Raw genomic sequence first — 288,358 nt, forward strand, 5'->3', positions numbered from 1 at the left:
CTTGCTTTTATTAGTTTGGTTATTATTGTTACTAATGTACATCCAGATGGAAAATTCCCACACTCGAGGATCTTGATTATTTGAATCTCTTTGTGTTGGGTGTTCTCATTCATTCCACCAACATTTCCTGAGCATCTACTATGTGCCAGGCTCTGTTCTAGACAGGGAAAACTCAGATGTGGTTCTTGTCATCATGGATTTCCATTCTAGGGGGAAATGGACAATATACAACAGGCACAAATCAGCTCCTTCTCTTCCCCACCCTGGAATTCATTACTGAAGAGCTATGGAGAGGTGCTTCCTTGGCAAAGCCTGTCCTCTGGCTGAGCGCTCAAGGAGATTTATGGCCAGCAGGTTGAGTGGGACTCAAAGTTAAAATTTCCATGAGTTCTGTTCTGATTACCTATTGCTGCATAACAAACCACCCAAAACACAGTGGCTTAAAACAACAGTGACATTTATTTTCTCACTAATCTACAGTTGGGGCAGGGCTTGGCAGGGACAGCTGTCTCTGCAACATTCACCGTCTTCTGGGGCAGCTGGAAGGAATCATCCGGAGACTCGCTCACTCACGTGTCTGGCGACTGATGCTGGCTGTCAGCGGGACCTCTGCTGGGCCGTGGCTGGAGTGCCTCCATGCGGCCTCCCCGTGTGGCCATCTGACTTCCTCACAACATGGCGGCCGGTTGCACGGGTGAGCGTCCCAAGAGGACCAGGCAGGAGCTGCAGTGCCTTTTATGACTTATTCTCAGAAATCACGTGCAGACACTTCTGCTGTAGTCCCAGGCCCACGCAGACTCAAGGGGAGGAGACACTGCCTCTCCTCTCCTTGGAGGTGCATCGATGTCTGTTGTAAGAAGGGCATGCGGGATGGATGTACTGGTGTGACCGTCTTTGGAAAATACCATCCACCACAAGTTGTGCAAAGCAATCTTTAGTCCTCTACACGCGTTTGCCCAGATCTTCCAGTGGGGAGTGGCCCGGCTGTGGGGGATCTGGATGGACATGGCCGTATGGACTGTAGCTGGGATTGTAGCAGAATCATTGAGGGCCACTCAGTGCCTGGAGATTCTGCCTTGTCTCCTTAACTCCCCACAACACCCGTTGTCCCTCCCATTTTACAAATGAGGAAACTGAGGTCCAGAGCCCTTGAGTAAGCTCCAGAGTCCACACGGTTGGAACCCAGGCATATAAGTTAGACTCCCTTCCTCAAATCAACATAACACCCCCCTCCTCTCAGGGAAGTAAGGCTTCCCTTTGCTCTGAAAGCTCCCAGACATGGGACTCCATGGGGCTGCCACTCAGTGGCCACTTGGTTTGGTAGGCCTCGGTTACCATGGCGACAGTGGCCAGCCACGCAGAGAGACACTTTTGACCTTTCTGCCTTCCCCCACTCAGTGGCTCTGGCTCTTACTGAACTGTGAGAGACGTGATACATTTCGAGGCTTCAGAAGGGCATTTCCCATCCGTCCACTAATGGGCTTGTTGATTTGAGAAGTGGTCTTAGGTTGTCTCCTTGACTCGCAGCGCGGGCTGAGCAATTATAAAAATGAAATACGATGTCACGTCAGGTGGCCCGTCACTGAGTTCTGGTGTCTGAGACTGTTCAATTATACACATCTGTTTCCAGGGCTTCCAAATTCTTCAATAAAAGACCTTTCGGGGTAGAATTTTTTCCTGCTCACTCTCCTGGGCTATTTTGGGAAGATGGGATAAGACAGGGTTGACATATTCTTAGCCATAAATGAGCATGACAAAAGGTGGGGGTGTGTTGGTGTTTGCAGAAGAATTCTGTAGCAAGTGACCCTTTCAAAGGGAAATTCTCTCTCAAGGATGCTCCTGGCTCTTCAGCGCTCACCTGGTGTGGCATCTCTGTTTATTAGTCATAGGGGATCCCGGCCACTGTTGTAAAAGTGGGACCATTTTGATCCTGGGTTAGGAGGGGAGGCAGCTGCTGCTAGGAATGGTGCTTTAAAATCAAAGTTAATTGGGATTTATTAATTTAAATAGACACGAAAATTTTACATTCACAAAACACACATGGCGATTGATGGCAAGTCCATCCTCCCAATTGGCTTCGGTGGCCAAGGCATGTCATCTCTAGTGTCAAATACATGGGTCTGACCGCGCCTTCCCCCTCCGCCCGGATCCAAGCCCCATCACGTCCATCGTGACCCCTATCGCGTCTTCCTGCTTTCAGGCTGGTCTCTTTCCAGTCTATTCTCACGGAGGAGCCAGAATGACCCTTTAAAAATGGAAGTCATGGCGTGCTGCCCTCTGCTCAAAACCCCAGACAAATAGGGCAGAAAGTGGGCAGTTCAGAGGGTGGCCAGCGAGGGCAGGGAGGTTGGATGAGGAATATGATGCATCTTTTTTCAGTAGCTTGGTATCTCCTTCCTGGCCAGGGCTTCATTAGAAGCAGCCCAGAGAATCTGGAGTAGTAACTCCTTTTGCTCATCAGGCCAGATCTGACTTCCAGGGACTGCTAGATGAAGGATGGGCCATTTCAGACGGAAGTGACAAACACGTGGTGTAAAGGAGTGAGGCAGAAGCTTAGATGGTACAAAAAGGGCCCTGGCACTCTCTCCTAGGTCAGGTAATAGGGAGCGGTGGGGACTGTGGTGAAGTGGAGACCATGTGCTCTGCCTGTGGGAGACTACCCAGCCATGGCCAATTGTCATCACATGAGAATGTGGGTCTGATGCTGCCAGATTGTCCAGTTATTCAAGAGAAGCCAGAAATCCGGACTCGTGGACTCTCCTGTTTTCGTTTTTGAGTATCACTCTGAACCCGTCGATTTTCACAGACTTGACGTGTTTCCCCCCTTGAGTCATTTGTTGCTTGGATGCTCTAAATCATCCCAGCTTTGGCCAGCGAGCACTCCTTTCAGCTGCTCATATGTCCTTTCGACACGTTCCTGCCGGTTTGGGAGCGCTTTCCTATTTCCTGAGAGCACACGCTGTTCCAGGTTCATCTGGTACATTTCCTGCTCCAGACGTGGAATCAACCATTTCTCCAAGAAGCTTGGATTGGAGCTCTGATTTTAAAGGTTGGCAATAAACCCATGCTCAGAATGGAAGCTTGGCTGTAGCCGGGTCTGTTCCTGGGGTGGCCCTCCGGGGTCCCTGGGTAGATGTTTCGGCTCCATTTGGAGAGCCCCAGGCTGAGCACCACCATCTCTGGGGAGATTGGCCTCTGTTCCCGGGGCCTGCTGGGATGATGAACGGTGAGGCTAATGTATCCGGATGGTTGCATTCCACCTGGGGCAGCCACCCAAAAAATGTCTGGAGTGCACTTTCCCTGAGAGCTGCTCTCACAGGCTTCATCTCGCAGAAATCTGTCAAGACTCAGGTGTGGATTCAGAGGCGAGGTCGCGGGCTCCATAGACAGCGGCGGTTTCTCTGTTCCATTGTCTCGTCCATCACCGTAGGGCTACGGGGTGGACCCGGGGGGGCAGTGTCTGCCATGGGTCATCTCTAATGCATAGACCGTAAACTGAGGGAGGGATCTTCCCTTAAACCTGCTCTGCTGGCAGCCACTGTCCCCGGCTCTGCCGTGTGGGCCTGTGGCTGCTGCCCGTGTCTGTTTGGAAGACCGTAAATGCCGAGGACACGGACTCCATTTGATTCTCTTTAACACCTCTCGTGTGAGCTGGGGGCCAGATTGCCTCGGCTTGAATCCTGGCTTGGCTATGGACCGGATCTGGAACCTTGGGCAAGCTACCCAACATTTCTGTGCCTCAGTTTCCCCCTCTTAAAAGTAGAGACAGTTGAAATATCTACTCAGAGGGTTGTTATGGAGAGTAAATGAGTTCATACATGTAAATCCCTTAGAGCAGTGGGGGAAACACAGCAAGGCTCAATAAACATTGACGTTTATGATTATCCGAATCTCCGGGTGTAAACAATTCCTGGCTTGTTAGTTGCATGGGCCAGCACATTTCCTTTTTTTTTTTTTTTTTTTGCTTTCCCCTCTCTCTTGACTCCCCCTGTCTCTTTCCCTCCCCATCCCCCTCATTGTTTTGAACTATTTTTCTGCCACACGCAGCACGGGCTGGCTTCATGGACATGTGACCAGTCCGTTGTACAGGGCACCACTCAGAAGGGTCCCCACTTTGTTTAATGGGCTGCTGTCACTATCTTGAAATTCTTGACCATTTTTGAACAAGGGCTCCTGTGTTTTCACTTTGCACCAGGCCCCACAAAGTACGTAGTTGATGCTGCGTGTCACCAAAGCTGTTGGGGCGTCTCTTTGTTTCTCTGTCTCCTGGCACATGATGGGCTTCCAGTAAATACCGACTAAATGGAATTATTATCCACTGGGACCAGTGCGTCTTTTTTCGCCTCTGTTCTCTCCACCAGCACCTGCCTAGGCAGCGTGTGAGCTCGCGTATAATTGCATGCAGAAAACTTTGGTGGAGCGTGTGGAGTGGATTTGATTATGCTCTGTTTTTCTGAGAGTCTTGTTCCAATTCGAGGTCCAGAGGCCGTCCCAGCCTCCAGCCCCTGTGAACGAGTCTGGACGTGCCATGTGGGCGTCTGAACACATTAATGAGGTCTCACTTTCTTAGGACACTGGTATTTTGACAAGAATCAGCAGTGATGGCTCCTCCGTAGTAAGTTGAGATTTGGGGAAATTTGGTATTAACTCTAGACAGCAGGGGGCGGGCCCTGCCCTTCCTTCCTGCTCAGAAGTGGGCTCCAAAGTCGAGACTGCCTTCTGCCCTGGGTGGGGAGGAACAGGGGACAGATGACACTGCAGGCCCCAGAGGTGGGCCAGGCTGCCCATGCTTCCCGTGGGCATCTTGCTGTGCATTGAGTAGGCGCCTCCTGCACACGGGCTCACGAGGGGCCTTCTTCCTGCTAGAGACTGAGCCAGCCAGGGCCTGAACCCGGTAAATTCTCTAAGCTGGGAACAGTGCGAGGTCGCGAACCCTCTCGAGGGAGGCACAAAGATCTTTTCTTCCAGCCCAAATTAGTGAAATTGCCAGAGGCTGTTGTCATCTTTCAGCTAAATCCAAGGGTTAGGAGTTGGGATGGACATTTCTTTCTTTGGCGCTAATGACGAGGCCGCCTGGCCGTTCTTCCACAGCTTAGAGCTGAAGTGAACTGAGAAATGTCTTCTCTGTGCAGAGCGGCCCCCCGGGGCATAGCAGCTGCTGGGGGGTCTGCAGAGCCCGCGGGACGGGAGACGCCCCGGCCGGAGAGGCCATGGGGGGGCCCTGTGCCTGTAGGTGGGTTGGGGTCATTATCTGGGTCAGGTTGTTGGGCGCCCCGGTCTGGCTTCTGCTGTCTCCTGGGTCCTCTGAACGGGCTCAAGAAGGCGTCCTTGGGGGTTGCCGCCTCGACCCATCTAGAGCCCAGGCAGGCATGCGCACAGATGAAGTAGACGAGAGGCCAGGAAAGGAACAGCACATCGCCAATCACACCTGGTAGAAGATTTGCCCGAGTGAGGGTCCGGTGTCTCAGACAGAGGGGTCTCCACCAAGCCCTCTCTGTTTTCCACCTGCTGTCTTCACGCTGTGCCACCCGCCTGGCGCAGCTTGGGTTTGTGGTCCCTGCTTTCCAGTTATTCTCAGTGCTTTTTCAAGGGGGAGTCCCAGAGGCGGCTTTCAGACCACGCGTCACAGAGGCTGATAGGGGCTGGGAGTCTGCAGTCTGCAACTGCCTGGGTTCACATTCTCGCTCTGCCCCTGCTGGCTGTGTGGCCTTGAGCAAGTGACTTAACCTCTCTGTGCCTCCGTTTCCTCACCCGGTGGAGCTGATCATGGCACTTCCGGTTGTAGGGGGGATGAGGACTGGTTAATCCATGTCAGGTGTGGGAACGGCACCTGGCACAGAGTGAGCGCCATGTGAACATTAAATACAGTTACTGAGATTCATCTGGAGCTTTTCATCGCCCGGCACGCACCTACACAGAAGGAGGCTCCCCGCCTCCACCTCCCGAAAGGAGTGGCGTGCAGCAGCACCAGGCGACGTGATCACTGGTGGCCAGCTGGGCAGAACCGAGAGGTGGGCGACGTTCTCTTTCCGCCTCTTGTCCTCGCCTGTCTTGGCTGGGAGCAGGATGCAGGGTTTCCGACCTGGTCCTGTCGTTTCCACTACGGGCGGCCGCTGGCAAATCACCTCACTTGCTGGGCCTCCACCCGGAGCCTCCACCTTAGGGGGCTGGGCATTACTGCGAGGGGCTCCATACCCACCCCTGCTGCATCTGGAGAGTTCTTAGTGGTTCTGTTTGTTGGCCTTCCCCATGAGGAAGTTGCTCTTTCCTTAAACAAGGCAGAAACTCCTCTAGGTAAATGGAAATGCAAATGTAAACAAAGAGACATATTCAAGAATTGTTTCTGGAAACATTGTATCTCATCACAGAACCTTGGAACTGGCGTCAGTATCCAGCAGGAGAGTGGATCCATATGGTGTCTCCATACAATGGAATGCTCTATGGTGGCGGAGTGAGTGGGTGACAACAATGTGTATCAATAGATGTGAATTTCACAAATATAATGTTGAGTGGAAAATACAAATTGCAGAAAACTATACTCGATTTATGTGAAGTTTAAAATTCTAGAAACGATGCAACATATCATCACATAAGTAGACATTATACACTGTAATCGAAGTAAAAGAATACACAACTATGAGGAACCCCAGGTTCAGGAAAGGGGTTGTGTCTGGGGTCAGGATGGGAATGTGGTCCAGAGGGAGCACAGGAGACTTCAGATGGATTTCTGATGACTTATTTCTTCAGTTGGGTGGTGGCACGTGTACATTCATTGTATTTCAAACACCCTTTTGTAAATCTTAAATATCACGTAATAAATTTAAAAAATATTTTGTCTGAACAAAAGTTTATGGAGTTAAAAAAAATAAGTCTGAGAGGTACTGGACTGGATGTCCTTGACTTCCTCCCCGGCGCTGACCCTCTAGGATCCCCTGAGTGTCCCCAGAGGCCATCAGTGTGACCCGGTTTCCCAGGTGGGTAGGGCGGTGCAGTGGTTAGAGAATTTGACAGGTAGCTGGTTTGTCCTGGTGACCTTGGGTAAGAGCCAGGTCCTCTCTGGGTGTCAGTCTCTTTAGCTGTGGAATGGGGAGAATTGGGTCCCTTTGACTATACCTCCCAGGGGTGATGCAGGGACTTGCTGAGGGATGGTGCCTGCGGAGCGTCTGGCTCAGAGCTGGGTGCGTGGTGACTGCATGGTACATAGTAGGCGCTGTTAGTGATGATAATGAGCAGTCATTTCATCCACAAAGTGAGAGCGACAGGTGGAGGGAAGGGAGGGGGGGAAATCACGAGGACACGGCCCCCCAGCAGAGGCCTCTGCTGTCGTAGCCCCTGACGCCTCTGTGTGAATGAAGCTACTGTCTCAAGTTCAAAGCCCCGCAAGGACTGGTTGGTTGTGAACCACGCCGCTTCCAAGCCTTCTCCTCTGCTCTGGTCACACACACTGCTTCTTTTCTCTTGGCCACAGGCTGACCCTGACCCATCACAGGTCCCACCGCCAACGGTGACCTCAGACTAAACCTCCCTGTCCTGCCAGGACAGGCACTGACTCTGTGGTTCCCCTCAGGGCTGGGCTGGGCTACCCTCTCTCTCACTGACACAGAGCGGTGGGGGCAGCCTGTCCCCCTCCGCTCGTGGGTGGGCCTTTCTCTCTGAAGATGGAGAGGCTGGACCCCAGAGGGCAGGGGCTCTGTTCCAACTGAGAGAGAGCGGAGGGAGGGGCTTGCTGTCCGGTGGAGCAGTCGGGGCCTGAGACGGCCTGGAGCAGAGCGTTTTCAGGACCACTTCTGCTCCTCTTTGTCACGCAAGCTGGATCTGTCTGCTGGCCGCCTGGTGTGTACCAGAGTGTAGGATGAGTTCCAAAGGTCACAAGGAATAGACTTTATTGGGGATAGAGGAAACTTACAAGCTGGAGAAGAGGAAAGGAGAGAAATATGAGGCCCCATCTTCCCGTTGGCCCTGTGGAGGGATGTGCGGGGTCTCAGCCATCACGTGGGGCAGGGTGTGCATTGCCCGGAGGGCCACCGCCCAGGCTCACCTACTTTTTGATGGAGCAAGTCAGAGAAAGCAGCCTTGTTGGCAGGGGAACTCTTGGGCTGTTTGGTACAGGCAGTTGGACTTGGCGTGCCAGTTATCAAAACCACCTAAGAATGCCAACAGCCCACACCTGGGCAGCTTGGGCCCACTCCCCCTCGTGGAGAGCAAAGCCCCCAGTCCTACGGGAAGCTGAGGTTATTGTCCAGGTGGCCCTGAGTGCACACCCAAGTCTTGATTAGATTGTCATGCTCCGTGTATCGCCTCCTTGCTTTCTCGTTTTCTTGGGACCTAGATCTGGGGTATTATGTCCTAATAGGTGAAATCCTGCTTTCCCCAGCCCTCTGAGTCATCAGACACCCCCTTTATTATCATAGAGGGCCCAGTTTAATGATGAGGTCATTTTCCTGTGAAATGTGGAGAAGTGATGACATCAGTAAAGGCATTTTTGGTTTCAAGAGACAGAAAACATTAAACAGAGAAAATAGGAGTGTATTGGCTCATATAGTTGGAAAGCAGAGGGATAAAGCTTCAGGTGTGGCTTGATCCAGCAGTTCATTAGTGTTACCAGGACCCAATATCTCTCCTTGTCTTAGATTTCCCCTGAGGATTGGCTTAATTCTGTGCATCCATATGGGGATAAGATGGCCTCTCAGTAAAGCTCAGAGGGAATAAAGAGTTCTTGCCAAATATTTCAAATACGAGTCCTATGCCTCGTTATCACTGGTCTGCACTGGGTCTTGGATTGTCCGGGCCTGGATCAAATACCCATTCCTGGAAATGTGAGCGGAATCCCCACTACCTGAAATATGGAGAGAGGGAGGAGGTAGTTCCCAAAGGAAAACTGGAGTGCAGTTACTAGAGGGGGGATGGATGCCGAGTGGCTGAATAACCACACGTGTCCACAGTGATCCAGAAGGGAGCTCCCAGTCTTGGGGCAGCACGAGTCACTGTTTCTGACAAGGGCCGGCCTCCCTTCATAATGTCTCTGAGTCCTGAACTCAGCCTCAGCCTTTGGGGTGATGGCTTGGATCCTTGCCTTCCTCCCGGAGCCCTCCCCTCACTGGGATCGGATCAACAATGGCCCAGCCGGCGGGAGCGTCTAACCTGGCAGCCTCATTCCTACAGGCACCAGAGGGGAAATAGCGGAGAAATTGCTGGCCTGCGTTACTTTTAGATTTATTCTGCTGGAGCTAATTGTAATCTTTACTTGGTCCCAAGTGATTCATTCTTATCGTTCTTATTATAGCTGAGAAAATTAATTTTTATTCTACTATAAAGGTGGCTGTAATAATCTGGGTTCAGGGAGGGGGATTACTTTAATAAGATTTGCCAGTAGGCTTTCAAACAGGCTTCATTAGCGTGCAGAGCTGGCCTGCTGCGCCGGAGAGGACGTGGGGAGGTCCGGGGGATGCCAGGGCGAGCTCAGGCAGGAGAGGGGACAGGTGTGTCTGCTCTGTCAAGAGATCAGGCGTGTGTTCACTCCTGTCTGTAAGTGCAGGGGAGGCTCCGAGAGCGGGGACCTGAGCCCGTCTCAGCGTCTTTGACTGACTTAAATGGAAACAAGTGCCTTTAACCGACACCTGAGCTGCCCGTACACCACTGTGCACAGGGTGGGACAAGGGAGACGCCTTCAGAGGTCAGGCCGGCCCTCGACGTGAGGACCATGGCGGTTTGGAAAGCACACCTTCTTTATGGGGAGCAGATGTTTCAGAACCATAACCTCTTATTTGCGATTCCAAATCCTGAAAGCTCTAAACACTAAAATGCTTTGGGTAAACTTTCAGCAGACTTTGGTGGTAGAACCTCAGTGAGCTCATGCATAACTTTATTTGTTCCACTTAGGGTGAATGTTCTTATCTTTGACTTTAGAACCCTTGATGTGTTTGATTAAAGGATGCTGCTAAAGATGTTACTAATATTCAGTATATGCACCGTATTCCCTTTCTACGTCAGAAAAATTAGAAACCAGGAGTTCTGGCAAAGAGGTATTGGATCTGTCAGGAATGTCAGAGTTGTCTGATTTTGGGGAGAGAAACCAGAGTTCCTGAATTTTATGTGAACTTTCTTCATTTCTATATGTTAGTTTCAGATTCAAAATTTTAAATTTAATTTTTTGAAGACAGAAAAGATCCTCAACATCATTAGTCATTAGGGAAATGCAAATTAAAACTGTGATGAGATACCACTGCACAACCCATGGAATGGCTAAAATAAAAAAGACGGATGAATCAAGTGTTGGCAGGGATGGGGAGACACCGGAACCCTCTTACATTGCTAGTGGGAATGGAAAACGGTGCAGTCGCTTTGGGAAACAGTTTGGCAGTTTTTTAAAAAGTTAAACATACACCTATGTGTGACCCAGCCATTCCACTCTTAGGGATCTACCTAAAAGAAATGAAAGACTTGTTTATAAATGTTCATAACAGCTTTATCCATCATTACCCCCAAATTGGAAACAATCCAGATATCTCTCAACTAGTGAATGCAGGAAGACACTGTGGCATAGCCACACAGTGGAATAAAAAGAAATCAACTACCAATTCATGCAACAACATGGGGCACTTTCAAATAATTATGCCGAGTGATCAAATAATTATGCCGAGTGAAAGAAGCCAGACACAAGAGTCTACATATTGTATGACTACATACGTATATGACTTTCTAGAACAGGCAAAACTATAGAGACAGACAGCAGATCACTAGCTGCCTGGGGCTGTGGGTGGGAATGGGGATTACCCGAAAACTAGCACAGGGAATGTCGTGGGGTGATGGAAATGTTCTAAAACCGGATTGTGGTGACGGTTGCATGACTATAGATTCACATGGTGCTGTGCACTTAGAATGGGTGCATTTTGTAAAGTAGACCTCAATAAAGCTATTAAAATATGTGAAGGCTAAATACATTCATATGGCTCAAATTTCAAAAAGTATATATGTGATTATAATGAAAAAAATGACAATAGGAAAAAAAATCCCATTCTTCCCCCTTGACAACCCAGTTTCCTGTGGCATAGGCAACCGACATTATTAGCTTTTCCCCTATGCGTTTAGAGACACCTCATGCATGGAAAAGCAGGTAAATATGTTTTTATATGCATATATATATTTATATATATGTTATACGATATATAGTTTGCTTTTCCCTCTCAAATACTAGTAAACCACAAATACTATTGTACACCTAGTGTTTTTCACTTAACACACAGTATGTCTTGGAGATCTTTCTCTGACATCAAGAGCTGCATTTTTTCAAGTTCTGTCATTTCACATCCCACCAGGCGGCTGACCCATAACTGATGTGGATGCTCCTCTATTCATGACCTGTAGCTTGTTTCCAGGCTTTGCCCACTGCAAAATGCTTGATCCGATTACTTGACCTCCCTGTGGCTCTGAGCTTCCTCGTCCTTTAATGGCACTAATGGCAGAACCTACAGTTATTGTGAGGGTGAAATGAGCTAATCTATAGAAAGGGCTTGAACATACCTGGTTTGCAGCAACTCTGTGTAACGCGTTAGCTAGTATAATCATTACTTCCAAGAACTTTGTACGTATGTCATTTCACATGTATCCAGGTATATTAGTAGGGTAAATTCTGAGAAGTGGAATTACTCAATCAAAGGGTATGTGCAGATTAATTTTGGATGGATTTTGCTAACTTATCAATTTTACTCCCTCCAGTGATGAGTGAGATTGTGTCCCCATAGTCTCACCGTACTGGACCAGACTCCAAAAGTCTAGTCTTTTGGATTTTTGTCAACCTGAGAGGTAAGGTGTGGAATTGCCTAGTTTTGGAGAAAAAACATTCCCCAACTTCAGTGGGGTTCAAATAAACTCCTTGGGGCCAGTTCCTGCCCTGGGCTCATTGGCATAGACTGTTTTCTGCCGGAAATGCAAAATAGAGAGCACTTCTGGGGTCCTTTCCACTGAGATAGCTGGTAATGAGGGGAAGACATTGTAGCCTGCGGCACCAGCTCCATCACATTTATAATTTTTGCAAATTGAATAAGAAAATGCAAACGATTTCCCAGGACACAGCTGCCAGTGGCTTACATTTTTCTTGTCCCGGGAACATATGGGTAAGGTAGAAACAGAAACACACGAAACCCAGAGAAAAGCACAACATCCGGCCAACAAGAAACCTTTTGAATTCTCATCAAAACACGAGTGTTTTTATGCTCTGTAGAAAGCGGGGCTTTGTGAGAAGTATTCCCAAACCAGGCAGGAGGAGAATGACATTAAAAGCACCCACTTTATGGAAACTGGGGTGATTTTCCGGAACAGACTGGCTTGTTTTGGATCTGACTGGAAGAAGTGGCAACATTGGAGAAATGATTAGAAAGTAATCTGTTTGTCAATATGTTTATTCATTAAGCATTCAAAGAATTATTGTTTGAATGCATGCATTGTGACATTTGAAAGTCATTGATCAGAGATTTGACATTTTTGCAAAGAATTCCAGAAACATGGGGCCTCCGTTGTCTGATCTGAAGCTGGCTTGCTTTCATGATGCAAGACGGTATTCATTTCTTGTATTTTTTCCCCTTGCCCCTTTAATTAATTAATTTATTTATTTTAAGGACCTTTCTGTTTTCTGTTTCCAAGTTTTCTGTTGGAAATTTCTGGATTACTGTCTCCTGGTGGGAGTTTCTCAATACACAAGCCCTGGAACCTCACAGGATGCCCTGGACTCTTCTCTTATGTGCCTCATGGAATGAGTCGTGTGCATACAAGAATTGCTCATATTGGTGATGACTTGAGTTGGGAGACTGTACCACTAAGGACCAAGTTTCTCGTGGACTTCCAGTTTGCTTGCTGTGGTGTTGGCTCCAGCAGCTCTGAGCTCCCCGCTCAGCATAGTAACTTCCCTCTGCACCTCCTGGCCTCTTGTCCTAGCAGCACACTGCTCCTGGGAAGGGGGAGGGCTCTTTGAGGAGCTTCTGCACGTGTCCGGAGAGTTTCTGTCTCCCTGAATGGCCTGCATTGGGTCACGTGCCCATTGATGACCAAATCACCAAGGTTTTCCCCAAAGGGAGAGAAGAGAAATAGATATTGGGGAGGTAACTAACAAATGCCTAATCATAAGAAAAAGACTCCTAGGAGTCCCACCCTTGGCCTGTCCCTGTGCCTTTGAACTTCAGAGAGTCGATTTGTAATCGGTTCATTGCTTTGGGGAGAAGAATTACCCCTTCCTTGAGTGATGGGTCTCAGGCTCAACAATCTCTATTTCAGTATTTCAGATTCTGCTGAAAAAGCTACCGCCCTCCTCATTGACCTGTTTTCCATAAAGACAGTATGAGCTCAAAATGGAGCACACTCTGACATTCCGTTGTCATAGCAACCTGGGTGGTAAACATCAGCTTAATGCTATTTGGAGGAGGTGGCAGGAATTAGGAACTGGGGGGATGTGAGTAAAGCTGGAGATGTGGTGCCCTGGTCTCAGCTCCCGACTACAGGAAACCTTCAGTGGAATGGCCGGGGAGGACACACTTCTGTCTCCACCAGGGGATGTCAAAAGGGAATGGGTTGGGGCTACCAGGAGAGGGTTTGGGACAAGGCCCAAGGGGAGGGTCCTCAAACTCCTATTCTGATCCTCTCTTTATAGCCACACTTCTCAAAAGAGTTGTGTGTTCTGGATGCTTCCCTTCCCCGGATCCTGCTCACCCCATCGTTGTGCCTCTTGCCACCACCTCTCCACTGAAACTGCCCACTGAGGTCATCAGAGCTGTTGTCAAACGCTAGGGCTGCTTCTCGGGATGGCTCTGCCTTCTCAAAAGTCTCCCCAGCGCTCCACTGGCTTTTCCAACAACACACACACCTGCTTTTCCTCTCCTGCCCCGGGATGTCCCTCTACGCCTTCTCCGCAGGCTCATTGTCGTCTGCCAGATCCTTACACATTAGGGCCTCTCTTCCCACTCTGCATGTTTCTCTTTGGGCTGCTTATTCTAATGACTTCAATCACCACCTCTCTTCTGACAACACTCCATCTCTCTCTCGCTGAGGGTCCTCTGCGGAGCTTCAGCGTCTAATTCATGACCACGGGCATTTCTACTTGGGGGACCCACATGTATCTCGAACTCAAATGCCCCAAGCAGAACTCATCCCCTTCCCCCAAATGTGGCTCTTCCCCATCTCAGTGGCTGCCCCACTCCTCTGCCCAAGCCTGAACCCAACAAAACTCTTAATTCTTTCCTCTCTCAACTCCCTTTCCCTTCCCGCCACACCTAATTAATTTCCAAGTCCTCTCAACATCTCTTGCATCGTCTCTCATCCTGGTGGCCCTTTATGCAGTGTAGATTGTGGGGAGTTTGAGGATATCAGAGCTGATCAAACAAAAATGTATGACCAGGAGACGGCAGGAACCATGAGCTTTATTTGGGCAACGATTTGACGAGTTGCGTGTGGGGGAAGGCCCTCAGCAGGAGACCCTCCAGAAACAGGGCCCCCTCCCGGCCACCACCCAGATGGGAAGACAGGAAGAGACCTCCAAGAGGAGAAGGGCACTAGACAGGGGGTTCACGTGTCCAGGTGACATCCCTCAGCAGCACCATCAGGGTCTCCAGGCCAGGGAGCTCCAAAGGGCAGCATCTCGAGGTCTGTGACAGCCTAGGGCTTTTCTTATCTACGAGAGCAGATGTTGGGTCCAGTTTTACAGGGTATGCAGAGCAGGCTCCAAATGGCTCAAATTATGCTTATTTGGGCTGTACTTAAAACAACTAGATGTGTAAAAAATTGAGTTTGGCACCAGCAGTCTTTGAGCTAACGGTCCTATAGCCTAATCTGAAGAAGTAAGCCACACGGGGCCAGTAGACAGGGGCCATCTAGGGCCCATTTACATAACAAGGTCACCGCCCTCCATGACCTGGACCATTGCATCAGTCCCTGTCCTGGTCATTCTTGCCTCCAGTCCATTCTCCGTCATGCCAGAGTGACAATTTGCCAAATTGCATTGAATGGTGCCCTGTTCCCATGACGTAAGCCAGTTCAGTGGCTCCCTGGGATGAAGTCCAGACACCATCAAGTGGCCCCCAGCTGGCCCTGCACAGCCTGGACCTTCCTTCCTCTCCAGCCTTGTCTGCTGCTGTTTCTCCCCCACACCTGCTGCAGCCACACTGGGCCTCACGGCCCTCAGCAGGGCTCTGTTCCCCGGCCTCTGCTCCTGTGCCCCAGCTGTTTTCCTCCACCCCAAACCCTCTTCCCACCCCTGGACCTGGTTCATTCCATTTGAGCACTGGATTAGATTGGCATGGCTGCTGTAACAAAGGATCACAGACTGGGTGGCTTCAAACAACAGGAACGTATTCTCTCACAGATCTGAAGGCCAGAGTCGGAACTGTGTTGGCCAGTTTGTTTCTTCTGGAGATTCTGAGGGAGAGTCCATCCCAGGCCTCTCTCCCAGCTTCTGGTGGCACCAGGGGTTCCTTGGCTTGTAGATGCATTAGTCCATCTCTGCCTCTGTCTTCACGTGGCCTTCTGCTGTGTGTCTCTGTGTGTGGAAATCCCTCTCCTTTCTCTTATAAAGACACCAATCATTGGATTTAATCCAGTATGACCTAATTACATCTGCAAAGACCCCATTTCCAACTAAGGTCGCATTCTGAGGTTCCAGGTGGACGTGAGTTTTTGGTGGACACTATTTAACCTACTAAGTGTCCTATCTGCATTGGCTCCATCAAGCTGCCTTAGGGGCCCCTCCTCTGTACATACACTGTCACAACTCTTGCTTTTGTTTATTGGAATTTATGTACATATCCCAAAGTCGGATGAGCTCTGTGAGGGTGGGGCTGCGTTGGTCCATCATACCCTTGAACTCCAGTGCTCGGCACAGGACTGGCCCATTACAAGCATCCAATGAATGCCTGATAGATGAATGGTGTTACGGAATGAATGTCTGTGTCCCCCAAGTTCATATATTGAAGTCCTAACCCCCGGGGTGATGGTATCAGGAGGTGGGGCCTCTGGGAGGTGCTCAGGTTTCGATGAGGTGGTGAAACGGAGCCCCCGTGATGGGGTTAGTGCCCTTATAAGGAGAGGAAGACCCCAGAGCTTCTCTCCGCCATGTGAGGACACAGGGAGAAGGCAGCTGTCTGCAGCAAAGAAGAGGGCCCTCACCAGTCACTGAACTGGCAGCACCTTGATCTCACACTTCCAGCCTCCAGAACTGTGAGAAAATAAATGTTGTGTAAGCCGCCCAGTCTGTGGTGTTCTGTTACAGCAGCTGACTGAGAACAGGTGTGCCTGGTCCTTCCCGTCTGATACCCACAGAACCCAAGGAGGCCGGTCGTGCTCCTGTCTCCCTCTTTCAGATGTTCCTGGGGGGGGCTGCTCATCGTGGTGACCCACTGGCCAAGAGGGGGGCTGGTTTGCTCTGGAGCCCGGGCCCCTCCCTCCCTTCCTCCGGTTTGGGGGCCCTCAAGGAAGCCAGGAGCATAGGCGGGGCCCAAGTGACCTCTGGCTGGATGGAGAGTAGGGGATGGCTGGTTACTTCTGTGGGGACAGTTTCCTAACAGATGTCTCAGAGATGGGTGGCTTTGTCCCCAAGTCACTCTGTCACCACACAGGCTGGATTCATCCCTGTTGGGATTGGTTTTTTCATGACTTCTCCCACGCCTGACCCCTGAGCGCTCCGGTGGTCTACGAAAGGGAGGAACAGGGATGGTTTCGAGTCTGAGACTGGAGAGATTTCCTCCTGGAGTGAATACAGCTGAAAAAAGGGAAGAAAGCCCTTTCCCCAAACCACCAGGATTTCCCTAGAAGGAACGTGACTCTGCAGGCAAAAATCATTTCTTCTGCATTCTGTGGTTTCTCAAGGTGAAGCTAGTGGAGAAGGGGACGGGGGAGAAGAGGGTTTCCAGGGTGGCAGCGGGCAGCCTGTAGCTCACGGCTCAGTGGGCCCTGCGCCAGGGGGGAAGCGTCCTGGGGGAAACTCAGCCTTTCCTCCGGGTCACGGCGTGCACGAGCGTGGGGGCGGGGGGCTGTTTCCTCCTCGGGTGCAAGTTCAGGTCCTTCCAGAGCACAGGCAGCCTGCTTGTGTGGGGTGCTTCCCCCACAGCCCCTTTGCTGCCTGTGGTCTCTCCTGCCCAGGCTGAGGTCTGAGGGGAGGTGACGTCTTTTCTCTCCGAGCCCACCCCAGTCGGGGGTTCTGTTCCCTGCCAACAGAGAATCTGGTCGTATGGAGTCATCACGCTTTGTCTAACGGTTTTCTGTCGGAAAGCAGCAGCGGGTCTTGGTTCAAGTCCCCAGATCGCCCTGCAAGGCGGCAGAGCTCAGTTTCAGCTCTGGGGACAGGAACAAACCCCCTGCTTCCCGCGCGGCGGTGCCCACCGCGGCCACCAGGCGGCAGTGCAGCCGCGCGCGGGGCCCGGGTCCGCAGGGGCCGGGAGAGCGGGCGGGCGGGGCGGCGGGGGGCCCGGCTCGGTCCAGGCGCTCAGCCCGCGCCGTCCCCGGGGTCCGCCTGCACCTCTCGGATGCTGTGCTCTGTCCGTCGTCCCCAGGCTGACCGCCCACGCGGAATAAGCTCCCAGTTCAATTTGAGCAAAAAGGGACTGAGGATGTTTTGTTTTTGTTTCCCCCCCCCCAAGGTCCCCCAAAGCTGTCGTTAAGGGGCGATGTTACCTAGGACGGGGGTTCACGGCATAGCCATGGGAGCCAGTGTGGTGAGGAAGGTTCTGTTTCTTTCCTTGCGTTCTTTATGGGTTTTATTCCGCGGACTTCTGGGTCATATTATCAGTCAAAAGCAACAGTGGAGCCCTCCTCTGCTTTGGGGAAAAGGAGGTGACTGAGTCTGGGACGTCAGTGGCTGTGGGACCAAACAGAGGAAAGCATTCCCAGGAGCCAGCAGAGAATAGTGGTTAGAGCCAGGACTCCAGAGCCCAATCCTGGCTCCACCCCTGCTGTGTGACCTCAGGCATGTTTCTTGACATCTCTGTGCATTTGTTTTTTAATCTATAAAATGGATATAATAATACTATTTATATAAGTATATAATAATATTAGTAATATGACAATATGAGCATAGTATCCTATCTCACAGGATTGTATAAAGATAAATGTAAATACCAGTAAAGTAGTTAGAACAGTGACTGGCACACAGCAGACATGCAACAATTCCTAGCTATTACTGTTATTTGTTATTACTACCAATATTTTGTTCATTGGATACTAATCACAAACGTGATAATTCTCAACTAATATGGATCTCTTCTTTCTTTGAAATTTGACAACGTATAACTTATATCAGGCATGTTAACAATACGTTTCACTTTTTTTATTATCAATTTTTTAAATGTATATTTGTCTTCTCACTTAAAATTTTAAGTTCCTCAAAAGCAGGCTTCCTTCCACTCGTATTTTTGGTCACAGCTCTGTACTCTCTGCATCCTAGGGCACATTTACATTCTTGATTGTCCCGAGAAATGAATTTGGACAGAAAATAGACTTAAGTTTGTGTTTTTTTGCGGTAGGCAAAAAGGGGTTTTCAAACAACTGAATAGGCAACAAGATTGTGGGAGGGATGTTTAAGGCATCTGAGATCATGCTGTTTAAATTCTTAACCCTTAAAAAACAGTCTTAATGATCCACTAAAGCAGATTCTCTAGAGACCAGCTACAAAAACTGGACGACATTCATGTCCCTTCCTCTGGTTACTTCATGTGTTTGAAAATAGTGGACTGCATTAAAAACATAAGAAGGAAAAGGAAAGACACTCCATGAATGATTTTGGATTCACCCAAGCTAGCCTGGGTTCGTGTTTCATTGTATTTTTCAAATGCTTTTTCTGCATCTGTTGAGATGATCATATGATTTTTATCTTTGTTCTATTAATGTGACATATCATTCATCTTTTAATTGTGCAATACCAGTTGTAAATGCAAATATAGCAGCAATTAGCCCGTGTGCAGAATCCTCAAAATGACACAGTTCCTCTTTTCGTAGCTCATACATGCACATGCATTTTGTTCTTACCAGAACAATGGAAATGCCGCGCGGAACGAACTCAGCGGTCTTTATTTCACTTCTCGACAGACGCACATTCTACCAGCATCCTCTACCTTCAGCTTATGGATGAGTAAGGAAGGACTAGAAGGCAAAGGAGCTGCTTTTCCCTTTCCTTTCATGTCGTCCATTTTCAGCATAAGTTGTTGCTAATAGAGGAAAATAGCAGGAGTACGAAAGACTCGGATGGGGTTTCTTGGCTGGTTGTGTTTCTTAGCATGTCCGTCCTTTTTTCCTGCATCTGAAGCAAGTTCTGGTTTGAAGAGAAAGCATGGCTTCTCTGGGCTGTCAGCATCCCTGCTTACTCGTTGTAGATGCAACACGCTTACCTGCACTGGCTTTGAGGCTTGTTGACCTCCCACGCATCCTGGGTCCAGGGAATTCTGTGCTCATGGGGCGTTCAGATTGCGATATGCAAATAGGGCAGCGAGGACCAGCTGACAAGCACGTTGCACGTATCTCCCTTGCTCGTGTGCATGCTTCATTGTCTTGTTAGATCCCTTACACAGGTCCAAAGATAAAACTCTTAAGAATTTCAGAGGTGAAGAGTGTGATAGCAGAGCATTAATGCAGGCAGGGGCCCTTCTGAGCATGGAGCCTGAGTGACTGCGTAGGTCACACACCCGTGAAGCTCTGTATATGTCTGTTTGTCACTGCCTGCTGAAGTCACTTTTGAAGACTCAGTATCAGAAAGGAAACATTTAGGATACTGGTGGATGTTGGTTTATTTTGGGCCCTGGGTTCAGATTCTCCAACTTGGGTCTCGAATGGAGTATATCAACCTCTAAAGGTAACACATTTCTGCAGGTAATTGCTAAAATGTCTAGTTTGTGACTCCAGACACAAATTCCTGGTTTTTCTTTTTCAGCACCAATAGAATTGAGAGTAGTACTGGCTGTAAAGAAATCAGCCTTGACTTGGTGTGAATTGTTTCATTTGGGTGATAGAGTGGATTTTTGTGTTGCTTCCTACAAAGAACATCCTTGTTCTTCTTGTCAAAATGGCACCCTGATGATGCTTTGGGGGACCCCCCCCCCAACTCATGCTTCAGCTAAAGCTGATCTCTCTCCAGGTCCCAGGAAGAGACCTTGGCTGAGCCAATCAGAATAGGACACTCTCTTGGCCATAGCGATTGGTTCAGGGACGGGCATGTGACCCATCAGAGAACAGGAGACGCACTAAGAGATTTTCCCTGCAACTTTGGGAAAGAAACCCTCACTGGTTCTTGTTCGATTTGAAGGAAGGAAACTGTGAGGCTTGGTAATGCTAATCTTGCCATGACACGCAGATTGAGGATGAAGCCAGCTCCATGCAATAGAGCAGAATGATGGATGAAAATGCATCTTTACAAAAACTTTGAAAATTTACTTTCAGTAAAATTCACTCTTTCTGGCGTATAGCTCTTTGAGATTCTGACAAATGCGTAGAGTTGTGTAAGCACCACCACGATCAGGATACAGAAGAGTTCTATCACCTACATTCCCAGTCCTTTGTTTTGAATTTTTGTAGTCAAACCCTCCCCAGCTCCTAGTCCCTGGCAATGGCTGATCTGTTCTCTATCCCTCTAATTTTGATTTTTCTAGGATGTCACATAAAAGGAATCGTACAGTAGGTAGCTTTTTAAGGTTGCCTTCTTTCATTCAGCATAATGTGTTTGAAATTTGTCCACATTGTTGTGTGTACCCATCATTTGTTCTTCTTCATTGCTGAATAGTATTCCATTCAATGGATGTACCACCATTTGTTTATCCATTCACCAGGTGAAGGACATTTGTGAAGATGTACATTGAAGACATTGTTTAAATGCTGAATCCAGCCAGACCTGAAGCTAGCTACCACTAGACTCTCCAGCTATGACTGCCATTAAATTCCAGTTTTGTTTAGCTCTGCATGGTATGGGTTTTCTGTGAATTGAAAGAATCATTTTTGATATCAGTGATGGCCAGATGAAGGGAAGGCTGGTCTGATTAGTGAGCAGTCCAAAGCAACGCGCTCCATGTGTTAATGCAATTGCACAATAGTGTCACATTCCTTCATAGTGTGTTCCTGATGGCTGGGTGACACCCCATTTGACGCAAAGGGAAATTGAACTCAGGGGGATGAAGTGGCTTGTCTTGGTACATAAACTGAGCTGATGGCAGAGCCGGGACTCCAGCCCAGGTGTCCTCTGCCTCTTGTAAGCCTCAGCTACCTCCCGATCAGACAGCGGCAGAGCTGTCAGCATCACTTAGTGAATTTCCCTTTCTCCTTTAAACAATCTCCGAGGTGTCCAATTTGGAATAAATATAACTGGAAATTAGAACAAGGTCATCAACATTTCCTACTGTTTAACAGCTGACGGTGCGGATAGGGGGTCAAAGTTACTGTCACTAAGATCTATCTAATCCGTTTAATGATGCTCCTGCTACATCTGGTGCCCCGAGGAAACCTCTCAGGTTGGCTTAACACTTTTGTTAAGTGTTTGTTCACTTTGTTTCTCGGAGTGTCTTTATCTTCTCTTTGCAAACAAGCACGGTTTACGTTAAGGAGGGGCTGTGCAATTTGTTTGGGCTTTTCAGGACGGGCATGATCACAGCTGTTCAGATTGTTAGCCTGCCTGACGTTGTACTAGTTCAGTATCGCTGTCATAGACAACCCAGCAGTGGCCAACACACTAAAGATGATTTCTGGTGCTCGTGTTCGGGAGGTGGCTCTCCTGCAGGTAGAGACCCAGGGGCCCAGGCTCCCTCCAGCTTTTGGCTCTGCCATGCCGAGGGGCCCCAGGATCCCCTGCTTCTCACTGGTGGAAGGTAAAAGAGAGCGACTTTGGCTTCAGAGTGACATGCAGCGCTTCTGCTCGCATTTCATTCCAGAACTAGTCGCATGGCCACACCTGGTTGCGGGAGAGGCTGGGAAAGTCCTTGGCTGAGCAGCCACATCCAATACTGTGGAGGGGAAGGTGTTTGTTTTTTGACAGGTAGCCATCTCTCCCAGACACAATACCTCGTTGTCTGGATTAAGGCCATCCTCCCTCACTCCCCCACTCAAGTCTCCCACACTCTGTTCAATGCTATCCCTGCCTGCTTGGCTAGTTTGGGGTTCACGCAGACGAAGCCACTCATCCTCACAGTCATGCATGCATGTGGAGAAAATAAAATGGTACAGAGCAACTTTCAAAGAAAGATGGCAGCCTTCCATCCCCGTCTCCTTGATCTCCCTCCCCCGAGTCAGCCACGCCTAGTAGCCATTTCTGCTCTTAGCTCTGCTGGTGATTCTTTCTGTAATTCTGCATCCTGTTCTCCCACCGCTACTTCTCGAGTTAACGACTTTAGACAACAGTGCCCTCTCTATAAAAGGTGAGGATTTTGCTGATGTACACGCCTTCATTTTCTCCTTTCTTACCAGTTAACGTTGTATTTGGCCACACGTAACAGAAACTCCTGGCCACAACGGCTTAGGCCAGTAGGAGCTTATTGTATTTTATTTATCCTTTGATCTCACGTTGTGGCTGGCTCCTTCCGACTTCCTGCATCGCTGTCTCAGTGTGTACCGTTGGTGCTCATGGTTGCACGGTGGCTGTCACTCCTCCATCCCTCTCAGCATGCGAGCACCAACACCCACATTTAAATGCCTGGCATTTCTCTTGAAATGCATTAATTCGATTTCCTCAGAGAAGAGTTGATTTTTGACTGGGGATAAACACCAGGCATTCTGTCTTTTACTCAGAGTGGGGACATCGGAAGGAGGTCTTCCTGGTGGGAGTGTCTTATCCACAGAATGTAGTCACTGCCCTGGCTTTCAGCCTCACTCTTCACCCCTGTCCTGACTGTACGTGCCAACATCGAGTCAAGAACCCCTCTGGGGTCCCAGTGGGCAGAGCAGATCCTAGACCCTCTGAGGCTCAAGCGGAATGTTCTAGCTCAAGGTTTCCTCTGCTGTCTTGCCCCTTAATGCACTTTCATCCACTTATTTTCTTTCATAAATTTGTTGAAATATTTTATCTTCAGGTGGCCCTCCCCCATTTCTCTGGATAATAAGTTTATTCCTTTTTGTACTTTTATGCTTTTATTTCTGCGGGGTTTCTGTGGAGTTGCGAAGACATGAGTATGCTCAGACTGCCACCTAAAATCAAATTCCATTATTTTTCATTTACAAGGGAAAATGTCAATATTTCTCTTAGCTTGAATAAGCAGGATGTGTTCATTCTAGCAAGGTTGAAAACACGTAGAAAAATATAGCAGAAAGTTGAAAGGCATCTGTAACCCCAATATGCAGACCTTCACCTCTGGGTACGAGTCCAATTGGCTTTTGGCGCGAGCAACTTGACAAAATGATTCTCAAGTGAACATGAAGACAAATAACAGGCAAGTCTAGCTGAAGCATTTTGATAGTAATCCCTCTGTATTAGTGTGCTGGGGCTGCCGTGACAAAGTACCACAGACTGAGTGACTTTGACAACAAGGATTTATTTTCTCAGAATTCTAGAGGCTAGAAGTCCAAGATCAAGATGCCAGCAGCGTTGGTTTCTTTGGAGGCCTCTCTCCTTGGCTTGTAAATGGCCATCTTCTCCTGTGTCCTCACAGGGTTTTCCCTCTGTACACGTCTGTGTCCTCATCTCGTCTTCGTATAAGGACACCAGTCCTGTTGGATGAGGGCCCACCCTAATGACCTCATTTTAACCTAATTGCCTCTTTAAAGACCCGATCTCCAAATACAGTCACATTTTTTTCAGTAAAAAACCCCCCAAACTGTGAAGTCAAATAAAGTACTTCTACTGGCTAAATTCAGTGCATGACAGTTTTCAACTCCTATCAGATCCTCGCTTCACATTATACACCAAAAGAAACTTCAGATGGATTCCAGAATTAAATGTAATACTGGAAATTTGCTAAGAGGGTAGATCTTAAGTGTTCTCACTACCCACCCCCCCCCAGTCAAGCTAATTCACATATCTATCACCTCATCATACCTATCATCTGATGGGTTGTGCATTAGTTTGATTGGGGTGATTATTTCACAATGTATATGTACATCAAATCATCAAATTGTACACCTGAAATATATACAATTTTTAATTGTCAAATATACTTCAATAAAAAAAGAATTAAATGTAAAAATGTAGACGCACACATGCATATACACACACCCACCAAAGAAACCTGAGTGAAAGTAAAGTTGAGTATGTATTTGACCTTGGGATATTGGGGGAGGACTTTCTTGGTGTAAAAACAGTGGCCCAGGGGCCGGCCTGGTGGCGTAGTGGTTAAGTTCGCGCGCTCCGCTTTGGCAGCCCAGGGTTCGTGGGTTCAGATCCTGGGTGCAGACCTATGCACTGCTTATCAAGCCATGCTATGGCAGGTGTCCCACATAAAGTGGAGGAAGATGGGCAGGGATGTTAGCCCAGGGCCAGTCTTCCTCAGCAAGGAGAGGAGGATTGGCAACAGATGTTAGTTCAGGGCTAATCTTCCTCACAGACACACACACACAAAAGTATCAAAAAAGAAAAAAAGAAAACAATGGTCGACATCATGAAAGAATAGATCAACACTCTTCATTATGTTTTAAGCCATGCACGTTGGCCTTTGATTGTCTCTGTAGAGTATTTGGACCCCCAGATCTTGCCAGAGAATATAATCTCAGGTGCCCTGGCATTTAGCTCTTTCTAGGATGTTGGCTGGTTTGGTAAGAAAGCACGTTCACGGAGGGGAGGGTGAAGGGTAGGATTGTCTAGGACCGTAATCTGGATTTTATTTTTCTATCAGGCCAGACCATCCCGGAGCAGCCAGCTGTCTAGGCACACACTCCTTTGTCCTCTGCAGAATCGCCTTTGCTTGACTCTCCTTTGTTCTTACACCCCGCCTGGCGCGGAGGAGCAGTGTAGGAAGCATGCTAATAACCCCCGTGTATTGTGGGGGTGCTGTTGTGTCCCTCCGGGGCCCTGCAGGGGCGCCCACCAGAGGAGTTGCTCTAGAGCCAGGAAACGCGTCGCTTCTTGCTTTCATCTCATGGACGGTGTCCAGCTGGTGACCTCATCTTGTGCTCTGAGAGCCGGCGAGTCAGAGGCACATTTGCGATTCCCTTTCGTCGCTGCCTGAGCCTGACAATGTGGGTGCCGCTCGCTGAGCTTTTCCTCTGGCAGCAGAACACAGTGGCGAGGAGCGTGAAGCCCGCCTGGAGCCGGGCTGCTTGGATGGGATTCCACCCCTGCCGCTTACCAGCTGTGGGATCTTAGGCAAGCCACCCAACCTCCCCGTGCCTCAGTTTCCCCATCTATGAGTGGGGATAATAATCAAATCCCCGTAATCAAGAAGACTGTGAAAATTAAAAGAGTTAATACCTGAAAAATGCTTAGAATAGTGCTTGGTATATCATAAGGGTTATATAAATGATGATGATGATTCTATTCTTGTTTTTTCCTTGCCTTATTTCTCTATAGTTTCTCTTTTCTTATCACTGTAATTTATAGTCATATCTCGGCCTTAGTAGACTTGCTGGTGTATGACCCAAGAATCACCCTCACGGGAATGCACGACTATTAATTTTTGCGTATACACAAAGCACCCACCGTGTACCCAAGAGTGTCCTTGAACTTTCAGGGTGATGCTTCTCCCTGTGGCTGTTCAGTTGAATCATTAAGAGAACATAGAAGAAATCAGGCCCCGCCTGAGACCATTTAAATCAATTCCGGGGGCAGGGCCGGGTATAATACATGCGTTCGCTACCATGTGTGTCTGCTATGCAGCCAGGGTTGAGAATCCCTGTCTTAGAGAAGACAGAATTAGTTTATGATGTGGCTCCACGTCTAAAGGAGTTCACCTTTGTGTGGAGATGAAAGGGGGGTCCATCTCCCGCAGAATCCCACCTTCATATTTTCAGCGGTCTCCCTATCTTCTCCCCTTCACCTTAGTACAGATGTGTCCGATCTGACTCCCTTATCTGTTTCCTCCAGACTGGATCTTATTCCTGTATTCTTTATTTCATTGGTAACTGTACAAACTACAATGCCTAGGAGTCCTCCATGATACCTGCCACCTTTCTGTGGCCTCTGATGGAGACACACCACTCTGCATTCCTGGCTTCTTCCCTAAGAACACCCACCTTCTGGATTTTACCTTATACACTTCTCTAGGGTCTCCGTGCCTCTCTCTGGACCAAATGGAATTATAGGACAGCCTGGAGATTGGGGAATAAGAATTCTTCCTTCCCCTAGCCTCCTTGATGCAGAGCCATACAAGGTCGTGGTTAGTGGTGCACACTATGGAGCCAGTTTGCCGGGATCCTGTCCCGGCACCATCATTTACTAGATGTGGACTTAACCCCTCTATGCCTCAATTTTCTCTTCTGTCAAATGGATCTCAGTTTTTACGTTATTGTCTCTTAGTTCCAAACTCACCTTTCTGTTCTCTGGTCTGCAATGCTGGGAATCTGCAAACCACGTTTCTCTTGACCAGTTGTTTCCTGTTAGTCTCTACTAATGGGGGTGCTGGAGGAGACTGCAAGGCTAGAGCTGGGAGAAGGGATCTCTCTTTCCTGTCTGCTTCCTATCTGCTTCCTGTCTGCTTCCTGTTCCTGTGAACATCCCATGTTGGCCACACAGGGCTGCCTAGCTTGAGATTTGAGAAGAATCTTGGGACAAAGGCAAGCATCACTGCCTGATGACCAGCTGGCACTGGTGGCCTCATGCTCTCCTGTCTGTGTGGTCTCTCCTTCTCTCTCAGCCCATGGGGTATTTTATCAGGTTGAGAAAGACAGAAACTCATCTGACTTTTTCCATCTTACCTTTATACTGGTGGCTTTTGAATTCAATAGTCAAGTATTTGCTCCTGGTTTTTGGTTCTATGGTCAATGACTCATTTTAAATGCTGAGGTGTGGAAGGATCTGGATCCCAGGGTACAATGAAGGGATATGGTTGGGAGTAGGAGCAAACTGAATGGGAACGTACAATACCATGCCACCACAGCTGGTTGTTAATGAATAAATGACCACGTGCAGTTGAGCTCCTCAATCCAAGATCGTTTAGCCCAACTTGCTGCGTTGACTCTACCTCCTGAGGCTCTAGGGTGTGCAAGATGGTTCATAGGTAGCAATACTCTTCCATATTTATCACCATCTCACAGGCATGGGTCACTGGCTGTTTTGCCAGCAGCTGGGTTGAGATGCCTTGGCTCAGCCATACCGATTTTTCTGCTCTACCTGAGAGTCCAGGCCGGTAATGTGTACCTGGGATGGGAGACATAGTCACCTATGACCCTAGAGCAACAAAACCCTTGCTAGGTGTACAGGGATTGCATCCATGAGCCTGGCCTTGTGAGCACTGAACTCCAGCTCCTTCAGCTGACCCCCATATGGCTAACTCCTTGGCCTCCTTGTAGAACCACCAGGCTGTACAGAGAAGCAGAAAGGCTTTGGAATTGGACAGAGCTGCTTAGAATCCTAACTTGGACCATGTTCAAATTGCTCAATTTCTCTGTGCTTCAGTTTCATCGTTTTCCAAAAGGGACTAAGACTCCTCATCTCACAACTGTTGTGATAATCAACTGATGTAGCAGTTAAATATGCCTAGATGTGTTGGCGCATAGCGGGTGCTCTGTAAATGCTATGTTTCTTTTTTAAGTGATACTTTCTCCTTGCATGTGAAGAATTGCAGCTCTTTGCTTGGCAAACCTAGCAACCAGCTTAGTGACCACAGTGATATGATATTTGAGAAGGAAATGAATGGAGTGATAATGTGATGGGCAAATGATGTGTTAGTAGTAATGATACCTGTTAACAACCCTGGGAAGAAGCCAAAGAGAGACTCAGAAAACACAGCAAGATTTATTCTCTCAAGCATAGAACCAAGGCAGTCTTAACTGATGGGCATTCATTCAGCAAATATTTATTTAGTTTCTTCTGCTAGGTACTGGAGATTCAGCAGTAAACTGACCAAAATCTCTGCTCTCCTGAAGCTAGAATTTTAGTAGACAGAATGGATAGTAAATAAGTAAACAAGTAAACATACAAAGGCTGGTTTCATATGGTGATAGTGGCATCAAAGAAATGTAACAGGATGATGTGATTAGTGACTGGATGTATTAGTAAGGCTTTAGCCAAGAAAACAGAAATCACTCTAGTTATTTCAACAGAGGGAATTTAATAAAGGGAATTAGTTACTCAGGGGATGGAAGATCTGAGAATCCAAATTGGGCGTGGTAAAGTACCATCTGGGCGTGGTAAAATGATCCAGAAATTAATAACAGCAGGAAGCTGTTACCACCTCTTGGACTGGAGGGACAAATGAGGGAGGTTGCATTATTAGACCCTAGAAGCTGGAACCATCTAGAAAGGATGAGAACTACTGCCTACAGGGAGCTGCGTCCATGGTGGGGGATCTGTAAGGGGCTGGAATCACAGAAAAGACAGGTCTCTACTAGTAAATACTGCAGGGAGGAGACAAGGGGTTCCCACCACCATCTTCCACCAGAGCCTCCCATTGACTGACCACATTCAAAAGCCAGGGAGCAAGGGATCTTGGGGAATGTAGTTCCCTGTCATGCAGAGAAGAACAGGGGCAGGTCAGAGTCGCTGGTGAGAGAAGCCCTCCCTGAGCTGAGAAATCCTGACAAGAAGGAGCCTGCTCTGCTCACGTGTGGGAGATGAGCTTCCACAGCAAGTGCAGGGTGCAAGGAGAGACATGAGACAGCACCGAGGAAGCTGTGGACACAGGCGGGAAAACTGCAGAGAGCACGAAGGACCTTCTGGTTCATTCCTCCGCCCTGGAGACGACATCCACTGCACTGTCCTGAACGGCTATGAATGCTTACGAAGGCCTCCTTCTGGCTCCTGGCCACCACGCCCATGAGCTCAGTGGGGGTACCCGGGTGGCAGTGAATTACCAGCTGTTAGTCAGGGCCTCACTCTGACGCATCAGTGAGGAATTTCTCTGGTTGGTGGTTTTTAAAGACCTGGCCACCTGGCCCACTGGAAAGAGAGCCTTCTCCACCTGGCTGTCTGTGCCTGAGATGTCCTGTGTGAATTAGAAAAAGAGACTCAACGGCAGAAATGTCATGGGCCTTCACCCTCAGGTGGGCGACCAGTGGCCATAAGACGGGTAATTGGCTTCCAGGTAGGGCTGGCAATGTTAGTGTAAAGGTTTGTGAGTCTGTGGGTTTCTGCAAGTTCTCATTGGACCTTCCCAGGGCTCAGGGCCACAGGTCCCACCACTCCTGACCAGGGCACAGGCCCGGGAATATGTTCTGTGTGCCAAGCACGGCAATGATGTCCACCCACACACTTTGGTCCCAGAGTCCCTGCCGGGATTCCCAGCGCTGTGTGAGTTGCTTCATTCTGGCAGGTCGTTAGTTTCCCCGGAAGCTCTCTTTGGGGGTTCCTTCCGCCCTCTACTGTTGGCGGTGTGAGTCAGAGCATCCTTTAGCACAGAGCATCCGCCTGGCGCACCTTGTGCTCTCCATGAACCTGGATTTGATTCTCTTCTTGGCTTGTAAGGAGGGCAGTGATGAGGAGCCCTTTTCAGCTGAGAAGAGACGTTCTTATTTTGTGCTCTCAGGACCCACTTCCTTCAGTGGGGGGTGGAGGGGTGGGCAAGAAGCCCTCTAGGAAATCAGCGGACTGAACAGAACCTCATTTCATGTTCAGAACTCGGGCCATACGGTCTACCTGCCAATGGGAAACAAATGGTGCCTCTATGTGACACTTGAGGATTAAAGGGAAGGGGTGTTAGCTTCTCAGGCCACGAATCTATTTTTCAGGACACAGTCTGTGGCTTCATAAAATGCTCCTAAATTCAGATATCATGTTTTATTGCAATCTGGTCTCAGGACAAAATGAGGCCCTGGCAGCTGATGTTTATGGCTCTCCATATAAGCTTTGAGACAACATTTGTATTGCATTTTGCTTGAGTTATGGTGGGACAGGATGGTAAACCTCATACTGTTATTTCAGATGAAATGGAGGCTTTGGCCACAATAAAGAAGAGAGAAGGCACAGCTTTAAATTTCTTATAAATCAATTTTTGAGAGGTATAAAATATTGACATAAATGATAAAGAAAAAACATAAAGCGATCCACAGTGAAAACAGAGCATATTAAACATTGCATTTATTTTAATTTCCTTTTCCACATTTGTAAATAAATTAGAATTTAAACCTCGCCTTGGGCTCCCCCTAAATTTTATGAGAAGGTAGAATTTGAACCTGTCACTTCCGGATCTGGCTGGCTGTGTGCCCACTGAGCCCCGCTGAAGGATATTGTCACGCTGTGCAAGACAGATGTACCCCGCCAACTGTGCTCATTGTTGCCAGTCAATTCAGGGAAGATTCACCTGGAATTTAACTTCCCGGTTGGGAGAGGGGAAATAAACCGACAAAAAACTAATTTCAGTTTTATCTGGAATAGTGCCTCTGCATTGCTTGACACTGTCAAAATACAGATTGCCCCTTACTGGCGGCAACAGCTAGAACTTTCCTTTAGATGAGGCTCTTTCTTCAGTCACTTCTCCCTCCTCCATCTGGGATCCAAATCCTACACAATCTATGGGATACATTTTGGAGGAAACCCAAGTCTATAGTATGAAAGTGATTATATTGTGTGTGTGTTTATGTATATGTATAAAATACATATGCACTATGTACGTGTATATATTTTAAACAGATTTGTGATAATTCAAAGTTTTGATGTCTGCTTTTTCACTGAACACGTTGCAAGCATTTTCTTACGACACTACAGGTCTGTTGAATCACGGTTTTGATGACCCCTTCATATCACACGCACAGGATGACTTTAATCATTTATTTAATCATTTCCGCAAGGATGGGTTTTTAGGTTGCTGCTATAAATCATGCTTGTGACTAACATACTTGCACATTAATCTCCTTCCCGATCTCTTGATTATTTCCTTAGCACGAATTCCTAGGTAGAGAAATAGTGGGATGGGCGTTTATAAGGGTCTTCATGTGCAGTTTCGTAATTGCTTTGTGTATGTAGGCCATGTGTTCCTCCAAACTTTGCCAGCTCCTTGGGGCAGAAACCACCTCTGTCTTGTCCCTGTGATATCCCTACATGCCACAGCGCTGGGAAAATGGACATGCATAGTAAATACAGTTAGATAGATAATCAGAGGAATGAATAAATGATAACCCTCCTCCGGTAATTAATCCAACACAGGACTGGCCATATTGATGACACTTGAGGAGAACTTTTTTTCCACAGCTTTATTGAGATATCATTGACATATAAAAGTGTACATATTTAAGGTATACAATTTGAGATTTAGATATATATATTTTTTGCTGAGGAAGATTCACCCTGAGCTAACATCGGTGCCAGTCTTCCTCTATTTGGTATGTGGGTTGCCGCCACAGTGTGGCTGCTGACAAGTGGTGTAGGTCTGCCGCCTGGGAACCGAACCCGGGCTGCCAAAGCAGAGCGTGCCGAACCTAACCACTAGGCCACAGGGCTGGCCCCTAGAATTTGATATTTTGATATGTGTATACATATTGTGAAATGACCATCATGATAAGCTAATTAACATATTCATTACCTCTACAGAGTTACCATTTTGTGTGTGTGGTGAGAAGACTTAATTTAAAATCTGTCCTCTTAGTAAATGACAGTATACAGTACAGGATTGTTAACTGTGGTCGCCTTGCTGTATATTAGATCTCCAGAAGTTATTCATCTTGGGTAACTGAGACTTTGTCCCCTTTGATCAGCGTCATCTCCTTCCACCCCCCCACCCCACCCCCTGTCAACCACCATCCTACTCTCTGCTTCTATGAATTCGACTAGCTTCCACTTATGAGCGAGATCATGCCGTATTTTAAGGAGAACTTGCCTTCTGAACGTTTTCTTGGAGAAAGGATGCGTCATCCCCTACGTGGTTGTATCTTTTTCACAGTGTCCTAATTATAATTTACTCATTCTCTGGGAAAGGAGAGCTCACCAAGGACAGCCCTGGAAAAGCCGAAAAATATTTAAATCAATAGAAAATTGAGTTTTGCAGAATTTGTAAGGGCTGCAGAGAAAACGTCATCAGGAGTGACAGTCAGAGGAGTGGGATTTGTGTGCCTCTTACCCTCCAGTGACGCTCCACTTTAAACGCCGCTGCAGGCCCATTTCTTCCTGCACTGGTTGGAAGCCGGCTCCTGTGGCAGAGGTTTATTTCAGGGCGGGGAAGAATCCTTGTCTGTTCTTGGCCTGATTTGCTGACCCTGGTTCCTGGTGGGCTGTGTTCAGTTTGAACAAGCTTGTTGGGTCTTTGATGTCTGTGTTTTCCCATTTGAAAGAAACACACACCACATATACATGTATGTATGTATACATACACACATATACATGTTTGTGTACAGGATTATCTTTTAATTAACAAAGTAATACATGGTTGTTGTAACAAATTTAAAGAAAGTAGAAACAGATGGTAAAAAGTGAAAATATTTCTCTTTTGGGTTCTCTAGACACCCAAACATAAATATATGTACATTTGCATATATACATATAGAATCTTAAAAAATTACCCAAAGAAGCTTATATATGATACATTTATAATTTTTTATGCTCAATGACATATTGTGGACATCTTTTCAGGAATGTTCATATAGCTCTGCCTCATTTTTCTTACAGCTGCCGTATTCCACTGTGAAAGTGTATAGTTCATCTAGTCTCCTATTGATAAACCTTTGAATTGTTTAAGCTAATAAATAATAAGAATAATAGCAGGTAAAGATTGAGTATTTATGGGTGCCAGCACTGTTCTAAGCACTTCATATTTATTAACTCATTAATCCTTACAATAACCCATTAAGGTAGAATTTACATTTATGTCCCACTTTATATGAAGACATCTGAGGCACAGAGAGGTTAGGTAACTGGTGTAAGTTTGCTCAGTGAGGAAGTGGCAGAGCCAGGATTCCAATCCAGGCCTCTGGCTCTGGCGCATACACTCTTAAGTTTGTTTGTTTGCAATTCAAAATGATGCTGCAGTGAACATCCTTGTAGGTAAAGAAAGCTTGATGTCTTCTCTCTAGTATTTCAGAAGGAGAGATTTCTAGAAGTGGGAATGCTGCGCCATACCTGCACCCTCATTTCAATAAGAATCATGGAGATGTCTAAATGGCCACGGTGACACCACATATAGGAGCGATGGAAAGAAGTATAAATATCAAAGTAATAAAGTATTAACATGTCATATACAATGGTCCAGTGCTGGTTGTATGGTGGGCTTGGTGGGTGTGCAGGGTGATTACAACAACGATGAGCGTGAGCCTCTGAGTTTGGGGTTTGCAAAAGCAAGAGGAGGCGATGTTTTCCCTCAGGGGGTAACTGTGCAGCCACAGGACTCTTGGGTCGGCTGTAAATGGGGCTCCTTCCCGCTGTGCCCCGGTTGTTTGGGAAGACCCTGAAGAACACACTTTGTGTCGTTATGGGACTTGCACCGTGATGAGAGCCGGGGAGGAGCGGCGGGGCCAGCGGGCGGTTGGCTGGGGGGTTGGGTGGAGACCGCACTACATTTATTTCATTTTGTATCCGGACACGGCTTTTATTCCTCTTGTGCCTCCCTTTCTCGCGCAGGGACGGAGAGTCGCGGGATCGTGGATAGCCTCCAGAGGTTCTCCTCGCTGCCTGCTTACCTCCCCACGAGCCTCCACATCGCGAGCGCGGATTCCTTCTTCCTGAAAGAAGCCAACCAGGACGTCACGAGGAACTCCAGCCTGCAGGCCCGGGTGGAGTCCTTCTTCATCTACCGGGCCAGGACGCCCCCGGTCGTCAATGCCAGCTACGGCCCCTTTTCAGCTGAGAAGACAATCCCCCGGGAGCTCCTGCTCACTTCCACACCCTTTGGAAAGACGGAGAAGTTTCCCTTCAACTGGAAGTTGAAATCCCACATCCTCGACAGCTCTATCTACTCCAACAGGCCCAAAGTACAGACCTTGTTTTATGTCACTGGGATGGCCTGGGATGACGGTGACCCTGAGGAAAACCTACCGTGTGTCAAGATGTTCGCTTTCCCCGAAGCCAGGGAGGTGGCAGCCAGCTGCCGGCTGCAGGGGGCCCCGGGGCTGTGCGTGGCCGAGCTGGAGCTGCTGCCCGAGTGGTTCAGCTCCGGGCTGGACCTGGAGCCTGAGGAGGAGATCCCAGCCCTGCTAGGGGGCACCACGATGGAGCTCTTCTTCACGCTCTACCCGGCGGACCAGGCCGGCCAGTGTCCTCTGGAGGAGGACGGCAAGTGGGAGAACAGGATCCACTCGGGCCAGGACGGCCCCCAGCAGGCGTCTCTAGCCCGGGAGAGGATCGGCAGTGTCGTGGTCTACCCAACACAAGACGATCTGAAGTGGTCCCTCGTGAGCCTGGACGAGAACGTTGTCATCTCGGTCCCTCTGAACCTCATCCGGGAGGGGGACACGGCCAGCTTTTTGGTCTCTCTGACCAGTGGCTCTGTGGCAGACCACTTCACTCTTCGGTAAGAGGCTCTGCAGGGTTGGATGGAATGGAAATCCACTCTTGGTGATCAATGAATTGTCAATTCATTGTGATCAATTAATAAAGTGGGTGTTGATCATTTGCTGAGTATCCAGTTTGTGAGGAAACTTACAAGCATGAGAGACCCACGCAATACAACAGACCAGACAAAGTCAGGCAGAACATGTAGGGGTAGCCCCGGGCATCTGTATTTCCTAAGAGCTCCCCAAGTAATTCTGTTGTGAAGCCAGGATTAAAAACAACTGCCCTGAGAGCAGCCTCGGGCTGTGAGGTCCCAGGGCTTCCCCTTCCAGAAGGCTCTGTAAGCTCTCATGTGATAGTCGGAACCTCTCACTGCCCCCTCTGATGTGCCAGGCAGAATCCTATAATGCTGCACGTAAGTGGAGCCTTTGCAGTGAGTTCCAGTTTCTAAACACATGAAGGAGCTTTCTGAGCAATGTCTCAGACCTCTCAGTTTTCCTCAGTAGAGAATCCTTCGGTAAAGCAAATCAGCAGTCTCTGTACGAAGAAGACTCTGTTTTAGGATTGCAAAAAGTGGGGAACTTCTCTGTGCTAGGGGGACAAACCTGTCTGGCTTATTTTGCCCACAAAGGTTCCTGGATAGCAGTAGGATCATGCAGTGGCTCTGCCATGCACCAGCTGTGTGTCCTGGGGCAAGTCGCCTAACCTCTCTGGGCTTCAGTTTCCTCATTGGTTAGATGGGGATTAATGATGGGCTCTATGTCCGGGGGTTGTCTGAGGATTAAACAAGTTAGTAAAGTTCTTGGAACAGTGCCTGGCACACAGAGCATCCTCACATCCTCACTCAGTCTTAGCCTGTGTTGTTTCCCGGTGTCAGATCCTGAGATGTTGGACATATACACCACTGCATAAGGGGGGCTTGTTTTGCTGGGTGCAGGTGAGGAGGAGTGGGGACTAATCGTGAGCCCAGCCTGGTCCTTCTGATTCTGATGGAGGCAGACCACGCCTGTTTGGAGGTGTGCTTGTTTAGAGCCCGCCAACAGGATCCTGAGGCTCTGGCAGATCCAAAGTGGGTTTAGTAGCCACAGGAAGCAGGGTTCCTATTTGGAACCCCTTGAATTAGTCTTCATGGTAACTGATTTAGAGCTTGGTTGTGGACCCAGCCCTGTGCCAGTCACTCCAGTGGTGGCACTGTGATGGTCTAAAACCCAGTTCTTGCTCTACAGAGATTTTTTTCAACACAAGGCAGTGCCAGATGCTCTCTATAGAGCAAAATGGCAAAGCAATGGCTTCCACACTCCTGCCACTCTGCGCTCCCTGTGCCAAGCAGACATTACCAATCAACTGCAGCACTGCAGCGCTCCCTCTGCCATGGCAGATGTTACCAATCAACTGCAGCACTCCAGCACTCCTTCTGCCATGGCAGACATTACCAATCTACTGCAGCACTGCAGCACTCCTTCTGCTATGGCAGACATTACCAATCTACTGCAGCACTCCAGCACTCCTTCTGCCATGGCAGACATTACCAATCAACTGCAGCACTTCAGGGCTCCCTCTGCCACGGCAGACATTACCAATCAACTGCAGCACTCCAGCACCCCCTCTGCCGTGGGAGACATTACTAGTCTGCTGCAGCATTGATCCCACCACTTCAGGCAGCCCCTACCAATCCATGTGAGGTGGAGGGGTGGACACCAAAGACTAAACTTATTTGCCATCCCTGGTATAGAGAGAACATTGTCGGGTAAGAAGTTCGAGGAAAAGGAGGGCAGATGGCCTGGTGCTCAGAGAAGCCTTGGAGCCTCGTTGGGAAAGGCATTTCAGGCGAGAGGAATGGCTTAAACAGCGCTGGCATTCAATGAGGACTTAGAATGGTCCAGGCCAACTTCTAAGTTGTTTAGTGAGTTAACTCACTAAGCTCTGACAATAAACAACCCAAGGAGGCAAGTACTACTATCATCCCCATTTTTCTGAGGCACAGAGAGGTTGAGTAGCTTGCCCAAGGTCACACAGCTAGGGAGGGTGGGTGTGAACACCGGTGGTCTGGCTCTAGAGCTGTGCCCTCCCCCCCACAGCCCACTGCCTCCGGAAGACTGTGCATAGACAAGCCATGCCAGAGCTGAGGGTTACTTTAAGGAGGAGGAGGCTGATGAGACTGGAAGAGGATCCAGCATTCAGACTGTAGAGGGCCCTGAAGTGTTACCTTCTTGGCAAGTAGAAACCTCTCAAGGTGCTTTTTTTCTTCCCACAGAAGTTAATTTTAGAGCTGAGATGGATTCGCACACTGACTGCCTGGAGAGGTCAGGCGTGAACTGTCAGCCTCCGGGAAACAGGATCCATGGGGACTTTTGGTTTTGGCTTGTAGGCTTTCAGCACTGCGAGGGCTCCTTCCTTTGGGGAGCCCTCTAGATTTTAGATTCTTACTGGGGCTTTGGAGCTGCAGGGGCAGCAGAGGGAGAAGGACGAAGAGGAGGCAGTTCCACCAAAGGAATGTTCCCACATCTCTTTTAAACTTCAGTGGTGGGGCTTTGGTGCCGTCCCAAAACACCTAGTCTAGAGTTTGCGAACTGGTGGCCATGGCCAAATCCAGCTCCCAGATGTGTGCTTCATTTAGCTCGTACGCATTCACTAAAATATTAAAAAGAGTAGCCAACCAGTAACAATAGGGAGGTTTCATGTACCATTTTCTTGGAAAGTCATGAATATTTGGCAACTTGGCAACAGTTGGCTGTAGTAAGGAGTTGCTTCCCCTTTTAGACGTACTGTACGTTGTCCAGTTCACCCCAGTCCTCACCACTCCTTATTGTCTCACACCTGGCCCACTTCACCCACTGTGTTATCCGTCTGGCTCCTGTGGGCATTTGAGTTTTGAAATTCTTGATATAACATTGGAAAAAAGGGGATGCAATGCTAAAAAGGGGGGCGAGATTCTAGTCTCTGAAGGCAGACATCACCACCTCATTCCTTGTGTGTTTTGGGATGAGTCAGAAGGGACCAGTGGGTGCCTCACAGGAAAGGAAACCACCCCTCCATCATCACTGGCGTTATTTAGTGAGTTAGTTACTTCATGTAAAGCACTTAGAAGAGTGTCTGGTACACTGTAGGTGTTCAGTAAGTGCCAGTTGATACTACTATTTACTGTAATTGATGCTGTTATTGATACTATTTTGTGTTAATTGATACTATGCATTCATGCTTTTTAAATTTTTATGTGTACTTGTGCCAGGCTCAAGTTGTATCTCTCATGATGTTCTTATAGCCACTGTACAAAGTATTATTCATGCCCACTTTATGGATGTGGAAACTGAGACTCAGATGGGTTAGGGGTCACCTGGCTGAAGTCCTGCAGTGGGGGAGGTGGTGGAATTGGGGTGTGGATCTGCACATGTGAATCGAGAGCTCCCCTTTGAAACCACTCTTCTGGACTATTCTGCTTGTCTAGAGGGGGCTGATCTTTACCTATTGAACCTTTCTGGATCAGCATCTAGAGTTTCTTGTCTTCATGCCTTCCTAGATGTGACTGCTATTTATTTGTTTGTTTATTTTTATTGAAGTACAGTTGACATATAACATTCTATTAGTTTCAGCTGTACACTGTAGTGATTCAATATTTATATACATTGTGAAATGATCTCCACAGTAAGTGTAGTCACCATCCGTCACCATGCATAGTTACAGAAGTTTTTTTTCTTTTTCTTTTTTCTTGTGATGAGAACTTTTAAGATTTACTCTCTTAGCAATTTTCAAATATGCAATACAGTATTATTAACTATCGTCGCCATGCTGTGTGTTACATCCTCATGACTTACTTATTTTATAAGCAGAAGTTTGTACCTTTGACCCTCTGTTATTTATTACATGTTATTTTGTGGCTGGAGAAAAATCCACTGAAATTGTGGAAATAGATGAAGATCACCCAATGAGAACAGACAGAAGCTATTTATTCAGAGCTTGTTATATACCAAAGGAGGCAGCCGCCGCCCCTTGGTTTGGCGGAGACGCACGGGCAGCAGAGGACTGGGAGAGCGTGTGGTGGAGAGCAGGGAGGCTCAGCTCGGCTCGGGTGGGGGTTGCTGGCGTGGGGAAGCTGGAGGCGGGCTGACTGGAAGGGAGCATCTTGTGGGATGGGTTTGGGGAGCGTATTTGGCTTGCTCTGCTTGGCCCCGAGTTGGAAGCAGAGGCAATGGAAAGGGGAGCTGGCAGTCGTGGGCCAGTTCGGGCCTCTCCGGGCCTTTGGCTGTAGAGGCTGTGGTTTGGCTTTCTGGCCTGTTTGCTGCCAGGTGGAGGGTCAGAGTTCCGTTGCCATATATGGTCTGGCTATTGTCCGTTTGTATATCCAATCTCTCAAAATAAAGCACTGTTTTTAGGCCTGGGGAACTGTGTTATTTCCCAACATAACTGTCTGTTTTAATCATGTCTTTTATGAATGAAATGTGGCATATTTCATTCTGGCTCAGATGAGGCCCCAGATCAAAGCGTGAATGTGCACAGGATTTGCCGAGATCTAATTTCAGAGCTGAAGCCGTACGGGAAGGGGAGAGATGTGAGCGATTTTCACGTGTCACGTTGCTATTTCAGACTGCATATAGAGGGGCCGGTTTGAGCAAAAGTTGAATTGGTTATTCTCTAATACCAAAATAGAGTCTCTTAAACATTAGTATCTAAAGCTGACCATGCGTTGAAACACTTTTTAGCAAAGTGTGGTTTGGAGGGGTTGGGGGCTGCTAGAGGGGTGATGCCAGGCTGGATTCGGGGTAAGTCTTTGTTACATTTCCAAGAAAGTTGGAAATATTATGAAGTTTTTCCTGCTCCAAATATGGTGTCTCTGAGGCTGAGAGAGATCCTGGGAAGCTTTATCCCTGATTTATTAACACAGCTCTTCCTTGGTCACACAGAGAACCTCCTGGGCTGACCGCTCATCCCATTGGCAGTGGAGGCCACTGGTTAAGACTGTGGACTCTGGAGCCAGACTGCCTGGGTTTGAACCTGGGCTCTGCCACAAGAGCTGGTGACCTGGGGCAGGTTGCTTAACCTCTCTGTGCCACAGTTCCCCCAGCGATAAATGGGGCCAGTTTATGCTTTAAGTGACTATTTATGAAGTGTCAACTTTGTGCTCAGCCAGATTCTCGCATTTCATCCGGTGCCCACCCCCTCCTTCTGGCTGCTCAGGCCAAATACCTAACGGCCATAATTGACATTCTCCATTCTCTGATACCCTGCATCTGAACCGTCAGCAAATCCTGGGGCTCTTCCTTTAAGGTATCCAGAATCTAACTACCTCTGTAGCTGTGACCCAAGTCAAAACCAGGAAATTAACAATGGTGTAATATTATTAACTAATCTACAGACATTATTTAAAAATGCCAGTTGTTCCTGTGATGTTCTCTGTCTGCTCCAGGACCCAATCCAGGATCCCACGTTGCGTGGAGTTGTCATATCCCCTCAGTCTGCTGGATTCTGGTCATCAGTCTTTTATTTTTCTCTCTTTCATGACCTTCATACTTTTGAAGAGAACTGACCAGTTATTTTTGAGAATGTTCCTCAATTTGGGATTGTCTGAGGTTTTCTCGTGGTTGGATTGAGGATGTGTGTATTTGGCAGGAATACCAGTGAAGTGCTGTGTCTTTCTGGCGCGTCACACCGGGAGGAAATGATGTTGATATGCCCTATCACCAGTGGTTTTGACTTTGGTTTCTTGGCTAACGTGGTGTCTCTCCAGTTTCTCCACTGCAAATTTGCTTTTTCCCTTTTGTAATTAGTAATAACACCTCAGAAGATACTTTGAGACTCTGCAAATATCCTTCACGAAATACTTTCTCTCGTGAATTTTAGCGGCCATCAGTGATTCTTGCTTAGAATGCCGTAATTTTTTTTTTTTAAATGTGACGTATCCACTTGAGGGTTGAACCGTTTTTTTTTTTTTTTTGAAGATTGGCCCTGAGCCAACATCTGTTGCCAATCTTCCTCCTTTTTTCCTTTATTTTCCCCAAAGCCCCGGTAGATAGTTGTATGTCATAGTTGTACATCCTTCTAGTTGCTCTATGTGGGATGCTGCCTCAGCATGGCTTGATGAGCGGTATGTAGGTCTGCGCCCCGGATCCGAACCAGCAAACCCTGGGCCACTGAAGCGGAACGTGCAAACTTAACCACTGCACCACCGGGCCGGCCCCCGGAATGCGGTAATTTTTAAATAAGTCAATTAGAAATGAATATGGTAGAAGAATCTTGGCTCTTCCTGATGACGTCTTATCTGAATGTATATAAAGAAAGCAGCCAAGAGCAATTGTCACCACAGAAGTGATTAGACTTTTTCTGCTGGGTTCTGAAATTAAGGAAGATCATCTGTGCACTCAGGGGGGCTAGAAGTCTTTAAGGAGACAGAAAGTCTTGACCTGGAGCATTAGCTAGCAATGCCAGGTACAGAGTAAGCCCCTGAGGAAGTGGCATGGACAGGAAGTGACATCAGAGAAGGGAGATCAGTGTAGTCTAGGGGGTTAACCAAGGTGGGCTTCCCTGAGGAGGCGGCTGTGGAGGATGGGCAGGTTTTGATCAATTAAAGGAAAACAGGAGGGTTTGTGGGTAGGGCAATATGATCAGAGTGTGGTGTGCCCCGGACACTCTTGGGAGGCAAGTTTTCTAAGTACTTAGAATCAGTGAGGTTTGTGGTCCGATTTCAACTCCCCCTTACAGGCTGTGTGACCTTGTGCAGGTTACTTCACCTCTCTGAGCCTTGCCTTCCTCTCCTGTATAATGGACCTAGCACCATGTGTGTCTTTCGGGATGGCTGTGAAGAGTAAACGAGATAATGCAGGAGGGCACTGAGCCCAGCACCTGGCAGCAATTTTACCTGTGATGCTTGGCGCCCGTCTCAGCAGTGCCTAAGTGGATTCTGGAAGCTGCCTCAAACACATGCTACAGGGAGCCCGATACCCACCACATCCCAGCAGCAGTGACACTGGCTCCCACTAATTGAGAACCTGTCACGTGCCAGGCCCCCCGTTGGATTCCTGTGCGTTGTCTCCAGCATCCTCGCCACAGCTCTGGAGTCTCCCTGTCTCCTCTACTTCGAGATGAAGAAACGGGCTCAGAAGCCCAAGGGCCACACAGCCAGAAAGTGACAGAGCCAGGACTCCCACCAGGCCTGCCCCCTTCAAAGCCCATGCCGTCTCACGGTCCCCGTTTCGAATGTTAATAATCTCGATGCTTGCTTTCACGCTTAAAAAAATAGCAACCTGTTTGATGAATGTTCCTCAGGTGGCACCCAAAATCCAGGCTTTATTAATTTTTTCCCCAAATAAAACTCAGATTTCCCTTGAGGAAACTGTGCACAGACACAGATGCTCTGAAGTCTGTAATCTTGGAGCCCAGATCAGGTCTAGATCTTAGAGCTAAGATTTCAGCAGAGCTTAGGAAGGAAGGCAGGCAATTATTTCCTGAACAAAGCGTAACCTAGTTCCAAACATTATCTGCTGCGTATAGTGAGCGTATTTCCATCAATTAGTACGTGGTGCTTACCCCAGCTCTGCCCTGTTTTCCCTCCCAAGCGCGTTGGAGTCTGAGAGCTCTGACAGAGGCTGGTAGGGAATGAGTGTCAATTTCAGAGGCTTACGGATTCCAGCTGCGGGAGGGGATTTTGATCTGCACGGGGAGCTTTATCTCAGGTCACAATTTTGGAAAATTGGAGTATACCTAGATTACGGTGGTGGCTGAAAATTTAGTGAACACCTAGTTTGCACCAAGCCACACTTAGATGTTTTATTGCTTTAACCTTGGAAGTCATGCTAGGAGGTCAGAATGATTATCTTCAGGGCTCTCTCACAGACAACGAAAGCCAGCCTCGCCTCTGCTCTCCGGGATAGCCTCCTGCCTGTGGCACGGTGGAGAGAGCAGCGAGGACCGGCAGGAACAGTGGCCGCTCCCTCGTGCCAGGTGTTTGTGGCAGAGCTACTTATCTGCAGGTGGCTGGTGCACGACCTTGGCACCAGCCTCCAGACTCCTCCTCCCTCTCCCTGCCCCGGGTTGCCCCGTCCCTGGGCACCGTCTCCCTGATTGAAATGCTCACGGGGCGTGGCTCCATCACACCCGGTGATGTGTCAGGCACATCACTACCAGTCCGGCAGCTCAAATAAGATTGGATAATTGTTTCTGCGTGTGTGTGTGTCTGTGCGTGCACATGCATGTGTCTCCATCATCTGATTTGGCCAGAGACTGGACAGTGCAAAGAGAGGGGACCAGATAGGTAGTGTCCCTCTTGCCCTCCTGTGGGTGGGGTCGCACCCCTTTGTCTGTGGCTGTGGCTCCTGGTGGGGGCCCCTCCCCCGTAGTTCTAGGTGCAGGTCCAGCTGACTGCGGCTTTAGTAATCACTCCCTCCTCTGGTCCTTTAGACCCAGGGCTGATAGGTAGATCCAAGCTGTTGCAAGCACACTTAAAGGATTTCCAACAATTGAGTAGCAGGTTTTAAATTTAAACTCACTAAAATTAAGTTAAAAATATGGTCTCACCTGAACAAGGTCCGCACTGTTGCCAGTGCTGTGTGCTCCCCCTCGCTGTCGGTCCCTTCCGCCCTGCCCACACCTCCGTGAGTCGTCCCCTCCTGAGACCCTGCGGGGGCCCCGCTGGGCACAGCGTGTGTCAGTCAGCAGAGTTGGAGGAAGGAAGCTGTCTGGATCCAGCTCAAACCACCTTTGAAGCTTTGCCTGACACGCTTCCCTGGCTGGAAGTGAGGGTCTGGTAGCCACGTTAGGGTCTGTCTCCCTTTTGGAAATTTAACCCTGTGAAGGAGAGCTGGGAGTTTTCAGTGGCTGGTAGTGTTGATGGGGCCTGAGTGAATGGGGGTGGCCATTCCCCCGGGGCCTCCCCATTCTTTATGTTTCTGATTCTGAGTGTTGAGTTCTCATGTGTGGCAGGCACTCTGCTAACCGTTTCCCATCCATCCATCCTATTTACTTCCTTTCAGTGATCCCAGTGGTAGGCAGGAGGACCATCCCCATTGTTAACTTGGGGCTCAGAAAGATGAGAAGCCAGGATCTGAACCCAGGATTTGCCATTCCCAGAATCTGAGCACCTCGCTACTATGCTGTGCTCAGAGAGGCCGCATCTTGAGATGATTTAGCTGAAATGTCCATCAGAGGAGAATGGGTAAATAAGTAGCTAAATATTTATACAGAGGAATACTCTACAGATATGAAAATGAATTCACAATGCAATTGTTGGATATATCTCTAAAATCTAAGTTGAAAAACAAAAACAAAGCAAATTACCAGCTCCTACCTACAGCAAGATACAGTTTAAAACGTGCAATATAATCCTATTTGTTGTGTGTAAATGCATTCACATGCAGTCAATGCATAAAACACGCACGGACATAAACACCAACATCAAGAGAGGTGGGCTGAAGGTATCCAGGGAACTTGGGCTGTATCTGTGTGTTTTACTGTTAATCTGGGTGGTGGGAGATATGGATGTTCAATTGATTATTCTCCGTACTCTTTTAGATTTTGGAAATGTTTCAGAATTATAATTTTGCCAATGTTTTATTATGAAAAATTTCAGATATATGGCACAGTTGAAAGAAATTTATACTGAGAATCCATATGCCCACCACTTAGATTTTTCCATTAATATTTTACTGTTCTTACTTGACCACACATCTGTCTGTCTGTTAATCCCTCTATTTATTCATCAATCTGTCTTATTTTGGGATGTATTTAAAAGTAAACTGCAGACATTCTTTCCCTTCCCCTGAGTAGTCCCATATGCACATTATTAGCTAGAATTCAATATTTATATGATTTTGACTGGGATTGCATTGCATATATAGGTCAATTTATGGAGAATTGCCATCTTAACAATATTGAATCTTTCAATACATGAACATGGACTATTTCTCCATTTATTTACATCTTTACTTTTCTTCAGAAATACTTTGTGGTTTTTAGTGTACAGGTCTTGCACATCTTTTGTTAACTTTATTCTTTAATATTTTATTTTTAATGATATTATAAGTGTAGTTGATTTTATTTTCACTTTTCTAGTTTTTCATTGTTTGTATGTAAATACACAATTAACTTTTGTGTATTGAGCTGGTATCCTGCAGTGTTGCCAAATTCACTTATCTGTGTCTTTATACTTAAAATATGTCTCTTGTATACAGCATAGAGTTGTGTCTTGTATTTTTATCTATTTTGACAATCTATGTCTTTTAATTAGAAAAATTATTCCATTCATATTTAATGTAATTACTGATGTGGTTAGATTTGGGGTCACAATTTTATTATTTTTCTATTTACTTCTTATGTTTATTGTTTCTCTGTTCTTTGTTTCCTGCCTTTTTGGGGATTATTTGAATATTTTAAAGAGTTCTAGTTTAAGTTTTCCATACGCTTTTTGGCTGCACTTTCTTGCATTATATTTTTGTTTTGTTTTTTTTATTTTTTTTATCTTTTTTTTTTTATTTTCTTGCATTATATTTTCAGTGGCTGCCTCAGGGATTACCATATACACACTGAATTTTCACAGTCCCCTTTGAGTTAATGTATCACTTCCTGTAAAATGTAGATAGATGGTAGGTCCATCTGACCACCCGCTGTCCTTTATGCTAAAGGTATTTCATGTAATTACATGGATATATGTTAAAAACTCCAGGAGGAAATATTATAATTTTGCTTTAAATGGTTTTGTGTATTATAAATAAATTAAGAGGAAACCCCCCCAAAAAAACCAAAATAGCTTTTTGCATTTATCCAGAGTTTTGCTGTTTCTGTTGCTCGTCATTCCTTTCTGGGGACCTAGGTCTTCGTTTGGTGCTATTTCTCGTCAGCATGTAGGACTTCTCCTGGCAATTTTTGTAGTTCACATCTGCTGGCAATGAATTCACTTAGTTTTCTTTTATCTGAAAACGTCTTTATTTGATCCTCATTCTAGAGGAGTATTTTTGCTATTGATAGAATTCTGCATTGGCAGGGTTTTTTCTTTTAGCACTTTAAAGATGTTTTCCTATTTTTTTTGGCCTCCATCGTTGTTGGTGAGAAGACAGCCATTAATGGAATTGTTCGCCTGGAGGCAATGTGTTGTTTTTCTTTTGCTACTTTGCTTGTTATCTTTGCTTTTCAGTAGTTTGACCCTGATGGGAAGAAGGATGGCCTTTTCATGTTTATCCTGCCTTGGGTTTGTTGTATACCTGAATTTGTACATTTATGTCTTTTATTCAATTTGGGAACTTTTCAGTCATTATTTATGCAAATGTTTTTTCCTGTCTCATTTTCTTGCTCTTCTGCATGTCGATTATAGGATATCATTTGGACCAACTGCTATTATCTAACAATTCCCTGAGACTCTGTTCACTTTTTTGTTGTTGTTTTGTCTTTATGCTTGCTCTTTTCACGCTGGAAAACTTCTATTGATCTATCTTCAAGTTCACCGAATCTTTCCTGTGTCATCTCTGTTTGGCTACTAAGTTTATCCAGTGAAATTTTGTTTTCAGATATTGTAGTTTTCAGTTCTAAATTTTCTATTTTGTTCTCTTATGATAGTTTTTATTTCTGTGCTGGGATTTCCTGGCTTTTCATTCATTGAGAGCATATTTCCTTTTATATCACTGAGCATAGTTATACTAACAGCTTTAAAATGCTTTTCTGGTAATTCTAACATCTAAGTCATCCCGGGGTTGGTCTCAGTTGATTGTCTTACACTCTTGAATGGGTCATATTTTTTTGAATCTTCCTAATTTGAGCAATTTTGGATTTTGTCTTGGACTTTATGGTTATTAAGTTGTGGAGACTCTGGATTCTGTTATTGTTCTCCAATAAGTGTTACTTCTTTTGTCTCAGCAGGTGATTAATTTGGTTGCATTTGAGCTGCAAAGCTCCTGGATCACAACTCCAGTCTCAGTGAGATCTTTTGTCTTTGGCTGAGATGCTTTGAGGCTGATTTGCATATAAATGGTTCAGGGTTTAGTCAGAGGTATCAACTTTTCTATCACATATAACAGATTCTCTGTATCAAATTCCCTCTGTTGAGGTGTAAAGGGCTGCTCTGCTTCCCCAGCTGGACCCTACTGGTGCAGAGCAGGACTGTCATTTCAGTTTGGATGTGCTGCATTTGAGGTGCCTGTGGGACATTTAGAGGGAGAGGTGGAAAAGGCAGTTGGATACGTGGGTCTGAAGATCAAAATAGATGTCTTTCCTGGAGATACGAATTAAGATGTCTTTGCAGTTTGATCATCATAATTGAAACCTTGGGAAGGATGAGATTTTCTCAGTAAAAATCATGAGAAGAAAAGAGGGATTGTAACTGAGTCCTAAAGGACTCCAACATTGAATAGTTTGATAAACGACAAAAGTGCGCCTTCAGAAGAGCAGCCAGGGAAGGAGCAGGAAAAACCAGGAGAATGTGACATCACACAAGCCAAGAGAGGAGACTGAAAACAAGGGAGAGTCAACAGAGTTGAATGCTGCTGAAAAGTCAGACAAGGAAATGAAAATCATCCTTTGCATTTTACATATGGAGGCCATTGGTGACTGTAACAATATGATTAGCGGACTCCTGGGAGTATAAGCCAGATTGGAGGGGTTTGGGGGTGAGTGTTCTGTAAGGTATATTAGTTAGGAATTAAGGTCACCTGTGTGTAGTAGAAATACCAAAGAACACTGACCTCATCAAGACAGAGATAGATTTAGGGAAAGGCAAATATCTCCTTCCCAATGATACCAAGGTAGATATTGGTCTGGTGGATCAAGGATGTCAGAGCATCAAGGTTTGTATGATTCCCTTGGCCTTTCCATCATTGGCACAAAATGGCTGCTGTAGTTGTGGCCATCACGTCTATGTTTTATGCCGAAGGAAGGAGAGAGAGGGGCAAAAAATCATGTGCACCTCGGTCTGCTCCTCTTTAAGAAGCCTTCCCAGAAGCATCAATCAAAATCCTTTGACTAATGCTCAATTGCTGAAGCCTTCTCATGATCAAGTCCCTCCATAGTGAATAGGGAATTGTAGGTGTTTAACTGGGCACACTGCCAGCCTACTCACCCCAAATTGGGGTTTTCTTGATAAGGAAGAAATGGAGGATGGATATTGGGTGAGCAATTGGCTTCCAGTGTCAGCCACCCATGATTTGATGGATACAGGGAGGGGAACGTTGTTGTTAACATTTGGAAGAAGGGGAGGATGGAGAGTAAACTGGAGGCCCAGGTATCAGGAGGATTCTTTCCCCTAAAGCTGAGGGAAGCCTGTATGTGTTTAAATGCTGAAGCAAACCTCAAGATCCTGGAGGTGAGGTGGAGCTGGTTTTCCCGGGCTTGAAAGAATTCCTCTGTGTACCTTGTGGATTTCCAAGACACAACTGGGCATCCGTCTTACTCCTAGTACTCACTTTAGAGTGGTAGACAATTTTATTTAAAACAAAAATAAGCAGTTGTGTGCACAGTAGATCTGCTCCATGTAATTAGTTAACGTGAAGCTAGTTTAATTTGCTCTTTCAGCGTTTTGTAGTTGCCCGCCAATGACTTGGGCAGTAAATAATTTTAGAGAAATTCAAAGGGGCGGCACCAATCAGAGATGCAAGCTACACTCTGAGATCTTTTCGTCCTGATTGGTGGGGTATTGTTTGGTGCCAATTTATCATATTTCCAATAAAAGTGTAGTGTCCTATTCATCTCTCTGTTGGCTCCAATAAAAATAAAAATACAGTCTCTACTGCCATTGTGTTAAGACTGACTGTCACTCACTGTCATTTAGACAGATTTCATGAAACCTGGAAGGAAGAAGATAATGAACTGTGTAATGGTGTAACCTACAATCTATAATTTTAAGGTCAGATATAATTTTTAATTGCATTTCTTTCTATCTAAGTGGTCTAAATCTACAAAACTTTTTGCAAGAAATTCAACATGCACTCCTCTTTGTACTTGGAGTGCTTTATTCAAACTTCTGGTCTAGCGTTTATCCCAGCACATTACAATTAACTGAATATGTGTCAGTCTTGGATTATGAGCTTCTTGCAGATGGGGCTGCTGATGTGACAGTCTGTGTCCCCGGCTATGACTGGCAGCCTGTTAGAGCTCATGAAGTCTCCCTTGAGTTGAATTAAACTTGAAATCTGGAATAAGAAAACTTGCCGCTTACCTCCAGGGTCCCAGGTAATGAATTTTCTTCACTTACGGCAACACAGTTGCGCCCCCTACTTAATAAATCCATGGCGGTTTCCCTCTAAATGGGAAATGGGAATCTCTCCCAGGACTGGTACCCTGTTGGTTTAGCTGAAGGAGCTCTCTGCCTGCCCTGGGGGCTGGGACGCTGGGATCAATGTTGGGAGATGTTTTTCTAGAGGGAAGGAGTAGAAATAAATGTGCCCATTTTGCATTAGTTAGGATCACAGTTGGAGATACTTTATACACAGTCTCTGAAATTCTGATTGGGTTAAACTGAAAGGCAGGTGAAAAGTAAAAAGACACCTTTCCCGTTGCAAATTTGCAGCCGTCTTGATTGTGGCCTGAGGGAGCAGGGCAGAGTATGAGGAGGGTGCAGAGCCGATGTTTGTAAAGCCCTGGCCAGCCTCCCCCACCTCATCTCCCTCCACACCACCCTTTGCCCACCCAGTTCCAGCTGCACACGCTTCTCTCCATTCCTGGAAACCACCAAGTTTACTCCCATCTCAGGCATTTTCTTTGTTCTCTCTGCCTGGAATGCTCCCCAGGTGAGCAGGGCTGGTACCTCCTCACTTTCCACTTCTTACCTCCAATACCTCCCTTCCGGAGAGGCCTCCCTGACCATCCCTAAGTGGTTCCCAACCCAGCCACGCCTCCATTGTCCGTCTCTTTTCTTCATACACTCATCACTACCGAAATAAAGCAGGCGGTTTACTTGTTCGCTTGTTTCTTGTCTGTTTCTCCCACACTCGAACCTCAGCTCCATGCAGGCAGGGGTGTATCCCCCGTGCCCAGAACTGTGCCTGGCTTGTAGCTGGGACTCAGTAAATGGGGAACAAACATACCTCGACATCCTGGCTACAGCAGGTAACTCGTGAGAGTTGATGCCTGTTATGGACTGAATTATGTCCTCCCCAAATCCACTTGTTGAGTCTTAACCTCCTAATAGTTCAGAATATGACTATATTTAGAGATAGGGTCTTTAAAGAGATAAAATGAGGTCACTAGCATGGGCCCTATGCCGATAGGACTGGTGTCTTTATAAGAAGAGGAGACGAGGACACAGACACACACACAGAGGAAAAAGCCAGGTGAGGACACAGAGAGAAGACAGCCGTCGACAAGCCGAGGGGCCTCAGGAGGAACCAACCCTGCTGGCATCTTGATCTTGGACTTCTAGCCTCCAGAACCGTGAAAAAATAAATTTCTGTTGTTTAAGCCACCCAGTGTGTGGTACTTTATAATGGAAGCCCTAGGAAACTAATCCAATGCTCTACAGTGGAAAGGAATAAAATAGCCTTTATACAATTAGCTGGTAATTCAGAAGTTTCTCACCTTCTCCAATCCTTGTCCTCTCCTTCATGACTCCTGTGTGTTCCATTCTGTTTCATTTTCAGTTTGAGACTTTCAAGAGCACGGATTTTCATTATTGGAATGGACTGATTTATGGAGCCACCACTGGGTAGATGAGTGACCCACGAGGATCTGGCCCTGGGCTTTGGGCTTCCTCGCTAGAGATGTTCCTTCGGGATGGGAAGTGTGGGGAACAGTGTTAGTGCAGAAGGAAAGGTGTCACCAGGACCTTACTCACTGAAGTCCTCTCCCAGGAGGCTCATGCTTCTTAAATCTGAGATGACTTTTCTGCTTAAATTCTCCTGGGGCACAAGAAGTTTTCCAGGATTCTCGTGAGAGTTTGCAGAGACGTGTGGATGTCACTCGGCTGACCCACAAACACGTTTCTTTTCTTGTTCAGATGTAGAAGGTGGCTGGTTGTAACCAGCAATTAGTCAATCCCTTGAGTCCTAGATGTTTCCTGCCAGGGTTCAGCTTGAAACAGAGAGACACATTAAAGAGATCTCTTTCAGAGATTCTCTGGGGTTTCAGCCAAGCCGTCCTGATGCGTCTTCCATTGCAGAGACCCCCCCCGCCCCCATCATGCTTCTTTTTCTTTCTTGCATGCCTAGGAGTCTTTACTCCTGCTTGGCAATCTTGTATGTTGGTCAGCTTGTACCCCTCGGTGCTCACTAGCTAATTGCAGTTATGTGCTTTAAAGAAAACGGAGAGAAAAAAGAGACCGCTTGTGGCTCAAATGAGAAATGAGAAAGAATGAATATTTCCCATGCTACATACAGAAACAAACCCTCAATTTTTGTCACTTTGTGTTGCAGAAAAATGTTGAGAGTTAAATTTCATTTTGTAGCGGGGCTGGATTGCACAGCTGAAATTCGTATAATCAGATATAACATTTCCATCCCTGAGCAGGTTAATAAAGCCCCTAATAGGATTTGCTGACCGTAAGAACTGCAGACCAAGCGGCAGAAAGGTTTTATTTATTTGCCATCTGTATGTAAATTTCGCTATTATGGAAATTGTGTCAGAAATTGGACTGCAACTAGATGGCACACAATATACTATAATATTTGAGCTAAGCTACAGGAAAAAAGCCACCTCTGTGTGTGTATGTGCGTATGAATAATACTGCTCATTCTTGCTTTCTGTGAGAAACTCAGTCTCGGACTCCGAACCTACCCTGTGGTCACAGTGGACAGGTTCATTTAAATACAGTCACTCAGAGCTCAGGAGGTGGGGCCTGAGTTTCCACAGGAAAAGAAGTGCCCGTGTCCTGCCTTATTATTAGCTCTCGGAACTCGGTGCCAATCTGTCTTTCAGTGACTCCCTGGGTGACTATAAAGAGACCATTGCATTGCTAAAGGGCAAATATTTTTGGACTTAATTATAGCCAGTCATGGAAGACAGGAACACCTCTTTGCTTTTTATTCTGAAAGAAACTCTACTGACATGAAGAAATTGAATCTGGACTCAGGAATGCGGATGTCAGCGATGTTACATAATTAGCATCCTGGGGTGGGCGAGCGAGCGGCTTATTGTGGGGCCAGTGTGTGTCTTTAAGGAACAGACATACACTCTGTCACGCCTCGTTACAAAGTTTGACTTGCCGTCATTTGCTGTTTCCATAGCAACGTGATTGGAGTCCAGAGAAAGTGGTAGACTCGCTTTGGTGAGGCCTGAAAAATGAGATCACCTTCTATGTTCCCCTGAGCTCTGAATTTTGTTATTGCACTCTCTCTCTCAAAGTTGCTTGGGTCTAGAATGACTTTTACCTTTCAATTCATTTTAGCTCCCACCTAAAATCAGCCTGCACCTCACACGTCGGGAACCACTAGTGCAGGGGAAACGATTTCAGGTGACACTAGAGAGTGTAGGTATTCGAGTACCAAATACAGCCGCTTAGGGAACATTGAATTACCCGGTGAGAGCTGAGTCCTGCATCCATCCTCTTTCTGTCCTGGTTCAGTCAAGGAGACAGTCTCTGTTTGATGCTCCAAAGTCCCCTGCATCCCCTAACCACTTGTTGGTTGGTTGGTTTCCGTGTTGAACAATTTGAGCCCACATCCTGGGCGGGGAGCCTTTGGCAGGCGGCCGGGTCTGCCTGGAATTCAATAACATTGTTTTGTTTTTATTGTACTTACTTTAGGGGTTTTCTTCTCTTTATGGAAAGTGATATTGCTTTTTTCATTTAAAGTGCTGGTATATTGCTTTCTCCCCAGATACATTTATATAAACCCAGTGAGCAGATTTAAAAGAAGATATTAAGTAAGTACTGACATAGATGGTACCCAGGATAAAGCAGGAGAGCGTGGCGTGGGACGGGGGCCTGGAGACGGGGAAGTCACTCAGCAGCATGTGCCCTTCAGCGAGGCTGCACTTGGACGTGTCTTTAGGAGAAGCTGGGATGGTTGGCTCCGAGGTGGACGTTTGCCTCCCCTCACTCGTGGCTCGTCGCTGGTGGCCACCAGGTCAGGGCTGTTGAACTCTTCCTGTGCTAGTCTCTCCCCTCTGAAATGTGGTGATACCACGTCCTGAAGTCCATATGGTGGCTCTGGAGGGAGTCACCTGCAGGGGCGGGTCACCCAGGTTGAGGGAGGTGTTCAGAGAGGGCGAGTTTACCCCTTCCCCTTCTGAGGACTGAGGCCACTCTGGGACATCCATCATGGAACAAGGAAGCTGAGTGGTCCACGCAGGGATCTCAGGATGGCGCTGGCACGGCCTCCAGCGAGCTGACGCCCACAGGCACACCTGTGTATAAAGTGCAGGCGTCAAAGTGATCTGAAAGCAAAAGTCACATAAAGTAAATGCCTGCTCTACCATGGGGAGGGGAGAATAAAACTCAGTGACTGGCTTTCCAAGTCATCCCAAACCCTCTCTCTTGCAGCAGGGTTTCTCCGAGTGCTAATCCCTTGGGGGAGGCTGTGAAAATCCAGATCTGGGGCCACACCCAGACCGGTTGAATGAAACTCGCTGCGGGCGGGGCCAGCGGTCAGCAGTTCAGAGGGTGGCCACACATGTGTCTGCTCTCTGCGCGCCTCCAGGGGGAGCACCTGCCAGGTGTGCAGGTGGGAACGTGTTGGTTGTGATCCTGGAGGGCGTGTCTCCTTCAGACTGAGGGAGCTGCCCCTGGGGTGTAAGATGGAGAGAGTCCTCAGAGGTGGGCTGATCCAGGAGGGGACTTATCTTCAAGATCAAGGAGCAACTGAACCGAAGGGAGACCCAGAGGGGAAGCCCAAGTCAGAGATCAGGAGAATTCGGATGGTAGGTGGAACAGGGGGAGAAAGCGGAGGTGAAGCAGAGGGTGGGTAGCGAGACCATAGAGGGGGTCTTGAGAACAGAGCAAAGAGTGAGGTCACTTATCATGTGTGCTCGTGCCTCAGTTTCCCCTTCTATAAAATGGGGATAATGAAGTTCCTACTTCAGAGGGCTGTGGTGAGGAATAAACAGATTGACATACTTACATAGCTTACAACAGGGCCTGACACATAGCTCTCATTATTACTAATATTTTCCTTGTTATTATAGTTTTTTTCCACTTATCGAAGCCCACATAAGTCTCATGGGACACCGTGAACATTCTTAAAGGGTCCTCGTTGAGTTGGACAGACCCCTTAGAGAAGTGGAAGGACTCGTTTTCTTTAAAGAGCATCTCTTCAGAATATGCCTGTAACTCTAGCTCCTTGCTGTGAGTTTCAGTTAACAACCATTCATTGAGCACCTACTCAGCTGGTGTTTTAGAAGTTACCAAGAAGTCTTGGATGGGGTCCTCACCCACAAAGATCTTAAATTCTTTTGGGGATGCAGTGCATACATACAAACAGATGCATGACAAAGCCAGGCTTGATGTGATGGATGTTTCAGGAATGTTTTGAAAGGCAGGTGTTTAGGGAGCCTGGAAAAGAGGAGGTGTTACTTGATCTTGGTTGTTAAAGGTTGGATAAATGAGGGTATGAGGATAGGAGGGGAGAAGGCATTCTTGGTCTGGTAGAGATGGCAACACTGGGCATGGAGTGATGGGTAGCCTGGGTGGGAGGGATGTTAGTGTTGCGATCAGGATTGAAAGTGAAGGGACCGCCGTGCCCTCCATCACCAGGATATTGTTCACCACGTGAAGTAAATGCCTCTGGCTCCAGAGATGACTCTCCATCATGGAAGAAGCAAAGACACTCCCCGGGTGCTGCCGGGACAGGAAAGGCACGAGGAATTTTGCCTTTCGAGAGATGAGGGCTTTTCAGATCACAATATCACATGAAAGGCAGAGCTTGTGAACTCCTGTTTTGCTCCTGTCTTATGGACTGATTTCTCTTCAAGTTGGAGAGGAGAGACTGCCGTGGGACAGAAAAACATGGAGCTAAGCACAGGTGGATTCATTTCCTGGGGCCCCTGTAACACATGACTGCAAACCTGCTGGCTTCAAGTAACAGGAACTTCTTCTCTCTCAGTTCTGGAGGCCAGAAGTCTGAAATCAAGGTGTGGGCAGGGGTGGCTCCTTCTGGAGGCTCCGAGGGAGGATCATTCCAAGCCTCTCTCCTAGCTTCTGGTGGCGGCCAGCAATTCTTGGCATTCCTCAGCTTGTTGCTTCCCGAGTCCAATCTGTGCCTCTGTCTCACGTGGTCTTGCCTTCTGCAAGTCTGTCTGTGTCTTCTTTTCTGTCTCTTAGAAGGACGCTCGTCATTGGATTGAGGGTCCAACCTCATCCAGGATGATCTCATCTTGAGATCCTTACTTAAGTACTTTATCCGAATCAGCTCACGTTCACGGGTTCTGGGTGGACATATCTGGGGGGCCACCATTCAATCCACTACAGAGGCCAAGGAGCTGAGCCCGTCCTTCCAGGATCAGATGACTCGTCTCCCAGGGCACCGGGAGGGGCTTTGTGCATTGACCCAAATGCAGCGATTGCAGTGGGGCTTGTGCCAGTGCCCAGCTCCTGCTATCAGACCCAGTCCTTGCTCTTGCTTTGCTCTGCCTGTGTCACAGAGGGCCGACCTGCAGGTCCCAGGTTCCCTTCAGCGGGCTGCAGCCAGTGGAGGCACTGGCAGGAGACGGGAGGGCAGGAGGAGGGGAGCAGCCCGGGAATTTCCACCTCCTCCCTCTCCGCTGTGCGGCATCCATGGCAGCAGCCACATTTCTCCTGCTTGATGAGCCCACTGTGGTTCTGTCGTCCTTCAGGTGACCTTGGTCCCTGGCTCTGAGAATGCTCCTTCCTCCTTCTGTCCTTCTAGCCTGGGGTTCTGCAGCTTCCTGCCGTGCTAATCTCGACTGAGCTGCTCAGATCCACGTAACCGAGTGCCCCTTGTCTGGGTTAACTTTCCTCGGTTTTAAATGCTCAGAGTTGCCCCTGTCCTCCTGACCAGACAGACAGCTACAAGAGATGTGGAGAGAGAAGGGAACGTGCTGACTTTATGTGTCAGCCCCATTGCTAAACCCACTATGTGTATAAAACCAAAGTCTGCCTCGACTCTGTCCCAGCTCAGGGGAATCACAAGCAGGGCTGTTTAGCCTGTTCTGGTAAGACGTTGGGTTTTATATTCCACACAACCTCCAACCTGCTGGGGGTCCAAGGCCCCACCCTCCTCCACAAGTGCATGCAGGATGTCCATGTGGGCCCCAGCAGATCCTGAGACAAGGAACTGGGGCACAGGGAGTTGATCTGGGAGGTGATGCCAGGAGCCAGAATGTGAGGGAGGGAAGTGAGACAGGGAAGGAAGAGAAGCTGATAAAGGTACACAGATAAGTCCCTGGGGCTCTGTCTCACTGGGGTCCCTCCTCGGAACTGTGTAGAAGGCACCTCGGAATTGTCCCACTGGAGGATGGGGAAGCTGGAGTGTTTATCTACTGACTTCCATCCTGGTTGGTTGAAGGTGGCCCGGGGGGAGGTAACTGGGGGAAGACAGCAGAGAAGCCAAGAACACTTTGGTGACGGCCACCGGAAGTGGCATGTGGAGCTGTCCAACACAGGTGTGCTGAAATCGGGCGGGCTGAGGGGCGGGGCAGGGGTACTCCATAAGTGTCTGCTACTGTGTGTGTGTGCATGTGTGTGTACACGTGTGCATGTGGGTTCACGTGTGCGTGCACATTTGTGTGTGTGCACGTGTGCAAGTCAAGTCACACAGGGACTGAGTTGAGCAGACATAGGTCCCTCCTGCTGGTTCGTCATTTGCTACTGAGGGAAATTCTCTCTGGACGCCAATGGGAAGTGCAGTGACTACAGACCCCAGGCACACGTGATGTTTGGTACCAGCTGAAGTGGGAGCTTGGGGTGGGTCTGGGGATTCTGATCAGGTGGACTCTGTGGAGGGTCCTGTCAGTTACCTGCCTTGGATCTGGACTTATTTCTGGGCTTGGGTTTCCAGCCGTCCCCTCCGTTCTGTGAGATGCCCAATATCTCCCCTCTGAATCTCTTCCTTTCCAGCTGGCCAGAATGGGTTTCTGTTGCTGCAGAACTCTAGCTTACATCCTCCCTTGAGTGTTTGACTTCTCAGGTTATTATCACAGGATTTTATATTAAACATAAATAATTTTTATCATACACCAATATCTTTAGATCCCTAAAGCACAGACAAAAGTAGAATATGGTTCATCTTTTCTTCTAAGGCAAGCGTGGTTTCTCGGTGGAGTCAGCTCAGCATCTCTATTTTTCTAGTTGAGATCTCTCGGTTTTATCTTTTTCATTCCAAGAGGTGGTCCCAGGGCACTGAATGATAATTCTGAGCAGGATCCTGTGCAAGAACATGAAGAAGATGCATTCTTACTGCCTTCTTAACGAGCCGTGACATGGGGCGGCGGAAAGGAAAGAGACCTTGCAGTTGGACATCTGAGTTCTGGTCCTGGCTCTTTAGAGCCTTACTCAGGTCACTTCATTTCTCTGAGCCTCAGTTTCTTAATCATAAAACCATTAGATGAGGCCATTGAAAAAGTTCAAAAGTCTGTGAAAGATGCATGGTTTGATTGCCGTAATCGGATGCCAGGAAATTACATTAAGCTCAGCTTGATAAAATTGTTCTTGAAATGTGTTTCAGGGTTGAACCACTCATCAAATTATTCCAGCTCAGTCTAAATTTGTGAAAGTTGTGGGTGTTTTGCTTTTAAAAAATCTGCTTTCTTTGCCTTCTCTCTGCTTGAAAATCCTTTTTGTGGCTTCCCATGCTCAGCTGCTCCGTGAATCGCCAGCAGTGGAGACAGAGGAGATGTAGACAGGTGAAGATAGGGGCCATGTGTTCCACAGCAGTGTTTTTGACACCTGAAGATAAACTCTGAGTTCTTTCGTAGCAGCTTGATTCCTCCTCCAGATGTGTTTTCTTCTCTCATCTGAGCTGTTGAGCAGAGCCCACCCGGAGTGGAATTCTCAGATCGAGGGACCCACTGCTCTGCTGAATTGAGCTGGACAGGGAGAGCACCTCTTGGGTAGAGAAGCTTCTTTGATTTGCAGCTCACAGACCCCGGGGGGCAGCTGCAGGGTTGCAGGAGAGTGTGAGGTTGCCTGTGGGAGCTGCTCCACGTTGTCTCTGGAAATGGCATTCCCAGGGTTCCAGTGTTCCTGTACCCACACCCCACCCCAAGTCTTTTACCCTTACTATTTTCATTTCAATTGATACACGATCTTTTGGCAATAAACTTATCTTAAAAGAAAATTTTATATCATTCCCTTAGGGTAGAAGATCAATCTCTTCACTTACCAGTTTTATTTTTTTCTGGTACACATTAAAATAAATGTGTAGCTCTGACGGCAGTGAGTTTATCACCCAAACACATTTCACCTGGGGAAACCTGACCTCCGGGACTGAACAGTCGGCACTGTCTCCTTCCCATCAGATTTCACTATTTCTACCGCGTGTTCGCATCAGCAGTACTACTGTCCAATTAATACTTTTCTTTAAATCAGCTCATATTTTTACTAAAGTAAATTTACCTACAACAGAAACTTTATATCTCTTCTACAAATGGAAACCTAGTGTCACTTGCCGTAAATTGAAGGCAAATGTAATAATAATTATACACAAAAGCCAGTGTTATAACATTCAAGCTATCTAGTTGGAGCTCTAAAGTGCCTTGATTTTGAGGCTCATTAGTTCTCTGTTAAAGGGGAGATTTGCAAGTGTTAGAGGTGGTTAAAGACATTAACACTCAACTGCGACTTTCCACCAGATTTAATCAAAACAGTTGATAAAAATTAGAAACTCTCTTCTTCAATTTGTTAAACAATTATTTAATACGATGTCCTTGTCATACCACCTAAAATTTTCTCATGTCCTCTTAGGGATGGGGTGTCTATCCCACATCCTGAAAACACTGCTCACTATAAGTTAAAAAAATTTCTTTAACATTTAATTTCGAACATTTAAAAAATTGAATGAATTGCCAGCATTTTAAAATTTGGCGAGAAGAAAGCTTGGTCTTTTGTTTATCTGTTCCTTCCTGACAGCATCTGGTGGGATAACGACTGCTTGTGGCTTCTTGAGACTTGCTGTCCAGGGTGGAGGGGCCTGGCCCCTGGCTCTTTGCTTCCCGTCTCTGGTCTCTTCGGGAAGCCCTGCTGAGCCTCTTCACGGCTGTTTGTTTCCCATCCCACCAAGGAGGCTTGGAGGTGGCCTGAGGGACTTTAGTTGGTGTGGTCGATGCACCTTGCACTTTCCATCCAGAAGGAGTCTTTTTAGTGACAGGGAACCGGAATGTTCTAGGTCACATGAGAACAGATGCTGCTAAAATTTGTGTTGGACACAAACTTAATGTAACTCTCAAGCTACAGTTTCCCAGGGAAAAATGGCCTTATTATTGTGATTTTTCTGTACTTTATAGTAGGTTTGGCGACAAAAAGAAATATGACCAATTGATTTAAGCGAGGTTCCAAGGAATGCCAGAATCTTAATATCATATTTTTAGTTTAATCCATGCAAGGCAGATCAGTGTCATATAATATTTCTCTTGTTGGAGATTCATTGATTTATTAACTCAACAAATATCTGCGTATCTTCCATTTTCTGGGTTCTGTTTTTGAACTCTGTAGTGGGGAAGGGTGTAGTTCTCTGATCGCCTGAAGCTTGTATTCTAGCAGGGGAGGCACTGAGAAATCCTGGGTGTGTTGGTGTTTATGGTGCCCGTATTTCCTGAACCAAACACGTACTGGAGTGCCTGGTGATTTTGAAGGGAGCCAAGTCCAGAGAGCCCACAGTGGAGGGAGGTAAGGTCAGTTGGCTGGTGAGGAGAAAAATGCCCCTGCCAAATGTGGTCTGTCCGCGGGTCGGCGCTGGGGCTGCTGATGCCTTTTGAATCGGGAGTGGTGTATTGAAAGTCATTTCGTAGCGTTGCCGGCTATGAAAAAATGCCCACCGCAGATGAGCAAATCAGTAGATTCTGCTTGCTTTTGCATTTTTGTTTTTTACTTAGTGGTTTAGTGCATTTTTTGTTGCATTTCTGTTCTCTACTTGCAATTTAAAATGCCTGTGACACAAAACAAGGGACGTCAATGAGCGCGTAGGCTGAATAAAGTGAGGCCGGCCTAAGCAAAGAGCCGCGGGCGAGCTGGAGAGTGCGCAGCCAGTGCAAGATTGTTCCCTCCGAGGAACAATCCCTCCGAGGAGGGAACAATCTTGGCTTTTAGGAGGAACAGAAAGGTGGCATTTTTTTTTCCTGGATCCAACAGTATCTGATGGACTTTTTGCGTCTGCAGACATAAGAACAGTTCACCGAATGGACGCAGCGTGGGGAGGCTGTTTTGGAGTCACATGGAGCAGTGCGGTGATCTGGCTAATATCACACAGGGAGCTGTGAGCCAAGTTTGAAATAAATCTCCAGCTTGCTAAGAGCTGGGGCTTCTTTGTCTTACATTCCTCTGGATGTGTAATATTTTAAATCTGTCTCTGAAGGCTGTTTCTGAAGTGATGACACACAGTTAAGTAGTCTGAGGGACAGGGGAGACGTTCCTGAGGAAGATGGCCCTGAACCCCTCTGGCTGCGTTCTCCATGGCTCTGAGTATCCCAGACAGAAATCTGGTCTCTTTACACTTATTGCCTTTTTTTTCATGACCCATTGCATAGGAAGTCTCTTTTTTGAAAGGAGGATTAGAAATATTTTTGCTTCTCATTTTCCAAATCTCTGTTTGTAGTGCTGGAACTTGTTTTACAAACACAGCTGAAATACTGGACCCCAGAACGCGGGTACCCAATGGGTTCTCCGCTTGTTTGTTCATTAAAGAGCAGGTGAGCCTCCGGTCTGTATGCAGAGCACGAGCTGTTCCCCCTGGAGGGGGCCAGGAAGGCGGTGTCAATGGGAGGTTGGTCTCCTTGGTCTTTTGTGCGTCCCTCACACGGTCACCTCAGCGGGCAGCTGACGAATGACCCTTCCACCTTTTCAACTCTAGCATCTGAACCAGTGAGTCATTTTTTTCAGGATCAAAAACAGGGATTTACTAAAGAATAGTGTGTGTGTGCGTGAGCATGTCTGTGTGTACGTGTTTGACAAGTTGACTGTGTCAAGTGTGGTCCTGGGAACTTGTGTTCCTGGACTGCGTAGATGGAAAAAAATTGTCCCGGAGGAGGATTGTAGGGGTGGGGAGAGAGCAGATGCTCCTCCGAGGACGCCTCCCACAGGGCAGCCTCGGGCTGCGGGTCTTCTGCGGGTCAGTGGAGACGAAGTCACCAAGTCACATCAGGTCACATCACTGCGTGGTGGGCAGAACTGCACAGATGAAGGTCTTGTTCCCAGAGGGCTAGTTCTGTAGGTTGAAGGCTGAGGTTGCTCACGGGGCATCCCCTTAGGTCGGGGCATGTGAGTGTTAGTGAGCAGTTCACCAGATTATCTACCTGCCCACCTGCTCACCTTTATATTACCTGCCCGGTCCCTGGAGAAACATGAGCTTACAGCTATGGGTCTGAGTAGATGGGACATGGGCAACCTTCTAGAAGGTTTCCTAGCCCCAAGCCTGGCAGAGAAGTGGCAGAGACACCCCCACCCCCACTCCCACCATGGACCTGAGGGGCGTGGGAGCCGCCATGACAGATGTCTCAGGGCACCATGTGCGGATGAGGGAGGGGGGTTCCAGTAGCTTGCTGCTCCCTCCCCGTCTTCATCCAAACACAGACCCCAGAACTATCCGCTCCTCTATCCCTGAAAGGGAGCAGAAAGCCTCAGGAAGGATTACTTTCAGTTTTTATTTTTTAAACCAGCCTCACCAAATGAGGCTGAGAATCAAAATTAATTTGAATTTTAGAAAATACTGTTTCTTGAGTTTGTGGACTGAGAGTCACACCTATTGGAGTCACACCCGTGGAGTCCATCCACGGGGCAGTGGGAGGTGGGGGCCAAGTGGAATCAGATTTCCACCTCACCCAACAACTGGCAGTTACTCTCAGGGGGGTGATTAGGCTGGTCATGGTTAGAAGAACCTAAGAGGGGATGTGCATCTGGTGCCTGCCGTGTGCCAGGTCAGACATTATGCTGTATGATGTAAATACATTCACTCATTTAACTCGACGCTACCATCCAAGTGGGCTCTGTTCTCCCCATTTTACAGACAAGAGACTGAGGTCCAAAGAGGCTGAAATAATCAGCGTTAGGTCACACAGGTAGAAAGTGGCAAAACTCAGCTTTGAGCCCAGGCATCTGCATCTGAAGACATGCTCTCAACTCCTCTGTCCACTGCTTTTTGGGGACTGGGAGGTTTGGGGCACTTCACCTGACAACCAGCTGTGAGGATGTGAATCCCTGTCTTCACAGACGGGAAATGTCCAGTGCCTCAGCTGCGCCCTTCATTGTGTCTGAGTGGGAGAAGAAAAGACAAAAAAATCCATCGTCTCACAAAATGCTTTAAATTACTATGACGAAATGATTCTTTACTAGGCATTTGAAAATTTATATCACCAAAGATTCTATAGATAGCAGGTTTGATGGAAAATGAGTTTAATTCCATAAAAGGTCAAGTTATTTGAGTTGTGAATTGAATTTTTTATACCTTGGCTTTGTCTATTAATAATCATTACTGAAGTGATGGGTATGACGGAGGGAGAGGCTCTCTGATAGTTTCTGTAGATTCCCTGTATTTAATATTTGCTCTCTGTGCTCAGAAGGAAGGTTGGAATATTGAACATCCTTCCACCATCTGTTCTCTTGGGCTTGGATTACGGGGGGTAACTTTATATGTGTATCCTCTGTGAACTTTGGGAGGGTTTCATTTGGTCCTCCGAGTGGCATAAATGTCAGAGCCTGGCTGTTTTTGTCAGTGTACTTTCGACTGCAAATAGAAGAAACCCAACTCAAAGTGGCTTAAAGGGAATTTATTGGCTCATGTAACTGAAAAGTGCAAGGACAGCCTCAGGTCTGGCTGGATCCAGATGCTCAGGCGGTGTGGCATCTCCTTCCACCTACTACCTCTGCTTTCATCTATTGGTTTCACTCTCAGGCAGAAGGTGGACTCTTGAAAACTGATTGCTTAATGAAAAGAGGGCTGGGCTCAGCTCTCCTTGACAAATCCTGGGTCACATGTCTATTTGTGAGCCAATCAACTGTGGCCAGGGATGGGACATTCTGATTGGTTTGGTTGAGTCACATGGTTCTTTCTTGGACCAATCACTCTGTCCAGGAGGACACAGTGCTTTGATCGGCCACACACATACCAATCCCTAAACCGAGGGTGGAGTCAGCTCAACCTGAACCACCTGGACTGAGCATCGGTGGCTCCCGATGGGAAGTCCAGGTGCTGCATCAGGGGAGGGGCAGGATGCTGGGCAGACTCCCCTGGTCCACCTGGTCTTCTGTGGGTGAGACGACCAGGGTTGGGGGCTTGTTGGACGACTCTCAGCAGCTTTCCTGCACTTCTCAGTGTGTCCCTGCAGTGTTTTAGGACCAAGCGATGCTTCTTGGGAATGTCAGCATTTAGGGCTGGGCTGGTTAATGAAGGGGACAGAGCCTGGCACTCCTGTCACCACCACTGGCATAGCGAACGCTGTATAGTCCTTATATGCCACACTCTGTTCTAAGCATTTTGTATATACCGTCTCCATTTAATCCTTGCAAGGACACTGTGAGGTAGGCACTATTATTAATAGTCCCATTTTACAGATGAGAAGAATGGAGGCACAAAGAGGTTAAGTGATTGTTCCAGGGTCACATAGCTGGAGTCCAGGTTTTAATCCAGAAGTGTAGCTTCAAAGTCTGTGGTCTTAACTTCACTATTCTGCTGTCTGTCTCCTAGGACTGCCTATTTCTGCTGCACATAGTAGGTGGTTAATGCCTGACATGTAAAAGATACTCGGTGAACAGACCTTAAATTAAATCAAATACTCCTCAATCGAATTGTATCCTAAAGCACTGCGACTGTGTCTGCTTTCCAAATCCCTTTCATTTCAAAAGCATTTCTGGTTCTTAATTGCTCTGCACTTACTAATCCTAGGTTCCTGTAGAACAATATTGCCTTACTAATTGAATCATGAGAACCCGTTTATTGGGCCCTGAGAAAATATCAACTTCCCTGCCCCTTGCCAAGTGCTGCCCACAGTGTGTGTGTGTGTGTGTGTGTGTCTGTGTGTCTGTGTATTGTACAGTTTTGCTGTCAGAGAGGCACACACCGTCATTAACTTTACTCTCTGGGGCATGACGATTGGGGGCAATGTTTGGGAGTCACGGAGGAGAGAGCTTTCTGGGTTGGGGGAGCTTTTGTCAGGTCAGATGTTTAACTGTGACCTGAGGTGGACTGATGCTCGTGATGGGAGCCGACACGGGGTCTCTGCAAAGAAGTGAACCAGATGAACAGCTGACGTTCCCAATGGTGGGACAGTTATGGGCTTGAAACTGAGACAGGTATTGGCTTCGTGAGCATGACACAGAACAACCAGAATTTGTAGGGAAGTTGCTTCCTGTTGTGTTCACCAGCACTGAAAACTGAGCATGCACTCTGCATAGGGACAAGGGCAGAGTGGCTAGGGGGTGTCTGCAGCTCTGCCTGGGGTCTAGTTCCCTGGGGAAAGATGTCACAGGCACTTGTTTTGGGGGTAGGTGGGGGGGGCATTACCTAGACAGAAGCTGGAGAAAAACCAGTTGTCGGCGGTGTTTCTCAGTGGGGGGACTATTGGCGTTTGGAGTGGGGCAAGACTGTTCTGTGAACTGCAGGGCATTTAGCATCCTGGCCCTAATCCTTTAAGTGCCGGCAGTACCCCCTGCCTCCAGACATTGGGCAGCCCCAGTTACCCTACTTCTTTCCACATGCCCTCTAGGGGGTGCTGTTGCACCGACTGAGAGGGGCTGGTCTACACTGACCAGGCTGGTAACATAAATGACCAAAGAAGACTGGATATGAGAAAAGAGTTGGCACAGATGTGGACACGAGAAGTCCTCCCATCTCCTCCTGACTCAACTCAGAGAAAAACCATAGAGCAAACGTAATAATTAGTGGCAACAGACCCTCAGCCTCAGTGTCAGGGAGGCAGTAGGGGGTGGTGGGGGCTGTGGGGAACTGGAGACCACAGCCCTGGCTGGGGTGCAGCTGCTGCTCAGCTTAGGCCAGTTATTAACGGGCAGGATGGTGAGCCCAGGGTGGTCCTATCTGTTGGTCTTTCATGAGAGATCAGGAATCTGGATTTTTGTGTGAAATTGACTGATGCTTAAGTGTTGGCTACCAAATCAGAAGTTTTAAAACATGGTGTAGTTGTTCTCTACTGCTGCATAATAATATTACCACAAACATGCAGGGTTAAAACAACACTCATTTATTATCTCACAGTTTCTGTGGGTCAGGACTCCAGGCACAGCCTAGCTGGGTCCTCTGCTCAGGATCTCACCAGGCTGCAGTCGAGGTGTTGGCTGCATTCTCATCTGGAGACTCGACTGGGGAAGAATCTGCTTCCAAACTCACTCGTGTTGTTGGCAGAGCTTATTTTCTTGCTATTTTGGGACTGAGGGCCCTGGATTTTTACTAGCTGTTGTCTGGAGGCTTCTCTGAGCTCCTAGAGGCCACCTCCAGCCCTTGCCACATGGGTCTCCCAACATGGCTGCTTACTTCTTCAAAGACACCAGGGAGAGGTGGTCTCTAGAGTCAGTCTGCTAGCAAGTCTTATAAAATGTAATGTAACCATGGAGTGACATTCCATCATTTTTACCACATCTATTGGTTAGAAGCAAGTCACAGGTTCTACCCACACTCAAGGGGAAAGGACTAAACAAAGGTATTATCACTAGGAGTCGGCGGTCATAGTGGACCACCCTAGGGTTTATCTGCCATACATGGTATGAACCAACACCAGATAAGTGGCTAAGTAAGACATGCTCCAGGCTGGATCCACTCATTTTTTGTTAGTTTTGGATGTCTGGGGCCAAGGCAGAGTTTTAGAATTGCTTATCTTAATGCTGTGGGAAGTATGAAGAAGGGAGAGAGAGAGAGAGAGGGAGAGAGAGAGAGTGTAGGATGGGCTATATGAGAGGTGTCCTGGATTCCTGTGGACCATTCTTGCTGCTTCTGCTGAAGTGATGTCAATAGAAGACAGTTCGGGTGGTGCACTGGAAATCGTGCACGTTTCAGGGTATCCAGTCGTCAGGTCATCATTCTTAAAATGTCCTCAATATAATCAAAGGACAATTAACTTTACATGTCTTCCAGGAAATGGAGGACCATCAATTTCTTATTCATATTTCCCTTTTGAGCTTAATCTTAGGGACAAAATATCTGTCCCAGAGCTCCCTTGTTGTGTAGTGCAGAATTGTAGTAACTACTCAGTATATTTTATTCCTTTGATTATTGCCGTCTCTCCCTGCTTGAAGGGAACTCTCTGGGAATAGGGACTTTCCTCATTGCTGTGTGTCCAGCTTCCAAAAGAGGTCTTAGCGCAACATGGGTGCTCAGTAAATACCTATTGGATGGATGAGTCACTCCTCTCTGATGAGGCGAGCGAGTCTGCCCCTCAGCTGGGGTTTCAGCCTGTGTCCTCTCTAGGGTCACCTCCTGTGGTCCCCGGGCCTCTGTTCTCCCCTCAGGCACCCGGCGCATCAACAAACTGAACCTTTGCCATTCCCTTTTCTCACCCTTGTCTTTTCTGCCTTTTTTTTCTTGTCTTTGTGCCTGTATAGAAGGTGTAATGTCTCCCCCAAATTCATGTCCACCCGGAACCTTGGAATGTGACCTTATTTGGAAATAGGATCATTGTGGATGTAATTGGTTGAGATGAGATCATACTGGATTATGGAGGGTCCTATATCCAATGACTGCTGTCCTTATAAGAAGAGAAGAGGACACGCTGAGACACACACAGCTAGAACATCATGTGACAAGGGAGGCAGAGATTGGAGTGATGTGTCTACAAGCTGAGGAGTACCAAGGATTGCTGGCCACACCAGGAGCTGGAGGAGGCTTGGGACAGATTCTCCCCAGAGCTTCCAGGAGGTGTCAACCGTGTGGACACCTTGACTTCTGGCCTCCAGAACTGGGAGTCAGTAAATTTCTGCTGTTTTAAGCCACCAGTTTGTGGTACTTTGTTATGACAGCCCTAGGAAACGAATACAGGTAGCAAAGAGTAGGGGAGACCCAACAGAAAGTTTTGGGGAACTCTTGCTCCGTTAGATGGCCCATGGAAGCCATTGTGATTTGAGATTGACCAAGTGTCCGTGGAGTCAGGGAAGACATGATTGCACGGTAGAAGCCATCGTTTGGTTGGGGAAACAACACAGTGACAGTCTCATTGAGGCACGGTGAGCAGTCGAGGACCAGGTCAGCTTCACAGGATGAATGGAGCTTCCTGCAGAAGCGAACCTACTGGCATTTCCACACTCAGAGCTGCCTTGGCCGGAGTGGAGAAGAAATTTCTAGAATTGCCGTAGAAATAGGTGCAAAGCTCATTCTTATCTATCCTTCTCTCTTGCTTCCATGGACCCCATTGCTTTGCAAGTCGACCTTGCTGCTTACCTAGCTGTCTCCAGGAGGTAAAAACAAACAAACAAGACCACAAAATCAAGGTGCCTGTTGTGGTAGAAACACTGAGATGATTAAAACCATTCTTTTGCTTGTAAAAGTGTTAAATTTCTGATTTGTCAAAAGCTGTACATATTGTTTGCTTAATATTTGACTTTCTTAGTGAAAGATTAAATTAAGCAGTGAGACAAGAGGGGAGGCAGCCCCGCGGGAGCCCGCATGCTCTGGGGAAGTTCTCACTTGCATCAAGATCCCTCTTTGCACATCCCTATTCTCAGAGCTGCAATTCCTGTGCCCCAACACTCCACTCTCGTGGACTATGTGCTTTTCCAGCACAGGTTGTCTGTCTGTCCTTCAAGATGGCTCCTGTTCTCTTTTGGACTCAGAGACCAACAGTGTCTATCCTCAGTGTCCAGGTTTTCAGCCACCTGGACGGGAGGGAGCCCCCCTGCCCTGTGGTCATCTGGGCGGGTCCAGCTCGGCGGGCTCCTCTCCCAGACTCTCTCCCCGCCCTGTAATCTTCTCAAGTTTAAATCATGGTCTGAAATGAGCTCTCAGCACAGCCTGACTTTGTCAGCCTCCAGGTGCCTGGTGGGAGATGCATGCATCTCTCTCTGGTTAATTTATCATAGAGAAAGGGGTTTGCTGGGAGAATCCAAATGAGACGTATCTTTATAGTCTTCCTGACTCACACCCTGAAGTGCTGCAGCGCCCAGGGCTGGCTTATCTCAGAAAGTGCCTCAAACACCAGATGTTCCCGACATTACTCTCCTTGAAAGAATGTGATTGTCTGAAATGCATCCCAAACACTGTGATCCGAAGGGTGTTCTGGGGCCCACCTGCATCAGAGTGGCAGCTTGTTTAAGGACACAGCACTGTCTTGTCCTGCCCAGACCTGGTGAATCACCATCTCTGGAGGCTGGGTCCGGATGGCTGTGACCAGCTGCACAGGTGATCTGATGTGCTCGAAAGCTCAAGAACCTCTGGTCCATAGGATTCCAACGCCTTCACTCCTGCCCCTGCCTCTGGCAGCTTTTTTCTCTTACTGGACATCTTCAGCCCTCAAAGTCTGATATTTATGGAGCATCTAGAGACAGACGACACCTTAGACAGAGACCCTTCATTTTACCAATGTTTATGAAGCGCCTCCCATTTGCCGGGCAGGTTCTCAGAACCACGGATAAAGCAGGAAACAACACAGAGAACTCCCTGCTCTCCTGGCACTTATGTCCAGTGGGGGGACAGATAACAGACAAGGGAAGGGAAGTGCATGTTCTGTTTTAGATCGGGTGGCCTAGGAGAGGCTCATGGAGAAGGTGACATTTACCCAAACCTGAAGGAGATTAGGGAACGCGTCCTGTGGGTGCCTGGGGAGAGCTTTCCAGGCAGAGGGAACAGCAGGTGCAAAGGTGTAGAGGCAGGAAGGCACGTGCTGTTTTAGGAACCATGAGGAAGCCAGTTCCCCAACACAGAACATTAGCGTATTTTCACACACGTAAAATATGCATTTAACATTGCCATTCAAAGCTACAAGGGTATTATGGGAAGTTTTTCTTTAATCCAAGAATATTTGGCCAAATAAATGAATCCACTGAAAATGGGAACGTAAAATCTCATAGAAAATAATGAGAAAAGGGAAACTTGATTGGGATATTTTTTCTTCCTTGAGAAATGAAATAAAGATTATGACAACAAGTTTGTTTTATCTCATAGTAAACCAAATTTAGGCTCAGTGATTCCCACTCTGTGCCACTCAGAGCAAAGCATGCACTGCCCGTTGAATATTTGTTATTTTCCTACAATTTTATATAACTGCTCAATATTGCATTTTTCATTTCACATGACAATGCCAGTAGGATCCCAAAAAGGATGAATTTAGCAGAAATATTTGAGGGCTTCCCCGGTTTCCCCAAGAGCGTCACTGTACTTTGCTGTTCAGACTGCTCTCTTTTGAAGCCCCTGTCCTCCTTGTTGATTTTCTCCTGTTCATTTGTCAATGTCAGCATTTGTCAATGTCTCTCCAGGGGTGGCTGTAGACCCCCACTGGGTTCTGTTTCTCAGGAGCTTTCCTGGCATTTGTCAATCCTCCAGTTTTACAAGATTTGCAGTTTCGCTTTGCAGTAGATTTGCATTGCATTTGCATCGTATATGTAGCTGACAATCAGCAGAACCTGACCAACCCAAACAGCAGAGATGCTGGAGTGGTGAGTGGGGACAGATGCTGCGTCATCCAAGCGCTGAGTGGGAGTGGGGAAGTGATTTTCCAAAGGATCAGTTCATCAACAAATAGTTTCTTGTTCTGCCAATTTATCCTTCTCTGTGTAATCCTGTAACTTCAAGAATTCAGATAACAAATATTTGTATAATGAAGACCCTATGGTAATCTAAATGTAAGGTTTTGTGAATGTCAGAAAGCAATTGTTCCAGAAATGAGCCAAAGGTTGTCCTTGTATATTGGCCCCTTTATGTCTTCCAGCATAGAGGACCTGTTAGCTCAAAAGCGTGCCAACACCAAACTAACATTTTTACACATCTAATTCTTTTAAATACATCCCAAATAAGCACATTTTTATCCATTTCGAGCCTGCCTGCTTTGCATACCCTGCAGAACTGCACCCAACATCTGTTAGCCATGGACCCTGTAGCTAGGAGACTTCGAGCCACAGCTGCCCTTTGGAGCTCTGACTGGGAGACTTCCCACTGTGCTGCTTAGTGCCATCATCTAGACACATAATCCCCTCGCTGATCCTCCTCTCCCCTGGGGCTCCCTTGCCTTCCTGCCCTTCTGGCTGGTGTCCCCTCCTGCCATATTGAGGGAAGGTCTTATGCCACGAGGGACTCCTGCAACATGCAAATCTGTCCAATTGTTGCCCAGATAAAGCTTGTTGTGTGCTACTGCCACCTTGTGGTCACATCCTTTTCCTTGATCAGCCCCCAAATCCCTCAAGCTCGCTACAATGCTGGCTGGGACCATTAATCTTTTTCACTTGGTTTTAGATACTGTAGTTTTTAAATAACAAGTGTTAAGAATATCACCAAGCCTAAAAATATTTCTCTAAATCAAAGTTAATGAATATTCAAGACATGGATTTTTCCGGGCTTAAATTGTTCTAACAAATATAACCTAAAATTAAGAAGGATTTGGACTAAGAACTGGAATTTAGGAAGAATTTTATAACTTGCATTTAGGAGAGAGGCAGAACCTCAATAACTTGGCTTTAGGCTTGTGTTTGCGATATCCAGCATTCATTTCTTCTGTTGTATCTTGGATTTCCTTTTGGGAGCGGCCCATTGCTAGTTCCCCCCACAGGGTTCAGACGGGATTAACTTCATTCTTACTCCAGGGATGGCGTTAACTAATCACATCAGTGAAGACCCTATTTCCAGAAAAGGTCACATCCTGAGGTTCTGGGTGGACATGAATGTTTGGGGGACACTATTCAACCTACTATAGCCCCCCTTATTTTTTCCCTCCTTGGAGAGAGGAGGAGCCTCAGCATTCCAGACAGGGTGAGCGGTGGGGCTGGCCCTGGGCAGCCTGGAGCAAACACCAGGTGCAGCAGCCAGAGGGGCAGCCTCGGGGATCAGAATCAGGGATCCTGCCTCCACAGTGGACTCAGCTTCTGATTTTGGTCTTGTTCCTTAATCTCTTGGTGCCACAGATTTCTCATTAGCAAATGAGTGGGGTAATGACACCCACTCATAGCATTGGTAAGAGGATGAAGTGTGTTCATACAGGTAAAGAGAGAGAGAATTTATGTAGGGCTCTTGGGAGCGGCTGGCCCATGGGTGTGGCGTCAGTAAATCTTAGCTGTTATGATTCCACAAATATTTCTGAGCTGCGCCTGGGTGCACACAGCTTCCGGCGCCAAGCGGCCGTCGGGGTTTGGATAGGAAGGTTATTATCAGGGCGTCACCACTACTGTCTTCAGATGGTCGTGGCTTCAAGTTGTGGCCTGTCTTGCTTTTGCATGATCCTTGGTTCAGTTTCCTCAAGAGCACCTTTCTTGTGGCAGATTGTGGGGTCACTCTAACATTAGTAGACGTGCTCATCTAAATATTTTGGCTAGTGAATTTCCAATAGCCAGACTATATGTATCTTTTGCTGTCTGAATATGAATCTTCTTTATCTCCTGTGGTTAAAGCAGAATACAAAATATCCCTCCCCTGGCCACGCCCACACAGTTTGCCTGTCTAGTGACCGCTTAGGTTCCTCATGTGAGAATGGGAGCCGAATGAATACCTACCCCACGGGGTGGTATGGAGGTTACACGTGAATTATAATAATGAAAGGCATTGGACAGTGCTGGGCACGTGGAAGGTGCCCAAGACATTTTGGCCTTTGTTAATCAGTTCTTTCTTCACAGTACAATGGGTACTGTGAGCAGGTGGGCCATGGTCTTGGTCTGTGGCCAAAACCATTGGGGACTCACTGGTCTGGAAGGAGCCTTGTTCCTCTTTATATTTGTGGGTGCTTCATGTACAGCCCTTGGAACTCAAGAAATTCCCCTGAAATGTTAGAGGGCTAGGTAGATAAAAAGTGGTAGAAAAGTATGTCAGGGCATTGACGATTCAGAGTTCTAATTGGATGCCTTCCCAAGCAGACAGTGAAAGACTTGACTTACCCACAGCCAAGTTAAGGAGTCTTCAAGCCCACCCTCACTTCTGACCTCACTTCTGCAAGTTTGGGGGTCCCCAAGACCACTCTCAGATTCAAGAATTCACTGAAAGAACCCACAGAACTCAGCAAAGCTGTTACCCTCACAGATACTGTATCACAGTGAAAAGATACAGAGGAAGACTGGCCAAGGAGGAGGCACACAGTGGATCCAGCAGAGGTCCAGGGGCGAGCTACCGCTGTTCTCTCCCAGTGGAGTCGTGTGATCAGTGCTGACTTCCCCCAGAATTGAGGTGTGACAAGGTGCACAGAGCGTCGCCAACCAGGGATGCTCACCTGAGCCTTGGCGTGCAGAGTTTTGCTGGGGCTTGGTCACATAGTCACGGCTGACCACTCACTTGGCTGATCTTAGTCTCTAGTCCCTCCAGAGGTCAAGTTGATACCATGTGGTCCAAGGCTCCCTACTGTAATCCCATTGTTAGCATAGATGATGTGGTATGGCCCAAAGATCCCAGGTAAACACAGACACTCTCATCCTGCAGGACACTCCAAGCGCTTAGAGGTCAGCTCCCAAGAGCTGAGACCAAACCTCTCTTGGGGAAAGGTTAATCCTTTACTGCACATCCACTGTGTAGACAACCAAACAAGTCAAATTCCCTGCCAAGAGCTAAGTATTTGGTTCTGAAGTGGACGGTCCAAGTATCAGACTCAGGTGTGCCTGCAGAGCAAGCTCTCTTGTGCCCGCTGGGCGGTGGCTGCTGGAAAGACATGGGAGTGAGAGGGAGAAGCGGTGGGTCTGCCCTGTCTCTGGTCCCTGCCAGGTGGAGGGTGGCCTGGAGTCTGGATATCTTTCTCGTTGCTTATCTACAGCAGCTGGAATGTCACCTGCCCTGGTCCAGCCAGGAGGGATGCTCATCTGACCCTAAGACCCTTCCCCATCATGGACAGGGTCAGAGTTTCAGGTCACGCTGTGCCCCTCAGAACAAGGGTGGGGCCCCGGACACCTCAAGAGGTGGTGGAGGTTTGGGGGAGAAGCCCCTGTGTGTGTCCAGGCGGGGGTGGTCTCACTCATCTTGAGAACTCCCACTGAGCTTGGAGAGTGGAGAAATCACATCCGGTGGTCGTGTCCCCCTGGCTGCGACTTGCATCCCTGTTCCCAACATGAGGTCAGCTTCTTTGTCTTGAACTTTATACTGAACTATAACATGGACAGAAAAGTCCACGTAAGTGAGCACAGCCTGGTGCATTCTCACGACCCACCACGTAACCAGCACCCAGAAGAAGAAACAGAACGTTTCTGACACCCCAGAAGCCCCCTGGGGACCCCCGTCCAGTTACTGTCTTCCCCCAAGGAGTGACCACACTGCTGACTTCAGCCTCGTAGATCGGGTTGCTGTTTCAGACTTTCTAGAAGTGGGGTTAGACAGTGTGTGCTTTTTGGTATCTGGCTTCTTTCACTCAACATTGTTTGGAGGTTTGTCCACGTTGTTTTTGTGGTGGTCGCCTGCTCATTCTGTCATTGCCGTATCTTCCTCCATTGGGTGACTCTGTGCTGTATCAGTTCTGTGTTGATGAGAAACTTAGGCTGTTTCCATTTGGGGCTCAATACAACGGTGCTGCCGTGAGCTTTCTCCTGCACGTCCTTTGAAGACACGTGCATGCGTTTCTGTGTGGTGGATGCCTGGGAGCAGAGGTGCTGGGCTGTTGGATCTGCTCAGTTCAGGTTTAGCAGACGTCACCAAACAGTGTCCCAAAGAGACTGAACCAAATTACACCCGTTGCAGTCATGCATACAGCGCCCCATTACTCCACATCCATGCCAACCCTTGCTATTTCCTGCCTTGTCATTTTAGCCATTCTGATGGGTAAATGCCCGTTTGATTGTTGTAGTGTCCACGGAGATTTGCTCGAGTGGATTGTTAATAGTAGTAATGATATGATAATTAGTAAGAGTAATTGAAAAGTTAAGACAAACACTCCTTGGAGTATGTCTGTCATGTTGTGGCTTCAGCCCTTATGGAGATAATTTGTGGCTTTTGTGCTCACAGTTCCTCTCCTTAGCTTATGTGAAACAGCACATAGCTTATCTTCATTGTGGGTTTTCTTTGTGTGTGTGTGAGGAAGATTAGCCCTGAGCTGACATCTGTTGCCAATCTTCCTCTATTTTGTATATGGGATGCCACCACAGCATGACTTGATGAGCGGTGTGTAGGTCTGCACCTGGGATCTGAACCCATGAACCCTGGGCCACTCAGGCAGAGCATGTGAACCCAACCACTGTGCCACCAGGCTGGCCCTTTGTCTTTATTGTGGTTCTTGAAGGGACTTTTGCAGCTGGAAAGTCCACTTTTGGGCAGAAGCTGGGCCCTAGAATGCCTAGAGTGGGGGCAAGGTAATTATTTGGTTTTGGGAGACTTCCTCTTTGCCTGGAAATTAACCACATGGAAGTTTCTGTATCCCCTTGTGTTCCCGATAGCCGTTGCAGCAGGGTCCTGGGCTCAGGTCTGTCTTTGCTACACCTCTGGGGAGCTACTGGAACCAGAGGAGACCTGTGCTGCAGGGAGGCATGAGGGCATCAGGGAGGGGTCACAGTGCTCCTAGGTGGGTTGGGAGGAGGGTGGGGATAGGGGAAAAAGTAACTGTGTCCTGAGCCCTAATGCCAAGCAGAGTGCTTGGGTGTGGACAGAAGGGTGGTGGATGGGAGCGGAAATTGAGAGCCAGTGACGCTTCAGGGGAGAAAACGGACATGCCCAGCTGGCCAAACCTGGAGGGTAATTGGTGGCTGGCTCCCCTGGGAAGGAGAGCAAGTGGAGGGTCACTGGGATGAGCTGTCATCTGGGCTCCAGACGCCCAGGAAAAGGCGGGGGGGGCGGGGAGTTGGATGCTGTCTCGAGAGCTCAGCGGCACGTAGGAAAGCATTCAGGGTGTCATGGGACCAATAAGCTCCTCTGAGAAAACCCCTGGGAGGCCACCTGGCTCTGTCCCCTGCCTCTTTCAAGTGCAGTGACTTCCCTCAGGTGGAGCAGCCTGATGCAGCACCCGCAGGCACTGGTGTGACCCTGCTGGTGGCTAAAATATTGAAAATGTTGCCATGTGTTAGTTAACGGTCACTGTCCTGGGTCTGCCTCCCGCTCTCCCCCGGGACCCCCTGGACCTCTTTAGGACCAGTAAGTACACACATTAACACACACGGAGCACATGGGCTCTGTCCCTGCTGTTAAATACTTTGTGAAATACTTCAGCTGTCACCCCTGGCTGGACGTCTGCTTCTCAGACTCCTGGGGACAATTCACCTGTTGCAGTGGCCTGTCGGGAACAACAGAAAAGACAGCAGAGGAGGACGGTGGGGGAGGCACTGTGCATCGCATCACACGAATCAATTGACGCTGAGGGACGAGGCCTCTGAGGACAACGGGATCCGTGCCTTGTTTCTGGATCGGAATGAAAGAAATAGTAGTAGACAAAAACCTGGAAGGAGATCCTCAGTGCACGTGCCGTATGGGTACCTCCAAGACAGAAGGGGAGAGAGCTGGCCATTAGGGCTCAGTTAGGAGCTGAAAATGCAACACGTTGTAGTCACCAGGCTTAAGCACTGGGACGTCTGTCAGGCAGTAAACGGTGCAAGTGTGGGTCGTGAAAGAAACCCTGTGTGTGTGGCAGAGCGGGAGGGAGGGGAGCGGGATTTGGACTGAGGGGATCTGGTTTCTAATCCTGGCTCCGCCGTGGACCAGCTCTGTGACCTCCAGCTGGTTACTCACTCCGGGGGTGGGAGGGCCACAGTTTGTTCTTCTGGACATTGAGAACAATAGTCGTAACTCTGACCATGGGGCTGCTTGAAAGAACTCTGTGAGCTGTCGCGTGCATGTAAAAGAGCATTATAGGTTGTTAAAATAGCAAGTACTGACAGAAATGAGGAGTCGCCATCGACAGCGGGAGGACTCTGCTTATGGAGACACGAGTTCTGGAACATTCCCTCCAATTGCCCCTTTGGCAGCAAGACGGAGTGGCTGAAAGTAGGGACAGAACAGGATGCCTCTATTCGTGGTTCACATAAATTAATTCCTGGAACATCATGATGGCGAGAAAGAAGGCTTTGAGGAGGTGGCACATTTAGTCACCAGAATTCAGCAGGAAGAGTGATCAAGTCAGGGCGAAGAATGGCATCAGAGTCTCCAGAGGGAACTGCTGAATTGCAGGGGTTTCTCAGGAAATCCTAGCCCTTATGCAAGAGCTAGCGGGCGAGTGTCTTAGCGTCTGTGCAAAGACCTATAGGAAGGGGAATACACCTCATTCCTCCCCGGGCTTCCTTATGGTAGGCAGCAAAATCGGGGCTTTAGGACAGCCCTCGAGTCCAGAACTCTGTCTCCTGCTGCTTGAAATTCTGCCTTTAGAGGTTCTCTTCTTTGAGTCTTAATGGTGTTTTGATTTTGATAAATCCTCTTTAAGTTTTAACCACTCCTGGGAGGGGCTATTCACCTGTTTTTTTTGTTTTGTTTTCTTTTTTTATGGAGGCAAAATTCATATAACATAAAATTAACCATTGCCAAATGAGCAATTCAGGAGCATTTAGTAAAGCGACAGTGTTGTGCAAACCCTGCCCCAGTAGTTCCAGAGAACTTTCATCGTCTACATGGAAACCCCACACCCATTAGTTAAGCAGTCTCTCCCCATTCCTACCCACCAGCCCCCAGCAACCACCAGTATGCATCTCTCCCTGTGGATTCACCTACTCTGGGTGTTTTATATAAATGGAATCGTACATTATGTGGCCTTTTGTGACTGGCTTCTTTCACCTAGAATAACGTTTTCAAGGTTCATCCACATTGTAAGGTGGATCAGAACTTCATTCCTTTTTATGGCTGAGTAATATACCGTGATACGTATATACCAGATTTTATTTATCCATTCTTCAAATGATGGCCATTTGGGTTTCCATCTTTTAGCTATCGTAAATAGTGCTGCTGTGAGCACACATGGGTAAGTATTTGAGCATCTGTTTTCAGTTCTTTTGGGTCTACACCTACGAGTGGAATTGCTGGATCATATGGTAATTCTATGTTTCGCTTTTTGAGCAACCGCCAAACTGTTTTCCACAGAGGCTTCGCCATTTTACATTCCCACCAACAGTGCACAAGGGTTCCAGTTTCTCCACATCATTTCCAATGCTGTTATTTTCCCTTTTTGTGATTATAGCTGTCCTTGTGAGTGTGAGGTGGGATCTCATTGTGGTTTTGGTTTGCATTTCCCTATTGACTAATTATGCTGAACATCCCTTCCTATCCTTGTTGGCCATGTATATCTTCTTTGGAGAAATGTCTACTCAAGATCTTTGCCTTCCTTTAAATTGGGTTATTTGTCCTTTTGTTGTTGAGTTGCAAGAGCTCTTTATATATTCTGGGTACTACACTTTTATCAGGTATATGATTTGTAGCTATTTTCTCTCATTCTGCAGGTTGTTCTTTCATTTTTGTTCACCTGTTCTTACTGGTGTCTTCGACCTTGCCGTTATGTGTGGATTTGATTAATTAACCTCTTGGAGGGAATCTTTGCTTCTAAGTTCTTGGTGGTGGTGGGATGTTTGTCTTAATGGATCTGTCTTTGTTGACACTCCACTAACTCCTGCAGATATGAATTTTCTGCATCATGCATTCCTTTTGCTATATCTGTGGAAAAGGGTGCCCAGAGCCCCACTGGGCATTTCTCATTGCTGCACAGGCCTCTGGGAAGCAGAGGGGTCAGGCACCGAGCACTTGCTGACCCTCGGAAGTCCAAGCACATCCTTTTGGTGTTACATACGTCTAGTTAAGGTGCAGCGAGCAGTGGGGCTCTCCACGGCCCTACCTTCCTCCTGATTGTTCTCCAGACACGTCCACAGCGTCAGGGCAAGTCCCAAGGCTGCTCTTGGAGAACTGGGGCACTGCCCATGCAATCTCCACTGTTACCGAGGAGATATCCTCTGGTTAGCAGTAATGCGAGGATCATTTTAGGAGCAGGGAGCAGATGAAGACAACCCAGGCTGTGAGCCCTCCTTGGCCTTTTCTCAATGGCTGAAGAACCGGGTCCCTGGATTCCTCCTTGGGGAACAGAGTTCTGCAAACACTGTACCAGACACTGCCTGGCCGTGTTATCTGGCCTGGATGCCGGGCTTATTTTTCTCCTGAGGTTTGCGTGCTCCCACTGTCTCCTCCTCATAGTGTGGTCACTGCAGCGCCTCCTCCTCTGTCCCCTGGATGGGGCAACTCCTTGGGCTTGCACAGCCCCCACAGCCTCTCATGCCCCTCTCACCTTGTGGGGACCCTTCCCCATCTCCAGGTGAGGAATGGGCCCACAGATTCCAGCCACTCCTGTCCAGACACGTCTGTCTCCTTTCCATCCCACGGGGCCCCTGAAGCAGAAAGTGATCTGGTTCCCAACACACTGATTCAACAGAAAATTAACACAGAATGCTGGGGCTCCTTCTTCAGGGAGCTTGTAAAAATAACAGGACACTTAGTTTTCAAAGGAAAGCCGTTGACTGCCACTCTTCCTTATGTCTCCCAGAGGCAAGGGGGGGATCTGCTCGAGCTCCATATTTTTACCACCTGTTTTGAACTAAAATGGTTATATATGTATATATATGTGTATTTTTTTTTTTATTTTTTCTACCCCACAGAATTAAGGCAGCAGCAGGTGTGAAAATCACAGCAGTGAGAGTCAGCAGCGAAGACCAGTGGGCGGTCCAGGAGGAAATAGATAATGGCAGCGTCCAGACCACGGCCGCCCTCACCTGTGTGGGCCATCTCCCGGACCTGCAGAGCAGGTGAGCGCTGAGGGCCTGGGGGCGCCTCGGCAGTGGGGGTTGGGAGGGCTGCAGAGCTGATAGCAAAGGAATGTGGGTGTAAATAAAGCGATGCCTCTGCGTTTAATGGGAAATGAGTTCCTTTCAGCTCATCAGCGCAGCTCAGTCCTGTGGCTTCTGAACAGCTCCATTATGGGGATGTGCCGCCGTGTGGGGCTTTTATTCTTTACGCTCTTTATACGCCAACGACGTAATTAGATTGACAGTCTCAAAAATTACCTGAACTCGCATTTGTCACAGTGCAGGGTTTGATAACCATATTTCAAGAATTTATTATTATTATTATTGTTTGCAGTGAAGAGTTGAAGAATGAAATGGGGGAAATAGAAATGATCTAAGAGGAATGGAGAAATGTGCTTTTTTATGAGCAAACTGATAGTGGCGGCTGCTATTGAGCGATCGTCTCTTGGGGCTTAAGTGTCATCATTTTGCAGATACCACCCCCGGGTACCGGCACAGGGCTCAGAACGGTAAGTTGGGTGAACTTGGCATTGCTGGCAGACGGCTGTCTTCTCAGCGCAGATGCCCCTTTGGGTTTTACGGGCTGAGCTCACGCGGGAAGCAGAGGGAGGCCATTGCTAATAATCGTGCATCAGGATGCCCAGCAGGCAGACGGAGCTCTCACCCCTGTTGCAACAGGCTCTCTACAGTCTCTTTGCCTCACTCTCGTCCCCTTTTATTGGACACCCGCTTTCTGTGGGGACGCTTCAGTGGTCGGGCCAGTGAGTAATACTGGATATGCAGACCTCCTACTTTCAAACCAGCAACGGCTCGTGCTTCAGCCAGGACGAGACTCAGACCCCTCAGCTTGGCATACGAGCACCGTTCAGATCTGTTCCTTGTCACCTTCTGTTGTCATCACCTGTCCTCTTTTCTTTCTTCTCTGGGATTTAAACTCTTCGAGGTCCACAGAGTTGGCATCGAGGGGGCACTCCGTGAATGGACCAGGGGGTGGGCGGGTGGGAGCGTGAGAAGTGGAGAGATGGGCAGAGCTTGCCTTTCCAATGGAGTGATGTGCCGAGTGCTGTCTCTCTTGGATGACCCCGCCAACCTCAGCTGAAACTCTGCTCTGCCGGCTTTTGGAGATCTCTTTCGAAGGGAAGGAAGTGACTCAGGTTGAGTGGTCAACAGCCTTGTGTCAGGAATACTGGTCAAGTGATCTGGTGCCTCTCACTCCAAACTCAACATTCTGGTCCTTGTCCTTTACGTCCCTAGACAGACTTTAGTCTGCAACCTCACGTGACCCATGGTGTCCTAGAAATCTGTATCCGCATGCTGAGCACGCCCACAGCCTGAGTTGTCACTACGTGAAGTGAACCTAGGCTTGTTATGTTTGCTCAGGGGCTTTCAGTTGCAAGCAATGGAATACCCACCTTAAAGTGGTTGCAAATATAGGGTTTTATCATCCTGCATGACAAGCAATTGAGAGGTGGATGGTTGTGTGGTTGGTTAATTCAGCTGCACAGTTGTGTCACCCAGGTGTGTTCTATCTTTCCACTCTATGGTACCCAGTTCACTGGCTGTCATCCTCCAGCTTGTTTCCCCATGGTCGCAAGATGGCTACAGCAGTTCCAGGCATCGCAGACTCATCCAGATGTACACAAAGACTGGAAGGAAGGGGGGCTTCTCCTCGGGTGTCTCTTTTTACCAGGAAGAAGACCTTTCCAACAATACCCTTGGAAGTCTCCCCTTTAGATCTCATCGGTAAGCTGTCGGTTCCATGCTTTTGCCCAAGAAGCAAGGTAGTCTGGGAAAGTGAATAACTGGTATTATTTCCAGGCTTTGTGGTGGGAGTTTGTCTTTGCTGTCAGAGAAGAAGGGTGGGAGAATGGTGGTCAGCTAGCAGCGTTTCCACACTCTTCAAAGGTAGTATCCGTCACAGGTTGTGGCTTGATCTCTGTTTTGCACTGGGGCCCCGTGTGTGCATGTGTCCCCACTGGGAGACTTCCTCTGGGTTGCTGGGGTGTTGATCAGGTGGGCTTTGTCTAGTTGATGCTGTTAGATACTGTGCTGATGAAGCCCAAGCCACAAAGGGGATGTAGGCTCCTCATGCATACGGAGAAGTTCAGGGGTGGACTGGTACAGCATGTCTGATCCAGATGCTCAAGCCGTATCCCGTCTCTTGTCTTCCCTCTGGGTTGGGGTTATCTCTGGCAGACTCTTCCCTCGTGGTGGCAGGTTGGCCACCAGCAGCTCCCAGCGTCCATCCTGCTGACTTGGTCACTTCAGGGAGAAGGCTGCTTTTCCCCACCAGGTCCAGCACAAGTCCTGGGGGTGGCCTTCACTGGCTCAGCTTGCAGTAACATGGATCCACCCAGAACCAGTCTCTGTAGCCAGCCCTGGAAGTAGCAGGTGGAAGGACCCACTTGGAGGACATGGGCTTGGAGTATGGGGGAGGGTTCTCGGGGGAATGGATGCTGAGAGGGCAAGAGGTGGCCGGGCAGTCACCACAGTCCTGCTGGCCCTCCTGTTGTGCTGGGGGAGTCTCATGGTATGCTCTGACCTGCGCCCTCGGAAATCTCTGCACATATAACGGCGGCGTCCGTGGTCTCTGCGTAGGAAATTGATTTTGGAGAGGTATTGGACTGATCAAGAGGTGATGTTTTAACTTGAAGGAAAAATGCAGGCTGTGGTTATCACTTTTGGTGTTGTGAGAATCAATTTTGCATTCTCTTTAGAAGAGATAAAAAAAGGTTATAAGAAAAAGTCGTTATATAACCAGCGTCACATAATTATGAGCCGTCTCACATCCTGGTGTCCTCTTTCTCCTGTTCACCGCCAGCTTTTGACTTCCCTTGGGCTGCGAGGAGGACAGGGATTGTTGCCTTGGCATGACAGTTTATGCTTATCTAATACCCCTCTAAAATCCATTCCATAATCTAAATAAATAATTGCTTCTTTTTATACTTTGTGTTGAATTGTGATATCAAATGAGGTGTGAAATACAGGCTCATGGACCATGTTTGTCAGCTAACAAAATGAATCTATGAATATATCTCTAACAAAGCGTCCCACAGAAAGCCGAAATCTCTGAATTGTGACAACCTTGGGCGGAATAGAGTTTTTAATAGAATATGATGTACAAACTGCCTGAAATTCTGTGATAAGAATTAAAAATGTGTTGCAAGGGAAGACCCGATGCGCCGGGTTAGAAAGGCCATAAAGGTCTTAATTTAAAATATTTTAATGAACACTCATTGTGAGGAAACGTGAGTCATCAAGATGAAAACCAGAAGATAAAGGGTAGTGTGGCCAAAAGGGGAGAGAAGAGATTAGAAAAATAAGCAAATTGGAAAGTGTTCAGAACAGATAATATGGAACCAAAGGGAATGAAAGCTGGATGATGGACAATTTGCATGGAAACCACGTGCAGCTGGAGAGCTGGAGGTTGTTCCTTGAATGGTTTCTGTCTGCCTATTGGAACCCAAACCTCGGAGGAAATAAGCCAAAACTTTTTATGTGGTCAGAAGCCACGACACCGAGCTCCTTCTCATCGGAAGATTGGAGAAAAGCTCAGGGGGCACCATGCAAAGAGGAGTTTGTGCCTCTCTATAGGGTAGAAAGCCAAAAGCCCCCAAATAGGTTCCTTTAAAGAAATAGACACACCCCACATCATTGTCATCCAACTCAAGGTGAGATCAAGGTCAAAGTCAGATGTTCACTGTGAAGGTTACCACGTTTGAAAATCCAGAACCAATTCCTTCAGGCGTTCATCTTTGCCTACTGTAATCCAGAAAATATTATCTCCAATTGAGCAGAAGAAGAGACCATCATTTTAACAAACTTGAGAACTCATTGTTTTTTGTGAAACTTATCAGTTGAACATTAAGCAACAATGTTAATATAAGAAAGTTACTGTGTCGTCTGTCATTTTATGGATTCCTGAAGCACGAACAAGGCTAAATCTTTCATTGTGCTTAAGGATTCTTATTCAAGTTAAAAAAAAAAAAAAAGAATGAACACAGTTTAGTGATAACAGCTGCCGTTGTTTCTGAGAAGTAGGAGTAATTTTTCCAACCAGACTCAGTTTATGTTGATTTCTTTCCTTCTATAAAAGATTTTACTGGGAGAGAAAAGATAGAATGGATGGAATGATTTAGTATGTCTTTGAGAGCAATTTTGTGTGAACCTGTCGTCCATTCCTTATTTTATTTTAGAAGTGGAAAACATATAGTACTTATTAGGTGCCAGACACTATTGTAAATCCTTTAAGAAAATAAACTTTTGAAAGTTAGAAATGTTAGAACCCTGTGAAGCAGATAAGTATCATTATTCCCATTTAACACACGTATAAATTGAGACTCCATTTGAATGACTTCCCAAGGTCTCAGAACCAGTACGTATAGCCAAAGCAACCTGACTTCCGAGTCCACGCTCTTACCCACTGCGCTAGACCATTCACGAGGCACGAGAAGTCCTGTGTGCACGCCCTTAGCGTTCTCCTTCCGTCTCCATCTTTCAGCTCTCTTATCCCAACTGGACTGAAAACTCAGTAAAAAGCCGTACCCACAGCACTGGCTGGCCATCTAGTATATGGAAATAGGGGCTGTAGTGGTTGAATGGTGGCCCCTCAAAAGATGTGTCCACATCCTAATCCTTGGAACTTTCAAATGTGACCTTATTTGGAAAAAGGGTCTTTGCAGAGGTAATTAAGTTAAGAATCTTGAGACAAGATCATCCTGGATTATCTGGGTAGGGCTTCAGTCCAGTGACAAGTGTCCCTGTAGGGTAGACACGCAGAGAAGACACATAGAGGAGAAGGTGATGTGAAGGTGGGGGCAGAGATTGGAGTCTCAAACCAAGGAAGCCAGCGAACGCCTGGAGTCCCCAGAAGCTGGAAGAGGCAACGATTCTCCCCTAGAGCCTTAGGAGGGAGTGTGGCCCTGATTTTAGCTCTGGCTTCCAGAACCGCGAGAGAATAAAACTCTGTTGTTTTAAGCCGGCAGGTTTGTGGTACTTTGTTACAGCAGCCCTAGGAAGCCAGTACAGGAGCTTAATGATTACTTGTTGAATGAATAGATCGGGGCTTCTCGATCCTGGATGCCCATCAGAATAGCCTGGGAGTCTTTAAAAAGTACATATTCCTGGGGCCGGCCCCGTGGCGTGGCGGTTAAGTGCGCGTGCTCTGCTGCTGGCGGCCCGGATTTCGATCCTGGGCGCGCACCGAGGCACCGCTTGTCAGGCCATGCTGTGGTGGCGTCCCACATAAAGTGGAGGAAGATGGGCATGGATGTTAGCCCAGGGCCAGTCTTCCTCAGCAAAAAGAGGAGGATTGGCTTGGATGTTATCTCAGAGCTGATCTTCCTCACAAGAAAAAAAAAGAAAAAGTACATATTCCTTAGACCCGGGGTGGCAGGGAGGTCACAGGGATTGGCATTTTAAGAAAACTCCCCAGTGATTTTAATGTGTACCCAGGGTTGAAGAATTACTAGGATACAGGAATGAATGAAATATTAATAAATTTAAACCACATGAGAATATAAAGGTATTTTATTTTTAACAATTGAAGGATTTGAAAATAATGGATTTAGAAACACACAATTCTTGGATTTACAATAGCATTTGCCATTGGACACCTGGAGATCTCTGAGTACCAGCCGCCACAATAGTTCAAAACCAGGATTTGATGTATAGAAATACATTATGTACTGGATCCTCCTGTAATTCACACTAGAAAGTGACAATAGATTTCACCTATAGGAACTGGAGAACTCCTCCTCTATCCCCCCAAAAAGAATCAGGCCAGCCAAAGAAAAGAAAAAAAGAAATATTTTTAAAAACCTCCACCTCTTTTTATAACCAGTGGGAAACTCATTGTGAATTTATACTGCTGGCCAGTTTCAGCGTAGGTATAATAGAAGGCTTTTTACTTCAAAAGTAATAGATATTCAGTTGTAAGAAAGTTAGCAAATACAGCTGAGTAAAGTGGAGAAGATAAAAGTCGTCCCTGAACCTATGCGTGATTCAAAGGTAACCACTGTTAATGTTCTGATGAGTATGTTTGCATGTATGTGTTCACATGTATATGGATGTGCACAGGTATGTTATTTTTGTCAATACTAGAATTTGTTTAGCTTTGAAAGCTGTTGTTTTCCGTAACAACATAGAATAAATATATGGCAACATCTTTTCATTAAATATTTAATTATAACAATAATTATCAACTTCTTTGAAAGAGTGGTAAAAGTGGTGGACCCTCTGCCCCCCAAAATACAAATATGCATGCATAAACAATTTTTTACAACAATTTCAGGATTCATGGAGACTTTCAATGAAGCTATAATTTTAAATGTAATATTTAATAGCAGTATAATATTCTATTGATATTATAGAGGTATATTCTATTCATCCATCATATTTCATTTTTTAAACATCGCCACTAGCCATTTTTATGTTTCTTTTTCCCCCCTTTTAAACACTCTTTTTTTCTTTTTAAAGGTAAGATGTCTGTTGAATATTCCTGTAGGTAAATCTTTAGGAGAGAATCCTAGAAGTGAATGGGTAGCTCAAAAGATAGGATGATGTTTTAAGTTTTTGATGCTTTTGTGGAGTTTTCCTGCCAGTTTACTCTGCCAGCTCTGGGTGAGAGTGTCCAGCTGTCAATGCCTTTACTGACATTGGGTGTTGCCTGAAAAAGGGAATTTGATAGTTGAAATATGGCTATCTTCTTGTAGGCTTAATTTGCATTGACTTAATTTCTGGTGAAGTTTCACAGTTTCTCCTGTTTGTCTGCAAATGTTTTTCCCTACTTTGTGGTCTTTAGTTTTTTAAATTATTATACTGTTACTTTAGCAATGTTTTAGGCTTTTGTGTTATCAAATCTAGTCATCATTTTCTTTCAGGTCAGAGACTCTCACCTGAAGGAGGGATGGTGTGGGGCGGAGCAGAATGCCTGCAAGGCTCTGTCAAAACCCACCCATCAGCCTGGCCTCTGAGTGACGTCAGAGAGAACCGGAGCAGGAAGCTAGTTCGAGTAGTAAAGAGAGATTTTATTCAGAAACTATTGCAAGAAGGGACAAGAGACCTCAGTGTAGAACTGGGCTCAATTCTGAACACAGTAAAGACAGCTGGGGGTTTATAGCCAAGGAGCAGGGTGGGAGTGGGCGTGGGGAGGGGGTGGGGTCGGTAGATGGCAGATTATCAGGGTAAGGGGGGGATTTTTGCTAGACTGACCAGACCAGATGCTCCTGAGGGCAGGCCAGAATGATAGACATCAAGGGTGGGGATAGGAATTTGATTAGAGATGGAGAGTGATCAGATGTCAAGGATGGGGGGATTCCCTCTAAACTGACTTAGCAGGAGTCTTGCTATAATTTGGCTATGCAGATGTGGCAAGGACAGGGCCAAGGTCGAGAGGAGGGAGGGCTCCGAGGAGCCTGACTCAAGCTTGGTTAAGGAGAGAGTCTTGGTTGGTGACTGCATGGAGCCGTGCCCCTGCTGACCTGGCAGGGACAGGTGGTGGGAGTGAGGACGAGACCTTTGTCGTCCTAAGCCATTGAGGTTTTGAATTCATTTGTTACCATGGCGTAACGTGGTCTATCCTGACTGATACAAAGAGTTTGCAAATGTACCTTTGAAAAACATTAAAACTTTTTTGAGCAGTTTTAGGTTTACAGAGGAATTGAGTGGAAATTACAGGGAATTCCCATATTACCACCTGGCACACAGTTTCCCCTGTTATTACTATCTTGCATTAGTGTGGCGCATTTGTTACAATTATGAGCCAGTGCTGATACATTCTTATTAACTAAGCACACAGCATACATTAGAATTCACTCTTGGTGTTTTACATTCTCTGAGTTTGGACAAATGTATAATGACATGTATCCATCATCCCAGTGTCATGAAGAACAGTTCCACTGCCCTAAAACTCCTCTGAGCTCCACCTACTCACCCCTCCCTCCATCTTCCAGAATGCCTGGCAACCACTGATCTTCTTATCGTCTCCATAGTTTTGCCTTTTCCAGAGCCTCATGTAGTTGGAATCAGACAGTATGTGGCCTTTTCAGGCTGGCTTCTTGCAGTTAGTAATATGCATTTAAGGTTCCTCTATGTCTTCTCATGGCTTGATAGCTCATTTCTTTTTAGCACTGAATAATATTCTGTTGTCTGATGTACCACAGTTTATTTATCCATCCACCTACTGAAGGACATCTTGGTTGCCTCCAAGTTTTGGCAATTATGAATAAAGCTGCTATAAACATCTGTGTGCAGGTTTTTGTGTAGACATAAGTTTCATCTCCTTTGGGTAAATACCAAGGAGTGCGATTGCTGGATCATGTGGTGAGAGCATGTTTAGTTTTCTATGAAACAGCTGAACTGTCTTCTAAAGTAGCTGTACCATTGGGCATTCTCACCAGCAATGACTGAGAGTTCCTGTTACTCCACATCGTCACTAACATTTGGTGTTGTGAGTTCTGGATATTGGCCATTCTAATAGACATCTATTAGAATAGGTAGTGGCATTTCATTACCGTTTTAGTTTTCAATTCCCTAATAACATATGATGTTGAGCATGTTTTCATATGCTTATTTTCCATCCGTATATCTTCTTTGGTGAGGTGTGTGTTCAGATCTTTTATCTATTTTTTAATTGGGTTTTTGTTTTCTTATTGTTGTGTGTTAAGAGTTCTTTGTATATTTTAGATAGAAATCCTTTACTGGTTTTGTGCTTTGTAAACATATTCTCCCAGTCTGTGGCTTGTCTTTTCATTCTCTTAATCAAATAGCATTTTGAGTAGTGATGCCATGTCTGCAGTAAGTTCATAGGTTTCAATGTGGCTACATTTAGATGATCAAGAAGTTTCCCTGATTCTCAAGATGGCTGATTTGGGGCAGAAGAATCCATATTTGGGTGTTTTGGTGTTGTTGGAAAAATGTGTGTTTTACTTTATGCCTCTGAGTCCTCCTGCTGACAAGGAGGGCCTTGCTGGCTGTGGACTGTACCCCCAGCAATACACTGGCTCACACAGCTCGCTCCTAGAATGTCCCTGTGGTCACCTCCTGGCCTCTCTGATTGTGGTCTCTCCCCACTAATCCATTATGCTACCAGCTGCCAGACTAATCTTAAAACACCACTTTCATCACAACCTAGTGGCTCCCTGTAGCCTGTCTCAGCAAGTCTAACAATTGGCTAGACTTTTACAGTCCTTTTTAAAGGCAGGGCTCTCTCTCTTTCGAGATACTCAAAACTCCAGTGCAAGAGACAGATGCTGAGACAGAAACTCAGCCAGTAGGTGGTGCTCTGCACAGTTATGGGACCAGAGACCAAGTGCAATGGAACAAGAAGGAAGATGCAATGAGTTCTGTAGGGAGGGATCTGGAAAGGCATCTCAGAGAAGGCGACATTTGAACTGGTCCTTAAAGAATGAGTAGGAATTTAAAAGTGTTTGAAAATACACATTTCTGGGAAGGTGACTTATTAAATCATGCTTTATAGAATGTTACACTGTATTGTATAAGTCTTCCAGAATGCTCTTTAACGCAAAAATAGTGGCTGGATAGTCTTAGAATATGGAGCATCTGTGAAAGGTGGACCTGGGTGGGGCCACTTTGAGTAGTCTAGGGGAGGAGTCAATGAGGGAGGAGTTCTCAGGGGTTATTGGAAGCAGATCCTACTAAATGCAACCCTTATTGAGCACCTGCTGTGTGCCAGGTCCTACGCTATATATTTTCCCTCTTAATTATCAAAATATCCCTGTGAAGAAGATAACACTATTAGCCCCACTTATACATGGGGAGGTTGAGGCTCACATAGCTATGACTGGCAGATCTAGGATTTGAACCCAGACTTCAAGATTCTAGAACAGTGCCTGGCACATAGTAGTCACTCTACAAATATATATCAGATAATTCTAAGCCCAAGACTCCTTTCTCAGCACCAGAGTAACCTCAAAAAGAGAAGAGTGTGGTGCCAAAGAGGAACTCTGCCAAGGGTCAACACTTTGGCAGGATGGGGGTGGCCTCCCCAAATCCCCAATTTAAGCTCCATTATTCAAGTCTGCAGGAAGCTCAGCCTTCACCGTCTCACTGCCAGCTTCATGCATTGTAGGTCTTTTGTGAAACAGAAATAGAGAAGAGAGTTTCTCTCAGAAACTCCAAGTGTCATTTAGATTCTGACATGCTCGTTCTTACTGATTTTATTTCCACTGTGGGATTTAACATTTGTAATTCCCTTATGCAGGCAGAAATCCAGCCAGAGGAGATTGGAGGCTTTCTTTTCAAATGTCTGCCAGCAATGGCGATTTTAAATCCGAGCCTTTACACCAGATTTCTGACGGGTGGTTGATGAAACTGAGGGTAACTTGCAAATTTGATGCTAATGGGAGTATCTCTTTTGCCAGTTATGTTGGTTTGTATTTGTTTGTCAGAAACCCCAGCCACTCCATTAAATCATTTTATTTTTATGTCATTATTTTGACATATAGTATTTATTTACTTATATTTTGATGTAGTTATTATTATGACATTATATATGTCATTGACCAAATCGATGATTGAAACCATGAAACCATCCTCAGATCCGGTACAAGTCTTTGACAAAAGCAATCAAATGAGCCTTTGAGTGGTTGCCCACCCCTCAGCCCCCCTCCTCACAATTTCCTGGAGAAAATTCTCTGTGGTTTGAAAGTATTCATTTAACGCAGGCTGCCTCAATCAAGCATCAATTCTCACATCATGCCTTTAAACCTAGATGAAAGGTAATATGCCCAGTTATTGTTTCCTTTCTGCAGGAGAAGAAACCTCTGCGTCTTTTGAAAGGACATTTGATTTGATTTTATCCAGTTCTGCGGCAGCATCCTATGTAGCTTCCCATAGGTACTAGCACGAGGGGGCTCCATATTCTGTTAACTGTGAGCAGTTTGCAACCTGTATCCGAACGTGGTTATTTAGGCAGCTTGATGCAGTTTGCGGGAGGGATGTGCCGCCTTTCACCCCAAAGGTGGTCCAATGTATTACCAGATGATCCACCTTTTTTTTTAATTAATAGACTTTATTTTTCAAGACAGTTTTAGATTTACAGAATAATTGAGCAGATAGTACAGAGATTTCCCATATAAGCTCCCCACCCGGTTTCCCCTAGTATTAACACCTTATGGTACATTTGTATAATTAATGAACCAATACTGATACATTATTATTAACTAAACACCACACTTTATTCACATTTCTGTAGTTTTTACCTAATGTCCTTTTTCTGTCCTGGGACCCCATCCAGGAGACCACATTGCGTTTAGTCATCACATCTCCTTAGGCTCCTCTTGGCTGTGGTAGTTTCTCAGACTTTCCTTGTTTTTGATGACCTGGGCAGTCTTGAGGAGGACTGGCCAGTAGTTTGCGGATGTCCCTCTATTGGAATTTGCCTGATGCTTTCCCTCTTGGTTAGACTGGGCTGATAGGTTTTTGGGAGGAAGACCGCAGAGGTTAGGTGTCATGTTCATCACATGACACCCTGAGCCAGACGACCAGCATTACTGACCGCTGCTGACGGTGACCTGGCTCACCTGGCTGCGGTGGTGTCTGTCAGGTTTCTCACTGTGAGGTGACACCCCCTCCATTTCCAGACCATCCTCTTTGAAAGGCAGTCACCCCACACAGCCCACACTTAAGGGACGGAGGTTCTGCTCCCTCTCCTTTGTGGTGGAGAATCTACAGAAGGAATTTGGGATGCTTCTTGCTGTTCGCCTCTGACTTCTATGCTAATTGCAACTAGTCCATGAGCTCTGGAGAACAGGACCTGTGTGTCCTTCCCCACGGAGTCACCGTTGCCCAGCTCCATGCCTGGCACATAGTAGGTACTATATAAAAACTTACTGAATGCGTGAATAATGAAGGATGATCTAGTTGGGAACACCTCACCTCCTGTGGCCTTCCCTCCCACGCCGTAACTTATGGGACCGCAGCTAGTGTTGGTGTCGGGAGCACGTGGGCGAGGCCCATTGGCGCACTGGAGATTTTGACATCACACCGTCGATCAGAATTTCATTATAGCCGTTGTAGATGGTGATACGAGATGCGCACAGAGCTGAAATAGGACCATGCCATGGAGGGTGACGGGTGTGAGGATGGGGCTGCTATAGAGAGGACGGGCAGCGAAGGTCTGTGTGGGGAAGTGCTGTTGGCTCTGAAATGGGAGGAAGGAGGAAAAGCCAGACATGCGGTGATCTGGGGAAGAACTTTCTAGGCAGAGGAAAGAGCAGGTGGTGCCGTGTTGGTAGGTTGGAGGCCTGGGCAGCACACAAATGACAGAACCCAGCCCAGCATGAGCGATCTCTTCTGACAGTTGTGTCTGCATCTGACATGCAACCCGACATATTCGCAGGTTCTGGGGATTAGGATGTGGATATCTTTGGGGGACCACTGTTCTGCCTATCTCCTGTGGTGTTTGCAATCCTGCAGAATTAGCGTCTCTAACGTGCGTGTCTGGGGCCTGGGTGCCCAGACTCTCGGGCAGCTGGCTTCCGCCTGGGACTGGCTCGTGGGAGGCACTGTAGAGGATGAGAGGCTGGGAGGAAGGAGGTGGGGGGCATCCCTCCACTCCCTCTGCCTCGGTCATCTGCCCCGGCATGGCTGCACCTCCCGCCAACCAGAGCTTCTGCAGGAGGGGCTGGCAGTGGTCAGTTTCCATCCAGGAGTCCCTAGACTCCCATCCACCCACTTTCCCCCCTGCCCTTCCAACCTAGAGGTGCTCCTGGCTTCCTGCTGTTCTAATCTCTGGTTTCTTACCATCCCGTTTGACTTCTCAGATTTGCCATCCCTCAGGTGACCAATTTCCTGCACTAAATTCCCTTTGTTGAAGAATCCTAAAATTTATATGGAACAATGAAAGACCCCAAATAGCCAAAAAATCCGCCCCCCCAAAGAGAACAAAGCTGGAGGCATCAGAATCCCTGACTTCAAAATATACTACAAACCTATAGTAATCAAAACAGCATGGTACTGGCACAAAAAACAAACACACAGATCAATGGAACAGAATCGAGAGCCCAAAAATAAACCCACACATCTATGGACATTTAATTTTTGACAAGGGAGCCAAGAACATACAATGGAGAAAAGGGGGTTTCTTCAATAATTGGTGTTGGGAAAACTGGATAGCCACATGCAACAGAAGGAAAGTAGACCATTATCTTACACCATACACAAAAACTAACTCAAAATGGATTAAAGACTTGAATGTAAGGCCTGAAACCATGAAAATTCTAGAAGAAAATGTAGGCATTATGCTCTTTGACATCAGTCTTAGCAGCATATTTTCAAGCACCATGTCTGATGGGGCAAGGGAAACAATAGAAAAAATAAACAAATGGGACTACATCAAACTAAAAACCTTCTGCACAGCAAAGGAAACCTCCAACAAAATGAAAAGACAAACTAGCAATTGGGAGAAGATATCTGCAAACCATACATCTGATAAGGGGTTAATTTCCAAAATATATAAAGAACTCATACAGCTCAACAACAAAAAAACTAACAACCCAATTAAAAAATGAGAAAAGATCTGAACATACTTTTCTTCAAAGAAGATATAGAGATGGCCAATAGGCACATGAAAAGATGTTCAACATCACTAATTATCAGGGAAATGCAAAACTACAATGAGATATCACCTCACTCCCGTCAGAATGGCTATAATTGACAAGACAGGAAACAAGAAGTGTTGGAGAGGATGTGGAGAGAAGGGAACTCTCATACACTGCTGGTGGGAGTGCAAACTGGTGCAGCCACTATGGAAAACAGTAGGGAGATTCCTCAAAAAATAAAGAATAGAACTACCATATGATCCAGCTATTCCACCGCGGGGTATTTATCCAAAGAACGTAAAAACATGAATGTGTAAAGATACATGCAACCCTGTGTTCATTGCAGCGTTATTCACAATAGCCAAGACTTGGAAGCAACCTAGGTGCCCATCAAGGGACGAATGGATAATAAGATGAGGTCTATATACACAATAGAATACTAGCAGCCATAAAAAAGGATGAAATCTGGTCATTTGTGACAACATGGATGGACCTTGAGGGTATTATGCTAAGTGAAATAAGTCAGAGGGAGAAAGTCAAATACCATGTGATCTCACTCATAAATAGAAGATAAAAACAACAGCAAACAAACACATAGAGACAGAGACTGGATTGGTGGTCACCAGAGGGAATGGGGCGGGGGGAGGAGGGTGAAAGGGATGATTAGGCACATGTGTGTGGTGATGGAGTGTAATTAGTCTTTGGGTGGTGAACATGATGTAATCTACACAGAGGTCGAAGTGTAATGATGTACACCTGAAATTTATATAATGTTATAAACCAATGTTACTGCAATAAAAGAAATAAATTATTATTTGTAAATCCAAAATAAATAAATTCCCTTCACTATAAATTCCTTAAGAGGTCTGTGTCCTGCTCACACCCTGGCCTGATACGTGGGGCTGGGAGCCAAGAGCTCCTCGCCACTCAGAGCTTCTTTTCAGTATCAAACGCAGGATACACGAGAGGGGAGTTGGGGGTTGTTACCAGCCCTGGATTCTTTCTTCACCAGGGGTTTGGGGACCCCTGAGGAAAATCCCTTGGTGCACCTGGGCTACCCCCTCACCCCATCGCTGCCACGCAGAGGGGTAAACACATTGGGACTGTTGTCTCTGGTTCCCTGACAAGGACTGCATGAGCTGTCCCTTCCAGAATGCCACCGGGAATGAGCATGTGTATCACTGCAAACCCCCTGCCTAGTGCCTCCTGGTTGGGAAGCCCTGCTTTCTCGCTCTTTTGAGTTATGTCTCTGTGATTATCTGGGGGAGACATTTGACCTTTGATTTCCAAAAGAGGAAGGAGGGGGTTGTGAATGGCTGCCCCTATGGGTCCAAAATTTCTGTCCCAGGGCCCATAAAAAGAGGGATTGGGGTACAGAAGGAGCTGGATCCCTAGCCTCCGGGACTGGGACAGTCTCCTGGTTTCTCTCCAGGGGCAGGATTTAGACACGTCCACCCTGGCCGCCAACCAGAAGGACATGCCAGCTCCGGGATCCAGGACTGCTCAGAAACATTTCTTCACCCAACATCTCTCCCATATGAAGTTTACATTCTAGTGGGAGGAAACAGACGGTAATAAATATTCACCACTCGATGGAGAAGAGTCCCAAGGAGATGAGGTCCTACTGGAGGGGGCTGGGCCCTAATCCACTATGACTGGTGTCCTTATAAAAGAGGGAAATTTGGATCCAGACACACATGCGGGGAGATCGCCATGTGAAAATGAAAGCAGAGAAGGGGGTGAAGCTTCCACAAGGCAAAGAACACCGAAGACTGCCAGCAAACCACCAGAACCAGGGGAGAGGCGCAGAACAGATTCTCCTCGGAGCCTCAGAAGGAACCATTCCTGCCAACACCCTGATCTTGGACTTCTAGCCTCCAGAGCTGTGAGAGAATACATTTCTGTTGCTCAAACCCCTTAATTTGTGGTCCTTTGTTACAGCAGCTGGCAGGCGAATGCACTTCCTCCCTTCTTCCTTTGTCCCTCTCCCGGGAATAGGGATCTGTGGCTGAACTATTGATTTTCGAGCGAGCGGCTGCCATGGTTCCTGCGCATCTTCTCCTTCAAGTCTCAGAATCACTTCCCCAGGAGGAGGCGCAAGTCCACCACACCATCTGTGAGCTTCTCCCTGGACTCCAGGTGGCCTCGACCCTCAAGCAGGCTCATCTCAGAGCACAAGTGTGTTCAGGTCGGTGATTCCGGTGGATACGGTGTTCAGGGAGTCCTGATGCATACTCATTTAGCCAGTAGATACTTGACTATCAGTGAAGTAGAGAAACTCAAATAACACCTTAAATGCTGTGCAGACAGCTCTGCCTGCCATCCACTCAGGGGTGTCTGCCCCGGAGGGAGCATGGGACTGGAGGGCGCGCGGCCCCTCCTCGGTTTGGATTCACTTCCCCTGGGCTGCTTGTGGCCTCAGCGTCCCCACATGTTGACTGTGATTCTGGTGCTTACAGACCTGAAATTCTGATGGAACACGACCCTAACAAGCCAGCTACTTAAAACAAGAGGGGTGGACATTTGGGTTGTTTCCACCTTTCGGCTATCATGAATAGTGCTGGTATGAACATTCGTGTCTAAGTTTTTGTTTGAAGACATGTTTTCTGTTCTTTTGGATACATGCCTAGGAGTGGAATTGCTGGGTTATATGGGAACTCTACATTTAACTTATTGAGGAATTGTCAGACTGTTTTCCACGGCAGCTGGCCCATTTCCTTTTCCCACCAGCACTGTATAAGGGTTCCAATTTCTCCACATCCTTGGATATATAAAGTAAATGGGGTCCATCCACACAATGGAATATTATTCAGCTGTAGAAAGGAATGAAGCACCGATACCTGCCACAACGTGGATGGACCTTGTAAACATGACGCTGAGTGAGAGAAGCCAGACACAAAACGACACATATTGTATGATTCCGTTGACGTGAAATGTCCAGAATAGGCAGATCCACAGAGTCAGAAAGAAGATTAGTGGTGGCCCGTTACTGTGGGGAAGTGGGTATGGGGACTGACTGCTAATGGGTAAGGGGTTTCCTTTTAATGTGGTGAAAAGCTTCTGGAACTAGATGGTGGTGATGTTTGTACAACATTGTGAATGTACTCAATGCCACTGAACTGTGTGCTTTAAAATAGTAAATTTTATGTTATGTGTATTTAACTATAATAAAAAACAAAACAATAACAGAAAAAGAAAGCTCTTGTCTCCTCAAAAGTCAACTATAATGTGCTTAACGGCCAGTTTGAGATATTCAAAGGCTATTTCTGACATGCAATTTTTACCTGCCATGTGGTCTTTCACACTAAACCCCTAAGTAATAATCCACTCCCCTCTGCTCCCTCTACTGAGACTTTCCAAGACCTAAACACATTTTTAAGAATTTAAAGCTAATAATATCAGCACTTACATTCCACATGGGTGGGTCTCTGGTGGAAAGGACCCTGGGAAGGTTTTGTGGAAATGGGCAGCAGCTCCAGGTTCTGTCCCAGAGAGACGTGAGTCCTGAACACCAGGAGGCGGGGCTGAAACCCTGCTGCTGAGGAGCAAAGCAAAACCGGAGATGAGCAGGGACCCGTGGCTGCCAGGCCCCATGTGCCGGTGTGGGGGCGAATCTGCAGACCAGCTCATTGCTTTCTCCTCTCTAAGCAGACTGGTTGTTTTTCTTTCCTTTTCTTTAACTTATGAGCTATTTCAAGCATACTTAAAAATATGGAGAACATTGTAACAAACATCCATCTATCTACTGCATAGCTTTGTCACAGTTTGATAGTTTCCCAAATTTGCTAAAGAGCTTAAAATAACAAAAGCCCAAACACACAGAACTCTCCTGATGGCACTCTCCCACCTCCCTCCTCAGAGTTAACCACTATCCCGAATTACGTGTTTATCACTCTTGTGAACGTTTATATCATTTTACTACGTATGTCCTGCTATGGACTGAATGTCCCCCAAAATTCATATGCTGAAATCCTAAGCCCCAAGGTGATGGTGTTAGGAGGTGGGGCCTCTGGGAGGTGATTAGGTCATGAGGGTAGAGCCTCATGATGGGATTAGTGCCCTTATGAAGGAGACCCCAGAGAGCTCCCCTGCCCCTCCACCATGTGAGGACACAGCAAAGAGATGGCCATCTGTCAGCTAGGAAGTGGACCCTCACCAGACACTGAATCTGTCAGAGCCTTGATCTCGGACTTCCAGCCTCCAGAACTGTGAGAAATAAATGTCTGTTGTTTATAAGCCACTCAGGCTGTGGTACTTTGTTATAGCAGCCCGAATGGTCTAAGACAGGTACCTTTCCACAGATACTGTGTCGTGTTTTCAAACTACATAAATGGCACTGTGCTATAAGAATCATTCTGCAACTTGCCTTTTGGCTCACTGCAACATTTCCTAAATTAAACCGTGTGATACATGTAGCTCTAGTTCTTTTATCCCCCCTGCTGTATAGTATTCCATCATATAGATATTCTATAGTTTATTTACTCATTCTTGTGTTGATGGATGACTGTTATTTAAAATTTTTGCTCCTGTAGACCTTAGTGCCTATTCTTGTACGTGCGATATTAAATGTTTACACTAGGTCCTCTGAGATAGAGGTTTTTTTTTTTTTTTTATAATTTTATTTATTTATTTATTCCCCCAAAGCCCCAGTAGACAGTTGTACGTCATAGCTGCACATCCTTCCAGTTGCTGCATGTGGGACGCGGCCCCAGCATGGCCGGAGAAGCGGTGCGTCAGTGCGCGCCCAGGACCGAACCCAGGCCGCCAGCAGCGGAGCGCACGCACTTAACCGCCAAGCCACGGGGCCAGCCCTGAGATAGAGGTTTTTAAACTGGGGGTTGTAACCCATTGAGTCATGATAAGCATAAAAAAAGCGAAATTGAATAGATTAGCACAGAATAGAAAATATCAGAGGCTATAGCATGTAATATGGAAGAATAATTTATGAAGCTTTAGTGTGCCGTATGTGTGTGAGTTTTCTGAGTTGCCGTGCAAAATCTATTTCTTCCTGGACGCTGGAGGGAACAAATGTGATGCCCGAGCCCTCAGTTCTGTCTTGGCAGTGGGATCGCCGTATCCTTGGGTGTAGGCATCTTCAGCTTTCTACATGTTCCCAAATGGCTCTCCGAAGTGGTTGTACCGATTGGTGAGTTGTGTTTGAAGTTAGATTTCTTAACTTTCTGAAATGAGAAGATTTTTTCCAGAAGCTAGTCCTTGTATATCTTATTTTGGGTTGACGTTCTTTGGCTTGATTTTATGGATCTGCTGGTGGTGTCCTGTCAGAGAAACGCTCGTCTTTATGGCTCACCGTTTAATTTCCCTGCTGTCAAGAGGCAGAATTAAGTTATTCCTCTTCTTAAAAGAATGATTTAAGTAGGAAATAATGAATGCAAAATGCTGTAGTTAAACATCAGCAGATAAGCTGATGGATTGGTTGTCACTTGGGTCTTCTATAAAGGGAAAGAATATGATATTTAATCATTTTCAAAAAATAAAAACAGCGATGATGGATGTGATGTTTTGATGCTGAGTGACTCATTAGGGCACACTATTATTTTCCACTTAACAAAGGAAAGTGCATCTCCCCCTTGATTACACAGTTGCAAAGCAAAGAAGTCTCTGTTTTCAAGAGCACACCAGGTCCCCTGAGCCATGTAAACAAGGGAACTCTTGCCACCTCGCATTGGTTCATTTGGAATCTCCTCTATCCAGGTAGCAAATTGGTAGCCCATGAACCTGTTTTGTTTGACCTGCTGGGTGTTTTTCTCTTTTTTCCTTCAATTTGGGCCAAAGTTAAAAAAAAAATCAGGAGATTTGATTAAAAATATCCATTTCAGGCATCCCTGGAGAAATTGGAAGTTCTGGCAACATGGAGTCAGGCTGATACTGACTGGCCACCACTGCTGGAGTCGACTGTGGCCACTCAGTTTAGAAGGGGCCCATGCTCTCTTATTTACCACAGTTCCCTCCACTCCCTACTGTCCCCACCAAAAGTCGGTAAAAATTCTAAAACCAATTTTAATGTGTGTGTGTACGTGTAGGTGTCCCTACCACCGCAAAGCAATGCTCCGACACCAGCTGGGTGTCCTACAATCCAACTCCCTTCTGACACTGTCTACCTGGAGATGGGTCAGATCCCACAGGTTAAGGGCTCAGTCCCACAAGACTGCCCTCCCTCTCACCCACTTCAGATGCCAATCAGAAGTCCAGATTGTCACCTGGGCTTCTGACTGACCAGTTATAGATCGAAGTTTCCAAAGACCCCCTCCTCAGGTTCAATTAATTTGCTAGAGTGGCTCACAGAACTCAGAGAAACAGTTTACTTACTAGATTACTGGTTTATTATGGAAGGATATAATTCAAGAACAGCCCGATGGAAGAGATGCATAAGGCAAGGTCTGTGGGAAGGGGGGCGGGGCTTCCATGCCCTCTCTGGTGCTCCACTCTCCCCATATCCCCAGGTGATCACCAACCCGGAAGCTCTCTGAGCTCAGTCCTTTTGGGTATTTATGGAGGCTCCAGGACATAGGCGTGATTGATTATATCATTGGCCATTGGTGATTGATTCAACTCCAGCCCCTCTCCCTCCCCGGGGACCAGGGGGTTAGGACTGAAAGTTCCAAGGCTCTAATCACATGGTTGCTGCTCCTGGCAACCAGCCCCCATCCTCAGGTGATTTCCAAAAGTCACCTCACTAACATAGCAAAAGACACCTTTATGGCTCTCATCACGTAGGAAATTCTGAGGGATTTAGGAGCTCTGTGCCAGCAACTGGGACGAAGACCAAATGTATATTTCTTATAAATCACAACATCACACTGGGGTGGGCTGTTAGCTGGCATTTGTCACTGAGGGCACAGGGGCATTTCTTATAGGAGAGAAGCATTTCTTGATATCACAGCTTATAAGCTACGTGACCTCGAACAAGTTATTTAAACTCCTTGTGCCTCTATTTCCTCACCTTTAAAATAGGAAAAATTTTGTATCTACCCTTAGAGCTGTTGTGGGATTAAATTATTTTATCTACGTGAAGTGCTTACAACAGAGTCTGGCACAGAGTAAGTGAGCTGTAAGTATTGCCTGAATTAATATTATTAGTGTCCGCCTCTGTATCAAGATAGACCGAGAGGGTGGTAAGTTTCAAAACGAATGAGAAAAAACATTTCTTTGTAACAAAAAATATTCCTATATGTAATATACAGATGAAAGATTTCCATGTTGAAATAAACAATGTAAAACACCCGTTAGAAACAGACCTTAGTACATCTGTGATAAATGCACAGAGAGGATATATGATGAAAAACGTAATGCACCGGTAAAAAGGCTTAGATTTCAACGGGATTTCTTTCTAAATGTAAATAAGCTGGTGGTGTTCTTGTGACCTGCACTTGTGTGTCCTACGGGCAGTGGTCTCACTCCCTGAGGGTGTCTGCTGGCCCTTCTGGCATTTGAGACCCCTGCACACCCCTCCCACCATTGGGCTGTGCAGGAGCAGCCCAGTGTGATCTGGAAAGCATCTCTCAGATCCTGGGGAAAGGGGGCTTTTTTAGAGGCAAGTGTAGCCTGGGTGTGAAGGCAGAGAGCTGGGGTCCGTGGTGGCACCTCCATCTCTACTCAGCTGTGTGACTTTAGTCAGATGACAGACTCTCTCTGAACCTCTTCTGTAATGTGGGAATTTCCTTGCAGGCTCACCGTGGGGATTAAATGAAGTAGGAAAAAAACAAAAAACAAAAAAGCAACCCAACCCTTTTAAAGGTTCTCTGAGTAGTTTCTTCCCTCTGCAGAAATCCACCCCAAAGACTTGAATCCAACTGCAGTGTTTTTGAAGATTTTTTCCTCTAAAATTGATTTTCTTAACCCAAAACATGCATTTAAGCGAATGAAAATGGATTCTTAAAGAGGATTTCAAGGCACATTTTGTTTTTCTCCCCAGAAACTCTTTTGGATTCCACTTTTATCTGTTTCAGAGGCAAGAGCAAACAAAGTAATAGCTTTGTCAGAGGCCCAGACCAAGATTTATTGAGGAGCAGACAAGACAGGAGGTCTAGGAGGCGTTCGGGAGAGAAAATGGCTGTGAAATTGGGTGTCTGTGTGCTGTCACTGCCTTTGGGAGAAGAGAGCGGTGACGTCTGAAATAGAGGAACAGCAGAGTTGTTTAAGTTTCCTGTCAGCCAATGTGCCCAGGATTGGGAATTTGAATATTACCTGTGGATTGGGGGTGGTTACCTCTGCAGGGAGGTAAACACTACAGTCATTATAATCATGGTCTATGGAGTCAGATCTGGGTTCAAATCCAGGCCCTGTCATTTACTAGCTCTGTTACCTCAGACAGGTAACTCAATCGCTCTATTTCTCATCGTGACATGGAGAGGAGAATAATACCTACTCTGAGGTTTGCTGTGGGGATTAGATGAGATAATTCATCTCAAGGGTTTAGTCCATTTACAGAGTCAGCCCTCAGTAAATGACCTCCTCAAAAAGATGAAAGACGTTCTGGTGAGGAGAAAGGACCAATTGCTCAATAAGGGACTCCACCCAACCTGAGCCACAGCCACGGGAAGGTGTTTCTCTATGGCACCTTTTGATCATCATGTGCAAAATCATAATCTATCCTGTAAGTGGAGTTGAGTTTCGGACACATAGAAATAAATATCTTTGTATGACATCTCCAGATACTAATTAAAGTTTTGACAAATGTTGAGTGGGCCAAATGAAGATGATCCAGGGGTCCAAGTTGGCTCCTGGTCTCCAATTCCCAACTCTCAGACATTGGCTGATCCCTCTGAGTTGTCAGAAAGTAGACAAAGTGATGGGTGTGTCTCTCCAGTTTCTCCTTATCCGGGGCACATCCAGATTTTCATTTATAATCATGATTCTCTTATGTGCTGTCAGCACCTCAACACTGGGACTGTTCCTGCTGAGAGGTCGTGGTGAGAACCAGGCGTCTCTGAGCAGCATTTCGGGAGCTGTGTCTGCCTTGGGTGATGCTGCCCGGATTATTTCTATTATTTTTCTTCTCTGAGGTGGAACTCGGGTTCTGTTGGTTATCCTCTGACTCATGCACAGCGGGAGACCCAGGTGTGCGGTGGAGGATGGCGCCTTGTGGTTCAGGAGAAGCCCCCCGCCCTCCAGCTGTGGCGGGGAGCAGCGGGTGCGTTGCAATGCTCAGGTCTGTGGGTGAAGCATTTCTGAGGCTTCCATGGCCATGAACTTTCCTTATTTGGTGCAGGGAGGGACTGTAGGGTGACCCCTTTCTCTGTGACCTCCAGTGGAGCCGGAGGACTTCCTGAGGATGGGGAGGGGGGCGCTGATTCATCTCCTCTGTGATCACCTGTTGGTCCCTGGAAGACTCTTGAGGGGTGGTTCTGGGATCCCTGCTGGGAAGAATCGACTGGATTCCTGCTCTAAGCGAGTCTCAGGGAGCTGGGGAACAGTCGTAGCCGTGGATATTTTTCCACTCTGTTTTCTTCGTAGCAATTCTTTCTTAAGATAGAAAGTGAATTTATCTCAAATTGAAATGGAAACATTATAATTAAACTTTTACAACCAAAGCGGATTTATGGCTACGGTGGTTACATTTTTCATTGTCAACAGATGCCATTGAAACTAAATAACCCATTGAAACTGTAAGAAAAATGTTTTTCTTTGTGTTTTTGAAACGTCTGTTAACAATAGTAGTCTTTATTCTATTTGTTTTCTCTGGTGCCTTAGTGACAATAAAATAGAAGGCAGTCGTGCACCGTGAAATTGAGCTGAATTGGGAAGGGCAAGGCTGGGGGAAGTGCATTTTTTTTCCTGTGGTAATTTATTCAAGTTGCCTTCACAGTGGTTGGGAATTGTCGTGCTATATATTTGGGGTGTCTGCTGGTAGAGCGAAGTTCATTTTTTCACTATCACTTCTCTCTCTCCTTTCTCTTAAAGATGAGAGGTCATTGCCCTCATTTGCATACAAAAGACTTGGGGTCTGTAAGAGGATAAAATGCTCCTAATTCCTGGAATGACATCTCCCTTTTATAACGCTTCCTAGTTTGCATGGAACGTTCTTCATTTCACTGTGTAATTTAAAAAATAATGCAAGGTCATTGTTGAAAAATGAAAAACAGAAAATATAAAGAGCTGCTGTTAACATTTTTCCTAGTTTCACTTAGTGGTCTTGTTCTCCGAATTTATTATATTCTGTATAAACAGTTTTCTCTCCTGCTTTATTTGGGCTTAATATTTTATCGCAGGCATTTACAAATGTAATTGCAAAATCTTCGTAAATCTTTCAATAGCTCCTCACCGTTTCTTCCTATGAATGTTACATAATTTAATTTCCCCAATGGGGCCAGTTAGGTTGTTTCTAAATATTTTGCTGTTCTAAATAATGCTTGAATCTTTGTCTTTTGGATTATTTCCTTAGGTACATTTCCAGAAGTGATGGTACTGGATACTGATATTTTTAAAGGCTTATTACATGCTTTGGAAAATTGCTTCTTAAAAAGTATCAGCTAATAGTTGTGATGGTCACTGTTGTGTGTTAACTTGGCTAGGCTGTGGTCCCCGGTGGTTCCATCAAACACTAATCTAGGTATTGCTGTGAGGTATATTGTAGATGGCTTAACATTCATAATCAGTTGACTTGAAGGAAAGGAGATTATCCTAGATAATCTGGTGGGCCTGATCTAATCAGTCAAAAGGCCTTAAGAGTAGAACCGAAATTTCCCAGAGGAAGAAGAAATTCTACCTGTGGACAAGTGGACAAATTACACCTGTGTCTGCGAGTTTCCAGCCTGCCCTTCCTGAAGGCCTGCCCTATAGATTTTGAACTTGCCTAGCCAGCGCCTGCAGCTGTGTAAGCCAATTGCTTGTAATAAATCCCTTAAGGGAAATCTCCTACTGGTTCTCTTTCTCTGGTTGAAGCCTGACTGATATAGCACTCCAACAAAAACTACATGAAATGCTCATCTCATCTCATCCTCATAGTATTGAGGATTATCATATTAACATTTTATTTACTGGGTAAACATGAAATGTATTCAACTGTTTTCTAAATTGCTTTTCTCTCTAATGGGACCAAAACCTCAGATGTTCATGGACCATTTGTGTTTCTACTTTGGTAATTGTCTTTCCACGTCTTTGGTCGTGAAGCACAGTGGTTGAGGAGGCCAGTTCTGTGTCTGTGTTTGTGTCCTGCCTCTGTCATTTACCGGACGTTGGTGGCCTCAGTTTCTTCATTTGTAAAATGGGGGTACTAATAGGACCCACCTTTGCCAGTTGTAAATCTATTGCTTCTCAGCCCCGGATTTGCCTTTCATCGCCTGCTCTGAGATCATGGGCTGGACTGGAGGCGTTTCCTGCAATGAGCACAGTGGTCAGCTTTGTCAGTAGAGGGCACTGGAGGGACGCTGCAGGAGGCAGGGCCTTCTCTCCTTGCGTCTGGAGTGCTGCTGTTTTGTGCTCTTCCTGCAACCACATGGCTGCGGTGGTGCCTGTGGAAGAGATGCGGTGTCATTCCACCCCAGCTGTGAGCCCGAGTGCGGTCCCTCAGTGAGCTCACTGTCCCCGCCTGGCCTGGACCTCTCGGCTGAGGCCATTCCAAGTAGGACGCTGTTCGCCCCAGGCTGCCCTGCCAGGTAGTAGACTCCCAGTGCTCTCCGTATGCCCACCTGCCAGCCTGGGCCCTCCTGCGCCGGGGACACTGGATTCCTGTGGCCCCTGGTGCAGACATCTCACACCCCGGGGCTTGTGCTGCTGTGCTGGTGAGTGGGCTCCTGACACTGATCAACTCTGCCTGCCCACCCACCAGCCTCAGACCCCCTTCACTCCAGTGTGGTGTTTCCTGCTGGCCTGGCCACCGTGGACCAGCTCTGGGCTGGGCAACCGGGTGAACTGCTCTGCATCCAGGGGGTTGCAACCTCGCTTTCTCTAACGAAATCTGAATCTCAGTCTTACGAAGCCCTCTGCCAATCCCAGCCAAGTTGTTCCATTTTTGGGTATTCTTCATCAGCTCTAGGGTGTTTTTTTAGTTCTCTTTTTACTTTAGTAACTCCCCCGTTATAGCTAATAATTATTTGTGTTAAAATTTTCTTGTTCAAATTACCAATTGGACCCTGGTACCCTACGCCACAGAATTGTGAGCATTTTATAAGATGATTTTATATCCCTGGTCTGTAAATAGTAAGTGCTCAATGAATATTAGCTGTTATCCTTCAGCATCTTAATATGTTCATATTGATTTCTATGAGCTATTTATATATTAAAGCTGTGAACTTGAAAACAGAACTTTAGAAAGGCAGCATAACAAAACAACCTACAAAATATCTAATTAGAAGATCTGATTTTATATTCATTCAGAAGTCATCAGACAAGTGTAGCTTTCGAGTAAAAGAAACTTGGATTTGAATTCTGGTCTGTAATTTGCTAACTTGGGGAAAGTCTTTTAGCCGCTTGTTTCTCATTTGTAAAAAAGTGAATAAAAATAATAACTACCTTATCAGGTTGCCGGGAAGATAACATGAGACAAAGAATAATACAGCATCTAGTGCAATTTTTCCTACATAGTAGGTGCTCCATAAATTATTACTTCTTTTCCCTCCCTAATTCAAGTCATTCATTTTCGCCGATAATGAAGTACCTCATTTGGCTTTCCTAATAACCTCATGAAGCCGTCAAGGAAGGTATTATTTATCCAGTTTTGCAGATGAGTAAAAACCGAGACATGAAGCACCACGGAGCTAGTGGTGGCAAAGAAACGACCAGAGTGTTGCGCTTGGGACTTGGTTTTGCCTGACTTACAATCTAATAAGCTATCCTGTGCTCTTTGGATTCTTGGTGAATGAACCCTTATATCACTTTGAAGTTACCCCCTTTATCTCTATTTGTGCTTTTTGTTTTAAAATCTACTTTGTTATTACTATTATTATATCAGTTTTCTTCTGGTTATTGTTTACATGGCATATGTTTCTCAAAGTTTTAATTTCAACCCATGTGTCAGATATTTTGGGTGTGTTTCCTGTGTTTTTATTTTGATTTTTTGTCAGTCTGTCAATCCTTGTTTATTGTCATATTTTGTCCATTTACATTATGTGAGTACTAATATTACCTGTGTTTTAATCTATGATCTTACTCTGTATTTTCTCTTTATTTTTCCTGTTCTATATTCCTTTCTTGCCTTCTTTTGGATTAAAGGAAAGGATGGAATAATAAAAAAATTCTCAATTCTCTGTGAAATTGCACACTTTTATTGTTTTAGTGGCTACTGTATAGAATTCAACATGTCACTTTCATTTATCAAAATCAAGTATTATTTGGTAATGTTGTTATATTTCCAGACAATTCCTTATAGTACTTTAATTGCGTTTATCATGCTTCCTAATTATATACCGTTGTTGTGTAGATTAACATTCTATTGGTGTATTCACTTATATATACTCATATATTACCCATACCCATTTTCTTTGCCTTTTTTTTTCTTTCCTGCATCTCTATTCTTCTATCTGGGATCACTTTTATTCTGCCTTTGTTAGTGTTTTATTTAGTAGTGTTTGCAATAGGTAAATGTTATCGGTCTTCGTAGGTGTGAAAATGCCTTTATTTTGTTTTTGTTCTGGAAGAAAATTTTCCCTGGTTACAGAACTCTTAAGTTGACGGTTATTTTCTTTCAGCACTTTGAACATATCATTATATTGTCTTCTGGCTTACATTGTTTGTCTTGAAAAGTTACTGTCAGTCTATTTTTACTTTCAAGGTAATCTTTCTTCTTTCTGTGGCTGCTTTTTAAAAAATCAAAAATTATCAAGGTATAATTTGTACACAATAAAACACACCAACTTTAAATGTACATTTTGGTGATTTTTGACAAATTTGTTCACCTGACTAATCAGCACCACTAGCGAGAGGCATAATGTTGCCATGACAACTAAAGAGTTCCATGTGCATTTTCCCAGTCAACATCCCCAACCCTGTTTCCAGGCAACCACTGAGCTGTTTCCATCTCTATAGATTAGATTGGCCTTTTCTAGAGTTTAATATAAATAAAAAGATGTGTCTGGCATCTTTTGCTCAGCGTAATGTTTTGAGATTTATCCATGATCTCAGTAGTCTGTGGTATAAACACAATTTGTTATCTATTCGCCTGTTCACGGACATTTAGATTGTTTCCAGTTTTGTGGTATTATGAATAAAGCTGCCATGAACATTCACATACAAATCTTTGTGTGGACATATGTTTACATTTTATGTGGTTAAATACACAGGAGTGGGACCACTGAATCATATGTAAGTGTGCATTTAACTTTGTAAGTAACCGCCAAGTTGTTTTTCAAAGCGATTGTATCATTTTATCCTTCCTGTGGCAGTGTAGGCGAGTTTCAGCTGCTCCTCGTCCTTGTCAACATTTGGCATCGTCTGTCTTTAATTTTAGCCATTCTAGTGAGTGTATGGGGGTATCTCATTGAGATTTTATTTACATTTCCCTAATAACTAAATATTTTGAGCATATTTTTCTATGCTTATTTGGTATTCATGTATCTTTTTTATTAAAATATCTGTTCAAATCTTTTGTCCATTTTTAAAAATCAGGTCGACTATTTTCTAATTATTAAGATATAGGAGTTGTTTTTATGTTGTGGATGCTAGTCTCTTATTAGATACATATTTTGCAATCATTTTCTCCTAGTCTGCAGCTTCCTTTTTTATTTTCTTACCAATACCTTTTGAAGAACAAAATTTTTAAATCTTAATGAAGTACAGCATATCAATTTTTGATTTTATGGTTCATGATCTTTACATCCTATCAATTTTTTTACCCTACCTGAAGTCATAAAGATTTTGTACTATATTTCCTTGTAGGAGTTTTATGTTCTTATGCTTAGGTCTATAGTTCATGAGAGTTTATTTTTGCATATGGCATGAGGTAGGGTTCAGGTTCTCTTCTTTTTCTTTTTTCTTTTGTTCTCTGTCCTCCATCTGTCCCTCCCTGCCTCCCTCCCTCCAACCCTCCCCCCTTCCTTTTTATCTATCTGTCCCTCCCTCCCTGCTTTGCTACCATTCTTTCTTTTTTGCCAATTGTTCCAGCACATTTGTTGGAAAAAAACATTCTTTCCGGTTGAAGTACCTTGACACCTTTGTTGAAAACCAATTGACTATATATATATATATATGCAAGTCTTTTTCTGGACTCTCTATTCTGTGCCATGTGGCTATATGTCTCTTTGTCCACATTATCTTGATTTTCTTGACTCCAGGTGGCATACGCTCTTCAACTTTCATCTTTTGTTTCAAAATTGTTCTGCTAGTCTAAGTCTTTTGAATTTCAATATAAGTTTTGGAATTAGTTTGTCAATTTCTAGAAAAAGCCTGCTGGGGTTTTGATTGAGATTATATTGAATTTGTAGATCAATTTGCGGGAGAATTAATATACATTTTAACACTATTAAGTGTTATGATCCATGAATATGTTAAAGCTATCAATTTATTTAGGTATTTTAAAATTTTGCTCAGCAATGTTTTATAGTTTTTAGCGTACAGATATTGCAAATATTTTGTTGAATGTATCCCTAAGTATTTCCGGGTTTTTGAGGCTATTGCAAATGGTGTTCTTGTTTAAAATTTTAATTTCTAGTTGTTAATTTAGAAATGCAATTGATGTTTTATTCTGTGACTTTACTAATCTCACTTAGTAGTTCTGATAACTTTTTTTGTGTGGATTTCTCAGAACTTTCTATATAGATGACCGTCGATTATGTCATCTGCTAATGAAAACAGTTTTATTTCTTTTCCAATTTTGATAGCTATTCTTTCTTTTTCTTGCCTTATTGTTGAGAACTCCAGTACAATGTTGTATAGAAGTGGTGACATTAGACAATCTTGCCTTCTTCCTGCTTTTATGGAGAAAGCATTCAATCTTTCACCATTTAATATAATGTTAGCTGTAGTTTTTTATTTTTATTTATTTCTTTCTTTGCTTATGTATTTATTTATTTATTGGTGAGGAAGATTCGCCCTGAGCTAACATCTGTGCCAATCTTCCTCTATTTTGTATGTGGGACACCGCCACAGCATGGCTTGATGAGTGGTGTAGGTCTGCACCTGGGATCCAAACCTGTGAACCCCAGGCCACTGAAGTGGAGCATGCGAACTCAACCACTACACCACTGGGCCTGCCCCTATTTTTAGTTTTTGTGGATGTATTTTATAAGATTGAGGACATTTTCTTCTATTTGTATTTTGCTCAGAAGATTTATCATGTTGAATTGTATCAAATTTTCTTTCTTCATTTATTGTAATTATCTTACACTTTTCTTTTTAAATTTATTATCATGGTGAAGTACATTGATTTTTCAAATGTTAGGTCAGAGAAAGAGAGAGAGAATGCACATACTTGAGAGTGAGCAAGCAAAATACAAATGATAGAGCAAATAAGATAAAAAGTAACTAGGCAAATCTGAGTAAGTAGGCAAATCTGAGTTTTCTTTATAATATTCTTATTCTTGCAACTTTTCTGTAAATTTGAAATTATTTCCAAATGAAATATTAAAATATTAAAAAAGAAACCTAAGACTTTGCCTGAGAACCCCAGTGTCACATGCCCTGTGGGTCTGTTTCTGTAGTCCGCTATTTTGAATATTCATGCTTTGACAGTTCATATTGCCTTGTCATCTCCTGTGTCTGGTTATTTTTTGCTACATACAAGACATTGCGTTTTCAGAAATGTTTGTGGAAATTGTTTGAACCCTTGATGAAGTCATCTTTCTCCAATAGGGTTTTGTTTGCTTTGGCAGGTGCCTAGGGGCACTAGCATTCTAGAATGACAGAGAGAACTCAGATCACCTTCATATCCTTTCAGGAACTGACATGATTTGAAAAAAAACTGAGCTGCAGACCATTTCTGGTTGACTCATATTCCCATGATGTGGCCCTAAACAAATTTGTGTGCGCGTGTGTGTTTGTGTATGTGTGTGTGTGTATGTATGTGTGCGTATGTGTATTTGTGTGTATGTGTGCGTGTGTGTGTATGTGTGCGTGTGTGTGTATGTGTGTGTGTACATTCACTAGGCCTCTGCCACTTCGTGAGCTCTGGACTCCAGCACCTGCCCTTAGCCCTGTGAGGCTGTCAGAAGCTCTCAGCTCCTCAGCTGCCCCCTCTGATATTGACAAATGCCCACGGAGGGAAAGAAGCGTCCATCTCCCTGGGCCCTGTCATCTCCTGGGTTCTGGCCTAGTAATTCTTTACCTTTTTGTTTCCCTGATGCCTTCAGTAAATCATCCTTGCATTTTGACCAGCTTTTCTTGTGTCTTCACCGGGGCAGCTGGCTGGAATTATCCAGGCGACCATTACTGAAAGCAAGGGTCTCCCACTTGATTCTTTTAATGGCTGTACAAGAGTCAATCTAGGGATAGATCATGGCTTACTTAACCATTCCTGCCTTCATGGACATGTAGTTTGTTTACAAATTTTTTCTGTTTCCCATAATAGTGGGTTAATCATATTTGCATGCCTCCTTGTGAACATATGTGAGTACTTTTTTAGAAAAAGTACCAGGACATGGAAATTCTCAGTCATAGGGTTTGCATATTTTGAATATTTTGAAGCAGCCAATTGGTTTCCACAAAGGCTGCACTAATCGATACACTCCCAGCAGTGTATGTGAGTCCTCATTCCCTACATTCTCCTCAGCGCTGATATTACACAATCTTCTACATGTAGTCAATTTGATGAGTGACAGTAATATCTCCTTATTGTTCTGATTTTCATTTGAGTGACTATTAGCAAGGTTGAACCTCTTTTTATATGTTTGTTTGCCATTTGCATTTCTTTTTCTGTAAAATCCCTTTTCATATTGTGTGGCTCTGAGTTGATTTTTCTTTATTGATTTATAGGTGTTCGGTATGTATTTTGAATATTAATTCTTTATTTGAGTATCAAATATTGTCTTTAATTTGTCATCTCCCTTCACTTTTTATGGAGTCTATTGTCTTACATGTTTAAAATTTTATGGTAGTCAAATTATCAATCTCATATTCTACGACTTTGCCTTTTATCTCTTAAACCAAGTTCTTAAAGCTTGTCTCCTATAATTTTCTTAATAATCCTGTTTATTTTTCGCATCTCAATAACTTGCATATCTATACAATCCAACATTAAAATTTTTTTCGTTCACTCACACATTGTGAGCTTTGGCTACTTGTATTTTACTTTCAAATTTCATGGTATGAATTTTTAAATGAGAGCATTTGGTGACCTTTTCGTAGACTGCAAAAGGAGTTGCTTTTCCCGTCACATCTCTTCTCCTGCTTTCTAGTTTTTTTCTCTGACGATGACAAGAAACCTCAGCCTGAGGTGATGATGGAATCCTGGGTGGAGCATCAGGGGAGAATGGATCAGAATCTCGGCTGCCACCCGGCTTGCTGTATATCTGTCTGTGCACATTTTGTCACTCTGGGCCTCGATTGCCTCAACCTCAAAATGAGAGCATGAATCTGCCATCTCTAAATTCTTTTCCAGCTCTCATAATTCTGTAATTCTAGGATGATGAAATTTAATCTTTTAAAAGACTAGTATCAGTGTTGCTTGAGACCTTTGGCCTGAAAGTAAATTATGCGTTGAAAACCAGGGGAAAAAACAAACATCGAAAACCTTTTCTAGCATGGTTATTTCCCAAATGTCATATACAATATATTGGTCTGGTTAGAGACTTTCCGTAAGACAACGTGAAGGAGAGGTGACCAAAGGCATCTGGAAAAATACTTCCTATTGTATTCCCTGTTCATATTCTGCTCTTGGAGATTCCAAATGCACATTAGCCTCTTAAACTCTGTCATTCTGTGGGGGCAGGTGACCGTCACCAAGCCGCAGAGAATGTGGGAATTCTCTGCCTGGTGTGTGCCGACCCGCTTGTCTCTGAGCGGCGGCCAATCACGCTGCCCTGTTGGGCTGTCCCTGTCGTGTTAATTACTGTTTGGGCAGCTTGTCCTAATCCCCTACCCCAGGGCCAGGCCCAACAGAAGACATCCCTTGTCCCTGCTGAATCTGCTCTTGTTTTCTCCTGCACATGGCTCTGCGAGCTGAATGGAGCTTTCAAGTAGGGCTCGTTTGAACAGGGATTTCTGGGCCCTGGCTTAGCCCCACCTATGCCGACGATGCCCTGTTATGAATGCCAAATTTCCCTTCTCAGAAACAGGTGGTGAAGCTATCATTGGGGCACCTATACAGCTAAAAAACACCACAGCCTAAGTTCGATCTGGCATCTAAAATAAAATAATAAGTGTAAAAACAAGAAAGCTGGCGTTGAATTCATTGCCTTTCTTCTCTCTGGCTCAATTTTCCATGGTGAGGCTGTTCCTGGCAGTGATTGTTCAGAAAGACGGGCAAAGGAGGTACCTGCATAAACCAGGTGTGCGTGTGTTTCTGGCCATTCCCTGCGACCCACTGCGTGTGAAGGCGAAGGAGTGAGCACTCCCTCGTTTTGAAACAAGTGCCAGTAGTCAGCTTGGCCCCTTCAGTAATTTAAGGTCTTTCAGATAGGCATTTGCAAAGACAGAGCTGGGATGGCAAACATCTTGCTTAAAGCTTGAACGAGAAAACATTTCCGTCATCCAGAAATCTGCTTTTTATCTCTTAGGAAAACGTTTATAAATATAGTTTTAAGGAGACAGACACCATTCCCTTCTGGGTGACCTTGTTAAACTTCTCAGTTTGTTTACTTTGCGTCGGAGCACTTTCCCATTTCTTTTGCTGTTTTTAACGAGCGGATGTGGTGCCTTCTTTGATGCTTATTTTCAATCATGGTAGAAACTGTGAAATATCTCTAGGTTAAGGAGTGAAATTTGAAATGCTATGTGCTGATCCTTTTTTTTCCCTCTGTGAAGCTAATAAGAGGACTTTAAATGTGGAACTGAAAATGAGTCTACACTGAATTGGACTCATTAAAAACTTAAAATACACCTCACCATCCAAGGCCCTCCAGCAATTTGAACAGAAGGTGCTCTATGTATTAAAAGAAGAAACAGGCAGTTTAAGAGAATGCAACAAACAGCCATTGATGATTCAAGGGAATTCTGGAGTGATTCCTAATTGGGGGTGAGGGAGGGAGAGTCTGGAGTGGTGGCGAGGCCGGTGCATGTTTCAGGAGTGGGAACTGTGGGACAGAAGGAAATTGAAGGGATGGAAGGAGAGAGAATAAAGACCCGACTAGGGGGAGAGAAAGGTGGAGGGGGGAGGAGAAGGAAGTTGAGAATCATAAAACACAAGTGGTAAATGCTATCTTGGGAACCGAGGGGCTTAGTTCAAAGGCAAGCACAGAGTGCTGACAAGGATAAAGCCTGTCACTTAGGGACATTTGTGGGAATCACAGCTTGTACTTAGCAATTAAAGTAAATCAGATTTGAAATTCTGCCCAGCCCAGGAAGGCCCGAGGACTCTCCTAAAGGGGTTGAGAGAAGTTTGCAAGGATGTGTTGGTGCCCAGAGGTTTGAATAAGGAAAAATCCTCATCAAAGGAAGGAAGTATGTGTGTGTGATTTTTTTTTTTGGAGGGGTGTCTTTATTCTTTCTTGACTGTTTTCTGAGTTTCCTGAAAAGGCCATTGGGCCAAATCGCTTCCATACATGGTTCTCCTGGGACAGATTGTTTTCAAGGGTTGGCGGAATTCTTGAAAAAAATAAAAGGAATCTGAAGGTGTGTGTAGTCACTTGTGTAGTTCATCAATAATTTGATTGCACCTCCGGCCCCTGCGCTTGGGTGAAGATTTCTGGCCAATGAATTGTGAGTGGAAGTTGCATGTAATTCACATGTAATTTCATGTCAGAGCATTTACTTACTGCTTTGGAACTTTCCGGAACTCTTCCCCAGGTGATTGGTCCTGGAGTGAAGCAGCGTGCACTAGACCAGGGATCGATGTACTTTTTCTGTGAAGGGCCAGATAGTAAATATTTTTGGCTCTGCAGGCTTTGCACAAAAGCACACTGTGTTCCAATAACCCTTTGTGTACAGACCAAATTTGGTCCATGGGCTGCAGTTTGCAGACCAGTGGGGCAGAGCACACAGCCGATCCCTGCTGGAGCTGGAACAGGACAAACAAACTTACTTTTAAGCCGCTCTCAGTTTTGGGGTGTTTGTTGTCTTAGCACATCCTAACCAATCTAACTGATAGAAGGTGAAGTGGGGCCAGTTTCTGAGGGAGGGAGAGCAATTTTATAAAAATTTGATAAAAATGTGGCAGCTTTCCTGGGAAGTTGGTGAGGATGAAACCCCAGACCACGTCGGTCAAACGTGCATTTATTGATCACCAGCTGTGTGCTCCTAACTGTGTACTTTTCTGATGCTCCTACAACTGTTCCAGGGAACAGTCTAAAAATGTTTCATTGCAAGAAGGGTCCGAAAGCTGGGGGTCCTGAAAGAGCTGTGGAGGACACGTCTTATTACTGGGGACCTTGTCTCTGGGGGCCATGTCTGCAGAGCGGGGGGCTATCCTGCCCCCACCCTCTGCTGTGGAGCCATCAGCTCTGAGGGGAAGACGGAGGTCAAGATTTTTACTTGTTTTAGAATCCACCTGGTTAACACTCGCTCCTGCGCGCCTGCTGTGTCCTGAGCCCGTGTCAGACACGCCATCCATCACACCGCATCAGATCGCATCCACTTACGGTCTCTCCTACAATCTCTCTGCGCTCCTCCAGGGAAAGAACTGTGTCTTATTCACTTTGTGTCCTCGGAGGCTGGCACATGGCAGGTGCTTCAGAAATTCCTGTGGACCTTCAAATCCTATGTCTGAACTTCCGGAATTTTATTTATAATTTCTGTGCAAAATATGTTTTCTAATTTCTATTTAACTGTCTGCTGTCTCAGCTGCGAGCCCCTCTCTGAAGCTCACCCCTCTTCTCACCCCTGAGACACACAAGCCCTCTGCACTCGGCCCAGGGCTCCCTGAGCCCTCCCCCTGCAGGGGGTCTGGGCTGGGAAGGTGTCCCTGGTCGGCTCTGCTGCCTTTTTGCAGAGTGGCCTCCTGAGGTTCCTGCGCATTTTGTGACTCAGAGGGGACTTTTTATTCTCTCGCTTGCTGATAAAGCTGCATGTCCTCAAGTGACAGGAAGCTGATAGACAGAGGGGCGGCCGAGGAAACCGTCTTAGGCTCCACCCTCTCCTCTGCGTCAGTGGTTTCTCCCTCAAGACTCTCTTTTTCCTCAGGATTTTCCTTGGCTTGAACGTTTCCTTTCCAACTTGTGTTTGCCAATTTAGTTCTGTATTTTGGGTTCTAACTGAGGTGGAGGGTGGATTGGTCTCCATGCTCAGAGCTGGAGTTGGAGTCTGCATTCTGGGCCCCCGATTTCTTTGTTAATCACAGCCAGCTCTCGCTGCTCACGGGGCATAACTTGGCTTAGCCAGGTGTAGTCTTTAGTTTGGGTGGGACCTTGCGGGGGAAACAAAGGATGAAATGCAATTCATGCTCTCAGTGCTTACCACTCTGAGAGGAGAGGCAGCGCACAGGTGTCAGGTGTATGCAGGGGGAGGGTTAGGGAGGGGAGGGATCCGTGGGTTAGACTGGGAAGAGGATCTTCCGTTGATAGTGAAGCTGCGTGGGGCTCTCCAAGGGCAGGGCTGGAAGAAGAGCATCCTGGGGCTGAGGGAAAGGCAGAGCAAAGGCCCACAGGTGTGCACATGCAGGTGCACATGGTTCAGAGGCCCACAGGTGTGCACGTGCAGGTGTGCATGGTTCAGAGGCCCACAGGTGTGCATGTCCAGGTGAGCATGGTTCAGAGGCCCACAGGTGTACACATGCAGGCAGGTGTGATGGGAGTAGCAGGAACTGGGCCTAGACGGGCAGGCGGGGACAAGGCGACCTGAGTGTCCTCCTAATGGAGAGCAAAGTCTGCTGTGTGCACGGAGTGAGGGCGGGAGTTGAACAGAGCTGTGGTGTGAGGGGTGTCTGTCTCAGGACGAACCTTGTGTGGGGTGTGAAGAATGGGAGGCGGGGGCCTGTCATGAGGCAATTTCAGTAAGGTTTGATGCGTGGGAGAGGGGAGAGCAGAGACTCGGGAGGGGAGTCTGGCTGGACCCAGCAGGATCAGGGACAGATTCTACGTGGGAGACGAGAGCGGAGTGGGAGGCAGAGGTGTACCTGAGGATTAAAGTGTGGGCCGTGGGACGGGGCTGGGATGAAGCCTAGTTCATGTGTATTTATTTTAAAGTGTAGCTCACGGCTTGTGACCATGATGGTGTCACTGGCTGGATTTGCCCTCCCTCCACAAACAGGGGACACAAATCTGTGATCCCTGAGGGAAGGACACAAACGAGGCTGCAACCCCAGGAGGCCAGCAAGGGCCATTTGGCTTGGGTGGGAACTTGCAGGGACCAGGGAGCTGTGAGCTGCACAATCCCCAGAGCTCCTTCAGGGCTGGGGGACGGTCAAGTTCGGCGTAGCCGGGTGGAGATGGGGGCAGGCACAGAGCCAGGAGCACGGTCCCGGAAACCAGACCCGTGTTCGAGGGGTCAGCTGTCTGTGGTGCCCGCTTCTAAGGATGGCTGGGGCTGGGCATCCTGATGGAGATGCCCCACATTGCTCCACACTGGGCAGCATCATCAGGGTGACCTATGGGGACATTGGGACTCAGAGGACAAACAAGACAAAAGCCACCCCAACGGGAGAATGAGCCCTGTCCGCGCTTGCCTGATTGTCTTTATTTTCTTCCATGTTATGATCCCCCTAATGGCACAGATGAGGCCCTGTGGATTCATGGATGTTTAGATTATCTGCACACGCGAAGGCCACACCAGCAAGAGGTATAATAAGTATGTGGCCAAAGGGCTCAGTCTGGTCGTGGTCCCCTTTACGTGCATCAGCATCTCCTCAGGACCTCACCGTTTGTCCACTGCACAGCCCCTTCCGAACACCCTGTCCATCTTATGCCTGCGTGGAGCCAGCTAGGTCTGCTGTGCTGGTTACTGCTCTCCACGGGGCCATGCAAACGTGGTTTCATTAACATAGGGAGGAGGCTAAGACTGGGGCAGCCGGGAAGGCTGCCTCCTAGTTCCATTCGAGGGGCCCTCTTCTACCCTGGGGGAAACGCCCACTGTGTTCTGGGCTCAAGTCACTCTGGAGATCAGTTCTCTGTGGCCTCCTACTGTCATCCTGTCTGCCTGACCTAGCGTCTTGTTGACCGAGACACATCTTTCTAAAGCACCAAGAATGCCTCTTAATTTTTCTCATTAAAACAAATACATCATCTCTCCTCCAGTCCAGTCCGTTTCACTCTTGAGCAGTATTGCCCAACCATTTGAGTATCACGTTAAGCGTTTCTCTCTTTTTGAGTAGGGGCCATTCCATCGTTTCCACCCACAGCCCAGAGTCAAATGATGGAATAAAACTGAGTCCCACTGAGACCTCTGGGGCCGGCATCGTTAGTGCGCGTCATTGGTGTTGGGTTTGGAGAGAAACCACTTCTTTTGAGGACCAGCTACTGGCTGCTCACTCACAGGGAAGGAGCTGGAAAATTTCACAAAATCCAGTCTTGGCCAGTCTTTGTAATCTTTTAATTCTCTCCTTTTGGAGATGATGGAACATCATGTTTGTTGTTTTCCATTTTGCAAGTTTTTAAAAAGCTCTTTAAAATTCTGCTCCCCTCAGAAAGTAATTTTTGTCCTCGTATTTCCCACATCTCCTGTGTTTTTCATTAATGAAACAAAGGGAAGGGGCATGGGTCCTTCTCCAGTGGAGTAATCTGAGTTATGAGACTGTCTATTGCAAAGGGCTTCCTTCATCATTTGAATAATAAAGGCGATGGGGAGGTGATGTTAGTGAGAAACAACATCAAAGTGAGACTAGAGCATTTGCGGGGGAGGCGCTGGCAACACCCAGGACAGCAAAGCCGAGAGGTCCAAGGATCTTCTTTAAGTGGGGCTGCGGATCCTCGCAGAATGGGGCTGGCCGTGAGCTGGAGGGACGTGCCCCGTCTAAGCAGGAGATGCCGTCAGCTTCAGCCCGTGGTTGCTACATAGTGATGTGGACCCACGGCTGCACCATAGCCTGTTGATTGTTTCAGGAGAAGACAGATGTCTGGGTTTGATGTAAAGTATCTCAATTTTCAAATGTTGACACTTTAACAACCCCGTGAAGGGCAGCACATCCTCATACCAGTTTGCAAACTTTGCCCTTGGAATTGGTTATAAGCGGCCCTCTCCCATCCTCTGCTGAAGGTACTTTTGACTCTGTGGTGTTGTTTTCTCTCTGGAACCTCAAATCTCATCCTAAACCTTACATCCGGGGCATTCCTTGGGGCTCTGTGCCCACCTGGCCTTACCTCTTCTGCACCCACTGGTGTCCTCACCTTCCAGCCAGGAAGGCTGCTCTCCTGCCCCTTCCTCATGCCTTGATCCCACCTTTCTCTCTCTGTTGTTCTTGTCTCCAGCAGGTTCTCCTCTTCGTTCTGCCCTTCTGAACCTCACCCACCCTTTAGGGCCCAGCCCAGTTCCAACCTCTTCTGAGAAGTCCTCTTTGACTGGATTTTGAATTCATTTTGCCCTTATTGTGTGCACCAGGTGGTTTGATTGAAAATACACTGGTCTCACGGTCCCTAGCTTCACTGATATTTTACTTAAGACTCTTCTCAAGCAAGAGAAACCCAACTCAAATGGCTTAATCCATAAAGGAAATAAATTAGCTCACAGGATAAGAAAATCCAAGGGGACATCTGACATCAGGCACAGCTGGATCTAGGTGCCATAATAATATCATCAGGAATCTTTCTCCCTCTTTTGGCTTTGTGTTGGCTTTGCTAATTTCCACTGGGATGGCAAGATGGCCCTCAGCAGCTCTGGGCTTTCACCCTATCAGTTGTGCAATCTTCTTACAAAGAGTACCTCTCTTTCCCAATTATTCCAACAAAAATCTCAGCTTGTATTTCGTTGGCCTAGCCTGAGTCACGTACCCATCTCTGAACCAATCACCGTGACCAATGGAATGGATTGGCCTGGCCTGGGTCACATGACAACCCCTGGAATTTCGGATGATATGAGCTCCATCTGAAACATATGGACTAAAAGTGAAATGGGTTTTTCGGCCAAAAGAAAATTGATCTATTGTCATCAGAGAAAAGAAGATATATGCCATGTTGACTAAAATCATATATGACTGCTGCACTTAGATTTCCAACTAAATTAGAAAATTTAGCACTTAGAATTTGTAATTCAGGACTCTTAGCCAGTTTTATTTCTAAATAGATATTAATTCATCTCTTCATTCAAATATGTAAATAGTCTTGTTTTATTCCGTGTGTGATGTGCTGGGTTGTGAGGTTCTGTGCTGAACAGACAGAAGAAGACAGTTCCTGATGAGTCTGGCAGTGAAGCTGGATCTTAAAGAATTACCCAAACAATTAACTATAATTATGAGAGGTGCTGTGAAGAGAAATATTAGGAACCTGAAGAGTATAGAACAGGGTGATCTGGTGTAGTCTGGGAGGTCAGAGATGGCTTTCCTGAAGAGGTGACATCAAATGAGACCTCAGTGACAAATAGGTGTCACCCAAGGGAAGAGTGGATGGATTGGGGTATAAATGTTGTTTCTGTGTCCTCATTGAACCCAGAGTGGATGTTGATATAGCTGGCAGCATGGATTAAGTTTCTATAAAGACTTCTTAATAAAAAAGTTTCTATGAACTTCCTGAGGATGATTATCACCAATAAAATTTGGTTGTCTTTTCTCTGGAAGAAAACTAGGCTGATCCACCATCAGTGACCTGTGAACTTCTGGTCTATAGAGTTACACTGGTATTTTTGTCTGCTTTTTGGTTGAGCCATCCGCAAAGCCTCATGTTCAAGACCCATGTACACATCAGCTGACCAGCTAAGCTTAGGGATGGAATTTGAGACCCAAGAATGGAGTTTCCCTCTGGAAAGCTAACTTCCCCGCGATCTTGAAACTTTCAACCTTAGTCTTGAGAGTATTGTGTTCCAACTGTTCCATCTGCCTTAAAGGTTGCAGGTTAAGAATTTATCTCCCAAATACTAAGTACACTAACAGCAATGGAGCTACTTCTTCTGAGCTAGATAAAGCTTCCACTTGATAACACTTCCACTTCTCTCCTGGACCAGACTACTTGACTCACATCTACTTCTGAGGGAATTGGGACATTTTTCAAGTGCAGTATTCACAGTCCTCTGTTAGCTGGGCGTCCCTGGAGACTGGAGTGGGAACTCCCTGGGTTCGGGGTTGCTACGTCCTGTTATCGCCACCATAGGACTGGATGGCTGTGGGATGTGTTCAGGTGTGGTGTGCATTTCAGAATCAAGTTCCTTCTCCCTTTAGATAAACACTCTGTTAGTTGTTTCTAGGTTTTCCCTCTTCGTGCTGATAACTTCTCACATTTTTGATTTATAAGGGCAATTTTATTTCTGTTGCACTTTATTTATGAGTGTGATTGCCTGGACCAATTGTCTTTGGAAACCCAAGACTGTGCATTTGAGGAAAATTAACAAGAGAAAAACCAGGTCCCTCATCAGCAGAGCCCTTGAAGTCTCAACTCTCCCTGGTTTGAAAGGCAGCTCTTGGTCACCATTCCCCTGAAGCTTCTCTTGCTGGGAGGAGGAGAACTGGAGGGGTGCTGAATGGAGGGCGCTTCCTTCCTTTCCCCCGTGGTCCAGGAAAGTCACTGTTAACACCTATCCATTTATGAGGGGGACTCAGCAATAATAGTTAATATTAACCTGAAACCAGCTGAACTCCTCCTCAGACAGGGTCGCCTCTGCTGGGAGCAGGACCTCAGTGAGCCTTGGGCAGCTGAGAGGACAGGTGACCATTTGGACTCTGCAGGCTTTTCTCTGACTTGGTCCAGAAGTCAGATGTCTGCTTGGGGCCAGGCCACCCTCCTCTTTAGCTTGTGGGTCGGGGGATGGGCAGAAAGCAGCCAGGGCTCCCCTTTCTCCTCTTCATTATTAAAGCCAGTCTGCATATGTGTCAGCTGTCATCTTGTTGTGTGGACTGGGGTACCCCAGGCGACTTTGTGCACTGTCGTTGCTTTGTGTAAGTGACTCAGTTGCCCTGAGCATGAGTTCTGGAATTGATGCTGATCCCAATGCTGAAATGAGCAATCAGCCTCAAGGGCACAGGGTAATTATTTATTTTGCTAAATAACACAGACACACTCTGGCTTAATTACAGCAGTTTTGCTGTGAAGAACTGTGGTGCTTTCCATGTCACTGTATCTATTAATGAAACTTCGCTCACTTTTCTTGGCTGTAGTCTGCAGTGCCCTTTGGTTTGAAATGATTTTCTAATTTGCTAGTGTCATTTATGAAAGAGGAACATTTCCCAACTACCTTTTGGAGGTGAAATAATTGTGTTTTGGAAAAGCCTTAGTGTTCATCTCTTCCTGGTGTCAAGACTTGACCATGTAAAAATATATCATCTTTGCCCTCTGTGTGTGTCTCCAAATCCTCAGCGTTTGGTTTAATCCCAACCTCAAGGATCCCAAGTGTCGGGACTCTCCGGGAGTCCTCAGGATTGAACCCATCAGCAGTCGAGGATCCTGTTTGGGTCCTCGCTCTGCCGCTAGAGGCTGGGTGGCCTCAGACAAGTTATTTAATATCCCTGGGCCTCAGTTTACTAATATGTAAAGTAAGTAGGTTCATTCTTCTATCCAAATATTACCTGAGTGCCTACTGTGTGCAGGGACTGCTGTAGGCACTAGGAACATAGCAAGAAATAGCATTAGACGGGATCCTAATCCCCAGGATTTCATATTCTAGAGGAAAATACAGACAGTAAGCACGTGAGTGAGTAAATAAAGGAGATAACTTAGGTGAATGATAATTCCGTAACAGTGTAAAGTGTCACTGAGACAGTTGGGATGGGAGGGCTGCTTGAGGGAGGCATCGGGGAAATCCTCCCTGAGGCTGGTCACATTGGGAAATGGTGATTGGAAAGCTGAGTGAGGACAAGGAGCCAGGTCCCCAAATTTTGGAGGAAGAGCTTTTCAGGCAAAGCAGATAGCAAATGCACGGCCATGCAGGAGGGTCCCTTAAGTGTCATCTGGCTCTAAAATTCAGAGATTTATGTACCAGGCATTTCAAACTGGGCCCCACGGTTCTTCCCGGGTAGCTGTGTTGTCTCTGTTTACTTATCGTCCTGGGTCCGACTATTGTGTCCTTACACGGCTTTAGCCTTGTCCTAACCCCTTTACTATTCATTGTGTGTTACCCTCCCTCTCCCCAGCCCTTTGCTTCATGGACTGTGTTTCCACCAAGTGACATTCAACCTGGGACTCGCCCTGTATCATCGTAGCCAGTTTCCTGCTGTTACTGGTCAGTTGATGTGAATGTAGCAGAGGAACATGAAAATTCTTCTGCAGAAACCTCTTGTAGATTCACATTTCTTACTCCTCTCCCAATGGTCAGAAATTGCCTGAAAATGATATGCAATTTAAGATTGTAATTCACCTATTATTTTCAGCAAGGTCTCATGATGAAAAGTGCTGGCACTTCTAACTAGCGTGGATATTATTCTAATTGATGAAGTCAATTAGGGAACAAGGCAGCTACTAAATAACAAATGCCTTCAGCAGGTAAGGCACTAAGTCTTCTAACGAATACATTATGCCTTTGTATGTCTACCTGGTGTCTAGAAATGGACTACTCAGTGACAGTGTCTTGTGCAACTTGACACACGGCTACAGTGTTAACAGAAGAGAGTCTTCGAGTCTGGTTTACTTCATTCCAGGCAGGCTGGACCTGGCTTCTTGCCACCTTGGGGCCCCCTGGCCTAGGGAGTCCACCTGGGTGGACAGACCCTGGCTCTTAGTCTCTTTTCCAGTGAGCAATGCTCTTCATATATTATTCTAATTTTCTCAGGCCAGTTGCTCAATGGTTTATCTAATTAATTCAGCTTCCTGGAGGGGCATCTGGTCAACCTACTAATCAGGACACCTGGTTAACCCATCTTCCAAATAATAATATAACTTGATTATTGAATTTTCTTGGTTCCCTCATGTTTTATGCCCTAATGCTGGCCCTGATTTCAGGCTTCAATGTCAACTGAAGAGCTCCTTCTTCCTGGTGGTCCGTATTCCATGAAACGTGTTGGTATCACCAACGCCATAATATTGCCTCAATTTACCTGTTTGTTTAGCTAGTGTTTGTCTGGTCTTTAAAAATTTCTTGGAGGATCCATGTATAGAAATATGTGGTTAGACATTTGACAGGACTAGCCTCTCTCATCTTGGCTTCCCTTTACTAGTCTTTTGATCTTGGGCAATTTGTTTCATCAAGTATTCATTCATTCATTCATGCATTCCTTCCTTCCTTCATTCATTCACACATACATACATTCCTTCATTTTGAGTGCCTAATAAGGTGCTGTAGTTTCTCCACCTGAAACTCAGTGGAGTGATATCAACTTTAATAATATATAATAAAACAATACTATAGTCTTATCTAGACTCTGTATTCAGATCTTCACATGGCTAGCCCCTGTGGTCATCTAGGTCGCTGCTCAAATGTCACTTCCAAAGAGAGCCCTTCCTTGACCACAAATCTAAAATTGTCTCTCTCCACTAGTCACGAGCACATCACCCTGATTTCATTCCTCTGTAGTGATTACATTTTGAAATTATGTTTTGATGTATTTATCTCTCATTTGTCTCTCTGTTCTAGAATGTCAGCTCCATGGGGGCGGGGACCTTATTGGTTCTTTTACTACTATTTTATCCCTGGCATCTAGAAGGCAGTGGTGCGTAATAGATGCTCTTGAAATATTTGTTGATGAATGAAGCTACCTCAAAGGGTGAGGGTCAAATGCTGCACCGGTGTTTGTGGAGTGTCTTGTTCCTTCTCCAGCTGTGTGTACGAGGGAACGGTAAGTATTTGGAGAATTTCAGTACAACAGGCCCCGAGGAAAGTAATTTTAGTTCTCTCTCATCTATAAAGTGGCAGCAGCAATAGTAGGTGCCTCAGAGGACTGATGTGAGTGCTAATTTAATAAGACAATGCACAGAGAGCACTCAGCTTGGGACCCGGGTTAAGTCACCGTGGGATGAGGAGTTTGCAGCACCAGTCTCCATCTGCAGTGAATCCCAGAGTTTCTTTAATATCCCATTAGGGACTTTTTTTCCGTTATCAATTGATCCAGCCCTTTTAAGCCTACTTCATTGTGAAGTAATTTTTATAATGGCGAGTTTTCTGAGTTTACCCTTTGGGTGTTAGATGGGATCTTTCAAAAATGGATCGCGAATCTCCAGGTGTGAGTTGAGCTGAAGTAAGCTTCCAGTGGACTCCTCCTGGGTCTACAGTCTCATCCACTCCAAGGGCTTCTCTTTCTTTTGTGGGCTGTTCATTCAGTAATTTCTTATTGAGCCCCCATCGTCAGGCTCTGTTCTTGGGGCTGTGGATACAGTGGAGAACAAGACAGGAGAGGTCCGTGTTCTCATGGGCTTATTCTGTTGATGGAGGAGTAACACCTATATTACAAGTAAGCGGACACGCGTGCACACACGTAAACTATATTGGGGTAAGTGCTACGAGGACAATAAGACAGTATCATGCAACAGAAGAGGAATATGCTCGGTTGTGAGTGGGGGTGGGTGGATGATTGTTTTTAGTAAGGCGGTAGAGAAAATCTCCCTGGAAAGGTGGCGCTGGAGGAAGTGGGAGATCCAGGCACGTGGACATCCAGCAAGACCATCTAAGGCAGAGGAGGAGGAATTAGAGAGGCACTGAGGTAGGGTTGTGCGTGGTGTGTTTGAGGAGCAAAAAGGAGGCTGATGTTGCTGGTGCAGAGTGAGCGAGGGGGAAGTCAGGGGAGAGGAGGCCGGAGAGATAGTGGAGCCTCAGTCTTACAGGCCATGGTGAGGACCGTGGATTTTGCTCTGAGCAAGATGGGAAGTCATTGGAGGGTGTGACATGACCTGGCTTACATTTTCAAAGGATATCTTTGGTGCCTCTGGGGAATCATTTGTTGGGGAGGGGCAGAAGCAGGGAGACCAGTGAAGAGGCTGGTGTGGTGGTCTGGGTGAGAGATGCTTCTGGCTTCAGTTAGGGTGCTGTAGAGGAGCCAGTGGGGAACACGCAGAATCTGGGCAAAGTTTGTCAGTGGAGCTGATAGGATTTGTTGATGCTTTTTGGCCATGGTATGTGAAGGAAAGAGAGAAATCAAGGAATCAAGGATGACAGCAGAATTCTACCTGAGTGGCTGGAAGGACAGAGTTGCCATTTATAGACGTGGGGAAAATGCTGGGGGAGCAGGTCTGGGGACGGGGCTGAGTCATAGGATCCATTTTGGCCATAGCCGGTCTGCGATGTCTGTTAGACACCCATGTGGGCAGTTGGGCAAGAGTCTGGAGTTCAGAGGAGAGCTCTGGTCTGGAGATATAACTGGGGGCCACCAGTGGAAAGGGGGTATTTAACATGATATCATTTCATGATCTCTCAGAGTTTATCATCTTCCCCCCAAATTTGCCTTTTCCCACGGTGGCTGGGCCACCTGTTGGCTCCTCCCCCTTTGTTCCCACTCCTTGTCAGGGGAGGTCAGGCCCCACCAGCTCGGTGGCCGGTTCCACAGCAGTCAGGGGGAAGCTGCTTAACGGGATGAGTGGCCACTAGCATATGATGTGACAATTCGCCGAGAGCAGCGCGGAGTGAGACAGAAGTTGCTGTGCCCCCCGTTAGTGGGGAAGGGAGAATGGAACACAGTTCCCTACGGGCACGGGCAGATCTCGCCAGGGCAGCGGAGCGGGCAGATCTCGCCAGGGCAGCGGAGCACTACCGTGAGTCCTGGTGGTGGCTTCCATCTCCTCCTCTGTGGGGCTTTCATGCCTGCGTGGAGCATCACTGCTCTGCTCTCCAGAGCACTGACATGATCCACACAGTAGAGCCGCCTCCACGACCAGCCTGGCGTTTGTGAGTTACGGATATCTCGCAGGCTAGTGGCTAGAAGCAGGAAAAGAGGTTCTTTATGATGGGGTAGAAAGGAGGAAGGCACTGGAATCTGAAACCCGAGCAGCGGAGGGCTCCACCACCTGGAGCTGCGACTGTCTAGATCGTGGGGCTGTGTGGGGGCTGTGCCTGCCACGGGGCTGCAGAAGGTTTTCACCAAGCGCCCACTCGTTCATGTATTTCTGTGACATGAGTCACTGAAGGCTTAGTCTGGACCTGGCGCTGGATGGTGAGGGGCGGGAGACTGGTCCCTGCCCTTTAGGAGCTTGGGGTCTGGTGGACGACACACAGGGAAACAGATAAATGGAGTTTAAGTGCTAAAATAAAGGTGCAGTGATGGTCTGAGGAGGGGCTGACAGACTTCCTGACGGGTCTCAGAGGCTGTCCCTGCACCTGCCCACGGTGACCGACGCGGGGATGCGCGTACGATCCAGCTCTGTCCAAGTATCAGGACCAAGACTTTTACTTTACTGCTGGCGAAGGTCTCTCTCTCTGTGTCTCTCTCTGAGTCAAAAACTGCCGTGTGCATAGATGTTTCCATTTCTCTTGGGTGTCTACCTAGGAACGGACTTGCTGGGTCACATGGTAATTCTACGTTTAACTTTTTGAGGAACTGCCAAACTGTTTTCCACAGCGGCTACACCATTTTACATTCCCAGCAGTGATGTAAGAGGGTTTCAGTTGCTGCACATCCTCCCCAGCACTTGTTATTTTGTTTTTTTTTTTAATTTAGTTAAAGCTATCCTAGTTGGTGTGAATGTCTGTTTTTGCTTAAACCATTTTAGCTGTATTTTCCATCCCTTGCACTGAAGAGTTTTATTTGGTGCATTTTTGAAGGATGAGTAGATTTTGACATGTAGCGATGGTAAGGAAAATAATTTCGGGCAGAAGGAACAGCATGAGCGAAAGCAGAGAGGTGGGAGAGCCCAGTGGATGTTCCAGGAATTGCAAACAGCTTGATTGGTTTGGAAAATGGTGAGTGAGAGGGAGGTGAGTCTAGGAAGTCGGGGTGGGGAGCTGTGACTTGGAGGATCGTGGCTGTCAGATTGAGGAGGAGCTGATGAGTAAGGTGGTGGGGTCATGAGTAGACAGATTTAGTCCACTCTGCAGTTAGTCTCTAACCAACCACTGGACATCTCACGAAAAGAAAAAATAAACACAAGCTAAGAGCTAGGCCTGGGGAGTAACGTGTGTCTTGGATATGTTGTTGTTGTTGTTGTTTTAATGATTAAATAATTTTTCTTTTAGTTATACAACAGTATAGTCAAACTAAACAAGTGAATAGCACAGAAGAAATAGACTTACAGGGGCCAGCCCCGTGGTTTAGCGGTTATGTGCGTGCGCTCCGCTGCTGGCAGCCTAGGTTCGGATCCCGGGCGCGCACCGACGCACCGCTTGTCCGGCCATGCTGAGGCCGCGTCCCACATACAGCAACTAGAAGGATGTGCAGCTATCACATACAACTATCTACTGGGGCTTTGGGGGGGGGGGGGAAAGGAGGAGGATTGGCAGTAGATGTTAGCTCAGAGCCAGTCTTCCTCAGCAAAAAAAAAGAGGAGGATTAACACAGATGTTAGCTCAGGGCTGATCTTCCTCACAAAAAAATAAAATTGCTATCTGCGTAAAATGTTGGAAAAAAAAAAAGAAATAGATTTACAGCCCTCTCTCTCTAAACAGTGAAGTGATTTTTTTTCTTTTTCGTGTTCTTAAAATGACAGCGTATGGAGCGCAGCTCGCATGATACCTGGTCCCTGCAGGTAAAGCGTAGGCGTCATCTGACCGTCTCTCCAGTCCACGCCTGTGCAGACATGCGTTTTTACAAAAAATGATGTACTTTAAAAATATTTACTTATTTATTTGTGGGTACCAGGTTACTTTATTTGAAGGAATGGTAAAAGGAAAGAACTGAAGTAGATGTTTTGGTACTAAAATGACGTACTTTTATGTTCTACTTCTGCACTTACTGTTCTATCAAAAGAACTTTCTGTGTTGCTACAGTGTTCATAAATACCTCTTTCATTGCTGCAAATGTCCGTCCAGAGAGTTACCATGATTTCACTGCTCTTTTCTGTTGGATATTCGTAGTCGAGGAACCTTGACGGCTTTTACCCCGTATTCTTCATTTTTCTGGCAATCATGCCCCACCCCCCCACTCAGTTCATGTTATTCGGGGTGGGGTCACACCCTTCCCTGTTCCCAGAGTGGCCACATGTCTGAGGCTCGATGCTCGGGTGACTTCGATGCTCAGTTGACTTCACCCCTCTAGACACAGTGTGACTAAGGCTTGGGTGTGTCACCCAGCCTCGGTGAGACTCAACCGTGGGACTTTCATGTGGACACTTTGGAAAAAGAGGTTCTCTTTCCATTCGGATTGCCAGCAGGAGGGTGATGGGGTTCTAGACCGAACTCCCAAACACCACCTCGTGAGGAGACCCTGCTTGAACATGGGGTCAACACAAAGCGATAGAGAGATTCTATCCTGATGATGTTATTTGAGAGCCAATCTGCCCACCTTGGAATATTCTGTCATAGGATCCAATATATTCCCCTTTAGTTCTTTTTTTTATTGTGGTAAAAATCTCATAACATAAAATTTACCATCTTGACCATTTTTAAGTGTACAGTTCAGTAGTGTTAACTATAGGTACCATGTGCAACAAATCTCTAGAACTTTTTTATCTTGCAAAACTGAAACTCTATACCCATTGAACAACTCCTCTCTTTCCCCTCCCCCCAGCCCCTGGCAATGACCATTCTACTTTTAGTTTCTAAGAGTTTGGCTACTTTAGATACTTACATAAGTGGAATCATGCATGTTCTTTAGTGATGGCTTATTTTACTTAGTAGAATGTCATCAAGGTTACCTTGTAGCATGTAATGGGATTTCTCTCTTTGTTAAGGCTGAATAATATTGCATTGTGTGTATATACCACATTTTCTTTATCCATTCATCCATTAATGGACATTTGGGTTGCTTCCACCTCTTAGCTCTTGTGAATAATGCTGCAATGAACATGGGTGGGCAAATATCTCTTTGAGATCCTGTTTTTGCTTCTTTTGGATATATGCCCAGAAGTAGGATTGCTAGCTCATATAGTAATTCTAGTTTTAATTTTTTGAGGAGCCTCCATACTGTTTTCCACAGCAGCTGCACCATTTTACATTCCAGCCAACAGTGCACAAGGGTTCCAATTTCTCCACGTCCTCACCAACACTTGTTATTTCTTGTGTTTTTTTTTTAATGATAGTGGCTATCCTAACGGGTGTGACGTGGTATCTCATGGTGGTTTGATTTGCCTCTCCCTGATGATTAGTGATGTTGAGCATCTTTCCATGTGCTCATGGCCATTTACATATCTTCTTTGGAGAAATGTCTATTCAAGTCCTTTGCCCATTTTTTAATGGAATTATTACTTTTTCATTGTTGTTGAGTTGTAGGAATTCTTTTATATTCTGGATATTAATCCTTTATCAGATATATAGTTTGCAAACATTTTCTCCCATTCCATAGGCTGCCTTTTCACTCTGTGGATTGTTTCTTTTGCTGTGCAGAAGTTTTTAAGTTTGATGCGAGGCAGTGTAGTCTCCACCACGACTCAGGTCTCCTGGCTTCCAGACCAGTGTCTTTTACTCGAAATGGTGAGCTGCTGGGTTTCATTTTGTGCCATTTCAGGAGAAATCCTCCAACTGCAACTGCTTATTGGAACAGCTGCCTGGTAGTTGGGGCGTACATTCAGTTGTAAAATAAAGGCATTATTTCTCTTATTTCCATGAAACGATGGTGTGCAGTGTGCTGGAATCAAGATGAATGCGTCCTTCTCATGCCTTAGAGCCTGAGCCTTCATCCACGTCCCCCAGAAGGGTCTCTGGTACGTTGTGAAGACAGATTTGTTCCAGGAAATGTTGTCTAACAGTGGGCCTTAGCCAAGGCAGAGAGGCTGTGTAACTCCTCGACATTAAAATATGATCTATTTTGCTTTCCAGTGACGTTTTTGAAAGGCAGCTTGAGCATCCTGCTTGCTGGTTCTAGCTGGGGTCACCCACGGCAGAGCTGGACTCCTGTGTAGTAGATTGTGCACGTGGGTCTGTGACAGCTTGGAGGGGCTGCTCCATCTCCCTGCCAGAAAGAACTTGCTCTTCTCTGTGAGGGGTGCGGTGTGTGACTGCGGTTACCACCCTCAGGGGCCCTCTCAGCTGCTAAGCTGAACTGATCCCACTCTCTTCCCAGGCAGCCCCCAGCCATTGACTGTGGACCGCAGGGATTCTGGGGCTTGGCCATCCCTGCCCAAAGCCAGACTTGTGTCCCTGTGTCTTTGCTCCAGAGCTCTGTACTGGGAAGGGTGAGGCTTTTCCAGGTCTGCATTGTGGTTGGCGTCTCTCTCTGCCCAATCCTGCTCCCTACTCCTTCTACCTCTCACGGATGTCATTCTCAAAAGACTTTTGCGCTCCCAGCTCCATTTTAGAGTCTGCCTCTTGGAGCATCTAAATAACACATGGTCCAAAGTGCAGTCTCTGTGTCTCCCATACTTTCTGCTCCTGAGCCAGTGAACCCAGTTCCTTTACGAGCCATATCTCAGTGACGTCTTTAGCTGGTCTTCATGATTGGGGGGAAAGAAACAGCAAAGAGTGGTTGCAAAGAAAAGTCCTAAGTTGGTGTCACTTTGAAAATGAGAGTGGGGAGCAAATCCAGATGCCACGGGTGATATGTGGGGAGGCTGGCCCCCTATTGGGGTTCACTGATGTGTTCATGGATCCGAGTAAGGAAATGGTTTGGTCCCTTGACACCTTTGAGTCTGCATCTTTCTCTGGGAGTCATTTTCTCTGCTTCTGTCATCCGTCCTCCCTGTCCTTTCTTTGTGAATGATCTTGTTTCCTGTTTCTAGAACCATAAGGAAACATTTGAGACATCGATTCAGCTTTTCTGTTGTGTAAGTATTGCTGTTATAAATCTTGAGTATCAGAGTGACTGTGAAATCTAGCTCCCCAGTACATAATTGTATATCCTAGTTGTAGGTCTTTCTAGTTCTTCTATGTGGGACACCGCCTCAGCATGGCTTGATGAGCGATGAGTAGGTCTACGCCCAGGATCCAAAACGGTGAACCCGGGGCCGCCAAAGCAGAATGTGCAAACTTAACCACTATGCCACCGGGCTGGCCCCTGGTTCTGGTTTTTATGTTGACATTCGTTGGACATGTAACCTTGTCACCTACTTTTGTGCCTTGTAATTAAAACACAATGTGTTTGAGTTAATGTTTGGGGAATGGTGGTGATGAAAAGGTGCTAAAAGAAGACAAATTTGATAGTATCAGCCCATATATTATAAAAATTGAAAGGATTAGTTTTTTTGGTGAGGCAAATTATTTTTTTTTTATTTTTTATTTTTATTTTTTTTTTGTGAGAAGATCAGCCCTGTGCTAACATCCACCAATCCTCCTCTTTTTTTGCTGAGGAAGACAGCCCTGGGCTAACATCTGTGCCCATCTTCCTCCACTTTATATGGGACGCCGCCACAGCATGGCTTGCCAAGCAGTGCGTCGGTGCGCGCCCGGGATCCGAACCAGCGAACCCCGGGCCGCCGCAGCGGAGCGCGCGGACTTAACCGCTTGCGCCACCGGGCCGGCCCCGGCAAATTATTTTTTTAATGAGGTGAAATTCACATAACATAAAATTAACCATTTTAAAGTGAACAATTCAGTAGCATTTAACACATTCGCAATGTTGTGCCACCGCCATCTCTATCTAGTTCCAAACATTTTTTTTTTTTTTTTGTGAGGAAGATCAGCCCTGAGCTAACATCCATGCTAATCCTCCTCTTTTTGCTGAGGAAGACCGGCTCTGAGCTAATATCCACTGCCAATCCTCCTCCTTTTTATCCCCAAAGCCCTAGTAGATAGTTGTATGTCATAGTTGCACATCCTTCTAGTTGCTGTATGTGGGACCCTGCCTCAGCATGGCCAGAGAAGTGGTGCATCGGTGTGCGCCTGGGATCCGAACCCCGGGCCGCCAGCAGCAGAGCACGCGCACTTAACCGCTAAGCCATGGGGCCTGCCCTAGTTCCAAACATTTTAAGCAGTTGCTTCCCACTTCTTCACCCCTGCCCTCGGTAACCACCAATCTGCTTTCTGTCTCTATGGATTTGCCTGTTCTGGATGTTTCATATAAACAGAACTATACAATATGTGACCTTTCATGTCTGGCTTTGTTCACTTAGCATAGTGTTTTCGAGGTTCATCCTTGTTGTAGCATGTGTCAGTGCTTCATTCTTTTTTATGGTTGAATCATATTCCGTTGAGTGAATAAACCATAATTTGTTTATCCATTCATTTGTTGATGGACATTTGGGTTGTCTCCACCCTTTGGCTATTGTGAATACTGCTGCTGTGAACATCTGTGTACAAGTATCTGTTTGAGTCCTTGTTTTCTGTTTGGGGGAGTATAGACCTAGGAGAAGAATTGCTAGCTCATATGGTAATTCTGTGTTTAACTTTTTGAGGAACTGCCAAACTGTTTCCAGGATCGACTTTTGAAAATAGTAATAATAACATATACCTTAATTCTCTGGCTTGAATGCCAGCTGGGACAGGTCTTCCGGGAAGTAGACCTGTGTAAAGTTGGCTTTTCTCATAGATGCGGCTCTGTGGGAGATCGGAACAGAGTCCAAGGTTTCCTTTGCATTGTCGAGGCTCAAATGGTGAGCAATGATTTGTGTAAACATCATAAAGTGGAACCTTCCTCTCCACTCACATCTGTAGTTGTCGGTGGATGGCACCCTGTTATGTATGGAATGCTGAGTGTGCTTCAGGAAGAGATGCCTAGATACTTATAATCAGGCACAGGAAAGCATTTCTGCAATCCTGATTTAATACCAGCTCCATTAGAACCAGGCTCTCATCAACTGCACGCAAATGATAATTTATGTCTTCATCCACTGCACACTTTACTTCTCACTGGGTTTTGAATCAAACCTGGATATATGTCCCTTTTTTAGAGTACAATATATTTCACTTTCACTTAAAGGTGTCTGAATGGATTATGAAAAGATTCAAACTCAAAACTGATGTTATCATAATTTTAAAAATTTATCGGGAGAAAACTGAGCCACGCAGACAGCCAAGTAATGCAATTATTCTGATTTACGGTGCGTGTCTTTTCTGTCTTGCTCAATCCACCCCTTTCCTTATGAGAGAGAATTCTGGAGAGGCTTTTAGCTAAGATAATTAACTCTTCCTTCACCTGATTTTTCTTTGTCAAGAAAATCCCTTTATTTTTTCCAAGAACCTAAATTTTTTCTCCTCCCAGTATGAGGCAAAATTGTTATATTTTTGGTATTGGGACCCTCCTAGTCTTCCAACTTTAGTTATTATTGATCAACTATTGAAGTCTTGGGAGGTAAAATTCAAACATTCTTATCTGGGCATTTTGGATTTATAATTTTCTTTCTTTTAAAGTTTGCATAAAAACATTTTGGTCTTGTTAATTTATTGAGTTGTTTTTTGCAAAGAGAAACACCAGGGACTTTGGTACCTGTTAGCTGAGGACTGGGCAAAATTTTTATCTTGGACTAGACAGGGACTATTGCCTTGGGAAGAATAGAAATGCAGGCTTGAACAAAAGAGTGTGTTTATTGAGAGGATGCAAGATTAGCTCATGAAATTCACAGGTCCACTGAATGACTGGGCCTCAGGAAGGTCAAAACCAAGGGTATTTCCAAAGCCCTCCGAGGAAGCAGTTACTGGAAACTCATTTTAGGGTTCTGCCCTTAATATTGTCTCTTTTCTCAATCTTACTTTCTGAGTCTTTAAACTCAATTTATCAAAAGAAAATCGATTGACTCTTTGTTAGCCCATGGACTGGCTTTCTATGCGTCACATGTCGCTCTGGTCCAGTCAGTTAGGGCCAGGTGTGGGTGGGGGAAGGATTACCTAGCACAAACATAGCTAGCTATTGCTGGAGTCCAAACCCATGAGGAGTCTTTCTCAGGGAAGTGGGCAATGAGCTGAGCAGACACTCCAAAAAGTGTCCTCTCACACCCTATGCCTCTTGTTGGGTAATAGATATAAGTATATAGCCTATGGCTATATAACCTATTAGCTATACAACCTAATCTTCTCTACCTTCTGTGTGCACAGACTGCATGGCAAGAACATCATGGGGTTTGGGCCACCTCGCATCCATATCTGCTTCCTTTAGTAGCAACTCCTTGATTTCCTTTTGGGGGCTTCCTTTCTCTTATCATGAGCATCATGGGTGGGGCTGTACATTAAGGCATCCTACCTGCACTGATCATGGGGTGGGGATATGATCAATCGTCCATCAGCCAGATGCTCTCTCCCGGGACTTTGAGTCTTTAGTAGATTGATGCAAGCTTGGACAAGACGGTATGAGTGTATTCGTTTTATCTGTGCAACTGATGATGCTGTCAATTTGTTATGCTTCCCAGACTCCCAGAGCAGCCCTGGTTTCTGCTGTTTCTGAGACCTGTTTTTTTTTCAGCTTTTCTTTTAAACCAGTGAGCTACCTGGTGTCCTCCAACAAATTTGACAAATTCTGCTTGTTATTCAGAGTTAATGTCTGTTGCTTACAACCCCCAGTCTCTAACTGGTTCGCTGTTGGAAGTCAGGATAATGGCTCTGAAACCTAGGGGGTGGGGGGTGGGGGCGTCCTTTGTCAGAAAGGAGAGCGTCAGTCAAGGTCACGGGACTGTGTTTTCTGAGGCCAGAAGACAGTCTCAGGGCAATGTCCAGGAATTACTCATAAAAGGAAAAAAGGCATTAAAAAATTCTCATGTAAATTAATCTGGTTATCTCTTGCTTAGCACTTTGATTAATTAAGGTGCTATAAAATTGCCTTCTCTTTTGACTGTATGTTCATATTTTTGACTGTTGCAAAGTGGGAGGGAAAAATGAGCTGCCTCTGCCTGTTTTTTTCTCCCTTTTTCCTTTAGACAAAATGCTACTTGTCCTACCCTCTCATTTTGCCACCACAGCCCCCTGCCAGTGGCATTAATTGCCAAGTATTCTGTGCTACCTGCACAATATTACCGTGATTAGAAATATCAGCACAGTGTAATATACCTAGCTGGGACAAATTATCCTCCCTTCTTTGTGACCTTCGTGAGTGCTAGAACTAGGTCTGATTTCTCTCTTACCTGTTATGCCAAACCCAATGCCTGGCATTTAGTGGTGTTCAGTAAATCGTTATCAAATTGAATTGTGTTACTCTTCTTTTACAAAAAACCATACCTGAGACCCCATTTTAGAGTTCTCTGAAGTTACCATAGTTCCATCCAGTGAGTGAGTTAGGAGCTCTGGGTCTCTTCTCTGGGAGGGTTTCGGAATCTGAATTTTAAGTGTTCGATATGGTGGGATTAGGCAAGTTGGGCTAGAAGTAAAGACCCCACACGGCTACCTTATGGCTTCTTAGCTCATTGCACTCACTGCAGATGGAACTACTCTAAGCTTGTATTTCTCCCATCTTCGATTCTAAGAACCAATTACAGTTTAGACTTAGCCTTGCTATCATCATTTTTTTTTCCTACTAGCTTTCAACTGAAGAATCTAGTTGTCAAAGTATTGGCAAGAAATTGGAATTGCCTGGGGCTAGGAAAATAATGCTGGTCTCTGTGCATGTGTGGTGTGTTCGTGTATGTGTGTGTGTGTGTGTGTGTGTGGGATGTGTGTGGGATGTGTGTGTGTGTGTATTAGCGCAGTTATGGGCAGAGTAGTGGTGGGATAGGAAAAGCATAAAATTACCCCCAGAAGGAATATCATGTATGGCTAGCTTGTGCTGCATTCTTCTAAGTCCTCAGACCTGTCCCATTAAAGAAATATATATTTGAGCAAGACGCAGCTGGTGAAGAGACAACTAGAATGATTTCTCAGTGAAGAGGGCATGGGTGTAAAACTGGGTGTGAGCCTTGCTTTATTAGAGTGCATTATTGCATTGCATTATATGGTTTGCGTGTCACACTGTTAGTGTATTATATTGTGAGTGTATTATTAGATTGTGTTATGGTGTCTTGATTCCGAGAGAGAGTAACTGTGGTATTAAACTGCTTGGGATCAAATCTTGACCTTGCTGATTTTTGGCTGCCTGATTCTAAGAATTTTTGACTTACCTTGGGTAAGTCAGGATGGTCTGACCAAGAAACATATGTTTGAGGTTTTATTAGAATGGGGTGGTTAGTCTTTCATCAGTCTGCTATGGAAAATTCTGGGCCTGAGGGATTGCAGGCTCTCAATGCGTTTTGGTATCATGTTGAAAGGCTTTGAGAATTGATATCAAAAGTTTGATGGGCTGTGACAATTACTCTCGAAGCTCCGCACTCCCCAGAACGTTATTGTGCCATGGAGTAATACTGGCTTCTAAATATGAAGCTCTCAGGTGCTGTAAGAACCCTGCGAGGGTGTGATCACTGTTAAATTTTTATTTCCTGGTGTCAGGAGACAGATGTGCATAATTGCTGACTATCCCCAATTTGTTTTTTTTTTGTGAGGGAAATCAGCCCTGAGCTAACATCCGTGCTAATCTTCCTCTTTTTGCCGAGGAAGACTGGCTCTGAGCTAACATCTATTGCCAATCCTCCTCCTTTTTTTCTTCCCCAAAGCCCCAGTAGATAGTTGTATGTCATAGTTGCACATCCTTCTAGTTGCTGTATGTGGGACGCGGCCTCAGCATGGCCGGAGAAGCGGTGCGTCGGTGCGCGCCGGGGATCCGAACCCCAGGCTGCCAGTAGCGGAGCGCGCGCACTTAACCGCTAAGCCACCGGGCCGGCCCCCCCAATTTGTTTTGACTGACTTAGTATCTTCATTGGAATTAATTACTGTTTTCCTTTGTGATGGAGTCAGGCTTGATGGGTCTTGCTTGTGTTATTCTCTTAGCTGAAGTTAACTGAGTGGAAACTGGACAACCTGAAGATCCTCAAAGGTTTGCAACCCTGAGAACATTGTTAATTTCTCCTTACCGGATTGTTGTTGTTTTAAAATTTGTATTGAAACTGCAGGAACCTGAATTCTGTTACCTAGGGCTGCTGACTCTCTAGTCTGCTTGGGAACAGAAAGCCTCAGTTTATTCTCTGCCTTTTACTTTGAAATACTATTTAGCACACGTTTCATGACCCCATTATTCAACAGCGTTGGTGGAAGTAGGTTTACTACAACAGGTGCATCACTCTTTATAAGAAATGCAATAAGGCTCTTTCTTCCTTAGCTCCAGAAGTGAAGGCTGTCTTTGAAAATGGGAAGTTGAAGGCTAGCATTGCAGGCCAATGGGTCTAGCACAGAGTGGCTGGTCACTAAAGAATTCCCTGGGATATTCAAGTTATTGGATTCTTTGAACTCTACATTATAGCTCTTTGTGTTAGTTGGAATAATTAATGTTAGCTGCTGTAACAAATAACCCTATCTCCCAGTGGTTTAACCCAGTCCAATGAGGGATGGATGGAGTTTCTGAGCTACATCTAAGTACCTACTTCCAAGTCTAAGAAGTTGTCATCCACCCTGCCTGCTTTTGTCCTATGCCTCTGCCATCTGGAAATTATGCTTGTGGCCATGCCATCCTTGAAGTTTCCATGAAAACCCTGGAAGATCTCATAGGATGTTTTCAAAGGCCAGGCCTGGAAGTGGCTTCCATTACCTCTCCCCATATTTCATTGGTCAGTCTGCAGACATAGCTTCAAGGAAGGCTGGGAAAGGTAGCCTTCCTATGTGCCCTGGAAGAAGAAATGGTGAGGTAAACATGTGCTACTGCCTTGATGCACTTGTCAAGCAGATTTCACCCTTTTCTACCCTTATGCTGTGTCTTCATCTCTGGCTATGCTCTCACTGAAATGTTTGTTTCCCATCTTCTATTTTTTAAAAAGCCAAGCTCACATTCTCCTCTGAACCTCTGTTTAACTTGAGGTCATACCTTTCATATTCATTTGACCACATGCTGTCCTGTATTATTATTTAAATGTTTCCTACGTCTTGGTCTTGTCTCTTCCATTATAAGCTGTTCAATATGTTCCCAAAGTGGTCTGCTGGAAGGTTTTCCATTTGTCTGGAAAGGGCTGCTCAGTGCTTACAGAATGAGAACAGTTTCTATTTTAGCTCTTAATTTATGCAAACAGTCTTAGCAAAGTAGAAATAGAAACTTGCTTAACTTGATAGACAGTATCTTCCAGAACTCTAAAAGAAACATTATATTTAACAGGAAATGAAAGTTAGGGAAAAAGACAAGGAAGTTGCTCTGGTGTCACTGCTCTGACATTGTGCTGAATGTCTAGCCAGGACAATAAGACTTGGGAAAGAAACAAGTTATAAAGATTATGCATCGGTTTTTGCTGCAGAACCAATCACCCTAAGATGAAGTTGTCTAAGACAACAACAATTTACTTCATATGTAATTATCTGTGTCTGCAATTCTGGTTGGGCTGAGCTGGGCAGTTCTTTTTCTGGACTTTGCCTGCATCCATGGCCAGCTGCTGGCTGGTTTGGGATGCTTATTCTCACAGAGAAACCCACCTGATACAGTGAGAGAGAAGGGACGCAACTCTCATTATTTGTAGATAATGTTCTAGTCTACTAAGAAGATCTTAGTATTAGGAACGAGACTCAACTGGAGGATTTGGTTTTATCACATATCAGCATGTGTTTATATATACCCATCAGCATTTTTTGCCAGATGTTCGTCCTGAGAGATATTTTTCCTCAAGCCATACATTTGCAATTACCATTTGCATATGCAGCCATCCCTGTAATTGTCTCTGGGTTTGCTTGCATGAGCTTCCTTGTTACCCCGTTCTCAGATATCACCCACAGAGACATTCAGAGAAGTCAGAGATGGTTAGCACTTGTCAGAACATGAGAATTCAGGTTTTCAGTCAGTACCTTCATTTATGGTTGAGAAAATGGAGACTAAGAGAGGTTAAGTGACTTGTCCATGGTCACACAGCTAGCATGCAGCATAAGTGTGTGTTGTTAGTATAAATATTAGTATCATATTAGAAGCTTGGATTTTTGATGCCTGGGTCAATGCTCCTGCAATATCATATTCACGATTTTATGACTTATTTCCATTTAAGAGAAGGGAAGCCAGTTTGAATGGTCCTAGGAAGAGGGCTGAGGTATAACCCTCAAGTGGTTCTGACATCTTTTGAATGCAGGATCTACCTATAAACTTTTATGAAATTTGGACATCGGTTATGTCACAGTGCAACTCAGAATGTCTTGGGGACATCAGTGACCTTATATCTTGTTGTTATTTGTAGGACACTGTTTAAAACTTATCAGTTATAAATTTTAAAAAAGTTATCTATTATTGAGCTATATAAATCCATCTATGATGTTTTTTTTTTTTTAAAGATTTTATTTATTTATTTTTCCCCCCAAAGCCCCAGTAGATAGTTGTATGTCATAGCTGCACATCCTTCTAGTTGCTGTACATGGGACGCGGCCTCAGCGTGGCCGGAGAAGCGGTACGTCGGTGCGCGCCCGGGATCCAAACCCGGGCCGCCAGCAGCGCAGTGCGCGCACTCAACCGCTAAGCCACAGGGCCAGCCCCCATCTATGATGTTTTAGCTAAGCTTGGGGCAGGGTTACACCACAGATTAGCTGTGCAAAGAATGCTAAATGGTTCTCCTTTACTCTTAATAGTAATTAAAATGTTAATCATGATGAATTGAATTCTTCCTATGTGCCAGGCACTGTGTTGAATACTTTGCATGTATTATCTAATTAAATTCTCACAATAGCTAGGCAATGTAGTTATTGTTATCTCATTTACAGATGAGGAGACTGAGGGTGAAGGGTTAAAAGTAACTATACGGCAGAGGGGTATGCAAACCCAAGTCTGTTTAGCCTTCACGTTCTGAGTTCAATACTTGTTGGAGTTTGCTCAGGAGGCCTGTGCAGTTTTAAATTAGGTATACTCATTCTTAAGATACTCCCCCCTTTAAGAGATGGAGCTTAATATCCCTGCCTTTCAGTGTGGGCTGGAGTTAGTGACTCACTTCTAAAGAATTCCATATGGTGGGAGTGATGGTGTGTGACTCCAGAGACTAGGTCATAAAAGGCGTTGCACCTTCCTCTCTGCTGACTTGGATCTTGTGTCCTGGGGAAAGCCAGTGACATGTCATGAGGACACTCAAGCAGCATCTGAAGAAGCCTGAGTGATGATGAACTGAGGCCTCCAGCCCACAGCCCTGTGAGTGAGCCACCTTGGAAGTGGATCCTCCAGCCCAGTCAAGCCTTCAGATGACACAGCCCTGGCTGACATCCTCACAGCCATCTTAGGAGAGACCTTGAGTCAGAGCCCCTCAGCTAAGCGGCTCTCTAATTTCTGATCCACAGGAACTGTGAAATCATAAATGTCCCTTATGATGTCACATGTGCACTGGGGTTAGTACATTTTGAATAATATTGTGGCTAGAAGGACGTTGAGCATCTTTTTGGTGGCAGTTCATGAATACATCTTGGTCTTTTAATATAAAATCCTTTTAAAAAATTTAATACTTTACTGCAGTTGCTTAAGAGACTTCTCTGAATATTTGAGAGGCTGCTAAAGGCACTTAATTCCTTTTGATCCATTTAAGTTGTAACAGCACAATATTGCGTCTTCCTGAAATTGCATTATCTTCAACTCAGTGGGTTCTTCACTTGTTTGAACTATGATGGCCTGCTAGCCACTTAGCTCAAGATTTTGAAACAGAAAAAAACTGGAAAATGGTCTCCCTGGATTTCAAGAAGAACGTAGAGAATGGGGTTGGGAGATGTGTCGTCGTAAGTGTTTGTAACTTAGGCATTTCAGGGAGGTTTCATACTGGCATTCGGGTCCGTTTTCTGGAAAGATTAGACTGCTCATGGAAGAAAGTAGTAGACTTTAAGAAATGAGGTTTGTCTGGCACTCGATACTGATTCATTGCTCTATTCGGCTCTCCCCATATATCAGCTGAAATGTGGTTAAATGCCAGTGGAAGTCACCACAGTTGGAATTATAAGGCAAGTGAGTTAATGCCACTTGTGTATCATAAAATACTGCATTTCCACCTCGTGATAGACTTTAATGCTCTCATATTATATCAATTTTCTTTAGTTGCAAGCAGAAGGAGCTTAAATCAGCTTAACCAAATATCAGAGAGAACGCTTTGGCTCCGATACTGGGGCGGTCCAGGGGTGAATCTGGTTTGTTGGCTGGACCCAGGACCTCCGATGCGGTAATTCCCTCCCTTACTCCTGCCTCCCTCACCTCTTCTGCATTCTCTTTGCCTTCCTCCTCAGGCAGGTGCTCTTTCCACGCTGAGAGCTTCACTCTGCAGCTCCGAATCCTCTCTATAAAGAGGCCAGGTTCTCACTGTCCTCCACCCCACTTCTCTCTGTGCTTTGCAGACGGTTGTCTGTTTGTTAGCACACACTTTCTTTAGGGTGTGAATAGTTTAATTGATTAGGTCTCAGCTTTTTCTATAACCAGCATATTGTAGTCATGACTTTGGAGCCAGATCTTGGTTGGAATCCTGGTTCTACCACTTGCTAATGGTAAGGCTGTGGGTGAGTCACTCAGCATTTCTGAGGCTGTCCCATCACGTGGCGCTCGTCAACGATAGAGCCTGTCTCAGCGGGCCACTGTGAGATGTAAGTGATAAAGGTCCCGGGCACGGTGCCTGGCGTGTACCAGGTACCCAGAGGGGCGCTGCTCTGAAACACCAGGCTGAGGGCTCCGGGATCCACGTGACTGTGGAACCACAGCACCCCTCATGTTTCTGGTGTCTCAGTGGTTGGGAGGGTTTTCTTGTAATTTATGCTGATAGAGAACCAGATGGGGTTAGGTGTCTGCAGCCAGGGTGGGAGGGGGGGTGTCCACATTTGCAGCTGGTCTCTGGAACGCTCTGCCTCTTGCTGGGGTGTGTGAGGTTTTATGAAAAGGGCCCGTGTCACCGATGACTGGTTCTCTGGGCTGGAGTCTGGTCCATGGAAGTGTCTGCAGGTGGACTGTGGGGCAGCCGCCTGTTCACCCTCTGCTTCCTGCTCGTCACTCCCACTGTGGGTTCGTGCTGGTGTTTGTCTGTGTGCGCATAAGTGCATGTGTGTGTAGGACATGTGTGCTTGGACATGGCAAACTTATCACCTCTGGGCCTTTGCCCCTGCTGTTCCCCTTGTCTGGAACACTGATCCTTGTCCTCCATCACTGAAATCTCAGCTTTCAAATGTCTCTTCTCAGAGAGGCCTCATTCCATGACTCTGTCTAAATTGTCCCTCTCGCCATCACTTTATCGCATTTGTCTTCATCTCTGCATCAGTCAGGATGGGCTAGTTTATGCTGTGATAACAAACCACCCCCATCTCGGAGGTTTACAACAGCAGAGGTTTATTTCTTGCTCACAGTATGAGCCCATCAAGGTTCAGCCGGGGACTCTGACTGTCACGGTCTCTCAGGTGGACACACAGCGCCTCCCCTTGAAAGCTGCTGGTAGTGGTGGCTGTGGGAAATAGAGACTCACACTAGAGATTAAGTGTTCCTGCATGGAGGGAGACTCACAATGTGTTGGTCAGATATGGTCACTTGGCCCCACCCATCCTCCAGTGGGCCGGAAGTGCAGCCCTCTCCTGCATCCACAAAATGGGAGCTGGAAGTCCTTAGGGAAGGTCACCAGTGACTACCAAGTTCACTAGTCAAGAGTTGCCTTATTTATTTTTTATTGGCTTGTTAATTGTTTCCTTCCATTGGAATATGAACTCCAGGAGAGCAGGAACCTCATTGCCCTGCTCACCGCAGATCCCAGTGCTGAGAACAGAGCTTGGCACACCGTAGATGTGCAAGTTTATTTTACTGAATGCTTGAACGAATGAGTTATAATTGAGACCTAGAGACCTAGCCAAAGAGTGTAAGTTTGTGAAGCTCCAGCAGAATTAGAGACGGGTGTAGACAACAGCTTCTTTTTATGTCTTCCTGGGCGTGCTGGCCTTGATGTTCTGGGACAGGGCTAACTTCAAGTGTTCGGTTCCCATTAGAAGCTCACACATCTCCAACATCATGTTCTCATTCTGTGTTCAGAGAGTGCGGGCCCCAGGCCCCTAGCATCTCTTGTGAGGGTGGATCAGCCAGCCAGCAGTAGAGAGAGCAAATTTTTGCCTTAAGACTGAGTGGAGTTTTCAAAGAAGCTGGCTTTGCAGGTGCTGACCTGGGAGGTTCAGAGCTGAAGGAAGGATTTCTTTTAGCTTGGATGTCAGGCCTGAGTCTGAAACCCGCCCCCTCCCCAAACAAGCTGTGCTTTGTCCCCCAGCATGCTCATGGCCCTCCCCAGTGGTGGGTGTGCGGGGACATAGGCATGATGCCAAAGGTCGGCTAGCTGAATGGCCATCACATGGCCGCAGGGCCCCTCATTAGCGCAGCCTGGCTCAGCCACCAGAACAGAGGTCACCTTTCGTTCCATCGTTTCAGGCCAATTAGTGGTCTTTTTCCTCCGAGGATCTGACCTGTCGCTGACTCACATCGGATCTCATCATTATCTGGAATCATTTTCTTGCCTGAGAACAGGGACAGGTGGGCCCAGTTGTGAAAATGAGATTGATGTGGGCAAATTCAAGGTGCTGGTGTGTGAATCCTGTGTGAACTCCCTGTCCCCTTCCCTGGAACCCATACCTGGGGCTCTTTCCCTCTCCTGGACGATCTTATTTTTGCAACCTGTAACCAGGTACATGAGCAGCCTTGTGAGGCAGAAGAAAAATCCAGCTTTTTTTTTTTAAATCACTGTTTCCTATTATTTCGTGCATGATTCTGGCTCATACTTGCTTCTCTGGACCAAATTAACCTCTCTTAATCAAAATGTGGCAGGATAGGTATAGGCTCAATTCCACGTAAAGAATTTCAGGAGAGCTCGAATAGATATAATCAGCAGATATAATCAGCAAAGGAGAAGTCGGAGAAGTTACATGCACATAATCCCTTCTAATTGTGGTTGGCTTAAGACCTAACTACTGTAGAGTAATTGCCTCTAAGCAAGATTGTGAGGCTGTTGTAATTAATACAATGGGCCAGGGAGGAGATGTGATGGGATCGTTGGGTTGTGATTAATTGGTGGCAGGAGAATTCCTGTTTCCTGAAGGAGAGCTCCTCACTCAGGGAGTCTGATACCCTTTGGGATTACAGGAGCCTGCAAATCTCCATTGAATTTCTGCCCAGGTGACATTTATTGAAAAGCCGCCAGGTAAGTTGAAGGTTGCAGGAATTCTAATCAGATTTTTGACCCAAATGGCATTCGGAATGACAGTCTATTTGTGGGCTTCTCTTAACTCTACTCACTTTCAAGGTTAATGAGGTTAGAGAGTCTGTTTGGGTTTGTTTTTGAATGCCCCAGAGTGTCTGTGTTGTCTGTCTCTCTTGTCTCTAATTTTTTTGTTTGCTCTTGTGATGTTGAAATAATTCCTGGTGGTTTGGAGGTGCCATGAGCTTTGGAAGTGGTTGAACCAAAGGTAGATATTTTACTTTCTTGGGGAAAGCTGGTAATCATTATCATTTGGTATACTCCTCGGAAAAGTGCACTCATGGCCCTTACTTGTTATTGAGTCCATTGTAACAGTACCTGCCTTCAAAACATTAGCATTGGATGCAAGATGAATAAGTTCTAGAGATCTGCTGTACAGCATTGTGCCTATAGTTAACAATACTGTATTGTAGATCCCATGTTAAATGTTGTTATTACAATTTAAAAAATTAGCATTGGTGATTCCAAGTCCATTAATGGCTGAGGAGTTGGTATCACGCTAATACGCTCACAGTTGACAACTATAAACTCGGGAGAAAATGCAAAAACGCAGCTGCCTGAAGGATGTAGAGTGACCAGAAGGAGCAGACACTTGGACACGGGGCACAGCATTGTGTGAGTTTCCTATTTTGTGATTTATAGACTGACGGGAGGCCCCATGCAGGGAAGCTGAAACTCAGAACATCCCATCTCTCCCCGCTGTTATGGAGGATAATGAGGATGCCGGTAGATGAATACCTACACTGGAAGAGAGTGGATATGAGTGATGCACGGACAGACCTACTCAGGGATGGACGGAGTGACCTCATACACAAGGATCAAAAGGTTACACTTGGAGGAAGCCAAAGAGATGTGGTGTTGAAGTGTGAACTCTGTGGTTCACAGCTCATTCATTTATTCATGATTTGTTTATGGGGTGCCCTCTGTGGGCCGGGTCCTTTTCTAGGCGTTGGAGGTATTGCAGGGAACATGAAGAAAAATCCCTGCCCTCACCGAGTTTACAATCCAGTGGACAGAAACAGCCCACAGAAAAGGCAAATGAATAGAATCCAGTATGTCGGATGGTGTTAGGTGCTATTGAGATAAAGTTGGGGAGGCTGACAGGGATCACAGAGTAGGAGATGGCTCTTTCAGCAGAGCGCGCGAGGGGAGAGTGGTGGCAAAGGGGTTCAAGGAGGTAAGGGGCCGTGGGGCAAGGGGGCTGCGTTGTGTAGGCCCGCGTAGATCTTTGCAAGGACTTTGACTTTTACGTGAATGAGATGAAAATTCCTCAAGGGTTTTGAACATCAGAGTGGAAATACTTGACTTCCATTTTAACAGGAGTACTCTGGCCGCTGTGTAGAGGAAATATAGTGGAGGGAAGGCGGTGAGGGTGGAAGCGAGAGCTCATTTAGGAGGCGATTGCAGTAACCCTGCAAGAGGGGATAACGGCTTGGACCAGTGTAGAAGCAGTAGACGGGGGAGAGTGAACTTATTTTTAAAAAATGTATTTCTGGGGTAGGCTTTCTGGACAGACGGGATGTGGGCTATTAAGGAAAGAGAAGGGTTCAGGATGACTGAGGTTTTGACCTGAGTAACTGGAAGGATGGATGGACTTGCCTTTAATGGCGAAGAGCACATGGTAGGGGTGGTCTTGGTCTTGTGAAGAGCAGGGAAGTTCAGTGTCAAGTTTGAGATGCATATTAGACACCTAACTGGAGCTGTTGAGTAGGCAGTTGGATGAAAGAGTCTGGAATTTGGGAGAAAAGTCCAGGCTCTAGGTATAAACTTCCTGATTCTTGCACCTTCCACCTCCACCCCTTGCCCTGAGAGCAGTGAATTCCCCTGGTACTTAAAGTCAGGTGTCTGTGGTCTGTAAATCCAGCTTTAGGTGAATGTGAGCATTCTTCTGATCTAGCCTTCTGCAGGCAGCTCATCTTGGGCCTGATCTTTGCTAGGTCGGCCACGAACACAGCCCTGGTCATCTAATTGTCACAGTGCCCGTAACGGAGAGCCCAGCGGAATCCTTTGTGCAGGAGGTTGCTCCTGTATCTCAGCAGGTGGAACACCAGGATGAGGAATAAATTGGCGCTGATTGCAGCCACCAGCTGGCCCCTGGTGACCATGGTGGCCTGCAGGGTGCTGGACTTACACGGTGTCCTCCATGGCCACCTGGAGGAGTCCAGCTGACCAGCGTGCACAGGGCGCAACCCCGGGACCCTGGCCTCGATAGCAGCTGCTCTCCCTTGCAGGAGCCAAACCGCCCCTTAGGCAGGAGAAGAACAGAGCACACGATGTGCACCTTTTCTGTAAAAACAAGGCAAAGAATCACACACGTTCACGCCTGTAGATGCACAGACTGTCTCTGGAAGGCCGAGAAGAAAAGGAACGATAACTTTGGTTGGCTGAGGGGAGGGGAGTTGGAGGTCTGGGGGCACCAATGGAAGGAAGACTTTTTGCTATTTTCTTTTGTACTTTTTGAACTTTGAATCCTGGGTGTGTATTATTTATTTAAAAATTAACATTACCTTATAACTCAAAATACAGATTCCCAGCTCCTCTCTCGGGTGAAGCCATGAGTGTCTACCCTAGGAGCCTGAGGAGAGCTCACAGCATCCCAGACACCATCCTCTGTGCGTATGTCCAGAACCCGTGGCATTATTTCTCATGTCAGTCATCGTGGGTTTGTCTGTCCTCTTTAAAAACACCTAAACAAAAGTGGATTCCATGAGTCATTTTATATAACAAGAGTTTTCCTCAAGGTTGGTGATAGAAAGAAACAGAAAGACAACTCTGAAAAGTTGTATTTAGGGAGTCTGTGTAAGATGATTTCTGGACCGTCATTTCCTGGAAGGGTTTTTGGGGTGTTGTCAGAAAGATAGAGGCAGAGGGAAAAAAAATTAATTGTGGCAATTGTCTTAGCTGTCTCCGGGCCTGTCATGGTGATGCTGATAAAATCAAATGGCTGGAAGGGAGGGCGAGTTGTTAGTGTGAGAAATAGTCCTGGATTTGGCAGCTGAGAAAGTGGAGGTGCCCAAAGTGTTTGCTCATTACCGAGATTTATTGTTCTCAACTCTGGGAAAATGTTGGTAAGCAAAAATAAGGTCGCTCATACCAGTCTGCGAGGTACTTTAAAATATTTAAAAATAGAAAAAGAAGAAGAATATAGTGTCATTTTCTTGTGGTTGGGAAGTGGGGCAATGGATTGGCTGACTTATCACGAGCTGGTTTAGGAATCAGATGGAGAGTTTCTTGGAGACTTTATAGCAGAAAAGTGTAGCAGAGATTTAAACAAAAGGAGAATGAGCCAAACAAGAGAGAGTTGAGGATGGTAGCTTTCTATTTTTAAATAAAGTGTTTCTTGGTTAGAAAAAAGTATGGAAAGTAATATAACACACGTTCATTTCACCACCCGAGCTTTGTTAACTCTTGTTATTTGGCTTTATTTTCTTCAAATTTTAAAAGAAATAAATATTACAGATATAATTGGAGCCCTTCTGTCCCTCTTGCTGATTTCATTGTCTTTCTCCGCTCACTGAGGTAGACATTATTGTCACCATGCAGGTTTTTATAGTTTTTAATATAAGCTATATAAAGAATGGTTGCATGTGTTTACCATTTTTGTAAGAAGGTATTGTACCATGCACATCCTTTTGCAACTTGATTTTTCCTCTCATTCATTTTTTTGCTTAAAAAATTGAGGTATAATTAACATACCATAAAATTCATCCTTTTAAAGTATACGATTCAGTGGTTTTTAGTATTTTCCTAAAGTTGTGCCATCATCCCACTATCTAATTTCAGAACATTCTCCTCACCCACACCAAAGACTCTGTACCCACCAGCAGTCGGCTCCCATTCCCCAGCCCCCAGCAACCACTAATCACAATTTTTGTCTTTATGAATTTGCCTATTCTGGGTATTTCATATAAATAGAGCCATATATGTTCTTTTGTGTGTGGCTTCTTTCACTTAGCATAACATTTTCAAGGTTCATCCATGTCATACCAGGTGTCAGTGCTTCATTTTATTTACGGCCAAATAATATTCTATTGCGTAGAAATGGCACATTTTCTTTATCAGTTCATCAATTGATGGACAGTTGGGTTGTTTTCACTTTTCGACTATTATGAACAATGCTGCTATGAAAACTGGTGAACAACTTTTTATGTGGAAGTGTGTTTTCATTTCCTTTGAGTATATGCCTAGGAGTGAAATGTCTGGGTCACATGGTAATACTATGTTTAATTTTTTGAGGAGCTGTCAAGCTATTCTCCAATCAGCTATCCCATTTTACATTTTCACCAGCAATGCATGAAAGTTACAATTTTTTTCACATTTTTGCCAACTTATTTTCGTCTGTCCTTTTGATTATAGCCATCCTGTTGGTTTGAAATGGTATCTCATTGTGGTTTTGATCTGCATTTCCTTAATGAATAATGATGTTGAGCATCTTTTCATGTGCTTATTGGCCATTTGTATATCTTCTTTGGAGAAATGTCGATTCAAATACTTTGCTCCATTTTAATTGTTTCTTTTTTTTAAACTGTTGACTTGTAAAAGTTCTGTTTATATTCTGGACACTCACCTTTTATCAGATATGTGATTTGCAAATATTTTCTCCCAATCTGTGGGTTGTCTTTTCAGTTAACTGATAGTTTTCTTTGAAGCATCAAAGTTTTAAATTTTAATGAAGTCCAATCTTCTTTTCTTTTTTTTTGTGCTTGTGCTTTGGGTGTTGTATTTGAGAAACCATTGCCCAAACCAAGGTCATGAATATTATTTTTTTCTAAGAGTTTTATAATTTTAGCTCTTACACTTAGATCTTTGATCTACTTTGTGTTAATTTTTGTATGTGACGTGATATAGCAGTCCAAAGCCAGTCTTTTCTGTATGGACGTCCAATTGTCCCAACACCATTTTTGAAAAGACTGTTCTTTCTGCCATTCAATTGTCTTGACATTCGTGTTGAAAATCAATTCATCATAAGTGTGAGGGCTTAATTCTTGACTCTCGATTCTGTTCCATCGATTTATGTCTGTTCTTATGCCAGTAGCACACTGTCTTGAGTACTGTAGCTTTGTAGTAAGTTTTGAAATAGGGAAATATGAGCTGTCCGACTTTGTTCTTCTTTTCAAAGATTGTTTTAGCTATTCTGGGTCCCTTGAAGTATCATATGGATTTTAAGATCTTGTTGTTAATTTATGCATAAAAGGCACCTAGAATTTGGATAGGGATTGCTTTGAATCTGTAGATCACTTTGGGACATATTCCCATCTTAACAATATTAAGTCTTCTAAACCATGAACACGGGGTGTCTTTCCATTTATTTAGGTCTTTAAAATTTCTTTTAACAATGGTTTGTAGTTTTCAGTATACAAGTCTTGCACTCTTTTATTAAATTTATTCCTAAATGTTTTATTTTTTTGATGCTATTGTAAATGGAATTGTTTTCTTAATTTTATTTTGGGATTGTTCATTGCTAATGTATACAAATACAATTGATTTTTGATAATTGGTCTTATATCCTACAACCTGATGAACTTTTTTTTTTTTTTTACTTCTAACAGTTTTTATTTTTGTACATGTGTGTATAGGTTCTTTAGAATTTTCTATGTAAATGTCATATCATCAGTGAGTAGGAACAGTTTTTTCTCTTCCTTTCCAATCTGGATGCATTTTATTTCTTTTTCTTGCCTAATTGATAACTAGAAAGTTAGTAAAATATGTGCATGTTTGTACACAGGTCTCTTGGACTCTGTTCATTTCTCTTTATTATCTTTTTTCTTTCTGTTACTCAGGCTGGATAATCTCAGCTGACCTATCTTCAAGTTTGCTGATTCTTCCTTCTGCTGCTTGGATCTGCTGCTGAATCCCTCTAGTGGACTTTTCGTTTCAGTTGTCCTTTACAACTCTAGAATTTCTATCTGGTTCTTTGAAAACAATTTCTATCTCCTTACTGATATTTCCTATCTCCTTACTGATATTTCCTATTTGGTGAGACATCGTTCTCAAAGTTTTCTTCTGTTCTTCAGACAAAATTTCCTTTAGTTCTTTTCACATATTTAAAATATGTGATATAAAGTTTTTTCTACTAATAACAATGTCCAGCCTTCCTCAGGAACAGTTCCTGTTAACTTCTATCCCTGCACCCCCTGAATGGACTGTACTCTCTTATTTGTTTGCACAGCTCTTAAATTTTTGATGGAAACTGAACGTTTTAAATGATATAATATGGTAGCTATGGAAATCAGATTCTTTCTCTTTTCCAGGATTTGTTGTTGTCAATGCTGCCTTTTTTTTTTTTAGTGAATTTCTTGAAGTGGTTCTGCAGTATCTGTATTCTTTGTCATGTGTGGCCCCTGAAATCTCTGCTCAGTTAGCTTAGTGGTCAGCTAACGATTGGTCAGAGATTTCCTTAAATGCCTTGAACCAATACGTTTCCAAGACTTTTCCCAGGGGCTCTTCAGCTTTTGGGAAGAAAAACAGTGGATACTGAAGACAGTGCTGGTTATTCTGTCTGCCCCACTGCGTCCATTCTCCACCCTTCCCTTCTCTGTATCAGAAGAGGTCACCTCTGGGTCAGCTGAATCCTTCTCCCTCTGGCTTCCGGCTGAGTCCAGCCATGGGGATACGTCAGGGGATTTGAGGGCAGGGAGGCCAGAGGATTTGTTCCTTGGTTCCTTCTTTGTCTCACTCTGGTTTGGCAGTGGCTGTCTTCTTCTGACTGAGGCACAGCCCCTTCCAGGTGGTCCCCTTTCGTGGCTGTATTCTTACCGGGTCTTTGTAATGCCCCTCCTTGCCTTAACGTTGAGGCCCTGAGTTAGTAATGGCTTCCTGCTCTTGCTAATTCTGTGATGGTTTGCCGCCCTTTCTTGGTTACTGTAGCTCTGTCCCCACTTCATAAATTCTCTCTTTTTACATTTCATTGAATTTATCTACATCCTTGAGTGTGCCATCCAGTTCCTGGTGGGCCCCTGGCTGATCCAGTAATGTGGTTAAAAAATTTTGTGGACTCTTTCCTACTGGGGCTTTTGCAAATTTCATCCTAATCTCCAGTACTCTAGGCCCCTCTATTTGAACCCCTATAATGAAATTGATGTTCTTAATGAGGATTGTGAAGCTCTACTGAAATCTTCCCCAATAAATAAATCTTTATTTATGGTCATTAGTCTGTGGATTAAGGTACAAAAGTGCGTGGGTGTATAGTAAAGGAATGTTTTAAACAATTGGGTTTACTTTTGGTGAGAAAAACGTATTCTAATTAAATCAAGCTTAAACAAAAAGAGAAGTAACTATAAAGATGTGGGGGTATTTCATGGAACCCAAGATCAGAACTGTAGTGGGTTCCAGGGGCTGGAACCAGGAAGTAGAAATCAACCAGAGATTCTGGGCATGTTTATTCTCATCTCTCCCCCATTCTTTTCACTCTGGTACTTTTCTTTCAGTTTTTAGTCCTCCTAGTAGAAGAGGCCACCACACAGCTTCTGGGATTTCATATTTCTTCTTGAGAAAGCAGCCCAGGCCAAGTGTGGAATTTTCTAGTAGAATTTCACATTCCTAGGAAGTGTTCCTCACCCAGTTGAGGTCAGGGTTCACCACTGAGTCCAGAACCATGGCTAGGGACTGGGTCTCATGATAATACCAAGGCAGGAGGACATAGGGAGACAAATTCCCAGGAGAACGAGGAATCATTTGTGAGCCAGAAACACAGCTCATAAGGTGTTTACGAGAAGGTCAAAAACAAAATGTGTTTTCTCAGAGATCACAATGTCTACAGGGACCTGGGGGACATGATAAAGAAATAAAGTGGTCCAGGCCTATTGGAGAGTTTCAACTCCATTGGTGGGGGCAGCTCTCTGCTGTGCCAGCTGATAGAGTGTGGGGTAGTGTTGCCTAGTCTTCCAATTTTTCTGAAGAAGCCAGAAATACCAATATTTTTGGTGTGGATTCTCTGCATTTAAAAATATTGGCAGCTAATTCAAATTTTGTAAGTTCACAGTAGTGGGGGTGGTTCAAAGAGCATGGCTCTAGCACGTACAGCCCAGTAGTACCGTGTTGTAACCTCTGGGTTTTCTATTTAACTTTCCTAACCAGCCAGAAATGCAATAAAGGAACCCCCATTGTTGGACTATTCCCATTTGACACAGTCCTAGAATTTTTTAAGTTCTATGTAGCAGTTTGATGATGGCAAGTCAGGAAATCTAACCAACGAAGAGGGAAGGTTTTGAGTCTGAAAGACCGTTAAGTCCCTGCTCCAAACTAGTGGCTCTTAAATATTTTTAGACCTTTGACTGCCAACCACTGCCTGATCCGTCAAACTGAAACACTGTTTCCACAGCGAGGCCAGAGAGAGCAGTGCTGCCTTTGACAAACAGCGATGAGGAGGTAGTGCTGGGATTTTGTGAAATTGCAGAAGGAGATGAGTTATTCATGCCAAGTTCTGAGAGCTGGCCATTAGGTCATGGTGGGAAGAGCTGTGTGACAGGCGGAGGGACGGACTAAAGGACCTCTGCCCCGCTGACAGGATTGATGAGCAGGGCTTTGCTCTGTTCCCTCTGGGAGGACTGGTTGGGGGAGTCAGGAGTGGAAAGGATGTGGGGAGGGGAAAGAGGGTGTGATGAGGGACCCCAAGCAGAGGGGCCATAGTGGTTGCCTGTTGTACAAGCCTGTTCTTCAAAGATCAGCCTGAATTCAACCTCCTCCAGGAAGCCTTCCCTGACCTGCCAATTTCTGGCTCCTTCCAACACTGCAGCACAGTCTCTCTGGTTTCACTAAGCACATGTTCTTTTGAGATCTCACTCAGACTGTTGTTTGATGTTCATTGATTGATTCATTCATCCAACAGGTATTTAATGAGCACCAACTGTGTCCCAGGTGGTGTCGTAAGTGCTGTTGTAAATGCAGTAGTGAGCAAATGGGCAAAAATCTCGCTTTCCTGACCTTTGCATTCATGTGCGTTCACGCGTGTGGGTGTGCACGAGGGATGAAGGAGAGAGAGAGAGAATGAACATAATAAATAAATAAACAACTAGTATGTTAAAGGGTGAAAGCTATGGGAGACTTGGAACAGGACATGGGATCAGAGCTGCAGGCGTGGGGTGGAATTCTGTCTGGGTGGTCAGACAGGCTCTATTGAACAGGTGGTGTCTGAACAAAGACGCAAAAAATGTTCTTTTTCAGTTAGCACCTTGTGTTCATGCCAATGGTTTGGGATAAATTTCCCCCATGATTTTTTCTTGAGCTTAAAATAGATCCACTCATTTATTCAGCAAACATTTGCTGAGGATCCTTTGGCTTTTGTTCCTCCTTTTTGTCTGAGTTCAAATGTCAGCTCCTTCCAGAGGCGGTCCCTGAACACCCTCCTGTTGTCTCCTGTTGTCATTTATATTCTATTTTAAAGTTTAAAATGACTATTTTTAAATTATGTATAGTTTTTAATTTTTAAAAATGGAGAAATTTATTTGGCTTTTTAAAAAGAAATGTAATGTTTCTATTTTATTTTTAGGATAGCATTTAGCATGACCAGGACTTACCCTATTTATTTATTTATTTACCTGACTAGTAAGACAGGGATCTCATCTGTTGTGTTTACCAAGAGATTCTCAGTGCCTGACACACAATGGGTGCTTGATAAATGTCACTGAATAAATGAATATGACAGGGACTCTAGTGACTGTGGTGTTGTGATGGGTTTTGGCCTTTGAAGATCTTACGTTCCTATGATCCAGCAATCACGCTCCTCGGTATTTACCCAAAGGAGCTGAAAACTTATGTCCACAAACCACGATGTCCTTCAGTAGGTGGATGGATAAATAAACCCTGGTCCATCCAGACAATGGAATATTACTCAGCACTAAAGCAAAATGAGCTATCACGCTATGAAGAGACATAGGGGAAACTTAAATGCATGTTACTAAGTGAAAGAAGCCAATCTAAAAAGGCCACATACTGTATGAGTCCAACTCTATGACATTTTGGAAAAGGCACAACTATGGTGCAGTAAAAAGATGAGTGGTTGACAGGGGTTGGGGGAGGAGGGATGAGTAGGCAGAACACAGAGGATTTGCAGAGCTGTGAAAATACTCTGTAAGATACTACAATGATGGGCACATGTCATTGTACATTTGTCCAAACCCATAGAATGTACAACACCAAGAGTGAACCCTGATGTAAACTGTGGACTTTGGGTGATAATGACGTGTCCATGTAGGTTCATCAACTGTAACAAATGTCCCATCTGGTGGGGGATGTTGCTAATGGGGGAGGCTGTGCATGTGTGGGGGCAGAGTGTATATGGAAACTCTCTGTACCCTCCCCTTGATTTTGCTGTGAACCTAAAACTGCTCTAAAACAGTCAAAAAAAGAAAGAAAGAAAGGAAGGAAGGAAGGAAGGAAGGAAGGACGAACAAACGAAAGAAAGAAAGAAGGAAAAGAATTACATTCTAGTAGTGGAGACAGACACGGTTTCTTGAAGCAAAGAGTATCTGAATACACTCACCAGCCAGGCAGAGGACTATGACTCAAATCTCAGCTGACTGGTGGCTTCTTGTCTCCTAGAATGCAGATGACACCCCCCAGAACTTTCCAGGCTGTCCTTCTGGGCCTTTTAAGTATGTTCAATGAATTAAACGAATATGTACTGAAGTCCTACAATTTTCTACAGTCGGAGCAGCAACAATACAGGCACACGTTTGTCCTCACAGAGTGAATGGGGTGGGGATGGTGGGGATTAGAGTTCAGTCTCTTCGTACTGACTGAGGAACCAGCAGTCCTGTTCTGGGCATTTGTTCAATGTCATCATCGTTCAGGGTTTACCTTGCTTTTTGGTCATCTTTTAGGATGATGCCCAGAAAACGGCTCAGAAGAAAAGGCAGAGGCCCTGAGACCAGAGGCAGCCTTTCTTGCTCCATTTCTAGAAGAAGTCATTTGGGGAAAACTTCAGCATCTCCTTCTGGTAGCTCAGAACCATCTAGCACTCTGTTGGGACAGAGAAGAAATAATCTATGTAAATGGCACAACCTGCTGGAGAACAGTTCAAGCTCTTGATGTCTCTCTCTCTTCCCCTCTTCCTTTATTTCTGCCCCCTGCTGCCCTCTCCCTTCCTCCGTCCCTCTCCGCATCCTATCCCCACCACAACCATTATTGTCATCGTGGGTGATATGCGGAGAAATGGCTGGAGGTGGCTCCTGGGGACAAGCTGTTGGGTTGGACCCCCCATTCCTCTCCCCTGCCCCCATCTCTCTTCCTCCTTGCTGACAGGTCTGAGCTGCAGCCACACTGTGCACTCAAAAGCTGTCTCAGCCCCACCTCAGGGGTCCCAGGGTCCCAGGGAGGAGGCTCAGATTTCATTAAAGCCGAGGTTTCCGTGGGAAACAGGGCATCTGGGAAGCAAGTCCTTTTGGTGCTCAGGACTTGAGGGGAGAAACAGCCAAGCAGTGTTCCTGCCTGACACCTCCCAACACGCATGCATGCACACACACACATGTAGGCACACACGCACTTCTGTACCCCAGGGAAAAATGTGTAATGAATATCTCATGGCTGAAACACTGATCCTGATTCCTCAAAGGCAGTTGGCAATTATTAAATTGAGAGAATCATGAAGCACTTTTCTAAATTCGAAAGGCTTATCAAGAATAGATCAGGAGCAGGTAAAATTAATAGTTATAAACCCATTTCCATAGAAATGGACTTATTAGCAAGCATGCCAGTTGCCTAAAAGTTTGAGGGAAATGACTTAAAATAAAAATTGTTGCACAAAAGTGGCTCTGACTTGATCGTTATTGCAATCATAGCTGGACTTGGGCAAATTCCCATAGGTGGTGCCGCTCACAGCCTGGAAAGTCAGAGAGGAGAAGGAAGAGCCCAGGTAAGAGGATTCAGCCCTCTCATGCAGACCCTGCCTCCTTTGCCCAAAGACTCACCACGTCTCTCTACCCCAAGACCGGGGTGTGGATTTAGCAGGCTTAAACTGCTGATAACAGGGAGTTATCCTCAGTCGTCTCTCACTGGATTTTCACTGTCTCGGTATTATGTTTTCTGAGGTCTACGGAATGCTGAGAACCTGGGAGGTATTAGAAGCAGCTCCTTAGTTGTGGTTACAAGCACAGTGCAGCCCAAAGAGAAACTGAAGATCTGATCTGATAGGACCGAGCCTCTCTTACAGGAGGAGACTCAACAGATAGATGTGTGGAGAATTCCTATGACCAGAGAGACTTTAGGCTGGAGTGTTGTGGGTGGGAAATGGGAGTGACTGAAGCTGGGAACTGAATGCCTGAGTTCCTCAGATCCTGAAATCCCTTTGGAAATTCAAAACTCAGCCCTTAATCTCTCTTTTCTTTGCCTTTTCAGTAAAGATGCCCAGGTAAATAGGGGTCCTCTGGTAGGGGATTCCCATGTGTGCCCATCAGTCCTCTCATGAGGCCAGGGACCCTTATTCAAAACATATTTTCTTCCCCATGCAAACAGCATTACAAATAGATACTTGAGGATTCATAGCCCCCCTGGACCAAGACTCAGGTTAGGTTCACCCAGGACCACCCAGCTCTGTTTGCCCATGGGAGTCCCTGGACTATTCCAGAGCTGTGTGCCTTTGATGATTTTTGTATCATCACAGTATGTGTTCATAGTACTGAACAATGCATGAAGCAAGTTCACATCCATTCACTCATTCCATCCTTACAAGTCTACTGAAAGTGGGCAGACAGGCGTCATTGCTATTCATTCATTTTCCAGGTGAGGAGACTGAGGCTGGAAAGGCATAACGGACTTGCCCAGAGTACAACGTAAGACAGCCGTTCTCTATCTGTGCTGTCCAGTGTGGGGGCCACTGGCCAGATGAGGCTATTGAGCAGCTGAAATGAGGCTGGTCTGATGGAGGAACAGAATTTTTCATTTGATTTTTTTTTAGTTAATTTCATTTGAATGCAAATAGCTGCTTGTGGGTAATGGCTATCGTATTGGACAGTACCATATCTGAGAGTTTTTTAAAACCTTCACTAAGCAGGAAAAAGTTTGGACATGCCAATTCTATGGAGTCTAATGTGGTTCTCTTTTGAGCAGAATTCCATATCAGGCGGGTCAGTGTAACTCAGTTCTGTCAATACTGTTGCTGTATCTGAATGTTGCCTCTGGTACCTCTCGGCATATGTATATAAGGCAGGCATCCAGTTGTGGTTTCCACCCTGGTTTTAAGTCTTCAGTGGAAGGGGAGCTGTCCATGGTAGGAGATTTCTGATGGGCAAGCAGCAAGCAACAGGTTCTTTTCAAAACTCTTTCCTCATAGGCTGAGAGTGGGAGGTTTGAACTGCAGACTCTGTCCAAACCCCAAAAGGCAGGACAGAGGCTTCCAAGCCCATTTTGGTCCACTCAGGCCCACTAGCAGTAAAGGAACAGGTTGGTTGATGTGACTCAGGCCTTGGGGAGCTGTGAATTGGTCATTCTGCTGTCACATTCCTTGGATCCTGGTAAAGCTAGATTTAGTGAGATGGAAATAGGCTTATGGATCTGGAGTCATTCTCAGATTCCATGCTGGATGGCTTTTTGTTTTAACTCACTGTTCAATAATTTCTCCTGTCAATGCAATAGTCAGCCTACAATTTATAAGTCCATGTCGACAAGGACAGGCTCCCTGTATGTAAAAATATTGAGAATAACACTTGTCTTTTTCACTTATATGTGCCCCATCCCCCTGCTTCCCCCTCCTCCAAACACGCATACAACGTTGTCACTGCATGAATTAAGGCAGGTAGGGTTTTCTTACGTTACATCTCGTCCCATTTCAGGCTGAAGACATGAAGAATCAACAATAACACCTTATTATGTCGCTCATAGTTTGTGTAGTGAACCATGAAGTCTATGAAGTCCTTTCCCATTCTTGGTCTCGTGGTGCTCCCACAAGCCCATGAGGTCACCACTATTCTCCCCAAATCTAAAGCTCAGAGTTTGAACCACTGGTCTATAGACATACAGCTAAGTAGAAGTACAAATAACCAGAATCCAGGATGTGCCTCACGTTTGGAGTAATGGTGAAACTAGATGAAGGTTTAAAGATATTTCCTGTGTGTGGTGCTTGGGTGGTGGCATATGCCTGCGTGGGCTAGGGAGGAGAGAGAGCTGTGGTGGTGTGCCCAGAGATGAAATGCTGTCTGAGCTACTCATTCAAAGAAGAACAGTCTGCTTGCCACAGAGCCCTGAAGGTGGATCATCCGCCCGGTCTGAGGTGGGGCCACCTCAGAATTCTGTGAATTAGGCTCTATCGATGCTGCCGGATGACTTGTTGAACTTGGCGATAATTCTTTAGGTTGACAAAGAGGAATGTGGCAATTTATTGCGTTCTTGACATTCTGCTGGGTCTCACATTTTAAATTGCACTTTAATGTGTCTTTGTTTTCCAGAGCAAATGGCTCCTTCTATGAGATCTTGCAAGTGGACTTTGGAACTGACAACAGCAGTGGCCTGGCCGGGGCCCAGCAAATTACATGGCAAGTGGAATACCCGGTGGAGGACTCCATGAGTGAGCCGGTCGTCTCTGAGATCTTTGTCAGCCAGACATCCTTTGTGGGCATCGTCCCTCTTGCAATGGTGAGAAATTCGGGCTTCAGAAAAAGTGTCGCAAAGGAAGTTTTCCTTCAGTACTTTTAATATTCAAAGAAACGTGAAGCATTCTATAATCTAGTATTTTCTATGCACCCGATGAAGTTGTTTAAACAAGGGAAATATACTTAAATTACATTTTATTTTCCTGCTTTCTGTAATGCCTCCTTGGAAACTATTTAGGGTCTGCAGTGTAAATCCCTTTTCCTTTGTGGATATCGCTGAACTGCTTCCTGGGGAGCCCCTGTTCTTTGTTGTCTCAGTCTGTGTCCATATCAGAACCCAGTGCTGCCCTGAGTGAAGATGGTTTCACTGAAATGCACCAGGGGTGTGTGGTGGGAACAGTAGCTCTACCTGCTGAGTGGGCTGCCCCCAGTCAATGGGCTTTGCCCTGAGCGTTCCCAGGGAGCTCGGGGATTGGCAAACTTTAAAACGCAGAGCGACTGAAGGAACCTTGTTGGGAATTGACCAGCTGAACCTGAATAGGGTCCCAGAGTCCATAAACCACGTGTGTTACTGCTTCTGGCCTAAAGGGGACCAGATTTCTTCTCTGAGCTTGGCTCATTCACAACCAGCTCCATTCACAACCAGGCTCAAGGGCCACGTCTGAGAACAGGGTCATGTATGAGGTTCCAGAATCTATAAGGGACAGTGCTGGTGGGTCACAGGGATGATAAAGCTGTGGGAGTTTCCCATGCTTAATGCCCTTTTCCACACTGGAAATGTTCAAGTATATTCTGCACCACTTTGACCTTCCTGTCTGGGACCAGAGTGTGGGGGTCCACACCCAGCTGTTCCAGCGCAATCTGTGGGTGCCTCTATCATCCATACTCAAGTGGATACCAACATTAAGATCCTTGCAAATGAAATCCTCCATCCTACAATTAATTCTGCAATTCCCACGTCTGTGTTCTTGACTCTTCTCTTTGCCCAAACACACTTTTCTGATATCTCCCCACATCTGGCTCCTTCTCTTCACCTCGATTGTTAGAGAGGCCCCTTCCCTGACTGCATTGGCTAGAACTGGCCCTCCATCCCCTTGCCCATCACTGTCCACATCCCACCCTGCTTTATCTTCTTCATAGACACCATCAGTGTTGAGATTTAGGGTTTGTCATCTGTGCTCCTCCCTAGAAGGTGAGATCAATGAGGGTAGGGTTCTGGTCAGTTTTGTCCGCATCTGTGTCCCCAGCACCTGGAACAATGCCTGGGATGGTTAACATTTATTGAATGAATCCATGCTTTAATCCCAGCTACCAGGGTCATCTAGTTCTTGCAGATTAGACTGATGGAGCTTATCCACATCAGCAGTGGTCTGCATTTTGGTTTTGCAGCCACAGTTTAGCAGGAAAGGGCCCCGTTAAGGGGCAGAGATGGATGGAGGTGGATTTCAGGGCAGAATGAGACTGTCCTGCCCTCCCTTTTCCAGGTGCTCTCCTGTCAATTCTCCAGGTCAACCGAGATCTGGCTGAGGCTGGGTTATCTCTTTACTCAATGTCTTCACAATTTTGCCATATGCTTAAACTGTAGCACTCAATTCACTGGGGATTCTGCAGCCTCCTGATGCTTCTGGGGGTGGAATGCCGAAGGAGAGCATCGTGCCCTCCTCTGATGGGCACATGGTGGGGACAGGACAGAATCAGGGGCAGAAGGTGCTGGTGAAACCTGCACAGGAACAAAGAGCTGGGCAGAGCAGGAAAAGCAGGCGCTGGGAATGTGGTCGGGATACAGGTCGGCTCTGGCAGTCTTTCTGCGGCAGCAACACTTCCCTGTGGGCTCGTCTAGAGTCCCTGCTCCTCTGTGTCTTAGTGACTGGTGCCTGGGCACAGCACTGGGAGTGGAGTCCGGGGGAGTCCAGCGGTGTGCTTGCCTGCTGTGCGGAGTTGTTCTCTGCTGCCTCCCTCATCCACGACCCATTTCTTCCCCTCCGGTGCCGTCTGAGCATCTGCTTCTCTGGGGAGGCCCGTTTTATGTGTGTTGTGCACACTGCATGTCTCTGACTATTAGTGTCTCCCCATCTGGCTGATCTTTACTTAGGGACGGTTTCTTGCATTTGGCTTCAATTCCCATTGGCTGGAAAGTGCCGGGGTTGGATGGTTGAGTGGTGTCGTGTATTACAGTGTATCTCTTGCATCTCTGTGACAGGTGGTTCTGAAATGGCTTCAGGGGAACCAGAGCTATTTAGTAAAGTTTGGAGTGGAACCAAAGTTGGTAATTCATCTTTTTTTAATCAGTTGTTTTACCTGCTTTCCAAACCCATAACTGCCACAGGGTGGCCTTTAGGGGAGAATGCTGCCTACTGCTCTTAGAGGTAAGTACCTTTCATGTACTTCTTCCTCCAACTCCCCCTCCCCTCCTCCCCCTCCTTCTTCTCTCCCTCGCCCCTTCCTCCTCCTTCCTCCCCTCCTTCTTCTCCCCCATTAATTATAACAGGGGATGGGAATAATGAGGGATTGATTAGCATGAAGTGAAGAGAACTCTAGAGAGTATTGGAACAGCAGACATAAGGAGCACCCACTACCCCAGGCTGAGATACAGCACCTGGGGGAGAGGTCCCCTCCCTGAGATCCAGACCTTGTTGGAGAGGATATGGTCACAGCTCACTGAATGTAGAGATGTTGCTGACGTGGCGCACCAGCAGAACTTGCTAGAAGTCTGGGGACAGCTGTTCACAGGGTGGTGTCTCATCAGAGGCATTTGCTACAAAACCACTCAAAGTGGATGCTGGGGAAAGCTGCTGGCCACGGGGTGCCCTGGCTGCTGGGTGCTGCAGAAGCTGGACATGGGGGAGCCGCCGATGCTGGAGAAGTCATGTGCACGTGCAGCACAGGAGGCTGCAGAAAGAGAGCACCAGGATCAGAAGGCAAACCCTTTCCTTCTGAATGTCTCTCCATCGCCCTCTACCGGCAAACTTAACATCGTGCCCATTTGCAAGCGAAAATATTAGGGGCTCAGGGCTCAGATCCATTTTCAAAGAACAGGTAATGAGGGGTGAATTTGGAGCTGAGAGGCACTCAGTTGATGACCAGAATGCTGTCTGTCTTCCTTCACTGCGTCACAAGCTCCTTGATGGGAGGGACCATGTTTGTTTTGATCTCCAGATCAACACCTAGCATACACATTTGCTCAGCAAATGAATGAATGGTTATATTTATGTCAGAACCCAAATCTACTGGCTGGATAGCTCTCATTTGCTGTATTTATTTCCTTTTGCTGCTGTAACAAATCACCACAAACTTAATGGCTTAAAACAACACAAGTTTATTATCTTACAGTCTGGAGGTCAGAAATCTGAAATGGGTCTCACTGGGCTAAAATAAAGGTGTCAGCAGGATTGCATTCCTTCTGGAGGCTCTGAAGGAGAATCCATTCGTTGCCTTTTCCAGCTTCCAGAGGCTGCCAGCATTCCCTGGCTCCTGGCTCCATGTCACTCAGACCTCTGCTCACCTCATCACGTTTCCTTTTCTGACCTCCTGCCTCCCTCTTTCCCTTATAAGAACATTTGTGGTTACTTTTGGGCCCTCCTGGATAACCAAAAATAATCTCCCCATCTCAAGATCCTTAACTTCCCCTTGTGCCGCATAAAGACCATATTCACAAGTTCTGGGGGTTACCATGTGGACGTCTTTGGGGACTGTTGTTTCCCTACCACTTGCCTGATGCAGGATCCTAACTCACTGTATTTTGGTCCTTCTCAGGCTGTGCACCCAGAGCCCTCCATCCCTCCTCCCACGTCTGTTCTTTCATTACCTCCCCAGGCCTGAGTTGCTCTCTTTACCTCAATGTCATGCCCAGCCACACACCAGCTCTGACAGCTCCAGCTCCTGGGGCCACCACTCTCCTGTCCTCAAGGAAGCACTTTGCGCTCTGCGCTTCCAGGGGATCCCACAGCAGAGCCGCCACAGGCACGGTGATCAGAAGCCTCTTAGTTTATGAACACAGCCTTTCCCTGGGGAGGATGTACACTCCACGGGGCTGGGGCTGGGTGGGATCCCATAATAGCTCCACAATCCTCCTCCTCCAATCCCCGGGGCGGGGAGGGGGAGACCTGAGGGCAGAGCCCGCTGGCCTCTCAATCTCCATGTGGCCTCAACTAAACTCCCTTTGCTTTGGTTTCTCATGTGTGAATTTCCAGGTAAGCATACCTCTACTGTCTATTGCACGGTAGTATCATATGGACCAAATGAGATACAACAAATATGAACATGTGTAAAATATCAAGGCAACTGAAGAAGCCATGCAGGTAGTGGGAAAGCGTCCAGATAGACTGGAGGAGACTCCACTGTTGGTGCATGAATGACCGTCTACTCAGCTAGTTTTGTTATCCTGTTGATTCACCTGGGGGTGGGGTACATTCTGGGGAAATTTCAATTCTTTTCACCTTTGAGGTTGTTGGCAATGAAACATTTGCTCACGAGTACAGGCTGTTGGGTCAACTGGCCTAGACTGAAATTTGAGCTCCAGTGTTTACTGGCTTTTTCACCTTGAGCAAGTCACTTAACCTCTCTGAGACTCAGTCTCCTCATCTGTAAAATGCAGAAATGACGTTGCCTACCTCGTAGAGTTTTGTGAGGAGTGAATAAGATGCTGCAGCTCAAGGTTAGCACGTTGGCCTGGCACACTGTCAGCACGCAGGAATATCTGGTCATCACTATCTTCATCATTGTCAGCATGCTGTCTGGTCACGTGCAGCTGTGTCTGTCAGACTTTGGGTGGAGGCCAGAGAGAAGGTCAGTCTCAGAGTGGGTGGTGGATTCTCCTCCTGGAGGAAAGAAAGAGTTTGTTGATGAGTTAGATACAGCCATGGCGCAGAGAGGCTGGGGAGATGAGGATCTGGCATTTCTGGCCTCACCTGTGATGGAAGGAGAGGAGAGATGACTGTTGGTGGGCAGTCAATGGTGTCTGCTGCCCACGGAGTATCTCATTCAGTCTCACAGCCCCCCCCGAGAAGGAGCTGTTATCCTGGGATTCAACCCCAGGCTGATGATGCAGAACTTCGCTGCCACAGCTGTGTGACCCGGGAGGCATTGGGTGCTGTTGACACCTGTTGGGTAGCGAACCAACCTCTGCTTCATCAAGGTAAATATGCAGCTTTGGGGGAAGGCCTGATGGGACTGGGGAGAGATGCCAGGCATGGAAGCCAGGGTGGGAGCTGATGCAATATTCCAGGCAGGAGGCTTTCAAAAGAACAGTGGCAGTGGTGATGTACCCATCTGTCCATTCATCTATCCATCCAGCCACCTACCTGTCCATCCATCCATCCATCCATCCATCCATCCATCCATCCATCCATCCATCCGGTCAATTGCTGTACAACAGACATTTATTTATCAGACACAATGTTATGGATTCATTACTTTTTGGCAAATGGAAAGGGAGAAAGTAGATTGATGGAGATTTTGGAGGTGAAATCACCAGGCCTTGGAAACCTATTGTGTCTAATATTTCCATTTCTAGCAGAACAACACAGATGGTCAAAACCTTCAAAAATCCCATCTTAAAAAGGGCAGTCTAAAAAGAGGAGCGTGGCAACCCGGGGTAATAGCGATGTTTTCCGCATCATCTTTAAAATCTGAAATCTGAAAGTAGTCTGTGCTGTCCTCTCCGTGGCTGGGAAATGGTGACTATGTGCCTTTTTCCCTTTTCTCTTCTTTATGAAAGCATACGTTTTCTTTCTTTTCCCTCCACAGTGTCCCTTTGCTTCCTGTCACCTCTCTTCAGTTTTCTCGGCAATTCCTGAGCTTTGAACTTAGCGAATTTTTCTGTGGGTGGCTTGGAGTCTAGGGCTGCAGCCCACCATTCAACTTCAGTTTTTAAAACTAGAAAGCCAGCTCTGCACATGCAGATAAAAAACACATTATCTTTCAACAAGGTTGGAATGAAAAAATGAGCACACGTGGTGAGTTTCTAGGCAACTGGGCACCGGGGCTCAGCATAGGAAAAAGCAAGAGATAATCAGGTTCCTTTTTAGCCGTATTGGCCTGAAACTTTACAACAAGGCTGGGGCACAAATACTTCTTTATTTCAAATAATATTCGTGTGCCTGCTCTGTGTTCTAGTGGGTGGTGATGAATAGGTACACAGGGTCTCAGCTCTCATGGTGCTTACATTCTAGGAGAGGAGAGTGCTGGATGCTAGAAGCAAACAAATATACTCGGTCACTTGAGATGTTGGTGGGTGCTCTGGAGAAACTCTCGTTGGGTGACAGAATAGAGAGACAGGGAGGGGGTGGGTGGTGTTAGAGCGACCAGGAAGAGGGCTTTCTAAGAATCTGGCGTTTGCTCTGAGAACTAACTGAGAAGGAGGCGCCAGCTATAGAAGGCTGTGGAGGAAGAGCATTCCAGGCAGAGGGAGCAGTGTTCAACTTGGTGTTTGAGGAACTCAGAGAAGGCCAGGCTGTGGGAATGTAGACAGCAAGGGGAGAGGGGCAGGAGGAAGATAAGATTGGAGAGGAAGGCAGGGAAGTTTCTGCAGGCATTGGTAGCAGCAGCTAATGTTTCACGGGCCTTCTGGTGCCCAGACACTGTTCTCGGTGTCTGTGTCAGTCTCCTATTGCTGCTGTAACTAATGGCCACGAACTGAGTGTTTTTAAATAACACAAATGTATCTCACAGTGCTGCAGGTCAGAAGTCTGAGATGGGGTCTCTGGGGCCAAAATCAACGAGGTGGCAGAGATGCGTTCCTTCTGGAGACTCTATGGGAGGATCTGTTCCTTGCCCTTCCTAGCTTCTAGAGGGCGCCCAATTCCTTGGCTCATGGTCCCACATCACTCTGACCTCTGTTTCCTTCATCACATCTCCTCTGACTCTGACCTTCCTGCCTCCCTCTTACAAGGCCTCTTGTGATGACATTGGGGCCACCTGGATAATCCAGGGTAACCCACCCATCTCCAGATCCTTAACTGACTCACACGTGCAAAGGCCCTGTGCCATATAAGGTCACATGTCCACAGGTTCTGGATCATGACATGGATGTATCTGGGGTGGAGGGAATTATTCTGTTAGATACATTAACTCAGCAGCCTTATGAGGTACCTATGTTACCCCATTTTATGGATGAGAAACTGAGGAACAGAGAGAATAAATAACGGCAGAAAGTGGCACACCTAGTCCTGCTGCCGAGCTGGCTGTCACACCAGGCTGCCTGCCTCCAGCGTCCTTCTGCCCAAAGTACCCAGCGCTCCGACTCTGCGTCGTGGAGCTCTCAGGCAGTCCGGGGTTTTCTAAATGCAGAACTTTTTTTAAAAACTAAAAAGAAAACCAATTATATTGAAATATAGTAATCAAAAATACTTACAAAAGCAAATGTGTGATATGGTAATATATGTACTATTTATGTATTTTCTCATTTCATTACAAGACAAGATCTACTGTCAGATGCAATAATTCCTGTAACGTCACAGTACTGATGAGGATAGGTGCTGTTTTGAGATACAGGTAACAACTGCAATGTGATATGAAAACAGCTGTAATGTGTGTGGGTGAAAAAACCTGATACTACTAATGCCTGGTACTGTGGTTTGTCCTACTCATTGTCATCAAAAGAAATGCTGAATTTCAATTAGAGGTGAATAGAAATAAAGATGTGTGTATGTGTGTGTGTATGTGTATAAGTGCGTGTGTGTACATGTGTATGTGTATTTGGGCGTATATATGTGTGTGCGCATGTGTGTACATGCACACGTGTGTATATGTGTGTGTATATGTACGTGTGTGCATGCACGTGTGTGTATCTGGGTGTGTGTGTGTGTATATTTTTTCCCATCCAATTTCATGGACTCCTGAACTCTAACAGGCACCTTCCGTGGACGCTAGTTTGGGAACCCTAGTAGGTTTTATTCTGTGTGCAACAGGAAGCCACTGGATGGTTTCGAGTGGGTTGAGGCCACATGGTCTGACTATGTTTTTAAGAACACCGACGCAGTAACTCTACACTCAGTGTGGGGTGTGCCCGCCAGCAGATGGTCACCGAGCACTGTCTAAGGTCAGACGCTGGGCCGGGCGCTGGGGGAGGAAGTGACGGACAGCCACCATGAACAGCTGGTCTCCGCCCTCCAGGAGCTCACGGCCTCGCGGGGTTGGGAGGGTAGATGATGGACATGCTCAGTACCACGTGCTCCGTGCATGGATGGGGTTCGGATGGGCATCTAGAGCCCCCAGCTCACCCTCTCGTCTCCATCCCAGCGCCAGCTCCCTGCCCCGAGCCCCCGTCCGCTCTTTCTTGGATGCCTGTCCTGGCCTTTTCGTCTCCTGCTTCCATCCTCGACGCCCTGCAATCTACCTTGCATGTACCACAGAGAGGGCTCTACTTACACACACACCAATAGTGAACACTCCCTGCTCCCAGCCCTCCAGTGGCCGCAGTCCTCCCGGAATGCAGAGTGCTCCCCTCCTCACCGTGGGGTACAGGGGGCTGCAGAGCTGCCCCTGCCCCTCAGACCTCACCCTGCCCACTCCCTTTCCTGCTTCTGCAGCCAGACGGTGTCTTTCCCCGAGCCTTTGCTGAGGGACCCCCTGCACCTGGAATTCTCTTCCCCCAGCTCTTGATGGGTCTGTCATCTCGTCACTCAAATCTCAGCTCAGATTTGGGGAAATCCTCTCTGAGGAGATGATAGAGGCTTTTTTTGGTCTTCTGTGAATAAACCTCATCCCAGTCATTCTACACATTTGGGAGTACAGTGGGGGGGTGTCTTTAAAGGTAGGAGGAGGTGGGCAGAGAGATTGAGAGATACATCAGACAGAGAGAGGGACAGAGAGACAGAGAGAGAGAGGGACAGAGAGAGAGAGAGAGAGAGAGACACAGAGAGAGGTTTCCCGCCTGGAATGAGGATGTGTGTTCTAGAGAGCATGGAGCACCCACTCCCTTCCCCATGGCTGTTCCCCTGGGGCCGTGGGGGGACCTCATAGGGAAGTGGCTGCTTGTCATCCTTGGAGAGGTGGGATCCAGGCACGGGGTTCCCAGCCTTCCCAAAGACTCCCCGGCTCCATGCTTATCTTGGACCTGGACCAGGAGGATGTCAGCGATAGTCATGAAGGGCAGGGAATTTGGGCCACTTCTTTTCTTCTGCGATAACTCAGCCCTCCTGATTCCTGTTTGACAAGCAGCAGTGTTTCAAACTGATTTGAGCTGCTGGCAAACTCAGATACCCGAGGGGCCCTCAGTGTCAGGCAGTGCAGTGGTTAGAACACAGACTCTGGAGCTGTGTTCAGATCCTGCCTCTGACGCTTACCAGCCAGAAGACCTTGGGAGAGTGACTTAACTGTTCCATGACCCAGTTTCCCCATTGTGAAACTGGCCCAGGATTGTGGTGAAATCACGTGTGGGAATCGCCCAGGATGGAGCCTGGTGTTACACTGGCTGTCATGGGGAGGAGCCTGGTCACTATCTGGAACAGCAGCGTCCACAGCAGAGAACAGGGATGTCTGGCGCAGCAGGGTTTTGAGGGGGCTGGATTGGACGAGCACAGGTGTGACATGCAGAGAGAAGTTGTCACAGTGGCGCCCTCGGAGCAGAAGGGCCGTGGCGGGGGGAGCCCGACGGTGAACACTTGACTCCAGTATGGAGGTGGGGGTGCTGCCTTCTGAAAGGTCTATTTTCTTTTCTTCTCTTTCACACTCGAGGAAGCTGATTCTTGCTCCCATGGGAGGAGGGGTCAGGCTCCCCCCACCCGGGCAGGGCCACGTGGAGCTGTTTTTATCTGACTTGTTGGCCCAGGGCTACCAGTCTACCCCCTTGCTGCAGGCGTCCGGGCTGCTGGGCCACGGCTGCCGTTCTGTCGTTCACTCCGTTTGCCATGCGGAAGCTCCCAGTACCTGAAGGCCCTTTATCTTCTTGGGATGATTGTGCCTGATGCCCCAGAACCAGTCGGGGACTTGAATCTCGTGAAGCTCCTGTTTCCTGTCATGGAGAGTCTCTCTCCCTCCCTCTGTCGCCGTCTGTCCTTTGCCCATTCTCTTTGCATGTGGCTGGACTCAGAGGGGCAGCCTCTGTCCTGGGAGCCCCCAGCCCTGAGCCCGCCCTGAGCAGGGACGCTTCACCCCAGGAAGGGCCGGCAGCACCCACGGGCCTTCGGGGTCTGACCCGGCCTTGGGAGGTGGTAAGTAGGAGGGCACTTCAGAAAGTTTTGCAGGCTCGTGAATGAGTCTTTTTCTTGTCCTTTGTCATTTGTTTAAAACTTAAAATCTAACTAAGCAGTGCTTTGCACACATCCTCCTGGAACATTACAGGCACGGCTCGGGTGTGCACTGACCTACTCCACAGTTACACCCCTCCCCAATGTACTAGGGTTTATCGTTTTATTTTTTTCATCTGGAACTCCATCCTTCTGTGTGTCTACATTCATACACATACATGGGGCTGCAGAGAACACGGTACTGTTGTGTGTGTGCCTGTGTTTTAAAACAAAGGGCGCTGTGCTGTGTATCGTATTCTTTACAGCTGACAATGCGTCTAGGAGGCTTGCTCATACCCATATGAATAGAGCTGCCTCATTCATGTCTTAAAAACTGCTCTACGGGAAAAAAAAAAAAAAAAGGAGGAGGATTGGCAATAGATGTTAGCTCAGAGCCGGTCTTCCTCAGCAAAAAAGAGGAGAATTAGCACGGATGTTAGGTCAGGGCTGATCTTCCTCACAAAAACAAAAAACAAAAAACAAAACTGCTCTATGGTATTTTGCGGTGGGCTATTCCACAGCTATTTCCCTACTGATGAATATTTAGGTGGTTTCCATTTCCTTTTTTTTTTCCTTTTTTCGCTACTATGATGCATCCTGTAAAGCTCCCTCTGGTTTGGGGGTGGACAGTGGGTTTATATCATGTGCCAAATGGTAGCACACCAGGACACCGCCGTGCTGAGGCAGGAGTGAGGATGGTGATGGGTCAATTTTCTGTTTTGGGTGCTGTGTTAGTTTCCTGGGGCTGCCGTAATGAATACCGACTGGGAGGCTTAAAACGACAGGAATTGATTCTCTCACAGTTCTGGAGGCCATAGCTCCAAAAGCAAGGTGTCAGCAGGGTCGTGCTCCCTCTGAGAGTTCCAGGGTTCTAGGTCCTTCCTTGCCTCTTCCAGCTTCTGTAGGCTCCAGGCTTTCCTTATCTTGTGGCGACGTCACTCCAATCTCTACCTCTGTTGTCACAGGGCTGTGTGTATGTCTGCATCTCTGTGTCCTCTCCGTATGAGGACACCAGTCATTGGATTTAGAGCCCATGCTCACCCAGTATGACCTCATCTTAACTAACTACATCTGTGAAGACCCTCTTTCCAAATAAGGTCACATTCTGAGATTCCAGGGGACATGAATTTTGGGGGACACTATTTAATCCACTACAGGTGCGGGAAGGGGGTGTGGCTACACACATGCCGTGGACTTGCCAACCGAGATCTGGTCCTACACTTTCAGCGTCTCCAGTTCTAGTGGGAACTGACGTTCTGGATAATGACTCTAAAGGGCTACTAGATCTTCAGTCATTAACTCAGCTACAAAACGTTCACATTCTGGTGTTGACTAGACTCTGTTTACCAGGACAAGAAGGAGACTGCAGTGTCTCTGAAAGGCACTGTTGTTGAATCCTGACCTCACAAGTCCACCCAGAGGCTGGCACTCCTCTTCTTACACCCAGACAAGTCTGTCAGCGTAATTACCTGTTGGAGAGCACGCACAACGCTGGGCAGCAGGTATCCGGAATAAACTTAACACAGTTCTGTCTTCTAGGTTCTCTCATGTACAAGAAAGAGCGAGATGTTCTGCAAACAGTTTCCTTGGATAACTACACATGGCTCCACCTGATTGATCCAGCCCGCTCACTGCGGAAAGGAGCAATTGTAAGTTGTCAAGCAGAATATGTGTCCAGTGGGCACACTGTACAAATGACCGGAAATAACCATCTTTGCTGGATGAGATTAAAGTCGTGTGCTTTGTAAGCCCCACTTGATGCACAATTCTCATGTTCCGGCTGCAGTTCAACCACGCACAGCCGGGCGGTCGTCCAGCACTGACACCAGCGAGTATGTTCAGTGACCTGTCACCACAGTGCCCATAACTGGATTTAGATGCTATGTCATGTCCTAACTGACATGAAAAAAATAACATAAGAGGGATTGCTCTGGAGAATGAATCGCAGTCAGCTAAGTGGAAAAGGAGAAGGAAAAATCCATTAAGATGTTTGGTTCAGTTGACCTGCATCTTTATGGCAAACCTTTGCTGATGGAAAATTTCTGAAGGTGAACCAGAAAACCAGACCAGTAAGCAAGTCCAGGGAAGAAACTGGTGGCTGTCAGTTGGAGGAGCAAAGCATTCCGGGTGCTTCTGTGGCCGCAGGAATGTGACACAATGAATTTTTAAGGCTCTGTCAATACCATTAATATTTACGATCTACCTCAGGAAAACGTCCAGTGTGCAGCACATCCATCAAAGACTCTGCTGGTGAGTTGTTCTGTTTTGCTGGGCGATGAGCCCTGAATGACATTGAGAGCGATTCTGTGAAGGGTTTCATGTTCCTGTTTTACACGCCCTTAAAGTGCAGAGAAAATCCTCAAATCATCAGGAGGCTGTGCTCCGAGAAAATAATTTACTTTTTGAAAAAAAATCTCCTTTATTGTTGACGAGCGGACTGGATTATTTATCACGACGGGGAGTCGTGGTTTGCACGGTGTCTGGGAGCACCGAGACTTCCGGTGTCGCCTCCGGGGCTGAGGTTCCCGGGTGAAAATGACAAGCCAGGGGCCTTGCCAACGAAATGACTCTGCCGCCTCCGTACTGGTCATAAGAGGATAGCCCCTTGTCCCCCGCTGGGGACACGTGGCGCCGTGTGTGCTCGAGAAAAGTCGAGCTGCCTCGGTTCACATCCCACTGCCATTTGCTTCAGCTTCGTGACCCTCGGCACAGTCTGCCTTGGAGCCTCAGTCGTCCTGTCCGTAGAAGGGGTAACATTGTTCCCTCTGGAATGACCTTATCAAGGGCTTGTGAGGATGAAATGAGACAATATATACAGCACAGGGTTTGTCACATAATACGTGTATGGTAAATGTTAATGGTTTCTTTTTATTGGTACGCCAGTGTGCTTAAAGGGGGGACACTCAAGAGCAGTGGTGAAATGGAAAATATTTCACAACAGGGTGGCATGGTCACTGACCAGCTGTGTATCAGCCCCGCCTGAGGGAACCGGCAAGGAAATGTTGCAATGCACGCTATTTTTCTTTTTTTCGCATAGCTTATTTCAGAGCCCAGCACACCTTGTTCTAAATAGCTTTAATTTTGCAAACTGCCAAGATGGCATTCTTGATCGGCTTCTCTTTCCGGAAGGGGGAATCACGGCGACAGTCCCCGGGGCTCCCACTAGATGGCGCTCACAGACCGGCTGTGACCGCACCTGCCCTGCCCTGCCCTCCCCTCCCCCAGAGGCTCCTGAACCCCTGCCCCTCCCCGGGCTTCTCCCGGGTAACTGACCGCTCATCAAGCCCCTGCTCACCTGGGACTCTCCATTCCCCGAGTGTGAGAAGGAAGGCTCCCTCCTGCGGCCCCACCCAGCGCGCAGCCCAGCACCTGCCACGTGGCACCTGGCAGCTCGGAAAGGCGTCGTCTCTCTCAGCCTCGGGGCTGGATGGACGTCGTGTGTGGCTTTTTTTCTCAAACGACTTTATCGTTTTTGTTTAAAACGATGCATTATAAAAACATTAAACAACACACGGAAAAATAGAAATCTCAGCACCCGGGAGGACCATGGGTAATGTCATAGCACCGTCTCTGGACGTGTCCAAGTCTGTGAACATGCAGCGCCGGCGGGCTGCACCAACAGACAGCAGATGGACATCACACTTTATAACAATGAGGTCACACTCTGCATGCTGCCATTTTTTAAAAAGTGTTAAATTCTCCTTTTACTTGTATTTAAGAGAAGACACAGAATCGAATGTGAAATTTTGGAACTTCAAAAAACACTAATCGCTGCAAGAGACGCTGATTTTTAAAACACCTTGCTCTGATCAGGAGGAAAAAGTTTATGGTGAAAGCAAATCAATGACTGTAGCCGTCCTTTTATTTTGATCATAACTGTTATTACCATCATCACCACCAGTACTGCTGCTCTCATGCTTATTGATGCCACTATTCAATTTTAGTATACACCTTTTTAAAATTTTTTATTTACTTAAAAATATTTCTCAGCTTTATGGGGGTATAATTGACAAATAGAAATTGTCTGTATTTAAGGTGTACAACGTGATGTTTTCATACACGTATATATTGTGAAATGATTACCACAGTTAAGTGGGTTAACATATCCATCACCTCACATAGTTAGCATTTTTTGTGCTCGTGTGTGTGTGTGTGTGTGTATGTGTGTGGTGAGAACACTGAAGATCTACCTGCTTAGAAAAGTTCAAGTATACAATACAGTATTGTTAGCTATCGTCTCCATGCTGTGCATTAAATCCCAGAACTTATTCTTGCATAACTTAAACTTTGTACCCTTGACCAACATCTCCCCATTTCCCCCTCTCCCCAACCCCTGGCAACTGAGGTTCTACTCTGTGCTTCTACGAGTTCAAGTATTTGGTATTCCACTTATGTATGAGATCATGCAGTATTTGTCTTTCTGTGTCTGGCTTATTTCGCTTAACATAATGTCCTCCAGATTCATCCATGTTGTCACAAATGGCAGGATTTCCTTATTTTTTTAAAGTTGAGCTATATGTCTCATGTTTTATTTATCCATTCATCTACTGGTCAACATTTCAGTTGTTTCTGTATCGTGGCTGTTGTGAATAATGCTGCAGTGAACGTGGGCGTGCAGCTGTCTCTCCGAGATAGGGTAGCGTCTGAGCTATCCAGTATGGTAGCCACCAGCTACATGTGGTTATTGAAATTAAAATGAAATACACTTAAAATTTAGGTTCTCAGTCGCACTGAGGAGCATTTCAAGTGCTTAAGAGCCACATGTGACTAGTGACCACCCTGTCAGCACAGATATGGAGTAGTCTGTCACTGGAGAAGGTTCTGTTGGACAGGGCTGGTATTATTTGACTCCCTTCTTTGACAGACGAATAAACAGCACTGTTAGATTTCTTTCCACTTTCCTCTGCTTGTATATTTATTAGTTATGTATATATCTTTACACTGTAGAGTTTTATTACAGTTGTATTTCGTTATAGGATCCGGTGCCTCCACTTGGATATTAACTCATGCTGCGGATTCTTCATCAGGCATCCCCGTTACTTCCTCAGCTGCTGAGTGGGGCGTGGACTGAGGATTGCAGGATCGGGGATTATTGCAGAGGTGCGGGCAGGCTGTAACGGGGCCACACGAGGAAGGAGGCTGTGGCATTGTTAAGAAGCAGGAGTGCTAGTGTTTCTTTTCGTGGGGAGCCCCCGAGCTAGGCCTTGTGTCACCTTGGGAGAAAATAATCTGGGGATTCCGGATTTCGCATGAATTAGAAATAAAGTATTGATAATCAGCTCTATTTATTATTGTGAGATCCTCTTTGAAGTTGCCTTGAGACAATAGGAAATGGTTAGCTCTCAGGAAGTCGCTAAGAATGAATTATGATATCAAATGTTCAAATTAACATTTGAAAATGTTAATTCATAAGACAGACTTTGTCACTGTTGTGATGTATTATCTATCACTGTGGAGAGAAATTATGCTTGTTGTGACAACAAGCAGTGTGTTGAAGCAGCTGCCAGGCATTGATGAGGTTAGTCTCGGACGTTCATGCAGGCTAAGGATTCTCCGTGAGTCCGCTCCCTGGCCCTGCTGGACCCCCCACCCTCTGAGGCCTCAGGAAACAGCCTCCCTCCAGATCCTGCGAGTCGAGGGGCTCTGGGGAGGTTCCTGTTCACGACATGGGCACCGCAGGTCGGAGCTCATTGTGCTTGTCCCTGCTCCACTGAGGAGAGAAGGTGGGAAACATGCCAGCGACGCCCTCCTTGACAGTGAATTTCAGCTCTCTGCTCACAGCACGAAGCTTTCCAGAATCTTTCAAACACACCCGATCACTCTATTACCTTGATCCAAGGGACCCATGGGCAACACAGATATGATGGAAGGTCTTCAGCACTGGGCTCCAGACAAATTCTATTTTTACTTCATTGCTATTTTGCTGTGTGATGTTAAGCACATTACTTAAATTCTCTGTTTTCATTTCCTTTCTTGAAAATTCAGATTCTGCTAAAATTAACTATTGTAACCATTTAGCAAACCTTTTCAGAGAGGTCAGTGGTTCATTGATCATAGATTTAGAACACCCAGAATAGGGAGAGAAAATTAACACCGTAGATAGTATGGTAGGGTATGAAGGGAAGTTCTGAGTTCCAATGCTCTTGAACCTTCTAGAATGTTTAAGAAGCGCTGGGCCAGGTGTCAGCTTGTTGCCCATCAGCTGCAACTCCACCCTTCTCTTCCTGCTCTGTGGCCTCGCAGCTGGACCCTGTGAATGTCTCTCCTCTGTCAGCTGGTGCAATATCGGGCTTTTCCAGTAGAGGCTGCGGGAAGGACGGGGTGAGGCTGGGCCGTCAGCCCTGGAGCTAGCAGCTGCTGCTCACGTTTGCTCTTCCTGGCTTCTTCAGAGCTCTTTTCCTCTCTATTAGCACTTAGGCACCTTTTTATTGCTTAGAAATTCTTATCTTAAATTTTTCCTGATCACATGACTGGTGAGGTTTCTGTCTCCTGACTGGACTCTTATTGGTATGTTACCATATGTGTTTATGTATTCACATGAAGCCACATTATTGGTTATTTCCCATGACTAATTCTTATTTATTTATTTTTTTTGTGAGGAAGATCGCCCCTGAGCTAACATCTGCCAATCCTCCTCTTTTTGCTGAGGAAGACTGGCCCTGGGCTAACATCCGTGCCCATCTTCCTCCACTTTATATGGGACGCCGCCACAGCATGGCCTGACAAGTGGTGCGCCGGTGCGCGCCCGGGATCCGAACTGGCGAACCCCGGGCCCCGCAGTGGAGCGTGCACACTTAACTGCTTGTGCCACTGGGCCAGCCCTGACTAATTCTTATTTTATTGACTGTGTTTAAATAAGTTCCCCAGGATACTTCCAGGCTACCTTTTCAGTGAATGAAAGAATAACTTTCTTCGAGCTTATGAGAAAACTACGTGTACCTAAAGTAATAACTCATCATTTCTTTTTTGAACTCTGGATAATTTAGACTGGAGGGTCCTCCTCTTGAGCTGCAGAGTCATGAAGGGGCTGGTTTAAAATGTGGACTCTTGGGGGCCGGCCCTGTGGCTTGGTGGTTAAGTGCGCGCGCTGCGATGCTGGTGGCCCGGGTTCGGATCCCGGGTGCGCATCGAGGCACCACTTCTCCGTTCATCCTGAGGCCGAGTCCCGCATACAGCAACTAGAAGGATGTGCAGCTACGGCATACAACTATCCACTGGGGCTTTGGGGGGAAAAATAAAAAAATAAATAAAATAAAATCTAAAATGTGGACTCTTGGGCCTCACACCTAGATGCTGAGTTACTGTGATTTAATTTGTCGTCAAATGGCCCTTCTGTCTACGTTATTCACACTGAGTCCTTACGCCAACCCTGGTGAGTGCCTTGTCCTCACCTGACTGCTTGTGGCTCAGAGAAGTGGCTTGTGGGCAGAGGAGGGGTTGAGCGGGCCAGAAAGCAAGCCCAGGGCTTTTGATCCCAGATAGTATTTTCCTTCCACTATACATTGCTGCTTTTCTAGCCTAGAAAGAGACCCCTCCTGTTTCTTCCACACAAGTGATGAGGAAATGGAGCCGTGCAAATAATTTCATTTTTCAAAATATTTCTTTCCTTTTTGTAGAAAATTTGTTAAACTTAGACGTTTATAAAGAAGAAAATAAAAATAATCTTTCCTTCCATTGCCTGGAGACACATTTTGACACATCTATTTCCAGTTTCTTTTCTCTGGATTGATCTTGTGTTTAACAATGTAATAATCATATTTTACTTTTTAACCTTTTGCTTTTTGTATCTTACAGTTGTATTGGGTTGCTACTGGTGCATAATAAAGTAGCCCAGAAGTCAGCAGGTTAAAGCAACAAATGTTTATGATCACACGTGCAGTGGCTACAGCTGGGGCAGCTGGGCTAGGGCATCCATCTGGGTGGTCAGCCAGGTGTCCCTCATCCTTCTCCTGGGACCAGGACTCCAGCCTGGGCATGTTCTTTTCGTGGCCGTGGTGGAAACGCGAGAGGACAAGCAGAGATGCGTGCAGTGTCTTCTGGCCTGGGCCGAGAACAGGAACACTGTTTCTTCCTCCTCCTCACCGCAGGAGGACAAATGGTTTCCGTTTCTGTCTCTCGCCCCAGCCTCCTACATGCAAAGAAGAAATAACCTCTCAGTTTCTCCCGAATTCCTCTCAGCAATAGCTCCTGTCACTTTGCATTATATATGAATACTAAAGCTCACTTAAAACACCATCTTATAAAATAACCCATATAATTTTCTTCACAGATGACTCTGAGGAAAAAAATAATGATTACATTATTAGATCATGGCACTATATCTGATGCCGGCTCTAAGCTCCTGATGCGAGGGCTGAATAGCTTTAGCTTTCCACAGAAATGGAAATGAAGAGAAGCATCCAGCCTGGCTTAACACAGGCGACTGGGTCCCTGAGGTTTGCGGGTCTCCTGGGGGTGATTGGAGTTTTTCTCAGCAGAGATGGAGAGGGGACCTCTGGGCTGAGGGTTGGTGAGGGCGAAGGCACCCTTACCCTTTGCTTTGCTCTCCTTTTGAAGCCCTTCATGTTGTTAGCATTTTTTAGAGCTATGATCCAGACTAAATGGTGTAGCTGGGCCCCAGAGTTCTTGTGTGATGTAATCCCATTGAAGGAAAACCAAACGTCACGCAAACCCAGCTTGTCTCTCCCCCAGGCCCGTAGAGGCCCCACCGGATGGGGCTTCCTCCCTTTTCTCAGCTCACTTTCCTTAGAATGTCACTTATTCCTCTATAAGATTCACTGTGTCTGTTTTTTGGACAATAGTTCAACCTCGTGACATGGATAGACTCCTGGATCAATAGCTTCATTGCTTAATTTAATTTACTTTCATTTGAAACCTCTTTCTCTGGTTTTAGATTCTGAAATGTATCAGTAGATGAAGCCACTCTGGATATTGCATGGGGGATGATGGCCACACTCCTGGGTGAGAGGTCAGGAGAGGGGCACGTGCTGATCCAGGCCGGCTGCAGCAGAAGGTTCAGGCCCTGCTCCCACCGAGTGGCCTCCCAGCCTAAGCGTGCCTGAATACACTCAGGACTGCTGAGCAAGGTTGTGCAGGTTGTGTACTGCACACGGGCATGTCCAAGGCAATGTCACTCTCCTAGATATTGTAGATTTGGGAATTTAATAGGACAGTTGTATAGCAGACACAATAAAATGCCTTGTTTTAACAAAATCAGTATGTTAGGACAATTTTCTGAGGGATGGAAGAAGCACCATTTTCTGGTTTGCATGGGGATTCTATGGACTAACAGTAGCTTTTCTGCACTGAATATTTTTTAGGGAATGTAATATTTCCCACAGGATTCCAGAGCAGTAATTCATTGAACAACATTTAACAAATATTTAATGAGCAACTATTATATGCCAGAAACAGGGCTAGGCACATGGGGTGCAATGGAGAGTGAAGGAGCCTCGTCCCTGCCTTCTAGCAGGGAGACCCCAAGACACCACCAAGGACACACTTGAGTATGTGGTGACACTTGTGACAGGTGTTCTAACGGGCGAGTCTGGGCTGTTATGAGACCATCATGGAGGCATGAGCAGGTCTGCAGGGGGCCCAGGGGAGGCTCTGAAGGTTGATGAGGACCTTGGTGGCAGGTCGGGTTGGATAGTGTGGGTGAGGTGGTGTCTGTAGGAGGAAAGCCATGAAGGCTGAGGGTCTCCCAGGGTGAAGGAGACCCGTCCCAGTGGCTGTGATGAGTTTGCAAAGTGCACGAACACTGCATTAAATAAAACTGAATTACATAGGGAGAAAATGCCTTCCTTTTAATTCTCTTTCAATCTTTTGGATTAGGTCAAGAAGGGAGCCTCACCTGGAATTCTACTGTGGTATTAACAACTCTCTAACACTTGCTAACTTTTAATAGAGAAATACTGGGTCTTTTGCCAAAGCCTCGGACAGGCAACTGTATCCAAATGTAATTTAATCATATTGCTTTGTTTTAATTACAAGTAGCCCTCGCTTTGCGTGGTAGCGTGGGACCATAACAATGACCACACAAGCTGAAACCTGGCAAAGCAACCTTAATAATTAATGGGAAAAACTGTGTTTGTTTTGTGACCTTTAAAGAGTCTTGTCAGAACATTAAAACTCTCTTACTGTCGATTAGAAATGTATAGGGCAACCAAAAAACTAGCAATACTAATATTTATTTAGCACATTGTAATTTAAAACATTAGTAACATTGAGTTAAAGTGTTTCATTTCTTTGTATAAAATGTATCTAGAGCAGTCTGACCAGTGTTTACCTTCCTCCTCTCATTGTCTGACATGAAATGGAGTGAGTGTCTTTTCTATGCATTGGCAGATGGTCATATTCTTTAAATGTCCAACCAGCCTCCAATATTTTATCTTTTGCACTTTCAATGTTGTGAAATAGCTCCAAGAATTTCTTGAATGTGAAGTTATTTGGCTGGTGTCACTTCCTCTGGGACATCTTGGATCTCTTTGTTACAACTTCCTTCCTCAGTTAAGTTCCTCTGGCTGCGTATCTATAGCCTCCTGAACTGCGGTAGTGACGGCATTTCCTCGGTCAGCCGTTTCTTCCATAACTCCATACATTTCATTTTAATGTTACTTCCAGCATTATCACTTTTCATTTCTTTGCTGCACTTTCATCTTTGTTGGCCACTTGCATCTTTTGATTATCCATCTTTGTCCGTGGTTTAGTGACTGGGAGACAAGGAGACAACACAGTTACGTACTTTGCTGTCTAAGTGTGAACTGAATGTCAGACGCAGAGTTATCAGTCACCAGCAGGCTGTAAAGTAATCGACGTGACTGGTCATTCATCATGATATGCATGTGTTTATTTATGTAGTAATTTGTGGGCTCAAGAGCTAGCAAATTTGAAGAGCTAGCTAAAAGTCTGTACTTTATGCAGTTACAGTCGATATAGCATTCCTTGGTAACTGAAAATTGAACCATGTTGTAGGGGAGACTGGTGTTATTTAACTAAACTGTGGTAACTGAAATCTGTGCATAGTGGAACCTTGCAAAGCGAGGGCTGCCTGTATATTTAGTTTTAAGTTTCTTTTTATTTGTGGCAAATAATACTGACTCTTTCCATTTATGTTACAGAAAACTTCTTTAAAAAATATGTATTTAAGTAAAATCCTATACAAATGTGAATTTATTCAAAGAAATATTGCTTATGGCACATAGTTATGGCAAAAATTTTGAGGACTATTCGTGAAGGACTATAGTTTGGGAAATGTTGCTTGCATTTTCAGTTGTTGACCACAGGGGTGGTTGTATTCCCTAAGGTAATGTCTCCTCACGAAATACGGATGTCTTTCTCTACTTTATTCCCCAAATACTGCCTATAGGGCTATCCTTGGCAAATCTGGATACTGGTTCCCAGCATCCCTTCCTCCAGGCTCCAGGATCTCAGAATAGAGCCACACAGGGACCCATGGGATTATTCTATGTGCATTTCTTCATAATATCACAACATATCTCTAGGTCAATATATATAGACCTAAAACATTTTTCCTTCTTAATAGCCACATAATATTTCATAATATGGGCATAATTTATTTAATCAATCCTCTTTTGTTAGACATTTAGGTTGTTTCCTTTCTTTTCTTTCTTCCTTTCAGTTTTGCACTACAAACAGCAATGCAACAAATAAATTTTATAGAGATCCTTATTACTGGGATTGCTGGATCAAAGGGTTGTGGATTCCTCATTATAAATGATATTGTCAGGCTCATATTCCTATCAGCGGCATATGAGTGTCCATCGCATCTCATCCTTGCCAGCACTGTATGTTGTCATTCTTGACAATTTTGGCAACCTGATTGGGTGCAGGAGCTGATTTCCTAGGCCTCTAACAGGTCCAGTGTTCTCTGGTTCTCTCTTGGAAATTCAGGCATTGAAATGTCAAAATGGCTGATTCTTTCCTTTGAAAAAGGATTTGGCCTTGGTTCCTTAAAAAGCCATTGTCTTGATGTTGCCAAACATTTGTCAACATTTCCTTTGAAGTGTTTAACTTAGTGTCTGTGAAGAAAGAAGGGTGCTTGAGAGGTCTAAATAATTGTGGAGCTATAAGAAGTTGAGTTGAATTTCTTATCCACCTCGGTCTTCTTGGACCAGAGGAGTCGTTCCTCTTACGATTAGCAATTTTCTCCTGTGAGCACTTAGATGGCCAAAGTCCCAGGGGAAGGAGGAGTGCGGGGCTATTTCACATGACAAAGGATGCAGCTTTTGAGGAAAAAAGGCCTATGAGGTCCCTGCCCATAGTCTGTGTCTATATCACCCTGCCCAGGTTATGGGCTCCAATCTTCCCATGTGGAACCCCCTTTATTTTAAAGGCTGTAAGTACACAATAACACAGCTTCAAAATACACGAAGCAAAAGTTTATATAGCTGAAAGGAGAAATAAATAAATCCACAATTGTAGTTCGAGGTTTAAACACTTCTCCCACAGTAATTGATAGAACAATTAGGCAGAAATTCAGTAAGTCGAGTCTTTGAGAAAATCGGTCATTTACCCAAGTCCACTCAGTGAGCGGAAGGTCCAGGACTCCAGGTCAAGAAAGACAAGCAAGTCCTCCCCTGTACCGCAGTGCCACGCGCGGGGGCAGGGTCTGAGTACAGCACAGCTGATCCTGTATCAGAATAAGTCATAGCAAAAATGCCCCAGGAGAAGTAGTTCCCTAGAATACAGAAATCGTAGGTTCTGGCCCGGGGAAGAGTTTGTAACCCGCTCTGAGACCTTGGGCAGTCTGGGTGCCCTCTTTGAGCCTCAGTTTCCTCCTCTGTGTAATGAGAATGGTTGTAGTTTCCCAGCTCACCTCCCGGGGAAGCTGTGACTCTCCTGATGCAGAGGTGGTGCGAACGGCATGGCGTGCTGTGGAAGTGAAGTCACAGCTACTCTCAAGGGAGGGAGGGGAGTGTCAGGTGTAATTAGGGGAGAGATTGGTTAGAGCCCGTTGTGCACACGGGTGTGGTGGCCCTGGGCTCTGCCATGCACGGGAGTGTTGGTTTGGTCTCTAATTGAGACTGAGGTCCTGAACGATGATTCCTCTCTAAATTAGGCAGCAGCTGAATTTGGCCCAGTGCTTACTAAATTGCTTGAGTCTACCTGCAAATCAGGTAAGAGATGGGAGTGTGAGGTTGACTCCATTTATGAGGAGCACTGAAAAGGCCTTGGGACCTGAAGTCCTAAGCTCGGATTCCCGCCCTGCCAGCTTCTTAACCACAACATGAGGAGGTCAGTCCCAAGTCAGAGGCACCTGGGAGCAGTAGAGCAAGTCTGTCAATGTCTTTGGCTCAGCCAGGAGGCTGCTGTTCGAAAGTTACAGAAAGCCCAATCTGATTGGACCAGCTAGGGTCATGTGCCGGTCCTTGAACCAATCACTGGGGTCAGAGGAATGCCAGATGCTGATTGGCTGTAGGCCTGGGTCCCAGAATGCATTTCTGGAGCTGGAGGTGGGGTCAGCTCCTGCTGGGAGAACAAGGTCTGAGAGGGGTCAGGGGTCAAGTTCCCCAGGGCGCAGGAGAACCAGAGCAGATTTGGGGCCAGTGCTTATCTGACCATAGGAGTCGGGTATGGCTGGTGTCCCTCTTCCTGAAATAAGTCACTCTGTTCTCTCTCTCTATGGGGTTTTGATGACCCTTTAGGAATAATTTACAGAATCTACCATGACGTGTAAAGGTAGGAATTGGATTAACTCTGGGCGTCAGTGAACATTACAGTGTCTGAATTGCTGGGCTCAGTAACTGTCTCTGCTTCACTTACCTTCCCAATACCAAGAGCAGCTCTGAAACGGAAGCGTCAATAAAGGCGTAGGTTTTCTTCTTTGTCTTATGATAGGATTAATTCAAATCAAATGTCCAAAACTGCTCATCTGGGGCCCCTTTCAAAAGGAGTTGAGAGGAGGTCATGTGGTAGCAAACCTGAAGGGAATCGCTCCCGTGGAGCCATAAGTATTCTCATTTTCCTTCTCCCGAGGCGGCAGGCAGACCCACCACGCACCCCGCCATCCACACTGTTGGGTGACCCCCGCCCGTGTGGCCTGAGCAAGGTGCTATCACACGGCTGTCTCAGACCTTCCATCTGTTTAGACCTTGCGTCCTGGCACACTTTAGAGAGGTGTGTGCCGTGGACATCAGTGGGGAGGAGAGAGTGACCTCTGGGGACGGCTGAGTGTACACTGCTCTCTCGGAGATGGCCAAGCGTTGTCTTCTGGCCATTTCCTCGATTTCAAATTCAAATAATTTCATCAATTCTTTGAAAGAAAAATTGAAACTTTGTGATCTTCCAGGGTGTACAGATTACTGAATATGAGGATTCCTGTTTGCAGATAAGGAGGTACAGGCATTAGGCAATTGTTTGCTTTGCAATTAGAGTTTATTATGAAAATGGAAAAAACCACCATACTGGTTTCCCCAAAGTAGTGAGGATTTGTTTGTTAAAGAATGAGAAAGATCAAGCTTTTCTCTCAATACAGGTGAGGGCTGGGGTTTTTGTCGTTTTTTTTCCTGGTAACATGAAGGTCAGGGCTGGTCACTTGGTGCCTGACTTTATACAGTCCTAGAAAACAAGCCCTGTCGTGGGTTGAATAGTGGCTCCCAAAAGATACGTCCAAGTTCTAAGTCTTGGTATCTGAGAATGTGACCTTATTTGGAAATAGGGCCTTTGCATATGTAAAGTTAAGGATCTTGAGAAGAGATCATCCTGGATTTATGGTAGCCCTTAAATCCGGTAACTGGTGTCCTTAAAAAAAAGCGGGAGATTTAAGACAGACAGACACAGAGGAGAAGCACAGAGCAGAGGGCCATGTGGAGACGGAGGCAGAGATCAGAGTGATGCCACTGCAAGCCGAGGGCTTGCGGAGCCACCGAGGCTGGGAGAGATAAGGAAGGATCTGCCCCTAGAGCTTTTGGAGGGAGTGTGGCCCTGCCCACACCTGATGCCGGACTTCTGACCCTAGATCTGTGAGAGAATAAATATTTGCTGTTTTCAGTTACCAACTTTGCAGTAATTTGTTACAGCAGCCCTAGAAAACTCATACAAGCCCGCTCTGTGCTGAAAGATTCAGGCACAGAAAGGATGCAGTTGGGTTTGATCTAATATAGCTGGGAAGAAGAAAATGGACCTGTGGCCAGCGGTTTCATTCATCTGAATCCTGAAACACTGTTCACAAATGCTGGGGCAACACGGCAGAGCTACTCTGAATTGTAATAGTATAGTAAACTGCTTATTTTATATATGACTCTTGATACTTCGGTGTATTAAGGAAAAGATGGTGAGTAATTTATGAAGCAGCTTGGAAGAATGGCTTCTGTCCTGACATCAGAGCTTTCCTCTCGGCTGGTTCAATGTGGAAAAAATAGAGACCAGGATGTGATTTTCATAGAGTTCTTCTTCTTGCTACCCTCTTTCAGCCTCTCCTAAGATAGAAATTCTAAAAAGCTTTGAGTGAAAAGTGCGGTTTTTGTCAGGTTTGCCTGACATGCAGGACATGCAGACTTCTGTTCTTTACAGACAGACTTGATGGAAGGTTCTTAATGAAACACGCCCCTCTGAGGTGAGTTTTAGTTCTTGAGGGGACTGGGCCAGGCTCAGGATTAGAGGCCTGGGGGGCCGTTTGGATTTTGTCTTTCTGAGGACGTGGCTTCCTGGGTTACCCTCCCCCAAGTCATCTGCGCTTCACACTCCCCTGTAGACTATGCAAGTTCTGGTGAACACCGAATATGTGGTGTTTACTAAATTGCTCAAACATCTCCAGCGTCTCCAGGCTCGTGCTAGACTCTGGGCTTTCCAGAGCACACACAAAAGCACATGCAAGAGACAGCCACGTGACTATGACACCATACGCTAAGATCAGCCATTTATAAAGCGCTATGGGGACATAGTTGAGGAAGCAGCTAATTCTGACTGGGGAAAATGTCATCCAGGAAGGCTTCACGTAGGAAACAACACTTTAGTAGAGTCTTGGAAGGATAAGTGAAGGTTTTCCATGAAAAAGATTCCGTCAGATGGGAGTAAGGAAACCAATAACTAAGCTGTATTGAGCACCCACTATGGGGCAGGCAGTGTTCCAAGAGTTTTGAACACACTACCTTAGTTAATACTCATGACTACTTTATGACGCATAGGTGCAGTGAACTGACCATGTTTTATAGATAAGGAAACTGAGTCAGAGTGCATTTAAATGACTTTCCCAAGTGACAGAGCCCGGATTGGGAGCAGGGGTCTGGCTCCCGAGCCTGGCCCTGTGCCGTGGCTCCGCACTCAGCTCTTTAGGCAGAAGGAGCCTTGTGAGAAAAAGGGGAGGAGTTTGCAACCCTTGACTAGTTAAGGAGAGTGTGTGAGTTATGTCTACCCCAGGACAGTAGGTGACCCGTCAGCCACTGTGCTGTGAGAAGATGCCTGGGCCCTTCAGAACTTCAGTGTCTCCACACAGTAGGATCGGTAGTGGGCCTCTCATTGGTGACTGGACCCCCTGGACCCCTTTCTTCTTCCTTTCCTCTTTATCCATTCCATAGCTTCCTTCCCTTTCCTCGTCTTCATAACGACTATTTATCGAATGGAAGATTTTGGGGATGCAGCGATGAATAATCAGGAAATGAGGTCTGAGTCTGTATTATGTTTACTGAGGTATAATTCACATACAGTAAAATTCACCCATTTCACAGGTCGATGAGTTTTATAAGTAGCGATATCACCACCACCACCTCAAGCAAGATACAGAACATGTACATCATCCCCAAAGTCCCTTCTTGTCTCTGTAGCTAGTCCTCTCTCCACCACCATCCTCTGGCAACACTGGTCTACCTTCTATCACTAAGCTTCCCTTTTTTAGAATATCGTGTTAGTGGAATCATACAGTATGTACTCTGGCTTCTTTCCCTTAGCATAATTGCTTTGGGGTTCATGCACATTTCTGCATGTATCAGTAGTTTGTTGCTGAGCAGGATTTGATTGTATGGAAGTACCACAATTGTTTATCTATTCCCTAGTTAATGGGCATGCGGGTTGTTTCCAGCTTTTGGCTAGTGTGAATAAAGCTTCTGTGTCTCATATGGACATAAGTTTTTATTTCATTCCATTGTCTTTTAGCTTGAATATTTTATGTCTATACATATTTTTTTCCCGGTATGCATAATTCCATCATCTCCATCATTTCTAGGTCTGTTTCTATTGACTGATTTTTCTCCTGGTTACCTGGTAATTTTCAGTTGGCTTCTGTACATTGTGAATTTACGTTGTTGAGTGCTGGGTTTTGCTACATTCCTTTAAACAGTGTTGACTTTGTTCTGGCATGCAGTTAAGTTTCTTGCAGATCAGTTTGCTCCTTTCGAGGCTGCCTTCAGGCTTTGTTAGGGCAGGTCTAGAGTGGCCTTTACTCCTGCTAATTTAGCCATACTCCTATGGCAGGACCCTTCCAAGTGTTCTGCCCAATGCCCTTGTATTGCAAGGTCACTCCAGCCTGGCTGGTGGGGACATGGAGTCTTTCCAGCCCTGTGTGAGGTCTGGAATTGTTCAGCTTACTGCTTCCTTAGAGTCTCTCTTTGGCCTTGTGTGCACAGCTGAGTCCTGAACCAAAGACTCAGGGCCCCCTCTGCAGGTGTTGGGGATTCTTTCTCCAAGTAGCAGCTCCCCTCTCTCTGATACACTGCCTCACAAATTCTGGTTCCCTTAACCTCCCCGAACCCTGATCTCTGTCCTCTCAGCTCAGCAAGACTATGGAGTTTAATCTGAATTTTTTCTTCCTATGGTAATCAAAGGACTCACCTTATTTCTACCTGTTTTCTAGTGTCTGAAAATAGTTGTTTGATGTATTTTGTCTGGTTTTCTAGTTATAGAAATTCTGGTGGAGCAATTCTGGGTCATGAGTGGGAGCAGAAGTCCAAGAATTAATTTTTAGCTGGTGAGGCAGATCAAAAACAGTAAATAAGTTAGATAATTTCCAAATTGTGGTAATTCCTATGAAATAAAATAGATAATGTGTATAAATAGTGTGAGGGAGAGACTAGTCAAAAAGACTCTCCACCATCTGAGGATTAATGAGACAGAACATGTAAAGTGCTTAGCATTCTATCTGGCACAGAGTGTGTCATGTTTCATGTATTGTTATTATATGATTCTTAATAAGCAGAATAGTACGGTGGTTAAAGGCACAGACTCTGGAGGAAGCCTGTCTGGGTTTTAGTTCTAGGGCGAGCACTTAGTAATATAATCCCGGGTGAGATTTTGTGCCTCCTTTTTCTCATCTGTAACATGGGGATGATAAGAGTTCCTCCTCCTAGATTTGATCCTCTCTCCTGGGGCTGAGCTGAGTCGGCTTCAGTGGAACAGGCACAGGAGTCGTGGGGCTGGACAGGAGCAGGCGAGCCCCACTGTGGACGCACAGAGGCACTTGGTGTGATTATAGCAGAGAGCCCTGAGGCTCCTGAGGTCTGTCTTGTTTGTTCTCTTTCTCTGCCTCTGTCTCTGTCTCTCTTCCTGCCCATCACAGTCTGCCTTTGTTTCACAGCCTCCCTAGCTCTCTGTCTTTCTGTTTGTCCCCTTCCATGTGTTCATGTACCTCTGTCCTTTTCTCACTTTGTCTCACCCTGTCTGTCTTTCTCTATATATCTCCCCGTCTGTCTGTCTGTCTCTCACTCTCTCTGTCTCTTTCTCTCTGTAGGACCATAAGTTCTCAGTCTTTCTGCCTCTCTCTTTCGGACCATAACTTCTTCCTCTCTCTCCCTTCCCCTCCCCTCCCTTCTTCCCTTCCCCTCTCCCTCCCCCCTTCCTCTCCCCTTCCTCTCCCCTCCCTCTCCCCCTCCCTCTCGCCCACCCTCTCCCCCACCTCACCCCTCCCTCTCCCCCTCCCTCCCTCTCTTCCTCTCCTCTCCATCCATCTGCACATGAGGCCTGACTGAAGGACTGAGCATCAGCCCGGAGCCCCAGCCCAGGCTCTCACTGCTCATTGCAGTCGCCGGGGCACCAGCCAGTGCACAGTAACTATACCGGAGGGTTTATTCATATTAAAATACAGTTATTATTGTGGGCCTGGGCTTCTCCTCAGGAACATTTCTCTCACTAGGGCCATCAGATCTGGTTTAGATTTTAATTGAATGGATGTCATTTGCTTGCTGGTCCTCTGGCAACTGGAAGTTGTGTTAAGTTTTAATTTAGCTCAAGCTGGATGAGAGGGATTTTTTTCTTTTTGCCCAAGACAACAAAGAAACACTATTTACAGGTTACAGTTGTAATTAAGGAAGTGCTAACAGTTAAGTAGAGGAATGAATTAGAGAAAACACCTAATTATTATTCAGTGTTGGAGCTGGGGTGTGTGAATAAATAGGACCCACCTGGATTGGTGGAAGCGACGGCAACAAGAATGCCCAGGAGCCAGACCAAAACTGCGTCTCGTGTGCACTCTATGTGTCTGTCTCTCCGACTCGCACGTTGTCTCTGTGACTCTCTCTCTGTCTCTAAGCTTCAGTGTTCTCCATCTTTCTCGTTGTTCCCTCATTGTTCCCAGTGTTCCCTCTTCCCTCGAAGCTACCACCCAGGAGATGTCTGGACAGGACTTGCACCGAGACACATTTTATTGACCCTCTCTGAGTGCTATCCTATTTGAGATAATTTTCTTTGTGTTATTTGGAGACTCATAAAAAGCTGAGTTTTGAAATCACTTACTGCTTTGTGGATAATAAATTATCAGAATCCAAAAATAGCCATCAAGAGCAGGGAATGGGGCTGATTTCAGAGTTACGTAACATGCAATGGTGGGATTGAAAATCATTATTTCAAGTGGAGCCAGCATCCTTGCTTATCGGAGTGAAGTTTGCACCTGTCTTGCAACTTAAGATTTCAGAAGTTGAGGTGTCTGACAGCAAAATAGGGTCAGAGTTAGCTTCCTGTTCAGAGGCTGACATCCCTGAACCAGGGACCAGAGGATGTAGGTGCTGGGCCTCACGATTGTGACCCAGAACCTCACAGGCAGGGGAGAGGCTGGAATGGAACGTACCAGAAGCCACACGTGGTCCTGGCTTGGGGCTTTGGGGCTACTTGGCAGTTTCTACTAAAACGTAAGCTCCACATTTGTAAAACATATCTTTTTACAGGCTTTAAAATCAAAACGTCTACAAATGTGTCTTCCATTCTTAAAGCTTTCGAGTTAGGCAAAGAAGTGGCCTCTTAGCTCCATCTGACAGGTGAGGAGCTGAGAGGAGGAGCAGTGGGGCAGCCAGGGCGGCTGGCTGCCGTGTCGCTGTGTTTTTGTTCACATCCTGGCTTGGTTGTTAGCAGAAGTGGGATGCTGGCCAAATTAAGGAACCCTTTTTGGGAAAAGCTTTGGTTCCCTCATTTGTCAAATGAGTCTGAAAATAGTCATCCTTCACAAGGGATGTTTGAGAATTAAATGAGGCATTAAGAAGACCAGTTAATATTTATCAAGTACTTATGATGCACCAGGCTCTGTTCTTTGGTGCTGTTTTTGTTATTAGATGTTAATACATATTGTACTGCATATTATTATAAATATGCGTTATTATTTAGAGATAATGCTTGAAAGTCACTTAGCACAGTGCCTGGCACTTATCTAAATGTTTTAAGAAAAGTTAGTTGTCATAAATTATGTTCCTTAGGCACTTACCACATCCTGTATCTTTCAGGATTTATTCATTGATTTGTTTTAATTTTTATTTATTCTTTCGATTCTTCCTATTATTTAAAGATTTCCTACGAGTCTGAATAAATGCCTTTCCCAAATACCTTCACCCTAGTTCCACAGATATTAAAATTCTCTGTCTCTACACAAACACACATTATTATTATTTTAATGAAATGTTTGCAAGTTACACACATGATGATCCTTTATCTGTAAATATTTCAGTATGAATTTCCCCAAAACTCTTACATAAGTAGAGTGAAATTATCAAAATCAGGAAATTAATATTGATACAAAGAATTATCTCATCCCATACCTTATTCAGATTGCACCTAATGTCCCACTAATGTTCTTTACAGCAAAAGAAAAAAAAATTTTTTCTATTTAAGGATCCAATCCAGGATCACCCATACGTTTGTTATGTCTCTTAGTGTCTTTTAATCTGGAAGTTTCTCAGTCTTTGTCGTTCGTACTCTGATGTATTTGAAATGCACCAGCCAGTTGTTTTGTAGAATGCTCCATAATTTGGGTTTGTCTGATGTTCCCTCATTATCAGATTCAGTTAATACTAGATTCAGAATCTAATACTACATTATTACTAATGTTCCTTATTATTACTAAAACTACTAACCTAATACTGAATCTAATACTAGTTTATTAGATTCAGTTTGTTGGGGACATTTCAGAAGTGATGTGTCCTTTTTCAGGACATATGATGTCTGTTTATCGCAGTACTAGTGATGTTATCTTTGATCACATGGAAAACATGATGTATGCTAGATTTTGGTACCATAAGGTTACTGTTTTTTCTCTTTGAAATTAATAAGTCTCTTGCACAGAGGTACACTGACACTATACAAATGTCCTGTTTCTTAGCATACTTTTAATCACTAGTAGCATCCATGAATGATCCTTGCTTGAAATAATTATAATAATAAATGTTGGTTGCCAGATGGTGGTATTCTAATTTCATCATTCTTTTTTTTTTACATTTATTAGTTGGAATTCTACCCAATCATTTGTTTATATCAGTATGGACTCAGAAGCTTACTATATATTATATATATTATTGTAATTGGCTACTACAGTTATTTATAATGCTGTAAAATTGTCCCAGGTGGGCCGGTGGAGGTGCCTTCAAGCTGACTCCTGTGTCCTTTTGATATTTTTTTGAGCACTTTGTTATCTTCTGGCTCCATAATGCATTTCAGGCTCATTATTTTGTACTTTCTTTGCCTTGGCAAAGAATCAGCCATTTCTCCAAAGAGCTCTGTTTTCTTTTCTTGGAGAATGGTATTCAGAACTAAAATCTGGGTCAAGGTGTGCTGATTGCTAAAGGCATTGTTGTATATGAGCCCTTTTAGCGAAGAGAGCTAAGGAAAACTACAGACACACACACCTGCATTTACACATACGTAAACACGCATACACACACCATCCCCCATGAGTTCATGGCGGTCCCTCCAATTCTGACTCATGACCACAGGGTTCACTCTCTCTCTCCTTTCCATTTTAAACTTACTCCTCTAGCAGTGAGAAACCTTGCTCTCATTTTCCAAAATATATTATTTTCTCATTCCTGGAATACTTTAGTTTTGGAATGGCTAACCCATACTGCTGTGGAAAACAAACCTAACTAGAATTCAGTATATGTTTACAGTTATTTTTATCCTTAGCCTGAGAGTATATAGTCAAAATAACATGCTGAAAAGTTACATGCAACTCCTTGCTTTTAATGGCTGAAAACAATGGAGGTTTATTCCTGCTCACACTACGTGTCCGACACACATCAGCTGGGGGCTTTCGTTGCACTTTCTTTACTCTGGGACACAGGTTGGCAGAGTAGCCACCATCGCTGCGGCAGAGAAAGGGAGAGCATGGGATCTTGTGCTCTTAGAGCTTCTGATGGGAAGTGAGCACATCATTCCACTCACATTTCATTGGCTAAGTCAAGTCACATGGCCACACCTAAGTTCAAGTGGAAATCCAGCCAACAATGTGCCCAAAGAGAACTGGTGAGCCTGTCTTGTCTAATGTCATCCTTTTAAATCCTTTGAAAAAATTCCTATTTTACAGGTAAGGAAACTGAAGCACTACAGGCTATTCTTAACCAATATATGGAGCCAATTCATTGTTTTACCTCCTGCATAATATTTTATACTATGTACATGTACCATCCTCCCCTTACCATCAATTCCCCTCACAATCACTAATCTACTTTCTGTCTCTGTGTATTTGCTTATTCTGGACATTTCACATAAATGGAATCAAATGGAATCAAAGACCCTTTGTGTCTGGCGTCTTTCACCAAGCATGTTTTTGAGGTTCATTCATGTTGTAGCAAGTACCAGTACTTCATTCCTTTTTGTGGCTGAATAATATTCCATTTTATGGATATACCTATATTTTATTTATCCATTCATCAATTGATGGGCATTTGGGTTGTTTCTATTTTGGCTATTATGAATAATGATGCTGTACAAGTTTTTGTGTGGGCATATGTTTTTACTTCTCTTGGATATATATACATAAATACACACACACACACACACACACCCAGGAGTGGAATTGCTGGATCATAAGTAAGTCTATGTTTAACTTTTTGAGTAACTACCGAACTTTTCTATAGCAGCCGCACTATTTTACTTTCCTGCCAACAATGTATGAGAGCTCCAATTTCTCCAGATCCTTGCTGATACTTGTTACTGCCCATCCTTTTGATTATAGCCATCTTAATAGGTGTGAAGTAGTGTCTTGGCGTGGTTTTGGCTTACATTTCCTTAATGATGTTAAGTGCATTTTCATGTCTTTGTTGGCCACTTGTATATCTTCTTTGGATAAGTGTCCTTTCAAATCCTTTTCCGATTTTTTAATTGGGTTATTTGTCTTTTTATTTCTTGTGGTGTAAGAGTTCTTCAAATATTTTGAAAACTGGACCCTCGTCAGATATATGGTTTAAAAATATTTTCTCTCATTTTGTGGGCTGTCTTTTCACTTTCTTCCTGGTGTCATTTGAAGCACAAATATTTTTAATTTTGATGAAGTCCAATTTATCTATTTTTTCCTCTGGTTGCTTGTGCTTTAGGTATCATATCTAAGAAATCATTGCTTAATCCAAAGTCAAGAAGAACACCTATGTCTTATTCTAAAAGTTTACAGTTTGAGCTCTCACACTTATGTCTTTGATCCATTTGGAGTTAATTTTTGTATATGGTGTGAGGTAGGGGTCCAGCTTTGTTCTTTTCATGTGGAGGTCCAGTTATCCCAGCATCTTTTGTTGAAAAGACTATTCTTTGAAACCACTGAATTGTCTTGGCACCCTTGTCAAAAATCAGTTGGCTGAAAATGTGAGGGTTCATTTCTGGTAAGTCAATTATATTCAGGAAGAGTGAGTCCTCCATCTTTGTTCTTTTTAAGATTGTTTTGACTATTCAGAGTCTCTTCATTTCCATAGGAATTTTAGAATCAGTTTGTCAATTACTGTAAAAAAAAGCAGCTGGAATTTTGATAATGATTGCATCAAACATGTAAATCACTCTGGGGAGTATTGTCGTCTTAGGAACATTAAGTATTCCAATCCATGAACATAGGATGCTTTTCCATGTATTTAGATGTTCTTTAGTTTCTTTCAATAATATTTTGTAGTGTTCAGTATACAATTCTTGCACTTCTTTGGTTAAATTTATCTTTAAGTAATTTATTATTTTTGATGTGATTGTACATGGAATTGTTTTCTCAATTTCATTTTTGTGTTGTTCATTATTAGTGTATAGAACTACAATTGAATTTTTTATTTTGAGCTTGTATCCTGAACCTTGCCAAACTCCTTTATTTGCCCTACTAGTTTCTTGTGTGTGTGTGTGTGTTTGTGTGTGTGTGTGTGTATGTGTGTATTCCTTGGATTTTCTGTATATAAGATCATATGACCTGCAAAGAGAGATACTTTTACTTCTTCCTTTCCAATCTTTATTCCTTTTATTTAGTTTTCTTTCCCAATTACCCTGGCTATAATCTCTAGTACAAAGTTGAGTAGAAGTGGTGAGAGCTATCTTTGTCTTATTCCTGATCTTAGGGAGAAAGCTGTCAGTATTTCACCATTAAGTATGATGTTTGCTGTGTGTTTTTCATAGATGCCCCTTCTCATGTTGAGGAAGTTTCCATGTCTTCCTAGTTTGTTGAATGTTTCTGTTATAAGTGGGTGTTGGATTTTGTCAAATGCTTTTTCCACATGTCTTTAGATGATCACGTTTTTTGTCCTTTTTTTCTATAATTATGGTCTAACACATTGATTGATTTTTCATATGTTGAACCAACCTTGCATTCCTGGGACAAATCCCCCTTGACATGGTGTTTAATCCTTTTTTAACATTGCTGGAGTTGGTTTGCTAATATTTCACTGAGGATTTTTGCATCTATATTCATTAGGGATATTGATCTGTAGTCTTCTTTTATTGTGATGTATTTGTCTAGTTTTGATATCAGGGTAATACTGGACTTATATAATAAGTTAGGGACAATTTCTTCTTCTAATTTTTGGAAGAAGTTCTGAAAATTGGTGTTAATTTTTCTTTAAGCATTTGTTAGACTTTACCAGGGAAGCCATCTGGTACTGGACTTTTCTTTCTGGGAAGTTTTTTTATTTTTAGTTCCATCTCTTTATCTGTTATATGTGTATTGAAATTTGAATAAGTTTTGGTAGTTTGCGTCTTTCTAGGAATTTTTCCTTTTGCATCTAGGCCATCTAGTTTTTAGCATACTATTGCTTTGGTATTCCTCTGTAATTTTTTTTCCTGTAAGGTTGGCTTCTATTTCATTTCTGATTTTAGAAATCTGAGTTCTCTCTCCCTTTCTTTCTCCCTCTCTTATCAGTCTAACTAAAGGTTTGTCCATTTAAAAATCTTTCCAAATAACTTACTTTTGCTTTAATTTCATTGATTTTCTACTCCTTATATCATTTATGTCCACTCTATTCTTTATTCTTTTTTTCTTTCTGCTTATTTTGGGCTTAGTTTGCTCTTCTTCTTCCTTAAGGTGGAAGCCAGGTTATTGACATGAGATGTTTCTTCTTTTATAATACAGGCATTATTATAACCATGAATTTCTCTCTAAGTACTACTTTCTCTGCATCTCATACGTTTTGGTATGTTGTGTTTTGTTTCACTAATCTCAGAGTTTTTCTAATTTCTCTTGTGATTTCTTCTTTGAACCATTGGTTGTTTAAAAAGAGTCTGTTTACTTTCCACACATTTTTGGATTTCCCACATTTCCTCCTCTTATCCCTTTCTACTTTCATTCCTTCTTATTGGAGAGCATACTAGTGAATTTTCCATTTCAGTTATTGTACTTTTCAACTCCAGAATTTCCAGTTGGTTCTTTTTTTTGTAATTATTGATCATTTATATCTCTTTATTGGTATTCTTTCTTTGGTGAGGTGTCTTTCTCATACTTTCCTTTAGTTCTTTAGACGTGATTTTTTTTAGTTCTTTGAGTGTATTTGAAATAGCTGATTTAAAATCTTTGTGTCTTTGTCTATTAAGTCCAACATCTGGGTTTCCTCAAGGACAGTTTCTATTGACTGCTTTTTGTCCTGTGACTGGACCATACGTTTTGTTTTCTTGCATGTCTCCTAATTTTTTTGTTGAAAAGTGGACATTTTAAATAATATAATGTAGCAACTCTGAAATCATATTATCTCCCCTTCCCTGGGTTTGTTTTTGTTATTGTATATAGTAGTAGTAGTTTGTTTGTTTAGTGACTTTTATGAACTAATTCTGTAAAGTCTCTATTCTTTGTTGTGTGTGCCCACCGAAGTCTCTGTTTGGTTAGCTTGGTGGTCAGCCAATGACTGGACAGAGATTTCCTTAGACACCTGGAATCAATAAGTGTCCCAGTCTTTATCAAGGACCTCTTTGTGTGTTGGGACATGCTTTCAATACTCAGCCCAGCATTCAACAACTCTGCCTTAGCTTTCACTGTCTGCTTTCATAGAAACTCAAGGTCAACCAGAGGTGAGATCTTAGAGCTTTCTCAGGTCTTTCTTGAGTATAAACACAGTGCTGGGCATGCACACAGCCCTAAGCATGAGCATAGTCTTATAGATTCCCCAGAATATGTATTAGCTTTTCAGAGCCTCTCTGGACATCTCTTTTCTCCTCTTTTTCTTTTAAGCTTTTGGATTAGTCTATTGTTTGCCTCAACTGTTATCTACTGCTTCAGGCAGCTATGAAGTTAGGTAACTGCCTGTAATTGCTTTTAACAAATACCTCTGGGGAAAAAGCTTTTTTCACTGCATAAGCTCAGAGTCAGGTCAAATACTGACAGTCTTGCAAGTGGGATCTTCCAGAGAACTACCAGACAAGTCAAATAATGACAACTCATTGGGAATGAGGTTTTGAAAGATCTCCAGCCCCGATCTGCTCTCTCCAGTGGCTTTTGGATGCTGGTTTTTACTGAATGTGGGCTGTTGTTTTTCAGAGCTACTACAGAGCTAGAGAGTAGGGGATGGGAGTAAGTCAAGTTAAAATGCCACAAAATTCTCTGGTTTTCAGCCATTTTTTCTTGAATAAATGCTCTCCTGGTTGCACAAGGCTTTGTTTGATTTCCAGAGTTCTGAAAAAGTTAACTTTGACTTCTTTTTGGCCAATTTTCTCATTGCTTTTATGGAGAATTTTCATATCTTCCTACTTTGCCTTTTTCACCGAAGTCACTCTAATGTGCAACATTAATGGAAACTCCTCTTCATAAAGGAATATAAATGTGCTTTCAAGACATAAAGCTTAGAGCTGGCACAAATAGGAGCAGAATAAAAGACATATTTTGATAGATGGTGAATTTTTAGCACTCTCTGGCACCAGGGGATGATTTAAATGTAATATTTAACATGATAAATTGCTTTCTTATTGTGCCAGAGGCAAGCAGGAATTGCCTCTGGGATTTTTGAGCAGCTGTTTATGGACACTGGAAAACATGGTTGCAAAAATCTCAGCTACACATGAAAAGGCTAAAGTAGGAAACATAGTTGCAAAGGTATTTGAAATAAATGCACAAGCTTCGATCAATTGTGACTTGTTGTTATGAAAAATAAAGTCACTTCCCTTGGAACTCAGTTTGGGAAAATTATTGTAGTGTCTTCTTTGAAGGTTGGGAGCTTCTACAGGGTAGAGATGGATTTTTAGTCTTTTCTCTTTCCCTGGAGCCTAGCATGTTGCCTAGTCTCACGTGTATTAGTCAAGACTTTCAGTTGCAAGTGACAAAAACCCAATGAAAACTGGCTTAAGTAAAACAGTTTATTTTATATATCTAAATTTCCAAAGATAACAGACACAGATGTAGCTGGATTCAGGAACTAAGAAATCTTTCCCAGGAATCAGTCTCTCTCTTACTTTCATCTCTGATTTCCCTTGTTTGGGTGTCACTTGACTCAGTTGCTGTGGATTTGGGGCTGGAATACATTGATTGGCCACATCTAGTTCATTTGCTCATCTGTGAAGCCTGATTTTCTGGCCTGGGGTCAGCACCATCCCAGCCACATTTATTGGTGGCAGAGTAGGATGATGCCCAAAAGAAAAATGGAGATGTTGTCATTAAAAAAAGAGGGAAGGATGAATGTTCGGCATCTACAGATGCTCAACAGGAAAAATTAATGCCTGTCCATTACACACAGAAAACACCCAGGTTGATTGTTTCACTGGCATTAGGAGTTGAATTTAGCGGTTTGTTCTGGAACCATGATGCAGTCTCTCTCCTTTGTACACATTGCAATTATTCCACATCCACAACATGATCCCACCTTTGGTGAGTTCTCATCTCAACTCCCACAGTGCCTCCTGCCTCCTGTCCTCGCTGTACGCCATAAATGCAAACGTACATATATTTCATCTCCCTGGTGCGAATGGAATACTCAGGAACACAGACTATAGTTACATCCTTTTGGATTTATCTCTTTGAGATTCTGTCCAGAGGTGAGGGCATATGTTAAAAAAACAAAAACAAAAACTTATTTTTTCACTTTTCTTAGATTGGGTTGGCATTATTTTCAAGTATTCATTATAAAGTTGATTTTTCTGTTGACAAGTAGCTATTATTTGCAGGTTTACTATCAATGAAAAACAAACAATCTATAAACTGGGAATAATACTAGTAACTGCTTTGAGACGGTTGTCGAGAAACTGAATGAGCAACTGATTACATGTAAAGACTTAAAACTTCTCCTCCTCCCCCTCCTCCTCCTCCCCCTCCTCCTCTCCCTCCTCCTCCTCCTCTCCCTCCTCCTCCTCCTCTCCTCCTCCTCCTCCTCTCCTCCTCCTCCTCTCCCTCCTCCTCTCCCTCCTCTCCCTCCTCCTCCCCCTCTCCCTCCTCCTCCCCTCTCCCTCCTCCCCTCTCCCTCCTCCCCTCTCCCTCCTCCCCTCTCCCTCCTCCCCTCCCTCCTCCCCCTCTCCCTCCTCCCCCTCTCCCTCCTCCTCCTCTTCCTCTTCCTCCTTCTTCTTCTCCCTCCTCCTCTTCTCCTCCTCCGTCGCTGACTCCATCTCTTGGGGTGGAGAAGGAGGGGCTGATTTAGAAGACTGAAATGGAACCTGCCTGGTGCTTGAGCGGAGACTGGGGACTCCGAGTGTGAAAAGAGCACTTGAGATGACCTGTTTGGTCGATCCCATTGGGCCCATTGTTGAGTGTTGGTGACTCTCATTGTTGAGCTGTGTGGCCCCCTGTCTGCCAGCTTCTCTGGTTGACTCTTTCTCTGCAGCCAAGTGTGAGAGTAGCGTCTCCTCTAGGGCACCTTTGTGAACCCGCTCAGTGGTTCTTTAATTCATTCTTGGAGCGCATGTGTTAAAGCTCCTCCTGTAATAGCTGTATTTATTGAGCCCTTTTTGTTTATCATGTTCCGGTTCTGTTCTAAGCTTTGTGCATAGATTGATCCATTAAATCTTCATAAGGTCACCATACTGTAGGTACTTTTATTTGCCTGGTGTTCCAGATCAGGGAACCCTGGCACATGTGGAAGTAACTTGAGGCAGACACTGTTGATGGCCTATAAGAAGCTATTTACAGCCCCCTACTTCACTGCCAGCTCCACTATAGAAGCCCACTTTCCCAGCCTCCTTTGCAGGTGGGCTGGCCATGTGACAAGCTTTGGACTCCCTGAGGAAAAGGAGCAGGTGCAGCAGGTCGCTCCTTCCCCCTCAGCCTTCCCCCTGCTTAGACAGTGGATGGAGATGGCTGGTGTGATGGGCGCCATCTTGCTGCCTTGAGGGAGTGGCCAAGAGAACTGCAGAGAAGTCACCCTAACTGGTTGAGTCACTGGGCCAGAGCCAGCAGGCACGTTCTTCCAGGCTTCTGGTTATGCGAGAAGCATATAAACCCACGTTGGGTTATTTCACTTGAGTCAGGTTTTCTGTAAATGCAGATCCACACAATCCTCACTGAATCAGAGGCTGAGCCAGGTTCAAACCCAGACAGTCCCATCCCAGAGCCCATGCATGTCACCTCTCTTCTGCACTGCCTCTCACACGCCAGATACGGTCCCAGGTTCCGTGGATGCAGTGGAGAGCAGAACAGAGATGCTCAGACCCTGGGGGAGTTTATAATCTAATGAGCAGTCAGAGATTAAGACCTCATCACAGAATAAATAAATAGTGACCATTTGTGGTTATTACCAAGCAGGGCAGACTAGGTGCTGTGAGAGAGAACAATGGGGCCTTAGTTCACACTGCGGGAGGCAGAAGAGCCCGGTTTCTCTGAAGAAGTGGACATTTACGCTGAGATCTGAAGGATGGAAGGAACAGGGAGGTGTGTTTTGGGCCGAGGGCTCTGCACATGTCAGAGCAGAAGGCCTGGATGAGATGGTACTATTGGGAGAACTGAGGAGACGTCTGGGGGCCGGACCCTGGGGAGGGACATGGGAAGGGGCAGAGAGAGCTGAGAGGTGGCCGAGGGTCAGATCTCTCACGTGGGCAAGTTTGGTCTTTACCTTAAGAACCTAGGACGCTTTCAGCGAGTTTTAATCTAGGAGAGAAATACTCTGAATTATATTGAAATGAAAAAGGTTGTCTTTGACTGTTGTGAAGAGTGGACTCTGGGAGACGAGTGGGCACTGTAGCCGGCCTGGTGAGAGGGCACTCCCAGGGGAGGGGCTGCCGTGGGGATGGCAAGATGGACAGACTGGAGATGAGTTATGAAGACAGAGCCTGCAGGACCCCCGGGGATGTCAGAGGAAGAGAGAAACTAACATGACGTCAGCGTTTAAAAATTCCTGGGTTTGGAGGGAATCTCAGGGACATGGAGGTTGGGGAAGGGAGGGTGCTGGTGGTCAGCTCAGGAGAGCAAAGGTTTATGTTCTGACTGGTCCTCTTCTGCTCTGTGTGCTGTTGTCTTTCCTAATTTGACCTCAGAATGAAGGCTGTGTCCACGATGTTAATAAATGCAGAAAATTAGTCAGTCATTTCCCAAGTGAACCTTAAGCCAAGATTGGAAACTATTGGAAAGAGCTCCTGTGCTGTGTGTGACATGTGTCTGCAGGACGGTGGGGGTGGGGTGGAGTGAGGGAGGGGAGGCGACATCAGGGCGTTGTGACAGTGACTCTGCCCCTGGGAACTGAGAAGAAGGGCCAGCTCTCAGGCCTGCTGATCTCAGTCTGCGATGGAATGCCACCGGCTGGTCCGAGTTTCCGTTTTGCGTTGGCTTCCTGCCTTCATCCGTTCGCACACTTGTTTCAATTGCAGAGCAGGAACAAGGCAGTCGGCAGCTTGGTCCATGCCCCCCACCGCCCCGTCTGCTGTTTGCTGACCCCGCCCTCTCCCCCCTGTGCAGGACACGGAGGTTCTGAACACGGCCATCCTCACGGGCAAGGCTGTCTCGGTTCCCGTCAAGGTCGTGGGCGTTCAGGAGGACGGCTCCGTGGTCGCCGTGTCGGGGTCGGTGGAGTGCAGGTCCGCGGATGAAGACGTCGTGAAGGTACAGCGGGCTGTGTCTGCGGGTCCCCCAGACAGGCGGTCCTTTGCGGCCCTTCTTCTGTCCCAGGGTCTTGTTCTGACCAAGAGTCCCAGGCTCCGAAGGGCTGGCGCCAGGACGACCGTACTAAGGAGTGAGTGAGTGACAGCGGGACGCCCCGGGTCAGGAGGAGGCTGCACGGGGCACTGCTCCCCCCCATCCCCCCCCCCTCGAATGGGGACCCCTGGCCTTGATCTGGAGCAGAAATAATTTTTCCCCCTCTTTTTGCTCATAGAACAATATTTTCCCAATTTTAGCAATCTGCATGCCATTTTCTCAATTTTTGCCAACATCCTGTGCCAATAATATTATTTACTCAATATATTTTCTTTAAATGCCTCACTTTTTCAAACTTAATACTAATTTAGCCTCACTATAAGACAATACAATCCATGAGCTTGATGTACTAATTTTTTGTTAATATACATTAAAATAAATGACTATTACATTAAAAAAAAAACTTCATCCATGTGCCCCCTAACTTAATTTGAGTTCCAGTGGATACATCTCACAGTTGGGATAATCTGGCCATGGGACATTTCTGCTGGGCTCTTCACTCTAATTAACTGGGTTTATGACCCCAAATTCAGCCAGGAACGAGCCCACGGTTTTTTTCACGTTCTGTGCAAGGGTCTGTTTGAATCAGCAAATTTAGTTTCTGCCTATTTTTTCTTGGCACACTGGTTGGCTCTTTCCTTTTGCAGCAGAGACCTCAGAGAGATGGGATTTAAATCTTTAGAACCCTCTTTTCTCCTTTAAGTTGCTAAGAGAGCTCCAGGTCCTATCTATTCCTTCATTTTTTTTATTTTAGGTAATTGAATTTTATTATATTTTATTTATTTATTTACTTATTTAAATTTTTTGTTTATTGCAGTAACATTGGTTTATAACATTGTATAAATTTTAGGTGTACATCATTATACTTCTATTTCTGCATAGATTACAATATGTTCACCACCCAAATACTAATTACAACCCGTCACCACACACATGTGCCGAATTATCCCTTTCACCCTATTCCTTCATTTTAGAAAAATACGACGACACTGAGTTCCGTCCTTCCTCAGACTCCTCCGGCTCCTGTTTGGAGGTTAAATGAAACTTGGTCCCAGTCTGAGAAACTTCAGGGCGGATGGGTTGTGTCCCTGTCACAGAAATGCCCCTAGGGTTTTCCATGTGGGAGAAAAGATCTGGGAGGGGCTGATTTCTTCTAATTGTGACCTACAGGAGGCTGTGCCTTAAGCCAAAAATGGTTTTGGTAATGAAGAATTGATATGTCTGTGAGGCCTAATTAAAAAAAAATTAATCCTTGGGAAACCCAGATTTGGCATAGCCTGTTTCCTGAGTTTGGAATGCTAATTCTCCCCCGAGACAGAAGGTGGACCAGCTTCAAAGTACACACAGCCTTGCCTTGGGGCTCCTGGCAGGCCTTGGACTCTTTGATTAAACAAATCTAAAGCCTACTACATTCAGAGTTTAGAAAGATCTGAGCCAAGTCATACAAGCTCATCAGAATGAGAAACACTGATGATGCATTGCCCTTTGTTGCCCTTGACAATGCACGTTATTTACCATCCCCATGTCCTTCCAGAAGGGAGACACTGGTGATGGCATATGGAGATGGTATCTGTGTGATTATGCTGTCACGGGCTCCAACAAATCGCTCCCCTCTGCGGTTCCCTAAGCCTTATTCCCCCCCAGAGCCTGCTGTGGAGCCCCACAGGGTGGTGCCCCCTCTGTCCTGCCCTGGAGAACTCTACCCTGCAGAGGCGAGTCCAAGTTCATGGACCCTGTCATTACCTTATCCTTGGTTGTGTCCCTGTCACAGAAATGTACTAAAATTCCTCTGCCAAGACTGATAGACAGATTGCTTTGGAAGACAATAGTTTTTGGCTCAACTGTCACTTTTGTGGCCTCATGAAGGTGGGACTTTCTCCTAGCAAATTATGGCCCGATTTTCAGAGGAGCAAACCAGAATGTACAGATCACCAAGCTCAGAGATGCTTTCGGATTTTTCTAGGGGAGTCCAGGCTCTGTTGCAAATCCTGGGGCTGTGTCAGTTGAAAGGATTAATTAATTGGCTGTGATGCATTTGTTACGGCTTTAGTATCAATACTTGTAATGAAGTTTGCCACAACCCTAAGACAAACAGCATCATCTGCAGAGCTGTGCACTGGCCTTAGCATCATCCCAGGGTCATTCTCAAACATGTGGCACATTCATTAGCATTCCATGGAGAGACCCCCTCAGTCTGTGGGGTTGTCACTTAGTCACTCCTTCACGGTGCAGAAAACACTGTGTGAACCCCAGGGAGAATCTTGCAGAGTTTACCAAAGATCTTCACGTGCTGGCAATTCTGTGCGTTGGGACCATGATTTAGGTAAGGGAGAAAGTATGAATTTAGGAAGATGTAAATTGTGGTGGCACACAAACAGATTGGCTTCTTTGACTTGGGGTTGAATGACTTTTGGAGGACAGAATCTGAGGACATCAATGATTTTGAAAGGCTGGAAGCTTGGCCTGGTCTAGCAAGATTGGGAGGCGGTGTTAACCAAACCAGGCTCATTTTGCCCGCTGCATGATTATGTCAATCACTGAGATGAGGAGTCTGCAGCAGAGAAAGGGTTTAATTCACACGGCAGCCAACTGAGGAGATGGGAGAACCAATCTCAAATCTGCATCCCTGAAAAACGGGGATTAAAGATATTTATGGGATAAAGGGGCGGGATGGTCTGAAGTATGGGAATAGATGATTGGAGGTGAGGAGAAGTGAGGTAATTGATGATGTGCACAAGCGTAGTCAAGCTTCTTGGCTCTCATATGACGTATGTTCACAAAATGGCGGCATTACCATGATCTGAGGGTGGGGTTTTCAGCTCCTTGATGTCAAAGGTCACCTATCAGTCATCCTCGCAGGCCCAGTTGATGCGTTGGTGGTCTTACCCAGCCTGAACTGGACAAGGAGTTGACTCTTAGTTCCTGGAAAACTTAAGCACTTGTTACCATGGTGACCCAGCCAGAGATGTTATCTGTAGGGTGGATTTTAGTAATGCATTTTCTAACTACTTTTGCAAACAGACAACTGAGTATAGTTAAAGCAAGTTGGCCCCAGATTTCAGGAGATACGTCAAGTTTTAAGTTGACAACTATTACTTCTATGCTTAGAAAAACACACAAGTAGAGGATTCATCTTAATAGTAGTGTGTGTGTGTGCAAGAAGTATCGGCACTTTTATTAATAGTGAGATCTAGTGAGTCAACTGTTTGAAGAGGCTGCTGCAGGCTAATGTGATTTTCATTGGCATTAATGGCTGCGTGATCCCAGAACAGAGGTCACATGCAGGCAGGCCGCAGACTGGATCTGGCTCAGAGGTGTGTGTGTTTATTATTTGATTTGTTGCCATCCTGTAAAAAGTGGCAAATTCACATGGAAATCTGGATTTCCAGCTTCTTAGGGAAATCACTAGGTCAAGTAGCCCTGGGTCCACATTTCTTGCTGTGACACTCGCCTGGAGCTGACTAGAGGACTCCCCTGTGCATAACGCCCGTGCCCTCCAGATCACCTCAATCCCCACCACTCCCTCTCGTCTCCCACATGGAGGCTGAGGGGCGTTTGTCACTTGTTGTCACACTTGCGCTGCAGGTTTTCTGATAGTAGATTTCAGAGGAAAGTGAGACATTTCTTGTATCCTGATCTTTATAAAAAATAAGCAACAAATGATAGACCTCACTCTGTCACTCTGACGGAGGATTCTCTGTCTTTCTAACCATAAGAGGAATGCTGCAAATTGGATTGTGTTCTGCTCAAGAGAGTTTGGGGGTGCTGAGGGCCCTTGAAATCACATCACAGGAGAAATGGCTGAAGGAAGTGTGAGTGTTGAGCCTGGGATGAGAAGAAAAGGCTGGGGGGTGAGGGAAGAAGGAGACATGGCAGGTCTTTTTAAGCCCTTCAATGGCCATCGTGCGGAAGATTGAGGAGATTTGTGCTTTTTAGATTCCACAAGTGGAAGTTAAAAGGGAACCACTCTAGCTCAATACAAAGAACGAGAACGCAGAGGTAGGGAGCTCCTTGGTTAAGCTTTCCGACAGATGATGTCGGCTCAAATCCTGACTCCAACCTCCTCGCTGGTTAACCTCAGACAGATTGCTTAACATCTCTGAGCCCAGTGTCATCTGTAAAACGAGGATGATAGTGCTACAATGGAGAGGTACCTTCCATAGAGACTTGTCCCAAAGTCAGTGGCTAAGGCAGAACTATCAATAATCAAAATAATCCTTGAAAAGCCTTTGAGAATACCTGGGTTCAAAAAGTTCAAAAGACAGTTGATGTTTAAAAAAATTTCTCCTTCCATTTGAGCTGTGGCCAGCTTTCCTGGGGCATCACAGGGCAAGGTTTAGTTTTAAAGACAATGTTGGGGGGAGTCTAGATCAGTCAGATTTGGGGGGAGGCAAAGGTGAGATATATTTTCCTCTTTCTTTTATTCTTCTCTTTTGTGTCTTCTGATGGAAGCATTATCAGATGGCAACCTAAAGTTATTCTAAGCTCTTTAATTGAATTAATGTTTGTTAAATCTGTGTGTGATAAAATCCCAACATGGAGTTTTGGGATGATTAAATAAGAATGTATATATAAATGAAGTCACGTGATGCTTGATCTGTAATATATCAATAAATATTATATCTATATATCTACATCTATATATTTACATGTAAATATCCATCTTCATATCTGTATATTTTAACTGCTACTTGATTGTAAGGTCTGCAGTGTCTATGACTTTGTTTTATTGACTATTCTGTCCCCAGTCCCAAGCAGTGTCTGGAACACAGTGGGACTCAATAAATATTTGTTGAATATATTAACAAATGAATGAATGAAAGAATGAACGAATGCTAGAGCTTCCTAGAGATGGAACAGGTTCCTAGGCAAGAGTGGTTGCCTAGTCTGTATCAGAACATGTCCAGTGAATTGCCTGTTATTGGCAATCTTCAAAGAGAGGTGGGAGGTCGTCTGTAGCCAAAGGGACTTGGCATTGGTTGGAGACGTGGACCTGATCCTATGATCCAAGCCTTCTTCCGTTATCAGGGGGAGGTTTTTATTCCACAAACACTTATTAATCATCTACTTGCAGAGGGCATGTATAAAGAGCTTTGGGAGCTACAAAGGTAGACTGCATGGGAATCCTGTCCTTAGGAGCTTATAGTTCATGAGGATTAATGAGGATTAATAGTAACATTTGTTGAAAACTTATTGGCAGGTACTATTAATAAGGACATTAGAAATATTGACCCATTTCATCTTCACAACAAGCCTTGAAGGTAGGTAATACTACTCTTCCAGAATAGTTTCTACAGGAGGAAACGACACATAGAGGGTGAAGTAACTCACAGTGAATGTAGGGGTCAGAGTTCCACCCAGGCAGCTGGTTCCAGGCCTCTGATTGCAGCCCCTGTGCATCTTGAATGGTCTTTCTCTAAGGTCATGCAGGGCATGGGGAGCACTCTTATGCACTACTAGCAAAGTATCATTCCTATGGCCTTCCCATCAGGGAGTCAGCTGATATTGGACGTCTTCTGAATTTGCAAAAGACTTTTGTTTTCATCCTCATCACCTAGAAGGCATGTGTATTAGTTTCTTCTTGCTGCTGTAACAAATTACCACAAACTCAGTGGCTGAAAACAATGCATATCTATTATCTTATAGTACTGGAGGTCAGGAGTCTAAAATGGGTCGGCGGGGCTGCATTCCTTCTGGAAGCTCTAGGGGAGAATCTGTTTCTTTGCCTTTTCCAGCTTCTAGAGGCCACCTGCATTTCTGGTTGTGGCCCCTTCCTCCATCTTCAACGTCAGTGTCGTAGCATCTTCAGATCGCGCTCTCTCTCTGACCTGTGGCTCCATCATTTCATCTGTTTCTCTGACTCTGACTCTCCTGCCTCTCTCTAATAAGGGCCTCTGTGATTACCTTAGCCCACCTGGATAACCCAGGCGACTCCTCTCATCTCAAGATCCTAATCTCAAGTACATCTGCAAAGCGCTTTTGCCACATATATTCGTTTTTTAGAGCTGCCATAATAAGTTACCACAAACTCAGTGGCTTAAAACAACATAAATTTATTCTCTCACAGATCTGGAGGCCAGAAGTCTGAAATCAAGGCATTGGCAGGGCTCCACTTCCTCCAGAAGCTCTAGGGGAGGGTCCTTCCTGCCTCTTCCAGCTCCTGGTGGCTCCAGGTGTTCCTTGGCTTGTGGCCGCATCTCTCTCGTCTCTGCCTCCATCTCCGCGTGGTCTTGCCCTTGTGTGTCGTATGGCTTTCTCTTATAATGGCACTTGTCATTGGATTTAGGGGCCACCCTAATTCAGAATGATCTCATCTTAAGATCCTTAACTTAAATACATCTGCAAAGACCTGGTTTCCAAATAAGGTCCCATTTACAGGTACCGGGGGCTAGAACTTGGACATATCTTTTTGTGGCCACAGTTCAACCCACGACACCACATAAGGTAACAAACTCAGAGGTTCTGGGGATTAGGACGTGGACGTCTTTGGGAGTCTGTATGTTGCCTCCCCCACCATATTTTCTTTTCTTTGCTGAGTTTATTTAAAGATCTTCAGAGGAAGGAAGAAATATGCAATTTCCATGTTGTAATTATGATTTAATCTTTGAAAGTCTATCTTTCTAAGTGATGGCCTCATGTTTGTATGTGTTGGTAATTGTGTTGTTTGTCAATGAATTGTCTCCAGAACCACAGAAGCCAGCCATACATCGTCAGCGGGGAAGAACTCATTCACGCCTGGAGAGAAATAAATATCAACTCATGCTGATCTTGAAGACGGTGCCCCCAACTTTTGGCTGCAATAATTAAGTTTCCAGCCTTCTGGTATCAGCTGGACTTGCAATAATGAGATGCTAAAGGCCTCATAAAAGAGCATTAACATTTTAAAGCCTTCTCTGCCCCAGGGAAGGATCTTGTTTCCAAACTTGGTCTGTGAGGGGTAAAGGAAGGCAGTGGATGGGCTGTCAGGAAAAATAGAAAGTTTTCTGCTACTTGCTGAGCAATGTGTGGGGAGCTGGTCCCTACACAGGACCCGATGTCACCTCTGGAGGCATCAGCAGCTTTGACAGAGCAGCTGTGTTTCCTGGGTTATTACGCAGCACCTACAGAAGGCTATGTGACCCGATTTTCCTTGAGGTGTTGGATTTATAGAGGATGAGGTGGAGGGAGGGTGTGTCCTGAACATGGTTCTTAGAGAGGCACATCTGAGCTGACATCACTGAGCAAGAGACATCACTGTTCAGGTGGCGGGATTGACAGGTGTGGTATGTGGTGGGATCTGGCACGCCTGCGGTGGAATCCTGCATTGGTGAGTTTTTAAAATTTTGGTTGCAAGTAATAGAAACCCAAATTCAACTGTCTTAAGCCAGAAAAGGGGAAATATATTGACTCATGCAACTAAAAAAGCCATGATGACATCAGGCAAAGTTGGATCCAGAGGCTTACCTGGACTTGGTTTCTCTCCTCTGATTTCTGCCTTCCTGTGGGAGGTTTTGCACGTCTTTCTCCTGTGCTCGTGCTGCTTCCTCTGCCTCGCGTCCTCTCCCCCTCTCTGCACCTGGAGAAACCCCAGTCATCCTCTGGGCTTGGCTCAGACGCCCCTGCTCTGTGCAGCCACCTCCTTCCTGCCCTTCTCCACGGCCCCCCCAGGGTCCTCACCTCTGTGTTTCCAGCCCCTGTGCCGGCGCACGTGTTAGGGACTCAGCACATCGTACGTCCTTGTGCAGGCTGACACATTTGCCCCTTGCGGGCAGGGTCCGTGCTGTCCCCAGGGACTATTAGAATGATCAGTAACAAACACAACCCAAGCCGACAGTGACACTGTGCTGGACTCTATTCTCCTTGTTTTAAGTACATCACAGTGTTCAACCCCCACAGCACCCCCACGAGGCAGGTACAAGCATCACCCCATTTCACAGCTCAGGAAACTGAGGCACAAAGAGGTTTAAGTGTCTGTACTCAGTGGGTTTTGAATAAACATTAGTCCACTGCGTGTCCAAATTCATAATACCGAAAAGTGGGCAAACAGTCCCTTCCTATTTCTCCTCTCATTTCAAGACAGATTTAAAGACAGATGTTTCTGGAAATCTAGATTCTTATGTAAGATTTTTGACTTTTCAATGTTGGCAAGTCATTCAATTGAAAGAGATCTGCAAACGCATTTTGCTGGGGGCTGTCAGTCTGACCTCCTCCACGTGTGGAGCGCTGTGGAGGCAGGTGAACCAAGTGGAAGATGGAGCCCCCATCACAGGTGGGGGTGGGATTGAGGGCGTGGAGAGGACCCCACAGGGGTCGATGAAGTGGAGGAAGTGGGTTCAGAATGGTCGCTCTGCGTTGACTTATCTTGAAAGTGTCTTTGTCTGCTATGGGCTCCAAAGGGCTTCCAAAGAAACTCGCAGATTGATCCTAATTTTATTTAGAAGGAGATGTGGAGAAATGCCAAAGAGGTTTAAGGCTATTTCTTTCACTTTTAGCAATACTTGGCAAAATTTCCTACAAAAAAACACTGTTATTCTATATCTGGGCGTGAATTTCCTTCCCTTCACCCAGCACCAGAAGCCAGGTGGCTAAGAATAAGTTGTCAGGCAGTTGGGATGTTATTGCCTAATTTTGTCCTCTTTATGCTGGTAATTTGGACTTTTATTGTTCCGTTCTAATTGGAGATGTGTCATATATTTCCTGTTGGCCAGAGGAGAGATATTGCTGCATTCCCAACCTTTTGTTCCTGCAGCATCACTATGATTTCAATATTAATTAGACCTTTTGTTCCTGTCTGTCTTTGGCATCTCGAATTAAGAACTAGCATTCTGGAATTGTTTCTGCACAGTGCAGAGAAATCTTGGAATGAGCCAGAGTAAACCTGCGAGCCTCCCAGTTCCCTCACCCAGTAAACACAGCCGCGAGCTTCCTCCCTCCTCTCCCGGCAGCCTCTCGTCTGTGCTTCTCCATCAGGCCCTGCTCAGGTCCGAGGGTGGGGTTGACTAGAGACTTGGGTCTGTGAATGCATCTTGGATATCAGGCAGGGTCAACTATGGCCCCTATGCCTTGTGTCTCCTGGAGACATGTTTATTTTGCGTTCAGTAGGAGGGAAGGGGACCCTCATTGATGTTTCAGAGCTTGGCTCACAACTTAGACTCCTGCCATGCAGCTTTGATGGTGGGCAGAAGGTATCAGCTTCTCAATCAAATTCATTGGGTTTCCTGAAGTAACTCAAATCACTTAAACAAACTTGAGAAGTTAACTGCATCACTTAGTTGTAAGCTCTAGACACAGGTGTGACTGGATTTAGGTACAAAGGCAATACGTCAAGGCTGCTGCACACTCTACCATTTTTCTTTTTAACAGTTTCATAGAGGTGTAACTGACATGTAACAAACTGCACATATTTAAAGTGTACAGTTTGATGTACCAAACTGTACATCACTCAAATCAAGATGGTGAACCTATCCTTAACCCCCAGATTTCCTTCATGCCCCTTTGTAATCTCTGTCCCTCTCCACACATCCCCTGGCCAACACTCATCTTCTTTGTCACTGAAGATTAATTTTCATTTTCTAGAGTTTTATATAAATGGAATCATATAAAATGTTCTCTTCTTTTGTCTTTCTTCCACCTGACATAATTAATTTGAGATTCACCCATGTTGTTCTGTATATCAGTAGTTCATTCATTTTTATTGCTGAGCAGTATTCCATTGTGTGGATATACTGCAGTTTATTCATCTGTTGATGGACATCTGGATTGTTTCTAATTTTTGGCACTTATAACTAATGCTGCTGTGAATGTTCATACAAGTTTTTGTCTGGACATAAGCTTTCATTTCTCTAGGAGTAGAAAAGTTGAATCATATGATAAGTGTATGTTTAACCTTTTAAGAAATGGCCAAACTGGTTTCTAAAGTGGTTGTACCATTTTGTATGCCCACCATCAGGGTTTGAGAGTTCCAGTATCTCCATTTCCTTATCAACACTTGGTATGGTCAATCTTTTTAATTTTAGCCATAGTATTAGGTATGGACAGGTATGCCATTTTGGTTTGAATTTGCATTTCCATAAAGATTAATGATGTTGAGCATCTTTTCATGTGCTATTTGCCATCCAGAGATCTTTGGTGAAGTGACTGTTCAGATCTTTTGCCCATTTTTAACTGGGTTGTTTGTTTTTTACTACTAAGTTTTGCAAGTTCTTTTTCTGGTTAAAATTCTTTGTCAGATATGTGATTTGAAAATATTTTCTTCCAGTCTGTGGTTTGTGTTTTCACGCCCTATAGGGTCTTTTGAAGAGCAGTTTTCCATTTTCATGAGGTCCAATTTATCAATTTTGTCTTTTATATATTATACTTTTGCTATTGTATCTAAGAAATAATTGCCTAGCCCAAGTTCACAAAGATTTTCTCCTAAAAGTTTTATAGTTTTAGCTCTTACATTTAGGTCTATGATCCATTTTGAGTTAATTTTTGTGTATGGTGTGAGGTAAGGATCTAAATTCATCTGTTTTGCATGTGGATGTCCAGTTGTCCCTGCACCATTTGTTGAAAAGACTCTTCTTTCCCCATTAAATTGTGTTGGCATCCTTTTCGAAAATCAATTGACCATAGAGGTGAGGGTTTATTTCTGCATTCTCAATTCTACTCCAATGATCTCCATGTCTCTTCTATGACAGTACCACATTCTCTTGATTACCATAGCTTTGTAGTAAGTTTTGCAATTGGGATGTGTGAATCTTCCAAATTTGTTATTCTTTTTCATGATTGTTTTGACAGTTCTGGGTCCCTTGACTTTCCGTGTGAATTTTTGGTTCAGCTTGTCAGTTTTTGCCAGAAGGGCAGCTGAGGAGGTCCCAAGAGGGAAAAACTACAGGTCGGTGCTGAACCAGGACAGGGCCTAGATGACCGGTACTTAACAGATGTGCCTGTTGTAAAACCTTCTAGACTGGCCGCTCAGGAGGACTGGGGATTTATCTATTTTGTTCAGTGCTGATTCCTTCTCACCAGCAACTGGCACACAGTGGATCCTCAGCAAATATTTGCTGAATGCATGAACTTCAAAAACCTTTAAAAATCATATCCTAAAGTAACAAAGCTTAACGTGCTATCACTTCCTTGAGCCTCATGTTGGTGGGAGAGGAGAAAAAATCGCTTGAATCTCTGTGGTGCCTCTAGTGCAGCGTGACCACTTGGGAGTGAGCACAGCTCCTCAGAGGATCAGGCGTCTCTTTGAGCATTTAATTGTAGTCTGAGGGTTGATTTGCTTTGGAGCACACTGTAGGGAAAGCTCCTGTTCTCCAGATTCTTCTTAGGGGTGTGAGGCAGCAGGCGATCTTGCATCTCAGGTTTATGGCTTCTCATTTGTACTAAAGTGAGGTGCTAGTTTGCGTGTTTTAATTGCAGCTCATTTTGAACCTTCTTAGTATTTAAGAGCAACAGTCTGAAGAATAAGTGTCTTTGTGATGGGTATTTGGAGAAACAAATGGGCTCCCTGAGGGCAGCAGCCAAGTCTAACGGTTATCTCCCAGCTCCAGCCCTCCCAGAGTCTGTTGAGCTCAACCTTCTCTGCAAAGGTCAGCTGGAAGAGTGAATGGATGACATCCTCACGGCCAAAAGAAAAGTGCAGCAGGAACTCAGCCTGGATCAATCTTTGCTTAGATCGCCTCTTCCTACTCAGTTCTCTCCCACGTGCATTTATGGAGGATGTGCTATTCAGGGCACTGGTTTGGTGTCGTGGGGGGTGCGTTATAATGTGTTGGTTTATTGGTTTGCTGATCCATCTTTGCCTTTAAACTGGCAGCTCTCTGACGGGGAGGGACCTCGTCCATCTTGCTCACAGTGCATCCCCATCATTCAGCACTACACCTGGCTCTGAGCAGGTGCTCTACAAGCTCTGTGAATGGACATCGAAGGCAGTCTCATAGGGGAGCTTGTTGGTGCCAGAAGGTGATGCCACTGCTCATGGAGGAGGGGCAGGCTCTGGAGTCCGGCAGACGTGGGTTCCAATCCTGCCTCAGCTGTCACTCCCTGGGGGATCTTGGGAAACTTGCTTTTCAAAATGAGCCTCAGAGACAGACTCTGTATGTGATAATAACTAGCATTTATGGAGCTCTTCATGTGTATCGATTCGTGGAATACTCAGAGTAACCCCTCGAGGCCTGACTGTTAGAATCCGCATTTTACAGCTGAGTAAACTGACGCACAGGGTGCCCAATGCATGTCCCCCGCTGGTGAGCATCAGGCTGGGGTCTGACCCAGGCAGCTCGACTCTGAGTCTGGACTCTCGGCCGCAGCTGCACAGAGAGCCCCCTGACTTCCCAGTGAGCGGAGCCCTACTGGAGGGGTCAGACTGCTCTTTTAGGGGCAGGCTTTCCCCCTCCTCTGGGGTCATCTGTAAATTGATTTATTTTGAGCATATCCTGAGATTAAGATTATTATCTTCCAAAGATAAAAATGTGTCCTCTCTTTCTCTTAAACATTTCAAATGTCTAGAGAAATACACTCACGTTAGGAACTGGTGAACAGAGAAAGAAATCCCACAGAGAGGAGCTGGGACTCCTTTTCCAGCTGAGAGTCACTTGTACAACAGAGACGCGATGGACAGAGACAAGAGAAGTCTTCTCAGGACCTCACACGTCCCCCCAGTATGCAGGGAATTGAGCACGAGCAATTTACGAGTGCTTCGTTAATGTATATCGCTGGGCAGATACAGACTTTTAGAGAGTCACCTGTCTTTCACAGCTGGTGGAAATATAAATTCTGTCTCAGCTGAAAGCAGTGGAACGAGATTTCTCAGGGAGTGGATGGAGTGGATTACATAGTTGCTTCTTAAACAAACAGGCTTTTCTCTCTTCCAATTCATATTCAAGAGGGATGGGCTTCCAGCAGTAAAAGATCATTTATATTCATATACTCCATGTGTTCATTCTCTACTGATTACATCTTTTACATTGCTCTTGGATTAATTTGCCAGTGAAATGTTTAAAGTTTAACTTGAAATGCTAAAAGAAAATCTCAGATTTCAAAGCACTTCTGACTTCTCTTCCTCCCTGTGGCGTTGGGTTAACCTTCTCGAAGAGCTCTTCTCCAAAATGCTTCATATGTTTTTTGACCACTTCTAAAGCCAAGTTTAACAAGCTCTTTTAAAAAATTAAAGGGCTCAGCTCCAAGCAGTTGCCCTAATAAAGTCGTCTTTTAATGCTCTGGACACCTGCATACTTTCTGTCATGGAGGGTTTCGGGCGCAGCCCTCCCCACGTGTCTGCTCAAAGAGATGAATATCAGCGGGTTCCTGACATCTTTTGTGTCTAAGTTTAATAAATATTCCACTGCTGGGTATTTATCCAAAGAACTTGAAAACACCAATGCATAAAGATACATGCACCCCTGTGTTCATTGCAGCGTTATTCACAACAGCCAAGACTTGGAAGCAACCTAAGTGCCCATCGGGACGAATGGATAAAGAAGCTGTGGTATATATACACAATGGAATACTACTCAGCCATAAGAAACGATGAAATCCAGCCATTTGTGACAACATGGATGGACGTTGAGGGTATTATGCAAAGTGAAATAAGTCAGAGGGAGAAGGTCAAATACCGTAAGATTTCCTTCATTAAGTAGTAGATAATAACAACAATAAACAAACACATAGAAACAGAGATTGGATTGGTGGTTACCAGAGGAATAGGGGGGAGGGAGGAGGGTGAAAGGGATAATTCGGCACGTGTGTGTGGTGATGGGTTGTAATTAGTATTTGGGTGGTGAACATGATGTAATCTATGCAGAAATAGAAGTATAATGATGTACACCTGAAATTTATACAATGTTATAAACCAATGTTTCTGCAATAAACAAACAAAAATAAATAAATAAATATTTGGGTTACACTCTGACTTCTTTCCGTATGCGCACAGTTGTACGAAGAGCAGTAGATGGCCGCGTGCCGAGACCATCTGTGCGTCTGAAGGCCACCCGTGGGGGCAGTGGATTTCTGTGTTTCTTTCTTGACAGCCTCCTTGAGTGACAAAACAATACTGAGAGTCTTGCAGGATTTTCCAGCTCTGATTCCAGTGCTCGCATCCTGGCTCTGATTGGGACAGAGGGACTTGGGTCGAGCACATTGGGCCAAAGAATTTTGGCTTCATCAATATGATGTAAATAATACACAATAAATAAAACATGTGATAGGACACTGCTCCCTAGCCTGTGCCCATGTAGACATCACTAATCAACCCCAGCACGCCTTTCTGCCTGAGCCTAGATTCCTTCTCCAGCAGAGCTCCCGTGAGCAGCTGCTGTGAACTGATTTGCATTGGCAGTGAGACGAACCGATTTCCCATTTCTGGTGGAGTCTGCGGGGAACTAGGAAAAGTTTTAGTAAGGATTGAAGAGCATGATGCTAATGAATATGGTCCATGAGGTCCATGCCGTGATACAGACCTGATATGTTGGAGGGAAAAAAACCAAAACCAAAACACTTCTGTGCCGTTGCACTGGCATCTTAGGCCAGAGGTCATAAAATGACAGGCCTTGAGGCAAATACAGCTCCCAAGACATGCTCTATTTGGCCAGAAAAGTACTTTAAAATATACATATACTTAGATGCCATTCAAAAATTTATTGATTCCGCCAAAATCCTGGATCTCCTGTTTCTCTTGCAAAGTCAGGAGATCTCTGAACACAGTCCCAGCATCCCCATGTGGCAGCAGTGGGCTCAGGTGAGTAGCAACTGTCCCCTCTGAGTGGGGTTTGGAGTGGCCCCCTCGAGTTTGCCACAGTCCCCGACTTCTCTGTCATTTACAGCAGACCCACCTTCCTCTATTATGTCACCTCCTTGGTCCACTAGGGATTTGGCTGTTGGGTCAACTCCCACCAGGACCTCCTGAAGCTCCATCCCAGGCCAAATTTGCTGAAAAGAATATGGGTTAATTATATGGGTAAACTGAATTCTGTTTTAAATATATTAGATAAGTTAGCTGTGCTAGGTGAGAGGTGTTAGAAAATATATTAGAGGTGATTATTTTAATTTATTGCTAATGTAAGTAGACCTTTTCACAAAGCAAAGTCATTTAATGTAAGAATCGCTATAATTTCATCATGGGGGCTACTTCTTAGGCTATCTAGACCAGGATTTTCATATCCAGGATTCCAATTTGCCCATGCCACACTGGCAAGGACTCAGAGCCAATCGAGGGGGCGCGTTCCGGTGACCCCTGTGCCGCAGGGCGTGGCTCGTGCATGAAGCCCTCTCTGTGGCTGCTCCGCCTGGCTGGGCTCTGGTTTGCTGGTCTCTCTCAGGAAACCCTCACTGAGAGTGGGGTCTGGATGTCTAGCCCTCCCTTAGCGCAGTGAGCACATCTTGTCTCTGCCAGGTCTTTTCAGCGTGAGCCTTTCAATGTCCCTCTTTTCTACTGATTTTGGAGACAGAATTGGTAGTGGGGCCATCATTTGCATTTACTTTTTCCCTTTGCCTGGAGCCTCAGAGATAAAAACTCTTGGCTGCTGATTTTCGTACCTTGAGTTCACAATTCACAGTGTTCTTTTATCAAAAAGTTTCTTTTCTCAAAGAAATTTTCATAAGTACTTTCAAAATAAGTTTGGAAAACATGAACCCTGCAGCTCTCTCTTTCCCCTGAGAATATGCTTATCCTGCCAAAATGCTTGTCTTTTATGTGACTAATTTATGTGCAGACCCCGAGCACCTCAGTGTTGGCTCCGGTGTCTGAGCCGATGGAACCTAATTAACCGCGCTTCTCTCTAGTGGGTTCAGGTCGCACTCGGAGCTGGTGCGGGAGCTGGGTGGCGCCATGTGCTGGGCTTTCACCAGATAAACAACTCCTTATCCCTTCTGGAGCCCCACTGGATGAATACGAAGTGCTTGGATATTTTCCTAAGCTAACAAGCGTTGGTGCCGCTTTTAAAATCTGCCAACGTCAAGGAATAAAATGCCAAAAGGAAAACATTCCACAGAGAAGCGTATGCTAAACTTTACAACACACCACTGTCTTGGGCAGAATTTGCGGTGTAGTTTTGACAAGGGACAAAGTTTTGGAAGCACTTGTCTGTAAAGGTAGACTCGAACTTCGTCGCATGTGATTTGGGCAGAGATTTTTCTCCTGGTGGGAGAGGACCAGAACTTTCTCATGTCTCTGTGGTGGTGGCCCAACCAGCAGATTGTAGAAATTGTCCGAACTCTACGCTAGAGTCATTGCATGAGGGGGGAGACCAAGTCGGATGGGAGAGGGGTGTCCGTAGGTCCCGTGTGAAGGAGCTGTCCTGGGCGTCTCATATTAAGGTGAGCAGCAGCCCCTCTGTGTACTTCGGGTGGGCTGAAGGCAGCCGGGGAGGCTGACCATCTTGTAGGCACCACGCAAGTCTCACTGTGCTACCAATCACTGGATCTGACAATATTCTGCACATGAGTCTGTCTCCTCCACTCAATCAGGCCTCCTCGAGGGCAGGGACTCTTGGATTTGCTCTGTGTCCTCAGTGCTGCCCAGAGCCCCCACATATCTTCACTGGCCCTGAGCTGGGCCTGAGACCCATGTGAACTCTCTGTGCCTTTGAGACGGGGCCTTGTCCTCTGGGCTGCCTCTCTCTGGGGCTGGGCACAGAGCAGACAATCTCTGAGGTGCCTTTCAGTGCCAAGACTAAGATTCTGTAATGAAGGCGTGTGTTTCAGATGAGATGGGAAGGGAAAGATGTGCAGTGGTCCCCATTCGGCCCACGCTGGCCCTGCACCTGCACTTGCGGGGACGCCTGTCAATCAGTCGGTGACGGGTTGGGTGCTGGGCAAACTGCCCTGGAGAGGTGAAGAAATGGCACATCCTAGCCACGGTCCAGCCACGGGAGCCGGACTGACCCGCATGGAAAGGAACTGATACAAATAAACGAAGCTGCCGACAAAGCCCTGTGATCAGACCGTGACAGGCAGACTTCGGGAGTCTCCTGAGAGTGGGGCTCAGAATGACTCTCGGTGCTGGTGGGGGGCTTTTGGGTGGACAGGGTGTGCTCATAGGACCTGCCAGTTACTGGTTGTTGATCCTGAGCAGACCACTGATCTCTCATTTACTCCGCACAGTCCTTGTATGTCTATAATGTTCCAGGCCCCGTGCCGTGACCATGGGATGCAGAAAATCAAATAAGGCAACATGCTTGTCCTCAAAAGACTTGCCTTGCAGTCTAGGAGGGGCAAGGAGTAAGTGTTAATATAGTAACTCAGCAAATGAAGATACAAAGGTGGACAGAAGGTTCCTCAAGCCGGGGTCCATGGACTTACTCTCCTGGAGCTCTCTCTGAGAATTATTTGACTTTGCCTATTCATTTTTTTATAATAGTCTAAAGAATATCTTAACAGCTGGTCTCATTGGCAGTAGACCCAAACATTGCTTTCAGTTCTGATGTCTGCATTTGTGTTTATGATCACACTAGGGGCCCAAAGGACCTGGAGCTGTATCCCATGAATATTTAACTCTTGAGAATTCAACTAGGTGCATCTGGCCAAAAATAACATTATGTACTCACTTTTACATGCATATGGTAGAAATCTCGCATCTTTTAAGCTGGTTATCTCAGGTGCTCTGCCTGGTAAAGTGTAGCCAGTGCATGTTGGCACAACCCGTGGGGGAAATGTGCGCTCATCGTAAGGTTTTCCCCACCATTGTCAAAGCCATGCGGAATGTTCTTCTGGTGGCCAGGCAAGTGGGTGGTGATGGCTTCATTGACCTCCTCCCTTCAGAGAAACCCTTGACTAATGAAATGTTAGAGGAACAGAAAGACATTTTTACAGAAGATGTAGGTGATGACAGCCAACAGGAGGAACTGACAAGCTGGAATCCTGTCAATTGCTCGTGTTCCAAGCAGAGAGAAATAGCTGAATAATTTCCAAATACCACTCATATATGCAATTTCATGCTATATATAATAACATATATTAATCATATACATGCATGTTATTGTACATATTTTTGTATTAAAATAATAAATATTGTGCTTTATGAATGCAAACGAAGATTTTCTTGTGTAATACTGGTTGAGTGCAATTCTCTTTCAGTTAACTTTAGAACTCAACTGCCATTTGCGTGGGTCATTGAGAAAAGAAAGAGATATGTGTTATATGCAAATGCTGTCTTTGTGCCACGTGAAGGCCAAGAGACATTGTAGATGAGGGATCTTGTGCTACTTGCTCATAGTCACGTGGTATTATTGAGCTTAGTTCAGTAATGTTCTAGGGAAAAATGATGGCCAAGGTGGTATGTTAATGCTCACTTATCGAAGGGAAGGGGCAGGTGATTATGGTCAGAGAGGTAGATGCATCTGACCAATGACGGCCTAGCATCATCTGGGGACCCAGTGGGGACAGGTGCACTGTTATGTCCTAGAGATTCTTACTGTATACCTTTAACATGAGGGAATTTGGTCACCGTGAGCACATGGCTGTTTGCCAGAGTAATGCAGGACTCTCTTTATTGAAGTAGCTTCAAGTTAACTCAAACCGATGACTTTAGCTGCAGTGAAGTCCTGCTAATGCCCTAAGTGGCAGTTTTGTTAGACTTCTGCCTGAAGATGAAGGCCTTTGCCCCATAGGGGACATAGAGGATCTGGAGCTGTGCGGAGTTTCAGCAGTAGATGCTGTTCCCTGCCCAAGCCTGCACTTCCAGGGAAGCTGTCTCAGGATTCTTGCAGATCTTCCCTCTGAGTGCCTGGTGGGATTCAAGGAGCATGCAAGGGGGTACGAGCTCCCCGTATTTACAGGCCCTGGGGGCTTCACACTCGCACACTAGCCCACACTTGGCCTCAGCAAGTCTGTAAAAATTTTCACTTGAATTCTTTTTTCTGGCTTATATGGCATCCAGCAGTGTCCGCCCCGGGAAGCAAATGCTCGGTTTCTCTTTCTCCTGCAGGCCTGTGTCTTCCTCCAGATTCCAGGCTAGCCTGTGGCTCTGCAACCATGCATCTCTGATGGGTTTAGGGAAAGGTTTTAATGTGCAGTCTGATGTGTGTGGGAGAAAGTCTCCTTGCAGCTCTCTACATCTCTGAATTGAACTTGGAACCTAGCTGACTCGAATTTGTCTCTGATTTTTATCAAGCAGAGAATAACCCAGGCCCCTTATTTTAAGAATATCTGAAGTGGAAACTAAGAATGACTGAGAGGGGGTCAGAGGTTACTGCAGCTGCTATTTGACCAATAAAAAAGGACAGTATTGGGTCACACAGCTTGGCACACTGGCTCTCCATTACTAACTAGGTGACCTAACTGAGCCTTAGTTTCCTCATCTGTAAAACAGGATAAAGAAGAACTTTCCCACAGTGCTCAAGTGCAGGATTTTTCAAATTAAGGGCCAATTTTTATGAGATCTCACCAGCATTGATGAGTGATAGAATGGAATGCACTGGAATGGAATGGTATAGAGTGGATGAAATAGAACAAAATGGAAAATGAAATAGAACAAAATTTTCAGAACAGAAAGTTCAGAGTGACTTACAGGTAGTGAGGCTAAGTATTTTTTCATGAAAATTGAGTTTCTGTCTATATGTACTTTTGTGTGTTGGTCTTAATGTAAGATGTATTTTCAACTGTGGATTGTGAATTGAAACACTACTGGAGACACATTGTCATGGAGTGCATCAGTTAGTTATTCCTACATAACAAACAGCCCCCGTATCTTAGTCACATGTCACCGCGAGCATTTTTTCATTGCTCACAAATCTTCAGGTCAGCTGGGGTTCAGGTATCCAAGGTTGCAAACACCAAGAGGGCAAACCTAACCCTTTAACTATGTCTTAACGGTTTTATTGTGACATTTTTGCTAAAATTCCACTGGACAAAGCAACTCATTTGCCCAAACCCGACATTATTGAGATAAGAAAGTACATTTTGCCTCCAGTGGGAGGGACAGCAAAGTCACATGGCAGAGAGTGAGGGGCAGGATTGGTACAATGTTGACATCAACCACATGAGGCAACTGAGAATGTCAGATGCGATCGTGTGTGATAAATTGTAAAATACACGTTAGGTTTCGTCTCTAAAGATGTGCCCCTGTTCCTCCCTTCCTCCCTCCTATCCGTCCACCATGCAGTCGGGCGAGAGGGAGAGGAAGGTCATCAAGATGTAAGAGAATTCCTCACTGATCCTCACCTTTGGGCCTGGAAAACTGCTCTGATTTCTCCTTTTTTCTTCTGAAAAAGTTTCTCCTCTATATTGCTGCCCGTTTACAATATATGAATTTGCACATCCGTATATGTTGATTTTTTTCCTGTTTCCTATTTTGGTAACTAGAATGAAAATCCTCTGTTGACAAGGCCCTGTTTTCTTTGCTATCTCGCCTTCTTATTACATGACGGGCATTTGGTCAGGGGTGGTGGAAGACAGTATTGTTGATTTTATTTGATTGTTTTTAGCCTTAAGCTCCAGGTGGAAAGGCAACTAATTTCCTCTCTGACCTCAGTATCCAAATTCATAGTAGATATTTGATGAGTTTGGCATTAGTGTGGGGCTAATGGGTTGTTCACTTCAAGCCGAAAACTCTGGGAAAACTTGTGTTTGCTTAGCGGAGAAGAGCTGGACAGATGGTCGGCACTCACAGAACACTTGCTGTCTGACCGCTATACCAACACACAGCCAACTCAAGATAGATCTTGCGAAGTTCTGTGGCAGCTGTATTTATTTACATTTATCATTATTGTCAGGGATGTTATTATTATAAAAGGTGTTATTTTTGAGCGTTTCCCATGTGTCAGGCATTCTGCTAGTGATTTTTGTGGCTCATCTTATTTAACGCTTCTGACAGCACCCATTGTCTCATTTCTCTGTTCCCCTTCAGGGCAAACCTCCTTGAAACAGCTTTCTGTGTTACCCCCCACGCATCCCGTTCTCTCTTGAACCCGCTCCCATCAGATGTTTGCCTCTTCTGCTGCACTGAAGCCCCTCTGTCGGGTCCCAGGGTCTTGCGCGTGGCCCACTCCAGCAGTCAGCTTTTGGTCTGCACCTCACTTGACTTCCCAGCAGCACTGATAATCAATCACACCCTCTTCCTGAAGTACCTTCATGACTTACCTTCTGAGACACCATTCTCTTGTGGCTTTCCTTTTTAACAAACTGGTTGCCGTGTTTGCGATCTCCTTTACTGGGTCCTTTCGTGAGTGGCCTCTAAGTGTTGGCATGCTCCGGGCTTAAAGGTGGGGGATTATTCAACCTCATGGCCTTAAATACTGCATATGCTGGTATAATCCAAACTTATTCCTTCTGCTTGAACCTCTTCTATGAACCCTAGACTTGTGTTTTCACCTTCTTACTTCACTTCTTCACTCAGATGCCTAATAAGCATTTCAAATCTAATATTCGCAAAACTGAATTCTTGATTCTTTCATTCTTCCCCAAGTCTGCCTCTCCTGCAGACTTCCCTTATCTCAGGGATGACAATGCCATTCTTCTGGTTGCTCAGGCCCAAAACCCGGAAGTCATCTGTGGCTTCTCCCTCTCTCTCACATCCAGCAGCCATTCCAATGGCAAATCCGGTCCAGGCTACCTTCAGAATCCATCCTGAAGCTGGCCACTCCCCATTATCTCCATCACTACCACCCTGGTGTGAACCACTTTTATGTCTCCACTGGATGGGCTCAGCAGGCTCCTAAATGATCTCCCCTTCTTCTGTTCCTGCCAGAGGTATCCTGTCATATTGTCCCATCATGTCAGTTCCTTGCTCCAGAGTCCCCCCAGGATCTCATCAGACTTACCCAGTGGAGTAAAATCCAACCCCCTGGCTACTTTTGGCCAATGTCCTCTCTCTGGTCCTTGAATATGGCAGCAACATTCCTGTCTCAGAGCCTTTGCATGTCCTCTTTCCTCTGCTTTCAGGAATCGTCTGCGTGTCCTCATCACTCATTTCTTCACTTCATTCAGGTCTCGACTCATGTGTTATCTCTCTGGAAAGGCCTCCCTAGCCCATTCTAACTAAAATCCTCTCTCTTCACCGTCCGTTCTTGTACCTTGCTCTATTTTCCTTTCAAACCCATTTCACTACCTGATATTATGTTATATATCTACATGTTTCTTTAGTTTGTCTGTCTCCCCCCCAAGACTGTCAGTTCCATAAGAGCAGGGCTATGTTGTTCATCGCTCTATCCCCAGCACCTAGGACAGTTCCTGGGTCTTAGTTGATATTAAATAAATACTTGTTAAGTGAAGAACAATTTACACTTATTTGGGGATGAGGGATCTGAGGCAGAGAGAAGTTATGTTATGTCAAAATACACTGGGACCCTGAACTTGGCCTCTAAATCCTGTAAATGAGAGAATGGGTGAATGTCAGATCTGGAAAGCTTAGGTACCCTCGGGTTCACAGATGCGGAATCTGAGCCCCAGAGACTAGGGAGTGACTTATTCAGATGTGATGAAGAGAAGAGTTTGGAGGAAGACCCGGGTCTCTGGATCCCAGTCCATGGCCCCAAGCTGGTACTCCTGGGTCCCTCTCCCTGGACTTGAGGACTAACTATCAGACTAGTCTCTAACTAACCTGTGCCCAGTGTGTAACGGCAGACAGCACATCAGTGGTTGCCTGGGTGAGGGGCAGAGGGAACAATGGACCGAAAAGAGGCGCAAGGATCTTTTGGGAAGATGGGAATGTCCTGTGTCAGTGTGACAGTGGTGTCACGGGAGTATGCACCGTCAAACCCTTCAAGTTTGTACCCTTCAAACGCATGTGGTGTGTTGAACATAAATTATACCTCAATAAGGTGGATAAAAATCCCAGTGTGTGTATTTATGTCTCACCTTTCCCAATCAGGCCCTCTGCGGGCAGGACCATGTTGTCTCCTATGTGGGCTGCTCTGAGGTGGTAATGCCTGGTGCCAAGGAGCCCTCGGATTCGGAGGACCTGAATGCGAATCCTGCTCGGCCCTTCACCAGCTGTGATTCTTGGATGAGCAGCCTCTTCCAGGCCTCAGTTTCCCCATCCATGATAGAGGGACAAAACACCTAACGTGCAGAGTACTGGGAGGATTTAATGGGTATAATTCTATGTAAAGTTTTAAAAACAATGCATGGTACACAGTAAGCACTCAATACATGATCACTATTATTATTCCTTTTTGTCTTTCTCGGAAGTGTGAAAACTCAAGGTAAAATAGGGAGTTTTGAGTACCAACTTCTCCTCAGACACAGTGCACTTTGCTAAACTTGGTAATAAATACGAACTGCTTAATTCAGATGACAATTGAATATCAAAGGATTTTTCTTTACTTAGTTTCTTGTTGCCTAGTTTAGCAGGGAATTTCAGCATTTTTTGTGAATTCGTGAGAAAAATACTATCTGATTGTGCAGCCTTTTTTCTTTCTAACACATTTCTCCGGGTGAAGGAGGGGTCGTGAGGGAGGCCTTGTAATGCACGGTCAGCTTTCTATCGGTGCATACGGATGGATCAACAGCGCAGCAAACTCACAGGGTGGCTGACACAGACTAAATTCTTGCTTCTTTTCTAAATAGAAAACGAAGCAAATGATACAGTATATCTCACAGGATCCCCAAAGGAAACACCTTTACATCTGGAGAGCCTCTATTCGCCTCTGTTACTCTAAAGTAATGGAGCTGCAGAAGTGTAATTTGACAGTAAAAATATCGACCCCTAAGGGCAACTTTCCCAAGATGACATTGACGAGCCACCTCACACGTGCTCACTGAGGAACATGGCGCAAACCGTCTGTTTCTAACCTGTATGTTCCCGTCCTTGGCTCTTCTTATGTTAGGATTCACAGCATTTGGTTTCCCATGTTCCTTTTGGGGCTCAGAGAGCCATGAGGGTATCATTTACACAAGTGGTGGGAATCCGACTCTGATCTTTACTTTGCAGTGTCTTCCTGTCTCCTCCCAATACACATCCACTCGCTGTGTCACCTGACACAGAGATCTCAGTTCCGAGCCAAAAGGCCAGATTCACTGCTGGGAATCCAAACTTATTGGCTTTTTGACCTCAACCTTCTTAGCATTTGGTCTGTGTTTCTTCTACTGGTCTGTCTCCCCTCGTGATGTATTAAATGAAATTTTTCCTGAATGCCATTAACATGATAACTTTTTCTTTCTTTCTTTTTCTTTTTGTGAGGAAGATCAGCTCTGAGCTAACATCCATGCCAATCCTCCTCTTTTTGCTGAGGAAGACTGGCCCTGAGCTAACATCTATTGCCAATCCTCCTCCTTTTTTTTTTCCCCTTTTTCTCCCCAAATCCCCAGTAGATAGTTGTATGTCATAGTTGCACATCCTTCTAGTTGCTCTATGTGGGACGCCGCCTCAGCATGGCCAGACAAGTGGTACGTCGGTGCGTGCCTGGGATCCAACCCGGGCTGCCAGTAGCGGAGCGCGCGTACCTAACCGCTTAGCCACGGGGCCGGCCCCCATGATAACCTTTTCTATGTCACCTCCTCCCCCGTCTTACCCAGACACATGCTACTCATTGGGCCCAGGAATGAATGGGACCCAGAGAGAACTGTGGTGACAAATTCCCATGGAACATCTCTTTATTGAACACCTTCTACGTGCCATGTGCTGTGCGAGAAGTGGAGACAGCGGTCAAGAGGAGGCAGGTCCATGTTCTCAAGCAGATCACCTTCAGGTGTAGGACAGAGATAAACAAGTAAACACCAGGAGCATTTAGGGAGTGATAAGTATTGAAAGGTAAATTATATAGCATAACATAGAGCAATCTAGTGTAACTCATATAGTGTAAGCCATATGACAGAAGCAGTATGAATAGTGTAATATGCTGTAAATAATATAGAAATATTGTAAGTATAGTCTGCATAGTAGCACACACGGTATATCAGAGGGAAATCGTGTAACAGAGGGAGAGTGACCAGGTGCGGGGGTGCCAAGTTTAAATTAGAAACGACTCAAGGAATGCCTTCTGTGGAATGACATTTGAGCCGAGGTCCTATATGATTTATGCTGCTTTTGGTGGCAAGGAACAGAAAACCATGGGCCAAAATGGCTTTAACAACATCAAAGAAAGTCACCTGATAGGAATTCACAAAGTCGGTTGGTCCCAGGTGGGCTGGTCCAGTGGTCCATCTAGGTCACAGAGGACCTGGTTCCTTCCGTCTTTCTGTCCTTCCAAGCTTGCAGTGTCAGCTTGGTCCTTGGCTGGCTCCCTCCAGGCTCTGAGACCACTGTAATAGTCCCTATTGTCATCTCTGGTGTGACACCATCCAGTGGGAGAAGGAGGCACAGCTTCCTATGCATCTCAGAGCAAGGAGACCCTTCCCAGAATTCCCAGCAGACTTCTTACACCTTATTGGCCAGAATTTTGTCACACACCCTTCCCTAAGCCAATCACTGGCAAGGAGAATGGGGTTAGAATGACTGGCTTGGCCAGGCCCATGGTGGATGGAGGGCAGTGAGTTTTCTGAATAAAACCTTAGTAATATTGGAAAAGAGGAAGGTGTATGCGTGTGTTGGGGCAGAGGAGCTGGTGTGTGGTTGGATGGGCAGTAGGCAGCCAGCTATGTCTCCTCAGACCTGAATGACAAGCAGATCTCCATCATGAGAAGATCAAGGAAAGGCTTTCAGATGAGGATAAGCCCAGGAGAGCTCAAAGGAGAGAGGGAAGACCCACGAGGAGGGAGCCTTGCAGGGGGTGGGGAGGGGTGTGCAAGGCAAGGCTGGAGTAGGAGGCAGGACCAGGTCATCAGGCCTTGTAAGGGATACTCAGGGTTTGGATTTTATCTGGCGTACCACGGGAGGGTCCTGGAGAGGAGCAGGCAGAGGAAAGAGCACCGGGCCAGGAGTCAGCACACATTCACCTAAAGCCCTGGGCAGGTGGCGGTCCCTTCTCTGCGCTGGATTCAGTGCAGGTAAACTGAGGATTGTGACGCCCGCCTCACAGAGTTACTGTGGGGCCCAATGCATGGAGGGAGAAGAGCGTTGCAGGCAGTGAGGTCCTATTCAATATGAGATATCTACTGTGAGTGGTTTTCATCATTGGCAGTAGTTATAAAGTCGCTGTGACCGTGGAATTAGCAAATCCTGAACCATTGCTTCTAGGGGAAATATATACACACACACACCTCTAGCATAGATTATAATCTTAGATATTCTCTTTACTTTACAAAGCAGAAAACGAGGCTGAGAAGTGTGAAGTGACTTTCCTGAGGCCTCCCCACTAGCAGGCGCTGGAGGAGGGATTCAGACCCCGTCCAGCTGGCCCCGGAGCCAGAGCTGCACTGCCCTGTCCGCCCATCTCCATCATGGTCGTCTCTGGATGAGAGCTCAGATAAGAGGGCAGAGTTGTCTTGTTCGACCTCAGCTTGGAAAGTGCACGTGGGGCAGGTGACAAAGTTTTCACTGCTCTGCATTGCCAGGAGTTACGGTGAAAGTGTCCCAAGAATTTTAGCAAGTAGGCAATGTGCAAATACCGAATCTACAAATAATGAGGAATCTGCAAACAACTAATGTTGATTTCTCCTGTTCTGGAGGCTGTGAAGTCCGAGATCAGGATGTGGGTGTCTGGTGAAAGCCCTCTTCCTGGTTTACAGCCAGCTGTCTGCTGGTTGTGTCCTCACATGGAGGAGAGCAGAGAGGAAGCCAGCTCTCTTGTCACTCTTCTTATAAGAGCCCTAATCCCATCATGAGGCTCCACCTGCACGACCTCATTACCTCCCACGGGCTCCACCTCCTCATACCATCACATTGGGGATTAGGGTTTCAACATACGAATTTTGGGGGGACACAAGCACTCAGTCAGTAGCATCCAATATATCCCTGATACATTGTTGTGCACCTAGATCTTAGCATTCAACACGATTAACCTTATTGAGATATTTTAATTGAATTAATTAAGGATAGGGGACATATACTTTTTTTTAAGGGTGTGCATATCTCAGGAGAAAGAACTCTAATGATAGTCAACATACAGAATTGCTAAGGCCTTTCACTTTGTTATCTTCCTCATTTAACTTTTTCCGTTTAAGCTACCCCTCATTTCCAGAAAGATGGGGAAGCTTTAAGTCTGCATATGCTCTGAAAGTGTGCAGAGTGCCACTGTCTTATGATTTCATTTCTTATGCACAGAAAGGTCCTCATGGTTTCCAAAGCTGGTTTGTTCCTGGCGGTGGGATGTGATTCAAGGTGATTTGAAGTGGGATTGGGGGTGGGCGGGTAGAAGTAGACAAGGAAGAACCAGAATTTTCCACAAGTGCAGAAGAGTTGAGGTCTGTACTGTAGGAGGTGGAATTGGGAAAGTTCTAGCAATAGGTGACAACCATCTGAGCGGGGGAGAGGTTGAGGGCAGAACTCCCTCACGCATCCATTGCAGGGTTCTTGTCGGTAAGGAACCTGTTCTCTTCAGGTAGGTCTGCATGTTGCCACTGAGTCCAGGGTGGTTAGGAGTCTGATTGAATGTCCTCCAGTGCAGTGCTCTGGTGGGAAGGCAGGGGTTGCTCTATAATGGGGCTTCCAGACCTTTCTAAGAACCTGAGGGAAGGGCAGTCGGCTCAGCATGTGTCAGCATCACAGGATTTTAAGATAAGCACATGGTCCTCCATTCTATTTGAGAGTCCTCCTGCTCTAATTGAGAGTCTTGTCCTGATTGCTCTCTTTACAAGCCTGGGCTCAATAATGCTGATTTATGTCCTTCAAACATGCCCTAAAAGCTAGCTGATTTGCTCAGTTCATCGTTTTTCTTCTCCCTTCTCCCTGGAGGGCAGAGGACTTTGGACTGCTGAGTTCAGACCGGATGGGAATGGGGCTCCAGAATGACCTCAGCCTGCCTGAGTCACGCTCCAGCACCCTGTTCACTGCTGTGTGGTCTGTGTCACTGTGATTTCAGCCCGTCTTCCCGTTAGTGGCCTTGGGTAATTCTACTTAAAGGTTCCTAAAGTCATCTGCGACATTGTGCAGTGGAAATGACGAGGAGCCGTGTCTGTGACTGGGGCGCAGGGACAGGTTTAAGCATCTCGTTAGTTATTTTCCTCTTAGTCTGTGATTTCATTCTACAGTGAACGAGGCTCATCTCTTCTTTCTCCTCATGGGAACAAATTCATATTTGTGCCTTTTTATTCGGGGGGGGGGATGATATTTGTCTCAAACAACCTGGAGATTTGCTCTTAGAGTTTGGAAGCCGGCACTTCTGCTGTTGCTCTCGAACCGCTCACCACTCGATGTCCAGGGGGTGGAGGAGCATGTGTGTCTGGGGTTCAGGAGGGCGGCCTGGGCTGCAGGTACCAACTCAGGTGAGGAAGAGAAGGTCAAGAAGAAGTCCCTGTCTGTGGCTTGTAAAACAGGCTGCCTGGTGGCTGTGGCTCTCAGGGCTAAGTTGGGGAGCCCTGCCAGCAGCCCTGCCCTATGCGGCACCCCAAAAGCAGTGTGTGACCTTGATCAGTTACATGGCATCACTGGGCACAGGTTCTTCATCTGGAAGATGAGACTGTGGACCTTTTGCGGTTTCGTGATTCTGTGGTGAACTGATTGCTGGTTCCGTGTCCTCGGCACATGAAGTGACCTTCGCTCCCTCCTCCCCTCCCTACCTACATACAGAAATGACATTTTCCTGATGGTCCAGGAGAGAAAGTCCTCAACCTTTTACTTGCTTATCCAGAAGATGTGAAGTGAAATGGGGGCTTCAATTGTCTAATACCTAGTATGCTAGTGCAGGCACATTGAGAGGGTACCCCCAAGTGCTGAGTCAAAAGGCCGTAACAAAATGCTCACTTCCACTCTGCAAAATTACAGTTTAATGGGACAAAAATAATGATATCCACGTTTCTAGTGCATTTTGTGAGCACTTTATACAAGGATTTTAATCTAGTGCAAAGCTCTCTGGGTTTTTCAGAAAAGATCTTTATGGCTTGAATAAAGTGTTTTCTTAGTAACATACGGCCACCTTTTATGCGTCTTCCAATATGGAGCATGAGTGAAATATGTCACACCTGGGGTGTGGTTAGTGGTGGTTAGAGTGTGTGAAAAAGGTAAGGTAAACAAAAAACACAAAAGGCAATACCGGTTATGCCACTCATTAAATTATGTTTATGGTTTTGCTTGTCAGTACTTCATAATACAAGGTTTTCCTGGAGTCTATTTATCAGTATTTGTCACTAATTAGTGCCTACAACTTACCTTTTGTTCAAGTCCTGTTCTCGGGCTGTCCTGGTGTCTCATCCGTCAGAGCTGTTGAAGTTCACGAACATTCACTGTCAGCCTTGGCTTGTGCTTTTCCTGCTGATGCATCTCAAGATTCTAACTCCTCCCCAAAGGTTTCCAACAACTGCGATGCCATTTTTGTGAACGGGAAGGAAATGAAGGGCAGAGTGGACACGGTCGTGAACTTCACCCACCAGCACTTCACCTCCCAGGTAGAGGTCACCGTCTGGGCGCCCCGCCTCCCCCTGCAGATTGAGATCTCGGACACGGAGCTTAGCCAGATCAAAGGGTGGAGAATCCCGGTGGCCTCCAACAGAAGGTGAGGAACCGAGGGAGGGAGGATTCTCAGAGACAGCTGTGGATCTGAGTCTCCTGGGGCCCAGACTGTTGTGGGGCTAAACGGCCCTCAGGGGCCTGGGCCCCAGGGAAGCATCCACAGTAGGTGACAATGGTCTGGGATTGGGGTTCGGATGAATCTGACTTGGGTACTTCCTAGCCCTTTGACATGAGGGGGTTATAATGGGGGTGATGATAGTCTCTACCTCACAGAGTAGTTGCCAGGATTCAGTAAAGTGATGCAATGCATAAGAAGCTCCTAGGGCCGGTCCCGTGGCTTAGCAGTTAAGTGCGTGCACTCTGCTGCTGGCGGCCCGGGTTCGGATCCCGGGTGCACACCGACGCACCGCTTCTCTGGCCATGCTGAGGCTGCGTCCTACATACAGCAACTAGAAGGATGTGCAACTATGACATATAACTATCTACTGGGGCTTTGGGGAAAAAAAAAAAAAAGGAGGAGGATTGGCAATAGATGTTAGCTCAGAGCTGGTCTTCCTTAGCAAAAAGAGGCGGATTAGCACGAATGTTAGCTCAGGGCTGATCTTCCTCACAAAAAAAAAAAAAAAAGAAGCTCCTAGCACAGGGCCTGGCTTTTAGAGTGCAGTTATTTTTTTATTCCCTGTTTCCCTATTGTTTATTCACACGTTATTCATTCTCAGTTCCCTGCTTGTCAATGTCAACCGTCATCCAGAGGGCGCAGTGCCATGGTTAGGTTGTGGACTCTGGAATAAGGCTGCCTGAGTTGCCACCCTGGCTTTCCCACCTGTAGCTGTGTGACCTTGGACAAGTTACTTAACCTCTCTATTCCTCAGTTTCTTCATCTATAATTTGGAGGTGATGATATTACTGGATAGAGTTGTCCCAAGAATTCAATGAAATGATACACACTGAATAGACAGAATTCTAAAGATGACCACCCCCCCCCCGCAGGATTCCCATCTCCTCCTTATTCAATCAAACACTAATCTGGTCCTGCTGTGAAGGGATTTCACAGATGTAATTAAAATTCTAAATCTGTCAACCTTAAGCTGTGGGAATTCTCCAGGTGGGCCTGACCTATCAGTTGAGCCCTTTGAAAGCAGAGAGTTTGCCCTAGCTGGTAAATGGTACCGTACAGTATGTAACCTTATAAAATTGACATGTTTTTATTTGGCATAATGCCCTTGAGATCCACCCAAGTCGTTGCACATGTGCGTGTTGATAGTTCATTTATTTGTACTGCCGACGGCATCTCGTGGCCCATGTTATCACAGTTTGCTTAGTCAATCATCCACTGAAGGACACTTCTGCCAGTTTGGGGGCCACTCCACATAGAGCTGCTATGACACTCGTGTGCAAGTTTTCATGTGAACATAAATTTTCGTTTCTCTGGGGAAAATGCCCAAGACTGCAATTGTTGGGTCGTATGGTAAGGGCATATTTTGCTTTAAAAGAAATTGCCAAACTGTTTTCCAGAGAGGCTGGACCATTTTACATTCAAACCAGCCGTGTATAAATCATCCAGTTACCCACATCCTTACCAACACTTTGAAAGGTTACATATGTGATCCCATTTACAATGATAGAGAAAATGGACAACAGGTGTGTGGTTGCCCTGGGTCAGGGGTGGTGTGGAGGTATAAAGGAGCAGCACGGGGCACCCCGTGGAGAGGGTTCTGTTCTCTATCTCGATTATGGGGATGGTTCCCTGAATCCACACGTGATAAAATTGCATACAACTACACACACACACACACACACACACACACACGTTAAACTGTGGAAATCTGAATAAGCTCTGTGGCTTGTACCAAGTTTGTTTCCTAGTCTTGATATTGCACTGTGGTTAGGCAAGATGTTAACTCTGGTGGGGGGAGGGTAAACAGTGTGTGGGACCTCCCTGTACAAATTATTTAACTTTCAGTGAATTTCTAATTACTTCAAAATTTAAAGTTTTTAAAAAAAACAATGGAACACAATCTGCCCTAAAATAATGGAATTGTTCACTAATAGGGTGTTTCTAAAACTTCATTCATTCACTCACCACTTTTATGACACTGCCACTTTTGAATATACTTAATAGTGTTCTTTTTTCAGTTTTATCCATTTATTTGAGGGAAACTTCACGTCACTATCAAAAATGGCCAACTAGAAAAAATTAACACAAAGAAAATAAGACGTTGTTATTAAATTCGGAGTCGATACTGTTGTTTGTCTGGATTTGTCTGTATTAACTGGTAGAGACTAGCGAGTGTCAGAGAAGCGGCAGGGACAGCCTAGCGGGGAACAGAGATGCTCCCTGTGATGTAATTAGAGGACTGAAAAATGAACGGGCCTAACGTTTCAGTGTTTCATTCCATGTTTCTAATGCTCTGTCCCTTTCCAGCTAAAATCATCTCACTTACCAGCAAGGATCTTCACTCCTCACTTTGAGAACCCAAATCGCCATGTTGTGGTGCTGGTGAAAATATTTCCTATAACTTTCTACACGGTTCTCAGACCTTTCAGGGAGGCAGAAGGACAAATTTTAAAGGAAGTGCATTTCATACGTCAGATGGAGCTCAGTCCAGATCTGCTAATTGCCAGCTGTCCAGGCCACATATCGACCACTGAGCCGTGGTTTCTTCATAAAAATAGGAACATGTTTCATGGCTTCTGTAAAGATGAATGGAATTAGCTCTAAAAAAAGGAGTGGCCACAAACAGGGGGACACGCTTCTGGATGACCAGCTGCGTGGCCGTGGCCAAGTTCCCTCTCCTCTCTAGACTTGGCTTCCTCAGCACTAAGATCAGGATAATAAACCCCTCCCTACTTGGGGTTCTGTGGAGAGTCCGGGAGTCAGTGATGTGGCTGGCATGTGGAGGTGGTGACCTATGTCAGCTCTCATCGTTGCACAGAACACGTAGAGCAGGTCCTGGCACGTAGTGGGTCTAACTCAGTGCATATGAGTCTCTCTCCTCTCTCCCCTGACACAAATACCCTGACTGTCACAGACAAGCCAGCAGCCGCCAAATAAGATCCCCTCATGAAAGGACACAGGACAGGTTCATCTTGAGGGGAAGATTCTGGAATAGCAGAGCCAGAGAGGATTTCTCAGGGCGGATTGTGGGCGGAGGTGAGAGGAGAGGCTGTGCCGGGACGGGAGGAGGCGTGGGTGCGCCGAGGGAGGAGGGGAGGCCGGGACAGGTGACAGGGAGGAGGGGCGGGTGCGCCGAGGGAGGAGGGGAGGCCAGGACAGGTGACAGAGAGGAGGGCGCACACGTCCAGACGTGTCTCAGTGATTCTGGGAGAATTCCGCAGCGGCTCTGCGGGTTGAGCGGGCAGGTGGTTTGGGGTGGACTCTGAGGGCCTTCAGGGCCGTGAGCTCAGAGGAGGCCGCTTCTGTAGGGATGAAAGGGCCTCCGCCAGCGGAGGCTGGGTGTCGCGGCAGTCCCCAGGCGATGGTTCGTGATCCGTCTTGGCAGATCCTAAAGCACCATCCCCGTGTCTTCTGACTTAGTTGCTCCTCACACACCTGGAGGAGGTGAGGGACAGGGTTCTTATTTCCACATCCAAGGTGAGGTGACTGGGCCCGAGTGGGGGTGAGCACCTCGATCAAGGCCAACAGAGAGGAGTGGAAACAGGCGCCACACAGCTCTTCATCCCAGGACCTCACGTTCCCTCCACTAGACGAAGCTTCTGCATCGTCCCTGCACGGGGATCGTTTGAAATTGCGGTTTCCAGAACACGGAGGTCAGAGCTGAGCCTCTGCCTGTTTGGGGCTGAGTCTCCCACGGTGGGCGGGTGAGGCAGGGGCGGGGCTTGGCCTCCGTGTTCCAAGCACGTGGCAGCACACATGGCACAGAGTGATCACCAAACAGTGCCCCTGGAGTGAATGAGCCGATGGTGAGCAGATCTCTTGGGAGAAAAACCAGTTTACATCGCTCTGTACAGTCACGTGGAATCTGGAAAAGGAGGTACGGGAAATTTCTTAACCACCACAATGACATTTATTCTGGTTTGTTTGATTCCCAGGCCCACCCGGGAGAGTGAGGACGAGGAGGACGAGGAGAGGAAGGGGAGGGGGTGCTCCCTGCAGTACCAGCACGCCACGGTGCGCGTCCTCACCCAGTTTGTGGCGGAGTCGGCCGACCTAGCTCAGCTGAGCTACATGCTGGGCCCCGACTGGCAGTTTGACATCACTGACCTGGTGACGGATTTCATGAAGGTAGAGGAGGCGAAAATTGCCCAGTTACAGGATGGCAGGACCCTGGTGGGTCGGGAGCCGGGAATCACCACTGTGCAGGTACGGCCAGCCACTCCTTGCCCCCTCCCCACACCCCTGTCTGTTCTGGTGAGCGTCCAGGAGATACTGTTGTGCAGGGGTGTGTGTGTGCAGGTGTGTGCACACACACGTGCATATCAGTGTGTTGATGTGCACGTATGTGAGTCTGTGTGTGTGTAAGAGAATCATGAGCAGCAATAGAGTCTTCATCAACTGTAATAATCTAAACTCCAACTAATTTTTGCATTTTAGAGAAAGTGGAGAAAAAATATCTAATTTCTTTTACTGGTCAAAGCTAAATTAAACCCACAGTGGAAGCAATCTTTCCCTCAATATAATTTACTTTTCATATGTAACTAATAGAAGATGATAGAAGCTGTGAAAGCTAGTTTTATTTTCCTAACCTTGAGGGTTAACCATTTAGCTATAATTTAATATACTGTTATATCTTGAATAGTGGACAAAAAATTTTTAAAAAACAGGTATTTGCACAGTTATATGCCCTCTATTTTATTATAGTAATAGTAAAACTGTTTTCTAGCCAATTTTGACAGGATAATCATGCAGAAATGGTGCAACATATTTTCTTATAAAAAATTTCAATATTACTGCCCATAGTTAATTGTCATATTTTGGATGTTGCCAAAGTTAATTTTTGACAAAACTGTATTAAACGTTATATTTTGTATTACATTTCTACTGCTGCGTAACAAATTACCACAAATTTAGCAGCTTAAAACGCCACTAATTTATTAACTCAGAGTTCCGAGGGTCAGGAGTCTGGGTGAGCTTGGCTGAGCGCAGGGTGTCACAAGGCTGAAGTCAAGGTGGTGGCCGGGCGGGGCTTGTGGGGGCTCCAGGGAAGGATTTGCTTCCCGGCTCAGGTTGTGGGCGAAATGCAATTCCTCATAGTGTAGGACTAAGGTGTCTGTTCCTTGTTGACTGTCAGTCAGGGGTCACCCCCTGCTCCTAGAGCCACCTGCACCACTTCTCACGGGGCCCCTCCGCCATCAGTAATGGCTGGATCGAGCTCTCCTCACGCCCCGAGTCTCTCTGACTTCCCCTTCTTCCACCCACCAGGGGAAGCATTCTACTTTTAAGGGCTTATGTGATTACATTGGACCCACCTGGAGAATCGAGGCTACTCTCCCTATTTTAAGGCCAACTGAGCCATATAACATAACATGATCATGAGGGTTATTTCTCATCACAGTCACAGGTTTGAGAGATGAGGCAGGACATCTTTGGGGGGACAGTTCTAGAAATTCTGCCTACTGGATATTCTTCTCCATTTGTTAGTCAGTTCCAGTTGCAAACTAGATGGTGACTTAGGAGGAATGGCTTCTTAGGACGTTAAGATTCCTTTTCCCATTTTGCTTGACTGATTTGTCCAATGATGACACAGGGGCCCACACGACAATCGCTGTTGTCTCGTAGTGAGCAGCTAACCCTACACTAGAAGGAATGTGAGTGGGAGAAGACGTTCTCTTACAGAGGTTTGCTGCAGTTGTGCCAGTTTCACACCTTAATGTTAGTTGTTGGGAAAATGTTGCTCTTGGAGTGCCTAGTACCAAGGTGGCAATTTTTAGTTATTGAAATTAAATCAAGCTCTTCTTGGAAAACACACTGCTGTTATGGTATGAATCAGAGGAAAGAAAATGGAGCAAGATGATGTTTATAGAACTCCTCCTTCCATTGGCAAGTATAATCGAACAATAGCATAGCACTTGTCCACAGAGTTCCCCTGAGTCATTCATTTAGCCGAGAACTGAGAGAACACTTAGGTGGAAACAGCAATTAAGGAGTTTTAAATGATGTGTCGAGCAGAAACTTGAGCTTTCTTGCTTCCCTGGAAGGTCCTCTCGCCTCTCTCTGACTCCATCCTGGCTGAGAAGACCGTGATCGTCCTGGATGACCGTGTCACCATCGTGGACCTGGGCGTGCAGCTGGTGGCTGGCTTGTCCCTTTCCCTGCAGCCTCACAGAGTGGACAAAAGAGCCATCGTCTCAATGGCGGCCGCCCAGGACGTTCTCCAAGCCCCACGGCAGGTGAGATTCCGGAGTCCTTTTGTCCCTGCTCAGTTGAGACAGCTTGTCTCTCCCTCACATCCTGCAAAGGAGATCAGTAGAGCCTCATAGCTAGGACTGGCGATTCTTGAGGCTTCTTCCTGCTTCTTATTCCGTCTGTCCTGTCTCTGAGAAGAATGCTCGGTGGCTTAGGCACATCTTCCTTGTATGTGCTTTTACACCCTGACCTCGTGCCTGTACGCCGTTCGCTTTACAGCAGCCTTGTCCATGTGAGGCACAGCCTCCAGACCACGACCGAATGGTCATGTGTTTTCACTTTTGCCAAAGTGGGTGGCTTTTGATACTTGGAAATTCCATTTCAGCTACTTACACGAACATGGCTACTAGGCGCCAAATCGCTGCTGTTTACAATTGTCGCCAACTCTAAAACTCTCCTCCATCTTTAAACTGTCACAAGTCATTTATAAAGATACCAGGGGCATGTGCCTTTCAAGCAAGCCGGTCTCCTAATGCATCTTCCCCGACTACTTCCAGCCTGGGCATGTTCTGCTTTATCGGCACTGGGTTCCTAATAAAGACTGTTCAAAGTGATATTATCTGGAGGACTAGCCTGGTTAGTTGCACCTGAAATTGATTCGGATAAATTGCCTGATCTTTCGGAACGTTTTTAGAAATGTCAAAGTCCAATTCTGTTGTGTGGCATGCAATAAATTAAGATACAATTTAATGCATTCATTAAAGTGTATTATTTGTTCCTCACATCTGTGGGCCAATAGCATATTATTGATGCCATTTCAAGGCATGCCAAGAGGTGCTCAAAATGATAAAACACAGAAGTTTATTTTTCTCAGTTTGTATATTTAAATAATATTATATAGGAAATCATATTTACTTTTGCAAATTTGAAGGAACCTGATTATAACGTAATTCTTTGGTTTCATTTTTCTTAGGAAGCAATAGCCAGTTCTTGGATTTTGTTCAGTGATGGTTCGGTGACACCCTTAGACATTTATGATCCCAAGGATTTTTCGGTTACTGTCTCATCATTGGATGAAATGGTGGTGTCTGTCCAAGCAAACCTTCAGTCCAAATGGCCAGTTGTGGTGGCAGAGGGTGAAGGGCAAGGACCCTTGATTAAATTAGAAATGATGATTAGTGAACCTTGTCAGAAGACCAAGAGGAAGAGTGTTCTCGCTGTGGGTAAAGGAAATGTCAAGGTAAAATTTGAACCAAATATTGACGATCACCAAGGAGGCACCAATGATATTGAGGGCATAAATCGGGAATATAAAGACCACCTCAGTAATTCCATAGAGCGTGAAGGAAACCAGGAGAGAGCAGTTCAGGAATGGCTCCAACATGGTGCCTCTGTTGGCCAAGAGGAAGGTACCAACAAAAGCACAACCCCACAGTCTCCCATGGAAGGAAAGGATAAGAAGTTGCTCAAGAGTGGTGGTCCAGATGCCTTCACAAGCTTCCCCACTCAAGGGAAGTTACCAGGACCCAATAATCCGAGTGACCTTACAGTGACCTCAAGGGGGTTAACCGACTTGGAGATTGGCATGTATGCCCTGCTCTGTGTTTTCTGTCTGGCCATTTTGGTCTTCTTAATCAACTGTGTGGCATTTGCTTGGAAATACAGACACAAAAGGTTTGCTGTGAGTGAGCAAGGCAACATCCCCCATTCCCATGACTGGGTCTGGCTCGGGAATGAAGTGGAACTTTTGGAGAACCCCGTGGACATTACACTCCCATCGGAGGAGTGCACAACCATGATAGACAGGGGGCTGCAGTTTGAGGAGAGGAACTTCCTTCTGAACGGCAGTTCCCAGAAGACTTTCCATAGTCAACTGCTCAGACCTTCTGACTACGTCTATGAGAAAGAAATTAAAAATGAACCTATAAATCCATCGGGCCCGAAGAGGAAGAGAGTCAAGTTTACTTCCTACACCACCATCCTCCCCGAAGATGGCGGCCCATACACCAACTCCATCCTGTTTGACAGCGATGACAACATCAAGTGGGTCTGCCAAGACATGGGGCTGGGGGACTCCCAGGACTTTAGAGACTATATGGAGAGACTGCAGGACCAGATGTAAACTTTCTTATGTTTGTATTCACCTTTATGCCTTCTGTTTTCTGAGTAGGGGAGCAGTGAGTTTGATCAGCAATAGGGGATGACTTAACAAAGCTTCATTTGTGGAGGTCTGGGGGTCCCTTTCTAAGCAGGTATCAGAGGTCTGGAGGGCCATAGCAGCTGGGTTATAAGCCAGGAAATATCTCTAAAACAGCCACATGAGGTCCTGGAGAAATTCTAAGACAACAGTTTTATCTGCTGCCTGGTACTAGCTCAGTTCAAATATAATAAACCTGACCCCACAGACATTGTTAGTCGTCTCGTGACAAATGGCCGAGCGGAATTAGAAAAGACTCGGGTGTTGATTTTTCTATTCCTAGACCTTTTAAAGCACAGTGGACATTTCTTGACCTTGGCCTGAGAATGGACATACATGAGAGATGCTGAATGTAGCCGCCCGTATTTGTTATGAGCGCTGCTCATTATTTTTATACGCATTCCCACATGCATCTGGTTCCTTTGACCTCTGGAATTCTTTTTGAAACATGAAGAAAGGAAATTTCATTCTTTTCTCTGAGATCTGTTTGCTTTACACATGAGTCTTAGTCACTGAGATTTGCCACGTCACGTTCTTTCCTGGGTGTCCCTGCAGGATGTCAGGTGTTCTCCAGATTTCCCCACTTGAGCATTTAGGGGCCATGTCTAAGAAGCTTGTCCTCGCTCTGTCTTTCCTTCTTTTTGTTGTTGAACTTTCTTGTATCAGATGGGGACATGGGATTTTACTTAAAATATGAATATACTGTGAGGGAGGCCATCTCTTTACAGTTTTCTACATGAAGCTTAAAACCTCTGGAGAAAAGCTGTGTACTGTGAACATTTATTTTTATCTTCTGCTTGTGGAAGATTCATAGGGAACTCCTGGAGTGCATTTCTGAGGGCAAAAAGACCTCAAAATGGCTGTATTTATACAAGTGCTTTGTGGTCAACAAAATTTGTTATCCAAACTGAAACCAAAATTTAGAACTGATATATACAAAAAGCAAATTGCATAGGACATACCTTCAGATTAAACTTTCCATTTTAACAGAAAAAAAATTTTTAAAAAGTAAGTAGAATGATGTTTCAACTTGGCAGTATGTAGAAATTCATCCATACAATGACTCCCTCCCAAATAACTTCAGTCATGACTCTGGCAGAGAGAAGACCTACGCAGGGTGTGCACTGATGGGGACAACGGTGGGGTCCCCCCCAAATTCATAGAAATAAATGACTAAGTTCCAGAGCTTAAGAAGCAGTTATGATGAAAAACCATAGCTATTGGAAAATCAAAGTGGCAAGAGAAAAAAGCACATGATTCCTGCATAATTTTTAAATAAAAAATGGTTTTCGAAGAACAGCATGAGTGGTTTCAAGCAAAGCAAACATTTCAGTTTAGGAAATTATGACAACATTTTTATTGAGATAGCCGGAAAGACGGAAACTGGACTAGGATGCCTCATTATGAGCTTTCTTGAGCTGTTTGCATCTGTTTCGTAGAGAGCAGCAAGGTAGCAAAGGCCTGCAGAAGGTGTCTGAAGCACTTCCTTGACTCCGAATGGCTGTCGACTGAGCTGAGAGGCGTTCATTGTTCTCGCATAGATTTCTGTGCCTGGAACGTGACAACCCAGCCTCCTCTAGCCGTGACATGGCAGCCAGGAGTTCTGCCTGTGTCTCTTGCCCACAGGACTGCTGTGCGTTTGTAAACAGTGTGTACGTTACCAGAGATGTGGGCCTGACCTCCAGGGGCTGGTTCAGCTGATCTTGTTTAAAACGGAGGTTAGTCACTGAAGTTCCAAAAATCTTTCAATTTGATTGGCAAATGAAGCCAGAAGACCCAGGCTTTGGCTTCAAAAGGAGTTTGCAAAGAGCTGGCTGACACCTTGTAGGAAGAGCTCCTCAGTTAGGCAGAGGAAACAGCCAGTGCTTTTCAAAGGGTTTGGTGGGGAGGGAGCTCAAAACTGACTGTGTAGGGCCAAAGAGAGATGCACACGCTGATTAAAACATAGCTATCCAATGAGTCCTGCTCCTCCTGTAAGATACTTTCAATTTCCTCTCCCTTGGATCTTCAACATTCCAGAAATAATGGGAATATCATTTCTGAAACTGAGGAACCTCAAGTGATATAGGGGGTGAATCTCTCTCACACACACACAGCAGGCTGCCTCCACTGGCAGATTGAGACTTTGGGTGAGGGTGTAATTCGGGAGGGGACAAAGGAAGTTACCATTGTCATGGGGACTGTTATTAAGGAGCATACAAATTAGAGCATTTCCTATGATCTGCTGCTTGACGTGGCACAGAGGGCAAACTGTGGGGCCTTAGAACATGCCAGTGGCTTCTCAGCAGAGCTGGACACCGACCACTGTCCTGAAGATGCCTCCTGTGGATCCACTGGGGTCACCCAGAGTGGTGCAGGCTCGTCCAGTCACCTTTGTTAGTTCTGCTGAAGCTCAGGTCAAAATACTCCAATGGAAGGTCGTGGAGGAGGGGTCCCACTTACCATACCACACACACTCACGTACACATGCATTTATATGTATACGTGTGTGTGTGTGTGTGAGTAGAGAAGAGCCAGAGGATACAGTAGTCAGTGGGAATCAGCACCGTCCATCGTTCCCAGATTTGGTGCGGGCCCTATTCAGCTCAACAGAATTTCACTGAAGTTCTTTCTGTTCTAAATTATTTCCTGCTGACTAGAAACCATGGGTTATGTCTGCTCATTTTCCAACTAGTCAATTTAAAATGAATAGGAACTCTACCCCAAAATATTTAAACTAAAATAGGGGGAAAGACATAAATTATTAAGCCTTGAAATACAATTCCCTGGGGGCCGTGCATTTGCCTGGATTTTCCAGGTGTTTATGGCTGAGGGATCCATGTGATCGGTGTTGATCAACACTGATCAAGTCCCTCCCACTCCCGTAAGAGTGGAGTGCTCAGGCTCCCCCGGGGCAGACACCAGCAGGCCTCTCGAGGGGCCGCCAGGTCGCCACCTTGGCAGCTCACGTGGAGGGCGGTTCAGGCGCTGCTCCAGGACCAGGCCACCTAGAACAGAGAGGATATGAGCCAGATGTGCTGCTTTCCAGACCTGTGCACAGGGATCAAGGAGCAGCTGCCACTCGGGAGAACTGGAGTTTAAACACACGTGTTGCATTTGAGAGAAAGCAAGAAGGGGCACTGGAAGTTTCCCCGGAAGCACACCCCTAGCAAACCTCAGAATTCTCCGTGTGCACCAGGAGAGGAATACTGACTTCCTCGCTGTTTTGTAGGGCACACTGGCCAGAGTAGGTTCCCAACTCGAATAGTCCTTAAAATCCAGGCAGAGGGTCACTATTTATAAACATTAATGCAGGGAAAAAGTGGATGTCCCATCACCACCTCTGTAGACTAAGTATTTTGTACTTTGCTAATTTTTAAGTTTTAGAAAGTTTGTCTTTGTGCATTTTGATCAGCATTCTGTCTCTTTAGCGAGGCGTCTTCCCCACGTTGGGATGTTGGGACCACAGTAAAGGTTCTGTCTGTCAGAGAACTATTCAGTCCATCTTCAGCGACCACCAAGGGTGGTTTTATCTGAATCCTACATTTTCATTGACACTGTTTTCTACTCTGATCATCTCAAAAATGGCCTCAATACTCCATTCTGGTCTTTGTAAATGACACGATAGATGGTTTATAAACTAGAAACCATCTCCTCCATTAAGATTATACATGTGTAATGTAAGTCTTATCACCTGTTATGTAAAGGGACAGTATGGGTGGTGGAAAACATGTTAAAATATGGATAGCAGATATTTTTGTATGTAATATAGGCAATATACTGAACCACTGAGAGCTGTATTGGAATAAATACATTTTAAAATATAAGCATGCAAACTGTAGCTTTTAAATGTACAGAATCCCGCTCAAAAATACCTAATCTGATGGTGGGAAAGCATTGGGACCTCATGTCATGAAATGACTGAATTAAGAATGCGGCCTGGAAAAGGCGTGACTCATGTTGGGATCGTTGATGGAATCTGCCAGAACATTTTGATCTTACTCTTCATTACTTTGGGATATTTTTCCTTTTTCTTTTTTTCTGGAACTATTTCAGAAATAAAGTGACTTCCTTTTCCAGCTTAAAGGTGTATTCTAACCACAGGGTAACTCATCGTTTTTAATATGAAAATAAACATTTAAACATCCTTCGACTGTTTCATTATTTTATCCACATTTTCCATTTTTAATGTCAGTATCTGGATGATTTGACTATATTTATATATTTTTTTATTTTTAGCCAGAGATTTTAATACCTTTGATACAGCAATAAATGGAAACCAAAAGAAAATATTTCTTAAAAGTTGCAAACAACCTTTACCTTTGAAAAGCTTCTCATCTGTTCTCCTACCAGGCTGGGGGCACCTCTCCCCAGGTAGCTCAGAAGGAGGGCTCGTGTTTCTCACGTCCCTGTCCAGGGTCAGACTGTCTTGGACTCAGCGCTGACATGCTGGATGAAGTGGCCCCTGACCTCTGTCTCCCTCTGGTCTTTACTTGTCAATGGCTCGCTCTTGTGTATGTATTTGGAGCAGGAGCTTGAATAGGGTCAAGGGCCTGGGGTGCTGAGGGCCCAGAACAGGCAGAACTCTAGTGACATAAGGAAAACACAAGACAGTCGGGGATTCTGCTTGGAAGGCTGACGTCTCAGCTGAAAGGCTGGTGGGTGCATTGCCGAGTCCCCACGGGCTCTCTGTTGGCATGTGTGTACACTGCCTGACCCTGCAAGCATATTCTTTGGCATTTTGGCAAATGCCACCCTTGCTTTCAGGATGAAAAATGATGTCTGTTTGGCAGTGACTTGACATGTCATAATAAATACCTCTCCGTGGGCCCTGCAGACATCATTTCAGTAACTTCGTGTAAACACAGGAATTGGCTTTGTGAAATAGGATCTGCAGAGGAGCAGGCTTCAGATGAGCCCAAATGCTCCCCCAGGTGTGCAAACCAAGGTGTGCAAACCCCTTCAGCAGGATTTCTCACACTTTGGATGATTGTTTCCCACTAACAGCCTCCCTCTCTTCCTCAGAACGGAGGAGGACTGAGCCACGGACCCTGCAGGCTCCCCCCGGTTCTCGGCATGCACATATGCAGCTTAGTGAAGTTGGTTTCTAAAAGAGAAGGAAATAAGAAAGTTTGAAATGAGATTTGTAAAAGGATCAACTCTTTAGATTTAGATTTTTTGTGTGTGCAAAATGCAAAAAGCATTTGAAATTTTTTGGTATTGAAATCCTTAATGTCTTAGTTTCTTTATGGTTTCGTACAATTTACATCAGTTATGGAGGGTTTTTGTTGTTTGCTTTTAGAAATTTTTAAAAATACAAAAAAGCGCAGGACATTCTCGCCTGGGTTGCAGTGTTTATAGCCTCTTCTGTGACTCACGATGAGCAGTGAGAAAGAGCACGATACCACTTTCCAGATGGGAAATAACAGTTGGAGTCCAATAGGGAAGTTACCTTCCCAGTCCAAGAAAGCAATCATGTCATCAGCTCACAAAACCAGACAATCCTCATGTCCCCTGAGACGCCTTGATAATTTCTCTGGCTTTAATTATTGCTCTCGGTCAGTTATCCTGAAGAAACCTTTTAATTTCATCCTAAGGACTGAAATCTCTTTAGATGCCGCAGAAGCTGAGGACAGATGACCTTTTTATACATTGTCATTGCCCCTTGGAATAAAGTACAAACAGATGGATGGATGTTGCTTTGGAATTCGGGTCTGTGTGATGTTGACTTTTCTACCCACTTGAAAATATTTCTTCTCTAGGATAGATTAAATCACTTTTGCCCTGACACTTCTTTGCTTCCTTTGGTCAAAGAACGTGCACAACTTTTCTATTTCCCATGATAGGGTTGGAGCTGAAATAATCTGCTAGTTTATTATTACCTCCTTTGTGGGATCCTGACTCACTCAATGACATAACACAAAATGCCAGTGTAGACACTGCTCATATGATGTAGTTTCTTCACTTAGAGATGCTTCCTTAGAGAGCGTGCCTTTCTTCCCCATCATCTTCGCTGTAGGATCTCTGTCTTATCCATGTGTATTCCCACATAGTGCAAGCATGCGCTATCCCCATACATATTTTAGGCTGACAGGGGTCACACATCTGGCACTGATAAGCACACCCCTCCAGGTACTCAGCACTTTATTTTACGATTCTGGTCGGTGTGTTTCTACTGGGCACATCTGTAAATTTGCATCAGACCTACTGTCATGTCGGTTGCTCTGGTACGGTGAATTGCTCCTCCGCAGCCAGTTCACGCGCTGAAAGATGCCAGATAGGGGACCACAGTGATTCCTCCTGGCACAGACCATGGAGTGAGTGACTCCCTCTGTGTAGTTGTCCTCCACTGGGAGCCTTTTCTGGGCTTCTATCAAGGGCATCAATTTAAAATCCAACGTGGGTTCCAAGAACAAACCCGTTGCCCGACCCTCATGACAGCTGAGGTTCCAGGCGTGCCCCACACATCATTGAGGGTTTAAGCAAACACAAAACTATGAGAGGCAGGGGCTGAGAATGGAAAACTTAATAAAGAAGTGATCAAATGCAGGAAGAAAGAAGTGGCTATAAGATGCTGGGAGAGATGCTCACCCACAATGAGTGTTGTTCAGCAGATCTGTGCTCTTGGAGGGCAGTCACCCGTGTCTCCCCAGGGAAAAGACTTTTGCAGTGCTGCTCATCTATAACGTGTGTATGAAGAGTGTGCTGTTTTCTCACAATTTAAATTTGTATCCCAGCCGTCAGTCCCCAATCCCAGACTCTCCTCAGACAGGTGGATCTGATCTGGGCTGCAGAAGACGGTGAGCGGCCAGACGCAGAGAGCCCCGCCAACTCTGCACGTCCGCATGGCTTCAAAGCAGCAAACACAGTGGGAACAAATTTTGTCTGGCATTTGAAAAAAAAAGTGTTATCCCTTACTTTCTTTTTTTCTGAGTTGAGTTCTTGTTCCCTGGTAAACAGCAGGTATTATAAACAGAGCATGCTGTTATAACCTTGTGCTTCTACGTACTTTTTTGGTTGTATAATATATCTATCTCATATTTCCCATGGTTTTCAGTGAGATCTGTTGTGTATGTTCCACAGTATATTTAACATCTCTGTAAAGGCACTTCTAAACATTTTGAAAATGAAGAAATAAAAAATGTTGGATGATTCCTTGTCATAGTGAAACAGTCAATTGGTAGGTCCCAGGCAATTATCTCATCTTCAAATAGGTGTTCCAAGGAGGGTGTTAAGAAGTCCAGTGTGGATGCAGCTATGTCTTCCGGGTCTTGAGGACAGTTATTGACCGAGACTTTGAGAATTAGAGAAAAGAATGGCTTGTTTAAATGTGAGAGCAAGATTCCAAGGGAAATAGGCTTGTTCTTGTGCCCTGGGGGAGGACTCTGGTTAAACAGTCTTTCCTGCACTAGGAAGGTGCCTTCCAGAAAGGGGACAGTGGTGGCCTATGAGTTTCTGTAGTTAAGACATGCAAACTCAATTCTTGGAGAAAGCCAAGTAAAGTCTATTTTCCTTAAAGCTTACAGGTTGAATTTTAATGAGAGAAAAAAAGCTTTATTCAGATTTGTCCCTGCCGGCCAGGGGGAAGTCAATTCTATTCATAAAATTTGAATCCCAAGTAAAACTAGCCTAGGCACCAAAAATTCCAGGTCACATTCATAGTCTTGGGATGTGTGACATTTAACTCCATAACTAAACTAAAACATTTTGATACATTGGGTCTCCACCGCTCTGCAAATTCTAACCAGGTTAAAACCCTCCATCACACTGCACTCCTGCCCTCTACACACAATCACTTTCAATGGCTTTGTTGCCTGAAGGAAAGTGTGCATGGCTGACCAACCCTCTGTCAAAATTCAGCTTTAGAAAAGCAAATGCCCTCCCGAGACAGTGTCAGGCTGGATGTCTCAGGCAGCTGTGGCAATCTTGAGCCAACATCCGTGCTCCCTAGTTCACTGCCATGGTTATAGGGGTCTACGGCAGCTTCTCACCCAGCGGTGTGATCAACCCCACTCTGGACATTAAGAGGTGTTTACAAAACTCCCCTCCCGTCATGCAAAGAGCGATAACTTTATGAACAGAGGGTGGCTGGGCTGGAAACACACGTTCTTTGCCTTGACTCTCCTTCAAACAATGAGGTGAAACAGAACTCAAGAAGGCAGTATATCCAAGACATCTGAAGCCACTTTGGAGCAAGATTAACATACACGAAGAAACACCAAGTAAGTTTCCAGTGTGGACTGGACTAAACTGCACACAAAGGAGAATCCTGCTTGGTGCTACAATTCATCCCGGGTCAGTGCTGTTGAAAATGGACTGTTTTGTATTCTGAATTTCTAAATGACGCTTGCCCTAAAAATAGTTCACGTGACCTTGTGCATTGTGTATACAGATATTCTTGTTTTATTTATTTATTTTTTAAATTTTTTGTTTATTGCAGTAACATTGGTTTATGACATTGTAAAAATTTCAGGTGTACATCATTGTACTTCTATTTCTGCATAGATTACATCATGTTCACCACCCAAATACTAATTACAACCCATCACCACACACATGTACCGAATTATCCCTTTCACCCTCCTCCCTCGCCCCTTCCCCTCTGGTAACCACCAATCCAGTCTCTGTCCCTATGTGTTTGTTTATTGTTGTTATTATCTACTACTTAATGAAGGAAATCATATGGTATTTGACCTTCTCCCTCTGACTTATTTCACTTTGCATTATACCCTCAATGTCCATCCATGTTGTCACAAATGGCTTGTTTTAAACGGCAAGATTACTAATGGACGGTATTGAAGTTGACACTCCCTAATAGTGTTATTTTTTCATAAAACACATGGAACACCTTGTATTTCCAATTTTTCTTACTCTACTTATCAAAATTTTAAGACCATCTATGACCTTGGAGCTTTCCAGTGCCCCTTTCAGTCATCGGGAGTCAGAACGTCTGTTTGGATTTTACACGTTGTGGTCTCTGTCACCCGGATGAATAGTGTCCCTTTCTGTGCTCATTGGGAAGGTGATCAGAGGAGGAAACTGAGAGCCCGTACAGGGAGCATTATTATCACTCATCACTGTTACTCCACGTGGGTCAGGTCTGCCCCTGGGAGCGTTTCCTTCCTGCTGCATTGGGAATTGCTGGCCATCAAAGCTCACTGGAGGAGAACAATTAAATACCTGCTCTAAGCCTGAAGGTGCTGTACCTGAAGGATCTTTAAACTAATGAGGTCTTTTGTCCTCACCTTTGTCTTCTGGTGGGAGGGACCTCCCTTCTGGAAGGAGGGACCTCCTGTCCCTCCTTCACTGATCTGAAACCCAGGTCTGACCTTGGGAGACCTGCGCCAGCCCAGTGGCAGTCCTAACCCCACACCCAGACTCTAAAATGCAAAGGGGAAACTACCAAACCCCAGTGACTACTGGTGTATTTAAATGCCTGCAAGACTTAATGTTATGCCAGCTTCACTCACTGTTAAGTCTAGAACCCATAAAATTTTCATGACTTTTGGAAATAACCTCACGGGTGAGACTTGCTAACTTTCCAAGAATTTCTGAGTGCATGCAGTGATCACCAAGAAAGTGTAGCCAATTATAAATAATAATGAGTTACTTAAGGACAAAAGAATAATTTTATCAAAGAATTATATTTCATATTGACACATGGTTGTATTATAAGTTTTCGATATGCCTTGGAGTAGACCCTCCAGATGGAAGGGCATTTGGTGGTCCGCGGAGACCCTGAGAGAGCCCTGGTTCCAGGGACCACCTGGAATTTTCTCATCCTGCTGATGGGGTGGCTGTTCAGAGAAGGCACCAGCCACAGGAGACCTATTAGTAAATTATGAGACCAAGGATCCTGTTCATTGTACATTTTATCTGACTATTTGTAACAAACCTATGGTTGGAGATTATTAAACATTCTTTAAAAGCTAATGTTACCTTAGCCTGCAATATTCTAGATACTAAGACCACCAATATGCTTTATTGAACATTAACATAAAATTACAGGACAAAGCAAGAAAACTCCAGATTGTTTTTCACGTTGAGAGGAATTTGTCCATTCATATGAAATGCCAAATAAAGAGCCAAAATAACCACTAACTTGGTTCACATGACCACAAAGAGTCAAAAACGTTAACCTTGTTGTGAGGTTCCTGGATCTGGCAAAAAGACAGACAACTTTATGCCTACAGGTCCCAATACTTTCGGGAAGAGAGCTGCTGGCAGGAGAGACGGGGTGTGGGGTCCTTAAGGGCAGATAAAACTCAAAACAGTGTTCCCGGCTGAGGGAATAGAGCATACAGAGGCAGGAGGTCCTGTGTGCTAGGATGTGAGGGGCAGGGGTCCTGTTGGGGCCTGGCCGGAGGGGAGGCTCAGCGTAGAGCGCAGGTGTTCGGACTGTGATTCCCGTGGGAGGTCAGTGGTCCCAGGAAAGAGACGTGACCTGAGTTGTGTTTTAAAAATAAAGCTAAGGCACACCACCCACACACAGAGCTCTAGATCTGGGGCTGGGTGCTGGGATATTTCTATTCCAAAGTGTTCACAATCCTCTAAGAGGTGGGGAGCCTGGGCATAGGCAGCCCGAGTTCTGGAAAGTTCCACATGAAAAGTGTGGTCAGAGTACTTGGGCTAAGTAGTAGATTTGAAGTACAACATGATAATCGAGGCAGTTTTGGGCTGTACTGGAGTAACCTCTTTAGCATAGCATTTCCCCAAGTGTGTTACAATTAAGAAAGTTGGCCAGAGTAGATGACAGGAAAAACAAAACCAACCAAACAAGAAACACTGAAAAAACAATTCTAGGAACACACTGCCATGGGAAATGCTTTTGAATCTTCCCCCTTGAAGATTGTCAGACCACGTTTACGGCTGTGAGAAGCCCATCTATAAAGAAATAATTCAAGTGTGTCTTAACCTGCATTTTCCATGTTACCCACTTTTATTTTTTCCATTTTAATTAATTATTTATTAATTTAATTTATTATTTGCTTATTTTTGCCTAAAACCTGTTAAAACCCTAAGAGACTGCACTGCACACTTTGAAGAATGTTCGCTTTAAAACACTTTAGAGGGTTCTAACAATTCTGTTAAACATGCAGATTCTGCTCTGTTCAAAGCATTGTCAGGACGTAAATGTACCAAGACGGGGGGCCGGGACAGAGGGAGGTGGACGCCGAGTGGTCTTAGAACAGCTGCTTCCCTTCTGATGCCATCGATTCCTTGCTGTGCTTAAAACACACCCCTGGGCTCAGTAAAGCTTTGGGATCTAAGACAAACCACAGACCCATCCAGGAGTGAGGGGTGGCAGGGGGTGCCCAGAAACTTTGGGCCCCGTGCAAGCTAAGCAAGATAAGGAAGGGAAATGCTTTCATAAAAATCCGTTTACAGGAACTAATCAGTCTCATTGGCCCAAACACTAAGAAGACACTTGGATGAGAAAACTGAAACCAGCTACTTTTACTTGTTTTTTTATACTTGTTTATAACAGCTGTACTGAGATATAACTCACCACACAGTTCGCCCATTTAAAGTGTACAATTAAGTAGCTTTTGGTGTATTCACGCCTTCAGCATCATCAATTTGGAACCTGCTCATCATGCCCCAGAGAAGCCCTATGCTCATCACCAGGTCACTATGCCCCCAACCTGCCAGGCCTGGGAAACCACTCATCTACTCTCTGTGTGTATAGTTTGCCTTTTCTGGGCGGTTCATATAAATGGAATCATACAATGTGTGGTTTTTGTGACTAGCTTCTTTCACTTAGCGTAATGATTTCAAGATTGAGATGTATCATAGACCTAAATGTGGAAACTAAAATGTACAACTTTTTGAAGAAAACATAGGAGAATATTTTTCCTTCAGCATTAGAGTAAGCAAAGATTTCTTAATCAAGACATAAAATCAGTTAGCAAAAGATAAATTTGACTTCATCAAAACTAAAAACCTACGTTTTTCAAAAGTCATCATCATGAAAATAGGCAGTCCACAGAGTGGGAGAAATGTCCTCAATACAAAAGACTTGTTTCCAGAACATTCAAAGAACTCCTGGAACTCAGTAAAAAGGCAGACAACACAACTGAAAAGGGGTAGAAGATTTGAGCAGAAACTTCCCAAAGGAAGGTCTGCGAATGGCACGAGAGACCGTGCCTTACCCCATTTGTCATCAGGGAAATGCAAATGTAGGCGATAATGAACTGCCACTACACACCATTTATCACGGCTAATATTCAAAAGACTGGGACACCCATTCTTGGCAAAGATGTGGACGAACCGAAATGTTCAGATGTTGTTGGTGGGACCGTAAAATATTATCACTACTTTGGAAAACATCTTGCTGGTTTTTTAGTTAAGTTAAACATACAGTTAACATGTGTGAAGATGTTGAGAATGACATTATTTGGTGTTTATCCAAGAGCAATAAAAACATGATTTCACATGAAAATATAACAAGAATGTTCATGGCAGTTTTATTCATAACAGACAAAAATGGAAACAACCCAAACAGCCATCGACAGGAGAATGGATAAACAGTGGTCTCATTTTCAAACAGTGGGTACTACTCAGAAATGAAAAGGAACTAATGATTTATGCAACTTCATGGACTCAGTGAAATAAAATAAGCGAGACACAAAAGTATGTATTATATGATTCCATTTACGTGAATTTCGAGAATAGGCAAAAAAAATCGCTGGGACTAGAAATCAGAGCCGTGTTTGCCTGTCCTGGGTGTGTGTTGACGAGGAAGGGGCACTGACGTGGCCCTTTATCTGGAGCAGGGACTGGGCTGTGTTGGTAAAGGCCTCTTTTCAAGTTCACAGAACTACACACTTGAGACCTATCCATTTCATTGCATGTAAATTATACTTAAAATAAGTGACGTCATGAAAATAAACAAGTATCTTCAAAAACAAACAAAGCAAGCAAAACCCAAATATCCTTGGTGAGGCCCTTTTTGCTCCTGTCCCTGCACCTGTGCCCAGATCTCCCCCAATCTCAGGATTGCCCCCATCCCCTCCTAAAAGGAAAGACAGCTCAGCAGGAAGACAGGGAGAGGGAGGTTTCTGTGACCTCTGCAGGCAGGGTCAGGACTCGGGGCTGCGGAGGGAGAGTTTCAGTGGAGAGAGGCAGGAACAGACAGTGACCTGTGCATGCACCTTCTACTGCAGAGGGTCCACCATGGGGCCCGACCCACAGGTGCGAGGATGGGCGGCTGGCTTCACTGTGAGCCTCTTGGTTTTCTGTGGGACCTGCTGGGGTCTGGAGGAGCCAGAGTCCCAGGCTGGTCACCCCTGGCTTCAAGCATCCTCACTCATTTCCACCTTATGCTGTACAAGCCTTTTCATTGCGTATGTGCCTGGACAGAGGAAGGTCAGACAGCACTTCTTTATTGAGCCTCTGGGCTCCCCTCAGCCTCGCTGATGGTCCTCCCTGGTGGCCAGGCTCTTGTTCAGGTTCCAAGAGGAACACTCCATGGGGTCCGTGTGCCCTGCTGTGGCCCAGCAGGCGGATCTGCAGGGTCCCTCGGTGCTGACCGCCACATCTGTCAACTCTACCTTGTCCGGGGGACGCTGGGCAGGACTCCGATGGTGTTGTCTGAAGGCTTGAGACAAGGCCCAGGTGGGGTTTCCTTGGGAGATGGTGGCAAATCCTGCTGATTGCTTTTATAGTAAGTAGACAAACTATTTTAAGGAGGGGAAATGGTAGCCCCAAGATTTTCTGCACAAGTTAAAACACAGTATATTCATGATGCGCTTGGCTTGATTACACAGCTGATGGAGACCTAGAGTAGGCTGAGGCTGTCTCTTTGAACAAGTTGGAATTATTACTTAATTCGGCAGCAAGTAATAAAAACCTGAACAAGCCCTTCTCTCTGAGGATAGAAGAAGTAGAAAAAGAGCCCACGAACCTTTCATTTTACTGTTTACGGCTCATATTCAAGGACAGCTATCATCCCTAGAAACAAACTCCCTCCAGTCTCCAGTGGTTGAAGCAAAAAATACCTCCAAGCCCTTTTAGACGAACGGCAACAACTTCCCATATCAGTGGATGGTCTGGGTGAAAATATGGACCTTCAGGAAGGGCCAGCCTCCTTTCACAGGAAGCAGAGGAAGGCGGGTAAGAGAGACGGAGAACACTGCCCGACAGCTCTGTGCATCTTGGGAGCGAGTCCTGAGAGTTAGGGTTGGCTCAAGCCTCTGATGAAGACCTGGGGAGGATGGTGAATTTGCCTGCTGTCCAAGGAGGTTCCCAGAGGGCGGCAACTTGGAATTGGATGTAAAGAGTGAGTCAGGAAAAGGAGACCGCCTGGACCATCGTGTCAAATCTGCTTTGTAGAAACTGATTCCTGCAGCCAAGTGAAGTGCAAGGAGAAAGTTAGGAAATACACGAGCTTCAGGAGAAAACCAGATAAATAAACCGCTCCACATTCCAATTAAACTCTCCAAACTGAGCTCACATCTCTGGAGTCAGAAAATGCAGTCTGAAAGTGAAAATCTAAAACTTCAGCAGGAAATTAAAATGCACCAGGAAATTAAAATTATACCAACAGCATGTAACAAAAGGCCACAGAAAATTACACAAGGAGATTAACCACTTGGGGATAGAGAAGAACTTTCCAAAGTGCATGAAAAAAATCAGCGACACCCCTCAGAAGATGCAGAAGAAGAACGAGGAAAGAAGCACTCTCTTCTCTCAAAGCCAGTTTACTTAAGAGATTAGAAATTTCAGATAATTGGCGGGTGGCTCTGTGCACTGAGAGAGTGCAGGGACACAGGGAGAGCAAATGTACCCAGCAGACACGAACTAGCTGAAGTGATTTCAACTTAGCTTTATCAAAAGGTTCTTACTCCCCTGCTGTTCCAAATACAGACCTCACAGAGGCCGGGGGAATGAGCAGTGATGCAAAGCTGAGCACTTAAACTGCTAGATTCCTTTCCTCTCTCTACTGCCCAAGCTCAGCAGAAAAACATCATCTTTAATGAAATTAATTTGTAGACATGTTATTTTATGCTCTTTCTTTTTTATTTGATGTTGGGGCTGGAAGCAGGAAAAACCACCATTTTAAGAGCAAGGGGCTGACCTTTATTTACATATTGTTCAGGCATTTTGCAGCCCTTCCTACAGCTAGCCTCCTAAACATTGGAACTGGCAGGTAGCTCGTGGAGGATGGACATAACTGCTGCCCCTGACACGTCCAGATTCTCACGAATATAGGATTAATCACTTCTAGATGTTTCCTTGTGATTTCCTCTTTCCCTGGGTGTAAGCTCCAAAAAGCAGAGACCAGTGGCTGATACAAAAGAATGCCTGAGAACTGGTTGATGAATGAATGTTTGAATGGATGAGTTTTATAATTGTCAGGATTCTTTTGATTGACAGTAACTGAAATCCATCCAACAAACAAAAACAAAAAAAAAAAAGGAATTTATCGACACTTGTAAGTGAAAAGTCAAGGTTAAGATTTCAGGTATGGCTTGACCTAGCTGCTCAATTGATATTCTTAGGAATTTGAATCTTTCTCTCTCTCTTTCTCCCTTCATCTCTCAGATATGTTATCTTCTGCATTGACCTCGTTTTCAGATAAGCTTTCCCCATGTGGTAGCACATAAGGACCCAAACTGATTTAGACTTACATTCTGCCAGCTCAGACCCCATAAACACAGAGATATACTTGGAAAATGAGATATGAATGAAGAAGCTCCTGTGCCTGGGACCTCCTGGCAGCCATCTTGTGATCATGAGGCGAGTGTGACTAGGATGTAGCCAGCAGTGTGGAGACAAAGCACAAGAAACAGAAAGACACCAGGGCCATGGAAATACTGTTGAACTGCTAGATGGAGCTGCACCGAGGTGACTGTGCATCTTTACATGAATTGGTAAATTGCCTTTATTTTTTAAGCCAGTTTGAGTCCAGTTTTCTCTCATTTGCAATGGAGAGATTTCCAGTGGATACAGATGAACAGCCTGTTTTGCGTACAGCTGAAGGCACTTGGAAAGACTTTAAGAGTATATTTATCTGTGATGGAGAAGAAGTGAATAAGACATGGAAACAAACCTTACAGTTATCTTCATAAGCAGTGTGGTTAATTTCCTGCTTAATGTCCCCATTATTCACCCTACTGGTGAAAACATCCACTCCTGCCTCCTGGTTCTAAAGTCTACTTTAAAACAACAAAAACATTCGAGCATCTTCTAGCGGACTGGGTGCTTCATTGGCTGTTGTTGGTGTTGCAAAAATTGATAAGATTCCCGCCTCATCTTCGAGGAGCTCGTACATACGACAGGATCCCGACTGGGCTCCGCGCTGGCAACACACACACAGCCCTGGGGGCACGGCCGCTGCATAATTTGCGGGGCCTGATGGAAAACGAAAATGTAGGGCCCTTGTTCGAAAGGCAGGTTGAAAAAGGATAAAAGTACCTTAAGATAATAAAGTATGAAGCTTTTTCTTGTGATCTTTCTTTCAACTTGCCATGGTGTTTTTTATTTGCTATTTAATGTTGTTCTAAGTAAATAAAAATTTGAAATAATTGAAATGATTTTTGCCATTAATCTTTATACTGTGCAAGCCCAGTTTTAAATGCAAATATCAGTACATTTAACTTGTACGCAGAATCACTAAAATTTGAAAAATCCATATTTTATAGCTTTTAAATGCATATGTATTTATTCTTGCCAGAACAGTGGAAATGTTGTACAAAACTGACTCAGCTGTTTTTATTTCATTTCTGGACATGCACACATTCCACTAACAGTCTCCGCCTTCAGCTTGCTGATGAATTAGGAGGCTGGAAGGAAAAGGAACTCTGCGCCGCTAGATTTTTCCCTCTTCTTCTGTCATCGTTTTCAGTACAAGTGGCTGCTGCTACAGGAGAGAAAGGTGGGTAAGGAAGCACACAGTGGGCCCTTGGTCATTCCTGTTTCTTAGGATGTCACTGCTTTTTGCACTCAGAGCAAGTTCTGGTTCTAAAGGAGAGTGTGAGGAAAGGGGCTGTCAGGGACCCGCTCACTTCGTTCTCACTCTGAGTCTTGCTGAACCTCATGCATCACGCATCCGCCAGCATTCCAGGCTCACGCGATATCGCGGCCACCACATGTGAAGGGGGTGGCAAGGAAGGGCAGGCACACTCATGGCACGGTCTTCTCTGCTCACACGCATGGTCCCTTGTCCCATCAGACCTCACTTACGAACACAGATTGAAAGATAAAATTGTGAAGAATTTCAAGACGGCGACAGCAGAGCATTAAGCCAACTGTGGGGCCCTTCTGAGCCTGGGGCCCTGTGCACCTGCCCGGGACACACCCCTGTGAAGCTGGCTGTGCCTGCAGGGTGTCAGAGGAAGGAGGGTTGGTGAGATTTCACGAAGGTGGTGGCTTCTGAGACAGTGAATGAGGATGAAGGAGTTACAAGGCTGGTTATTCTTGGGGACTGAGTGGGCGAGGCCCGAGTCGGGAGAAGGAGCAATGCAGTGCTCTGGTCTGAATCTTCCCAGCCCAGAGGAGGGAAGGCAGGGGCTGTTTTGAGGCACCACGGACTGCCGGGTAAGAAAACCATGAGTGCTAATTCAGCCGTGGTCGCGTGAATGATGTGGAATGTTGGGTGAGGGAACAACCTCCCTGACTGTTTCTCCATCTATAAAATGGAGAGAACAATGCCTACCTTGTAGAGTTAGAGTTCAGAATTAAATGAGACAAGACACGAAGGTTGACGCTTAATACATATTATTTTCCTCCTGTACACTATGTCTTGCCAATGGTTGGACTCAACGCACAATTGTTAAAGAATCGAGTTAAGCCCATCCTGTCCTGGATGACATCCTGGATGAGCACGTGCTTGCGATCCACGGCATCAATGCTGTCCTCTTGGTGGAACGCTGGGGCCAGGTCACGGCATCGGAACATCCTTCAACATCACACACCATGCCAGCTGTCTCATCCAGCCACACCTCTGGGGATATTTCGAGCCTTGTCTGCGCATCTGAAGGAAGAAGAAAATTCAGAATGCAGATATTAATCCTAATGAAAGCTGCCAGGCATGGATCTAATTTAATTCTCCCTGGTAAGTAAGGTCTTGTTTACGTCTCCATTTTGCACTTGAGAAAATTGAAACTTAGACACTAAAACAAACCAACAGAGCTGGGATTTGAGCCCAGGCAGCCAAACCCCTAAACCCCATACACATTGTATCATCCTCCAGTTTGGGGAAAACCCATATACTGGGAAGTGCATCAGAGAGCGGAGGTGACACATTGCAAAGAGCCTCACCCTGTGATTTCACCACGACATTCCTGTCAGGAGATTTGATTGTGCAAAGTGAACTTCTTAAAGGCTGGGGAGAAGAGACACTTTAAGCTGAGTTGTCAGGCACCTCCACCAATTAAAGGCCAAGGAGAAATGGAAGCAAAGCAACTTGAAAGTCAAAGTGATTATCTGCCAGAAAATGCTGCCCATTTTGGCAATTTTCCCAGGAGCCTGCTTCGGAGAACACCTCTGCTTTGTAAAGTGAGGCCCACCTCTGCATTTGTGTCCTTGTTTACTTTATAAAACAACCAACGTCCCATTATCCCTGCCTCTGACTGTCCCCCTTGTCACATTGCTGGGCTCTCCCCTGAGCCAGCTACACGTGGTCCATGACTCATCCTTGTGGTAAAATGTGAGACCCGAATAGACCAGAAACAATGAATGAGGACATGAACAAACAAAAAGACCCATCAGCCTTCACAAACTGACAATTCCGTTTTCCTCTGAAAAAAGGGAAGTCCACAATAAACTACCCAGTAATTTTTGAAATATAAAATATAGTCATTACCCCAGAATACCAGGGTACAAACATTTGTAGGAAATTTGCAGTCTCATTAATTCTACATATGGTATCTTTGGCCTCAAAAGAGAGTGAATCACAAAGTGAATTTTACTGCCTCACTCTAAATTTAATACCACAATATTACATGTTATATTTTATCTGTAGTTGATTATGTAGTGTAATGTGTAATGTATATCTTTTCTGCCTTAAGGTGGTGAATTTTCCATGTCAGGAAGATGTTTGCTGCAGTGGCGGCATCCTTGTTGCTAGCTCACGTGGTTTTTAATCCCAACAGCTTCATCAGCACACCGGCAGGCTCACACACACATACACAAGGTTTACATCTGCCTTGCCTGAATATACAAAGTCAAATTGTGACTAGCTTCCTGGTAACGTAATTCCTTATGGTGCCTTTGCTTGTGGGCTTCATGGAAGGGACTATTCCTCACACATCTTTGTTTCTGTCTCAGTGGTTCCTATGGTGCCTTTCATCTAGAAATGATGAGATGATGACAATAATGACGTTCAATGATGGTGATGATGATGGAGATGGTGGTGATGATGATGATGGGGATGATAATAATTATGGAGATGATAATAATGATGGAGATGATGATGATTATGATGGAGGAGATGATGGTGATGATGATGATGATGGAGACGGTGGTGGTGATGATGATGATGATGGAGATGATGGTGGTGATGATGATGATGAGATGATGATGATGATGATGAGATGATGATGATAATAATGATGGAGATGACGATGATGATGGAGATGACAGTGATGATGGTGATGATGGAGGTGATGACAATGATGATGGTGATGATGGAGGCGATGACAATGATGATGGTGATGATGGAGGTGACGACAATGATGATGGTGATGTACAATACTGATGACGACAATGACGATGATGATTGGTAGTAGCTGCTGAGGTGGGTTGGATTATTTGCTCTCTCCCATCAGGCAGTGCATACACCCTACTCTGTTGCCTTTTGATGGTGACATGACCTGCTACAACCAAAAGAATGAGAGTGGAAATGAAAGAGGGCTAATTCTGAGAGGATTCATTAGGGGGCACAGTGGGTTTCTATTTGCGCCCCCTTGAGTGTCCTACACCATGAAAACAGCAGACCCCAGACTGTGTTCTCCCCTTCAGCCTGGGCCCTGGGATGAGAAGACATGTGGGGTGAGCTGAGCCCAGCATAGTCAGCAAAGGAGAGCCCAGCCCAGCTGCAGGCGACCCACAGCCACGTGGGACTCTAGCAAGAAAGACGTGTTATCATGAGCCACTGAGATCTGGCGATATTTGCTGCCTGAGTAAAAGCTGCCCGATAGAACTGACGATATTCACTGAGAACCTGCCATGGACCAGGCCCTGCTCCAAACACTGGACAAGGATTGTGTTGTTCAATCGTCACGCGGGTCCTTGGGAGTAGAAGCTATTATCAATCCTATTTTGGGGATAAATGAGGAAACTGAGGCACCAGTAAGCCACTTAATTGGTCCAAGCTCACCGTGTGGCATGTGGTGGCACCAGGATTTGAACTCACGTGGCATAAACTGGACGAGAAGGGCTGGCTTTTACATCGGAGCACCTTATCCTCACATCAGGCTTGGGATGTAGATGGGACAGAGGTTCCCTCGATGTGTCTGTAGAGGAAACAGGTTCAGAGGGGTTAAGTCATCAACTTGAACATCAGACAGTGGTGTGACTACGGGTCTCCCTACCACCTCCTTTGCCCCCTAGTCTGTTCTCAATGGAGCAAGAATGAGTCTGTTAAGATCTGTCAGACTGCCTCTGTCCCACATCCTCCAGAGCCCCCATCTCTCAGAGGAAAAGCAAAGGCCTTAGCATGACCCCAAGGACTTCCATGTTCTGGCCTCTTCCCCAGTCTGATCACATTTGCTCCCGCTCACTAGCTCTGCCCCGGGCACACCATGCCCCGCCCACCTCCCCCCGCCCTGCCATGTTCCTCAAACATCAGAGTCTCTCCTTTGCACTTCTTGTTCCCTCTTCCTGCAACAACCTACACCCAGGTAACTGCAGGGCTCCCTCCCTCACCTCCCAGAGGTGGGAGGTGGTGCAGGGCTCCCTCCCTCACCTCCTGGAGGTCATTGCTCTTCCCCAACAGCACTACCAGCCCTGCACCCCAGCCCTCCCTCTCTCCTCCCCTGGTCTGCATTTCCCCAGAGCTTTGTCACCTCACACACCATTCATTGTCCTGCTCCACATGTTTATTCTCAGTCTCCCCTCTGGAGTCTGGGCCTCACGAGGGCAGACACTTGTCGTAGTCCCTGTCGTGTACTTAGAACAGCGCCTGGCTCACAGAAGGAACTCAGTCGTACTTGTGAGTGAGTGGGCTAGAGACGAGAGCCGCTGTGCCCAGACTCGGGGCGCAGATCTCTTTCTATTCTGAAGGGTGGATGGCCAACGATATGAGTCTCGATCTGAGCATAGAAAACACCAACAACAGACTATTTACCCCATCGCCTATGGATGCTTAGGGGGCTGAGACTGGTACTGAAAACCAAACATATAAGAAATGTCATCTGTGAAACCCCACCATCTACCATTCGCTGTGTCCGACATGAGCAAGTAACAAATTTTCTCCACAGTCCTGACAACTGCTGACTGGGTTTATCATGCCCATCTATAGACGAGGAGACGGAAGGCCACACAGTGGTACTGCCGGCTCAGAGGCTGCCTCCGGCTGTAATGGCGTAGGTCAGGCCCCATGCACAGAGGGCGAGACCCTGCACTGTTATCACCACGACAAATCCTATCTGTGGAAGAACTCCTGTGCGGTGGGCTTTGAGCTGGGACACGGGAGAGGGGAAAAGCTGGGGTGGAACTCAGCCTGTCAACAAGCTGTGTTTGGCCCATATGCAGTTATTTATAGAGCTCAGAGTTAAAGGCTAACACTTGAAAAAATCAAGTTTCATGTTTGAAATATCTAATTCCCTTGTTTCTCTTGAAAACGTGGGAATAGAATCCCAACTCTCCAGAAGCAGGTTTGAGTAGAGAACGGGAGTGCTGATCATCGGCTGGCGTGTGCGTTGGGTTTGCGTGGTGGACATTTATTCATTCCTTCTTTCTTCCAGCAAATGTTAATTGAGCACCTACTATGTGACAGTCATTGCTCTAGGCATGGGGATATGACAGTAAACAGAACTTATGTTCTTGAGGCAGGAGACGGAGAATAGACAGAGAATAGAAATACAGAGGAGGTCGGTGAAGAGCAGGAGAGGAGCGCAGAGAACGCCTGGTGCTGGAGACAGGAGGTGACAAGGGAAAAGTTAGCAAAGGCCCCCTGATGAGCTGACATCTGGGCCTGGACTAAAGGAAGAGTGGGTGGGCCACGGGATGTGTGAGGAAAGGGAGTGTTCCAGAGAGGAACAGCCATGGCAGAGGCCCCGAGTTGGGGAGCATGTCTTATGCGTTTGAGGTGCAGCGAGATGACCAGATCTCCACCGGGGGGAGAGCAGTGGGTGACGAGGTCGGGAACATGCGGAAGGGGCTCCGGGTCACGTGGGGTCTGGAACCGTGGAAGCTGGGACTGTGCTGGAAGGGGGCAGGCGACACAAGCAGTTGTGTTTGTTCCCACCCACCACGGATTTCCCCTCCTTACAGCACAGGTCACTTCTGCCCCCAGCCCCTCTGGCTCACGGGGTTAGTCACACGGCCCCACCCAAAGTGAGGGGTCGAGAGCTACAATCCTGTCATGTTTCTGGTCAAGGATGACCTGGAAATATTTGGTCACTAACAGCTAAGCAGGCCTAACAGCTAATTATTACATTACGCATGTGAGCACAAATACTTTTACTGATGCAAGTGCACAGTCAGAACAACCCGGAGAACTAACGCGTGATTCCAGCCTGAGAACTCTGCAGTCGGGTGATAATCTCAGCATTCCTGCTTGATCTGTGTTGAACTTCGGAGAATCCTAAAGCGACTTTTCTTCCATTGACGGACTCGGCAGCAGAAAGGATGACGTAAAACCACACGGAGATCAAGAATGCGTCACGAGTGACGGCTGTGACATTCCCGCCTTGTCCGGCCTCCCTTCCGCTCTCTGTGTGGTGTGTTTCTCCAACGTCCAGCAGGCTGCGATGCAGAAACTCATTATATCATTGCTTTCCCGTAACTAGATGCTCTGCTTCAGAAGTTAAACCACAGCCATTTCTGCCACAGAAAAACAATGATAGATTCTTTACACATGCAAATATATTCTGAGTGATGCTTTAGATGTATAATTATACGATGCTAGAAGATAATGAAATTACTATTTTAAATACCATGCCCTATTTAAATGACAGGTAAGCTTTGGGGTGGACCAGGAATCAGGGCATTGATTCATTTTGCTGGGTAAATAGTGATCAGCCTGCAATGACATCCTGTAATTACCTGGGGCTTGGGGGAAATGAGATTTTCTTTGCCACCTGTAGCTGTAGCTCCTGGCATCCCTGAGGCCACCTGGGAGGAACCCGTCACCACAGCAGGTGTCTGTTACCACCAGGTGGATTGTTGGAGCAGCTGAGAACAACTCCACTTAGCTCGGGGCTCAAGTCTCATTCTAGACCTGGAAATTTGAATTAATGGCCAGATCCAATCATGAACAAATAGTGGAATGAGGTTCTGGTTGATCAGCCGTGCAAAGTCGTGATTTGATTTAAGGGAAAGTGCACATTTCTCTTCTTGAGCAGAATCTGCTCACAGAGCCGTGTGTGGGCTCTCACGTGTGTGTGTGTGTGTGTGTGTGTGTGTGTGTGTGTACCAGGTGTTCTGAGGCCCACCTGCAGGTGCAGGGTCTCATTTACTTCTCGCCCCAACCCTGTGACCTGGGCACGCTCATTGTCCCCATTTTAAGGGTGGAGGGAACTGAACTTCAGAGAGGTGAATTCCCTTGCCCAGGGTCGCACAGCGAAGGGAAGAGCTGCTATTCAAATTCAGGGAGACCTGCCGCCAAGACGTCCTGAGAGATGATTTTGCAAAGATCACTGGACGAATTACCACACTCCCTCCAGCCTCCCCAAAGCGAAACGTGCCCTCAGGATGTCTAAGAGGTGGAGTCTCTTCCCCTGGTGCACAGGAAAACCTCCCTCCAGCCTCGCCCACCAGCCCCAGTGCCCCGGAGCCTCCCACCCCCGGGACAGGGGGCCAACTCTGCATCTCCATGTTGGGCTCCCGCGGTCCCTGTTAGAGCGCCCCCTGCGGGCCCCTTGGGGGCGGGAGACCGGGGCCGCAGTCTGGGGTCTGCGCGGGCGCGCCCTCTAGCGCCGGCAGGCGGGAATGCACCACGGTCGCCGGGTCCTGTGGGCCAGGCGCGCACCCGGGAATGCGGCATGGGGATGCGAGCCACCGCCCATCCTCACAGCTCTGCCTTCCCCGCCCCTTGTGCGCCCCTTTCCTTCCCCTCTATTTCTGTTCCTGTTCTGCCCTTTCTGGCCACTTCTGATGATCTAATTAAATTGGCGGACTCTCTCTCCCAAAAATGCACAAGTGCACAGAATTCAGCTCGACATGTCAAATTACGGTGGATCACAGGCTCTCTTTGCAGCCCATCCCCAAGAGTCCTGGCCATATGGGGCCTCAGCAGGGGTTCTGTGATATAAAGAGAGGACCAGAACATTTCAATCCCTCACCCCCCAATTTCTTTACTTAGTATAAAGAAATAAATAACGCTAACGTGAAATTTCCCAAATATGCGGTATATTTTCAACGTCCACATTTTGAATAAGCAATTGCTTTTAAGTTGCAAAAGGTGTAATACGTAACTTACAAGATACTTAAGGATTTGGGAACATCCTTCCCAGCGCAGTGTAGGGTGTGTGGTCAGCAGTCTTCAGTGTGTGATGAAATCTGTTTTGCTCAATCTCGTCACTGTCACTGGATGTGTAGCTTTCTTTGGACATAGCAACAGAAGGTTCAAGTTGATTGCTGTTAAGAATGTGGGGGGGTGGGGCTGAGCCCAAACTATGTTTGGTTCCCCTCCCCTGCTAAGATCACCTGATGGAAGCGATGGGCTTCAGTCTCCTGTTTCCGGCACCTGGGCCTGTGTGGGGGGCAAAGAGCGCTTGTGTGCCCCCCCCCGCGCTGGGAAGCTTCTGAGGCTTCTAGTAACAGCAGTGGCTGCCTTAGTGAGCGTCTGTGACGTGTGGCTGGACCTGCTCTCATCGCAGCCCCTGAAGGAGGTGCGATGGCGGCCTCCCTTTCTTGGAGGAGGGGAGTGAGGAGCAGAGGGATGCAGCTACAGCACTGGGGGCGTTAGGACTTGCACCCGGGACAGCCGGGTCAGGAGGAACCACGGGGCTATCCCGATTCTGCATGAGGAATAGGGAAGAAAACTGGGAATCGGAGTGAGGAACAAACTGGCCACATAGTGGGGGAACCGCTAAAGGCTGGTGAGGGTGCAGATGCTCCCCATCTAGAGTCCAGATGCCCACAGTGTTTCTAAGATCCAGAGATCCTTTTGGCGGTGGGACACAGCACAATGAGCCTCGGACAGATGAACGGCAGGACTCTGTTACTTCCAGCTCCTATGAGAGAAGGCTGCCAGGCAGGGCCACACAGGGGAGTGCAGCCGGCACAGGTAACAGGAAGCTGGGGCTGTAGGGGCAGCTTGCGCATGGCAAGCAGGATGGGGTTAGCTAGCTTTTGTGGGCTCCCTGTGGATGGGCCATTTGAATTATGTTGTGGACTCTCGGGCACAGGGGCTGTCGCCAGTTGCTTGGTGCCTGGCCCCAGGGTTGTCAGGGAGCTGCCTGGTGGCCTGGAGCCCAACATGGGAAGTGGCTGAGGGTGTGACTTAATCAGCTGCTCAAGACGGGGACAGACCCTACTCTAACTGAGACCAACCTCAAAACTAGGTCAAGGAAGCATTAAAAAAAACAAGCAACCACTTATCAGCCATGCTGTGGTGGCATCCCACATACAAAATAGAGAAAGATTGGCACAGATGTTAGCTCAGGGCTAATCTTCCTCAGCAAAAAAAACAAAACAAAACAAAAACACAAAACAAAAAGCCAAACAAACAAAGAAACTATATTACACTGTCCATTACTTGGGGGAACCGCAGACTGTTTACAACGAGAGACGCCTGCTCTGTCGCCTGGACCCGTTTTCCCCGGACGTCGGGGTCTCGTAGGACCAACTGAGGCAGTGGACAGACTATTCCCTTTGTTTCCCAGGGGAGGAGACTGAGGCACAGAAAGCTGAAAAGACTGATGGAAAGAGGTGAAGAAAGCCAGACCAGCCCTAGACATAAGTGTGCTTTCTCCCACCCCCTTCGCTGGCAGTTTTATAGCGAAACCACCGGTCTTGTTAGTGCCCACGATCCACCACTGATGACCAGGCGTTTTTCCTGCTGTTGTTATCCTAACATGATTACTATGGGAAACAGCTGTTGTTGAACACAGCGCTGCGGGCAGAGCCACGCCTGATTGGTTTCTATTAATTCCATTCATAAATCATGTATTAAAGTGGAGGCAGAAGCAGAGAGGAATGTGGCAGGAGTTGGGGACAGGGAGACACCATCGCAATTTCCCTCGTAGGGAAATTGCTGGACCTTTGTCCATCTTCCTGTTGGTTGCTTTCTCTTCCCCAACTGCCCCGCTCTCCTTCCCAGGGGCAGACGCTCCCCGCCCACCTGGCCTCCCCCCCTTTATCTGTCACCTCCTTCCTCCTCAGCAGACAGCGGCTCCCGTCATCCTCCCCACGGATGGGGGAGCTGAGGCACAGCGTCAGGAAGATGCCGGGACGCACGGAGACGGAGCCAGGGCTGGCCTCGCGCTCTGCATCTGGAGTCTCTGTGTCCGCGGCTGAGGGTGCCCACGAGTGACCAGACCAGGGGGTGGTGGAGAGACAGCCACCCCCTTGGAGAATTCTCCCAAACTCCTGGGCCCTGGACTGTTGTTGTTGTGTCGTTATTTGCAGCTGGAGGGAGAGAGACAGAGAGAGAGACAGAGACAGAGAGAGACACACACACAGAGACAGAGAGACAGAGAGATGGGGATCCTCACTGCTGACGCCTCTCAGACTCTGATCTGTGGGGCGGGTCCCCTGTCAGCCTGGCTCATATTTCCCGCAGGATGAGATGCATCTGCCTCTGTTTATTCGCTGCAGCCCAGGCAGGTCCCAGGAAGACCTTGGGGCGCTTTGGGAAGAAATCACCCCCGTGTCTCTGTCCCCCCCCCACCCCCCCATGAGTGGAGCTGAGTTTCTCTGCCTGCCCAGGGCAGCCGCACTGCAGGTGGGCAATGGGAGGACACCACACAGCTCTGGCCAGGGGGTGGCGACTCCAGGCTCCTGGGGACCCCGAGCAGGGAGTGACCCCAGAAAGCTCACGGCCACGATGGGGACAGCGCCCTATGAATGAATGTACTTCTCCTCCGCATGTCAGCATTAACCGCATTTAGCAGCAGATCCAGGACCAGCGTCTACCGGGAGGCAAATGTTTTCATGGAACATTTGAATTTGCTCTTGAAAAATGCAACCTTGGCATGAGAAAAATGCACTTCTTTTCACATAATTCCAATTCCACCAGCCCCATTTTCAGCTCTCGGGATTGAATGCTGCGTAAATCGCTCCCCCCGCTGCACCATTCAGAGATATTTTCCCACAGTGAGGCATTCCATGATGAGCACAACAGCGATTCCAGTGTTTCTCTCTAACCGCAGTGTCTGTCGGTAAATAACCAGAATAATAGTAACGCGCGTTTTACTCAGCAGGTCTCAGGGTCAGCTCTGACCGTGAAGATGCGCTCCGCATCGCACTGTGGGATTCCTAATGCTGCCCTCCCATCGCTGCGGTGTGCAGGAGGCTGCAGAGTCCCTGGTCTGAGAGAGGCTGGCTTGCTGTGTGTCTGGGGTGGTCACGTGCCTCTCTGAGCTTCGGTTTCATCGTCTATCAAGGAGGGGGTTAGTCTCAATCAGGGACGGCAGACCAGGGATTCACGAGCTGAATATGTTTTTCTGAATCATACACTCTCCCCTTTCTTTCTTAGGGACATTTCCAACTGACATAAAAGCAGAGAGACGAGTACAATGGAAGTTCACAGTCCCGTCACTCGGCTTCTGCAATTATGAACACGCACCTGGTTTAGTTTCAACTATTCCCACCCTCCACCCGCCTTCCCCCTAGAGTATATCGAAGCCAATCACAGACATGGCATAACTTCATTTGTAAATACTTTAGTATGCGTCTCTAAAAGATGAGGACTCTTTGAATATTATCCTAATACCATTAACTGCTCAAAATTTAACAATATTGTCAAATATCCAGTCAGCGTTCGAATTTCCCCGCTTGTACCATATCTTCTCCTCCATCTCCTGCTGCAATTCTGCTTCTTCTTTTAACACTTTGCATTCCCATCAGAATGCACAGGGGCACCTGTTCCCCACGCCAGGCCAGCCGAGTCTGTTGTTCAACTCTTGGATTTCACCATATACGGCCACGCGCTGCTTAATGGTGGGGACACACTCTGAGAAATGCGTCATTAGGTGATGTCGTCCTTGTGTGAACATCATCAAGTGTGCTTACACACACCTAGATGGTACAGCCTACTACACACCTAGGCTCCATGGCACTCATCTTACGGGATCTCGGTCGTATATGCGGTCCATCCTTGATGGAAACGTTACGCAGTGCCTGACGGTACGTGTATAAAAGGAGATAGGGGATGCTGCCCTGCAGTGCGAGGTGCTTCTTACTGTTCTCAGTGCTGCCCCCTCCTCATGCTGTTTGCTCTTTGCAAGACCCCTGGGGCAGGTGGCACAGTGTCATCGTCCTCACTTCACAGGTGGGGCACCGGCAGGTGTAACTACTGCCAGCACACTGTTGAGTTGGTGGGATTTCCACCCTCCGATCCCGGGGCCCTGTGGCTCACTCCAGTCCTCACAAGGGGTGACCCATCGCTGCCCCGGGTGCAGGAGAGCGAGGCTGTGATGCTGTGGGCAAAGGGCAGTGGATAACTCAGCGTGACGCCTGTGCCATTCATGAAATGCCTTGGTGGCGTAAGGGCTGGGCTTATCTTCAAGGATGCAAATTAAAGAAAACCTCAAACTCCCTTGAATTGAGGATCTTCCCCGTGCAGCTCTGAAATCTCACGCAAAATCATCAGTGTCAACCCAAGGAGGCGGGAGGGAGAAGAGGCACTGGGGTTGGGAGGGGGATTGTGGTATTTTATCTGGTCCTGAAACCACAGAGTCAAACCACAGTCCAGCCCTAACGAATTTTCATCCATCAGCCTCCTTAGCTGCAGCCCATTTAGCATGACGTCAGAAACCGGAGGAAGAAGAACCCAGAGAGTTCATTGTCATGAGTGTCTCGGAAAGTTTGGGAACAAGTTCTGAATTAATTGAAATTTCGTTTGAATAATGTGCACATGCCTATTTACTTTATTGTTGACCTTCTCCAGGTTGAGCAACGAAGCTTCCTCCTGGGGCTCGCTTGGTGGCAGCGGGCTGGCTGATCATCACTCAGAGGAAGAAGTGGGAGTGTTATTTATTTATTTATTTTTTTGCAGAGGAAGATTCGTCCTGAGCTAACATCTGTGCCAATCTTCGTCTATTTTTTATGTGGGATGCCGCCACAGCATGGCTAACGATTGGTGTAGGTCCGCACCCAGGATCCAAACCTGCGAACCTGGGCTGCCGAGTGGAGTGCACCAAACTCAACCACTACACCATGGGGCCAGCCCTGGGACTGTTATTTTTAACTCCCCATTGTGGGAGGAGACACACACATCTGGACCATTGTGGGGGTGACTCTCTGCTGTTCAGCTGAGAAACGGCCTGGGGTCGGCCAGGCATCATTTCCCACCTATTTTGATGCTGCTCATTGCTGTGAATGCTATAGGTGTCTAAAGTCGGACCCACAGAATCTCCCTAACTTACATCCTCTCAGTCAGTCGTGGAGTGATGGTTTAATGAAATCTCTAACCGTATCAGGCAGTGAAATAAAGATGGACAGCATTCTGATGGGGGCATTAGCCCACGGTGGACACAGTAGGGGGCTCAGCTGGAGGGGAGGGGCTTCTATCACAAAATATCTAGGTTTGATGTCAGCCTGGGTTCTAAGAAAGGACAGATATTTCTGTCCTGGAAAGCAATTATTTGTCATCACTGCCGGCTAATGGGGCTTGGAGTTTTTTATGGGGTCACTCACCAGGCTGACAGAAGGAAGTTTCACTTGAATATTTTCCTTGTGAATTTCTGGCAGAATGTGGTGTAGAATGATTGTACCTCTCACGCGGGATGGGGAGGAGACAGATTCCTAGACCCTGTAATTAAATTCCACACGCCGTGGTTTGGCTGTGCCTGCAGTCTTTTCCACTGAAACTATCCATCCTGTAAATCTAGGTCAGAGCTCTGAGCTGTGAGGAAGAACATCAGAGGTGTCTGTGCACGTTCGTGAGTGTGTCATGAGAGCACGCAGCCCCCACACAGACTTGTAGAGGCGGGAGAGCGTTTGGAAACTGCTCTGGAAGCGACAGGGCAGCTGTGCTCCAGTTAATCTCCACTTAAGTGACACGAGCAGTGCTGTACATTTCGTGTTGTTAGGGCTTGGGGAAAGGATACACCCAATCCCAGAAGATATTCTTCACATCCTTATCACGGGTCTTGGAATTTCATAAATAGAATCTCAGTTTCTTTGGTATCCTAAATCTACCCTGTATTAGTGCCAAGTAACAGAATGTTCAACTAGAAGACTAAACAAGAGGAGTTGTTATCTTATACACTAGGAAGCCTAAACTTTGGCAGTTTGAGGGTTGGCTCAGGAGTTCTCTCCTGTTTCCAAGGACCCGTGCTCCCTCTGCCTTACTGCTGCAGCCTCTTCAGTATTTCAGTTGGTCCTTAGTCTTGTCCCCTCATAGTCACAAGATGGCTGTCAGTGTTCCTAGTATCACACCCTCATCCATTCACACCCAAAGGCAGGAAGAAGGCAAGTTTTGCGTGTCAGCTTCAACAGAGGTGACTACCCTCTGTGTGTCTCTTTATTAGGAAGGAAACTTTATAGAAGCCCCCATCAGTGTCCTCTCATCTCCATTGGCTGATATTGGGTCCCATGTCATCTACAAAGGGCCTGGGAAAGTGAATCCGTATCCAGCGTCTATTATGGGCCGTGGAGTGTTAGCCAGGCAGGAGAAGAGGGGGGCTGTTGGTAGACACTCAAGAGTGTTGCTGCCCCAGAAAAAGCCTTTTAACCCCGGCTTCTCCAGGGACAGGTCACTGGTTAAGCCGTTATCAGCCATCACCTCTGAGCACTGATTTACTGACCCCTTTCCTTCCAGGAACATCTTCAGATCTGATGAGGTGGGAGAAGGGATTTGGGAGCAATGGGGGGGAAGTGGGGAGGGTCCCCAGGGAGGGCCTTCAGACATCAGTCAGAAGGAAAAGGATGTGCAGAATTGGGCAGCCTGAATCCAACCGCTGACCTGCTGTGTTCAAAATGTACAGAAATAATTTAAAATTCTTTCATCTGAAAATTCAAGTGTCTAGATCTAGAATTTTGTCCTCCTGTGAAAAATACAGAAGACCAGAGACACTGGGCCCACATTCTCGGGGCAGCACCGACGGGGTCATCAGGCCAGGCCCAGGCTCCTGGGGCTCCGAGGTCCCCACCCCCTCCCCCGCCCCCTTCCCCCGCTCCTGCTCCTCACGCCTGGACCTTCCTGACTCCGGGGCATTTCAGCCCCTCCCCTGACACTCGCTGTCCCCCTTGTCCGTCTGAGGGTGTGGCCCTGGTCTGGCTGAGCTGAGACAGGGCTGCTGTGTGGAGGAGGGGGGTCATTCGGGGTGGCCCGTGGGGGGATCCCAGCTACAGACGCTGCACCCCAGCTGCGGGGGCTTCCTGTGGAGCTCCAGGCCATGGGAGTGGAGTAATGATGGCGTCACCCACAAAATCGAGAGGAGTGACGCTTGTGCCGGGTCCCGTGTGAAGGGCTCACCCACTGCATTGGTCCCGTGACCCTGAGGTGGGGTCTACATTCAGCCCACTGTACGGATGAGAAGACCAAGGTGAGGAAAAGCTGAGTCACCGACCAAAGTCACCCGCCACCTGGGGGCTCAGGCCTGCTCTCGTGGTCCTCCACGGATGGGCTCCCTCCCGGTTAACAGGGAGGGTGTCGAGGCTGATGACGCTCCAGACCCCGAGAGAACGTGAGGGAAAGCTCGTTCCCCACCTAAGGGACTCCGAGGAGAGAGGGGCGCGAGGTGGCCCAGGCCGGCCTGAGCAGGGCGGGTAGAATGGGGGGCCTCTCTGGTGGCCTGGGGGGGCCTGTGGAAATGTGTCCGTGAAGTGTGCATGTCCTGTGGCCCCAAGGAGGGAGGCCGGCGGGCTCTCCCGGGATTGCCCGGATGGGCGGCTGACCCGAAGCTTCCACGTCCTGGCAGAGAGCCAGGGATGGACTCAAATCACGGGCTCCTGCTTCTGGCTCGGACAGGGGATGGCACGGCTGATGCTGGGGGGGCTCTGTGTCCCGTCGTTCTCCTCAGGAGGGTACAGGGGCGCCGACGGTCTGGGGAGATGGTGTTTGGAATGTGAGGGAGCGTTGCTTGATTGTACCCAATACAGTGTCTCCTCAGGTAGAGGATGCCCGTCTCTGAAGGGGGTCACAGCAGCTCCCCCTCAAGGTCGTGGTGATGACCGGTGGGCGAACACAGGTGATAGTCTCGGCTCCGAGCTCGGGCATAGTCGGAGCTCATGGTGGCAGCCGGAGACTGGCTGCATTTCTCTTAAAAGATGATGTAGAAAATCCCCTTTCTGTGATTGTTCTGTCGGTGTAGCTAATCTGTCAATGCAGATTTCCACAAACCCCACTTGTTCAGATGCTGTTAACTGGAAAGTCATGGTAACTGGCATGAGGTGAGTTGAAAGTCCACTAAGAAAACAGTTGGGAACAAAGAAAAAGTGCTCAAGTAACAATATGAGTAAGGAGCAGTGTTATTGCACACTCTTAAAGGCAAAACTACGACAATCTCAGGCCCACATTTAAATGGCCTGACAAGATAAAGACAATTCCTCATTGTTTATCTAAAATGGCTAAGGCTTGATGTCTGTCCCCATTATTTAAATTATCTTCCATGTGAATTTGACAGTAATAACATTAAATTTCTTTTTCACGCTTCTAATCCTTTAAACTTTTAACTTGTGGAGACTCAACGTTTCCTCCTGCAGTCAGGACTGAGGAGGTTCTGATGTCTTTCACCTCCGAGTGCTCGACAGAGTTTGCTTGAAAAACAGAAAATAAAGACAGGAAGGAAATTCCTTGCTTTTACTAGCAGACACTTGTCACAGTCTACTTTCTTGAGATGGGTCAACTTTTCCCGAAGAATCTATTCTTACTCTTTTGCTTAAAAACTCAGGTCCGAGATTAAGGAAATCATCGAAAGAAGTTGCCTAGGCTGGGAGGTGAAGACCTGTGCTGTAGCCCATTCTGGTGACAGAAAGGGACACTCTTGTTTTAGTTACGGTGCTTAACTTGTGACGCACTTTGCAAGTTCATTTCACCCTCCCTTGCACACTGTCATACCCAAGAGGTCTCCACAGACCGAAGAGCGTTTCCATCTGGGGTGGGTTCAGTGGGTTTCTGTGTGGAGACAGGAGAACGGGCAAGATACATAACAAGACTTACTCTCCATGTCTCCTTGGCCCTGGGATTCTGCTTGAACGTGGTCTTGACCTCTGCTCCAATTCCCCGACCTTTCCCAGATGTCAATCATTCAAGTGTCATCCTCTCTTCTTCTAAACAATCCACTCATCGGCACATGCCATCTTGTGCTGATTTTGTGCAAGTTAGCATTTTTCTTTAACTCAACTTTCTGCTTTCCTTGAAAAGCATCATTTAAGGACAAATCACATATCGCTGACATAAATGTATCAGCTAGTGGCTTCCTCTGTCACTATAATTCTAAATTTCAGGACAAAAATCAATGTATTTGGAATCAGGACCTTGCATACTTCAGCTTGTTTTCAGAAACAACGGGAATTGTGGCAGTGATCAATAAGAAACACCAATGTGGCACTCAGCGAATCATAAAACAACCCCTAAAACAACCCGGTGTCTGTCCATCCAGAAATCACAACTGGGGAGCTCTTTGAGGATCTATTTTGTGTGGCAGGATGGCATCAGAAGGAATGAGACCTGATACGACCATGGGTGTCGGTTGATTTTGCCTTAAATTAATGTAGATAGAATTTCAGGTTTCCTAATCCATCCTAAGTTGTCCCAAAGGCTGTCAGAGGTCCCTAAACTGTCTTCCCCTCCTCTTACGCAGGTCCTGAATCTTCAGTCTTTCGTGCGGCACCCTTATGATTGTTATCATATTTACTATGCCATTTGCACTGCTAATTACTTCATATTTTTCTTTTAAATTATGTTGCTTAAATAAAAATGTTTAAAATGGAAACAACATGAATGTTATGAATGGAAAACCAGTATCATTTGCTATAAATAAAAGATAATTATGAAGCAGATATACAATGAAAGGACAGCGTTATAGCAGAGATGAGCCCCATCCTGCTTCCTATTTGTTAAAAGGGCGTGCGTTTTTGAGAGGAGCTCAGGAGACTAGCAGCAAACAGAGACTTTCCGCTTGAAGAGCTGGACTATCCCCAAGAAAGCTGGAAGGGAACTGCTTTTTGCCTGTGAATTTAATGTTATTCAAGCTCTGATTAAACAACATTGAAAAGCAACTGGCTCGTCACCTAAAACCATTTCCTCTACACCATTTGTGTATGCCTCACACTTGGTCGCTGGTGTTGTTGCATCTTCACTCAGTTTTGTCCAGATGTTAAGAGGGAGCGTTTTGCCCATCCCTGGCCCAGAGCACATGCAGATCATGATCGGTGTGAGGAGCCAATCGTGGTAGTTCCATCCTTCTTGGCCTGTCATTGGTGTGGCGATGCAACACGTGACCCACTGAGACACACCAAGAGGTCTTCTGACAGCTCCTGAGAAAAATTTTCCTCTCTGATAAAAGTAGAAGCAATGCAAGAAAGCACCTCCCTGTCCCTTTTCCTCCCATCCTATTTGGGGGCTATGCCTCCAAATTATGAGGGTGCGACACCTGGATGTGTGGCAGCCGTCTTGTTACTATGAGGTCCAAGATTCCACACCAAAACCAATATGCTGAGGGCAGAGGGTCAGAGTCTGGAGCCCTGATGGCGTTGCTGAGTTGTTGAACCAATTCTGCAAGCGCTTCACTGCTTCTTGCTAAGTAACTAATAAATATCCTTATGGATTAAGGAATCAACAACGGAGTTTTCTATTACTTGCAGCTTAACACGTTGCTAATAGATAAATTGATCCTATTTTCTCCTATTTAGTCCAGTTATTCCCAAACTAGCTTTTATCAGCCGGTCTCTGCCGTCCTTGCCCTTGACCTATCCCTATCCCAGCCACTTTCCCAGGTCCTGCTCAATATTCTGCTCCAAGACGCTGGAGTCAGGGTAGATTTCTGAGGGTTACAGTCTTCTTGGAGGTGGCTTTGATCAAATAATTAAAACATATAACAATAACAACAAAATTCGTTGGCATGTGTAAGGACCAAGAAAAGAGGAAAAGGAAAATAAATGTTAAATGACTTTTCCTTCCTTTTTTTTCTTTATTCATTCATCTGTTAAGTATTTAATAATTACCTTGTAAATGCCTGGCACTTTCCAGCACCAAGAATATAATATCAAACGACACGGACACTATCTTGTTTTTATTGTTATTGTCGATGTCGCTGTTGTTTCATTGTGCCTTGTGTCTCATCGCCAAGGGTATCTTTCCTTCCACTGGGGCACAGAATACACAGGCTTTGTGACAGCTGTGGCATTGATTTTTTCCTGACATCAGGAATGCCTCACAAAATGGCGCCAGGATTGGGTGGTTACAGACAAATGGTCTGTAAGATTCCAGCTCCTCCCTCTGCCCCTCTGGCTCCAGCAGAGATCTCAGGGATGGTATTTTTCCTATTAAGCACCTGGTGTTTCTCGGTCCCTCAGACTCGAGTCCAAGATGGCAGAGAACACTCATTTGGAGCAAGTTGATGCTTCTGTGAGTCCAAGGAATGAAGTCAGCTCCGGGTGTATCCTGAGAATGTGGAGACTGCATGCGAGAGGTGCTGAGGCATGGTGTGGGGTCTTCCCACGTGTCCTGGGTCCATCCCAGCCCTGGGATTGGGGCTGAGGTGTGACTTGGCGGCAATACCATCATAATCGCCAGAACCGTCTCTCTGCGCTGAATCCAGTCATTTCTGACCAACGAAAGAGGCACTTAGTGTAGTATGAGAAACGAGAGGTGGAGGGTCTGTAAATGTGTCTTCACGGGTCAGGGTGTAGACACAAGTTCACCTGCAGGACAGGAGGGGCCGTTGGAGAGGGGGAAGGAAGCAGATGGTGTCTCAGATCTTATGGCTCTGCTGTCACTTATCAGTCAGTGGAAATGACAAAGGGGTGACCCTTCACTGTTTCATCCCGTCGTTCTGGTCATTTTCTCCTTTGCTCTCAGATCCACGGCCTGCTTCTGCCCTGCTCTGATTTCTAACACAGGGCCTGGTCCCTCCAGGCTGCGTTTCCCAGGCCTCTGTGCCCCCTGGATTCCAGGTAAATTTGACCAGTGGGAAACCCCTTGTGAGCCTGGAGGCCCAGGGCAGGACTTCTCCCTCAGCCTCGGGCTGCACTCCTGGAGTTCTCTGTGTCTTCTCCATGGTTCCAGCTCACACCAGGCTGTGGACCCAAGTCTCCTTGGTGAGTTCCCATTGTGGGCTGGGGTTCTGGGGGGTTCTCTTCTCTGAGATTCCAGCTCCTCCCTTGTCCCTCTGGCCCCAGGGGTGACGATACCTTCCTGCAGTGATTAATCTCCAGGTAGCCTCCGATCCCCCTGCTTCCACCTCTTTCACACTCACATTACTACTTTCCCAATTAATTACTCTTTCCATCCTCTGAGCTTCCTGCTGTGAGTTCTGATTTCCTGACAGGACCCTGACTGAAACACCCCCTGACTGGAGCACACGCTTCGTTTTAAACAGAGGAACTCCTGCAGCAAAGCTTCAGTAAAGAGGGTGCAGTTCCTCACTCATTTATTCTTGCATCTAACAAGCGTTTATGGAGCATGCCCTTGTGTCTCCCCGAGGAGACAGAGGTGAGAAAAGGCGGCTGATGAGTTGGAATCAGATCCAGAAGGTCCTAGTGTCATGGCTAAGCTGGGGCTTTGTTTTGTGGGTCATGGGGGGCCGTAGCCAGATTTCAAGTAGACAAGTGACAGACTTAGATCAGCGATTGTAGAGCCACCACGACGGCTGTGCGGAGCGAGGGTGAAGGAGGGATTGAAAATATGTGGCTGGGCCTCCATGGCTCTCAGTGATGTTGGTCAGCAGAGACGTGGTGGCCCCACGTGGCCACCAGGGTGACCATGAGCTCAGGAAAACCCTAGGGTTTTCTCAACATCTCTTTTCTTTAAAATTTCTCAACTTTTTCTTAAATAAATTTATTTCAACACGAAACTGTAAATCATTTCCATAAGTGGAAAACCAATATTATTTGCCACAAATAGGATGCAACCAAAAAATGTCATAAACATAGAAAAGGTTATTAAATTCTAGCTAGTTCTTAGACTCTGACTGAACTTGAGGCCTGGGTTCTCTTTGATAAAAGGAGGATTTTCAAGCGACCTATCAGCATGATATAAGAAGCTTTCCTTAGTGTAATCAGAGGACTTAGAAGAAAAAAAGTAAAATCATTATCACATCCATGTCTTTATCAAAAATGGGTAAACAAAGCGTAGATTAAAAGGGCCAGCTATTTCCAGAAAAGTGGGAGCTCCTGTTTCCTTGTGAAAGTGGATTCCTCATTGTTTAAGAGGTCAAACAACGTGGCCCTGCGGAAGTCACCAGCCTGTGTCCTGTGTTCACATCAGCGTGTGGCCCCTGCAGGCACTTGAGTGAGAGGCCCCTGGCCCAGACTTTTTGAGTCTACAGAATGAGGGGCCTGATAGACCCTCCAGCCCGGAGAGAAGGAGGGTCTGCCCAACCTTCCCAACACAGGAGTTGGGGCACGGATGAGAGGTGGCCACAAGGTCAGATCAAGGTCGATGTGTCCTGTTCTTCCTGCTCTTCTAAGCCTGGATGAACCAAACACAAAGTTGTTTCTGGGATCCCATTTTCTTTGAATAAAATGTTGGAGGCTCATTTGGCCCCCGAGCAAATTGAAAATGGCAGCTGTGGCGTCCTCTGTACAAACTCTGCAGCTTCCTAAGTGGAAATGTGTGAAATTGCATTATTTGTCTGAAGTCTCCGTTCCATACGATCTATTGATGAACATTAAAAGGGAAAATAAAATTAAAGTTGTGTGGAAGATTAAGGCCTTCTTGTACTAATGAGAAACATCTGTTTTTTCCCGTTTTGTAAATGTGCATTCACCCACTAGACAGGATTTTGTTTTTAAGTTAGAAATAAAAGTAAAAAAAAGAAAAAAGAAGTAAAACAAACCGAAGGTGGTTGCTGGTACTCGGGGAAAATTGACAGACTCAAGGCTGAACTTAGAAAGCTGTGTTTAAAGAAAGGATCTGCAGTGTTATTTCTGATGCACATATGTGAATTGCAGTCTTCAAATGCTCAGAATCCTGCTCATCCTGGCTGCCCTTCATTCAACAATTTGACGGGTGTGAATCGAACGTCTTCCTTGAGCCGGACGGTGTTAGTGCTGAGGACGCACTGGTGAATAAACCAGGCGTGGCCCCTGACCTCAGAGAGACTGTGATGGATCGGGTGAGACAGGCCTGGATCGGTAACTCAGTGGCTAACAGTCACCGAGCCTTTACTGTGCAAAGAGCACTTTTCTCAGAGCAATTTGAAGTTATTTACTTTTTTAATCCTTTAATCATTCTGAGATGTATCAACTCTTATTTTTATAAGAGTAAAATGTATCCATGTAACATGGATGATCAAAATAAGACACAGAGAGGTAACCAGCCAAGGTCACACAGTAAGAGTGAGGAAACAGCAAGGGCTCTGAATTATAAAGCAGGGTGAGGTGGTAGGACATGAAAGACGAGGAGGACCCCATTTCAGATAGGTGGTCTGGGATGGCCTCTCCAAGGCATTGGTATTTGAGCAGAGTCTCTACTGGGAGTCAGCAAACTACGTTCTGTGGGATTTGGCCCACCACCTGTTTTTGTGGGCCAAAGGATGAGCCAAGGATGTTTTTTCATTCTTAAATTGTTGAAAAAAATCAAAAGAAGACTATTTAATGACATATAAAAACGATTTAAAGTTGAAGTTCAGTGTCCATAAATAAAGTTTTATTGAGACACGGCACATTCATTTAAGTATAGTCTGTGGCTGCTTTTGTGTGACGAGGACAGAATTTAACAGTTGGGGCGAGACCATAGGGCTTGCAAAGCCAAAAATATTTCTTATTTGAGCATTTACTGAGCAAGGTTGCTGAGCTTGTCTATAAAAGGAGGGAGTGAAAAATGAGAAAATCTGGGAAAGAAGGTAAAGAGCAGGTCATGGGGATGTCCTGATGTCTTGCTTGGTGGGTTCGAGGAAGAGAAAGGGGCTGGCAGGGTAGAGGGTGTTGAACAGGAGGAGGGTGGCAGGAGACAAGGTCTAAAGACAGTGAGGCCTGGCACCTGGGGCCTTGGATGCCAAGGTGAGGACTCAAGAATCGTCCTCGGTATGACGAGAACCTAACAGAGATTATGAGCAGGGGATGGCTGTGAGGTGATTCCTGGTTTAGCAGGTCCCTCAGCTGCTGTGAGAAGAGGGTTTGGGTGGGGTCAGGAGCGAGAAGGGAGGCCCTGGAGGGGCTGCTGCACCTGCTAGAGTGGAGGTGAGGGCAGCTTGGACCAGGGGGTGTGGGCGAGGTGAGATGGAGGATTAGGCCCTGCTTTGAAGGTAGAGCTGATGTGACTTGCAGATGGTTTGGGGGCGAGAAAGAGAACAAAAGGAACATGGCGGGGTTTGTGAAGAGTGGTGTCAGTTACCGAGAGGAGGATGTTTGGGGAAGGAGCAGGTTTGGGAAAGGAGTGAATTCACAAGCATAGAAACCTGTGACTTTGAATGCTAGTGGACAAGTTTGATATTAAAATATTTCATTTGTAACAAGGCCAGGAAGGTAGACATTAATAGTATTTGCTGGAAAAAGATGATGATAGTGGTGATGGTGATGATGATGATGGTGGTATTGATGATGATGGTGATGGTGTAGATGGTGATGATGATGGTGATGATGGTGATGGTGATGATGAGGGTGGTGGTGATGATGATGATAGTGGTGATGGTGGTGATGACGATGGTGACGATGACGGTGATGATGCTGATGCTGATGATGATGGTTGTGGTGATGATATGTTGATGATGGTCGTGATGGTGGTGATGATGGTGGTGGTGGTGATGGTGGGGATGATGATGGTGGTGGTCATGGTGGTGATGATGGTGGTGGTGATGATAGCTAACACACAGTGCTTATCCTTTGCCTGGCTCTACTCCAAGCCCTTTATGTATATTAGCTCATTTAATCCTCACAACAAACTTGCGAGGTAGATACTGTCATTGCCTCCACTTGACAGATGAGGACATTTGAGCACAGAGAGGGCAAGCATGATGTTTAAAGTGATACAGCCAGCATGGGATGGAGGCAGGATCTGAACCCAGGGCTGGGGCAATGGAAGCCATGCTCTTATCTATCACCCATAAATGGTTCCCTCAGGGCAGTAGATTTTGGGTAAAATATTTTGATAAAAAGAGGCAAAAGGTCATTTTTAATAAGTTTCTGAAAAATCTGAGTTATAGGCAATATAAAAAGAAACGCACATTTGAGATTTCAGATGTCCATCCTGAACTACTGGTGTGGACACTTAAAACACTTCCAAGGAGAGGACTTGTGGTTGGCAGGATCATTAGACCTTTCCTAGGTAGAAAATGTCCCATTTTTCATTGAAATACATTTCAGCTAAAGAAGGGATGTGTCTATACAATCTGATGTGAACAACGAAAACACGTCAGAGAAGTCTAAATTCTCCTTGATACCTGTCACCTCCTCCATCTTAGCACCCAGCTCAGGGTAATGTCTACTTTAGGGTGAACCACCCCAGACTTGGGGCATTTTCACACGTGTGTGGGCCTATGGGGAGCACGGCCATCTGCTGTCTCCGTAGTACACACACTGTGTCTACACGCAGCGCCTCAGTCTCCACTGCTTTCTGCAGGCTGGTCAGCGTGCTACCAGGAGAGCAATCGGCAGTCTTTGTGGCCGATTACTGCTCTTGGCTCGTCACCCTTTGTGCTGGGTGGCTGGTGTCCCAGGGGTGTCCTTTAGCCTCCCTCCTCGGCTTCAGTCCTGGACGGGGGGCAGGGGTGGCTCCGGCTGGAGCAGCAAGGTGGGAGCAGAGGTGAGTAGACTGTGGACCCGCCTCTCCCCAGGTGTGAGCCCTGCCAGAGGCCCGGTCCCGCCCCAGAGTCAGCATCTGTGACTGGCCACCTCCACCTCCACCTGCTGTGGACGCAGCAGTCCTGGTGAGCCTGAGCGAATGTGCGAGTTAAATATCCCAGGCCTGGGAGAGATCTCGCCTCTCCTCACCTAACAGGTGCAGGTGAGCTCTTATTCGGATGCTGGCCTTTCAGAGAAACTCGCCAGGAAGCCCTCCCGGTGCCCTGAGGCCGCTGCCCTGCACCCGCTGCCCTGCACATGATCTTCATTTAAGCCTTTTTCAGTTCAAGGAATCAGAAGAACTTGCAGGAGAGGAACAGGGCCCGGATGGCCGGAGGGCCCCTCTCGGGAGGGTAGGCACACGGTGCCTTCCCGATTTACCTCATTGTGTAAATAAGGAGCCATAATTCCCATCTCCGTGTCTGCCAAGCCATGAATAATTCTTCAGAAGTCCTCCCTTGAGCCTTCAGTGTGAAAGGACCCTGGTCCCCCCACTCAGGCCTTCGAACTCTGCTGCAGATTCTAACGGTGATGGAGGACGGCTGCTCTGCCTGCTCTGAGCAAAGGCAGGTCATCCTCACATCCATGCTATGGGTGTTTCTTCCTGCACCAAAGCCCCTGGGCTAAGGATAAATAATAATAAATAATCATAAGTAACGCCTGTGGGAGGCAGAACAATGGTCCAAAAGACGTCCACGTCCCCTCATCCCGAACCTGTGGCTATGTGAGCTGACGTGGCAAAGGGGCTCTGCAGGTGTGAGTCAGTTAAGGAACTTGAGTTGGGGAGAGTGTCCTGGGTCATCCCGGTGGCCCAACGTCATCACAAGGGTCTTTACACAAGGAGGAAGGGAGCAGAGTCAGGAGGAAGTGACGAGATGACAGAAGCGGAAGTCGGGGTGATATGGGGTGATACACCAAGGAATGTGGGCGCCTCCAGGAGCTGGAAAAGGCGAGGGAACAGATTCTCTCCGGGGAGCCTCCAGAAGGAACCAGCCCTGCTGATCCATTTCAGTCTTCGGACCTCCATAACTGCAAGAGAATAAATCTGTGTTGTTTTAAGCCATTAAGTTTATCTTAACTTGTGACAGCAGCAACAGGAAACGGGTACACTGCCCGACGATGGGTGGGGACATCGCCCCGTGGCTGCAGGGCTGCACGGTTTTCAGCACATCCCCCGCCTCAGGGCAGCAATGAGGGGCCTGCACACGCAGAGTCTGCCTTCTCCCGTCGCTCACCTGGGAGGGCCCATGGCTGTGTCGTCCTCCCGAGTGTGGACCCTGCCTCTGTGGTGCTGCCCCCAGGCCTGAGGGGAAGCCATGGGACGGCTGTTTCTCAACAGCTGCCTAAGAATCGCGGACGTGTGGAGCGGGATGTTTGCACCTGTGCGTGTGTGGGGCCTCGTGCTGTGGGATGGAGCTGGGTGGGGGGCGGAGGGGGAGCCAGGAGTGAAGTGAGTGAGGGCGACCGGAGACCAGAGGCTGCTCCTCTCCGTATCAACATTGTCTATCTTCTGGTGTAGAACTTGAGGAAGTTAAAGAATTTTAATCCAAACTTGGTTTTTTAAAAAATGTGAAGGTTGAAGTAGGAAGATAGATCATACGTTACAGCTGGTTATCTTGGTTTATAACTTTTAATTAGTTAGGCACGTGACATATGAGGCTAACCCCTGTGAGTCTGACCTTTTCCGAAAGAGGGTCATCGCAGATGTAACCAAGTGAAGATGGGGTCATGCTGGATGAGGGTGGGCCCTGAATCCAATGACTGTGAACTTACAGAAGGCCTCGTGAAGACAGAGGCGGAGAGGAGACGGCCTGGGAAGACGGAGGCAGAGAGTAGACTGATGTGTCTGCTAGACAAGGGACACTGAGGATTCAGGCAACCACCAGAAGCTGGAGGAAGCAGGAAGGACCCTCCCCCAGAGCCTTCAGAGGGAGCGCGGCCCTGCCCACACCTGGATTTCAGACTGCTGGCCTCCAGAGCTAGGAGAGAATAAATTTCTGTTGTTTTAAGCAGCCCAGTTTGGGGCAATTTGTAGGCAGCCCTGGGAAACTAACACAGGCCCCATCTCTGCCCTCAGAGAGCCACAGGCCAGGGGAAGAGATGGCCACAGACAGGGAAGCACTTTGTTTTGAAAAGCCCACGGTTTGGTCATTGTTGATGGCTTCCCAGCTGACCAGGCTAAACTGTATATTTTAGGGACCACAGTTAGGTAAGACTAAAGCTCTCAAAAATGAGCCAGCCCAGGGGCCGGCCCGGTGGCGTAGCAGTTAAGTGAGCACGCTCTGCTGCGGTGGCCCAGGGTTCACAGGTTCGGATCCCGGGCACGCACCGACGCACCACTTGTCAAGCCATGCTGTGGCGGAGTCCCATATAAAGTGGAGGAAGATAGGCACAGATGTTAGCCCAGGGCCAGTCTTCCTCAGCAAAAAGAGGAGGATTAGCAGATGTCAGCTCAGGTCTGATCTTCCTCACACACACACAAAAATGAGCCAGCCTGGATGTGACAAGCTCTTGTCAATTCACAGCAGGCTGCCCAATGCTGCGACCACTGCCATTGGCTTCTCCTGGGACATCGTCATTGCCCACAATTAATTACAGCTCTTTCACCCATGGAATCCACCCCAGGGAAAAATAAAATAAGGCTTTCACGTTGCATTCTGTTTGCTGTGCGTTTCCTCCTTCCCTCCTCTCCCTTGTTCACTGCCTTCTGAGAACTCCGTGTGGATCTTTGAGTGCGAAATTCTCATGACCGTTCCCAGGACCGGCCAGCCTGTTTTTCTTCCTGTACTTTCTTGTATTTCTTGGTTATTTTCTATTTCAGCACAGAAAGAGGCAGCTATTGGCCTGGGCAGCACATTAATTATCTTGGGAGCCTGCCGGAGCGGCTTGAGGGGGCATTTAGAGAGTTGGTTGACTTTCAAGTGCGAACGTGCAAACACCCTGAATGGAGAAGTCGCAGCCTGGGGCTCAGAGCTGGCCCGCAGCTGACTCCGGACAGGCTTCTTAGGCAGGTGCTTTTTATTTAGGGTCGAGGAAGAGCTGGGGCTGACGTTGCCTATGACTGACCGTCTTGACCCGTCAGGAGTCTTGACCCAGCGCAGGAGTTCTGAGCAGAGGCAGTGGCTCTCCCCAGGCTCGGCTGTGGCTCCTTGCAGGGAGAATTAGGACAAGAGCTAAAGATAAACCCAAACTACTCCTTCCTAAGCGTGATGATGGTGAGGCTTCTCCTTCTGACTCTGCTCTTGGTGAGCGCTTGGAACGTTCTTTTCCTCTCCGGATCTCCTACTTCTCCTCCTGTGGCATGAGAGGGTCGGGTGAGGTTCTTGATTCTCTCTGTATGGAACACTCTTACGAGATGTGCTTCTGGAAACCAAGCTGTTCCACAGCCGAAGAATTCTGAGAAACCTTAAACAATATCTTATTTTTTTAAGCAACTTACAGGGCACAATCGGTGTCCAGCAATAAAGAAAACTTTAAATTTGCCAAATTCTTTCATTTATCCATTCACTTTTCATCCATCTAGTTCTCACCAGAGCTGTAACTTACAAGGAGCCCGAGATAACAGCCACACTGTGCGTATTTAAGTGGACGTTCGTGTACGTACGTGTCTTCCAGGCACTTTCTGGGTCCCTCCAGGTCACTCTGTTTTCCCTGCTCTGCTCCGTTTCATTCGGTCTCGCCCACTCCCCCTGCACGTCAACGCCAACACCTCCCGCAGGGACTGGGGCCTTCTGACTGGCCTCCCCGCCTCCCGTCCTGGCCCCTCAGATCCATTCCCTGCCTTATAGCTAGTGGGGCGACTGTAAATGAGAATCTCATCCTGTACCCTTGCCCACCAGCTCCTCCTCCTCCCCACTGTTCCTGGAACAAAAGCAAACGTTTAATGTTTTTCCATCAACGCCTCTTCCAGCCGCTGCGGCACTCCAGCCCCCACGCCAGCGCCCCGTGCTCCAGGCTCAGCCCCACTGGGCTTCTCTTCCTCTTCTTTTCATCCACAGCTTCTCTCCGCCCTGAACATCCCTCCCCTGCTGTCACGTGGTTCTTTCCTGTTCACCCTGCAGGGATCCGCTGGAACAGCATTCAGGGAAGCCTGCTTTGATTCCGCAAAAGCAGGTCAAGCCACGCTCTTTTACATTCCTAGGTGACGGTGAGGATTTTCTTTGTAGCTCTTATCCCACCACGGTATTTTACACGCTCCCAGGAGCACGTGGGTCTGCTTCTGTCTGATGGTCATCCTACATACCTTTTTGTGAAGACTTGACTCCGCTTGTTTCCCCACTGGAACTGTGTCGTGAGGCTGGGGCAGGTCTTGTTGCACCCCCTGTTGTGTTCCCAGCTTTTTTCTTGGGAGCAGGCCTTGTGGGCATGCAATAAACGTGTGCTGAATGGATGAATTAGTGAATATGCCAGGTTCTATCCTAAGTGCCTGAGGCTGAAGGATGGATGAGACGTGATCATCGCCCTCAAGAAGGTTAATAATTGAAATAAAGTGTGTACTGACAGATATGTGTACGAAACAGGAATGTATCAGAGAAGTGTGGATACTCTGTGGGAAAGAAAGGAAGGAAGGAAGTCTTCCCAGTGGATGTCAGGTCTGAGCTCGGCACAGAGGAATAAACGGGTACTAATGTGACCATGTGCATTTATTTACATGGACAGCATCTTTTCCTGATTCTTCTGGTATCAACTCAATTTTACTCTTAGCCCATGCAGTTACGATGGGGCAGGATACTGGATAACTCCTCCAGCCCACCCTGCTCCAGCATGGCCTCATCTTAACTAATTGCCTCTGCGAGGACCCTGTTTCTAGATACAGTCACATTCTGTGGTACTGGGTTAGGACATCAACACATGAATTTGGGGGGAACACGACTCAATCCACAGCAGTTATGAAGGTTAACAGGGAACTTTGGGGACTTCTGAGGAGATGGGGTTATATCCTTCAGAGGACACAGTCCCTGAATTGTCAGGTGATCCAAATCTCTCTTTTGTGTGTCATCTCTAAGCAAACAGGGAGGCTGACACCCTCACTTTCTCCTGCTCCCACCCCCAACAGCCACAAAACTTCAAGGCTGACATTCTGCATGACCCCTCAGTTTTCTGTTTTTAAGTGGAAGTGTTCCCTTTTTTGACATAGCTAGGCACATTGAATGATGCCGTACTGAATTTTCCTGAGCTACCGAGCTGCAAGGGGTCAGCCGTAGGCTGCTGCTGTCACCTCCTCCTTCTCACTCTTCTCTCAAGACCCCCTCAAGGTCCTGATTACCTTCTTGGGTGCAGACTGGGATGGACTGCAGAGTAGCTCCCATTTGTTTGGAGCATCTGTACCATATGGTGAGGACATAGCTCATGGGAAAGGCTCCAGGGTGTAGCCCATGCTGGGAAGTGGTCACTGCAGGGCTGAAGTCAGAAGCTGGTGTCCAGCAGCCAAAATATACCTCTGGATGTACTTATATGTCCCCACAGTATTACATTTAAAAATTGAATTGGATGCCCACAGGTAAAAATGGGTAGATTTCACATCAAAATACAGATTTTTAGCTTCTCTTTACAAATTCGAAGCTTTAATACCATTGGGAGTGCATTTCCTCGTGCATTATTCTGTAGGACCTGAGGCGATGATGCCCACTGTATCTCACGCATCTCTGGTCCCACCCCCTTATGACACCAGCTTGGCCCCCATGGACATTTGAGTTTGAGACTCCGGGCTAAGTGTTGAAGGGAGAGAGCTCTGGATTCAGACAGAACTGGTCAAGTCCCAGCTCCGATACATCATAGCTGTGAGACCCAGATTGAGCTGTTTAATCTCTTTGACCCTCAGCTTTCTCATCTATAAAGTGAGGACCAGGATAGTACCTACTTCACTAGGTGGTTTTGGGGAATCAATCAGGTAAATTCTGCATTGGCCTTAGCAGGGGCCTGGGTCACGTTGTTGCCTATTCAGAGTTAGCAGCCAGTGCTCGTAGGAGCGGTAGTAACAGCAGAGTTGGTAGTAGTGTTAATATTAACGACTGAGTACCCCAGTGCTTAGCTCGCTGAGGAAACCCTGGTTGAGGAAACCAGCGGGGATCAAGAGACAGAGAGGAGACAGGATGCAGTGGAGGTCTCCTCGGAGGCCCAATAAGACAATCCAATTTCAGGCCATCACACCAGTCCAGAACCTGCTGGATGCTTGTGTGAGGCGGGGATCTTTGGTTGCAAGTGCAGAAACCACATGAGCATCGGCGCTGCAAACGGTGGACGCTCACCACCTTGTCACGGGTCATCTTTGCGTGGCTCTTTCTGGCTTCATGTCCAGAGGAGGACGTCCGAGTGGCCACGCCTTGGTTTCCTCTGTGTGTCTGAACTGGAGGAAAGCTGGGACAGAGCTTCTGACCTCCTGAGTGCGGAGGCCACGGAGGCTCACAGGGGGTGCGGGGGAGGGGTGTAACTTCCTGAGGAAAGACTGCTTGGATGCAGGGCAGTCTCATCCAAAAAAGGGAGATAAAATATCCCTTAGAGTCAGAGACGTTGCTGAAGGAGTTCTGCTTTGGGCGAATTGAACTGGATCCTCTTTAAAATCTCTTCCTGGTTTTAAGATTCTACGTGTTAAAACAAGTTTAGAGTAAGAATCTGCAGGTGGCTATTTTACAAGTGATCTAAATTTTCAGGGAAAAGTAAACTTTATTGAGTCCTGGCAAGACTATTTTCACTCTGGTTTTAGTTTCACTGACCAGATTAATCTGGTTTTGACCCAGAACCACCAGACACTTCTGTAAGTAGGTGTCTTTGGTGACACCTAACAGAAATCACCTCCAGTTCACTTAAACTCGATGGACATCTATTAAAAGAAACATGAGGTGTCTCATGGACTGTGGGAGTGAAGCTGCATGTGGGTGTCAGAAACTAGGACCTGGAAAGAGATTGGGGACTAAGGGGGCTCTTTCTCCTTGCCTCTCGTCTCTCCTTCAATCTTCCTGGTCTAAAGAGTGGCTTTCTCTGTGTGGCAAGCAGAAGATGATTTTCGTAACATCTGCATTAACGTGTCTTAGTTCTGGCCAGGTCAGACCTCACAGTGGAAACCCATGCTTTATTTAATGTTTCTATTGGGTACCTGAAGACTATGCTGACCACAAATTAGCTTCCAGTCCTGAAGTATGAAGATGTCATCAGCGTGGGGGCCAGATGTGTGTTGTCCCACATTCAGGTACCTCGACGGGTGCCCAGGGCCTCCTGGGACCCACAGGTCCTGTTGCAAAGGTCAGCAAAGTTGGGATCAAATTATCCTTATTAATGGTTACAACTGCATTTTTATAATAACTAAAGTGATGTTCTTTTATTTTCTGCCAAGTTGAAACTAACACCTGCAGTATGGTATCTTGTATTTAATTCTAGGATATATAATTTACTACTTCTGACCTGTGAAGGAAAGTGGGGAATATTTTTAATCTGTTCTCATATTTATGTCATTTATGTCACATTTATGTTCGATTTTTCTCCAAGAGGAAGGAAAGAACACTCTCTCTTAATAATAGATTATATTTTGATTGAGAAGGGGAAAACATCAGTTTTGTTCTATCGTGCACTCACTTAAATAGAACACTTTTTAAAGAAGAGCATTATGGGTGTCATTTAGATTCAAGCTTCTTCCAAAGTGTCCAGAATGGTTTGCACTATTTCTGTGGTGAATATGAGATCCTGGGTGAAAAAAAATTGCTACGCAGGTTCAGGGGTGTGTGTTGATACTAGCAAGTCTTGACCTGCCTGGGGGCCTCGCTTTGCTTTTCATGTATTATTTGAGATGGGAGCTAAGTGCCTCCTGGTATTGGGAGGAAGTGGTGAGCAGACTAGTGATCCCAGTAAAGGACACACATTTGTATGATCTTTTAGGGACGGTCACAAGAGACCTCAACTTCCGAGTCTGATTATCTACAAATGATACAGACAGGAGGACGTGATACTGAGGGCTAACGGGAAAGAGGGAGGTGAGGGAAGGAGGGACAGATGGGTTTTGGAGGTTTATTGAATTAAATTATTTTAACGGCAAAGTAAGTTAATGGTGAGAGGTTGATTCTGCTGGAGAAGGGCTGTGTTTCCAGCAGGTTCCCAGCACAGGCTCAGGTGCTGGAGAGAAGACAAAGCCGCACAGATGTTTGAGCACCTGGATCCGGGAAGACAGGACAAAATCAACATGGGACCCACCCTGAAAAGCAGCCTTTGCCTCCTCCAGGCCCTGGGGAGTCCCTGAGCTAGGGAGGTGGTGGGCAGGTTCTTGTCTCGTCTGAGAGCAGGACGCCCTCTGGTTTCCGCTCCCATCTCTTGTGTATGTGCCAGCGTAGGAAAACCTTTTGTCCTTTCTCTCCGTCCCTGGTTTTCTCCTGTTGAGCCCCCTGACTGTGCTCCTTAGTATCAAAAAGAGATAAAACTGCTCCTGGGCAAGCTGATGGGCAGAAACATGTCTCTGTCGGTCCTGCAATTCAGATAAAAACCTGAGCTTCCAGGTGTTTATTGAACAGAATTGCACTTGATCCTTTGGGGCACGATCTATCCCTACATCTAACTTTATACACCTGAGACCCTTATCTTTCTGGTCCAGGCTTCGTATAGCGGTTGTGCAATGATTTTTGTGACTGCACTGCACTGGCAGAGAAACACTTTTCAGGAGATATTATTAAAAGGCTTTTAATCCATGAACGCTTAACCAGCTCAAATGGGGTGAAAGCATCACTGCTCCTTTGTTGAGAATATGAGGCATATTTATCTAATAACCGTCATTTGCTATAATAAAGATTTTGAGTCAAAGCTGATGAGTCAAAATATGTTTTTTAAAATCTGTTTCTGCCAAGAGCTCTGGCTGTTCATAACCTCCTTTATTGCTTTCTCCTCCTCTGAGAACTGAAGGAAGGGACGTTGTTACCTCCAGATTCCCTCCAGCACCTGAATTGAATTCTTTTCTTCCTTTATAAAGATACTTTTAGCCTAATCCCACGGGAATGGTTTAGAGGTTTGTGGGAAACAGGAAATCTTAGTTCTGAGCTCCATTTTGTGTTCAGAGGGAACTGCTCCGAGGGAAGCTGCCTTTTCACACAGCACACTTTCTTGTCCATTTGTCTCTGGAAAAATCATATCAAACAATGTTGCACCCATTTTCTTTTCCAAGAGGAGCACTTTCACCCCAGTCCTGGCTCGTGGGCTTTACAGAAAAGGGCTCACATGTAAGTTACCTGAATAATGACCTAATGAAAATAATAACAACAACAATAACAAACGCTTACTGGGCATAGGACCTTGTGCCAAGAGTTTGCAAATATTTTCAGATCGAATGTGCACACCTAATAAAGTAACTAATATTTAATGAATCATGGGCCAGACATAGAGCTAAGTGCTACACTTGCGTTATCTCCTTCAGTTGTATCAACAATGTTAAAGGATTGATAACATTATTGTGGCAGAAACTGGCTGTTTGGTCACTAAACGTTGTCTTTGCCTCCTGGACCTCTAGCTCAATGATGTTTTTCAGTCTCCATAGACTGAGTTCTGGCCAAAGAAATGTTATGTGTGCATTCCAGCCCTGTCCCTATACCTCCTGCTAAGTCTTCCACGCTCTCCCTTCCCTCATGTCTTGGCCGGAAGAAGAGGATCTGGGTGTAGGCTCAGATGCCCCAGAGGAGGGCAGCACTATGAGATGGAAGGAGCTGGGTCCCTGGATGACTGCATGGAGCCGCCATAAGTATATGAGTGTAGACACTCATCTGCCTGCTAATCCAGTGTATTAGTCAGCTCAGGCTGCCATAACAAACTACCACACACAGGGCAGCTTAAAGAACAGAAATTCATGCTCCCACACTTCTGGAAGCTAGAAGTCCAGGATCAAGGTGCCAGCAGCGCTAGTG

The 288,358-nt window shown here is 46.0% G+C and overlaps 1 protein-coding gene across 1 annotated transcript; it reads left to right on the plus strand.

Moving 5' to 3' along the window:
* Window positions 1-28,800: 28,800 nt before the first annotated feature.
* Window positions 28,801-241,402, plus strand: TMEM132B (transmembrane protein 132B). The gene is made up of 9 exons (XM_087423598.1): window positions 28,801-28,861; window positions 33,575-34,463; window positions 78,105-78,251; window positions 157,329-157,515; window positions 199,158-199,301; window positions 228,615-228,820; window positions 232,831-233,101; window positions 234,937-235,128; window positions 236,058-241,402. The coding sequence occupies exons 1-9, from the start codon at window positions 28,801-28,803 to the stop codon at window positions 237,204-237,206; spliced, it is 3,246 nt and encodes a 1,081-aa protein (XP_087279724.1). The 3' UTR covers window positions 237,207-241,402.
* Window positions 241,403-288,358: the final 46,956 nt, after the last annotated feature.

Source organism: Ceratotherium simum, chromosome 35 (assembly GCF_057802395.1).
Source record: "Ceratotherium simum simum isolate JZ-2026a chromosome 35, ASM5780239v1, whole genome shotgun sequence".
Lineage (NCBI taxonomy): Eukaryota > Metazoa > Chordata > Mammalia > Perissodactyla > Rhinocerotidae > Ceratotherium > Ceratotherium simum.

Coding starts and splice junctions, on each gene's coding strand:
- TMEM132B (XM_087423598.1), top strand. CDS start 28,801: ATGAATGCTTACGAAGGCCTCCTTCTGGCTCCTGGCCACCACGCCCAT. Junction 199,302..228,614: donor CGGATGAAGACGTCGTGAAG/GTACAGCGGGCT, acceptor TCCTCCCCAAAG/GTTTCCAACAACTGCGATGC. Junction 228,821..232,830: donor CCGGTGGCCTCCAACAGAAG/GTGAGGAACCGA, acceptor TTTGATTCCCAG/GCCCACCCGGGAGAGTGAGG.